At 38.7% G+C, this 229,535-nt stretch overlaps 17 protein-coding genes, 3 long non-coding RNA genes and 1 pseudogene across 46 annotated transcripts; 5 read left to right on the top strand and 16 right to left on the bottom strand.

The window, feature by feature from the left end:
- Nucleotides 1-3,612: 3,612 nt before the first annotated feature.
- On the bottom strand, nucleotides 3,613-26,690 carry LOC114140208 (heparan-sulfate 6-O-sulfotransferase 3-B-like). Its single transcript, XM_028009934.1, has 2 exons — nucleotides 25,686-26,690; nucleotides 3,613-4,924 (listed from the first exon to the last, which is right to left on the bottom strand). Exons 1-2 carry the CDS (start codon nucleotides 26,225-26,227, stop codon nucleotides 4,165-4,167), a joined length of 1,302 nt encoding a protein of 433 aa, XP_027865735.1. The 5' UTR covers nucleotides 26,228-26,690; the 3' UTR covers nucleotides 3,613-4,164.
- A 23,807-nt stretch (nucleotides 26,691-50,497) lies between these two features.
- Nucleotides 50,498-60,759, top strand: dzip1 (DAZ interacting zinc finger protein 1). 7 transcript variants are annotated; one of them, XM_028011447.1, is made up of 20 exons: nucleotides 50,498-50,642; nucleotides 50,933-51,045; nucleotides 51,221-51,323; nucleotides 51,464-52,024; nucleotides 54,560-54,644; nucleotides 54,723-54,838; nucleotides 54,925-55,083; nucleotides 55,181-55,312; nucleotides 56,138-56,200; nucleotides 56,299-56,427; nucleotides 57,154-57,202; nucleotides 57,338-57,388; nucleotides 57,470-57,598; nucleotides 57,907-58,079; nucleotides 58,980-59,172; nucleotides 59,255-59,429; nucleotides 59,515-59,834; nucleotides 59,922-60,040; nucleotides 60,122-60,287; nucleotides 60,379-60,759. In XM_028011447.1, exons 3-20 carry the CDS (start codon nucleotides 51,321-51,323, stop codon nucleotides 60,468-60,470), a joined length of 2,715 nt encoding a protein of 904 aa, XP_027867248.1. In that variant the 5' UTR covers nucleotides 50,498-50,642; nucleotides 50,933-51,045; nucleotides 51,221-51,320; the 3' UTR covers nucleotides 60,471-60,759. The 7 variants fall into 7 exon arrangements, with proteins under 7 accessions (XP_027867248.1, XP_027867247.1, XP_027867246.1 ...); XM_028011446.1 differs by having other exon boundaries at nucleotides 51,212-51,323; XM_028011445.1 differs by having other exon boundaries at nucleotides 50,933-51,049.
- On the bottom strand, nucleotides 60,568-63,725 carry LOC114141045 (claudin-10-like; annotated as a pseudogene).
- A 631-nt stretch (nucleotides 63,726-64,356) lies between these two features.
- Nucleotides 64,357-65,664, bottom strand: LOC114141026 (uncharacterized). Its single transcript, XR_003594744.1, has 2 exons — nucleotides 65,137-65,664; nucleotides 64,357-65,071 (listed from the first exon to the last, which is right to left on the bottom strand). It is a non-coding gene; the product is annotated as an uncharacterized LOC114141026 (long non-coding RNA).
- Nucleotides 65,665-67,599: 1,935 nt separating this feature from the next.
- Nucleotides 67,600-72,909, bottom strand: cldn10e (claudin 10e). Its single transcript, XM_028010045.1, has 5 exons — nucleotides 72,664-72,909; nucleotides 72,415-72,576; nucleotides 71,355-71,436; nucleotides 71,088-71,201; nucleotides 67,600-68,052 (listed from the first exon to the last, which is right to left on the bottom strand). The coding sequence occupies exons 1-5, from the start codon at nucleotides 72,893-72,895 to the stop codon at nucleotides 67,623-67,625; spliced, it is 1,020 nt and encodes a 339-aa protein (XP_027865846.1). The 5' UTR covers nucleotides 72,896-72,909; the 3' UTR covers nucleotides 67,600-67,622.
- LOC114140281 (uncharacterized) lies at nucleotides 67,913-75,177 on the top strand. Its single transcript, XR_003594534.1, has 4 exons — nucleotides 67,913-68,024; nucleotides 71,106-71,210; nucleotides 72,673-72,911; nucleotides 75,044-75,177. It is a non-coding gene; the product is annotated as an uncharacterized LOC114140281 (long non-coding RNA).
- cldn10a (claudin 10a) lies at nucleotides 74,343-76,903 on the bottom strand. Its single transcript, XM_028010046.1, has 5 exons — nucleotides 76,658-76,903; nucleotides 75,051-75,212; nucleotides 74,890-74,971; nucleotides 74,703-74,807; nucleotides 74,343-74,616 (listed from the first exon to the last, which is right to left on the bottom strand). Exons 1-5 carry the CDS (start codon nucleotides 76,875-76,877, stop codon nucleotides 74,499-74,501), a joined length of 687 nt encoding a protein of 228 aa, XP_027865847.1. The 5' UTR covers nucleotides 76,878-76,903; the 3' UTR covers nucleotides 74,343-74,498.
- Nucleotides 76,904-81,879: 4,976 nt separating this feature from the next.
- abcc4 (ATP binding cassette subfamily C member 4 (PEL blood group)) lies at nucleotides 81,880-102,321 on the top strand. Of its 2 annotated transcripts, XM_028010801.1 has the most exons (31): nucleotides 81,880-82,109; nucleotides 83,515-83,625; nucleotides 85,594-85,714; nucleotides 86,319-86,543; nucleotides 86,638-86,727; nucleotides 88,217-88,380; nucleotides 88,990-89,115; nucleotides 91,270-91,519; nucleotides 92,310-92,417; nucleotides 92,546-92,635; nucleotides 92,736-92,927; nucleotides 93,862-93,956; nucleotides 94,036-94,122; nucleotides 94,548-94,644; nucleotides 95,857-96,057; nucleotides 96,574-96,711; nucleotides 96,787-96,824; nucleotides 96,896-96,999; nucleotides 97,082-97,228; nucleotides 97,310-97,389; nucleotides 97,860-98,010; nucleotides 98,086-98,205; nucleotides 98,279-98,389; nucleotides 98,466-98,566; nucleotides 99,283-99,474; nucleotides 99,535-99,690; nucleotides 100,221-100,310; nucleotides 100,496-100,668; nucleotides 100,826-100,931; nucleotides 101,630-101,764; nucleotides 101,835-102,321. In XM_028010801.1, exons 1-31 carry the CDS (start codon nucleotides 81,955-81,957, stop codon nucleotides 101,922-101,924), a joined length of 4,044 nt encoding a protein of 1,347 aa, XP_027866602.1. In that variant the 5' UTR covers nucleotides 81,880-81,954; the 3' UTR covers nucleotides 101,925-102,321. The 2 variants fall into 2 exon arrangements, with proteins under 2 accessions (XP_027866602.1, XP_027866603.1); XM_028010802.1 differs by lacking the exons at nucleotides 86,319-86,543; nucleotides 86,638-86,727.
- Nucleotides 100,591-118,937, bottom strand: LOC114140703 (uncharacterized). The gene is made up of 3 exons (XR_003594656.1): nucleotides 118,804-118,937; nucleotides 102,944-103,073; nucleotides 100,591-100,687 (listed from the first exon to the last, which is right to left on the bottom strand). It is a non-coding gene; the product is annotated as an uncharacterized LOC114140703 (long non-coding RNA).
- On the top strand, nucleotides 107,943-125,146 carry LOC114140702 (vascular endothelial growth factor C-like). Its single transcript, XM_028010803.1, has 8 exons — nucleotides 107,943-109,336; nucleotides 115,215-115,479; nucleotides 115,554-115,744; nucleotides 117,339-117,469; nucleotides 117,562-117,665; nucleotides 118,822-118,956; nucleotides 119,766-119,967; nucleotides 123,314-125,146. Exons 1-8 carry the CDS (start codon nucleotides 109,235-109,237, stop codon nucleotides 123,432-123,434), a joined length of 1,251 nt encoding a protein of 416 aa, XP_027866604.1. The 5' UTR covers nucleotides 107,943-109,234; the 3' UTR covers nucleotides 123,435-125,146.
- A 1,600-nt stretch (nucleotides 125,147-126,746) lies between these two features.
- LOC114141164 (axoneme-associated protein mst101(2)-like) lies at nucleotides 126,747-137,581 on the bottom strand. Of its 2 annotated transcripts, none has more exons than XM_028011633.1 (10): nucleotides 137,413-137,581; nucleotides 136,119-136,264; nucleotides 135,495-135,576; nucleotides 135,122-135,257; nucleotides 134,841-135,043; nucleotides 134,625-134,761; nucleotides 134,411-134,552; nucleotides 134,057-134,338; nucleotides 130,009-133,850; nucleotides 126,747-127,768 (listed from the first exon to the last, which is right to left on the bottom strand). In XM_028011633.1, the coding sequence occupies exons 1-10, from the start codon at nucleotides 137,536-137,538 to the stop codon at nucleotides 127,759-127,761; spliced, it is 5,106 nt and encodes a 1,701-aa protein (XP_027867434.1). In that variant the 5' UTR covers nucleotides 137,539-137,581; the 3' UTR covers nucleotides 126,747-127,758. The 2 variants fall into 2 exon arrangements, with proteins under 2 accessions (XP_027867434.1, XP_027867433.1); XM_028011632.1 differs by having other exon boundaries at nucleotides 126,747-127,945; nucleotides 128,996-133,850; nucleotides 137,413-137,578.
- Nucleotides 137,582-138,522: 941 nt separating this feature from the next.
- Nucleotides 138,523-149,325, bottom strand: LOC114141165 (cystathionine beta-synthase-like). The gene is made up of 15 exons (XM_028011634.1): nucleotides 149,172-149,325; nucleotides 144,225-144,498; nucleotides 143,949-144,055; nucleotides 143,659-143,793; nucleotides 143,494-143,573; nucleotides 142,507-142,711; nucleotides 142,328-142,419; nucleotides 141,721-141,846; nucleotides 141,552-141,636; nucleotides 141,050-141,155; nucleotides 140,889-140,966; nucleotides 140,681-140,815; nucleotides 140,487-140,595; nucleotides 139,550-139,634; nucleotides 138,523-139,229 (listed from the first exon to the last, which is right to left on the bottom strand). Exons 2-15 carry the CDS (start codon nucleotides 144,488-144,490, stop codon nucleotides 139,099-139,101), a joined length of 1,740 nt encoding a protein of 579 aa, XP_027867435.1. The 5' UTR covers nucleotides 144,491-144,498; nucleotides 149,172-149,325; the 3' UTR covers nucleotides 138,523-139,098.
- A 1,256-nt stretch (nucleotides 149,326-150,581) lies between these two features.
- LOC114141167 (splicing factor U2AF 35 kDa subunit) lies at nucleotides 150,582-157,312 on the bottom strand. 2 transcript variants are annotated; one of them, XM_028011638.1, is made up of 8 exons: nucleotides 157,180-157,312; nucleotides 156,147-156,234; nucleotides 155,594-155,660; nucleotides 153,088-153,137; nucleotides 152,722-152,820; nucleotides 152,426-152,559; nucleotides 150,956-151,048; nucleotides 150,582-150,874 (listed from the first exon to the last, which is right to left on the bottom strand). In XM_028011638.1, the coding sequence occupies exons 1-8, from the start codon at nucleotides 157,221-157,223 to the stop codon at nucleotides 150,763-150,765; spliced, it is 687 nt and encodes a 228-aa protein (XP_027867439.1). In that variant the 5' UTR covers nucleotides 157,224-157,312; the 3' UTR covers nucleotides 150,582-150,762. The 2 variants fall into 2 exon arrangements, with proteins under 2 accessions (XP_027867439.1, XP_027867440.1); XM_028011639.1 differs by lacking the exon at nucleotides 157,180-157,312 and adding an exon at nucleotides 153,724-153,791 and having other exon boundaries at nucleotides 156,147-156,217.
- Nucleotides 157,313-157,864: 552 nt separating this feature from the next.
- btla (B and T lymphocyte associated) lies at nucleotides 157,865-169,728 on the top strand. 2 transcript variants are annotated; one of them, XM_028011637.1, is made up of 6 exons: nucleotides 157,865-158,557; nucleotides 168,044-168,361; nucleotides 168,482-168,526; nucleotides 168,872-168,901; nucleotides 169,112-169,234; nucleotides 169,328-169,728. In XM_028011637.1, exons 1-6 carry the CDS (start codon nucleotides 158,482-158,484, stop codon nucleotides 169,447-169,449), a joined length of 714 nt encoding a protein of 237 aa, XP_027867438.1. In that variant the 5' UTR covers nucleotides 157,865-158,481; the 3' UTR covers nucleotides 169,450-169,728. The 2 variants fall into 2 exon arrangements, with proteins under 2 accessions (XP_027867438.1, XP_027867437.1); XM_028011636.1 differs by lacking the exons at nucleotides 168,044-168,361; nucleotides 168,482-168,526; nucleotides 168,872-168,901; nucleotides 169,112-169,234; nucleotides 169,328-169,728 and adding exons at nucleotides 160,185-160,502; nucleotides 160,623-160,667; nucleotides 161,221-161,343; nucleotides 161,442-161,476; nucleotides 161,581-163,508 and having other exon boundaries at nucleotides 157,911-158,557.
- A 4,938-nt stretch (nucleotides 169,729-174,666) lies between these two features.
- LOC114140198 (OX-2 membrane glycoprotein-like) lies at nucleotides 174,667-192,464 on the bottom strand. Of its 11 annotated transcripts, none has more exons than XM_028009915.1 (10): nucleotides 192,335-192,464; nucleotides 191,726-191,901; nucleotides 190,316-190,448; nucleotides 190,080-190,220; nucleotides 189,193-189,285; nucleotides 187,768-188,094; nucleotides 187,127-187,456; nucleotides 184,806-185,081; nucleotides 183,448-183,574; nucleotides 176,881-178,029 (listed from the first exon to the last, which is right to left on the bottom strand). In XM_028009915.1, the coding sequence occupies exons 5-9, from the start codon at nucleotides 189,248-189,250 to the stop codon at nucleotides 183,450-183,452; spliced, it is 1,116 nt and encodes a 371-aa protein (XP_027865716.1). In that variant the 5' UTR covers nucleotides 189,251-189,285; nucleotides 190,080-190,220; nucleotides 190,316-190,448; nucleotides 191,726-191,901; nucleotides 192,335-192,464; the 3' UTR covers nucleotides 176,881-178,029; nucleotides 183,448-183,449. The 11 variants fall into 11 exon arrangements, with proteins under 11 accessions (XP_027865722.1, XP_027865716.1, XP_027865721.1 ...); XM_028009920.1 differs by having other exon boundaries at nucleotides 189,193-189,358; nucleotides 190,080-190,155; XM_028009916.1 differs by having other exon boundaries at nucleotides 190,080-190,155.
- A 2,511-nt stretch (nucleotides 192,465-194,975) lies between these two features.
- Nucleotides 194,976-198,970, bottom strand: LOC114140201 (OX-2 membrane glycoprotein-like). Its single transcript, XM_028009926.1, has 7 exons — nucleotides 198,858-198,970; nucleotides 196,418-196,756; nucleotides 196,026-196,325; nucleotides 195,793-195,831; nucleotides 195,622-195,715; nucleotides 195,499-195,537; nucleotides 194,976-195,359 (listed from the first exon to the last, which is right to left on the bottom strand). Exons 1-7 carry the CDS (start codon nucleotides 198,910-198,912, stop codon nucleotides 195,188-195,190), a joined length of 1,038 nt encoding a protein of 345 aa, XP_027865727.1. The 5' UTR covers nucleotides 198,913-198,970; the 3' UTR covers nucleotides 194,976-195,187.
- Nucleotides 198,971-199,764: 794 nt separating this feature from the next.
- On the bottom strand, nucleotides 199,765-203,979 carry LOC114140197 (OX-2 membrane glycoprotein-like). 2 transcript variants are annotated; one of them, XM_028009908.1, is made up of 9 exons: nucleotides 203,826-203,979; nucleotides 202,857-203,195; nucleotides 202,471-202,773; nucleotides 202,357-202,398; nucleotides 202,191-202,275; nucleotides 202,060-202,089; nucleotides 201,268-201,342; nucleotides 201,165-201,197; nucleotides 199,765-200,871 (listed from the first exon to the last, which is right to left on the bottom strand). In XM_028009908.1, the coding sequence occupies exons 1-9, from the start codon at nucleotides 203,878-203,880 to the stop codon at nucleotides 200,718-200,720; spliced, it is 1,116 nt and encodes a 371-aa protein (XP_027865709.1). In that variant the 5' UTR covers nucleotides 203,881-203,979; the 3' UTR covers nucleotides 199,765-200,717. The 2 variants fall into 2 exon arrangements, with proteins under 2 accessions (XP_027865709.1, XP_027865710.1); XM_028009909.1 differs by having other exon boundaries at nucleotides 202,357-202,395.
- A 608-nt stretch (nucleotides 203,980-204,587) lies between these two features.
- LOC114140202 (OX-2 membrane glycoprotein-like) lies at nucleotides 204,588-207,473 on the bottom strand. The gene is made up of 7 exons (XM_028009927.1): nucleotides 207,367-207,473; nucleotides 206,790-207,128; nucleotides 205,875-206,177; nucleotides 205,742-205,798; nucleotides 205,574-205,664; nucleotides 205,445-205,492; nucleotides 204,588-204,944 (listed from the first exon to the last, which is right to left on the bottom strand). Exons 1-7 carry the CDS (start codon nucleotides 207,419-207,421, stop codon nucleotides 204,827-204,829), a joined length of 1,011 nt encoding a protein of 336 aa, XP_027865728.1. The 5' UTR covers nucleotides 207,422-207,473; the 3' UTR covers nucleotides 204,588-204,826.
- Nucleotides 207,474-210,632: 3,159 nt separating this feature from the next.
- LOC114140203 (OX-2 membrane glycoprotein-like) lies at nucleotides 210,633-213,502 on the bottom strand. Its single transcript, XM_028009928.1, has 8 exons — nucleotides 213,484-213,502; nucleotides 213,264-213,377; nucleotides 212,310-212,648; nucleotides 211,934-212,236; nucleotides 211,814-211,852; nucleotides 211,653-211,728; nucleotides 211,520-211,564; nucleotides 210,633-211,423 (listed from the first exon to the last, which is right to left on the bottom strand). The coding sequence occupies exons 2-8, from the start codon at nucleotides 213,319-213,321 to the stop codon at nucleotides 211,333-211,335; spliced, it is 951 nt and encodes a 316-aa protein (XP_027865729.1). The 5' UTR covers nucleotides 213,322-213,377; nucleotides 213,484-213,502; the 3' UTR covers nucleotides 210,633-211,332.
- A 987-nt stretch (nucleotides 213,503-214,489) lies between these two features.
- Nucleotides 214,490-221,628, bottom strand: LOC114140200 (OX-2 membrane glycoprotein-like). Of its 3 annotated transcripts, XM_028009924.1 has the most exons (7): nucleotides 221,357-221,614; nucleotides 218,650-218,988; nucleotides 216,683-216,985; nucleotides 215,936-215,974; nucleotides 215,383-215,461; nucleotides 215,254-215,292; nucleotides 214,490-215,113 (listed from the first exon to the last, which is right to left on the bottom strand). In XM_028009924.1, the coding sequence occupies exons 1-7, from the start codon at nucleotides 221,541-221,543 to the stop codon at nucleotides 215,023-215,025; spliced, it is 1,077 nt and encodes a 358-aa protein (XP_027865725.1). In that variant the 5' UTR covers nucleotides 221,544-221,614; the 3' UTR covers nucleotides 214,490-215,022. The 3 variants fall into 3 exon arrangements, with proteins under 3 accessions (XP_027865725.1, XP_027865726.1, XP_027865724.1); XM_028009925.1 differs by lacking the exon at nucleotides 215,936-215,974 and having other exon boundaries at nucleotides 221,357-221,613; XM_028009923.1 differs by lacking the exons at nucleotides 214,490-215,113; nucleotides 215,254-215,292 and having other exon boundaries at nucleotides 215,403-216,985; nucleotides 221,357-221,628.
- A 564-nt stretch (nucleotides 221,629-222,192) lies between these two features.
- LOC114140204 (OX-2 membrane glycoprotein-like) lies at nucleotides 222,193-225,583 on the bottom strand. Of its 4 annotated transcripts, XM_028009929.1 has the most exons (7): nucleotides 225,373-225,582; nucleotides 224,400-224,750; nucleotides 224,034-224,327; nucleotides 223,913-223,933; nucleotides 223,757-223,835; nucleotides 223,619-223,662; nucleotides 222,193-223,481 (listed from the first exon to the last, which is right to left on the bottom strand). In XM_028009929.1, the coding sequence occupies exons 1-7, from the start codon at nucleotides 225,425-225,427 to the stop codon at nucleotides 223,423-223,425; spliced, it is 903 nt and encodes a 300-aa protein (XP_027865730.1). In that variant the 5' UTR covers nucleotides 225,428-225,582; the 3' UTR covers nucleotides 222,193-223,422. The 4 variants fall into 4 exon arrangements, 3 of the variants coding, with proteins under 3 accessions (XP_027865730.1, XP_027865732.1, XP_027865731.1); XM_028009931.1 differs by lacking the exon at nucleotides 223,757-223,835 and having other exon boundaries at nucleotides 224,065-224,327; nucleotides 225,373-225,583; XM_028009930.1 differs by lacking the exon at nucleotides 223,757-223,835 and having other exon boundaries at nucleotides 225,373-225,579.
- Between the last annotated feature and the right edge of the window lie 3,952 nt (nucleotides 225,584-229,535).

The following is a 229,535-nucleotide window of genomic DNA, read 5'->3' as shown; positions in this document are numbered from 1 at the left end:
TCATTCTGAGCCACAGCTGTGCTAAGTTTTTGCATGTCCTCAATGCAACAAGGTTATGATTCGACCATGACTTAGGTTAATGTTTTTATTATGTTCCTCGTTATAAATTATAAAAGACATATTATATCTCTTTTTACTACAAGTTGATATCATTTCCCCCAAGGCTATGGCATTCTCAAACAGTCTTGTTTATGAGCTCTTACATCTCCAACTACATTTTTAAAGGGCACTCAGAATGTTTGGGAAAAGATACTATAAAATGACTAAAATGACTTTTGGCAGATTGCAAGTCTACGTTAACATGATGCCAAGCGTGGCAGATATCAGCAAAGATCTTGGAGCAGAAATTGTTAACCGTGTGTCAGATAGTTGAAACTTAGCCACCTTTGGGTATGACAAGGATATTTAACCCAAACACAACACAAAATGGTAAAAAAGAAAAAACAAAACAAAACAAAAAAACTGTCAAAGTTTAAGAATGTTAAATATGAAATTAAAACTGAAAGCAATGTGGTAAAGGAGAATTTCTCACAACTCCTCCACAGGGTTGCGCCAGCTTTCTGACCCCTAAATGCATCTTATGTTCTCTAATTCTCTGTGGGATGTGAACATTTTTGAAATAATCAGCTTTTGGCGACATTTCTTTCAACACTCTCCGTGTGCAGCATCACCCTATTTTTGTGATTAAGTTTCTGACAGCACACCTAATAAAAACAAAACAGTAATCGTCAGACCAAACCAGATGGTGGCAGTAATGCACATAACCGGAATGTTAAAACAATAACTAACACAATACCAGAAGAAGTTGCTGTGGCTCGCGCCAGTAGAGGACCGGCGGATGTAAATTAACCAGAAAAATTATTTTATTCACAACGTCAGAGCTGTTTTCATGTCTCAGCTATTAAATACATATTTAATAGCTGACACTTTAAAGCCAAAGCATATATTGCGAAACTTTTAACATTTTAGCTGGTAAATTGAATGCTCTAGTTCGTCACCGCTAACTACGTTTATTTTTTTTCTGTTTGGTTCCAGAACTTCCGGGAACTACTATAAAACAAAATAGATACTTAAAAAAAATTATATATATATGGAAGTTAAATGCCTTTATAAAATATTGAATAATTATTTAAAAATTTTAATCGCTAAGTGATAAAGTCACGTGATGCAAACATTTCTGAAGGATAAAAAACATAGAGGTATTTCGTACATATTGAGAAAATATGTTAATCAGTATTTGGAAAGAACATTTAACCAAAATGACACAGTTTTTGTTTTGCATTTTTGTAATTTGTTGTGGACAATTTTTATATATTATATGTAGGATGTTGATGATCTTCCCTTTCCTGTTATTAGAGGCAGCTTGATTTGCTCATTCAGGAAGTGACGGTGAGATCGGACTAACCATCCACAGTGCTCTCTTCAATGTGGTTACAGTCTCACTATCCATAAATTTGGGAAAGTTTGCACCTCAAATGTCAAAAACACGTTTTAGATTTCATATCAAGACATTTTAGAATTATCATTCCAAATCCTTCATCTCATCTAGCAACAGATGAAAAATTCCACACTGATGAAGGACACTGAATTCAGTTGGGCTTCTGAAGGCCCAGACATCCCAGTGCACAACATTTACATTGATTGCACAGTTGCTCAGAGTTGTTGGCAAGAAAAGCCAGACTGCATATTATGAGTTAGAGACACTGGGTTGTCCCTACATTGATGGTATGCAAATAATCTTTAGATGAGAGTTAAACCTAGAAGACTACAGGGAAAGACCACATTAAATATAACAATAAGGTCTGTCTTATTGGAAATAAATTAATTGTCCAGATTTTATCATCTTTCACATGACGTCTATTTTGCTTGTACTGTTTCAGCCTCTAAAAATGATCAACATAAGGAGAAATTGCTGCCCTAAGATTGAAACTGCATCTAGTTGAATAAACAGATCGGCTCCTCAGTAGAAGGAAGGTAAGTTAAAGCTTTTTGAAATGACTTAATGCTATATAAACGCAGTTAAATATAATCTCATGGTAACAAACGCTCACATGTTTGTTCTAAAAAAAATGCTTGGCAAGCATGTTGGAAAAAGCATTTTGCTCATTAAATCCTTAAATATTTATCTTTTTATTGTTATAATTCAAACCATTTTAAAAAAATTAAAAGATAAGACTTTCAAGCAGACTCTTCTTCAGTAAACATGGCCCCCAAAGTGACACCAATAAATTGATGTGAAATTCTAGAATTTCTGTTCAGGTATATGTTTTGGACAATTTATTTAAGAACTAGAAAAGTGTTGTAAGTTAAGCAATTCACAATTAAGCAATTCTTTACAATTCACCTTCTAGAATGATTACATGCAAATGTCTCTAGATATCAAATAAGTGCATGTTTAATATTGCTGGGAGTTTGACTGTAATCCCATTTGTCTTAGTGTTTCAGATAAATTCATTTTGTCCAGAAACAGTTAGTTATGTCTCCTGTGGAAGTTTGCTACATTTTACTCAAAGTCTAGGAAATAAAAATCTGCATACTTAAACATGTCTCAATTTGTTGCAATACTTTAAATGTGTTACAACTTGTTGCAATATTTTTTTTATGTGTTAAATGGGTTTATATCTTCACAAAAGACGAGCTGGTTTTTCAGCCAATAATTCATCCGGATGTGGTTTCCTTTGTCTGGATTTGGGTTTTTAAGATTCCCATCTTCAGTGAGCAGGTGCACGCAGTAGAAACGAGGCTTGTTATTACGGATTTGTAAAATGTTTCTCTCCTAAACGCTGTGCAGGTCGAGTCGACAGCCGAGAATGGAAAAGCTATTTTAGTCTATGGATATTCTGTTTTTGCCTCCAAATTGATCTCGACGTTACACTTTTTTCCTCCTCTGGAGCGTATCACGGAGCCGTCAGGAAGTGCGTATCACAGACGCCGGCGCCAGGATATTAATTTTAGGCAATCGCCCCAGCACCTAACTTTTAAAGGTTTGCTGTCTGTGGAAATTTGCAAAACCTGATTGTTTTTCTACTGGAGCGAAAATGGAGCGTCCGTCGAGCTGCACGGTTCTCAGATTGCAGTGGGTGGGTAGGGGTGGGGAGAGGGAAAAAAAACAAAGCCTTCAGCTTCTTCTATTTTCTGCTGCAGCAGAATCACGGCCAATTGAAGTTTAAATGATCAATTTGGAAGCAAAGAGCCCAGTGATCAATGGCCTAATGGTACAAATACCAATGTTCTGTCAGTGTGATGCAAGAGTGCTCCAAGTGGCTCTGACAGCTTGTCTTTCAGGCCCACTGCTCTCCTCTTCATGGGTAAAAAAAGGGGAAAAAAACTCATCATCTGTGCGTGAATGGGAACGAAGTGCGAAGATTTTTATAGTGTGGAAGAAACTTGTGTGCTGGAGAGTCTATCAGGTACAAATTACCATCGCAGGATGCTGCGTGTTTTTATTGAACCAGTTTCCAGTGGGAAATTACCTTCACTCTTACACTAAAAAAAAAAAAAAAATCACTTTTGAGCATATTAAATGTTATCCATGAACGTGCGTGGTCGCTGTCAAATTTGTGTCACCTCTTCTCGGAAAAATTCATAAGAATCTAGTCAAATAAAATGTAATCAACTTGTTACACCAATTTTATTGGTTCATTTGTAACAGTTTGTTTCATCAGTGCAGTCAGAATGAAGAAAACACACTGCAGTTTGCCACGTTTGTGCTTTGATACTCTTAGAAAGCCAAACACCACAGAGTCACAAGATTTCAACATAGAGCTAAATAACAAACGGGACGTCACAGACCCAGTCATCATTTAGGAAATGTAATAAATAGGCCTCTCTTATATTATACATATTTTCATATCCTTGCATTTTTCTTTTATTGCGCAACTTGAGGAATATTTTCACCACCTTGAGAACATTCAAAGCACTTGCAAATGAATAAATAAACACATTTTCCACAATTGCAGTGCCAAAATTTAGCCATAAGAAAAAAAAATTATAAATACAAAATGTTCATGTTGCTATAGCAAATACATCCATCGTAAATATTAAGACACCTTTCGGCAGTCTGACATAGCGCTATAAGCCTGTGAAGGGTGAGAGGTACCGGCTGAGTGACGGGAAACGATGAAATTCATCCGCAGTCAGTCAGTACTGTGATGTTCTGGCTCCTCACCATCGCACCACCTGGCTACTGTAATCCTCGGTGGTGACTACCTCTTCTAGCACTTTCACCTCCTCTTCTTCCTCCTCTTCCTCCGCTCCTCCACCTCCCAGTCTTAGCAGCTCAACCAGATAGTTCCTGTGCAGCCGCTGCCTCTGTTGCCTCTCCTGCCGCCTCCTGAGCCGCTCCTCCTGGTGCTGCCTCTGCCGGCTATCCTGGTAACGCCGCAGGAACAGCTCCTTGGCGTACTCGTACAGCTCTACGTCCAAGGCGTTGAGCCCCTCGATGCGCCACCGCACCTTTTCACTTATCCCCACGCTTGCAGCGCGCGTGCTGTTGATCTGGGTGAAGGCCCGGATGAAGCGCAGTCCGAAAGTCCTCTCGAACAGGTACTGCGTCTTGCGCTGGAACTCCGTCAAGCCGAAGAAAGCCATGTTGCGCAGGTTTGCCTTAGCGCTGGCGAGCAGCACGCTGCCTCGCTCCAGCTCACTCATGGAGGACATGTTGTAGCACCCCACCAAACTTAGGTCAGCCAGCATGCGCACTTGACGGTTGTTGGCCAAATTCGAGGGACAGTTCATAAAGTCTGTGAGCGGCACACCAGTCCAGTCTTCCCCGCTGTAGCAAGCAGGAAGCTCATCCTGAGTGGGAGGGCGGCCATCACACATGTGGAGGGCTGTTTTCCAAGTGGCCCCACGCTGTACGTGCTTCCACTCACTGAGGTAGCGTGACACAGGATCACGTAGCATAGTGATGTAGTAGAAATTCCTGTAAAGAAAAGACATGCACAAGATAAGTGCACTTGGATTAATTCAGTACAAGCTGAGGAATACATTTGGTTTGTCACTCGGTTACCTGTAAAGTTTGGACATACTGGAGACTCAAGTCATGACTTTCACCACATTAATAGACAGTTGGTATGATTTGATGGGCATGAAGCGTTTCTGCTAAACTTTGGCACTAACTAAACAACATTGATCCAAAAGTCTCGTACAGTTGTGGCAACATTTGTTGGTAATTGCGTTAACTAAGCCTTTTGAAGAGAAAGAGGCCAGCAGCATTTCCTTCCTTTCATCCCAGATCCATCGGGATTATTTGTTGCTCAAACCTTTACATCCCTTCATCCTATTGTGATTCTCCTTTTCATTTTAATGGTGTAGAATGAGCTGATCACCTTTGTCACTGCAGCATAAACAATTCAGTCAATTCCCAGAACACATAAGGCATTAGACACCCAGACTGATTTTGCCCCAGGCCCTCTTCCAGATCCCTTCCCTAACTGCAGAATACACTCCCTAAAGACGAAGGCATCTGCAAAGAGTTGACAAAAAAAGTTCTCTGCCAGACCAGTAACCTATGTCTGCCAGCACAGACTCTCCAAAGGCACCAGATACAACTGCCAGAACCACAGCCCCAGGGGGTGACTGCCTAATAACCCAAACCCAAGATGTCCCAACCCCCCTCAACCCCCAACCAGGACATTGACCCAACAGGACAAAACCAAAGACCCTCCAGCCCACTTGCTGATGGTGCTCATCATATTGTGTAATTAATCTGTTATGTCCAATCTTTGAGGCTTATGTTGCGTTTTTGTAGGATGTCAGTGTTGTTCCAGATTGTGTCATTTTTCTCACTAATTAGCTGACTTCTGAAGGCTGATCATTACATTGGATTTTGCTTATATTTATTAACCTTTGCAAGACTGTGTTCCTCATTTCCATCAAATTTCAAATTACATCCACACACAGTATTAAAAAGAGACAATTTCTATGTGTGCAGTGCAATCCTAAGGTTGATGAAAAATGTCTGGGAAAAAAAACCAACACTGCCAGACACTTTTCAGCAGAGCGAAGGAGGATGAAACTATACATTAGATTTCTCATATCCTGCTGCAGTTTGAAAAAGAAACATGAGTGGGAAGAAATACCTCAGAGGTGAGAGCACAAGGAGTGCACAGAAATTCTGATTAGGGTTTAAATGAAAAAACATTACAGAGTGCGTCTGAGGATGTTAGAGAATAATGACACAGAAACAAACGCAAGCCAAGCGTGCATACAATTTAATATCATACAAATGTGGAATTATTCTTGTTTTTGTCACATCAATTTGCCCCTTCCTACCACCAGTAATGAGTTTTCTTTTCCTTTCCTGTTTTCGAATCACTGCGATCTGCCACAAACAGCACTTTAAAAATTGCTGTAACCTAGCTGCAAGGGAACCTTTCAGCTGACAAACACTGCTTTTATTTTTTTCCCCCCTCTTATCTATTGATTCGTTGATAACTACCATGAAAGTGAGGTGGCTGAATAAGCAAGGTGGGGGTAGGCTGGAGAAAATTCAATAATTTAACTTCTTCTTTTTTTCTTTTTGCTGAAGAGAAGCTACATAGATAAAAGCTAAATTGAATATGGTCATCCAGTGCGCGCAGATCACTGTGACCCGATGTCATGTTGAAAAAATATATATATATAAAAGCTGAAAGCAGAAGCCGGACATTTTTTTTTTTTTATTTTCACTCTGCAGTTTAATACCTTCAAACCTTCAGTTAACCGCAGCACAAAGAGCTCATCTGAAAAGTATATCTGCAAAAAAATCATCAATTTAACAAGTTAAATTCCATTACATATATAACGCCGTACAAGAATCACCAGCTAAACTTTATTTATTTATTTTTTTACATTTAGCTACGTCATCTATTGCCTCTGCTGAATTAATACATAATTAAAAGACATTGCTATTTAAAAAAACATAAGTAGAAGGTTTTGCCATGAAGATGTTCTGCTCAGACGAGAACTGAACTCTTTGGAAACGTAGACCAGCAGTGACAGATGGCGACTGGTGTCTCGTTCTGCTTTCCTTCAGTGGGGACAGGAAAGCTGATCAGAATTGATAGAAAGATGGATGGAGTTAAATACCAAACCCTCCACCCAGGGCGGCACTCAAGCAATCATCAGTTGCGCCCAAAACGACTTTTTTTTTTATTGTTGTTTGGCTATTTTCAAAGCTTTTACAGCTTCTACAAATCTGTCCATTTGCTGGAAAATTCAGACAAATCTTTGTTTTGTTTCATTAGTACTTTTATGTTTTCATTAGCTACACAATAAAAAAGTGTGCCGCCTTTTGCAGAATGGGGTTTGTGGAGGGAATACGTCTTAGGAGGTGCTAGGCTGCTTGTTTGAAAAACCCAGCGGACTGTTTTATGCACCACATTTACCTCGTTTATGAGTCCGTGTGTGTTCCTGATTAGTCAAGGCCGAGTTTGGACTGCTGTTGTTGAGCTAAGGGTGGGCCAAGACAAACACTGGCACATTTCACCTTGGGAAGTGTTTGAGTTACAGTTTTTGTCAGCAAAGCTGGAAAAATCCCCCACAGTAGGACTCAAACCTCTGTTTGTCACGAATGTCCTGAAGCTGTGCATTCGATTGAACTTTATTTTTCAGTACACATTTTAAATCAGAAAAACAGTTCAGGTAATTACACCACTTAGGATTTGACCTCAGACCACAACATGGTTCACTGCACTTGTTGAAGTACCTTACCATTGATTCACTGTTTTACACTGAATTATTCTCCAGAATTTTTCTGCCGAATCTGTCTTAAGCTGATTTTGTTTTCTTTTTAACAAAATACACTCTCTTAAGGCCACTCTCTTCCGATTCTGTAAAAACGGTATTCAGTTTGCTACTTTCCTATTTAGCCTTCCTGTTATCTGCATAAAATGTTGTTCTCGTTTGCTCCCTACCAACTAAAATGAGCTGGAGTCTTGTTGCAGACAACAGTTTCCTAACATTGTGGTATAAAAAGTCACAAACAGATTAGGCCTACTGTTGTGAAAATGGTCAGTTTTGTTTTCATCGGCACGTACTTGTCATGCTTTGTTTCCACCACCAGATGGCTTTACTGCACTGAATTTAAAGCTATTACTTTAAAGCCAGAAAGGAAGAATGAAAAAGGTAAACAGAACTAAAACCATTATCAAACTAAAGAGGATTCTATGAGCCGTTCTGTCATCGTAACGCATTCTGCTGGACAATAAATTGTCCCAGAAATTATTGAGATAAATGATATTGTCATTTTGAGATAATTTTCAAGTAATTTAATGGCAATGGCATAATAATGCAAGCACGCCCTCTTAAAGGGAAATAAACTCTTAGTTTCAAACAAACTGGAACTGGAAGACATTTTAAATATCCAAAATAAATAAGCAGAATAATAAATAAAAATGGATACTGAAGTCTCTGTAAGCAAAACTGGCCTTCAAAAAAAGTACCAGTTGAGACCAGTACACCAGACCGGAGCTTTTCTCTCCCAGTCTTTGGTCTCCAATGCCTTTCTTTATTTAGGACGTCTCTTTGTCTTGTACAGCAGAAGTCCCAAATGTGTTGCCACCTTTCCACATCACCTGATTTCCACTCCCATCAGAACATCTGCTCCAGATTCCCCATCATCCCTCTTGTGTATATCTTGTTCATTTTTTCTTGGTTAGTAATTCCTTGACTGGCTTTATGTCTGCCAGTTTGTCTGTAAGGTGCAGGTTTCTCTAATTCCCCGTCTGTCTTAATAGTTTTTTATGTATACAAAGCAGAAAGGAATACAATGCAAGTTTTCTTTTTAAACTTTTTAAAAAATCAAAATGAGAAAAGTGTGGCATAGATTTCTTATTCTGATACCACTAAACAAAATTAAGGTACTGCTGGTTGCAAAAGAGGAAACAAAAATCTATTTCTTTGAGGTAATACACTCAGACTTACAGTTAAGAAAGCCCTGTAATTTTAGACTCTACAGTGATGCACTCCATTAATATGCAAGGAGTATCATCAGTTTAAGCCTTCATTATAAATCGGCTGTGTATTAGATGTAAAGAGATCATTAGTCGTGTAGGTCTAATGATTTCACTTCACGGCTTAGCAGAAATGTGAGCGAGAAAGCAGCAAAGATACCGAGTCAAGAGCACAGAGCCAAGCAGCTTCAAAGGTCGACAATTTAGCAATTAGAGCCAGACAGAAGATATCAATCAGCGGTGATATATACTTAAGCGAGTGATGTGGTGATAGCATGGTACAACACGCACCCTCTGACAGACACACCACCCATAGATAATAGCAGTGGGAACTAAGTGAATTACTATGCCATCTTAGCGGAGTAGAAGGGAAAGCGATGGATAGACGGACCAACATGAGCTCCTCACTGAAGTTGTGCTTCCATGAGAACAGCTCACTTTTTTCCCTCTCCCTCTGCCTATCAGCTATCTGTAACAGCTAAACCACAAGACAGGTCGATCAATAAGTGTCCATGCAAACCTGCCTTTTTGCTTCTTCGCTTTCATCGTGACCTATTGACAAAGAGCAGCAAATGTCAAAGCTCTCTAGTTACTCTTGTCAGGGACAGAGGCGGGGTCATATTAGGAAGGTCAAGAGTAATTCCTCTTGGATGCAAGGCTGGGATTACCCAAGATGCTCCCTTTGATTGAGCATTTTATCTCATGTATCAAAGAAAATTGGGGACTTTCCTCAGGCTTCCTCTTACAGATTGGGACAAACAGCCAACCATGCTGGATTAAGGTTCTGTCATTGGATTATACGCTCTGCACATCCTTTTCATACATATTCTTGGATTTGTTTCTTGAAACCACTTTTTATATATATAGTATAAAACTTTTTCAATGAAGTTCATCTATGATGGACACTCCAGTATCTTCCAGAACTACTTCTCTATGCTTTTTAAAGCTTGGGTTTCATTTGGGATCATTGTTCAAAATTCAACTCCCTCACAGACACCATGACATTTTCACCTAGAACATCCTGATATCTAATTGAATCCATACACACCCAGCTAGTTTTCAGTGCCAGATGATATAGCACATGTTACTATTGGCACACATTGTCATCAACATGGTTGATTTTAGCGCTTCAGCATTAGCTTCTGCTAAACACCATGATCGGATAGCACTTAGCGTTAGCAGAACTAATGGGTATGATTAGTGCTTTTGTGGAGTTTTTAGTATTAGTGGAACAAATTTTTATGATTAGTGCTTTAGGGTTAGCACCACTAACTTCTTTAGTTAGCGGTGATGAAAATACACAGAGAAAACTGTTTTCAGCTTAATCTTGAATGCCCCATATGTATGCACTACAAGAAAAAGAATAATATGGGACCTGTTATTGAGGTAAGAAAAAAAGCACAAAGGGTACAAGCAGCTACATTTAGTTTCTCACAATCTTAGAGAATAGGAGAACCTTTACTCTCGTTTAAGTTGAGCCTAATATTTTCTGCTCATATGTGGCCTGAAACTATACATTAGAAAAAGCTAATATTGTATCTAAAACATGGAAAACAACTGCAAGTAGTTTGTCAAATGTTAATAGTGTATTTTTAACTCAGTTTTGCTAAAAGCATGTAAAAGCATCATTTTTTCACCTGTTACTGCCCTCTGCTCTTGAAAGGTTAGGGGTTTTTTCATTCTGGTCCCTTCATAGTGCGCTTCAACATCTTTTAACTGAAACTAGGGGGAACACATGCATTTTTAGAAACCTCTGAAATCAACCTTCCAAGCGAGACTTGCTTGAACGTAGCAGACAGTGGAGCTACTGTCACAGAGTGCATTGTCTGTCAAAACATCACTGTGTCAGTGAGATCATGCCCAAGTGTTCCCAAATGCAAGGTTAAATCAACTGGTCGCATTTTGCTAGCGATCCATCGAACGCCTCGTCAGTAGCCCGTCACCTTTCTCCTCACAGCAAAGCTGCAAACACTATCGATCGCTTTCTCTCCGACTCTCTCTGATTGTCTCTCCCTCGCTCTCTAAATCAAAAAAAAAGCTACAGAGGAAACTCACAGCAGCAGATCAATATCTGCCTTGTTAATTCACTCACTGCCATCAAGGACACCATCAGGCTCACGATAAAAGCCTTGATGGAAACTATTTATACTGCCGAAGACGCAGTTCACACAAAAACTACGTGGATCGACAACAATCCAATTTGTTTTGGCCTTTGAAATGCATAAAAATACGTCATGTTTCTTCTCAGTTGGGGGGCGGAGGGGTTCTCAAACATAACTTAATTGCAATGACTCAACCTCATCCTTATTCAATGAGATCTGTGCATCAAGTATCCACTTTTCAAGCTCTTTCAATCAGTAATCTGCCATGTTTCCACACCCCAAGGCCCAGACTGAGACAGCCAGTGCTTTAAACAATGAAAAGCTTAGGTAACATTTGACTAGTGGCCATTTCCTTTACATATAAAGATATTCCTTTACATCAGTCTGCTGACTGAAAGAGCAGGGTACATTAAATGAACTAGGTCCATTAAAAACTGAAATATCTCTGTGGTGGGATAAACTAAGCCCACATGAGCAGATGGTCGTAGCTCCCAGTGCCGACACAGAGCTGTGAAACAAGTATGTCGATTTCAGCTTGAAATATATTGACAGATTTTAGTTTGATTTTATTACCTCACAGCAGAGAAAAGATCAGAAATGAAGACTTTATTGCTCTGATTCTTCAGTTTGCTGCACTTCTGCATATTTCTCTCATTCATTCTGTACTATAAAGTATGATGGCTTATTAAGGCGATTGCAGATGGTAAATTTTCCGCCAGAAAAAAACTCAAAAATTTTTAGAAAAATTTCAGAAATCTTCTAGAAAAACTTGTACATTTCTGAGCTCCAGCAGTCGAAAATGTTCTACTTGTTCTACTCAAGGAATTTCCAAAAGTCAAAGATTTTCGACTTTACAAGCTCAGAAAAGTTATGAGATTAATCTCAAAATTTGAGTATTTTCCTTACAAATTTTCCACTTTCCAAGCTCAGAAATTTTCAAGTTGTTTTTTTTTTTTTTTTTTTTAAAGTCTAAATTCTCACTTTTTCTCAGAGTTTTGACTTTTTTTGTTTTCCAGAATTTGCTTTACTCTCCGAATTCTGACGTCATTTTGAGAAAACAAATGCTTTTGAACTGCACAGAGACAGATGAGATCTTCTGGCATCAGTCTTCAGACTAACAGGTCAAGCGAGATCCATTTTCACTTCTCTAATTTCCCTAATGGAGTAATTTAATTTTCCTGTGACAAGTGCAGGCAGAACGATCCCCGTCCCCATCTGTGCACAGCAGGCTTACTGACAAACTAACACACAAACATATGAAACAACAGCATAGGAGCCTTTCTTTTATCCTTAATCAATAGCACACTTTCTTTTTCTAAAATATAACCCAGCTGTATGAAATGTCAGCAGGAAGCACTGCGTGGTAACTTGTAGAGAAATCCAGATTTATTGGGAGAGCGCTGATGAGAAAGGGGACTGAAGCCTCACGGCAATCCTTGCCGGTCCCATAAACGAGATGCTATTTCAGGCCATAAAAGCAAATGCCCCGGGGATGCTGGCGTAAAAAAGCGAAGGAACCCAAGAAAGGAACACCTCCAGAAAGACACGACGTCTGGGCAACCTAAATCTCCAAGACGCTTTTTTTTTTTTTTTTTAAGCTGAAAACCAGGCGATTGAAAGTCTTCACAGTGAATGGTCTTCATTTGTAAAACCGAGAATCTTTCTGGTGACTTTCTTTCGTTTGGTTGTCAAAAAGCACGCCCACGGTATGCCTGGCACCGAAGACGCCCCCTGCTAAAAACAATCGGCCGCGTGAAGCTTTACTCGCTTCGGCGACTTAGCTTTAACCTTTGCTTGATATCTTAATCTTTTACGGCTTGGTGAGGTGTCAGCTGGTGCTCGAGGTTCATGTAGATATAGGAAGAATAAACGGGAGACCGTACACCGCAAAGATCACATCTACCCACACACAAACTGCAGAAAGGCAGGCCGCTTATTTGAAGTGTGTGAACGCTGCTTCTATCACTGATTATCCACCTTTAACATCTTCTATATGTGTATTTCCCACTTTCCCTCGTCATATTTTCTCATTCCTAAGTATTTTACCTCAGTAAATGAAAGCAAAACCAGTGCCTCAAAAATATTCAACAAACTACTTAAGAGGATTAGGGCCACTGGATTTTTTTCTTTCTCAGAATTCTGAAATTCTAAAAAAGTATGTTTCCGAAAACTGTAACAAACCTTCATGTCTTGCTTTGAGAATTTTTGTGGCAGACCAACACAAGGTAGTGTAGTTTAAATGAAAGGAAAATAATAAATGGTTTTCAGCATTTTTAATGAAAAAAAAAAATCTATTTGTGGTTGCCCTCTAGCAAATGAAGCAGATGCAAATGGACACTTTGTCATGTTTTTTTTTAAAGATTTGCTTTTTAATGATGAATTCACATATTCTTGGATGGAAAAGGTTGGATACTGCACAGTATTTTTCTTTAGTTAGTGATGTTTCATTTCTTCCCCTTTTAAGGTCACTGTCATGAAACCAGGGCTTTCAAGAGAAGTTCTTGTTTTTGTTGTTGGAAATAGCTTAAAAATGTTTTTTGAACCAGCATAATAGAAAAAAACCTGACCTAAAAACTTGAGACCTTTCTTTCTTCAATCAAGGCAAAAATCTTTGACCCTACAATAATTAGTTGCATGCTTTACAACAAAGTATTCTCATGTAAGAATAGAGAAAATAATGGCCCTTGATTACTGTAAGCTTGTGCTCTACAGTATGAAAAGTCTGAAAACCTTTGGTTTTGAACAGCACATTTTAATGAAGTCCAGACTTAAATCCAGTTTTCAAATCTCCAACACTAATGAATAATTAACAGATGCTCTCTATCCAATCTGAGTGGACTGTGTAGAGCTGGTAGAGACGTACCCCACAGAACCCTTGTAGCTGTAATGTGACGCAACATAAAAACTAACTATACTGTATACTTTAAGGGTAATTGCCTAATTTTCTTTATAGAACATCTTTATAGATTTGGTCGCCTTTGATGTTTGATCCACAAAACATTCTTCAGTCCCGGTCCGTGAGTTCAAATGCAAATCCGGACGCCTGGATTAGCCCTCTTCGTTCCTCCTCCCCCCTTCCTTCGAAGCATTATAGAACCTTTCGTAGACTGCCCCTAATCCAGGCAAGAAGCGTGGAGATTACTAAGATCCTCTGAATATCTCTGACATCGCTGGGTGCTGCAAGGAGTCTCTCTTGTGGGGTTTATTTGATAAGTGTCTTTAGTTTTGTTCCATATTTCATCATAGGATTACGTCTTTCAACAAGATTTTAAGAATTCAAATTACACAAGAAGGCTTCTTTCTACTGACAATCTGTGGCTTTTTATTCTTGTTTCTGTCGTTGTTATAAGATACTCTCATTCCGTACTCTGAAGAGAGAGCTTGACATCTCTTAATTGTACATTATCCAATCCAATAACATAAAGAAGAAAAAAGGTCAGTAAAGTTAAAATGATCACTTGCTAAAACATAATATTATACCCATGTTAAAAGTCATTCTGCAATAGTATTTTCATATAAAAAGGGCTTTCCATCCACCTGTATTATTACATTTCCTTTTATTTGAAGGCATATTGGATTTTTTTTCTACTTCCTTTGTTTTTGTTTGTTCCTTTGTTCTCTAGTGACTAAAATTAGATTTGTCAAAGGGGGACTTTAGTATTTGATGTTTTTGTAAAATCTATTTTTGGTCACAAATAGTGATTACTCTTACACACTAGTAGCGTTAAAATGTCACAACATGGCTAACTCACCTCTAGCCGGTGTGTTAGCTATGAGATTTTGTTTCCATTTGACCATTCAAGATATATATATATATATATACATATATATTTTTAGAATTATGATCAGATATTTGTTATATTTAATTATTTCTGATTTTCCAAGCTATCCAAGCCACCATTATTACCCTTTGTGCAAGTATATTACCCCACACCTCTGGTCCTAAAAACGGCCATAAAGTGTGCAGCAGTATCACAATCAGACGTAACTCTGGAGTTTGACTAGGCCGCCCTAAAGAGTTTTTGTTCTCGGCCTGTTTTTGAGCCCTTTAGAGCTGTGCTTAATCGTCTGTTTTTGACGCAAGTTTGCTTAAGTTTAAGATTAAAACTGATGGGCAGATATTCTCCTCCCTTCCTTCATACTATCCCCGCCATGTTTAATGGTTTGGTTATCATTTTTGCCTATCTTTTTTGTAATTTTTGGCATATCTTCCAAAAAATTTCATTTTACTCCCAAAATGAAAAAGGCTCACTTTTTTTTTTTCTTCTTTTTTTTACATTTTTTTGTACTGTAAGGTCATCCCTACTTCTAGCATATATAAAGCTAGCTTATTTATTGTATAGCTAATTGACATTTAAGCTAGTTAGAGGAAAATAGAAAAACACAATGTTCTATTAAATGTATTTTATTTTCTAGAAAGAACACAAGTTTTTCCAACAAATCTCTAAATACAAGATATCCTTATTGGGCTAATATTTCATACAAATGTACTTTTTGGTAATTTCATTCAGAAAAAGTTTAGCACACTGTTATGCCTACATATTAATCTATAAACTATACGATTTTGACAAATAAAGTGTAGTAACCATGGTAACCATTTTCTTCTATGCATTTTTTATGGTGCAACAGACAGCACTAACAAGCTGGCGCTTTGACACGCTGCCCAAACAGGAACACCAAATGTCAACACCTTATCAGCAAAAAGCTGACGTCATTTGCCCCGAATCCACCCGTAAGCCAGGGTTGTGTGAGGAAACGAGTGCAAACGCATACAAAACACTGAATCTTTTTAATCTTCGTCAGCCTACTTTTCAAAAAGATCTACATCTTCACCTAAAAATAAAATTCTCAGGTTGAAAGGTGATAATACACTTGCAAGAGCCACAATATAATTACAAATGCAAGGGTCTATGCAAAATTAGAATAGTGAGGACAATAGTGATTAAAAAAATCTGTCACATACCAATGACTGATTTCAGAAAAGCTCAGCAAATAAAATGCTGCTGAATGTCATTGCGGTCTTCTTGTCCTCTAAGCTAAAGGTTCTTGAAAAAACATAGCAAATAGAACTTTGCCTACTCTCGAAGTTGATGTTTTACAGTGTTAACTTTTAACCCACAAAATAACAAGACAATTTTGACTGTGACAATTACTGTTTAAATTATAAAAATGTTACTAGAAATAAGAACAACAACCAACTGACCTGTAAATAATATCCATCCAAAGTTTGGAGGACTTTTTACAATATCTTAGCAAATGATTTCATTGAAATTTCAGCTTTTGTCTAAAAAAGATGTTAAAAATTTAGATATTTACACTTTAATTGATGGGGAATTTACCAATAGTTTTGTTGTTGGCAATTGTTGAGTGTTTTTATTTAGCCTTTATTTTATTATTATTCTGGTGTCATTTTTAAAATTTATTATATTTATGTCTCCAAGTGGGACCACCACCTCTGGCATAGGTTGGGTGTTTTGTAAACTGGGTGGATGGTGGAGATTGGACCATCCTGGTTTCTGGTACCATAATCTGGCTCTTAGGACTTAGAATGTCACCTTTGGTTGAGCCATGCCAGGTAGGTGTGTGTGGGAAAATTCTTCAAACAGTTTGGTCTCTTAAACTCAACTCCAGGAGTGCAGGAATCTTTTCCACTCAATAGATCTCCAGGTAAACCAGTCTGATGAGTGAGGGGATATTTACAGACATCTGGCTGATGCCTCTGTGAAATCCTGTCTGGTGAGCAAGAGGATTGTTTCCTTATGGTTTTGAGTTGCAAAAGGGAATGTTTTGACTGTTCATTAGCTAAGATTACCCAGTCTTGTTGGGGTTTCTGGATGGTGTTTTGGCAGGGTGGCTATCTAATAATTCTGTTGTGCTCCTGCGGGACTTCAGCACCTGAGTGGACTATGATGGAGACAGCTGGAGTGGTGTGCCAATGAGGAAAAGCCTTTCTAATCTGAATCTGAGCAGCATTTTGGTGTTGCTCTTCTTTGATAGCTTTGGGATGTGTTGTAACGACCAAAATGTTCAAGGAAATTTAGTACTTGATACAACGCCACCTTGGACCTAAATGTTATTTTGAGGTTTGTAATTATCGGACATATGGCGTTGACTCTTTACAATTCTGTTAAAGAAAGAGTAGAGGTGTCAACTTATCACCACCTGCTTGAGAGTTTAATCCGTTGGTGAGAGAGGCTGCCCTACCGACATGATGAACCCGAATGTCACTATGAGCTCAGATCACCTGATCTACAGTGTGTATCTTCAGAATAGTTAAACCCATGTTTCTAGGTTATCTTCAGTAACCTGGCATGGCTCACCCAAAGGTAACATTCTAGTGGTGTAGAGAATAGGGTCAATATGTCTTCCAGGACCTTTGGTCTGAGGTTTCATTGGTTCCAGTTGTGTTGGCAACCAGAACGGACAGAAGTGGTGATAGAAGATGACCATCAGAACAGGGAGTACGTTTGGACTTATTTAGTACTTTGAACTCCTAAAACAGCAGACAAGTACTAGGTGGCTAGAAGGACTACATCCAAGTCAGCTGAGGTTAGTCAGGTATCTGATTAGGAGCCCTGCTGGGCTCCTTTCTTTGGAAGATTCCCTTTGGAGATTTTTTGGGTATGCCGAAAATATCTCCTGTTGAGGTGTAAATGGAAAACACTAGTGCAGGTGTATTAAGCGCTGGGCCTCGAGGGCCAATGTTCTGCAACTTTTAGATATGTCTCTGCTTCAACACCTGAGTCAAATAATAAGGTCATTAGCAGGACTCTAGAGAACTTTACAGCACTAAGGAGGTACTTCAACCATTTCAGTCAAGTGTGTTGTATGAGGGACAAATCTAAGAGCTGCAGGACACCCACCCTTGAGGCCTAGAGTTGAAAACCCTGGCACTAGTGAGAAAGTATATCCTTTCTGGCCAAGTATCCGCCAGAATGAGCTGGAGAGTTTAGCTGGACAGAGAGTTGTCCAGGATTCTGTCATTGACCTGCTACCCCTATGTGCCAATCTCTGATTACTGGAAGACAGTGACAGAGGATAGATCATCATTTTTATTATCCTTCTGTATTTTAAAACTGAAACCTTTTAGTGCTGTTGTTACCCCAGTTATTATATTCTTACCAGAAGAATAGCTCAGACCTTAAGTACCTTTTTTAAAAGTACAACTACAAGTCGAAATCTGAAATAATGAGGTTCATTACAAGGTTACACTTTCTGAGAGCTCCATCAGAGGCCTGCGGTTGAGATTACACGGGGCAGAATAGCGACTGAAGCAGGTTTACCGTCCGGTCTTACAACAATTACATTACCTGCTGGGATGCGAGTGCTGTAATCCCATGCTGAAAGAAAAGCCCTAGAAAAGCAATTAGTTAACATTCAAAGAGACTTCTTCTGGGTTTTAGGTTAGATTTTTTTCACAAGTTCAAAAAGAAAAGAACTCATGAAGACGGATAGATGTACATGTTGGGTTACTCATAGATAAAGAAAGGAGAGAGCAAAGGAAGACACCAGCTAAAGAAGACTTAGTTACAAATCAATCAAATCTCTTTACTAGCTTGTTGGTGTGCTCTGTAAACAAGATTCACAGACCGCATTAATCTAACAAGCTCCTGTTAACTAGGGAGCTCACCAGTGCTTGTTCCTTTCCAGTTCTTGGTCGTTATTTCTGCATATCAGAACATACTTATCTCTCAAAGACACAACATAAAACATTCCCAATGCAGGCATGGAAGCACTTATGTAACATTGAGCAGTTGTCTGCGTTTTTCACGGTTTCATTAGTGGTGGAAGGACGTGTAGGAGAGAGGTGATTTCAAGGTGACTGTAAAGTGCATCTCTAAAGCAGACAGATGGAGTGTCTGTGTAACGGACCAGCAGGAACAGGAACATACACCAAATGTACAAAATATTCGTCTTTTCCTGTGATGGCACTAAGATTAGTTTAGGTAAAAGCTTAAAGATCCCTTCACGGATTTCTTCTGTTTATGTTTTCTTGCCACATTGAAATGTTTTAGCTTTCAAGCATTTTTTAATATTAAAGAAAAATAGTAGTTAAAAAAAATCACAAGAAATGGTAGCCCTTTTCCAATAAATGAGATTAAATAGTCCCACCATGACAAAATGTTACATATTTAAGGCCACCCTGCATTTTAAATGAATCAAACACATCTTGCGGCTTCAATTTTAGATGCAAGAAATTAAGACTTTTTAATTATTTGAAAACTGGATTCTGCATTTAAACAATTTATGTCTGTCTGATGTCAAAAATCTGATCTGAAACTCAACAATGTGTTGACTGACAAACAATACCGTCCTATATTTTGTACTCCTAACATTCTGTATGCAGTATGAAGAGAGTAGTGAAGAATTTGTGGGTCATCCTCCCATAAGAACCCCACTGAGGCCCAGATATTTCATTAGTTGATAGATGGTGAAGAATTAAGCAAGGAGCAAATTTAGACAGCTACGCATATTTCTGTCTATTAAATAACTGCCGTGCAGAAACATTATGGCCACAAAAATATAAAGTTTAAAGTCTACAGCATAAAATTCTACTACACAAGACATTTTTACTCACCTTTTTTGCATTTTTATTTATAGAAAATGCAGAATTGTACCACTTTATGCCCTTAATAGAGGGGAAACTTTTTTTATTAATTAGTATGCTTCCAATAGAACCATAGATGCAGTGTTTATTGATCCTGACCCCGGGTCATCATCAAGATTTAAGAAGTTGGCGATAAGACAAGAAGCTGGGATGAAACAACCCCCTGTGTGTTTAAATTATTGGACCAAAAAATGCTTATTGAATGACAGCAGAACCCAGAGGCCCTAGTTACTAAATACTTTCCATCATTTTGACAATTTTGTGCAACAAAATGCCAATTACCTCATCCCTTAACCATATCGCGTAGCCCTATATTTCCAACTATTGCCACAAAGTGCTACAACATCTTGCAGATGGTCTTTGAAGAAGTTGTAGGCAAACAAGTGCAAACTCCTCATGGCGGTATAAAGAAGTCTCACGTCTTTTGGCAGAAGCATGAATCACACCTTTCTATGCACACTTAGAAAGTTCTTTTAGATTTTATGTATCTTTTTAATTGGTAAAACAAAATCTGTCAACTAAAGCTTATAGGGAGAAATACAGTATCGTGTACAGTATATTATTTTGAGTACTTAGAACAAATATCGAACAAAGCAAACTAATGATAAACATGGTGTTTGAAGAAACCAGGAATGATCGACCAATCAGAAGTTGAGTTTTGACCAATTTGGGGGTGATGCCAGTGAACTACATGGAGTCTGAAATTGATGTTTTAACTCTTGAAGTTAAAACATCAAGAGTTTTAACTTCATACATTTTACATATGATTAGAAAAGCCAGTGGATATTCTGCTAAATCAGACAGTACTAGAGTAGCATTGTGTGGACAGAGATATTTCAGTGTCAGAAAGGAGAAAATACAGTATAGACGTTGGTTTAGTTGTGCAAACATTTGCAGCAGGGGACATTTTGAGTAAAAACAATCAAGGTGACAACAAAGTGAATAAATTAGTAAGTTAGTTTTCTCCTTTTCGAGCTTTTAAACTATCTGACATGACACATAGAATTTCAAAATGTTGGGAATCTGTTGAAAGACTCAAGGTAGAAATATTTCCAGTTTAGAAAAGACATGGAGAAGCTACAGTTGCAGCTAGCAATGCTAATGTGGTAAAAGGCTAAAATTGCTTGTAAAAATATTTTAAAAACCAAATTAACAAGTTCCCTAATCAAATATTTGAGTTTTTCTCCACTTATTTTATTGAGCTATTTGTATCCTCAGTCTACCTTTCCACTTTACATAAATGATTGATATTTTTTCAGTATTGGTAAGGGTTGAAGAAGTTGAATTGATTAGATAAATAATGGAGAACAGGGCAGATGCTGTGAAATATGCATCAGCTCGTACTCCAGAAAACATAAATAGGCTTAAACCTAAGAAATCATTCCAACTTATAAATATTATGAATGTAGAAAGTTCGATGTGATAGTAAACAACCTTAATTTGACAGAAAATCCATAAAACCTCAACTCATGTTTGATGGTTTCCAAGACCTAAGCTTTTACTGGCCTTCTTCCCTTTACGTTGTGTGAATAATTTACCACGAAGAAACAGGGAATCAACTGAGTGCTACATATTAGTGTATCACAGTATAGTTTTATATTATACAATATATATAGCTTGATAGATATCCCCTAAGCTTCATTTTGAAAACTGTATCAAAACCTTCTGGATGTAGCCTCAAGGCAAGTGTGGGCGGTCTCTTTCCCGTTCATGTCTGACTGCATCCTTCTTGCTATATGCGACCTGTAGAAGATGAGGTTTCCTTTGAGATAAACATATTGTTGTCAAAATTTGGACCTCTATGGCAATAAGATGAGAGAAAAACGTCTGAATTCACAGTTGTCTGGTAATATTAGGTAGAGAAAAACTTGGTGGACAAAAAGAGCATTAAAAAAGAAATCACGTTTGCAAACATGCACACTCATGCGCAAACTCGGCTCAATTCCCCGTGCTGCCATCTACATCTGTGTCACAATCCATGATGGACCTTGAAGTGACAGGAAAAGAGCCTTTCAGTACCGACTGAGCCCAGTCAGAGCGCGGATCATCCCTATGTGGCTCTTACTAGGCAATCTTAACCTTAAAAGACCAGGATCCTTCACCGAATTGTTATTTTTCATGTGAGTTATATATATTGCTTATTTGACATTTCTGTCTTTTAAAGCTGTACAGTCAGGAAACCAAGTGGGCATCATCCTCGGGGAAATCAAAACTCAGAACGACAGATTTGTGACTCAGGTCGCCTGGCAATTTCTCAGGAAACGACTGAGTTATGATGCATTTGGCTCAAATGCGACACCCTCCTTTATAAAACAGACATATTGTAAATGGAGGAAACACTATAAGTGCTAGTAAACAGATTGAGATCTGTCCTTGAAGAAACCGCTGAATCTCTCTGAGGAGTTGGCCCTGTGAACTCCTTATGGCGCAGTAATAAAGGATGTTTCACTCCAGTATCAAATCATCTGAAATATAAGGCAATCCTGAAGGAAAGCCTGTTAGAAGCAGATGGTTCTGAATCAATGAAATGGCTCAAATCAAACCATATCTATGTCTTAGAATGTCCTAGTCAAAGTGCAGACCTGAATCAAATTGAGAATTTGAAAAACAAACAATAGAAATGCCAAAGAGTGGGCATTTTCCACCTATGCCTTTTCCCAATGGTTTTCTCAAGATAAAACTTCATTTCACGATGATTTTCTTGAGATAATGAGTTCATCTGGAGAAACCAACCTTTGTTTTCTGGAGATTGCAAGATGACTGATGTGTGCAATAAACCTGATTCATTTTCATGTTCACTCCTTCAAATGTCTTCTGTTGTGGCACGCATCTCGTTTTGTTGAGAAACCAGACTTTGTCTTCTTGAGATTAACTCTTTATCTCAACAAAATCATTGGGAAATTAGCTCATTATCTTGAGAAAACAATTGGGAAAAAGCACATGCGGAAAACAGGGAATGAAGTCATGAACTCAATAAAACCATTGGGAAATTAATTTGTCATCCTCTAGAAAATGGGAACTTAACTCACTATCTCAAGAAAACAGGAAATGAAGTCACTATCTTGGGAAAACTGCTGGGAAATAAAGTTATTATATCAAGAAAACCATTGGGAAGTTAATTCGTTATCTCAAGAAAACAGGCAACGAAGTCATTATCTCTAGAAAAACGGAGGGATCTGAACTCGTTATCTCAAGAAAACGGGAAATTCATTCATTATCTTGAGTAAAAGGGAAATGAACTCGTTATTTTGAGAAAACCTTTGGGAAATCGTTACCTCAAAAATAGGAAATTAACTCCTTAACTCAAAAAAACTGGACGTTAAGTAGTTATCTTGAGAAAACCATCAAGAAAATAACTTATCTCGAGAAAATCTGGAGAGATTACAAGCGAAAAACGTCCGCTCTCGTTTTCCGTATGTAACCAATACTTTGTGCTGATAAATGCACATTATATAGAGGCTGTCACTTGACAAACTGCAAACAGTCTTGAGGAATATTCACTCATCAACACCCACATGTGTCAGTTGAGCACTTATTTGCTCTGTGAAACATGACTCTGAATAAAATGCACATTTGATTCCATCTTTCTTCCTGAACTCCCGGCAGCCAGCAGTGCTGTTCGTTGATGACTGCTGCTTTCCTCTTGTCCAACATTATACTGAATGGACAAGTGACGGCTGGAGTGTTGTTGACTCACCCGCGGTGTTGATTTTTAAGACACCTCTTCAGAACTATTTCCAAGTGTTAAATTAAGTCTGACGGCTGCCACTTAGGGCATTAAATGGATTCCTGAGGATTCTTTAAGGCCCTCCTTGGTCTCGCCGACACACGCCTGTGCTCTCGCTAACATATGGAGATTTGCTCTCTGAACCAGCTGCAAGCCAAATTGGCTTCGAACACATAAGCCACACACCTCAGAGGACCCTGTCGGCTTAAGTGATTTATTCTCTTAAGATTAGCCATGTTGCTGCTGTAATTACAGGAAACTGAAACAGACCTTTCGGATCAGTAGGAGCCCTTTTCCTCTTGACTGGGCCCCGAATGCGACAGAGGCGACTCTCTGGTGCTGACGTGTTCTGTGCTTGTTAACGCCGCATCTTTTATCACCTTTTTACCCGACTATACTCGCCAATACGGCATCACACACCCAGTTTCCTGTTATGTGACTTTATTTGGAGTCGTCTGATGTTTTTTGTGGCCAATAAGGGTAAATAAGAAAAATCTTGTTTAAGACCTGCAAAAACTACCAGTTTATAGAACAAATGAACCAAGTCAAACAATAATAACAATAATAAATAAAGTCTGATTTAGGGAGTTGTAGTCCATCTTTAAAGGTGGCAAAAAAACAAACAGTTTGAGTGTTCAATGTTGGCTAAAGGCAAAAAAAGGTTTAAATAGGAAAATTTTAACCAGTAAAAATGTTTATTTCTACTTGGATGTTGGTACAGTCAAAGACACAAAGTGTTTGGGTTTTTTTAACAGGGGAAACAATGACGACTTAAAACAATAGCTCATTTTTAATTCAACAGATAGAAACAATTTTTCCATCAGATTATGCCAGCTCCAAGGATTTTTAACATTTTCTACAGCTAATTTTAATAAGCCAAACCTTAAACATCTTTTAAAGTTTTTACTTATTTTTTTTCTATTAGCTTTTTATTAGTGTGTGTTCACTGGGATAAAGAAGCTGAAAATTTCACATGATACAGTGAATTAGGATGAGGCTTTGTATTTTCATATAATAGTTTTAATGGCAAATGTTGAGAATTGCTTCATTTTTTTCCTAATTACTTCATTTTCTCTTTTTTTCCTTTTCATTTTCTTGTCCTCTACATGTGTTGGTGCATTCAAAACCATAAAGAAAACCAGATTTTTCAATTTAAATGCTAGAAACTGAGATATTTCTTTATGTCTAAAATACCTCAAAACAGTACTGTATAAGTACTAATGTAAGGAAGATTCAGGCTGAAGAGTAACATCCAGAAACAACCTTATTTGCTCAATGTTACCTTTAGATTTGACATGTTTAAAGATAAGAGTTATATTTACATATTCAGGTTTTTTTTTAGACGTTTAGCTGTGTTAGCTCTTGATGTTGGTGGACTGAATGTCATAAAAAATGGGACATTTTGACAAAAGTGAGATTTTATTGCAGAAATGAAAGGGGGGAAAGGTCTGTCACATACCAGATGGGTGTTTTGTTTACATTTTTTAATTACTAATTTATGTATCCATCCTTCCATTTTTGCATACTCACTTAATCATTGCAAGGTGACCAAGAGACCAATCAATCGAAAAGTGATGATTTTGGACTGTCAAAGGAAGCTAGAGTACCCAGAGAGAACATGCAATCGCCAGAAGGACCTTCTTGCTGCAAAGCAACAACTCTACCAATTGCGTCACAGTTAAGTTCCCCCACCAACTCCCACATACCCACAAACTACAACTATAACTGCATTTAATGACATGAAGAAAATCTGAATATGTACATTCAATATAGTAAAGTATTTGTAGCACAAAATTGAGCACACAACTTCTTTATTACATTGTCTCAAATGTCTTTTTTTTTCTTCTTCTGAGTCATTGTTGCATTAAGAAAGTTGCAATTTGAACAAAGGAAAGTAAGACTACCTTATTGTTTTATTATGCTAATTTTAGGAATTTTTTTTTTCTCTTTGTGTCTCCCTTCATTGGAACATCTAGTTACCCTTAAAAAAACCCATCAAAACTGAATTTAGAAATAGAAATTGACTTTCTTATTGTGAATAAAAACAATAGGAAGTCAAAGTGTCACATTATTTTAAAGTAAAATATCCAGAAATAACCTCTAAAAACTCCTATCTGCACTGGGATAAAGTGAATGAATGCAACATAAATTTAAATTGAAATTATAGTTTGACTGCTTTTAATTTTTCTTCGCATTCTTTAAAGAATTAATTGAAACTGATAGGACAGATCAATGTCTGCATATCTGGCTGCTTACGCGCTGAATTGTTTGTGCGCCTGGCTAATAAGAAAATAAGAGTGTGGTGCACTCACTTTTTGTTCTTCTGGACATTCTTCTTGTCCTTCTTGTTCATCACAACCGGCACGCAGCTCGTCAGCTCCGTCCAGTCGGCGTGCAAGCCGCAGCTCCAGCCCGTGGAGAACCGGGAGAAGAGCCACGACTCGGCTTTGCCCGGCCGGTGGCAGGTGCACTTCCTCTGGCCGGCCATGCAGTCGCACGGCTGCTCCAGCTGGATGTTTTTCACCAGGTGCCTACCGAAAGTCGTCCCGCCGGTCTTCTGGATGTGCAGGAACACCATCACATCATCCCCTCGGATGTTGAAGTCCACGTGCCTGTCCAGGTCCCGCTCCGTGAAGTTGAACTTGGATGTGATTTTGGCCGGAAAGTCCTCGTCCGCCTCCGGCTCCGAGTAAAGCGAGTCGAACGCCGGCAAGCGCTGCTGGACGAGCCCCTTCTCGTCACTTCTGAAGCGGCAGATGTTGCTGTCCGCCGGGCACACATACTGGTAGCCGATCATTAGGAAAATGACCACAGCAATGGGGACGAAAATGAGTCTGCTAAACTTCTCCTCCATGGTGGGAGTGTCTGAATCACGCCGCCGGCACAAACCTGAAGGTGATGCCCGAGTCCCGCGCCTGTCGCCCCGGTCTCATCCTGCACGTTCAGCCTGGACTCGAGATGCTGCCGCCAGCTGAAACTGAAGCTGAGGTCCCAACATGAACACTTCCAGCACTGGACTGGCCTCGTCCCGCACCAGAACACCTCACTCCGCAAACTCCACACCGTCACTAACGCAGCGAAAGCTAATGAGGCATGTTTAGCTTTTAAAAAGTTACAAACTATCTTTCGCAATGCAACCGGGACGGAAACGATTCATCCCGGCGTTCAGAGCGTCCGTGCTCGGCTGACCTGCCGATTGCTGATCGGTATCTGAGCTGGTGGCTCCAGCGTCAAGATGACCAAATCCAACAATGGGAGTTCCGGTTTAGACTTTCTAAATAAAACGTGAACTTATTTAGTCACATTTTCTTCCTATTATTTCTTCTAATGACAAACAGATATTTTTTTGTCATTAAAAGAAATGAAAAAGATTGACACAACATTTGCATGAAGGGTAAACTGATCGAATCCCTTTGTTCTGTTTTTCTTCCAGCATATTACCAATCACCCTTTGTTGATGTAGATGGCTTATGTAGGTTCTAGATAAGTTTTTAATTCATATTCTGCATTAATAAAAAATACAATTATTTTTAAAAGTATTTAAACTTTTTCATATTTTGTCAGATCACAACCAAAAATTCAGTATCTAAAGCTATATACAAACTCAAGGTAGCACTTAAGGATAAAGTAGTAGGAAAAGGAAACATTATTTTCATAAAATTTTATATTTTTATTTAAAAAATAACTATTTAAAAATGTGACATGCAATAAATAAAATCCAGTTACACCAACCACTTAGTAAATTAAGTCCTCATTTTTAACTTCAATAAATCAAATTCTTTTCTCATACTTCTGTGTGCTCATTTAAAAATGTGAAATACCAGAAGAAAAAAACTTTTTAAAGGGTTTGAATTAGGTCGATTTTGTATTTATTTTTCTGTGCAAGTAAAAATAAATAGGGCAGACATATTGCCCAAGTTAAATTTGTCTGCACTTTATTTTGAAGAGCCACTCATAGCATTTTGGGTGTGGATTTGGCTAGCTTGACCCAACATCTGCGCCAGTCATCTGTCCCGGCTGCCGAGTCCATGACGCAACGACTCTTCTAATCACACACACACACACACACACACACACACACACACACACACACACACACACACACACACACACACATTAAATGAAGTTTCTGGGGAATAAAGGCTTGTATGAGTAGTGAGATTTTCTTTAATCTGGGAAATGTTTTGGGAAGCACAAGCAAGTTTCTGTATATGATATGCAAGTTAGCTAAATTTTTGTTCATTTAAGTCTTTTTTGCAAGTACAAAACTCTATATATACCCACTGGTCTATTGTTGGTTCTGTTATGCTGTTTGGTTTTAGCTTCATTCTGTTTGTTGCATGTCTGCGGGAGATTATGCCTTAGATCCAAGTGAGGACGAGTGGAGATGTTATAAGCAGGTCTCCACAGAGATCAGGAATAACGTCTCTCCATCATCTAGTTTCCCTTGCTGCCATGCTCCACAGCCTCAGGGTGAGCACCAGTCAATTCATTTCAGCACCATGGACAGATTCCAACATGTCAAGTCAATAATTGGCACCGTGTGCGAGGGAAATGTGTAAGAGCGCTCGCAGTCGCCATCCCACATAGGTTTCCCTTTACCACTGATACAGATTGACTCGAAGCTTTTAATGGAGATCGAGCGAAATTTACAGCATTGTGTGGACAGCAGAGGCTAGAACTAAAGGCATTTTAGTCGTCTGTAATGGATTTTCTTTAAGCCTGCGCTGATCAAAAGCTTTTGTTATTTTGCCTAAGATGCCCTCCATCAAGGGATTTAACCAGGCGGCACTCTGGTGTGCATTGTATTCAATCCTCTTTCATCACTGAGTGCTCTTTGCCCCCTCCTCCTGACATTGACTTAATCTGTATGGGAGTTTAGTCTGTGCCTTAATTTGTTTGTGCCATCCTCTCACATCCTGAGAGAAGCTGGGGGTTGGCATGAGAGGAATATGTTATGAAAAGTGTCACAATTAGAGGCATTTTCTAAAGGTCAAGTTGAAACAAAACCATCGAACTTTGCCAGGGTGATGATAACATCTTGTGTCAGCATGCACTTTACCTGCAAGACCTCATTCGAGAGTGATGCAAAGCTCACTTTGTGGAAAAGAAACTGCTTCTTTTTTTCTTTTTTTTTTTGCCTATTAAAGTCAGGGAACCGATGTGAAAGAGCCTCCATTAATGTTCCGAGCAGCGAGGCGAGACTTGTGTTGTTCTGGCTGTGCAGCAGGGGTATTTACAAGGTCCCCGGTGCTTGGTGCATACCGCACGCCTTTATGAGAAATAACCCTCGGGAAGTGCTGACTCTCCTGGCCGCAGCAGTGCGCAGCGCTCCGAGAAATGAGACTGAAAATTTCGCACAAATGATGATTGGATTGGTGCAGTCTTTCTGTTAATGCGTTTCAGTTCTTTTCCAATTTCAGCAGCAGCAGCAGCAGCAGAGTCGCGCTGATGCACCAACAGATATGTAGGTATTTTATAGTGACTGGAATTGGTATTGATCTGAAAACGGTGTCTACAAGGTCGAAGAAAGTTTTTGCCCATGCAAGCCCTGATAGGCTGTTTGATTAACTACATGAAAAACTCAGACAATTTTGGTCAGGAAGCTAGAAATGAAATGCAATAATCAACATTGAGCAAAAGAAATACAATCCTCGAGGCAGTGCAGGGAACAAAGCAACCAATATTTGACATTTGGTTTCATTTAACAGCTTTGGTCCATTCAAAATGGTCTTTGCTGGACTTTTGGATTTTGACACAAGTTTGACACACTTCTAGAATCTTCATATCAAAGCAAGTTTATTTAAATTCTTTTCTATACAGAATGTTTGTCCCTTTATCAATGTCTTCTGTTTTTGATTTTGACTTGTTTACAACCATACAACACATTTTAATTGGTAGATTTGTTGTGTAATTCAGCTACATGAGAGGGATTTTAGACATTAACTGTCTGTTAAGCCACAGGATCAAAATGGAATTTATGACCAAAATTTGACTAGGCCACTCCAAACAATACTTGTGGATTTTCTGAGACCAAAATTCATTGTCCTGTCAAAGAAGTTGTTTAGGTCCAAACCCTTCACCACTTCAAATCAAGCAAAATGTGTGCTACTGAGGTTTTGCAGCAGAGTTGATTGACAGCAGATTTGTTTGATTTTATTTTATTTTTTAAATGAACAAGTCAGTTTGTGCATGTTTAAATTACTCCACCCACAAAAAATGTCCAAACTTTACCGAATACATCGCTCACTGTCATTTGTTGGACTGACTATCTGTTAGTAAAATATCGCCCAGCCTCACTGGGGATCGATAATGGATGACTTGATTAAATCCCTACAAATCTCGATGTAGAGTTACAACAGAAATATGAAAACTAGAGAACATTTCTATTAGAATGAAGCTCAGTGGATGGGATAGGCTTTAGCAGCTTTTTAAAAAAGCTACAGATTTTATATTTCTATTAATAAAATCATTGGAACTTAATAATCTAATTAAATTAACCAGAATACATGCTCTTTTTAAGTGACAGACAACAATAAGATTGTGTAAATCATAAAGATAACATCACTACAGTAGCAATTATGAATAAACAATAATGTTGTCGTGAAGAAGGCTACATTTGAACACCCCATATGGCTAAGCCTAACCATGACTCAACATTAAATGAAAAAAATAATGGTTCAGGTCTCCATTATGTCTGCAAATATAAATTACTAGAGCTCTGAGGGTGTCTGCTGGGATCAGTCAGTGGTACTGGAAGCTGCGAGGCGCCAATGTTTAGGTTGGTGGTACATCTCAAAGTAGAACATCACACTGCCTCCACAAGCCCATCTGCAGCTCCACAGACCCATATGCAGCAAGCTGTGATGTACCTTGTGTTCAGGCACCTTTCCATCATAGCGAGCATGAAGATTTCCATTTATGTAGGTCATTAACGTAGCAGCTGACTTGTGGAAATGTCTCATTACAACCCTCCTTCTTTTTGCTTTCTGTTTATGCATCATCCTGCTCACGCATGTACATTTATTTAAGCGTCTGTGTGTAGCAACAAACAAAACAACCTGTATCCCAATTTGTTCCCATTCTGCTTCCATTTCGTACCCTCAAACAAACCATTATGCACCTACAGTTGAAACCAGATATTTACATATGCTGAAAACTGAGACTAAACCCATGACAGGGACATTGGGTGGAGATTAAACTACATCAGTTGTTGTTTTGAGCAATGGCTTTCACAATAGAAAATGTAGCATTCATCTGCTGTTCTTGACGTCCAGGAATTTCTCTCAAAGGTGAGAGATCTACTCTTCTTGCTGATGAATCCTTTTACTTGGGATCCCAGCCCTGCTTTCGGGGCATCCAAGTTGGCGGAGTCCATTTCTGGCTAGTGCATACTAGCAACCTAAGGCTCAGAAATACAAGACTCAAAACTGACCGGAGTATTTCTGCACAAAAATAGAGGCAGATGAAGGTCTAATGCTTGACTTACAAATGGATTAACATTACAACCTGCATCTATCTTCATAAATAAACTATTGCTTGAAAAGAATGAGATCTTATCACAGCACTGCATATCATTGCACATCAACTTGATGACTAACTTCAGATGAACCACTAGTTCAGCATAAACTAATTTATAGTTTCTGTTGTCTTGGCATTGCAAGTTGGCATTAACACAAGAGCAGAGTTGTATTAATTCTGCAAACGTTGTGACAAATGGCATTACTCTATCTTTACGTGAGGAGTCATGAGGTTTGACTTCAGGTCAGTTTATGTGCCTGACAGCACATCAGTGACGCGCTAAATCTGCGTCATTAGTGACACCAATGACATGGAGCCGGCAGTACTGCCAGCTCTGTTATTCATTTGATGTAATGTTGTAATCATTGCAATGCAGCCACACAACGTCTCAACATACAATTTCATTTCCATCAGGCTGTCTGGGTCCTTAGCTTGTTTATGTAGCTGAATGTTAACAAATGTTAATGAGCGAGTCACATTGCAACTACAAATTGGAATGTGTATTAATCGGCAGTTGCTATGACTGGAAATGCGTATTACAATAACTTCACTGTATAGAGAGATTTCTAATGACAATACATTGTACTACAATATTCGGAAATTCCACCTAATTTCCGAATCTTTCTGTGGAGCGTAACTCCAAATTATTTGCAGAAAACCCTTCTTATTTGCATATTTTTGTCATAAAGCATTATCTAAAATATTCAAAAGAAAACACAACTTGGACGCCGCAATACCTTGGGACAATGCTACTTGACATGCTATTGACTAGCATTGCAAAGTAGTCAATCAAGGAATGCCATTCTACTCTATTATTACAATTAAATGTAATTCAGTGGTCCTACACCAGTGGCTTTCTTTTGGCCACTCTGTACATGGACGGTTGAGATTTCATAGTCAAGTATACCAATTGCCTACATTTCTCGTGACAGATTTCTTCATTTTGAAGAATCCGAATGGAGAGTAGCAAAATTGATGAGCTAGTTGAGCGTCTAGACATGTTACTTATCCAACAGGGCAGCCACCACACACTTGTTACTGCAGCCTAGAGTGGCAGCCCAGCTCTAGCTAGCTAGTCTAGCACTAGTTAGTGACCGACTATGCAACTGTTTGCGCAACCAACCTTATCTGCTCAAGGAACTGATGGTCTGACTGTGACATCTGCCACGCAAAGACCACAAAGGGTTAACGACCTGTTAGTTTAGGTAGATGTCTATGTGACTTTACTAATAGATGGCTTCTGCAAATGGTTGTTTGAACAGGATTTTATTTAGGTTTATCAGTAGAGGGGGGATAACTACCAAAACAAGCCAACATTACTCTTTCAATCATTATTTAAAGAGAAGAGTTTTTTGTTGCACTTCAGTTATGTGCTCCTTTGTGTTTGTATTTTATCTAAAGTCCAAGTAAAATACATTGAGGTTTATTGCTGTAGCTTAACAGCATGAGGAGAAGTCTGAAATTTGTGAAGAGTTTTGCAAAACTCTATGCAACATTTCACCTCCCTCTCACTCTGGGAATGTACTCTCAGCTTTACATTTTTAGCATAAATCATATTAGCTATCTTACCACGTCCTAGGTTTCAGTGGATCAACAAATGGGGCCATTTTCTTCACCTGTGTATGGTGGGGGTGGCTGAAGATGCATGAACACACTCCACCGGCGGGCCCACAAACCTGCAGTGCAGCGACGGCACCACGCCAACCACTTCCGGGCTTCCAGCGCGAGCACATCCAAAACGTTTAATCAAAACGGACACTCTCTCTGCTTGGTACCGCATGAAAAGGGAGCTGCTGGCCCATGCTGTGCACTTTGGCTGCCTGACAAGAAATTGCCAGAACTGGGCAACTATCCACTGCACAGTGAGGATATTAGAGAGGAGAGCCATGAAACAATCAGTATTTTCTCGCAGGTGATTGAGGCTTTGGCGAAGCAGCAGATAATAATGTGTCCTGCTGCGAGCTAATCGGCCCTTCTGTCCTTAACATATGCACTGATGGATGCTTATCGCCTCCTCGAACAGAGCCCGTGTCTCCTTAAACGCAGGAGTTGATTTGAGCTGCTGAGTGAATGTCAGAGGGGAAATTGCTGTACTTTCACACATCAGGATTTATTCCACCCAAACACTGAGGTCACCTTTTACTGGTACCGTTTTATTCTTTCACATCCAACCATGCAATTTCCGCGTCAGATGTGTATGACCTGAAATCATTTTTACATTTGCAAGAAGTAGTGCTTGTCCTCCTGCTGTAACTAGCCTCCCATCAGATCATATTGCAGTACAACCCCAAAGCAATAAAAGTTACTGTGAAAAAAAATGAAACAGCATCTCCATTATTTTACAACATATAATTATTGATGTTGTGCGATTTATGATTGAGCTACAGATCAAATGGTAGGGTTTTTTCACTTCTTCACTGTGGTTGTGTTCTGACGTTTGAGGTTGTAGTACCAATCTATCATTGGTCTATCAAATCTATCAAAATTAAACTGGTACTCAAAGGTTGTAGTGTCTCAGCAGCAAATATATTTTGAATTTAAGTAAGAGCTTTGGCATTAGCTGTAAATACCGTGTTAGTGTAGTGCTTTAAGGTTAGCACAACTGACTTTTTCGTTGTTAGTGTCCACAACTGGTGAAGGGCTAGGATACCTTACCCCTCTTATAAAGTTTGGGATTTCTTTTTAGAACTGTAGCACAGCTACCTGCAAAAGGAAGTTTGAAAAGGTGTCTGGATGCGTGGAAACAGAGCAGAAACACTCGAGTATTTGAGGTGACATAATAGAAAATTGAAACTTACAAAAGTAGAAAACTGTAACTTGGTCATATAAAAACAAGACTTGCGTGCACAAGGTTGAACCTATTGTCAATTTTCTACACAGGTTAAAAACTATATATACAGGATCAATTATATGCAGACACCCACACTAATGTTTGGTTATATATCCCATGGAAAGTTGACATGAAACTAAATACTTTTTCATCACAAAACCTCTGGAATATTTAGCTGGATATTTGACCACTCCTCTTGACAGAATTAGTAGAGTTGCTTTAAACTGGTTTCTTTTAAGGCACTGTCTAAACACAGTTCATAGTTTTATGTTAAGTTTCAGTTGATCTAATGGCTTAACAACCCCCACAGCTTGATGCTGCCACCATCATGCTGGGCAGTTGGTGCAAAGTTTTAGGTTGGAAAGCCTTCCCTTGACACTTCCAAATATAATTTTTGTGATTTTTTTTTGAAAACCTTATTCCACTGAGAATTTAGCTGTCCTTTTGAACAACTGCAAATGTTATTCATGCTTATGGGTATTGATTTCGGACCTTCCTCCTTGGTAAGCGCCAAGTATTAAACTACCTTTTAATGTGAGAAATAATCCTGTTGTTTTAGCATCTTAAAATTTCTTATCAGCTTCAGCCATGACGATTCCTGGATTGTTCTTGAACAACATTTTATTTTCCACTCAGCGTAACAGTTTTAGGGGTCCCAGCTGGACAATTGCTGGGAATTTTGTGTTATTTGTTCTATTTTATGTAATTGTAGTCAGGTGTTGTTGAGGGTGAATACGCTGTGTGAAGATTGTTTGCTTGGCTTGGAGCTTTATTGCATGTAGGAATGTTAAAGTTGCTTAGTTTGGAAAGTTATCAAAGCTAAAGTAGCATAGCTTACAGGCAGGGAGTGACCCACCAGGTAACCAGAAGACCCAATCCTGAAAGATTGCCTAAGGACTGAAAATTACAGTTTTTATCTGCTGATGGATAAAAGAGGCTACTGAGAGGACTACCCTCTGAGATCCATTGTGTGAGGCCTTCTGCCCTGCTTGCAGCAGTATTGCAGCATTCTTTCTTTTTCTTTTCTTCCAACAAAATTGATCCTTAGCTGGTTGTAGAAGTCTTATCGGAATGCCTTAATGGATTCCTCCAAACCCCAGTTCGCAACACTATTAGAAATATGTAAACTCTGCCTAAAATTTGTAGCTGTGTCAGAATACAAATCAATTTGAATGAGCGCTGCCAATTCTAACAATGCGAGCAGTTAAGTATCCAGTAAAACTACCCCAAAATTGTCTTTATGGCCACAAAAATGCAGTCGATTTGCAACTTAAGAGAAATGGACTTCGGTTGCCAAGGGCAGCATCCAAAAAAGGTCATTTTTAAAAAGTCAGTTCAATCCAATCATACATACTTTTCAATTGATCCAAACAATTCAGTCAAGTTCAGTTTATTCTTGAAATTGGTTAAAAAGCTTTCTATATAACGAAGCAGATTACATTGAGTCATTGACTTGAAGCATTCGCTCCTCCTGGACGAGCATGTAGCAACATCAGACAACCGCTTGTAAAAATTAATAAAGAAATTACAACTGCAACCTATCTGTCAGTTGTTCCCTGAACAGATTTTCTGTTGCTTTTCTACATGTGAAATCATCAGGGAATTGGCATCCCCATGTGATGAGTAGGCAGACAAAGAACAGCCTCTTGCATGCCAGAACTACCACTGTGATGCATCCTGAATGGTCTAGTATAATCGTTTCACCTCAGAAAAGAACGCTTTAAATGTGTGATTAAAAGCCCCGATTAATTACATTTTAAGTTCATGTTGAAGATGACTTTATCTGAATTTCTGTGTATTTATTTACTGTCAAAAACTGGTCAAGAAAGTCGGTGGTCCATCGATGGGTTTGAGCCACGTCACGGCAGCCTTTCCTCAGCGTTCAGCCTGCATGGAGCCTCGCAGCTCATGTTTCAGTCTCACATTTGTTGAAATGTGACCAAATGCTTTCTAGGTGTTTATCCACATCGCATTCATGCCAGCCATCTGACAGCTGGGCCTCTTTGTTATATGCGCCGCAGAGAAGGAAAAATTAATCAGAATCTGCCATGTGTGTTTGTGCTATTGGTGTCATGATTAAATTCAGGTCACCCCATTTGCAGGTACTCAAACCTTTAGTAAGGAGGAATTAAAGGGAGAAAAAAAAGATTCATGTTGATGTCTTGGGGTGAGGTACAATTTGAAATAAATCATTATCTACTGAAAACACCTTTCCGAGAGGCTTCAAAGGGATACTTTTGTCACAAACCAGACCCGTTTAGGAGAGAGACGTATAAAGAGAATCTCTGGGAGGCCAGTCATGGCAGCCTGCTTAGGTAACAGCATTCAACATCCAAACATCAAAGCCTTAAATATTCACGGAGCCCTGAGACGGCACGGAGCAAACAAATGGATTATTTTTCCTTGAGTAAACACAGTCCGAGACGAAGCACCTAGCAAAAGCGAGGAGGAAAACGCCGTCTTCGGGGGGGAAGCGTTCGGAAAACTCCCAACAATTTTCGAGGCGACAGAAAATGATGAGAGCAATAAAAAACGAAACCATCTCCAAGTCATCACAGCAGATCCACATAAATCAGACACTTTTCTCTGCAGTTTTTACCAATAAATCAATTCCGCTCCCCACAATATCCTGTTGTCGCCGCTGACGCTCTTATATTGTGCCGCTTCCGCTGTATTAGGTAGCATCTCTGAGCAAACTGTTCAACGGGGCGACTGAAGCTGTGAAAGAGAGGACCCAGCGCCTACAGGAGCGAAACAAAATATCAGAGAAGGATGGGCTGAAATGAGTCTGAGGAAGTCCTGTGGAGCTATGGGGTATGATGTCTTGTGATGAATAGCTAACCTTGTTTCCTCGACTCTGCTCCAGTGCAGCAGCTTCATCACTATGCAGCTCTATCTTCATATATCTAACACCCAGCCTGATTTATTGGAAGGAAAGACGCAGGCTCCACACACCTTGCATCAAACACTGAGACACTTCGCACAAAAGTTCAAATACTTACACATACTATGATTGCGAAGACCTAGTAAGACAGGTTTTTGAAATTATTGACAAAAAACCTGCCTTGTAGATTCAACGGAGAGATCATCAAGTTTTGACAGGATGATAGGCTTTAAACTAAACCCTTCCATTGCAGATCTAGCTGTATGTTTAGGGTCATTGCCCCAGTTTTAAGTCTTGTCCTGACTCTAGTAGGTTTTCTTGCAAGGTTGCATCATATGTTTTTTCACCCATCTTCTGCAATGTGACAAAATGCACATTTTATTATCAGAAGCGTGGACTGCCTTACAACCAGCCACATTTCCTTTAGATTAAAAGGTTTCGCACAGAAATGATGATTGATTAATTCGGTCTCTGCAACCGTGCCAGAGGACTGACCTTTCATTACCTATTAAATATTCATGGCGTCTTTACGTGGACGTCCCTTTGGAATAAACCTACATCAATGAGAGGTATTTAGTGTAGTATAAGCGGAAAGGAGATTTCTGCATTATCCTACGGAAAGCGGTGTCTTAAAAATGACTGTGATCCACAGCTAAGATGTGCATTACCACCATCTGGTTAAGATTTTCAATCGCCTACTCACCAAGCTCAGTGTTCTATTCTAAGGCTCACTATTTAAAATGCCCGAGGCATGTGTGGCTTCCTTGTAAGGATAACACCAGCACTTATGTACAATCTAAGAAGATTGTCTATGAGCTTTAGAAAGATCATATGTCATAAAAAAGAGATGAAATCATTTCAGAGAAAGCTTAACTTGAGGCTCAGAATTGGTGCAAGAGGTGCACGACCAGAGGCCAGGTTGTTCTCTTATCTTTGTGGCCAAAGCTCTTTGGCAAAGCACCCCTCTTGGCATTTAAAGCACATGCCTCCGATAACATCGTTGGCTCTTTTCTCCTTCTCTATGGCCCCAGGAGAGAATCCCTGAGCATCTCTAAATGTCACATTAAGTGCTTCTCTTGTCCCGCGCTGACACGAAAACGAGACGCTCTCTGAATACAAAGGCGTTTTATATTGGAGTGCAGCCAGGGCTCAAAGAGAGCGACAGTACTCTTTTCCGCTCACTCTCATTTGTCCAGGCTGTCAGAAGTAACATTTAGTCCCTAATAGGACTGCCCTAAAAGAAAAGAAATTAGACAAAAGACTTCCACTCTTGGCTGTATCTAACATTCAGAGCTAAACTGCTTTAATAAAACAAAACCCATTGCTGCATGAAAAGGCGTATTACCATTCTAATCAATAAGACTGAAATTGAAACTCTTCACCCATTGACGGTTGGCAATGGAACTGCTGTTTGAAACTGTCCTCTAATTTCTCAGTAACTCGACACTGAGTGGAAAACGGCATTTGGCTCAAAAGAGAAAGGCGAGTAAAACAACTGGCCCTTTCTTGGCAAATCCAAACATCAAAATATCAACCTTATCCTGCGGTCAACTCAGACTCCAGACCTGAATCCTTGAGAAATCTTGAAGAGAGTTGTAGAGAGATTATACAAGGAGGAAACGTTCACATTGAAAACTGCTTTTTAGTTATTCCCCTCAAACAGAGAGTTGACAAGCCAGTGCCACCTTACAGTGTGAAACTGACGAATGAATCGAATGCTGACTCAGCTTGGCATACTGAATATCTCATGTCCTATCACTTTGCTTTGATTCACACAGGACACACAAAATACCTCTGACCGCCATCAACAATTCAATGTGCAGGTACTCAACACGTCTTCCAAGCAAACAGTTATGCATACTTTGTTGTTGTCCCCTGAGGGAACAGCAACAGGGAATGGTAGCGGAGAGAAATTGCTTCTCTGTAGCCACAGTACCCGGCAGGAATGTACAAGGAGAGATGCAGCACGAACTGAGAGAGAGAGGCGACACAAAGTTAATGACATGCAGCGGTGGCATATAAATGCCAAGATTAAGAGAGAGAATAGGGGTGGTGTTTTGTGCGTCGTAGGAAGTCTCTCAGCAGTACTGGCCTATGGCAACATAGGGCGAGTGAGCGCCAACTGGGATTCCAACATTGATTTCTAATTATAAATTGGGTGACATGGAGCATGAACCTTTAGGACCTCTGTGCAGCCTTTTTCAATCTACATGGCGAAATACATCAGTGAAATGCCAAAAAGCTGGTTTGTAAAGAGAAGAAACGGTGCAAGGCCTTCGTGGATAATCTTGATTACTACAGGGCGACGTTTCTACAAACGATGCAGCTGAGGTGTTATTTGGTAGTATCAGCTCCCAACAGTTACAGTCTCCCAACGTATGCACACCCCTTAAACTTGTTCTAATGTACAGAGTTAGTAATCTTCCATACACAGTGCTTTACATCTCTGTCCAAAAGTTATGTTTTGGTCCCATCTGGACAGAATACTTTCTTCCACATGGTTACTGTTCTCCCTACATGACTGTGAATGAGACTTCTTATGGCTTCTATTCCAGATTTCCTGTCTAGGTGGACAGTCATGACGATTGATTTAACAGTTCTTTGTTTGACATTGAAAGCTTGGGTTGAAATATTGTTTCTGGCTCAAAATCGAACACCATTCATATAAATAACCCTCACATTCAATGACATTGACCAATAGGGTTGAAATGGTTCATTTCTATTGCCCTTTGCATGAAATTAGGCCACCTCTTTCCACTTTTCCTCTGCAAGACAATTTTCCTATTAACCTAGCTTCATGCTAAGGGCAAAATGTTGACTGAACACAAAAAAATAGCATCAACTTTTGGTAATAATTCTTTCCTCGAGTCAACAAAAGCGTTAAGTAGCACAAGACACATTTTTATAGGTCAGATCTGCCAACTTGCAAAATGAAACTATCTTTTTGGGTTAACCTCTGCAGCTATCTACACTAACAAAGTAGCTGGTTGAGCCAATATGTTGAGCTGACATTTTGAGGACAGCTACAGGGTGCCCTACTAGTGTGTTGAAGGGGATGCAACACCACAGTACATCTCTTTGTGTGTACATTTGAGTGAAATTTGCACTTTGACACGCCCGAAATGGGAACTCTTTGATTAAAACCCCCTAAAGTTAGCCTTTACAAACATGTATTCATTTTATGACGTGGATAAAATGTGTAGGGAATGTAGAAATAGTGTTTGCGTTTCGACTTCTGCCCATGAGCACACTCATCTTATATTATTTTCCACATATATTCCAGTCCTGTTACCTGTGTTCTCTTGAAAAAAACTCCCCTGCTGCTGTGGCTGATTTTCCCTATAGAGCAAAGCCTCCACGCTTAGTGGGAGGATAAGAGGGGAAAAAAAGGTGCAAACTTCGTCATTTCTCGGTTTTATATTTATATAATTCTTTAGTGCTGGGGTCTTTTATGACCCGAGCAACATTCACAGGGGACAAAGAAAGCTAACAGTGGGATGCTTCTCTCCTTCTACCCTCCTCACTGCAGAACTCTTTCATCTCTCCTTCCCACAAAGCTGATTCACCACTGGTGACCCCTGCTGCTGCTGCTGCTGCTTCGTAGAAAATAGACAACAAAGTAGCTGAGCGGTAAACCGGTGGGCAGTGGCAGGCTGCATCGCCTCTCGGCTTCAAGTTGCCTGCTGTGGTGAGATCTCTCCTTGAGCTAAGCTGACACTCGAGTCTGTCTGGATTGTGATCTGGTAAATGGTCCGAACTGATTCGAAAAAGGCAGTACACGTGTTTGGGTATTAACGCAGGATGAAATTCCCACTATCTGTTGACATGACATGCGTTCACCGCATGTAGCTTAGCTTAGCATATGTAGAGATTTCAATTTTTGACCATTATTTTTGGCAAAATAGACCAAACTCAGAGATATTGCCTCGAGAGAAAACTGAGTGTGAACGTCAGTTTTCTAAACTAGATCTCAATCTGATCTTTGACTAGACCATTCTAACACATGAATACGCTTTGGTCCAAACTAATTTGTTGTAGCTCATGCTGACTAGGAGTTGAAACTCTATCTCAGTCTGAAGTCTTGAAAACTCAAGCATGTTTTCCCCCCAATTTGTCTGATATTCAGCTCCATTCATCAACATCAACAGCTTTTAAGATGAAGAAAAGTCCCATGTTGCTTCCCCGCACTGAGGTTTATGTGCAGTGAGGGTTTTTGGCCACATATGCTGCGTTCTGTTTACCTCAAAAGTCTATTCTCAGATCTGGGTTTGACGTCACTCCCAGTGAACATAATCTGAGAAGTCAGGATTTCAACATGGCAGGGAACATTTCAGTTGATTGTTTTCGACTGGTAAGTTGGACTTTCTGAATTCTGACTACAAAATGGTAAAAATACCAGTAGAACTTTGGTCTTATCTGACCAGAACATGTTTATGGTGTTCCCTACGTGGCTTGTGGTAACTACAAACATCCAGTTACTGTGGGCTTCTTGGCTGCTTCTCTGAGTTGTGTACCAATGGATGTTCGTGACTTAGTGGGCTAACACTTGTGGCACATTCTTTCCATTTTCAGATGATGGATTACACAGTACCAAGTCAAAACACTCATTCGTTGTATAACAATGTCACAAAATGAGACGCATTTGCCTCTCAAGTCAAGCTCTCTATTGTAGAAATCTTCTTTTCTTATTATACTTAAAGAGGAGAAAGTGTATTTTAATCCCTTTCTTTGAAAGTTTTAATTCTAACATGTTAAATCCTCCAAATGTTCTTTTTACAAAAGCACTCGGCTATTTAAGCGAGGCTCATCTGTAGTCCTTTTGTTGTACTGGATTTTTGCTACCTTTTTTTCTTTTTTTTTTTTAACTCAAAAGCATTTTTCTTATCATCAAAGCATTAAAACTATCTGGGTTATTGTTATTAGGGACCAGAGATACTGTACAGCCTCACTGTATCCGGTGTCTCGGTATGCAGAGTGCTCCGCCGCATCGGAAGATAAGAAGCTCCTTCATGAATAAAGATGCTGGGCCGTCCTCTACATTCTGTGTTCAATGTGCACTTGTTACAGAAGCCATTATTTATAGTCCTGCTAAGGCCTGCAGTGGTGAGAGTGGCTCTCCTGGGGATTGGGAAGTGGAGCCACAGCTACCTATAGTGGGAAGATATACCACCTCACCCCCGCTGAGAACTTTCGTACAGGAAATGAACTCATAAATCAAGCAGTAAATTGAGTGTAGGGCTGTGCTTACTCATCTCAAGAGGTCTGCTCCTCTACCTCTGCATTGGCTTTGCTCCGTTTTTACCGCGTGACTAATGCAACGCCGCAACTCCTCTGCCGTGCGTTCGGGTCTCGCTTTGGAGAAACTTATCAAAAAAAAAAAAAAATAAGTGCAGATTTTACACCCAACTTTGTGTCACGGCTCTGACCTGAGGGCTAAAAGGAACGTTTATGAGATAAAGAACTCGACAGAAAATTGAGTTTGATAGGAAATTGAAGCGAGGACGGCATCAGTGCCTTGTCCTACAGCTGAACTTCAGCTCTCCGTTGAGATGGCGGCGGTGAGAGAGGCCTGGGAGGAGATGTTCCCTTCTTGCCTCAGGCTGTGCTGACAGTCCCCGGCCCTGTCTGGAAGAATTAAGATTTCTATTCATCAGAAGAGGGCTGAAGCTGTCAGACGACTGATCGCAGAGATGGCCCAGCTTCCCTCAGCACTGGGACTCTGATGAAGAGTTTAACACAATGCAGTCCAGTTTGCTTGACATCACAGCACCGCCCTGTGTGCGACTTGTTCCTTAACGTTACCACTAAATGAAACATTCAGAGAGCAAACCTGTGCGATCAAAGCACCTTACAAGCAAATATGGCTGTTTGTTGTTTTTTTTTTTTCAGTTTCTCTCCTTCATAAAGCAAAGGTTAATTTTCTTCCTGTCATCACTCCTCCTCCAGGAGATGCAGACTCATGACAGAAGTCAGATCAGATCTCTACTGACCCCTTCTGGTGGTTTGGTGCATATGTTAGTGTGGCTGTGAAGATCTAGGAAATTAACTCCAACCATATCCTGGAGGTATAAAAACCTGTTTGTTCCAAGTTAGCATTTTTTCCCCCATTATCTTTTCGGAAACATGTTGATTATATAAAATATAATGCTTTATTAGATTTATTTTTCTTTATGTCTTTCTTCCTCTACCATATTAACAAAAACACACTCCGTATGAATACCCGAAGGACTGCACGTTTCAATATGTTTCTGTGTATGTTCACTTAATTTTAATACCAGTATTTGATTTGATATCACATACAAAAACATTAAATAAAGAGTTCTTACTCAAGAAAAGGAAACATGTTAGACAACACGACATCACTCAACACATTTTTACTCAAGTTAAAGTAAAAAGTGGCTGTCTGAGAAATGACTGAAGTAAGAATAAAAAAGTAATTCATGCAAAAGAAACCCCAGGCAATATTTAATTCAAAGATTTTTTTATTTCAGGCTTTTCAGAAACATGACATTTAAAATATTCTTTTTTATTATTATCTTATGGTATATTCAAATTTTCTGAGATACTTAATCTTGAGTTTTTATTATCCGTAGACCCGAAGATCTATCATAAATTAAAATGAGCTCAAGAATTTTCACTTGGACAAGAGTCGTTAAACAGATGCTTCTCTTTAACATTGTTGCATACACAATTTTTCTGCAAACATTTGGAAGTACAAAGTAGTCTGCACTGTCGGCCACTTTTGCCTGTTTTCCCTGTCTAAGATGAAGGATTTTTTTAAAATGCAATTTTGGTTACTTGGACTTGACAATCTATTTTAATTACTGTTGTTGACAGGCTCACCTGTAGTGAATCTAACAGTTTTGCCCAGTGGGATAATATATGATTGCTTCTTGACTTGATATAGGAAGCCTGCATAAATTTCCTTATGACTGGGACTGTAGCTTTTCTAAATAGCGACAGAGTCAGTTAGTTCAAGTATCCTGGTGGCCAGGTAGAACCAGAGATAGATGCATGAATCAGGGTATTTTGCATTAAGTGCTGGTGACTGGATGTCAAGGTTACTCCTTTTCAACTTGTTACCTTATCTACCTGATGTAGGATGGATATATGTGAATCTTTTTTCTTTTCTTTTTTTTTTTTTTTTAGCAAATACAGAACAATCTTTATCATACTGTAATCCTGGAAGCTACCCAACTGAAGTTCAAAACTTTTGTTTTTTAGTCACTCAAAGAAAGAAGAAGACAAGTCATCTATCATTGTCATCAATGTCTGGTAATATGTTTGCAAAAATGCTTCCTTCCTCCGAATGGACCCTCAAAGTCACCATCCCATTCTTCTTCTTCTTCTTCTTTTTGTTTTTAATGGCGGTTGGCAAGCAACTTAATGGTGTGCATTACCGCCACCTACTGGTATGGAGTGTGGATCAGGACGCAACTTAAAAAAAAAAAAAAAAAACACTAAATCCTTTCTATCAGTTTAGTTTTCTTAAGAAATTTTATGAAATAACATAAATATTCAGAGGAAGAAGAATATCCCAAAATATCTGATATTTTTAACTGTAACTTATTCTTTAGAAGCCTTTATTCTAATTTCCTTCTCTCCTCTGAGTACTTTGGACATAACAATAAAACATGTTCTACTGTCTCTTCTTGAAGACAAAGATCACAATTACCTGATGGATGTTTCCCCATTTTAAATAGTGTACTGTTTAAACCTGTATGACCAAAACGTAATCTGGATATAATGTTTTCTTCTTTTCTTCTTCTTTCTGTTGCCCTCATTGCACCAACTGTCCTTTGAATACAATAAAGCCATCTACCAGTTCTTTCTTCTTCCCACTGCTTCTGCCATCTTCCCTTAAACTTTTGTTTTATAATAGATTTTATTTCCTCTTTACTAAAAGGAATCATTATCTCAATGGAACTGTTTTTTGAAGCTTGTTTTGCATATTTGTCTGCCAACTCATTTCCTTTTATTCCTATATGCGATGGAACCCATGTAAAAATGACAATTAATCCCATGGCCTGAATTCTATAAAATATTAACTGAATCTCAAATAAAAGGTCTGGCCTACTATTAGACTGATTATGTTTAATTGAATATAATGATGAACTTGAATCAGAACAAATTAAACTTCTCAGAGGACGAACCTCTTCAATCCATCCTAATGCCAGAATTATTCCCATCATTTCCCCTGTAAACACTGAGACGTCATCAGAAATCCTCTTACATTTTTTAATACCAAATCCTGGAACGATAAACGACACCCCATTGTTGCTACTTAAACTTTTAGATGCATCTGTATACACTTGAACATAATTAAAGTATTTATTTTCTATATATGCTTGCACTGAGTATGATTCTGAAATATTTCCTTTTTTTCCTCATCTCCAACAAAGATAAATCCACAATGATTTCATGAAACAGAGATGGATGGACCGGTGATAATGGAACTGTTTCACTCATTTTTATAGATGATAAATCAAAATCTTTCACGTCACTCTCTATCTCCCAACCAAAGGATTTTAAAGTCTTTTTCCCCTTTTCCCAGCTAGGTTTTAAAATTTCTTGACATGGATGATTTTCATACTGACCCTTTAAATAACTCCAGTAAGATAATCTTAACTGTAATCTTCTGAGGTAAAGTGGCAATTCCCCCATTTCAACTAACAAAGCAGAGATCGGAGTTGTTCTGATGGCTCCTGTACACAACCTCAAGGCTTGATACTGAATAATGTCTAATTTTTTAAGTAGTGTTTCTGATGCTGATCCAAAGGCCAGGCTGCCATAGTCTAATACAGATCTTATTAAACCCGTATATATTATTTTCAATGCTTTTCTCTCAGCACCCCACTCTCTTCCCACCAAACACCTCATAATATTTAAAACTCTCACATTTATCCACTACTTTTTGAATATGTCTACTCCAAGTAAGTTTTTCATCCATCCACAAACCCAAAAATTTAAACTCATTTACTCTTTCTAAATCATGTTTATACAAATACAATTTTAAATCATTAGATACTTTCTTTCTAGTGAAAAATAAGGTCTTTGTTTTATCTATTGAAATTTTAAAACCCCAATTATATGACCACTCTTCTATACTATATATTGCTTCTTGTAATTTCTTAACTATAAATTTCAAGTTCTTACCTCTCTTCCAAATTGCTCCATCATCAGCAAATAATGAACAACCCATACCACTCTCCAAATTGTCAAACATATCATTAATCATAATAGAGAAAAATAAAGGACTCACAATACTTCCTTGAGGAGTTCCATTTTCAACAAAACATTTTTCTGACAACTGTTGACCTATTCTTACTTGTATAGATCTATTATGTAAAAAATCTTTTATCCAATCAAACATTGACCCTCTAACCCCCATTTTCCTTAATTTAATTAAAAACCCTTCTTTCCACATCATATCATAAGCTTTCTCTATGTCAAAGAAAACCGCCACCACACTCTCCTTATTAACTTGCCCTTTTCTGATTTCATGTTCTAAACACAAAATAGGGTCCATAGTACTTCTACCTTTCCTAAATCCACTTTGAAATTTTTTCAAATACCCCTTCTTCTCCACAAAATAACTCAGTCTTTCATTTATCATTCTTTCCATTATTTTGCATATATGTGAAGTTAACGCAATAGGTCTATAACTTGTAGGATTTGACTTCTCTTTCCCTGGCTTTAAGATTGGAACTATAATTGCTTCCTTCCATGCCAGAGGTAAAATACCCCCTTCCCATATCTTATTAAAGAAATCTAATAATATCTTTTTAGATGAAATACTAAGTTTTTTAATCATAATATAAGAAATATTGTCTTTTCCTGGAGAAGAATTTTTTGCTTTCCTTAAAGCGTTGTTTAATTCAAATAATGAAAAGGAATTATTCAATAGATCATTATATTCTGTATCTACTTCTAACAGGTTAATATTTTCCTTAATAATAGAAACTCTTTTCCTTATTTCTTCTGTATTTAAATTATTGCTACTATGAATTTCAACAAATTTCCTAGCCATCATATTTGCCTTCTCCTCCTCATTTAAAGCCATTTCATCTCCATTCTTAAGAACTGGATATCCATTTTCACTTCTAATTCCATTCATTCGTTTAATCATTCCCCAAATTTTTGAAATCTTTGTTTCCCTTCCTACTGTATTACAGAAATTTCTCCAATAAACCTTTTTAGCACTTTTTACCGTTCTTTTAACCAAAGCCTGTGACTTTTTATATCCCAGCAAATTCTCAAAATTCTGATTTCTCTTTAACAACCTAAAGGCTTTATTTCTGGATTTAATTGCCAAATCACATTCCTTTGTCCACCATGGTACTATTTTTTTCTTATACTTTCCTTTTTTCCGTTGAATTGTTCCATGTGCTGCTCCTGAAATAGCTTCACAAATAGAAGAGTTTACACTATCTATATCCAAATCAAAATGAACCTTTAGCAGTTTTTCATCACTTATTATTTTATATTTTTCCCAATCAACATTTCTAAATATCCATCTTTCTATATTTCTATTATCAACTTTCCCTATTTCTAAACCGATTTCAATCACAATAGGATAATGATCACTTCCTAATGTAGATTCCTTTAAAACTTTCCAATTACTAATCCCGGCAAAATTCACTGATACTAGAGTTAGATCTAGTGCTGATTCATTTCCATTTCTAATATCAATTCTTGTCCCTTCTCCATCATTAATACAAACCAATTGCTTCTCATCCATTAATTGTTCTACCACTTCTCCGTTTGCATCATTTTTATGACCCCACACAGTGCTATAGGCATTAAAATCTCCACAACAAATTAGATTTCTACCTAGACTTTTAAACATATCCTCCATTTGATCTAAATTCAGTTTTTTACATGGATTATAAAAATTTAATATCTTAATATTTTCCTTATTAATCCAGATTTCCACAGCTATCCATTCTAAAGATGATCCTTTATCTACAAACCTATACTGAATCCCTTGCTTAACAAATATTACACAACCTCCTCCACTTTCTTGCTCCCTGTCCCTTCTAATGCCATCATATCCTGCTATCACAAAATCTAGCTCTGGTTTAAGCCATGTTTCCTGAACACAAATAATATCTGGTTTAATTTCCAAACAGTTTATATAACCTTTAAATTCTTGACCATTTGCTATTAGACTTCTTGCATTCCATTGTAAGATAATCATTACATTCTTCCTCCACCTTGTTTTCCATCCATTTCAAGCCTTTTATTTATTAGTTCCCAAGATAAATCCTTCACATCTAAAAAATTTTCTGCACCTTTCACTATAATTTTAATCTTTTCTGTTTTCTGTTTTACTTGATCAGTACAGTTGATTACATATGCCATGAATAATATTAATTTATCCATTGTGATTTCCATTCCAGATTGTGAAATCTGACTGGGCTCAGCCCTAATGCTAGACATTACTTGTTGATTTTCCTTAACAGCTCTTTTCTCTTGAATACTTTTTGTTGCCTCTGCATAAGTGATGTTTTTAATTGTTCTCAGCTGTTGAATTTCTGCTGCCTTTTTTCTTGCCTCACAACCTCCATACGCTACATTATGCTGACCACCACAGTTACAGCATTTCACTTGTACATCCACTCCACATTCATCATATCGATGATCTCCTCCACATTTGGCACATCTTTGTTTCCCTTTACACACTGCTGCAATATGTCCATACCTTTGGCATTTAAAACAGCGCAAAGGGGGAGGGACATATGGTCTCACAGGAAAACTCATGAATCCAATTTTAACCTTATCAGGAAGGACTTCTCCTTGAAACTCCAAAAGAATCGATAGACTCTCCATTTTCTCTCCATTCACATGCTTCAACAATCTTTTCAATCTCCGAACTTCTCCCCCCTGTATATTCTTTTTGAGTCTTTCTAAATCCTCCTCCAGCGGAATACCAGTGATAACACCACGTGATACTCTATTTTCTCCAACAATTACTTTCTCACCAACTACTTTTTTGCAAATGTTGTCAATCTTCAAGCATTTATTCTTTTGGTCTTCAGATTTGCATTTTATCAACATGTTTCCATCTCGTAATGTTTTAACAAACTCTACCTCACCTATTTTCTTTTTTATTTCTCTTGAAACTTGTATCGGACTTAAGTTAATATTCATATCTTCCTTCCTGAATTTAAGAATTACCTTAAATTCTTCGTTTGTTACTTTCTTCCTAACCGCTCTATTTTCCTCATCTGAGCTGCACTCTTCCAAAGTTCACTTACTATTCTGGCTACCAATTACTCTATCCTCTTTCAAAACTTTATCTTTACCTCTACCTCTTCCTCTTCCTACCGGAGTCCAATCGTCAAAATCCATATCATCATCCTCACCACCTCCATCTGCCTTAGTTGTCATCCTAATCCAGTCACAAACCAGTTTATGCCCGGAATCCGCCGTTTGAGCTTCTCCACCCAGGGTCCACCATCCCATTCTTAGGCTTCCCCTCTTTTTCAAAGCTGTCTTCTCCCTTCCCCCCATCTCATTGCAAGTTGCAACATAAAAGACGGACCAACACCGGAAACAAGCACTTGTACTTTCAAAGTAAATGTTAGGCATTAGATATTCACAACTTGAAATAGGCGCTGTAGTTTTTCATGTCCATGATGCACATGGCATCTGCTTAACTTATGGTTTATATATAAAAATGTCTTAAAACTAAGTGGTAACACTTGTGTGAGGACACCTAAGTTGTAACTTTTTCAGTGATTATAGGGAACTTTGGGAACGTTTCCTAAATAAATGAATCATTAGAGAACGGTTCCTAGACATTCTCCATTCAGTTCCTATTTCACTGCATATTAAAAAAAACATTCAGAGAACATTCTCTGAAGTTTATTAGAATTGTCCAGTGTGAACCTTCAATGGATTTTCTCTAGAGAGTACATACAGTATGTTAAAACCTTTAGAGAAAGTTTTCCTAGCATTATCTGTAAGCTCATTAGGGAACCTTCCATGTACCTTCTTTAGAGTTCCAGAAAGTTGATGTGGTTGTTGTGACTTTTAGGTAATTTTTTCTAAAGATTTAACAAAGGTTAATTATTACTTTTTCCCAGTGACCTTGCTTTTAATACCAATGTTGTACAACCATTAAAGGAATTTCTTGCAGGGAGCATTCCCTAGTGTGGTTCATCCTTAAATGGTTCTGTAGGGTTTTGTGAAGGCTACATTTTTAAGACTTAATGTTAGTTGTAATTTTCCTGTTATGAAATTTAGGGAACATTTGGGGAACGTTCCCTGAAGGTCTTTGAAAAGTTAGGAGTAACTCTTCTTTTGTTAAGCTCAGTAAACCTTCAGTGACCTTTTTCTAGAACCTTCACTCTTTACTCTTTAGGAAAGAGTGAGCATTTTCTGAAGTTTACTAATAAGGCTTAACAGCCCTGAAAGATAACAGTACACCATGTAGGTTTTAGAGTTTCCTAGTTTTCCGAAATCACGTTTTATTACCCTTAGAGAACCGTCAGGCACAGGGTATAGTCTTTAGGTTCCCAGAAAGGTAAAAGTTTCAACTTGGAACATAGATGTTTACTCCAAGAAATGTTTCTTCTTAATTCTAGTATCAATGTGTCTTACGGGAACATTGCTTAAGGCTCCCTGGAGGTTAACAGAAACTTACTGACTGTGCCAGGAGCCTAAAGGAAACATTTCATACTCCAGAGAAAGTTTATAAAGGCTAACTTTATTCAGATGGTAGAAAATATTATAGAGATGTTTTCTCGGCTTATGGAAGTAAACCTTTCGTACAAAGTGGCCATATAAATGTGCTCAAAAATTCCCTTTTTGTTTGAACGTGCTTAGATTTAGTTGTAATCTTTTACTTTGAAGGTATTGACCGGAAGTTTTGTTCTTTAGCGTTAACTTCATTGCAGCCCCTCTTTTCCACCCGAGCTCGGATTTAGGAATGTGGAGACCAGCAGCTACGTCACCCACAAACTGCCTGAGGTGTCGTCGATGAAAAACTTTTTTAAAAGGCTTTACCTGAACGAAACGACTACTATCGTAAGTTTATTTGATATAAAATGCTCAATTAAATCTTGATATACATCTCCTGTTGTTGTAAGTGATGGGTACGTTTGTTTTAAATGTGTTTTTAAAGCGGCTTCTAAAAACTCCCCGTTAGCTAAGTAACGGCTTCGGGATACAACTGGCTCTACGAACAAGGTTGTTTTGGGGGAAAAAAGCTTTGAGTTTTTTTTAATATACATAGATGTTTTGAGTTTGGACGGCAATTTAAGACTTCGGAACTGTGGCTAAGACAGGTTCGGGCTTGTTTTGCTTTCTTTGGATAGCGGTCCAAGCTGGAGTGGAAGGTGGTGGGGGGAAAGCCTGCCCGGACCTGAAATTCAAAAACACCGACAAATTAGCCACCGCTAGCACCGGAACCATTTCCCCTAACACACTGGTAGGTAAGTTACATTCTACTTTTCATTTTCTATCTTCTTTTCATCACTATTTAAAATGTATCCAAGCTATTAAATCTAGTATTAACCTCTCCATACGTTCAGAGGAATATGTGCTCTACGGGGACGAACATTTGCCGACTGCCTGCGGTGTTTTGATAACATTAGTCTCCCCAGGGACGCTGGTCTCTGTCTCCATGGTAACGCTCCCGTTGACGCTTTGAGCTGCCTGAAAGGGGGTGGGCGGAACCGAAGAGGAGACCTCGCCGAGTGAAGGATGGTAAGCAGGGCAGGACAGAGGCTCAGTCGGCTGCTGTTTTGCCTCATTTCTCGTAGCTGTGAGGTTTTTCTAGGACATTTGATGAAAACGTGAACTGAATAGTGATTGTCTTCAGATGAGCTCTTTGCTCTTTGTTTCAGCCATTTCATGATGGAGTGTACTACCCCTACAGCAGCGACACCCAGGGGACCCATTCGTCGGCGGGGATCCCCTCCCTCCTGAACTCCCCGCTCAGCCAGCAGTCTGCGGCTCTGGGCATGGCCCCGGCCGCCTTCAAGTTCCGCCCGCGCCGCGAGAGCGTGGACTGGCGGCGCATCAACGCCGTGGACGTGGACCTGGTGGCGAGTCAGCTGGACGTGGACGCCCTGCAGGAGCACATCGGCACCGTGACCTTCTGCAGCCTGGACGGCGAGCGCTGCCAGCGGTGCCAGACCCCCGTGGACCCGGCGCTTGTCAAGCTGCTGCGGCTGGCGCAGCTCTCGGTGGAGTGGCTCCTGCACTGCCAGGAGGTCCTCAGCGCCAACCTGCGCGGTGCCGAGGAGCGGCTGGCGGCGGCTGCCGGCGAGCGGGAGCAGCTGCTGGCCTTGCACAGAAAGCAGGAGGAGAAGGTGAAGGCGCTGATGGGCGAGCTGAAGCAGAGGAAGAAGGTGATACGCACCCAGCAGTCGCTGCTGGCTCCACGGATCATGAGCAGTCACAAGGTACCCCCTCCCTCGCCACGCTTTTCTCCTCCTTTTGGGCCCCTCTCTCATTATCTGTGCACAGCTGCAGCTGAGACATGTTCCATAAAATCTATTGGAGTTCTCTTGGTAAGATTAGAAGAAAGCTTTCAGACCTGAAGAAAGGATTTAGTGCTGCTGAGCAGATGGTGGGTTTTTGTGCCAAGTAGTTTTTTGTAAATCCACTTACAAAAAAAAAAGACAATAATCAGAGTGACTGTCCCTCCCCACCCACCTGCTGTGTTCATTTTGTCACTGGAGTGTCATGGCAAAAAGATTTCCACTTGATTGAGAATTATTCATACCTTAATGTACTTTATTGGAATTTAATGCAGTATATTAGGGTTGTACTGATTGCAGTTTTCTGACCGATACAGATTTTTTTGTGAACGTTTTTGCAAGTCACTGTGTCTGGAATAAAGCTCATCATCAGACCGTTGGAGGCAATAATCAGAAATCTCCTTGTGCTCCTTGAATGAATGGTTGGTCGCCTTTGACCTAACCCCTGAGGTTGTCATAACGACAGCTCTAGCATTTCATGGCAGCTGGCCGTTGCTAGGTGTAAGCCACAAGCTCAACTAACAGAGCCGGATCAATAATTGATAGAGGCGTCTGACATTCTCCTTGGAGTTTTGTTTGTTTGTTTTAAACATTTAAACCCACCCAATCACAGCCTGTTTTTAATTATTCTCAGTTTCAAAACTTTTGAAAGCAGCATTGCAGATCCGTGTGGTTGTTTTCGGGTCTTGGACAGTATCAGCAGCTGTCGATTTACTGCCAAATGGAGTCCCAGGTGCAGTGAACTGCAGCGCTAAACGCAGCGTGTGGACACACCGGCAGCGTCTGTGCTGGTCAGGCTCTGAGAGAGAGCAGGGCTGCCTGCAGAGATGCCTGCAGCAGGCAGCATATCGGCATCACCAGTGCTGCTATTTGGAAATGTACAGCCTAGCTCAGTGGATGCTCCTGTTCATAATGGTTATGGGTTTATTTGCATCACTGCTCTCTGTGGAACTGACAGGTTGGTGTGTGTTGGTGTGAGATTCTTAAGATCTAAAGATTATGATTTCAGTTTTTAAACCAATACGTGAAACAAAAATGTACAGCATAAATAATTTCTTCCATTTAAAAGGAAAATGATCAGATTCTTCTTCTGATTCTAAAACAATATAAGGTATAAATTGTTGTTTTAGGCACAAAATGGACAACCTATGATTAAGGAAATATCCATTAATAATTAATAGCTCTCATAATACATAGAAATAATAATTTGATTCTAACGGGGTTCAGATGACAAATAGATTTACACATGGAGGAAGTTAGTGTTCAGAAATAACATAAATTAAATACATGAGTGAATTTTATGTATTGAGCTCACAGAAAGACAATTATTCCAATAAAACATAATTTTTATTGTGAGTTTATCTCTGCAATTCATCAGAAGAACTTAGTTACCAAGAAGAAGAAACTGATGCCTATAAAATCATTACCCTGTTTATAGTAAAAAATAAATAAAAGTAGTCAAGGTCAAAATGGTGTTACTTAGCAACAAAACTGAACTACAAAGAGACAAATCATCCCAGAGCTAAAATATCATATTGATTATTGCATTTACCTTATTCTTATTTACCAGAAGAGTGTACACTTAAGTTACGATTTCATTAGTCAATCTGCTTATTGTGGAGATTATTATGCTTTTTTGCAAATTTGCTCTGTATAATTAAACAGTGAAAGTTTAGCAACCTAATAGTAGTTTAATTAGTTGCTTTTGTTATAAACTGTGGACCCTTTTTTAGCCAGCTGGACATCAGTGTGTCATGCATGAATTAGAATTTATCATAACAATAAATCAAAGTTCTTATTATAAGAATTGACCACAACAGATGATAAACGATACAATAAATGCCCACACCTACTTTGCAGTTATTAAAACCGTCAAACTGTATTTGTAACTGGCCCAAACTTGCTGACAATTAATATTTTAAAACATTTTGAAAAGTCTCAAATTATTTGTGTAATTTTAGGGCAGAAAATGTTTATTTTTAAGCCTTGAAACTTGGATTTGGTTTTTTGTTTTTTTAGCTTGACTATCAAGTCTTTACGAAGGGGGGAAAGTGCATTACTCACCTCAGTGCATTTAAATTAGCTGGAAAATAATTTACAAGTTCAAATCATTTTCAAACGGTTTCTGGGTCGGTTTCAAGGTCGGACGATCAGAGAAGTCTCCAACATTCTTTCATGCATTCGTCCTGTTACTTTTACTTAGAGAATGTTAGGAAAGAACTTGTCAGAAAAGACACACTTTGTATTTAAGCAGTGCTAGTGCTAGCTTCTACTTCAATAGCGAAAAGCAGCTTATCAGTTTTAGAGCTTTTATGGTTTACATGTCAGTAATTATTTAGTTGTATTTTAACTGGGTTGATTAACACTTTTCACTCCTTCCTTAAACCAGTTAAACCTGCTTTAACAGGTGATCAATGTAAACAAAATGTTCTTTCTGTTTTGTTTTTTTCTTTTTAGTGTGCACATTGCGATAAATCCTTCCTCAACTCCTCCTTCCTTCAAAACCACATGCAGCGCCGGCATCCTGACGAGCACCAGATGCGTAAGTCCGTCGCTCACTTCGAATCACATACGTCGTTTTGACCGACCGTCTGATTGTTTTCAAACTTTTTGCTTCCAGAGCTGCAGTCCGACAGCGAGAAGAAATCTCAGATTGATAGTCTGAAAACGGAGATTAGCAGTCTGAAGGATCAAATCACTCAGCAGCAACAGGATCTGCAGGCCAAAATTGCTCAGGTATGATTGTTTTTGCTGTTCTATAATTGCATAAACTGGGATTATAAAAACAAGAGAGACAGCCACCATGTTGGTGTTTGGTGTAGGAAAAGGAGCAGCAGTCGATGCACAAAGAGCTGCTGAGGGAGCTGGAGCGCTTCAAGGCGGAGGAGATGGCCCGCATGGACAGGAAGCTGGAAGACAGCAGGGACGGCATGCGCAGGGAGATGGAGTTCCTCTACAACCGAAACATTCAGGCTCTCACCGTACGAGGAACCAAACCGCTCCGCTCACTTCTGCTTCTTTTCACTGCATCGGTTGAGTTGAAATTTTTCAAATTAACACCATTCTTCCTTTTCCCAGGAAGCAAATCAGAATCAGACGGCCAAGCAGGACAAACCAAGCAGCCCCGTCAACTCTCAGGCACAACGAGACGCTTACAAAGACATGCAGCTGCAGGCCATCCACAAGCTGGAGCAGCAGATGAAGAAACAGGTTAGCATCCAGAGAGGAAACAAAGAATCTTCTAACTCAGAGGAGTCCAAACTTTTCGCACCGAAATTTTTCAGCGGCCAAAATTAGCTTCTTCTCTGCAATCAAAAACACCAACCTAATTCTTTCTCCTTCACTGCAAAAACACAAAATCTTACCAAGTATTTTTAATCTTAATTTCTACTGCAAATGTCTTAGTTCACTTGAAATAAGACTAAACTAATTTACAAATAAGTTTTCAACAATATGTATGAACCTGTTTTTGGTTAATAATTATTTAATGCCGACATAACAAGTGGCTATTTTGTTTCACCTATAACAGGAAAAATGTCTTGTTATATTGCCAATGGAACACATACTGGTTTTAAAATCAAAATGAAGGAATTATTGACTTAAAGCAAGTTTTTATATATTGTAAAATAGTTACTGTAAGTTAGTTTTGTCTTAGTTCAACTGAACAGAAATATTTACGCTAGAAACTAGACTAAAATACTTGATATGATTTTGTGTTTTTGTAGTGTTTACCTGCACAACAATAAATGAAACAAGTAATATTTTTGATGAAACCAACATTTGTAAGAGATTTGTCATAATGTTTACAGTCATTAAATTTTTGGGGGCCAATTATTTTCTAATATGTCGATCTGTAAAATGTATTTTAGTTCATCTCCATTGACAAAAAACAGGAATCTTGTTTTAAAAACTTTGCCCAAGTGTATTTCTAAGTAAAAAGTCGCTGGCTATTTGTGGCATAATTTTCTATGAAATTTTTAAAAAAATTAAAGGAACTATCTTTGTATTTTGTTGACACCAACATTTCCCTCCTAGGACAAAAAGTGGGAGTCCAGAATCAAAGAGATCAAGGCTCAACACGAGTCTGAAAAGAATCAGGTACACACCGCCATCAAACCAGGATCTTCAATCTTCAGCAGAAACGAGTGAACCTGTAACACCCCCACTCCCAAACTCCCAACCGTTTTGCTTTCCAGTTGCTGAACGAGCTGAGCAGGATGCAGGCGTCTGTGACGGAGCACCAGGAGCAGAGCCAGTGGCTGCAGCAGGAGATGGACCGCAGGCTGCAGGAGAAGGCGCAGACCATCAAGGCTCAAAGAGACCAGGTCGCCTCCGCTTTCTTGCTCTCCGCTTTAATCGGAGATTATGTCGCCAGGGGAAGCGGGGAGGAGTGGAAGCCCTTGTTCAGGATATCCTGGATTTGAGCGTTGACGCATAATGATACTGTACACAGGAAGTGAATTCTGCTTTCCTGGAGGAGCTCCAGAAAGAGCTGCGAAATGACTGATGATTGAAGTTGTTTCTAACGGCTGTTAGCTTGTAGGGAAAAAAACACACTAGTTCATTCTACATTCAGTCTGTTTATCTAATGTGATAAATAAGTAGGAATCTTGTTAAAAAAAACTCTTTATCTTGATGAAATTCCTCTTGTACTTTTGTTTTAATCCTATGTAAATTCATGATGCAATGGCTTTATTGTTTCTCATATTTTAGTTTACAGATAACAGAAAAACCTAATTCAGTAAGGAAATTCCAATATTGCATCCAATCGCTGAAAAAATTGTATTTTGAACAGAAATTTCCTGCTTCTGAAAAGTGGATTCACTTTTATGCGTCAGTGCTTGGTTGGGGCTCCTTGTGAATGAATTACTGTATCAGTGCGGCGTGGGAGACTGCTAACCAGTTTAATATTTGTCGTAATTTGATACACAACTTCTGATAACATACAGTAACAAAAGCGTTATACTTTTTTTCTTTACATTTAAGTTTTTACAAGAGCAAAAATTTAAGAAGTAAAAATTAAAATTCCTTTTGTTTTATAATGTCCACAGATCAGGACCATTTCCTCCAGTCCGCCCACTAAAGTGCAAGAAATACCAGGTAAGGATTCCTGGAAGGCTTGTTTTTTTCTTTAAATCATTAAAAATGTATTTTGTATCTTCAGATTAAAAACAAAAATGCAATGTTTTTGACACTAACCTTAAAATAAGTCTTCTAATCCCTCCTGTCTTCCAGTCGCTGCCAGCACACCAGTCCCAGAACCCAAACCAAAGAAGATCACACTTGGTGAGTTAATCAGAACAACAAGCTTCTTTTTTTATTTATTTTTTTATCTGTCCACATATGATCTGGCTGATGCTTCCCAAGCAGCCCAGTCTCCCGTCTGTAACCCCCCGTTTGTTCTGGCTTCCACTGCCTGTTCACCTGAACGCTCAGAGGAGCCAGCCTCTGCTCTAAAGCTGGATCCCATACAGGAGTTGTCGGAAGAGGAGAAAGGTAAACGCGGGTCAGACTGATGGAACCGGGGCGGCTGCATGATGCTGCATGAGTGCACCAGTCTCCTCTTGTGCCACGAGTATAAAAAATAAAAAAAACTTGGAATAAAAAAGGTTTTTGATTCGTGATGAATTCTTAGATTGTTCATCATGTTTGTTGTCTGGTTGGTGGCTAAAGAGAAAAACAAAACTTGCATCTAACTCCCCTCATGGCATGGCTTCTTGTGGATATCATTGATGCATGTGTCATTTTGTACTTTTTTAATTTATTTTTTGTTTGTTTTTGATTGTCTGTCTTCTCTTTTCCAGATTCCAGTATCTCTGAGAAGAGACCGCTGTCCAGTAAACAAGTGACCGAACCGCCTAAGAAACCTAAGGTGACGGCCAGTGCTGTGAAAAAGAACCCCAGCATCAAGAAGGAGATGCGATCCGAGCTGGAACGCTCCCTTACCAAGAAGCTGGAGAGCCTGGGGGTCAAGCCTGTACGAATAATCAATACTTTATTAACTTTTAATTAGGGGTGCAAACAATTAGCCGAATTATTATTAATTTTTGATTAATGGTTAGATTAAAATGAGATCCTATGGATTAACAAACATCCACTTACAATCCTTTAATGTTGTAGTTTGGCTGCCCTCCAGCAGAGGGAGCTTCTGGTTATCCTTAAGCGTAGCCAGGACTAAAGATGGCGGCGTCACTTTAAAACGGGAAAGAGAAACAGCCTAAACAGAGTGGTTGGGACGCAAAGCGCACCTTATGTGGTTATGTTTTGAAATGTAAACACTCGACAAGCTCTTTAAAGTTATCACTATAATAATGCTTATTCAGCCAGGCTGTATGGCGGAGCAGCAGAAACTCCTCATTCAAAAAAATACTGATGTTATGAAGCCCAGAATAAAAAAAACCCCAAAAACTAAAGGAGATAAAAGGAGATAAAAATTGCAACATGAGATAAAAATACATGAAGCCAATAAGCCTGGCTAATTTTTAAGGTTGCAGTGAAGTTTTAACTTTCCTACCCATAGCAATCACAGACTTGTGTATGAACATCTCTGTTCATGTGAAACTAAGTGTTTCACATAATGTATTTTAATTTTACTTTCATTTTTTGGCCACCCAAGAGGTTTCCATTTTGTTATATTTTATAAATAAGTTTAATAATGTGAGAAAACCACCATTGTATCTTTATCACGGCATCTTAAATAGATTTTTTTTAGACTAAGTTGACCTCTCATGGGACCTTAAGTATATTATGGCTCTTTGTGTTATGGAACGGTATTCACCACTCTTTATAAAAGGGAAAACTAAGGTTTCTAAGGAAACTTATCAATTAATAAAACCAATCACTAATTACTAGCATTTCTACTTCTGTTCCTCCTCAGAACCAGAAAGGCTTGACGAACAAGGAGTTAGCTTCCCTCCTCACCAAGGTGCGTTTAAAGCAGGAGGCCGTTGCCAAGACGATGCCCGACTACTGGCGCTGTTGGGAGGAGATCGCAAGCATGATTCAGCTGAAGCTGGGCAGACAGAGGCGAGGCAGCGAAGCTGCCCCAAGATCCAAACAGCCCCATCAAGGTGAGTCAGCAACAAAAGCCTCTTAACTCCTGAGATCATCCCGACGCATCGTCTCTAACGCTCTTAACGGGTTTATGTGAAGTGATGCAAGTTCGCCCGCGCTCCAGCAGCCTGCCCTCCAGAGCCAGCCAGGCGGTTCCTGCAGCAACCGTCATACAGCCAAAGACTCCGCAGCCGGCACCAAGGACCAAAGGCTTCATCCATCCGAAGACATCCACTCCCAACATGAAGCCACTGTTGAAGAGCAGCACAAGCAAGTATGGAGATGCTCATTTTCAGCTGTTTTTACCCCTTATTTTTTTCCAATTTGACAAAATCGAAACATCTTTTTCTACTCCTAAGAACTCCGCCGTTTAGTTCGGACGAAGACTCGCAAGACTCAGTGTCCGACCTGGAGGAGGAGCCGCCACACCTCCGGCGAGTCAAGTCGTTAAATCTGATGGTTCAGAACAAACCGCCTCCGGTTCTGTCCAGGCAGAGCGCAGTCAGCCAGTCGTCGTTCTCCTCTAAACCACAGCAGTCCCGTCAGGGGGCCATGAAGACGCAGAGCGAAGACGAGGAGGAGTGGTCGGATGTGAGCGATATGGCGGAAATTGACCCCAGGCAGCTGCATGACTTCAAAAACCAGAACAGCAATAATGATAAAGGAAGCCACATTAAAGGTTAGTTGCACATCAGAGTATCAGGTAGATTAACTTTGTGTTCAGTGCTTGAGTCAGAGGAATTGGAATTGTTCTGTTTGTTTCCAGATAAAGTAGCTGATTTGGCCAGAAAAGTTGAGTTGCACATATCAGAGAGAGCAATAAAGAAGCCTGCAGGGGGCGTAAGCGTTCTTCCAGAGAGAAAGGACGAAGTTCAGGAGCTGTCGGTAAGAAAACAAGATTAGAAGCAACTAATTCCTAGTGAATTTTAACCAGCAGAACCAAAGAAATGAAGTTTGTGTTTACAGTTGACAGATCTAGAGGAGAGCAGTGAGTGGATGGTCTCCTCTCTGGAGGACAAACCAGGAGCGTCTAAGCAAACGTCTTTTCGTGGCTCCGGACCCCTGAGGAAGAGCCTGGACTCGTCCAGCACCAGCGTCTGGGGGACGTCTACAGGAAAAGCCCCCAAATCAGGTCAGAGTCATTCCGACTCTCAGGCTTCCTCTGAACTCCAAACGTGTTGGTCTGTGTGTGATGCTGTAATCGCTGTTGTTGTGCCTTGCAGGTCCAGCCGAAGCAGGAACAGGAAGCACACTGAAGAGCAGCTTGTGCTCTTTCAGTGACATCAGCGACTCAGAGGATATAAGCAATAAGTAGCATTAGCACTGCAGCAGATCAGGTAACATAGCTAACATGAGAACCTCAGCCTCTCACTTCTCCAGCCAAAAAAAAGTTATTCTGCTTATTTATTCTATGGACTTTGTGATAAAAAGAAGAATAAAGCAATACCTTCAAGGAGGCTGTTCAGACAGTTCAGGACCAGAATCAAATTTTGATTAGAAAATATGATTTATCTTGTTAAAGTTTTAACTACAGACTAGGTGACAGCTTTTTATTCTAAGGTACTCTTAATGCCTTGTGCCAATAAAATTTTATTTTTGTCAGATTTTCATATATTTTCTTTTGTATGTTCAAATCTTCTTAGCCACAGAATGTTTTTGTAAAATATTGTACATTTCTATTGGGTTTTGTACATCAAATTTTGTATTAATTTACATGTGATATTTATTCAAGCAATAAAGATGAGATTTTGAGCAATCAGGTCATCCTTCCACTCCCATAGTTTAAATGGAGCCACTCCAGTTTTCTAAATTTAGTCTTTAGATATTTTTTAATCAAATACTTGAAATGATTATCACTGATTAGATGACAGCAAAAATACTTTTGCCTCTCTTTTACTGCTTATGTGAGCAACTAAAAACATTTAAATAAAAATAAATGCATTTATGTATTTTTAAAATTTTAAAATAGCAAATATTTTACCCTTGTATATATATTTTTTTTAATGATCAGTTATGATCTTGTATTGCATAGGATCATGATTAGGGTAGGTGCAAATTTTTCACTTGTATTTTTCCAACATAAAAAACTTTATTTACAAAAAAAATATGAATACAACACACTTCCTCATGAGAAATCAAATTAGTCAAGTTTCCTCAATGTTGCTCAGTTCTGCTTTGCCACCAAATAGCTTACAATTGCACATAACATAAGGGTTTATTCTATATAGAAAATTAGACATCCACATTTAAACTCCATTTAAAAGACAATACAGAAGCAGAAGAAAGGCTGCAAGAATAGACGGATCTATTTAGTTGGCCGCTTTGTCTTAGGAATGAAAAATACTTTCATAATTAAAGCAAACAGATTAAATAAAAGTATAATTTAATCTAATGTGACTCGTAAATGCTAAACTTGGAGACTTTTGTTCAGAATACATGGTGGTTTTCCATAAGCATGTTCTCTGTGGGAAACAGTTTGAACTTTTAGGAAGAACTCAACATTTCATTAAAAGTTTCCTTTAGAAACTATCAGGGGGTAAAATGGCATTTTATCCAGAAAGTAGAAATTATATTTCTCTTTAAACTCTTAAAAAGTGTAACTTCTTCAAACAGACGGCACTATGAATCCACAGAATCCACTCAGTCACTCTGTTTTGAGTTTTTAGCTCATACGAAGGTGTCCCGGTTCTCGATGGGAGGGGTTCTTCCTGCCCCTCTGGTTATTTGACTCCTCCCATCTGAGTAATACAGCGGCGGCACCAGCGTCACTCTGGACGACGGCGGCCGCATGTACGTCTGTCTGGTGCGGACGGCAGCATAAGAAGCCGGCCTCCGTGGGCCTTTTGATAAACTGTAATAGAAAACAGAGACACAAACATGTCACCCAGCTCTGGTTGTTATCATCTTTTATCTGAAATGTCACTCTGCGTAGACTGGATTTAAATTTTATCCAATTGCTAATGCTATGAAGCTTACCCAAAAAATTGCCTGAGCTGTAAATAAGCATTCTCCACTACAAAAAGAGAAGTGCCGAGCCAAACACAGTGGCTGTTAATATTTGGAAGTCTGGGCAACATGGACTGAACTGCTTCATTCTACGACGATATATTAGGGCTATTGTAGATGAAACAAAAAATTAAAAATGAGCACATTTCCACCAAAAAACTAAGAAATTTTTAGATAAATCTCAGAATGTTGGGGGGTGGGGGGGAGTGAAAATTTCAAAATTTCCTACTTTTGTAATTCAGAAATTTCCACGTTTGTTTGTTTTTCCTGGAAAAAGCTTGGAAATTAAAAAATTACAAATTGAGATTAAACTCAATTTGTGAGTTTTTCTTGGCAGAAATTCACTCCTTCTTTTCTATCTACAATAGCTCTAATACACGTCGTATCGTTAGCTTTCTCTGCTGCTATTCCTAAAACTCCAGTCAGACCACAATTCCAAAACTGCGCAGAGAAATTACGACATCATTCACAACTTCAAACGTTTGCCAGTTGAAATTCTACCGGAGGAATCAAAGTCAATGGGAGCAAGCCCTGATGGATCTATGACGTGATATGAGAATCAAAGCGACTAGTGTAAGAATGCAATGGCTGGGCTGCAGTTGACCTTTTTGGTAGACCTTCTTTTCCTGAGAAGTAAGTGAGCACCGTTCCCCCACTAATGAGCAGGATGGATCCTCCCCAGCCAATGAAAACAGCAGCACCCAGTTCAAATCTGGACGGAAAGAGACAAGTCATTAAAATCCATTTTATTTAGTAATATTCTATTGAAGCTTTCAGTATTACTCACTTATGGGACTTGAAGTTCGGATCCACAAACTGTGTTATGACTCTGTTAGCCCACCAGGAGTATGTTATCATCCCACAGAAACCTACAGAAAAAAGTATTTACTTTATTTAAAATGTAAGTTTCATCATTTAAGGAAAAAAAAAGAACTCTGAACACTTTAAAATATTTTTTTTTACCTGAAACTAAGTAGGTTATACCACCAGAAAACGTCACCCTTGCGTTGGTAAGCTCTGTCCCACCAATTTTGGTGCATTTCATCCCGACCAGCGTGAGGACACTACCAAAGAATCCTGTGATCACGGCCGAGACCGCCAGTGCTCTGAGGGCGTGCATGTGCACTAAAGTAGAAATAAAATTAGCTATAGCTGCTTCTGAAAATGAACTTTTTTTAGGTTTTAAAAAAAGAGTAGTCAGTTGTGGAGCTTTCAGCGCCTTACCAGGCAGGGCCAACATGGACGGGTAGTCCTTGCAGTCGGAGACCCCCGTCGTGTCCGAGATGCAGTCTCTCCACAGGTTGGAGTAGTAGTTGGCGGTTGTCAGCACGAGGCTGCTCACCTCAGAGAACGTCCAGTACTCTGTGGGAAGAGTGGAGCACACCAGGATCCAGCCGCACAGGCTGGTTACAAAGCAGCCGATCTCCACGTACATAATCACCATCCGGTACTCCATGGTCGGCGCTGATTCTCGACTAAAAACGGAAATAATAAAGTCTCGCCGTGGGAACCAGGGCTGAAGGTCCCCTCTGCGTTATCCCTGCAGTGCGGAGAGGTAATAGACCCATAATGCTTTGGGCTGTGTCTCATTTTATCTTTGAGATAGTTTTGCCAAGTAAGCATCTTTCAGGTTCCCAGCTGGGCAAAGGGATTATATTACACCACTCCTCTACATGCATCCTTACATGCTTATACAACAGCCTATTTGTGGATAGAAAAAAAAGGAGTACATTTCCGCAAAAACTCAGACATTTTCTAGAAAAAACATGACTTTTGAAAACATTTTTCCAAAGGTGGAATGTTTTCGACTCTTTGAAATTCTGAAATTTCCATGTTTTCTTCCTAGGAAACGTCTGAGATTAAATAAAATTTTTATTTCATACTTTTGGACCTCAAAGTTTGTCATCAACATTTTTTTACTTCCTTTATAAAGATTTGTTCTTATTATTCAGTATGTAACTTCAAAAAAAGTTGTCTGCCTGTACTACACAGGAACCTTTAAATAACTTATTTTTTATATTTGTTTTTATACACCTTTTTTATCTTAATATGACTGCTCTGCTCATTGCCATTTTATATTATACAACTTTTAAAATATGTACTGTACCGTTGTAGCATGTAAACATAACAATTGGAAATCTGTCATTTAAAGTAATGCAGGTGAAATTTCTTTGTAGTTCATTGAAACACAATAAAAACTGTCAATATAATTTTTATTTATATAGCTTTTCTTCCAACAGTTTCCAAGTGGCTGCACAGAAATAGTTTAACCAAACTAGACCAGAGGAATGCAGCGTCTGTTTTGGTTTCACATGATTCAGATCAAACATATAAAAATATAAAAAATAACCAGAGCAAATACAATATGGAATAAAAAAACCCATTTACTAATGTGTAGAAGATATCTAGACTAACCCATTTAAACTTAATGGAGGTTTTAGGACCTTAAGCTGCTTTAACGTCAGACCTCGGCATCTCATGGGATTTGACTAGGCCACTCGTCAATTTTTGCTCTCATTTGAGTGCTTTAGATCACTTTACTGTTGCATAACTCAATAAAACTGGTTATACAGCAGTAATTGATATCAATTAATTGATATATTTGAACTAAATTTTTGGTATGAAAACTGTCTAGTTTTTAATTAGTCCTCCCCCCCACTCAAAATTAAAATTTGCTTGTATATTAATCAAAACCTTTGTCAATCCATCCTCAAAAGTTAAACATGGGAGTGGCACCATCATGCTGTGGGGACAGTATCATGATTCAGATGGAGGCCGTAGAATTCTCGAGTTCGTAGTTTTGGCTCTGGAGTAAGTCGAACATGGACGGTTTCAGTGCGGTTTTGTTACGTGACAACGGCGGCCATCTTGTAAGAAGAAATCCTTCTTTTTGCTGACGTGTTCTTCATCCTGTCTGCAACAAAGAGCATAATGTGAAACTTTTTATAGTTTATTTTAAAGGTAAGTAAACGAACCTTTGTGGGCGGATAACTGCATGCAGTTGCGCAGTGAACCGTGCAGCCAAGCAACAGGAGACTCCCCACCAAACCGAGGTAGAGAGGCGGTCCGATCTAGTAGCTGAGGAGATGTGATCGAAAAGTATGTTTATTCATAATCTTGATGTTCTCATGTAACATGGCACCCTTCCTCATTAATCTGCTTTGATGTGTAAAACAGCTGAAGTCACTTTGTTTATGTCTAAACAGTGACCAGCCACGTCTGAAATGCCTGGTGGAGACGGAAGAGAGGGGGAAACGAGACAAACCAGTGAGTAGCAGTTTGTTTTCACAACAGCAGCTCGAGTTTTCTAGAACTGATCCCTCTTACAGCCCAGCAGTTGGACAGCCCACACTCCCATCAGCATCCAGTCCTTGGTACTTCGCTGCCCCCTCCATAAACCCTCCGCCTATCCACGTACACTCCTTCCCAAAAACCGAGAGCACAGTCCCGAGCAATCTGAGGCAGAGCCCAATCAGCAGCAGACCCCTGACTGCCTGGAAGTACCCTGGAAAATAAAATAAAAAAACAGTAAAGTACTATCAAATGAACAAAACCGTTCATTTATTATTTTTTTTATATATATTTATATCTTGTATCCATGTTTAACTTTCAAATACTTATATCAAAAGTGGATTATGCTTTGATACTTAGTGTGTCGTAAAATTATCCGTTCTTAACCACACAGTAGGATAGAATTAAGAAATACGGTGCAACAACTGTGACTAAACACTGAGTTAAACCACAGCAAATGATGAGAGGGAGACGTGCAGTAAGGTTTACTGTCTACAGTAAACGGTAAATGTTTACAGACCATTTACTGTTGACTTCCTCGTTCACATGCTGCGGTGAAAACTGCAGACAAGAATACAAAACAATACAAAATTTAGTTCTGTGTCTGAACAAACCTTACTCTGCAGTTAACTGAAATCCACCACAAGCAGCCAGATGAAAGTACAAGTCACAGTAATTAAACGCTAGCATTTTAGCAAAAATAATTTCCGATGCATCTTAAGCAGTATGTATCTTATAAGAAGGAGGGCTTTAGCGCTGTCAATCATGCCCTTGAGTGTGTGTAGCCTCTCCCCATCAGCAGAGCCTATTGTGAATGCTAAGGCTAGTTAGCATGGCCATGGACAGCGAATAAACGGTTTTCCTGGAACAGTGAGTTGTTTCTCCTCATTAGCACATCTAGCGTTCATGAGGTTGATTGACAGCGCTAAGCTCCTCCTCCAGGCTCTGATTGGTTGTTTTTGATTGGGGAGTGGTGCCTTTCTTCACACGGCGATAACAGCACAGGAAGGAAGTGGAGGAGTTCGATCTTTTTCTCAGATTGTGTCTCATGTTACACTGTCATGACATGGTGACAGTTTTAACAAATATGGAAAAACATCTTTTTGTAGAAGTTACAAAAATAAATTTTAAATCACTTTTAAAAAAGTCTTTTATCATATAATAATAATAAAACCACAATGTGTTTCTTCCAGATGAATTTTCCTTTGTGAGCCTGTTCGAGCATTTGCTTGAATTTCTGAATAACAGTAAAATAGAAACACTTATATCAATCTTTAGATTTTATTACTACAAAACATTCACTAGTAAAGTTTTTCACATTCAATTTCAACAGGTGTAATTTTCATTAGAGTAATTGATTTGCTGGTTTTCAATTGGGGTTATGTGGAATAGTTATAAGCAATCAGCGTAAAATCTTTATGAGATTTTCAAATAAAACGTTTTCAACAAAAAAAAAAAAAATTATTTACAGCATACAGTCTATTGAGTTAGCATGTTAAAATTTGCCCAAGAAACACACAAAAAAATAAACAACTTAGTAATATGCAGATTTTGAACAGACATGTTTTCAATTATAAAGGGGCTAATATTGAATTTCTTGAACTTATTATTCAGCTTGGATCTTGCAATAAGAAGTGGAATTTCCCGTGTGGGCAACTTCCACTTTCTATATGTGCGGCAGCCATATTGGACTCTGATTGTAGGAACGTTCTGACTTACACAATTGGATTTCTGACATCAAGAGGAATTTTTGTTGTATTTGTGACTAAAAAAATCAACAATTTGTCGGTGTATAAAGGGAACGTACCATTAAAAAGTCAAGGGAAGGCCATGCAATTTTTGGCCTAACTAGCAGCTGTAGCCAACCTGCTAGCAGCAGTCAAACATTTGCTAGTTTAGCTAGCCAAATTAGCTAGTTTGGCTACAGCTACCTAGCTTTTACGCTTCAATTAACCCTTTGTTTTGTAGATGTTTCAGATTACAAGTACATGGTTATTGCATTAAAATAAAACTCAGCTCATCAAAGACAATTGCTTAACATAAAACGGCTAACATTCATAAGGTAATGATTCAGTTAGCTTGCATCTGGTAACTTAATCAAAATTTGTCAGAAACATTCGTAAAGTTGTTTACGAAGTAATTTTGACATTCGACATTTTAATTTATCAGTTCAAATGTAGGAGTTTTTGACAAAAGGTGTAACTCCGTTTCTCAAACTGCCAGACAGCGAGGACACTGTGCGGCTGCTCCGACTGCTCAGACTGCTGCTCCTTGATTCTGACAAAGTAAACAGGCTGGACTCTAAGGACAGGCGTGATTGGTACTCGGACCCTGATCTGGATCCCAAACCATATTTAGAGGTTCCATTTGATCCCGGGGTCCGTCCTGTCAAGGACGACCGGCCCGACCCGGCTGTACGCCCAGATTTGGACGTGTGTGCCGATTTGGAAGACAAGGAGGATACATCCGAACGGTCAGACCGGGACGGCAGCTCAGAGATGGACGACAGTTTGGTTTTGGAGGTGACCTCTGATACTTCAGAAGAGGCTGTGGTGGGCTTGTTTTTCTCCAGGTCTGGCTGTGGTTTTACCTTAATTACCCTAAACAAACAAAAAAAGGGAGGATAAGTTTGAAAACGAAACACCTGAAGAAATCCACATCCTAAAGCACCCAGGAAGCACAAAGTGTTAAGATAAGAGCCAAAATGCTAATATTATTTGCTCCACTTAGCTCCGATTAAAAGCATTACATTAGGTCATATGGTATTTGGTTAATAAAACATCTGAATCTTCATAGATCAACAGAAAGTAGTGCAAAAAATATGAAGAATAAGGAAAACTAGAAAAGGGAGGCCTGCCAAAGTGCCCGTCGGTTTGGACCCAGCTTTCTTATGCTAAAAATTAGCATCAATGCTAAAGAAAGCTGCAATCATATGAGGAGAATGACAAGAATGTTTACTAACATGGACATGCACCATTCAGTATGATAAAGTACTGAAGTACTGATAAAGTTATGAATCTTTTCCAGGAGTATTGTTAAAATGATTTGAAGGCACAGAATCAGGTTCACATTCTCAGGTTAGAGAGACTCACCTGGTATAAAAGTTAATTTTTCGGTACTGGAATCACACCGAAGATAAATTAGCTTAATCAAAGTATGTCATGAATATGTGTGCATGTACTCCATCTTAAGTCCAGAGCATAGTAGCGTTTTGTTGCTTTTGCCACCACTAGATTATATGCATATAAGATATAACATAAACAGCACCATTCAGAGATGCAATGAGTTTATAGCAGTTGTTCCACCATGTCTGTAGTTCTGACGTTCTGCCATCACTGTAGTTCTAAAGAGCAGCTCAGAGAGGCAGACTAAATTCTGTCTATTTTGGGTCTAACTGACTGTTTTGTGTCAGTTAGACTTTTGTTTTGAGTTAAATTTGGCTCGTTTTTTGTTAATTATGTCGCCACAGTTACTCGAAATGCCAACAAAAGTAATAGCTCCTCTCACAGGATTGAGCCGCACGTTTTGATATACAGGTAAAAGCCAGTAAATTAGAATATTTTGAAAAACTTGATTTATTACAGTAATTGCATTCAAAAGGTGTAACTTGTACATTATATTTATTCATTGCACACAGACTGATGCATTCAAATGTTTATTTCATTTAATTTTGATGATTTGAGGTGGCAACAAATGAAAATCCAAAATTCCATGTGTCACAAAATTAGAATATTACTTAAGGCTAATACAAAAAAGGGATTTTTTAGAAATGTTGGCCAACTGAAAAGTATGAAAATGAAAAATATGAGCATGTACAATACTCAATACTTGGTTGGAGCTCCTTTTGCCTCAATTACTGCATTAATGCGGCGTGGCATGGAGTCGATGAGTTTCTGGCACTGCTCAGGTTTTATGAGAGCCCAGGTTGCTCTGATAGTGGCCTTCAACTCTTCTGCGTTTTTGGGTCTGGCATTCTGCATCTTCCTTTTCACAATACCCCACAGATTTTCTATGGGGCTAAGGTCAGGGGAGTTGGCTGGCCAATTTAGAACAGAAATACCATGGTCCGTAAACCAGGCACGGGTAGATTTTGCGCTGTGTGCAGGCGCCAAGTCCTGTTGGAACCTGAAATCTCCATCTCCATAGAGCAGGTCAGCAGCAGGAAGCATGAAGTGCTCTAAAACTTGCTGGTAGACTGCTGCGTTGACCCTGGATCTCAGGAAACAGAGTGGACCGACACCAGCAGATGACATGGCACCCCAAACCATCACTGATGGTGGAAACTTTACACTAGACTTCAGGCAACGTGGATCCTGTGCCTCTCCTGTCTTCCTCCAGACTCTGGGACCTCGATTTCCAAAGGAAATGCAAAATTTGCTTTCGTCAGAAAACATGACTTTGGACCACTCAGCAGCAGTCCAGCTCTTTTTTTCCTTAGCCCAGGTGAGATGCTTTTCGCGCTGTTTCTTGGTCAACAGTGGCTTGACACGAGGTATGCGGCAGTTGAAACCCATGTCTTTCAAGCGTCTCTTGGTGGTGGATCTTGAAGCACTGACTCCAGCAGCTGTCCACTCCTTGTGAATCTCCCCCACATTTTTGAATGGGTTTTTTTTCACAATCTTGACTAGGGCGCGGTGATCCCTATCGCTTGTACACTTTTTATGACCACAGTTTTTCCTTCCCTTTGCCTCTCTATTAATGTGTTTGGACACAGAGCTCTGAGAACAGCCAGCCTCTTCAGCAATAACCTTTTGTGTCTTTCCCTCCTTGTGCATTGTGTCGATGGTCGCCTTTTGGACAGCTGTCAAATCTGAAGTCTTCCCCATGTTTGTGTAGGCTTCAGAACTGGACTGAGAGACCATTTAAAGCCCTTTGCAGGTGTTTTGAGTTAATCAGCTGATTAGTTTGTGGCACCAGGTGTCTTCAAAATTTAACCCTTACACAATATTCTAATTTTGTGACACACGGAATTTTGGATTTTCATTTGTTGCCACTTCAAATCATCAAAATTAAATGGAATAAACATTTGAATGGATCAGTCTGTGTGCAATTAATAAATATGATGTACAAGTTACACCTTTTGAATGCAATTACTGAAATAAATCAAGTTTTTCAAAATATTCTAATTTACTGGCTTTTACCTGTATATATTGTGAGGGGCCACGCAGCGGTACGAGCCGCATTAACGGTAGTAGGAGGCAGCAGTTATTTTGAGGTGTAGAACAATAGGGGCCTGCCATGCAATGCATGGAGGCAGTCGCAAGTCAGTCACTGCTCTCCTTATGCATTGCTATCGACAGGCCCCAATGATGCATCTTTCTCAACATTTTAACAAGTAAACCTGGAAAATGAGCTGTTCTCTGTAGAACATTTTGCTGCAAATCTTTTAACACATAGCTCTATCAGTTTGTTACTTTGTACATGACAAAACATGAAAACTTTTATGGTGTATGGCTATCTTTGAAGGCACAAAATTCTGACCTGAGTATTATTTAGTGAGGTCAAAAGTTGTTTAATAAAATCCCTAAGCATGTGCCCACTGAAGTTGTTTTATTGTTTATCGTCTGTGAAAGTGAGTGCTGTAGTGTCACTTCATTTTGGTCGCCCAATAGCAGGTAATGACTCCATTACTGACCTTTGTCTTCTTCCACAGAGCAGCGTGCATACGGACCACAGATAGAAAAAACCACCAGTCATGTGAAAGGCCGAGCCCACCCAGCCAAGGAACAACGGAGTGCCAAGGCCGTACCTGAAAATAGTTACATAAATATTGTGCAAGATTAATACACAAAGATTTTTACCTGTATTAAAAAGATAACAGATTTACAATGAAAAGAAAGTAATGGTTTCAAAGGTAAGGTGGGAAATATGCATGTTTGTTTGATTAGGCCTGTTAACTTACTCGAGTCCAGTCAGGCTAGAATCGAAGTTTTTGATTATGACGTAATCTGAATACACGGCATACCCACATGTGGACAATGCACCTGAGAGAAAATCATGTTGGAAAATATTAATGGAGTATCCAGTCGATAAACTTTGTCACATTTCTTATAATCATTAGGTTTAGTGGATATTGTAACGTTTCTCATTTTGGCACTCATGAACTCCAACAGAGGATTGAAAGCTCCAGGATGTTCACTGGATATCCTGTCACAACTCAATTTGGACATCTTGTACATTACTACTGCTGGATTATCTAATAGCTTCATTAAATCTTTTTATTTATTTTTATGTCAAAGTGGCCATTTACCTTCAAAATAATGACAATACAATTCTATCCATTCACCATGAAACTTAGTAAAATTTTTAAAATGTCAATCAGAAGCAAATTTCAGTAAGAATAAAAAAATCATATTCAAAGATGCATAATCAAGTTCTCTTTTTTTATAAGAGATATGGCATAAATAAGAGTAGCATGAATGATATTTATTCCTTTTTTTGTTTTTTTAAATTTAAAGTCAAATTGTTGGTATTTGTAGCTGCTTGCTAACTTATGATCATTCCAGAACCTTTGTAGCATTCTTATTGCTAGCATGCTATCACATACTATTCAAAAGTTCCCTCATCTTTTTTTTTTAATTAGTATGAAAAGGACAATTTTCTATCTTTTAAGAGTATGGTCATATTTTTAGCTGTTTATAAAAAATGTTTCATTCAAATTAGTTTAATACTGCTAGAACTAGCTAGCATGCTTGTGCTTCTGGGGAAAGTACTGGAACAGTTACTGTCACTAAGCTAGCACAACAAAAAATTGAAGTACATTGATTTTTAGTACTTTGGTTAAGAATAGCAACCTTTTCTTGCTAGGTATATTAAAATATTACAATTTTAGCTAATTTCTGAGCTGGTAATTGTATTATTAGCAGTAAAGCAATATGACAAAACATGGAAATTACAAAGGATTGGGATTTATTAAATCATGTACATTTTGAAAAAAAAATGTCCACATATAGAATATTTACCACTGATGATGTGGCACAATCCACCCGTAAAGATCTTCTTGTACTTTGAAGGGTCTTTACCCCCAATATGGGTGCATTCCATACCCAACAGGCTGAGTACGAACCCCAGCATACCCAGAGAAAGAGCTCCCATCAGTAGGCCTCGCACTATTTGAACGTGCCCTTTAATTACAAAGACAGACATTTATATAGGCAGATTTGAAAACAAAGTGGTTACAGATCAAAGTACGTGAATATGTGTTTACTTGCCTTCCACAGACCAGAGCACAGGGAAATCATGGCAATTACTGACTGCAGTTGAATCGGTGAAGCATTTTCTCCATAAGCTGGACCAGTGCCATGCCACTTTGATGATGGCCGAACCACCCATACCACCAACTGAGGCTATCTTCCAGCCCTCCATAGCCATAGTGCAGGCCACAAAGATCCAGCCTAACACGGTCATTAAAAATCCCCAGATTTGGACCCCTCTGATCTTCATCTTTAGGCGTCTGCAGGTGAGTTTCCTTCTAGATTTCTCATCCAACAATGTTCACCGTCTCCAACGTTTAGGTTATATTCTCCAGATATGCGGTCGGTCTCCTATCCAACAAGTCTTCAAAGAAAGTCGAGCAGGTGAATTGGTCTGATGCTGTGCAGAAGGAGTGTCTACCAGATCAGGTGTTTCGTAAAATGTGGGTGGGAGACAGAATTCACTCTGGTTCCCAGAAGCCACTGCTGAAAACGGCCAGATTAGAATCTAGACTAAAACCACTTGACCAAGCAAATATCAGGTTACACAGGACTTCATGCATCCACTCAAGTTTCTCAGATTCAGGAATATGTGCAAAATGAGACAAAATGATCTTTAAATAATTTTGACTTAAAATGTAGCAACTATGTCTGAAAACGGTGAATATAAATATGCCAAACTACTTTTATATCCCTCTTGTGGTGTCATGTTTTGTCACACAAAACATGTTTGAGCGTGTCAAGCTAATTTTTAATGTCAGACAGAAATGACCAGAGTACATACAAAATGCAGTGTTTAACTAACCTGGTCCAGTATGAAGTAAGTATACTCCTGTTAAATCAAAAGCTGCCTGTTATTAACCACGTTTATGGCTTAACTCTAGTCGAAGTGCGGCCTTAAATCAGATTGAAATGACCTAAAACAGCATTAATTCTCGAAACCTCTTCATTCAAACCTCTTCAAACCTCTGATTTGTCATAAAATACTGGCGTACCCTTTCAATTTCACACTCCCCCAACTTCACTTTTTGACACTTAACTTACAATGAAACATCTCTCATCAGGCATACGTACATCTTAGTGTTTTTACGACTCCATCTTCTGTTTGAGGCGACCGTAAACCGTATGCTTCAGTTGTTTTGACCTTTACATGAATTATGTAATAGCACTACTGGTATGAGTTGAGCTGCTTAAAGCATCCCTCTCAATTGTGCCTTGGGCTGTAAGCTGTTGGTTATTGGTCATTTCACCAGGTACGCACTGTGCCATGGTTCTCAGAGATACACCATAGGGTCTTTGTGCTGTCCTAATTACAGGTAAATCCAAGATAATGAGAGTTCCCGGGAATTAATGTTCTCATAGCAGAGATGAAAGAACTGTTCTTTGCTACTAGTTCCAGTTGGCTTTTGATGCAAGTTATTGTAGTGAGATATTAAAAATGAACAACTGCTCAGGTAGCCTGGTAAAAACCAGACCCTTTTTTTTTATGCTACTGGCTTCGTAGAGAAGGTCTGGACTCTCGGCCAATGAGAAACGATTGCTTCCTGGAAGCCCTGGACTCTGTTGAAGTTGAGATTTGTCTGTGATGTATGTAATGCGCCAGCCAGCTTGACACTATGAAGCTTACTGCAAATTCATAAAAGCTTCAAAAGTAAAAAAAAAAAAAATCTTTCAACTTTTGAAAGTATTTTTCTTGAATATTTCTGAGATTAATCAAAAAATGTGAGTTTTTTGGCAGTAATTTTATTCTGTCTACAATGGCCTTAGGTAGGTGCTACTGTTATTGAGATGTTATTTCATAAAAGATACAAATCTATGCAGTTAACCCAAGAAAGAAGACAGTCCAGTTTGTTTCACACATAAGCATTTCTTATGTGTTTCTTCGGCTCTCGTGGCTCCATTTGCAGGCTGTTTGCCCTCTTGTTGTGTGTTGTCCCGAATGTCGGTGCTCCTGTGTAAGAGTATTTGCCTCTGCAAAAATTAGAAAAACTATTTTAAAAAGTGATTACATTTATTATCATATTGTGTTTGAAAAACTTAAACAGAAAAATGCTGACCTTAAGCTGAAGCTTTCAGAAAGGGAGAGGCACAGTAGAAGTCCACCTAAAATACAAAGCACGGATCCAGACCAGCCTATGAAGAGAGCTGCCCCCAGTTCAAACCTATGTAGAGAAAAAACTTAATTCTGACCAACAGGTTCATGTGAATCTTTGGGTGAAATGTTTTATGATCTTGGATGCATACTTCTGTGCAACGAACGTTGGATGAAAGAAGTCTGTTGTGATCCTACGGGCATATATGGAACATGCAGTCATGCAGCAGATCCCTGTTCAGACAACATTCATTAATTTCCAAAGGAAGTTTGGGTATTCTGATTGAATTCCAACTCGTATTTCAGGACTCACCACTGAGAATGAAGTGGAGGCCCGACAGAACGGTCAGACGAGCCTTGGTGGTGTCCGAGCCCCCTATTTTTGTGCACTTCATTCCCAGCAATGCCAAAGCGGCACCGAAGAAACCCAGGCAAACGGCTGCGATCATCAAACCCCGACACACCTGGATATACGCTGTAAGTTGAGAATAAAAAGGAATTTTTGTTTGCACTAACTGTGCATCTTTACAATACCATCCTATCGACGTCTTCAACAAATGTTTAAGTATTTAGACGAAACAATCTGACATATTTGGACTATTTCTCTCATTCCACCAAACAATGGTGACATTTAAACATAAGTACTCACTCCCATTGTAGATGCATTCACAAGAGAGTCAAGACTGTAATTCCTGCCAGAACTGTTTGAACAAAAATATTAACACCCAGTAATGAAACCTTAGCAAACTATTTGTTTAAAAGTTAACATGAAAATACATTTACAGAAACGACTAAAAGTATGTTGATATTTTAGTAAAAACTACTCAAATCTGCTATTGTATGAGGTTGTTATTTATGTTTGTACCCTTTGAAATATACATTTCCACCTTAGGATAGAAAGTGATATAAACCATCTTAACATTTATTTCGAAATGTTACCAGAAAATATTTCTTTAGCATCAAAGGCTGGGCTAAACTCTGTCAGCAGGTTCCCAGGAAGACAACTTTTCCAAGGGGCTTCTGGGTAAATTTTCTCTTCATAAAACGCCTGCATGTTTTAAAAAATCCATTTTATTACACTAAGATGAGCAGATATTTCTGCTCATTTTACACCACAAAATTGTTATGCATTACCAGTTAATCAGATTGACGCATGCTAGCTAGGCTGATAGCTACAGCTAATGCTTAGCATGAAAAGACATGAGTGACATCAGTGGCTTTATATGGTTATGTTTTCTGTATGTTTCTTAATAAAATTCCATGAGATGATTTTGGTTTGATCAAGGGTATCTGTCATATTCATGAGACAAATAGGAAACCATTTTAAATAACTTCTTGGATGTCAGGTTTGAGAATTTTTGATGACTTTTGTCGTAAATAACTACAAAAAACAAATCTATGATGCAACGATTTATGGTACAAAACAAACAATGAAGTAGTTTTACAGGTAAAAAATGAAAGTACAAATTGGTGAAAGGGCAAACTTTCCCATTACAGCAAGTGCTTGTGCACACATGGCCAATTTTTCCGCAATAATAAGACGTCAAAATTTAGTATTTTCAAAAATGGACCAATGCACAAGCTAAATAAGATGTATTTAAAGGCCCTTCACATTTCAGACTGGCAAGAGATGGTGCTGTCTCAACCTTAGTATATTCTGGTTGGTCACAAATGACCCTTTCTGTTTGTATGACTTTGTAGCATTGGGTCACATGACAGTGCTAGGTCATACCAGTCTAGCACACCTACTTCCCTGACACACTCCAGATGGTCTTTGTCATTAAAACGTTGCAACTTACAATGAAATATTAAGTTCCGAATCCATTTTCCCTATTGTTGATTTACACAAATACACAGTGATAAAGCTCAATATGGTCTTGGCTTCTAGCAGTCACAAAGTTTAAACATCCACTAACTCACCATCCAGAGCCAGCATCGACGGGAAGTCTTTGCAGTTGGACACCCCCGTGGAATCAGTCACGCATGTTTTCCACAGATTAGACCAGAACGTTGCCGTCGTGATAACCGTCCCATCCACGGACGACACCTTCCAGTAGTCTGTGGGCACTGTGGACGATACCAAGATCCACCCAGAGACGGTTAGAAGAAAGGCAATGATCTCCGTTGCCATGTTGACCATTGTTTCCACTCTGGATTTGGTTCAGAGTGAGATCTTTCCCTCAGGAGAGATTGGAGAGAAAGTGGGTTGGTCTGACTATGAAAGGTATGTTGGAGTTGGCAGTTGTGCAGAATTTTGCTTCTGCTTCACCTGCCCAGCCTCAGAGGCCTTGGTGAACAGCCAGAGATCATGTAATGTATTTAGGAAGTGTTGTGGATGGATCTGCTGTGATTAAAACACAAGTCATTACTTCAGATCCAATCTGCGAGTGGAATGTGAGGTCAGTCTTTAATTAAAAGAAACTAAAATGTTTTTGATTGACAGGGGGAAGTACTATAAGGGGTAAAAAAAATAGGAAACACGAATGACTGGGAGACAACAGCTTTGTCCACAATGTTTCTCCTCTTAAGGGGATTATGGTTGCTTCTTGATCATAACTAATCAATATTTGAATTTCTGTACTTTGTTCTCCCTTGAGCAAAACATCTGTTACTGCATTGTGGCAGAAAGAAGAAACGGTTATTAGAAAGAAATATCTGTTCACTCATGGCTACAGGTTTTGAGACAGTCAGGACTCATTGCTCTAAAACTTTAAATATAAAGTTCCAATGGGATATATCTGGAAAACCTCAGGAGAAAGACGAGAAAAAAATCCTGAACCACTTGATATCTTAAAATACAGAGGAGAAGCAGCGCCACCCTGCGCATCCACTAGGTGGCGGTGACACTCATCTAATATTTCAAGCCTTAATCTGTCGCTTCATCTCTTCCTACCTCCCACCTTCATCCATAAGCAAGAATGTAGGATACATTAACTCCTCTGATTGAGGCAGAGACTGGCCCCTCACCAGGAGGGAGCAGTTCACCTCTTTCCAAGTTCAGAACGGTTGCCTCAGACTCACTTCAATCTCTCTTCCCGGCTGCTTTAAACTACTGGGAACCATTCCAGGAACTAAACTTCTCTTAGCTTAGTCGCAATTGTGGAGATTAGCTGAACCTTTTTTCATTACAGTTATTTTTTTAGTAAAAAGAGTGAAAACCCTTTTGGAATCTCAACAATCCTTCAATTTTTCAAGTATTAGAGATGTTTTAACCATGGGGTGGCTGGATGTTTTGGTCCAGACAGGTTCTATACAAGTTTAACTTCACAGATGGTTATTTCTTATTTGTCTTCTGTCAGTGCAGGAATCATATGCAGCTGTTTAATTTTAACAACAACATTGGACTTTGAGCTAGGATTGGAGGGGGGAAAATAAAGGGTAGTGTGAGTGGAATGGAAATCTGAGACAGGATTAAAATTAAAGGTCTGTGTGAAATTTATAAGGAGGAGGTGGACATGTTGGCACAGGTCCACTTGTGTTTGGTACTCAGGTCGAAGTGACTCAGCATTTTAGGATCCATAATAATCTGGTACCGGAAAACATCCCATATTTGAGGGCTGACCTGATTTTGAGCAGTTCAAAGAAAAGATAAATCCTCCTAATCGTTCCAGATTGTTCATTCCAGAGAAGGAAACATTTGAATTCCCAGAAACATTATTAAGACGCCACCAGCTACCCTTCAGGTTACCTGTTTTGTAAGCGCTCATCAGACAGTGTCTGGGGTCATAAACTGGGGACAAGTACAACCTTTGCAGGGGAAGAATTCCAGGAAATCCAAGCTCAGCTATTTTTACCGTCAGTAAATGGCACAGAGGCAGGTGCTGAGTGTCTTTATGAAATCTCTAGATAGTTAAACCCTCAGACGTACGTTACCATGGCTGCTGTTGCTGGGATGTTTTAGAAAGGCCCCTTGCTTAATCCTGTATAGCAGCCAATTCAAAGGGAAACAGCTGGTACAGGTGGTTTCTGTGATAATGTATGCTGATGATCATGATCATCTGATAACTTTGGGTAGGAAATCTGCCAATTGGTAATGACAGCATTAGTTTTGTTACTACAGTATTTATGTTATATAATGGATGCAGGTTGGGTAAAACAGTATCAAAAGTTAAACAAGTTTTTCTGGCTTTAAAGTGAGTAAAAGAGACAGGAAGGCCAATCGTACCTATAACCACCCAAGACTGTAGACTTCCTAAATGGAAGAATTGTAGCTGTCTTTGTTTTAAATTGTGAGAACTGTAACTCTGTCCATGAGGATCTATCTGCCCGACAGTTGTGTAGGAACTGAAGTGATGCATAACTGTTTACTTAAAAGAGTAAATACTTCTGTAAGTCAAGAATGAAACGATATTTTCTGGCCACATATTCTCAACTGGATTTACATCTACACCTTTACCCTTGCATTTACTCTACTTAAGTGCATTAAGTTGGTGCCATGTAAGTGACTGATATACTATTTGTGGGAACAAAATGTCCAGTGAGTGTACTTTGAATATTTATAACCATTTTGCAATTATTTGTGTAGGACAGCAATAGCAATCCTGACCACTCTTTTCCTCTATTTGGCATCTTGCTTGTCCTTTATTTTTCTGTGCCACTTGCAGTTCAAACAACTGCACTGAGCTCAGAGCTCACATACTTGACTTATGAATTCTGTATGTGACAAATGTTCAACTTTCACCTCTTTGTTTGACCCATGGATTCCCTCTGTCTCTATTTTTTAGAAAAGCCAGTATTGTTTATCGCTCCCCAAACAAGGATTTGAAATAACTTGTGTTGCTTTTCGTGGTTAAATAAAGGATACATACATTTAGTGCTATATAGACAAACATAATGTTGGATGAGCTGGTGCATGACTGATTTTTACAGAGACCAGTAAAGACTATATTGCAGTCATCTAAACTAAACTAAAATGCATGCACTAGTCTTTCTGTGGCCCACGATGATGAAATCCTTTATTCTGGCAATGTTTTAAGTAAGCTGATTTGGTAACAACGATTTTGTGCTTGTGTACTTTCAGATCCAAGTCCAAAGCTACACACAGGTTTCTTGCATTTTCTGTGGTTTTTAGCCCAATTGATTCTTGCCAAGTTCTGATCTTAAGCCTCGGATGTTGGGACCGTGTTGACTTTATGGGAACACTTGGTACGTTCAGTGTATTAGGGTCATGCAGTGACACCATAAAATGAAGTTGTGTGTCGTCAGCATAAAAGGTAAATGGCCTGTACTTGTGTAGCTCTTTATTAAAGTCCAGAGGACTTCAAAGTGCTTCCCCTACATTCAGTCATCCACCCAAAGGGTCGGAGATGCTTTAGCACTCTGATAATGATATGTAATAAAAAGTGGAATAAAAAAATAAATAAATAAGTGGTATGAGAATGCACCCGTGAGGAACCCCACAATTCATTGCTTTTCTAGACCCGTAACTGTCAAGATGCATACTGTCCAGAACTTTGCAGATGCAGTCTGGGTACTGTGTGGGGGGTTAAAGCCTGACAAGAAGGCACTGAGATTATTTTTACAATGAAGGGATTTAAAAAAATAATTTTTTTTTTTACTGTTTTTTCCAATGACCTTTTGCCAAAAGTAGGAGATTGGATGCTGGTTCGTATTTACATACTGATGCATCTTCATTTGTTTTCTATAAAACATGTTTATCACTCCAGTTCCAAAAACTGTTTTTCAAAACTTAACAGTCAGCGAGAAGGCAGAAAGGTGTCGATTTCAGGTTATCAGAAAGATATAACTCTCACTCATTTTAACTCTTGATAGTAAACATGATTTCCTCATGAATATGATAGTAGATGAAGGTTTCATCTGTGACTGGTTGTTTTTAATGGTTGGTGATTGAGGAACAGAGCAGATGTATTTAGCGGTGAGGACAGCGTGGGAAAGCTGTACTTATCCACTGGACCTTATTCTCACCAGCTCTTTGAATAATCTCCCGCTGTCTTTTCTCCTTTGGCCGTTTTCCTGGTCAGTGCTAAACATCGTCAGGAGGAAAACGTGTCTTCGAGCCGTAGCCATTCTGCTGTGTAACAGTGACAGTGTAATTGTTTACCTAAGCTACACGTGAGTGAGTTACTTCAGAACGTTCCTTGACTACGATAGCAGCAATAGGAGGCTGATGGGAGTGCCATGCTGATAAGTAACCCAGCAGGAAACACCTGTGGAGAGTCAAGGGGCTTCTCTCATACGCAGGCTCCTTCTGTTTATGGACAGGATATCCTCTCTGTGTGGACAGCACGCCTTGTGTGTCTTTCTGTATCAAACCAAAGAGTGAGAAAATAAAAGGAAGTTCCTCCACCATGGAAAGTTGAGAGGAAAACTCCTTACTACCTTAATTCAGTCCTCTCACATGACAATTGGTGTACTAGTTACCTTCTAAAAAGCCCTATGAGCATGTAACTGTGTCATCATGATGAATAAATACAGTGAGATGGTTTTATATTATAACCATGTGACAGAAATAAAGGAACTTGAACTTATGCTGAGTCATGAAAATGGGTTTTTAACTTAATGAAACACTGGAGATTTACTTGGACATCTTTGACGTGTTGTAAGTCTAGATTACAGTACCTTGTATTGCTCATACAATTTAAGCGTAGATGTAAATCATTATGTTCATATAATAAGCATATATAAATACTCATTAATTTGTTTGTTCCCCATTTAAACATGTTAATACCTCAGATCTCAGACCATATTGGACATACATTTATTTTCAGTCTCTTTTACAGTTTATCTCCTAAATAAAATCGCAACATTTTTATTTGCAAAATATTTTAAATTCATTACAATGTACTACTTTGTATGTGTCTGTCACACAAATTACTAACAAGATTCATTGAAGTCTTGGATTGTGATGTCACAAAAATGTGGATGAACTGAATTTCATAATGCATTCTAAAACTGTTAATGGTTCAATGAGATATTTAATTTTTTAACCAAACTTATATAAGCGGAAATATTTTAGATATCTTCTGAGTTAAAATTACGTGTAGGTGTCAACAATGCAGAATTAAAGTCGTAAAAGCGCAGTGGACACCTAGCCAATAGCATGGCAAGAATGTTTTTTTCTGGCCAATCAGGTGTATTGAGGGCGGGGCGAATGGGAGTTCTTTCTGTTTCTTTTATTTCGTTTCATCACCTTAGACCGGACGTGATGGGTTACGTAAACCCACGTTCGGGGGTAGCCTTACCCTCATGTAACATGCATGTCCTACAAAGTTACGACCCATAACCGGGAACTGCAGTTTTTAAAAAGACGGGAGACGCAGTGTACCTCCCGGTTAGTCATGGAAAAAGTCCGGAAAGATGGCAAGAAGAACCCGGCGGCGACGGCGAACATTCTGTCCAAGATATTTTTCTGGTGAGTGGGCACAGAGGTCCGTCTCCCAGTGGTGAACAGGGTTTTTTTTTATCAGTAGTAATTTCGCGGGGAGTTTAAAAATGTACTCGGTTAGGATAGGAAGTGTAACTTTCCGCATTCCGCGCCGTCACTATTCATTTCACACAAAGTTAGTTTGAGGAGACAACGTCATGAATGGGCAGGAATTCTGCCCAGGTAAAAGAAACAACCGGACACGTGCAATGAAGAAACGTCCTTTACGGCAAGTTTCAGCGCAGGTGTTTTAGATCAGGCAGCTGCAGTGGAGGAGTTTCCACTAAACGTCACTTCCCTATAGCTACCCTGTTTAGTGTTTGCATTACTGTCTGTGTTTTTTCTCATTTCATAAAACTTTTTGCGATGTTTTGTGTCTTTTTAAAAAAATGAACATTTAGTATGTATTTTTTCCTTTTCAATTCGTAACACGCCTAAATGGAGCAGTCTGAATCACCACAAGATTGTTTTACGACATTTAGAATCCATTTTTATTACACTATAATTGTCGTTTCATTGTTATCTATCGTTATTATTACACCAGAAGGCACTTTGGGTTAAAAACGTATCCCAGGAGGAAATAGATAAATAAAAAGTAGTTTGATTTATTTATTTATTTTACCAGACTGCTGAAAGTTGATTTGTGAAGCTTTGAGATAATAAACGTGACTATTTGTCTGGTTTGAATTATTTTGGGCCTGATTGATACCAAAATGCATAAAAAACCTGTTCTGATTTTTTATCAGAACAGATTCTTAGAATCTGCAAATTCTAAGAATTTTCAGATTGAAAACGTGAACAAATTGTTACAGCATAGTTATATTAAAAAAAACATGTATCACTCTGACAGATCCTCTCTAATTTTAGAAAACTCTTTTCTTTCAATTTAAGAACAGAACGTTTCTCTCACCTCTGGCAATCTCTTCTGTCTGGGTCATAAATCTGCTGACCGTTAAGAAATGGCCCAGTGCAAGAGCGCATACAGTCGGGGTCAGGTTTTCCAAACCGGGAATCTGACACGGCTTGGAAAATTTCAAGCTGTTGATTTGCTGTGTAAAATGATCTTAACTCCAAAATACGAGCATTAAACACTGATTCATCCATCGACCAAACACTTTGAAAAACACTCAGATCTTTCCGTTTGTGTGTTTATCATACGATAGTCTGAGTCTTTTTCCCTGTTTGTGCGCTGAGGTCTGCCTCCATCAGATTAGCAAAAACTGTTTCACCAACATTTTCCAGTAATATTTACAATCTTTAGTCATGGCTGCGAGTCTTTTTAATGGGTTTTGCATCTATTTACCAAGTTTCCTTTTTCTTTCCAAGACGGTGTGGATCTAATCTGCTGAATAAAATCATGAATTCCTTCCAACCCCTGTCGTCTCTTCATCAGGTGGCTGAACCCTCTGTTCAGCATTGGCTACAAGCGCAGGTTGGAGGAGGAAGACATGTATGAAGTGCTCCATGAGGACAGGTCAGAGGTGCTGGGACAGGAGCTGCAGAGGTACACAAACTTACACAGCTGCACGCATAAAGGCCTTAAAATAAGTTGGCCTTTAGTCTGTTTTTTTTCTCAGGTCTCAAATTTTGTCTCGACAAGACTATATAATCTGATTCTATGTTTTTATTTTTTGTGTGTTTTCATTGGACATTTCTGTCAGGCGGAAGCGTTAGGCGCACTCTAGACTATTGAAGCTACCACTAGCTAGCTGCTAATATACCCTTGCTAGTGCAAATGTATCGACAGAGTTCATACACTTCTGTAGATGAAAAAAAACATTAGAAAATTGCATTGTATGAAAGTGTGAAGCAGGAGGAGAATCAAATGAATTATATATTCTATGGAACAATAAATGTTGTTATAAAGAATTGGGACAATGAAACACAATGTTGATGTTGAAACACGGCGGCGGCAGCATCAGGCTGCTGGATTACTTTTGTTAAGATGTAAAGGTAAAAAAAAAGTAATGATTTGTTTTTACTCGGAAGGTTTTGGCCCAAAGTCACCAGATTTCTGCTAGAAAGCAAAAATGGTCAAACACGTCCAAATCCTGCTTATTTCTTAACATAACAAGATAAAAGCTGAATGGAGATATTAATATATTCAGCTTTAACTGGTGTTTGTTCAAAATGTTACTTTGCTGCTCGGGTATTTGACTTCCTGTGGCAGATAGCTCAGTTTCATTCTCCAAAATCGACCAAATATTGAACTTCTTTGATTTCATTTGATAAATGAGCTTTAAGATTTGTCCTTTAAAACATGTGATTTCAGATCTCAGTCATCTCTTTGTGTAGCCTGTTCAAATGTTCTACATTGGGCGCGTGCCGTGGTGGCATAGCGGTTAGCGCGACCCGTATTTGGAGGCCTTGAGTCCTCGACGCGGCCGTCGCCGGTTCGATTCCCGGACCCGGCGACATTTGCCACATGTCTTCCCCCCTCTCCTTCCCCGTTTCCTGTCAGCCTACTGTCATATAAGGGACACTAGAGCCCACAAAAGACCCCCTGGAGGGGTAAAAAAAAAAGTTCTACATTGAACTGTTGGAATTCAGATGAAGGAAATATCAGCCGTGTAATGATGATGATGATGATGTGGGTATTTGTGAGAATGGAGTGTAACTTCCTGATAGGTCAGTTTTTCCCCCTGAAGCACAGTACAGTCAACAGATTATCTGTTATATTAGGACCAAAACATTTAATTTTCATGTTTCCCTACAAGCTATGAACCACTATATATCGGATTATGAAAGTTCTTACAGCCACTAGGGAGAAGGTAATATACCATATGAACAAATGTGTGTTTCCATGTCATTCTTTAAAATAAAAATAGCTTATTTTTAATTTAATAAACACTTAAAAATTTACTTAAATAATCTTTTTTTTCATTTTCAAAAATACAACTATATAAATGCAAACACTGGTACAGTGTTTTAGGTTGATGGTCACCCATAAATGCATCAATAAAAGCAACAGTAACACAAAAACTGGACGTTTCTTTAAAACTAATTAAGACTAAATGTTAACTAATTCAAAGTTTGATCCCAATCTTCTTTATTCTCTACATATGTGAATTTCTTTCTTGAATAAAAACTAAAGTACATCTACAGTGAAACGTGGGATTGGAAGCATCATGCATCATGAAAATCTGACATTTCATCTTTTTAAATCCACTCTACCTTCTCCTGTTTCAATAATGGAACAAATGATCATAATGAGTCATAAAAAAGTGAAAAAGAAAATCTCTTCTCTAAGAAGGTGCAACCTTAAGTTATTAAAGTTTCCACCAATGTTACTGTAGGCTGCAAAGCGCTGATGACTGTCGACGTGTTCCAACCTGCCTGCGACCTGCTTTAACTCACTGCCAGCTTCGTTCCTTAAGTAATGCTGCTGCCGTCTCAGAGGCAAGGCTCGGCTCATCTTGATTCAAAGATTTCTAGACCTCGACTAATCCCTGCCGGTTCTTCTCTGTCACAGATACTGGGACCAGGAGGTGCAGAAAGCTGCCAAGGAGATGAGGACACCTGGGCTGACCAAAGTCATCATACAGTGCTACTGGAAGTCCTATGGAGTTCTGGGAATCTTTACACTTCTAGAGGTCAGAGGTCTGTCTGTGTGAAATGTTCAAGGTTCTGACACAAACTGGGAAAATGGGAGTGTATACTTGATGCCTTTATTCCCCATCCTATTGTCTTAAACCTTTTCATCCACAGTTTTTATTTTCTATCCATTTATTTCTCAGTCATCCATCGCTTCCTCTCATTACAGTCACATTTTTGTTGTTGTCCAATCCTATGTTTTTAAGCCTGCAACGATCCACGTTTATCACTTCCAATACCGAGACCGATATCTGAGGCTTAGTATCGGCTGATTCCGATACAGAAAAACAATCCTGAATTGACTTCAAATGTTTGGGTTTTTACAAATGCAGACATAAATGTACTCAATTACAAATGTATTTGATAACTCTGCATCGCTACAGAAAACTTAAATACACCAATAGCTTGTCAATATCGCAACATTCAAAAGGAGTACTGATTGTTTCACAGAATATCTGATTTTTTTCATGTTTTTATGAAGCATTTTTTGTTTTTTAATAAGGAAATAATGCATCATTTAGACACCAGGTTGTTGTTTTTTTAAGTCTGCAGGGGATTTTTAAACTTTTTATCTTTAATCATCTTGTCTCTGCTGGAACGTAGGAGGCCATCAGAGTGATCCAGCCAGTTTTTTTGAGGGAAGTGATTCAGTACTTTGAGAATTATAATCCAGATGACAGAGAGGCTTTGAATAAGGTTCTGGGCTACGCAGCTGGCCTGTCCGCCTGCACCTTTGTCCTGGCAGTGACCCATCACCTCTACTTCTTCTACGTACTGAGAGTGGGCATGAAGATCAGAGTGGCCATGTGTCACATGATCTACAAGAAGGTCTGTATCAGGGAAAACGAGATTCTGATTAGCAGTTTAATCCTGGCACTGCCCATCAGATCAGTTTTTCTTTAACAATTGTTTTTTTTCTCAGGCTCTGTGCCTGAGCAGTTCAGCCATGGGAAAAACCACCACAGGCCAGATAGTCAACCTTTTATCCAATGACGTCAACAAGTTTGACGAGGTATGAGAAAATGAGCTGCTGTCTCTTTTTCAGGGTTCAACGCTTTGCAAAAAAAATTATATCACCTCAACTTCTCCACCTTTTACCACAAATTATAATGTGTTTTAATGGACAACACAAAGTAGATTTCCTTCTAAATGTCTTATAAATGAATATCTGAGAAGTGTGAAAATTAATATATTTTGTTTTACGTGTTGATGGTTGATATCTAAAAAAGTTTAATGTATTTTGTAATGAACTGTATTAAAGGTTTTTCAAATGTATGAAAAATGCATACAAATAAAAACTGAAGTATAGGAATAAGATTAAAGAATATGATTAATTAAAGAATTATTCTTATTAAAGAATAAGAATATGAAGAAGACTGACAGTAGGCTGATTTGTTTCTCTTACATTATTCTTTGTTAATACACCAAATACCTGAGGAACAATGCAGCCTTTCTGAAAAATTAAACTCTCAAATGTTTTCTTCAACTTCAAAGCACAAATTTAATTTCTACTTTGTTTCTTTTTGAAAAAGGCTTCAGTTAAACTGGCATGTATGAAACTGAAAAATGTGGGCTACATTTCAAAGTATTCCCCACATATTTCACTTTGAACTGTGTTTCATCTGCTGACATCTAGGACCAAAAACTTTTCTCAGGCATTGTTTAGAGAATCGGTCAGAAATATGTCTTCCTAAATTAGTATTAGGATGGTAAATAATTATTAAAAGAATTACAGGGAAAATGCTAAAGATCTGAAAAACTTAGTATTTGTTGTAGTTTTAACAAACAGGATTTAGTGTGTTCATTATATTTCTTTGCACTATTAAAGATACAAGTTTAAATTTGGCTCTATAACAGATAAATATCCTAACTGGCACACAGGGATATCACTGCCTCCCTCACTGTTAGAGAATGTTGCTAGTTACTAACCCTCTCCACCACTGTGCTTTATGTTGCTGTTTAGTGTCTGTTACTGCAGGAGTAGAAGCTTCACCAAATATTTGTGTAATTTTTTCACATTCTGCGATTTTTCCTCTTTTTTTCTGCACCCTTTTTTCTCTTTCGACTCGCCATTCCATATTCATCAGGTGTGTTTATGCCTTAGCAGTGACAAACATCCTCTAAGCTATCTGACACTTGGTTTGTGCTCAGGTTAAATGATGCGGTAGGGTTGGCACAGTGCTAGAAAATGATCAAATGATTCATTTGGAAACGTGGTAGGTCTCTGTTTAAGGCCTCATTACCCTCTGAGCACTGATCTCTGTTTGTGTGTCAGGAATGTAGAGTTTCATGTTAATCTGTGAAAGCTTCTGGAGGGAGTTTGTTTTCTGGCAGTGGGTGGGATGGTAATTACAGTATGTCACGCTTTCATACCTGACTGGACCTGAGCCTGTTTGACAGAGGGAAGAAGAAACTCTCACCTTGATGGAAACTTTGATTATTATTTTTTTTCTACTGTTGTGTGTTGTAGTTGCAGTTCAACACTGACTCTCTGTCTCTAGGTGACTATTTTCCTGCACTTCCTGTGGGTGGGGCCACTTCAGGCAGCTGCAGTCGTGGGGCTCCTGTGGGATGAAATTGGCCCCTCCTGCTTGGGGGGAATTGGGGTCCTCCTGTTCCTGATGCCCACCCAAACCATGTTTGGAAGACTCTTCTCTAAGTTCAGGTAAAACACACACACACATCAGAGGAGATGCAGCTATCCACCAGCCTATAAAATATTCTTAAGTGATTCTTCTGTGCAGGATTCAGTGACCGTAGCTGTCTTTATCAAAGTCTTTATATTATGTTTTTACAATAATAAACTTTATTTAGTAAGGCTCAAACATAAATGCCATCATTTCATGTGCTGTACCAGATTGTAGCATAAGCTAATTCGCATCTGCAGTAACTTGATAGGTTATAAAAATGGATATGCAATACAATAATAAAATAAAACAGAAAATATAACGCTACAAATTGCTTTCTAATCACAGTACACAGACTAACACACATATGGATCAACTAAAGCAAGTTGATAGACCAAAGAAAAATAGTGCAAAGCAGAAGGAAAAGTCAAAACTTTCTGGATTTTTTTACAGATGAAAATATAAATACACGCATTATTTTCCTTCTACTTCACATTTATGTGCTTCTTTGTTTGACTGTCATATAAACTCCAAAGAAAAATGCTGAAGTTTGTCATTTATAAAGTTAATTTACCTGCACATAGAGAGGACATTTGGATGCTGAAGTGCATCTCCAGCACATTCAGTGTCTCATCCTTCCTTTCTAGGAGTAAGACCGCCGTGCTAACAGACAGCCGAATCCGAACAATGAATGAGGTTGTGTCTGGAATGAGGATCATCAAGATGTACGCCTGGGAAAAACCTTTCTCTGCTCTGGTCTCTGAGGTCAGAAGGTAAAAACAAAAACCAATGTCACAAACGGTTCCACAAACAACCAGAAGTTATAAAACCTCTAGTCAAATATGTGCAGCTAATTATGTGACATCTTTTAGGGATTTTTCTGCCTATTTATTAACATCAGACATAATCTGTTAGCCCCCACAGAAAAGTTACCCGTTTAGACATTTCACATAAACATTAATGAAGTGTTACTGCTGGTTACAGACTCTTATAAACAATTACTTTCTAGATTACGACTAATTTGAAAAGTGTTAGACGTGACAACTGAGACTTTTCTGAAAAAAAGTCTGTGACAAAAGAGGAAGTTATTTTTTAGCTGTGAAGATTTGTTCTCACCAGACAAATGTTCAGAGTTGAACTTGCTGATGTTGTTTTATTGGAGTTTTAGGGTTTAAGCTTCCTGGAAATGTTTATTGTTTTATGGTTGGGAGATTCTTCTGTCACCATACCTACCTTTTTGTTGTTGCAACGTGCATATACTTTACTTCATCACATAAGGATATTGTGAGTTTATAGTAAACGATTCTTAGAAAACAAGAGTTCACTGTATATTTATATGTTTTCTGCATTACAATTGCAAAGAAAAATGAAAGCTTTAAGAGCTAATTACAGACATGTGTCTTTGCTGTGCTCTGCTCTGCTGCGCACTTCACCGGTGGAACAAAATCATTTTTGAAAGACGGGACTAAAGTTGATGCATTGAACAGAGCGATGCCAGGTTCTTTATTTTGGGACAATGTCAGTGTTTTTAACAAAATTTTTCATAAGTGTAAGGGTTTGGAGATCAGTGTTAGTTGCTCTGTACATGATCTGATTGTGCCCAAGTAGTAAAACAAAAATTAGCTTAAGTTTTCAGTCTGAGCATCCGGCTTGCTGATGGGAGTTGAATCTTGGTGACAGCATTCAATCTGCAAAGTTCCAAAGAATAACGCTCTTGTCAGGGCATTTCTTGAGAGTTTTCAGTGTTCTTATCTAGGATGTGCTGAGCTTGCTGCTAGACTCTGGCCTGGAGCTGTGAATAAAGGTCCACATCTAGGAAGTTGTTAAAAGTGGAGTGTATGTTTTTTTCTCTGAGCAGTGTGTGGCCGTCTGCCACAGGACATCCAGGCATAAATGTTCAACAATCATGAACATGAAAGGGAAGCTAAGACAGTTTTGGCTGCACTAAAGTTAAAATATTTTTAGCCTGGACCTAAGAGCCAGGGTGCTATGCTCAATGATGAGTCGCTTACTTTGTTTCAGTTGAAATTCTGTTCAAAAATGTTTTCTTCTTGTCAAATTATTCCCAGAGGAATTGAAATGTAACTCTTGCAAAATCTCTTGAAAGGAACACTTTTTTTCTACAAACATATTTCTAATGGGGCTGTTGATACAAGTGGTACAATTGTTTCAAAGAAAACAAACTTATTGCAACTTTACCACACAGCCAGTATTGGTCAGTGTTGTGATAATAATAGAACTATAAATGTCTGAATGTTGAAGTGGGTTCTTGGTAAACATAGATGTCAGATAATGAACAGTCTGTCAAGCTAGTTAAAAATAAATAATTGTTTCCATCTCAACAACAAGCTTCTGTCAAGTTCCTGCTGTTTAGGTTCTGATCTGACTTCTACAGATATGCTTAAGTAACTTGGAAAATGTGAATGCCTTGAGTTTCATACCAAATAAATCCATAAATTTCAGTATCTGGTTATCATTATATATAAAATTATCATATCTGCACCGAGTTACAAAACTTACGAAGTTAGTGTTACCAGTTCAGTGCGTCAACCATAGACAATAAAATGTATTTTAATATGTTTGTTCTGTCAACTATAAACCTAGCTTATCTAATCTTTGCTGTCATCATCACTGGTACTAAAAATAATTCAAGATAAATAAACAACACTTAGCCCAGCAAGGGCAAGTTAAGCCTGTCAGCCCACCAGGCTTACAGTACACTGAGGAAACCCCTGCTGTCTCCTGTGGTACCTGCTTGAAATTACACTGTCATCCTTAGAGAAGTCAAGTTTTTTTCTGATTATTGCATTGGACAGTCCAAATTACTTTCAAACAAAACTTCAGTACTGGTCTCTGTCATTTTGTTGCTTGACCAAGCCAACTCTAATCTACCTAAACCATCTGACTATTTCTCTTCGTCATCCTAGGAAGGAGATCTCCAAGATCATGAAGAGCTCCTACCTGCGAGGTCTCAACATGGCGTCGTTTTTCTGCGCCAGCAAAATCATCGTGTTCATCACATTCACCATCTACGTGCTGCTGGGGAACCCCATTTCCGCCAGCCGTGTGTTTGTGACGGTGTCGCTGTACACGGCCGTGCGGCTCACCGTCACGCTCTTCTTCCCCAGCGCCATTGAAAAGCTGTTTGAGAGCCGGGTCAGCATTCGGAGGATTCAGGTATAAAAAGTATTCAAAACTCTCTGAAAGTGACTGAAGTAAATCAGAGGAGAAGACGACTTCTTTCATTCGGCATTAAGGTTTAGCATGTAGCAAACTGAAGTTGATTGAGTGGAAATAAAGTGATATTTGCTGAGTACCCAGGTGTAACCATGTCATAGATTAACTGTTGCTGAGCTGCAGTGAAAGGGTCAATTTGAAAAAAAATCTGCATGACTTTGCTTTTATTGACAGAACTCATAAAGATTGATCAGTCCTGTTACAGTGCTGCTGCTGCTGCTGTGTTATCGCTCTAATGTTCAGCTCTGTTAGTCTATTATCTTCCTCAGCAGATCTCATTGTAGTTTTATAACTCCATGGCCACCTGACTGCTGCAGTAAACCACATCCATAAAAACCCCTGAGTGAGAGACAGGAAGTTGTTTTATAGTTAAAAATTTAAATTCATCGCATAGTTTGACTAAACTAAACTGTTTAATTAAACTTGAGCTGCTTTTATGTTTGCATCTAAACTTTATGTCTAATATTAAGATGAAGTACATGGACACAATAAGGCAGATACATTTTCTGATCTGTCTGATGCAGTCTGTGGTAAAACATGTTAGTAAAGTTGATTGAGTATTTTCATATCCACAAATCTGTCTATAGTCAATACAATCTTTCAGACAGACTCAAAGTTCTTTCTGTTCAATCCTGGTTTAAGCTGTTTAAGCTGTTATTTTTTAAATCAGCTATATAGAACCTTGTTTATTTGTATTTTTAAAATCTGTTTTCTCTTTCTTGTGGTAAAGGAGTTCTTGCTGCTGGATGAGATCACAAAAAACAGCAATGCTCTTTCAAAGGAGGACAGGAAGGATGTTGGTGTGGAGCTCAATGATCTTACCTGCTACTGGGACAAGGTGGGACTCCAACCTTTATTTACAAATGTCAAGAGAGAACTGAAAAGAAATCTTTTTTCTAAGCTGAAGATTTAATTCTGTTAAAAGTTAGGTAAAGTAAAAAATAGTTTTTGTTGCTTTTCCTCCAGAACTTAGATGCTCCGACCTTGCAGAGCATCTCCCTCTGTCTGGATTCAAATCAGTTGTTGGCTGTGATTGGACCAGTAGGAGCTGGAAAGGTCAGGCTTTGCGATTCCCATTGGTGTGAAAAAGTATCTATTTCATGTTGATGACCCAGAGCCGTCAGTCAGCTCCTGACATGTTTGCGTTTTCACGCAGTCGTCCCTGTTGAGCTCCATCCTGGGAGAGCTTCCTGCTGAAAAAGGGGTGCTGAGGGTCAAAGGTCAGCTGACCTACGCCGCTCAGCAGCCCTGGGTGTTTCCTGGAACCATTCGCAGCAATATCTTGTTCGGGAAAGACCTGGAACCTCGGAAGTATGAAAGAGTCATCAAAGCCTGCGCTCTGAAAAGGGTGAGATGGATTCTCCCAACATTTTTTGTATGGAAGTTTTGATTTAAAAAAAAAAACAAAACTAAATTATTTTAACTAATGCTGAAACAACTAATCATGATTAATTGTTAACTAATTTAGTCATCGCTTAAATGTTAACTGGAATACTTTCATTTCATTTGTTGAAAGAATAACACAGAGCAGTAATATATACATTTTGCATTTAAGATGAAATTTTTTCTGTATATATGTTCTACCCACAACTCCTCAAGTGGCAGTTTTAGCTTCACCTGGTTCAAATTAACTAAAGAAATGCCATGTTTTTGAGCAATAAAATATTTATTTTCTTGTTTTAAAAAAGGAATTGAATTAGTTTGAATCTTGTAATGTATTTCTAATATTATATAAAAAATGCTTGAGTGGTTAAATGAAAAATCTGCAAAATGTACTAATTTTTAAATCCGATTGTCAGGATAATCTATTACTAAAATAATTGTTAGTTGCTGCTGTTATTGTAAGACTTCAATGTAAATATTGAAAGTTTACTTTTTCACCTTAATAGCAAAGTTTAACCAAAGCCCAGACTCAGGTGTGTGTGTGTGTTTGTGTGTTTACCTCTTCTTGATGTAAAAAGCTGGGCTGTTAATGTTTGCTAGACTGATTGGAGGAGAGGTCAGGGAAGAGATGTCTGATAAATGAGTTACCTTGGATGGCTGTGAATGGACCAATTGAACTATAAGCCCTGTAAATGATCTGCCTCCTGATCAACTTTATCAGTTTTATATGAAATTGTCACTGATCAGCCTTTAAATTTGCTGATTTGTTGTTGGTGTTGAAATCTTCTTTTTATGTTTAACCCCCATGAACCTGTTCATGTTCGTCCTTTTACCCTTTCTAAGATAAGTTGGGGACAATTGTCATTGTCGGTCTTGTAAATGTTATGTTTTATGTGTAGGACATGGAGCTGCTGCCAGACGGGGATCAGACTCTGATCGGGGACAGAGGGGCCACCCTCAGTGGGGGACAGAAAGCCAGAGTCAACCTGGCCAGGTAAGCCAAGCAGGAAACTGGACGAGTTGAGATGCATTTTACCAGGATAAATGCTGGAGTGAAGTGTTTTCTGTTTCAGGGCTGTGTATCAGGACGCAGACATCTACCTGCTGGATGATCCTCTCAGTGCCGTGGATGCAGAGGTCGGCAGACACCTCTTTGAAGAGTGAGTCCCATCCAGTCTGCTCAGCTGCACGCTTCATTAATCAGGACAATAGATTCCCTGAATTTCCCAGACAGGAAATGGGTGTAAAGCCTCTGATTCAGATTCCACCCAGAGGAAGTTGTTGTAAAGAGCAGGGTGGAGACCTGTCAGCATGCTTACTGGAACTTTCCTCTCTTATTGGCTTTTTGAAGGTCTTAGTGTTTTTGTTCAGGGTTAAACAATGGCTGAAAGTCCTCTGGTTTAATTCTGATACACAATACTTCTCAACTAAGAAGGCAGGTGAAAGGGGACAGAACAGGGTGTGGTGGATAATGAGTGAAAACACACCTTATGTCTTTAACCCAGTGTCGGAAGCAAACACTTAGTGTAATTAAGTCCTAATAAACCTGGAGTTAGAGTTTCTCATTCTTGCTTGCTGTCATCAGGTGCATCTGTGGGCTGCTGAAGAACAAGCCTTGCATCCTGGTCACCCACCAGCTGCAGTACCTGAAGGCTGCAGACCAGATCCTAGTACTTAAGGAGGTTGGTTTGAATACTTTCTCTTCCCTGCATGAACACACCTAGCAGGAACCTTGCAGCGTGTCCTGTTTGGCTCCTCAACCTGGCAGGTTTAAACTGCAACATTTCCATGACCTAGAAGATCTAGCTGCACTGCATTCTGTTCACAGGTCAAGGTGTTAATTAAGAGCAGGGTGGAAGCTCTGTAGTGTAGGAAGGTTATATTTACTGATGTTTAAGAGCATCAAGGCAGGTTTTAACTGTCAACCTGTTGCACAGCTGGGAACGACTGCCACCATTTCAGATCAATTGTAGTTTTGTTTCTGTATGTTGAAGTGAATGCTTGTGAAAAACTCCTTTGACAGGTTGGTGAAGGGCCTGAGTTCTAACTCAGGCTAAGAGGCATCGACTTAGGGAAGTTAATAAAAGTGCTCTTTTCATTTTTAAAAAGGTGTTCAATCATGTCTTCCCTTGTTTTACAGTCGTTTGCTACTTTTTTTTCAAAATCAACTGAATCAGCAAAATTGAAGAAGCTGAATACTTCTGCAAAGCACTGCAGTTTCAGGTTTCTCAACTGACTTGAATTGTTCCAATAGGTCATAGGGTATATCTGTGCTCATGTTTGCATGTCTTTGTGTTTCTTTTCTTTTTGACTAAGAAACAAGGATACAGTACAGGGTCTGTGCATCCTTCAAAATCCATATTTAAGGCTAAGAGTTGTATTTAAGACATTTTAAGGCCTTCATTTCAGATAAAACGTGCGTCTAAAATTAAGGCCTTCAATTGATTCAAAGTTGGCCTTATAAACCACTAGCTTTAGGGAAGCTAATAAAAATGTAATTAATGTGGGGTGCACAGCAGAACTTTAAGACATTTTAAGACCTTAATTTCAGATTAAACTTGTATTAAATTAAAGGCCTTGAAATGTCTTAAATTGGATGCGTATTTAAAGAATTTAAGACGTTATAAAACCTTCATTTTAGAAAAGAGTTCTACAGGTCTAAAATTCCACTCTTAAAGGTCTTAAGAAGTCTTAGCTTTGAGTTGATGAAGTTTGCACAAACCCTCATCCTGTTGGTGTAAAGTTACGATAACAGATGTTTGGGTTGCCATGGTTTGTGGTTTTCTAAAGCAAGAAATAGAAAGCTGTAAATAAAATCCTGTGTTTCGCTGCTGAGATGTTTAGTTGATGGCAGCAGTCCATACACAACGACTCTGGCTGTGTGTGTTCATCAGGGCCACATGGTGGCAAAGGGAACGTACACAGAGCTGCAGCGCTCCGGACTGGACTTCACCTCTTTGCTGGCAAAAGAAGAGGAAGAAGAGCAGCCGCAGTCTCCACAGGACATTTCTCCCAGGAGCAGGACTATGTCTGAGATGTCAGCTCTCTCCCAGCACTCCTCTATTAACTCAATCAAAGATGGAGATCACTTGCCGGTTGGTACAGCGGTCTATTACGCCCCCTAGTGGTCCACCATAAGTTTTCACAGAGAAGAAAGGAGTTGTTTGTGCAGCTGATCCACATTAGTATTTCTTATCTTCGCGTTTATTTACTCAGACACTTTTATAGAAGCTTAGAGGAGAGATTTTGTAACATTTGTGTTTGATGGAAAATTTAAAATTGACCTTTGATTCTCAGTACAAAAAGGGAAATGAATGAGTGTTGAAGCTGTGGTTTTTAACACATGAACACAGCAGCTGACTCTGCTGCTTTAAATGTGTATTTGCCCTTTGCTTCTATAATTTCAGATCCTCTTTGTCTAGTTAGTATGATTGCTAGTCATGTTTAGTCAGTTTGATTGAAGAGTCAGAAGTGTAGCTTCATTCTCACATGTTATTAATTAAACCACAATATTGTTCCCCTTATTGTTCAAACATTTCCTTTACCTCTCTAAGATAACATTAAAATGAATGATGTTGATGGTAACCATGCTCATCGCTGTTCCTTGGCAGACAGAGGCGGTCCAGGCGGTGCCGGAGGAGAGTCGAGCTCAGGGAACCATCGGAATGAAAATGTACCTGAAATACCTGAGAGCTGGAGCTAACATCGTCGTCCTGCTGTTTGCCGTGCTGGTTAACCTCCTGGCTCAGGTACAGCAACAACAATCTAGCCATCTATATTAGGAAATATCAAAAACAAGTAAGTAATCATGTTTTCTGTTGTAGGTATCGTATGTGATGCAAGACTGGTGGCTGGCGTACTGGTAAGGAATTCTCTGTGTTCTCCTCCTGATGCTAACAGAGCTGTTTCCTCATTTAGTCTGCCATGTTTCAGGGCAGGAGAGCAAGACAAGCTAAGCAGCACTAATAGCAGCATGGCTGCAAATGGAACCAACACCACAACGTTGGATTTAGGTTTCTACCTGGGTGTTTATGGAGGTAACCTGCTTCACATGCAGTCTGCCCTGTTTTGTCACTGTTTGCTTCCTGCTGATCAGAGTCTCCTGCTGGTTTCCTGCAGGTCTCACTGCAGCCACCATCCTGTTTGGCTTCATGAGGAACATCCTCCTGTTCTCTGTGCTGGTGAAAGCTGCTCAGAGTCTCCACAACAGCATGTTTAATGCCATCCTGAGAGCGCCGGTACGCTTCTTCGACATCAACCCCATCGGTAAGCGAAGAGAGCGTCATTAAACACTTTGGATCCCAAAGAGAACTGAATGTTAGATTCTCACTTGCTGCGTCTCTTTAGGAAGAGTGTTGAACAGGTTTTCTAAAGACATCGGCCAGGTGGACTCCATGCTGCCCTGGACGTTTGCCGACTTCATTCAGGTGAGGATACACAGTGTGAGCAATATGGACCAAATGTTTTATTACGATATTTTGTTTTACTTTTGGAATAACAATAAAAGTGATTATATGAAGTATTTATTATTACTTCTTTTGGTAATAAGCCCCACAAACACATTATTGCTACTGAGAAACACACCTGTTGGTCATTAGCTTCTTTTGGAAATCAATCATATAAAGAAGTTTGATTTGTATCAATAAACTGCTCACAGTAACTCCATTTAACTATATATACAAATGTATTGTTTGTTTACTTTGTTGAACAAAAAGTGAAGAAAATAGTGAAATTAACAACTGCAGACAATTTTGGAAGTTTTTAAACCTCGTTATTTGGAATTTATGGGGATAAGAAATTTATCATGATAAATGATAAACAAATGATGAAGTCCAGTTTTAATCCTCTTCATCTAACACTGACGTTTGGGTGTGAACACTTGTGCTGTGATTTTTAGGTGTTCCTGCAGATTCTCGGTGTGATCGCCGTGGCAGCGTCCGTGATCCCATGGATCCTCATCCCGGTTGTGCCTCTCCTCGGATTGTTCCTCTTCTTGCGCCGCTACTTCCTGCAAACCTCCAGAGACGTCAAGCGCCTTGAATCCACCAGTAGGCGTCTCAAACCGATTGGGTTTTATTTTGCCGTTTTGTTGCTTCTCCCTGACATGTCGTCGTGTCGTGCAGCTCGCAGTCCCGTCTTCTCGCACCTGTCGTCGTCCCTTCAGGGCCTCTGGACGATCCGGGCCTTTGGAGTGGAGGACCGCTTCCAGAACACCTTCGACGCTCATCAGAACCTCCACTCAGGTTCTGCCTCTCTCTGCATGTTTACATCCACTGATCTCAAACATTTGTACTGACGTTTTGCGGTTGTGAACAGAGGCCTTCTTCCTCTTCCTGACAACGTCTCGCTGGTTTGCCGTTCGTCTCGATGGGATGTGCGCCATCTTCGTCACCATCACTACGTTTGGCTGCTTGTTGCTAAGAGACCGTAAGCCGGAGTCGATGCACTTCTACACCAATAGAGGGTACCAGAGTGTAACCTTCAGAACTTTTTCTGCCATCAGAGCTGGATGCTGGTTCTGTTGGGTTGGCTCTGTCCTACGCAGTGACTCTGATGGGAATGTTCCAGTGGGGCGTCAGGCAGAGCGCTGAGGTGGAGAACATGGTGAGACGCTGTTTAAAATAGAAGTTATTGAGCTTTATATCATGTTTTGAGGTTATTCCCTCATCAAACACACACCTGGAGTGTTTCCTTGATTCTCTTGTATGCGTTTGAGAAATCCTTTAATCTGCTGTGGCAACCAATCAGCTGTGTACAAAACACCTGGAGCTTCAGACCAGCCAACAGCAATTAGCAAACACCTGGTGGAACTGCACATCTGCTGCACTGTTGCCTTTATCAGGGCTGGTAAAAACGTTAAAGGGTTAACAGAGGAGAGATGTTGTGATGACATAATGAAGGCGGAGTTTCAGAAAGAGCGGGGGTTTTAAAGAGAGAGAGGCCCACTTTCAAGGTGTTAAATTTATTTTAAATCATATTTAATTTGTATAGTATTTTTGTAACAACCGAAGGTAACCTAGTTCATTTATTAGAGCTATAAAATGGCACTATGTGGCAGGAAGATGCATAATACTGGTTCTTTAGCTCAGATCATTGAGATCTTGCTCCTGGGAACATCATGCTGCCTTTATTGACCAATAGGAAATAACTTTGACATAAGAAAATGAACAAGAAACTTTTAATGATCAGATATGAATAAAAATCCTAGAAAATACAGATTTAATGCATCAAATGCCTCTAGTGAGGGTAAACTAGGCAGAGATCATCACGTTTAATTAAAAAAAGTGCAATAAAGTTGATGGTGTGAACCTCATCCACAGATGACCTCAGTGGAGAGAGTGATGGAGTACACCGAACTAGAGAGCGAAGCACCCTGGGAAACAAAGAAGCGCCCTCCTCCTGGTTGGCCAAGCAAAGGCCTGGTGACCTTTGACGGTGTCAGCTTCTCTTACAGCGACGACGGCCCCAGGGTCCTGCACGGCCTCCGGGCCATGTTTCGGCCCCAAGAGAAGGTGAGAGGTTTGTTATCTAAAGCCGCTGTGGACAGAAGCTGACCGTCCTCCGTTTGTCAGGTCGGGATCATCGGGAGAACCGGAGCCGGGAAAAGCTCTCTGGTCTCGGCTCTGTTCCGCCTGGCAGAACCTCAGGGAAAAATCTACATCGACGGGGTGGTGACCTCTGACCTGGGCCTCCATGACCTGCGCCAGAAAATGTCCATCATTCCTCAGGTGAGCTCAAAGTGGAACTGAGCTCATGTACAGTCTCATGTGAATCGTTTTTTCATTTGTCATATTAAAACCACCATTTTATTTTATGTATTTTATGTCAAACACATATTAGAATAAATGAAGAGGAATCCAAATTTGTTTCACTAATAAAAATTCAGCTTTGACAAGTTGAACCAAGAAGCTTCTTGATTAATCTAAAAGCTCAGCCTCATTAGAGAGCGTCTGAACAGCATTATTGAAGTTTTGCCAAATATTCTCAACTTTATTCAGGTCTGGACTTTGACTGGGCCATTCTTACACACACATTTGTCGCTCAGGCTGTACGTTTGTCCTCTATTGAACTCTATTCTCATTAACTGAGAATATTTCCTGTCTTTAAAGAAAATCCGGCTCCTAGCCTGATGCTGCCACCACCATGTTTTGCTGTGAACATGTCAGAAGCTTTTATTCTAAGGTTTAAATACCCAGAGGTGGATTTTTAAGATTTTATTATTTCTGTGACTCGTGAACCCAGTTGGTTTTGTTTCCAGGACCCGGTGCTGTTCACAGGGTCCATGAGGAAGAACCTGGACCCTTTTAACCAACACTCAGACGAAGAACTGTGGAACGCCCTGCGGGAGGTCAGCACCAGCTGCCTGTTTCAAATGTGACCAAGATGTTTGATATGATTGATTAGAGTCCAAAAATGGATTTTATGCTGCAAAAAAAAAAAAGTCATTTAAAGGCCAAACTAAGACATTCAGATCTTACTGTTAGTGAAATGAGCCTTTGGTAAATGAAGCTTCCTGACGTCTGTTTCCTTCAGGTGCAGCTGAAGTCTGTGGTGGAAGAGCTGCCTGGAAAACTGGAGACAGTTCTGGCCGAGTCCGGCTCCAACTTCAGTGTGGGTCAGAGGCAGCTGGTGTGTCTGGCCAGAGCCATCCTGAGGAGGAACCGCATCCTCATCATTGACGAGGCTACGGCCAACGTGGACCCCAGGTAGAGCTCTGTACATTCACTATAATTCAGTTTAAGACAGAATTTTAGTCCATTTATAGTCTAAGTTGTGTTTTTAATTTACCTCAAGTCAACAAAATTTAGTGGCTAATTTCTTGGACATGAACTGTAACATTAGGATGTTGTGCTGTTTTCACAGGACAGACGAACTGATCCAGAGAACCATCCGGGACAAGTTCAGGGAATGTACCGTGCTCACCATCGCTCATCGCCTCAACACCATCATAGACAGCGACCGCATACTGGTGAGGCCATTTTACACACAAACTATTGTTCATAGTTCATCAGCAGCAAACTCAAAGTTTATATTGATTTCCCACTGGCAGTTAGTATTATATGCAAGCGATAACAGAAATGGAAACAAAGAGACAGTTGGAGTCTGTAATTTCTGCTGCAGATTAATGACAGTGAAAGTATCCAGTTTGTGTTGCCTGGAGCAGAGATGCTGCTTTTAAAGTGGTTTCTTCCTCAAATCAAATAGCATTGCTTTAGGTGCATGTCTACCTTAAAGAACACACACACACACACACAACTGGATGCTGGCATTACATTACTGTAAACTTTTTAAAATACATGTCCCTATAACATGATATAATTTGTGGAAAAAAAATTCAGCTCCTCTGCTTCCTTACTGTGGTTTGACTGTCATTGGCAGAAACAACCAATCAGAGCCAGGAGGAGGGTCTTTGTGCTGTCAGTCACACTGCTGAAACTGTGCTAATGGTGGAGGAGCAACTTAATGCTACTAGAAAACTGTTTATCAGTTTGGCATCAGAAAGCAAGCTCTCTTCCTGGCTTTGATTGGCTGTTTCTGGTTGAATGTGTATTTCTGCAGATGGCAGTAGGACATCATCCTAGGCATCATCTGTTGATGTTTTTCATGTATAAAACTGTTTTGTGTAAATTCCAGGTGTTTGTGATGTGTGTATGCCTTCGGTTTCAGGTTCTGGACGCGGGGCAGATCCATGCATACGACGAGCCACACGTCCTGCTGCAGGACACTGAAGGCATCTTCTACAAGATGGTGCAGCAGACTGGGAAACAGGAGGCAGCGGCGCTACTGGAAGCAGCCAAAATGGTGAGGTTGAGTCATAAAAGTTAAGCCAGGCACAAGTAAGAAAATAAACTGACTTGAAACGCGTCTCCAGGCTTACGACAGCAGAAGCCGTCCCAGCATGGTGAACGGACACGCAGAAACAGCCGACGTCAACTTGGTAATTTTTGAAACGGCTCTGTGAGCCATGAGACGTAAAGCTGCTTCAGTACCAGTAGAGTCCATAGAGGTCACGGGCCGAGGAGGTCCGTTCTCCGGAGACAGCACTGACCCACTGCAGGGAGGAGGCCGGCATCCGCTGCCAGGCAACCGTGTGCACACAATGCTGCTGGTTTGAGTAGAAACTGTTCAGATAGAACACTAGATGTTTTCTATTTATGTTCTAAGCAGCTTCCATATAGAAGTGGTCTTATGATTGTTTCAAAGTGCCTTATTTGTGTTTCACAGAAGTTTTTATTTTAGTTGTTAAAGTGTTTTATCCAAAGATGCTGTAAGAACTGTTGGCATTGTTGCACAGATGAGCATCCAAAGCTGAACTTTGTATATGTTGAAGATTCCAGTAAAAATAATTTTTTACTTTGTTTTCAACTCTGTCCTTCTTAAAACCTTGACAGGAAACCCAACCAAGCTGAGCATGTCATTTCTGCATGGAGAAAAACATGAATATATTTGCAAATTTAACCTCAGCTGTCGATTTCTAACACTCAGTGGACACTTTACTAGACACAGCTAGAAAAGGTTGCTAAATTACATGGTTAACCTGGCAGTAGATAAGTTTTTCCTATATTTGTTACAACTATTTCCATCTGAAGAAACGTACCGCTTCAGATGAAAACCAACCAACAGAGCCAGGAGGAAGATCTTAGTGTTACTGTCAGAAAGACTGTAGCATAGCAGGGAGCAGCACGTCCTGAAGCTTATTGACGGCGCCAAGATCCTCCTGTTACAAAATAGGAATAATTTTAACAAAAGGAAACCAGTTTTTAGAAAATGTTACATACTGTAGGTTTAGAAACATCTAAACTAACTAAGCTTAATCAGTCTAAGACTGCTAATTTGTTTGTCCTTATGATTAGAGTTGACTGAACTTAATGGCTGAGATGAACTAGCCCTGAATATTTGCCTTTTTACCAAAAAATAATATGGCTTGTTAGCATATCAGTAAAATCCTAGGTTTAAGGATGCCATGTAAAGTGTTCCTACCTTCAGCAGGGATGATCACTTGTGCTGGAAACGCAGGACAGCCTTTCATTTCCAGCTCTGGTCAATAAGCAGGTCTCACCTTCCAGTCCACACTGGCCTAATAAATGTACATCTAAACGTTGCTTCCAAACTGCCATAAAAAAGATGAAAACAGTTTTTGGGATGCTTGAGTAACAATTGACTAACATTCATAACGAGGATGATATAGATCTCAAACAAGTTGAAATTAGGGCTTAAATTGTCCTCAACTGAGTGACAGATGAATCATGTAACAAGTGACAGATGAATGACTTTCAGGACAGTTTCACTGCTCATTGAGTGACGGGTTTAACTCATGACTCTGTTTAAAGGTGTAACTACCTGCACCACCACACCTGGATTGACTGATTTAATTAGATGCTCTGCAAGCAAACAGGCTATTTAGACTTTTAATTATCATTCAAGATTGTTTGTATATCACATTTCATGAACAAGACAGTTCATAGTGCCTTACTTCATAAAAAATACACAATCATGAAAACACCACCCAGTAAACAATTGAGAAAACCAAGTAACATTTTAATGAATGGCATCACAAAAACTATCTTTGCACATCAAGTAAGTTGCTCAATGTTTTATATATTATGGTTCAAAAGGGTTCAAGTCCTGGAAGAATGTCTATGTTGTCATCCTCTTTCAAAATCAGCATTGGCAGCAGAAAAGATAAATGCGCCACGAGAAATTTCTACAGTGTAATAGATCATGAAGGATAAGGGTTCATATCCTGGAAAGAATGTCTATTTTGTCAGCCTCTTTCACAATCGACACTGAAAGCAGAAAATATAAATGCACCATGAGAAACTTATAAAGTGTGAAAGGTTGTGTGGTCCAAAGGTTAAGGCATCAGACCTCAGTTACAAAAGATGTGGGTTCAAATCCTGATCTTGGTCTGTAAGTAAAGTAGATATTCGTATTTAATGGGATTTTTAAATTAAAACCCACACAGTTCATCATAATCAGTCAAAATTAAGGCCAATTTCTGCTTAAATATCTTTTTTTTAATCAATCTATTTTTACTCTGGGAATGCACTGATTACCACGTTTTTGGCTGATACTGCCGATATTTTTGTTTTGCTGTTTTACTTAAAAACCAGCAAAACAGAAATATCGGCAGTATCAGCAAAAAACTTTGAAATCGGTGCATTCTTGGAGTAAAAATAAATTAATAAATAATCAACATATTTAAGCAGAAATCATGTTTTTCTTTACATAAATCCTTAATTTTGACTGATTATGATGAAGTTTATGTGTTTTAATCTAAAAATCCCATTAAATACAACTATATACTTCACTTGCACACCAGGACTTGAATCGACATCCTTTATACCTGATGCCTTAACCTGTGGACCACACGACCTTCCACACTTTAGAAGTTTCTCGTGGCGCATTTATATTTTCTGCTGTCAATGGTGACTGAAAGCGACTAAGACACAAAAGCAAGCACAGCTGTTGTTGCTGTTTTTTTAAACAAAAACAGCAAAACAGGAAAATCACTTTGAAATCGGTGCATTACCGGAGTCAAAATAGATTGATAAAAAAAAAAGATATTTAACCAGAAATTGGCCTTAATTTTGACTGATTATGATGAACTTTGTGGGTTTTAATCTAAAAATCCCATTAAATCCCAAATTAAGCATGAATATCTACTTTACTTACAGACCAAGATCTGAACCCACATCTTTTGTAACTGAGGTCTGAGGCCTTAACCTGTGGACCACATGATCTACTACACTGCAGAAGTTTCTCGTGGCGCATTTATATTTTCTGCTGTCAGTGTTGCTTTTGAAAGAGGCTGACAAAATAGACATTCTGTCCAGGATTTGAACCCTTATCCTTTGTACTTGAAGTCTAATGCCATAACCTGTAGGCCACACGATCTTCCACAGTTTTAGTTACATATGTTGAGCTGTTTTGATCTTCATATAACAAGTGACAGATGAATGACTTTTCAGGATAGTTTCACTGATCACTGACAAGTTTAACTAATGACTCTCAGTTTAAAGGTATAATATCGTGATAAAACTTTAAGTTCATTTTGCCCACTAATGGATGCAGCCCTAGTGAGATGGGAGTTTGTTCTCCTCTACACAAAACGTGCATTTACAACTCATAGTCCTTACTAGCTGTATATCAATCAATGTACTTGCATTTCTGTTGCAAACAACTGATGCTAATGTTTATTTCTACTTCCACTGAAAGCAGCCGGGTACCACCGGTGGTACTTGTTCTCAGATTGAGAACAAGCGGGTTCCTGCACAAACTAGGCATGTTTTGAGCCAGCAAAATCCCTCTGGATCAAAGTTTCAGGGTAATGAATCCTGCTGAACGTATTGATGGATGAGACTTGCACCATAAGGTGGGTGAGCGCTTTGGTTTCAAAGAACAGGAGAATTTAAACCTCATCTATCAATATCTTGGTGACCTAAGCCATATTACTCTATAAACATGTGTCTACCATGATAAATCCAAGATTGTTACAACATTGGATGTGAGGAAAACAACAAAGCCCAACTACTGGGTGACTATTTGTTCTCTGTGGAGAACAAATAATTGGGCGATTCTTTGAATGTAGGTTGGGTGAGAACACGGTGTTAGGATCTCCTCAGCATCGCCAAAGGCTGCAAGTGGGACCAGATCCAAGCAGCTGGTTGGTGCTTTTCATGTCCCAGCTGTTAAACAGGGAGTTTTCCTTCGACCCAGTTACACGCTGGCATCACGGCTATAATTGAGGGTCTTGTTCATTTAAAACTTAAGCCGTCATTAAACTCAATCCACAAAGCATTTAATTACTGACTTTCCTGGCAGACTGTTGCAACACTCCACAGGCATCTCACAACATTACGACGTAAAACAAATCCAGCACGATTGGTGGCCTCGTATCTTGACTGATGTTGAAAAAACAGCCTCTAAAAGATGTTACTGTATTACTAATCCCAAGCAAATCTCCACTTGGTTCTAATTTATGTTGTGTGTCATCTCTCGACGTTGTAGCCAAAGCAGAAGACAAAACCAGAGCAGCTTTCAGAAGCTCTAACTCAATAGATATGACGGAGATTAAGGATGGCTTCACACATCCCTGTTTAGTCAGCTTTAATAAAATTCTGGTTTGTTTACCTAGAACGCCGGTTCGTTTGGGGAGGAGTGAATGCGTAATCGAACTCTGATGAAGACCAAAAAAGCGAACTCTACATATGTGAACGCCAAGCGGACCAGAGGCCGCTACAAAAGCTGGAAGTGGACTACAGCGCAGGGCATTCTGGGTAAAAACAACTAAATCAAACATGCCAGTCTAGTGCTAACAGGAGAAATGGCTCCTGGCCTCTTACTAAAATCTGATGCCACTCCATTTTTGTTTACATTTTGTGAAGAAGGACATTGTGCTCATGTCTCGTTCAGAGGTTTTCAGGTTGTTTCCTTCAGTAGTTCTTGATGCAGCGCCGCCACAGTTGAGGAGCAGAACAAGTTTTTCAAAGGGTTTGGATCGTTTGGCACTGTTAAGGTGAACAACCAACTGAAAATGTAGCAAATGTTGCAATTTTGGTTCCCCAATCAAGCCGATTGTACCAGACTAACAAGTGTGAAAACTAACTTGGATTTTATGTTATCCTTAAAGCTTGGTCCTAAATAAAGTTTATTCTACCAGAATAATGTTTCTACAGCTTTAAACATATGTATTTATCAGTGTGTAACCACCTGTCTTGTCCTCAGGCTCTGAGCAAGCAAATGCTAAAGCAAGTGAGCATAAAAAGGAGCTCAGTGGAACCTGTCCAGCCAACATCAGCTCAATAAAAGAGGAGACCCTCTGAACTGTGACAGGCCCCTGAAAGGAGGGGAAGCCACATTTGTTGAGCACAAAGATCCTGCTGTTTGGTGCAAAGGGTGCTCTATCTGCGGCTGGGGACAGGATGTTAGGAGAAACCAGGAGAGTTTTATAAACAGAGACGATGCTGAGCAAGGACAGCTGGGGGTGGTAAAAAAAAAACTCATCTGAAATTTTAACTTCAATTAATTTTTCAACAACGAGAAAGAGGTTGAATTTGTAGCTAATTTATTCTAATCCACACAAAACTGAGTCTTTATCATCCTTAGATACATTTTTCAGAAGTCTGAAGGAGAAATGTTCATCTGTTTAAACATTTAGGTAGAACTTCAGATGGGAAAGCTTACAATTGGTTATTATAATAGTTCAAACACAAAATATACCTTGACATGCATCCAGTTCTCAGTGTCTTCACTCCTGGTGTTACAGCCAATCAGTGCCAGGGAAGATGCATGGCGCCTTGGACTGGCTGATTTGCAAACTTCAGCCATTAGCATGTCAAATAGCATTGCATTGAGGTATTAAAGCTTCCCAAGCTGAATTTTCTTTTGAATATTTTATATATGCTTGAAAAAATAAATACGCAAAAATCTGCAAATACCAAAACTGGTGTTCAACTATATTCTGGCATTGAGCAACTGGAAATTATTTCAGCAACTCTCACTGACCTAAAACAGGAATCATCAACTGTGGAGAAAAAAATGGTTTTGTGTCTCTTTACATAGTTTATGTAAATATTTGGTTTCTATTGTGATTGTTTTTAAATCACCAAGTTAAGTTATAAATCTTAACTTGATGATTTATAAATTGTCACACTTCCTGAATGTGACAAACCCTGGTCTGAGTTCACATGATGAAATGAAGAAAGCAATGAGTGGAATGTGGAACTGCTGAGCAGATTTCAACACATAAAGCTGCAAGCAGGCACTTGCCACCGTGTGCGTGCGTGTGCGTGCGTGTGTGGCCTGTGTGCGTCTTTAATCCTTTGTAAAGGCTGGCTTTGACTGGCCCAGAAATCGGATGTTTTCTCATTCGAGCTTTTCCCAGACACACCTCTTCCTCCTCCTCCTTTTTTCTATTCTCCCTTCTTATTTCGCCCATCTATCGCTCTGTCTGGCCCCCATAATTTATTTTGCATTTGTCTGTAACTACGTTGCCTTGGGAGGATTTTTTTTAAAACAATTTAGACAAAAAGACGAAAGCTTCAGCTTCTACCCTCCCTCTTCTCCTCTTCCCCTGTAATATTCAGACACAATTGCTCGCAGCCTTGGGGCGGAATAGTTAAGAAGGTATGTGAAGTAAGTCTTTTTTAGGACTTTGAATGAACCAAAAGAAGAAAGAACGACGTGAGAGGGGGAAGGGTGGAGGACAAAGATGGAGCTAGATGAAGTGTGATAGGGAGAAAAGCCTCAGAGCTGCAGGTGTGGGAGCAAATTGAGTTAAAGCGTTAATGCTTATGGAGCTGGGAGAATTAGATGTATGTAAAAATAAATCCTCTGTGATAGTGTTTCGAAATAGCCTTTTTGGAGGCTGACAAACTGCTTGTCTGGTAAATTTAAATCCGATTTCTGCTGCCTCTGCATAACCTGCAATTTCAGAGGAAATAAAAAGGAAAGGGGCAGTATAATCAGCTGAAGCACACAGATCTCATGCCTCTCTGATCCCTCATCCCGCCCACCGCACACAAGTCTCCCATTCTTGTATTTTTTCCTCATTCACTCCAGCGAGACGCCTGAGAGGAGGACGCATTCACTTTGTTTGCCAACACCGAACGCTGGAGTTCTTTGGGAAAGAAATCTCAATCTAGGAACAGGATTTGAATTGAGTTTATTCTGTTTTGTCCTCCTCCTCTTTGATGCATTTTCTAAGAATTAGATGGAAAAGTTGTGACAGCTTTAGAAAGAACACCGAGCGAGCGAGCGAGAGAGAGAGATTTACCCTGAAGGCTTTGAAAGAAGAAACAGGAGCCAGATAAAAAGGGGCAGCGATAATCTGCACAGCTGCTGCGTGGAGGGAAGGAGACACAGACAGATAAAGAAAGCAAACGAGGTGAACAAGTGCGAAGGACGAGGAGAGGAGACAGACGAGGACGACCGTTCACGTTGAAGGCCACGGCAGATATAAATACAAAGTGAAGACAAAACCCAGAGGGACACCTGTCGTCAAATTAGCAGTAATGGAGACGCGGCGGGACGAGACGAGAAAGCTGGACTGAGGAGAAACGTTAAACACGCCGGACTCGAGCGAAGTAAGACGAGAAGGTTTCTTCATCATGATTTCTTCAGGTGGCGTCCCAAAATCCAACGACCTGCACGGGAGGAGCAACTTCGTCCCAGGATAGAATGAGAAGAGGAGCCTGATCCGTCAGAACCGGCCTGCTTTCACATTAACTTCACCAACTCCCCCCACCCCCAGCTCTCCATCCCCTCACTATGTGGATACCAGCTGTGCTCCTATGGATGCTTTACTTCAGCTGTCTGTGCTCAGGCCAAGACTACAGGGACTATTACCCAACCGGAGACACGGGCACCGAGGTAAGACTTCCCTCCCCTCACTTTAGTTCATCCCAGACTTGAACTGTACAACTTAAAGAAAAAAAAAGCACAAATTTGACTCACTGCACTATGATGTTCACTGAAAGTCAAAAAAAAAGATGAAATACCTTTCATAAGAGCAGTGCTATGTGAGGTAGATAAGCTGTATTTACATTGGAAACATCCCTGAGTTTAGGATCCGTTTCAGCAGAGAAACATTCCGACACAGACGGGAATCACTGGGGAGAAATGCAGATGGGAATAGACAGGAAGACCAAAGAGATTCTCCAGAAGACTGGCTGGTGCTTAAAGCATTAAAATATATGATGATGTATTAGGGTCCAACTAAGAAAATAAAAAATGTTATTAATTACAAGAACAAAGTCATGATGTAATGAGAATAAAATCAAAATAATACAAAAATAAAGATATGGTCAAATAAGAATAAAGTTGTAATGTTACAGGAATTAAGTCATATATATTATAACAACATTATTTCAACTTTATTCTTGTAACATTGACTTTATTCTCAAAATATTGGCTTTGTTCTCAAAATATTAAAACTTAATTCTCATATCACATTTTTATTCTTGTAATACTATGACTTTATTCTTGTATTATTTCTACTTAATTCTCGTTATATTGACCTTATTCTCAAAATATTGGCTTTGTTCTCGCAGAATTATGACTTTAGTCTCAATATTATCACTTTGTTCTCACAATATTTGGACTTTATTCTTGTAATATTGAATATTCTCAAAATACTATAACTTTATTCTTATGTTATTCCAACCTTATTATCGTAATACAACTTTATTCTTTAATTTTATCACTTGGTTCTCATACTATTATGACTTATTCTCCGAATTTTATTTTTTTCTTAGCTTGGCCCTAATACTCAGTTGTAAAAATAAAACCAGTATAAAGTTTTCAGCCACTGATCCACACATGACAGGAAGTTTTACAAACAGCAGAAGTTCAGTAACATTGTTTCACCAATGGGATCAGCATGGAACCATTGGACTTGAGGTCAGTCCAACATCAGGAGAAGAGCAATGATGTAACAGCTAAGCCTATTAGGGAAAACACTAAATCGCTTATAATTTTCTCCAGAAGGTCTGAGTAAAAGCTTCAAAGAGGAGACTGAGGTATAAAACAGGGATCAAAGTGAAACAGATGAGCACTAATGACAGCATGGCCGTAAAAGAAGAACAAATATAAAAACTAATAAAGAACAGAACTAAAAATACACTGAAATGAACAGAGAACACAACAGAAGATGAAGATGACATGTAACAGAGGATGTGATATTAATAAAAGGTTGTCGCAACATTTGTTGCATAAATAAAAGAAACAAACTAGTCAAGCAACTGAAAACCAACAAAATGTTGATATCCATTATGATTGATTCAGTTTCCCTCATCATATTCTGTTAGCTTTAGCATCTCAGCTACTAGAAATATGCAAATATCGGACATAAAGAGCTAGAAACCATCCAACTGACCAAATACATTATTGGCAGGCAGAACCTGAATGACTGGAACTCGAAATACGATATCCAACCAATATTGCTTCCCAGCACATTTTATGTGAACCTTTAATATCCAAAACTTGTATATTGTTCACAGAATTAAACTATTAAAAATCTAAAATTGTTCAGCATTATTTAAGTTCACTTTGGGACCAACAGATGATTTTTGAATTGAACTGACCAAAGATGTATTTAAACAAGGAGATTCTTCAGAATCCTCCATGCTGCCACCATAAGTTCTAGAAGTTAACTATATAATTAATCAGCCTGTTATAAAGAAGAGCAATCCTTATTGTTAAGGTCTGCAGAGGATAAATTGTTCAAGCTCACTTCCTCTTTCCTCCATCCTGCTGGCTTTGATCCAGACATTGATGTTCAAAAAAATTTGAAAGCACCTATAGGAAGAAGGAACGAGTCTTTCGCTCTGTCATTTTTTGTTGTAATAAATGTGTTTCTGTTCTGAACGATGGATTTAAATCAAAGACATCTTCATCACTTCTCCTTGGTTGGATGTGTCTCAGGTGGAATAAAGGGGGTGATAGCTGATAAATGAAGGTTTTAATAGACTTCAGATGGCTTTGGTCAACAAATGTAGTAGCCTCAAATCCTCAATAGTAAGATATTAAATGACACTTCAGCTCCTTTAACTCAAAATGTATTCATTTTCAACACTTTTTACCCTAAATTGAAAGATCTTCACAGGAAAAAAGACAGTAATTCACACATTTTTGCTTAAAGTTTTTCTCCCATTAAATGCACAAAACAATCCAGTTCTTGTCACAGGTGAACATCATTAATGTTCCTATAGTGTCAGCCTTACATCAGCTGTTGTGGTTTTCACACACCAGGCGGGATGCAGCTGGGTTTTTAGGTTCATGCTGTTTTTCTGTGCATCCTTATCTGGAAGTTTATGTTTACAAAGCAGGAAAACGAGCTCCTGGGGAGCATAAAGTGGAGATTTACAGATAAAGGCATCATCTTACTACTCAGAACTTGCTCCAGTTCTTAGTAAAACTTAGTCTGTGTGCGTAGGAGGGGGATCTGAACCCAGCAGCTTCTTCTTCACGACATTTCCTCCACAAGTTTTCAAGATAATTCTGGCTTAAGCCTTATATATAAATCTAAACAATAGTTTCAAACACATTACTTCTAATAGAAAACAGGCTGAGTGATAAATGTATGGGTGTGTGTATGGGTGTGTGTGTAAACATTTGTGCCTCGGTGCCAGCAGTGCGTAATTCTGGACACACCCCAGAGTGCTGCATGGATAGCGGCTGGTGCATCGTCAGAACAGAGTCCCACAGCCATGACCTCATGTCATGCGATCGCTTAACAACGCAACCAAACTTTATGTAATATAGTTACTCCACTATAAAACAGTTTGATATCAGCTCATTTCACCCATTGTTCAGCTTTTGTCTGAAACGGCATCCACATCTTAAAGATTCAATGTGGAAACAACAAAAATACATCTGAAAATGAGCAAAGAAAGAAAGATAACAGAAGCCAATAATCATGAAGAGTGGTGGTTCATCCGAACAATCTGACGCTTAAAAAGTCATCAGATAATAAAAATCTCACGAACTAATTATGTGAAATATTTCAGTCGCAATATGGAGAAAATGTTTTTTTTTAAAGTGGGCCTGAATCTCCTAAAAAAAAAAAGACAAGAATCTTTTTAACAACAAGACGAGTCGATGAACTTATGGTTTAAGTTAGTAAGTCAGAAGTTCTGGTCTTGACTTCCTTCCTGGATAGCAGCAAAGACACATTTTGACTGTATGGAAGACAGAATCTCATTGTAAAAATAAAAACCTTAGATTTTATACTTTTGTAAATGTACAAAGTGACAGAAAAAGTCTAATTGCAGCTAATCTTAAAGTGCAAACTTTGAGAGTGACGTTAAAACTCAGAGTTCCAGCCTTAAACTTGTGATCATTGCACTGAAACTGGATTATAATCACTTTACTTCTTCTGAAGGAGAAGTTGTAAACCTTCAGAAATATTGAACAAATGAAGCCTGAGGAGTGTGTGCTGACTGAGTATAAACCACACAATTGCAGCAATGGCGCCTCACTTCTTAAAAATCATACGAATCCTCAGGGTCTCTGGGTGGTTTTATTTCTGTCTCAGAACATGAAAGGTTTACAACCCTGAAATATTGCTTTCACTTAAAGGTTAGATCACATTAAATATTGTCGTAACTCATCCACGTATCTTTAAAGAGCTGTGGTGGACGGTGATGCTGTGAGCAGTCGGTCCTCCAATGACTCTAGACAATGACTTATTGAAGACTCTAGTCATGATAAGCACAAGCTAACAAAATATCTGGGCAGGAGAGACGATGTTCCACAGCAACATGTCCTGGATGATATCATCAGTTTTTGGCAAGCACCGCTAATCCACCTCATGTGCTTTTGCCGTTCCTCTTTAACTCTATGCCTGGTCGTATGGTTAGAAACCCAGGCAGAGAGAAGTTGGAGTAGCAGATGACACTGAGCCATTCAGGTATTCGAGCTTTTGAGAGTTTGTTCCAGATTAGTGGAGTATAAAAACAGAATGCTGCTTCTCCATGTTTGGTTCTGGTTCTGGGAAAAGGCCCAATGATGGCCAACTTTCAGGTTACTGGCAGACACCACCAAATTCCTTTAGAGGTCCAGATACATAAAACCGTTCATGATAAGATGCAGAACAACAAGACTCCCAGAATCTTTGAAGAGTGACGGGCCCACAGCATCACAGATCAGCCGCCCTACTTAACATCAAAGCTACATGTCGATCCTTATTTCACATCAAACCAACAGTGAGAGTTTGGACTTGGTGACCCCCAGGATGGCACACTCTGCTGCACTTCTCAAGACCCTCTACATTTGGATTTTCAAAGTTAAGTGAATGTCGTATTGATGCAAAATGCAAAACTATGAGGGGAAGAAAAGAAAATGGAGGAAATGAATAAGTTGGAAATATGTTGCAAGAGAAGACTTGGGAGTGGGAGATAAGTAGGGATCCAGTTTCTGTTTAGATAATGCCAGCTGTGCCAGTCGACCTCTTCTCAGCCTGTGAACCCAAACAACCTCTGATATTCCCATAAGAAAAAAAAGGATTAGGTGTGAATCCAGAAGACCACTCCCCCTGACATTTCCAAACTCACAGCTTTGATTTCCCAGTCCGTTAAACAATTATTCAGCTATCTTTCATCTACTGTTGCTCTATGGAGAGTTATCCGTCGTCACGGCAAAAAAATCTTTGTTGAGTGACTCACAGTAGGAAGGTTTTAGAGGATAATGTCAACTGTAAAATTTGATTTCCTGTGTGAAATCTGTTGAAATTAAAACTTTAAAGTGTGGCAATAATCTCCAGTATATTTGGTTCCTTCTTATCTGTTGTCATGTGAGAATATTTTAAATTGTGAGGAGAACAGCATCACCTTCAACATTATCCTACCTCTGTTTCTAGAGGAGTTTTACAGATTCAGGGTTTTTTTTGTTTTTTTATCTTAATATTTAGATAAGAACCTGAATCTGGTCTGAATCTGCAGCAGCAACAATGCTCAGGTGAGGGAAGGACAAGAGTCTTCCTAATTACTAACAGTAGCCGACAGCAACATGTTACAACACATTGGTAGCTGAGGTATTCATTGTTTATCCTGCACAGCCAGTGAGTCTGAATAGATAAGCTTACCAAATCTAACAGTTTTACTATAACAAACAACTGGATTGTTTTTGATTTGAAACCATAAAATTGAGTTTTTCTTAATGATTTTATCTGGATTATACACTGGCTTGCAAAAGTATTCAATCCCCTTTGAACTTGTTTATATTTTTGACTTGCCACAACCACACATTTAGGCTGTTCACACAGCTCACCGCAGTCTGAACGACCCAATTCCATTCTTTGTTTTCAAAGCATCTGCAGCATAAACTGTCATTTTATCAGATTTTTACGTTTTATTTGAGAAATGCGTCATAATTCTGCACCAGAAGAAACCATATGCTGGAGGTAAACGATGCCTGAAAATTTTAATTATGAAAATTAAGTTATAGTGAATCACATCACAATCCCATCACTCATTGTTCAGACTCCAGTACAGACGCTGCAGTCAATACTGTATAAAATACCATTGCTATAAGTTGTGCTTTCTTTTTATCAATTTCCTTCATCTTATTTTGATCATGACAATATTGTTGGTTCCCATTGCTCAATAATCTGTAGCTGGCAGAATCTATTATTACGCTATTTATTTTCCTTAGAAAATACATCATCGGTTGTGTTGGCCATTATAGTGTCTCCCTAATTGTTTACTAAAGATTATCTCAAGAAGTGTTTCCCTGTGATTTCCCCCTCCAGGCTCCAGCCCAGTCAGATGACCAGTCCAGTTTGGAGACGGTGACCAGCATGGACCAGCTGCTGCAGCTCTTCTACCCTGAATACAGCTTGATCCAGCAGTGCATGAGGAAAAGATCCTGGCACGCCTCCTCTTCCTCATCTTCCTTCCCTTCCTCGTCTTTTTCAACCTCTTCGGCGAGCCCTTTGGTCCGCTCCAACGACGACAATGACATGTGGGTTCCGATGCGGGAGGAACCCGTCTACAGAGTGGATGGAACGCTAGCCGGTAACTTGAATGCAAATCTTGTTTTCTAACTTTTATCTAATCAAACAAATCCAGTTATTGAATTCTGTTTCTAGTCATTCTGGAAGAGATCCAGCGTACGTCGTGCCAGCCGAGAGAGGTGTGTGTTGAGGTGGCCAAGGAGTACCCAGAATCCACCAGTCAGCTGTACCTCCCTCGCTGTGTGGCGCTGCATCGCTGCGGTGGTTGCTGCGGGAACGAGGCTTTTTACTGCACCAACATGAGCTACAGTCTCGTCAATAAAACCGTGAGTCGCACCGACTTCAGATTCTTGCTTTGACTTTGTTGCCAAACTCAAATGTGTCGTATCATCAGAAACTTAATCTGTTACATTACTGTGGAGGAATTTTGGCCCTCCCCTGGAAGAATTGAAAGATTTTTCCAGTGGGAAAGGCCACTGCATCACTGTTGAAATTAAGACTAGGCTTTGACTAGACCACTGAAAACGTTCACTTCTTTTTTTTTTTTTTAGTAATTTACAGGTGGATTTGTAAGGCTGCATCCTTTGAAAGCCAATTATGTCAGCAATCCAACAGAGGTCATCCAAATTACTTTTCCCCAAAATGTACCTGGTGGATCATTGGCACTCGACACTATCCCAAGATGCATTGCGGGTCAAACGGGAGATTTTTCTTCTGTAACAATGGCGGATGCAGTGGTAGACAGAGCAGGCGAGGAGTACAGTTTAAATTAAATGAAATCAAACTTGTGTAGCGCTTTTCTGAACAATAAAAGAATGAAATCAGTCATTTCCATTAAGCGCACATTCACACATTGAAGTATATTAAACTATAACATTATACCTGAGGTAAAGACCGGGTCATTTGATCGATGCAGCCTCTGAATATGGACACACTGTAAAAATTATAAAAATGACTGTAAAATTATAAACTGTGCTGAACAATAAGTTGTCCTAGAAATTATTGCGATAAACTATAATATTGTTGTTTTAAGATCAATTTTATGTTACATGTTTATAATGGCATAATACTGCAAGACTAATAAACTTTAAATATGTAACAAATACTCAACACTAGAACTGGAAGATAGTTTAAATATCCAAAATAAAACCACCAAAAACAAAAAAACAACCCACAACCTAAACCATAAAAGAGATCATGAAGTCTCTGTAAACAAAGTTGTCCTTCAAAAAATATAATTAGAAAAGAAATTATTGAGCTCATTTTAATTTATCATGCGATTATTGATTAATTGCTTATTGCGACAGGCTTCATAAACACTTAGCTTGACCTTCAGGTCTGGAGTTAATGGTTGGACACTCTGCATCCTTCTAATGTCAGGTACAGAGCAGAAGTTATGCTTTTTAAAATGTTTTAGCCTACTTCCTGTTGTCATACAAGATTTATGTAAGTAATTAGTTTACTCTAAAAACCTTCCATAAATCAAGCCTGAATGTTTCAAGAGAAACTGAACTAAAACATGAATTTAATCAAGGTGAAAAGGTTGGTTTGGATGGTGTCTTCTCTCATGTCTGATATTAAATGTTGTTTTTCAATCTGAAACATTCAGATGTCGCAAAAAACAAAACAAAACAAAAAAACAAACGGAATCTATTGCTGCTTCACAGCGCTGTAAATCTGCTTTCACACCTCAAATCCATCTGGATGCTGAAAACAATTTCCCCAATTATGTATCTGGCAGCTCAACACAGCCCACTCCGGCGGGAATAGGTTGTGAGTGGACGCAGCGTTTAGAGTCACGCACATCTGTACAACAACTGCACACAACAAAACACTTTTCTAAAACCATGACGACTTTTTAAAACTGGAGACACACCTGTCCCTGTGAGCATCTAAACATTTTATCTTCCTTCCCGCCAGCTGATGGAGCTGTCTCCGCCCAGGATGGATCGCTCAGTCGCCATGGTAACATTCGTCAACCACACCTCATGCGAATGCCTCTCCAAGCGGCCGCTTCACTCCATCATAAGGCGAGCGGCAACAGATCATCTGTGAGTAAGAGACTCGCTGATGTCCTTCTCCACCTCTTCTCATCTCATGCGTTACTAAACGCGTATGGCCGTGTGGGTGTGTGTGTGTGTAGGTGCTCCCCTCCTGAAGTCCCCTGCACCTCTGGATCATTATGGGATCCAGTGAACTGCGTGTGTGTCTCTGCGGACACCATCAGCTACACTCAGAAACAAACAGGTGAGCGTTTAGATCCTCTCGTCCTCAGTCTTCCAGATTGACTGTCCTGCAGCTTTTAGATGCAGCCCTGCTCCAACACAGCTGGGTTTCAATATGCCATCCAGCTTAGCAAAAACCTCTTAATGAGTAATTCATCTGATTCAGGGTCTACCTTCAAATATAAATCTTGAAGGGAGAAAACAAAGTAAACTCTTGCACGCAGTTCCAGTTAAAGTCCATATCTTTGCTTTTGTGAAGGTAGAACAGTCCAAGAAAATAGGACATAATGGAGTGTTCATAAAGTTTTTGGACACAATGATCTCCACTACCCCACACTGAATAAAAGACCTGCAATTAATTAGATATTTTTAATTGTGAGATTACATGTTGCTTTTAAAGAGGTATTTAAAACGGTATTCTAGAGAATATTGCCTTTTAATAATAATAACCTTTATTTAATCAGGTTTGACTCATTCAGATCAAAAGATCTGTTTTACAAGAGAGACCTGGCAAAGACTCGCAGCATTTAGATGAGTCACAGATCTACTCATGCACTTGGAGATTCAGCCCAGATTCTCCACACCCTGAAGAGGTCTTCCTCCTCCTTTCACAGTGAAAGGAGGAGGAAGAAGAAGAAGATGATGATGATGATGATGATGGTGGTGGTGGTAGTGGTGCCAGAGCGTTTCAAACAAATCCTCCCTCCCGCAAAGTTGATACCACTGAAGCAGGAATGTTTTTTGTGGTGTTTTTCTTGTACAATCATGCCAGCATCTTTCATCTTCAGAGATTTTCCAACTCCAAACTCTCATACTTGACTTATTACATTAGCACAATAACTATTTTTAATCCTGTAGGGCACATATACAAATTACTCTGTCTGTAAACTGCGCCCAAACTCAAGTCTCCGCGTGCAAATTTAGTGCAATAAACGTAATCAGAGGCGTGCGAGCTCTCTTTGAATTCGCTGCAGTTATGTGACAAACTCAGCTGATGAAACCTCAGAAACAATAATTAGCCCCGTGAGGCGTTCAGCTAAACGTCATCAGCATGATTTGGTATGATGTTTATGACATTTATTAAATCATTCAAGCATTACGTCAACAAAACGTCAATTTAATTTGCCAAATCTCATGGGGTTGTTTTCTATCTTAAATACCGTGTTTCTCTGTTCCAGAGGCGCTGGACTCGGGTCTGCTGGCTCTCTGTGGGCCCAACAGGGTTCTGGAAGAATCCACCTGCGAGTGCGTCTGTCAGAACGGACTGACAGAAGCCAGCTGCTATCCAGGCTGGAAACTGGACCAAAACACCTGTAAGGACACGAATCAGACTAGTTTTACAGCTGAGGGTAATGGATTCAGGCAGGTGTCCAATGTTAGGCTTATTTTTGACATAAACAAATCTGATTGTTAGGTAATGTCATAATAATAGAGATTAGGTAATAAACAGGACAAACAAATAAGAGTGCATGTGTTCCATTGTGATCCATATTTTATTGCTTATTTGAGTTTAAATCACATTAACTCATCTTATATTGCTTTGTAGCCAGGAACACTGATTAGCCAATGAATGCTGTTCATACTACAGTCACTAGAGACACACTCACTGATCACTAAATGTGAGACTGCAAGCACCAGTTTGCTGGACCTCTGTTGAATTAGGTCAGTCACCTGGAATGGGGAGGGATATGCAGTCATTTATTTGATGTTTTTATTAAATTGTCAATATTTAATAGAAATATGTTTTCACTTAGCAAAAAAGAGCTTTTTCAACATTTAATTTAATCAAAAAAGCCAAATTATGTTGCAAATGATTGATTTGTAAAAACTATAAAAAGAGCAAAACATCCAAAGGGGAAAATACTTTTTAAAGGCATTCAGACTTTAAACTGAATTTGTATCTGGATTATTGCTTATGTAAACAGTTATTTCAGGTTTTACTGAGAGTGCTTACTGTAAATACCACAACTTGATTCAGGCCAAGATAGAAGAAAAAAGGGAAATTAGTCTTTATGCAAATTTTAAACAAGTACGAACACGAAACACATTATCTGATTAGGTTTTGGTTGTGCAACCACTGCTCTGAACTCCCGCTCCTTCCTCTTCCTACCTTTGTGGTCAGGTGAGTGCCAGTGCGAAGGCCAAGGCGAGGGGAAGCTGTGTCCTGCTGGACAGCGGTGGGACGACGAGCTGTGCGGTTGTGTGTGCGCGGTGGAGTGTCCCAGGAATCAGCCCCTAAATCCCGACACGTGTCTGTGTCAGTGCAGAGAGAGTCCCCAGACGTGTCTACGGCAGGGCAAGAGGTTCAACCCAAACACCTGCAGGTGAGAGAACCAGAAGGAAGGGAGGCTGAGTTTATTTAAACAAAATGCTACACTGGATAAGAAGAAAATCCACAACAGAGCACAAAAAAGTAAATAAAAGAAAAAACCCCATAAAAACTCAACTTTCATGCTGATTTGGAGTTTGTCTGATATGTAGAGGCATTCTTTTTAACTTAGTCCAACAATAAAACTTAAGATCTATACTAAAACGAACATGACTGCATTTCAACTGAAGGCAGATCCCATTATTGTTAGCATTTGAATGAAAAGAGATGGCACATTTTTTCAAGTTGAAGACGAGAGTGGAAAAGTCTGATTGGAAATAAAATTGGACCCAAATCAAAGCCTTGAGGAACTCCGTAAGTAATTAAAGTTAAGAAACGTGGTGGAACACCATCAACATGAATGTATCCCCAAAACAACCTTAAGAAATGTCTTGAAAGCCCCTAAATCCCAATACAGGTTTGTGTCAGTGCACATAAGATGTCAGTCCACATAATGTGGACAAGAGGATGGCGGTGACTCGCAGATTTGGTTGAAAACAGACCAATAAAGCATTAAAATGCTGAAGTCATCCATGAAGTGGGTTTTCCCAGCTGTGAAGCTAACAGCAGTAGGAATGATCAGTCCAACAGTAAAACATGCGAATCATCTTCAGCTGAAAACCAGCAAGTGTTGATGCATCATGACCAGGCATGGGCTGTACACCAATAGCACGATATGAAGTGGATTCAAAATGTTTACACACATCCTTTGTAATACTTTTCATGCAAAGTTTCTCCTGATCTCTGAGATTTTGAGGTAATCTCTTCTCCAAATCCTTCTGATTTTCTGTCAGATTTAGTCCAAAATTTACATTTTTTGCTTCTTTTGTCCATATTTGATGAATGCTTGGACTCACAATGAAGCAGGAGAAAAAAAACCCACTGGAAGGTTTTCGGTCACAACTGACTGTTCAAGATTCACCTTGACAAAAGGTTTATTTCCAAACCTTTAGCAGTTCATGCTAGCCTAGCGGCTCGTCCTGATGAACCTGAGGCAGAGGATTGTGATGCGTTGTTGGTTCTGCGGAAACATCTCCTGATGGACGCGTCATGCATTCCTCTTAAGGAGGAAAACTTTCGCTGTTTGTCTTTTCAGTCGTTCACATGTTTCACTGCAACCTTTTATGGACATGGGGCATCCGAAGCATTTGCTCGGGGCTTTGCGAGTGTGTCGTGGTTCCCACAGCTTGCGCGCACCAGATTAACGTCCCTCTGACCCGAGAGGCCTCGCAGAGGGGAAGGGGACAGGGGACGGGGGATGAACTGGATGAAAGCGAAACAGACGGATGGAGTGACAGGCACTATGAAAACACACCAGCAGACATGAGCTGCAGAATGATTGATTCACACTGGTAGCTTTACATGTGGGAAATCCTACAGGATGCTAAAACATGTGGCCTTTAATGGCCGCTCACTAAACATTCTCAGCTTAAAGGAAAACAAGCATAATTACTGGAGCTGGACCTCAAAACACACTGAATGTTTAGAATGCATAAAACTGAAAACATGTTAAAGCATCAAACATGGGTTTATTTTTTATGCTCTTCTGGAGAATTAGGACCCTTTTCTCAGAGCTGTCTGCTTAGGTTTATGGGGCGTCATCTCAATTGGATGGAAGTCCAAACTTTGGCTAGGCCACTCTGGCCAAGTTGCCATGACAGCTTATTTCATGTTGCAGCTGCAGCACAAGATAAAAAAAAAAAAAAGAAAAATACTGAAATGAATATTCACGGGTTTAACGTGGATGGTGCAACTCCAAGTTTGAATTGTTATAAATTTAAATAAAAGCACATCTAAATAATTATTATAATAATTACTGGTCCGTTTGTTATTCTTATTTTTTAAATTTGTGGCATTTTTTTTGGTACTCCACAGACGCACAGAAGAATATATTTCAACAGTTTTCAAGCCTTGAAAATCTTCCTAAAGCTCCATTTAACCAAAGAAGATATTCAATTTGACTTTCAAGCCTAGTTTCAACGGTGCTCTCCCTCAAATCAACGTCAGCCACCCAATATAGTTCATATTTTAAACAAGACAAATATGGCTGAAAAATTATTAAAGTGATATAAATTCAAATTACAGCATGTCCTAAACCCCGCACTACAGTCTTTAATGTATTTTAAATATCTGCTAAATGTGCTGTGTGCTCTGTAACGAACAAACGGGTGAATTAAAAATAAATACGAAATAAAAGCTACCTTAGTTACCAATTAATATTTGAGGCTACGACGCTAACTGTCAATTCAGTTACCTGTATATTTTATCTGACATTAATTTATTATTGGTTCAAAAATATTTTAATTTAACAATATGAAATGTTTTACTTTACCTTGATTCCGAAAATTGAAGAAAAGTTAGCTATTGTTATTGATTAGTTAACTACCGCCAGCTGTGTCGATAGACTCGCGGAACCGTGCTGAGTTCGAGTGCAAAGTCATATCGTAGTAAAACTGAAATTGTCGCCAAAATTAGTCTTATTCTGTGGAAAAAATTGCTTTGTTTGGAACATTGGTTCAAAATTTAAAGTTTCATGGGCAAAAAATTTGTAATTTTAACGAATCAAAAACCTAATTTGGAAAAGAAATCCGCAAAAGACGTTTTTTATTATGCGTCTCTTCACTATTCATTGAGATATTTATAAAACATCTGAAGGTTCCTGAAGGCGAATGAATAAAAAATATTCATATAACGATTCAAACCAAAATCATGAAAGTTAGGCACCTACCAATAACAGACTGTTCTTCTAAACATATTTTTGTCCTTGTGTTCTATCAATCAAAGTAACAAAATTATATCCATTTCTCTACTTGCTTGTGGAAAAATAGTTTTTAAGGTTATGGTTTCAAGTTCAGAATGCTTCTGAGCACAAAGATAAGGCATTTATTATTTTGTACAATCACTCTTTGTACTGTTTAGTCTGATTTAACATCTGGTCACAGTAGTAAGTCCACAGGCGACTGTACACCTGCTGTGATTTTAAAGACAAGAGTTCCCAGACTTCTTCCATCTCTGGAAAAATACTCCTTTTTTTCCGCCTCACACAGAATCTTTTTGATGTACATGCAAATAAAACTTGGATTGAGCTTCATCCAGAAAGGATGTGGGGATGTGAATAATGTATAGTATGCATGATCAGAGAATATAATCCCCCTTGTGTTTCTTTTTTATTTCTCCTCTGTTCCTCATCCCAACCTCACCCCTTTAAAAAAATCTTTCCCTTTCCCCTCCTGTTTGTAAATCCGTCTTTTGTCTTCTTCGCCCACATTTCTGCCTCTCATTCTCTTTCATTCTCTCTCAAGTTGTTACAGGCTTTCCTGCAGAAACCCCAGACGAGAGTGCCAGGACGGATTTTACTACAGCAGCCAGGTCTGTCAGTGCATCCCCAAGTACATGAAGTGGAATTACCAAACAAGAAAGTGAGGAAGAGGGATTTATCCCGCTTAGATCGGAAACTTTTCCACCTGAGCGACTCCACGCACAGGAGCTGGAAGTGGATCTACGTATAGAGACATGCAGCGTTTGTGGGAGGTTTAAGCCGCCTGTGCTGAGTCATTTTTCAAGTGAACCATCTCAAACTGTGTCCACAAACTTCCCCAGAACAAAGGAAAGGGCAAAAAGCCATGTTTATCCAACAAAACTCTTCAAAAAGAGGTAATAAGGACAGATATTTGATTCCTTCCACATCTGGAAAGCCACTCGAGTTTGACTGTAAACGCAGAGCAACAAGGTGGGATGGACCAGACAGACCAACGTGTTGCAGCAAGAAGAATGCCAACCACCAACCTGCTGAGGAGCTGCAGCTCATGCCTGTGTGAAATGGAATGTGAATAAGATAATAACAGACCCGACTGCATGCTTTTTTCTTCTTTTTTTTTTTTTTCCAAAATAAACATGGGAAGGAAAAATCTTAAGGCAAATTTCCATATTGGCTGGAAGGAGAATCTTGTAGAGAGGATCTCTAAAGTGTGCACACCCTCTGTTATGATGCCAGGTTAAATCAGACCAATGTGAATCATTTTCAAGATGTGGGATACAGACTCAAACCAAAGGCTGAACGCTGAAACTGAGTCGGAAACATTAAGAAATGTTAAATACACACACTTTAAAAAAGTACAGTTTTACTCTTGTAACTCAAGCTTACAGCAAATGCAAATATTTTTTCTAATTATTTACCCAAAACCAGAGAAGTTTTGGGTCTGATTTTACTTCAGGGTGAGAAAGAAAACAAGTTTGTCTCTTTTTATTCACTGTATGTAAACGTCTGGTTTTAAAATGATTTATCAACTTTTTATATGTCATCATCCAATGCAACTCATTTTAACTGGGGTATGTACACTTTTTTGGATTCCTTACGTACCCTTCTTTTCGATGAGGTGAACGATGAACGATGAATCGCTTGACGCATTTCTACATCCAGTCACAACCTGACAGTTCTGGGTCTGCTTCTAATTTATCTGTTCCCACTCTGAGCAATTTTATTTTTATATATTTAAACTTTTTTATATTTAAAGAAAGAAAAAGAGAGGGAGAGAGAGAGAGAGAAAAAAAACTAGTGAAATTTTGAAGATGGATTTGTGAGTAGCTGTACATAACTGTATTTAAATCACAATAATAACTAGAGAGCAATTATATTATTTTAAAGTGAAGCAAGCAGCATCGTTTTGTAAAGTCTTTTTGGAAACATTTGGAATAATAATTGCTGCTTATTCATCTGATTCACTGAAATATAGTGTTCGTTATTTAATTCTCAGTTTTGATGCTTAATGCTGGGTTGTTGGAGCGACTGCAGTGTAGCTGGGATTGTGATCAGTGGCGGTTCTTGAGTGAAAGTGCACTTTTCATTCAACCAATCAAAAATAGTGAAATAATCCACGATTCTGGGAGGGGATCAAATCCAGTCTAGTTCCTATTCTCATTACTCTCAGCAGGAAAAATAAAAGCACTGGTTTTTGATCAAGATGCAAAAATTGCTAATTTCTTATCTGGTTCTTTTTGGAGCCCCCTCCTGTAATGCTGCCCTGGGAAACTGCCCATATCCAAAAGCGCCACTGGTTGTAGTTCATGTGCTCTGGGGCTGTAGAAGAATCCTTCATTACTTCAGTAAGTATTGATTAAAGGCTTTGTCTGACTGAGCGGTGTTATCTGATTTGTCTCATTTTACACCCAAACACGTCTTCATGAATTTAGAAAAGCTATTTTAATTCAGCTTTCTCCAAGTACCTAAATGCCGAGGTTTTCATCCTCAGCTAATTTAACATAAATAAACACTATCGTGTGAAATGAATCCAAGTTTAGCATTTTCCATGGAATAAATTCATTTTTCAGTGATGATCATAGCTGCTAAAACACACCACTGAAAGTAATTAAAAAGGAAAACTTTGAAGTTTTACTTGAATCCAGGAAATGTAACTCAAACAGTCGTTGCACCGTCAATATCCACAAAGGTATATGCAAATTGTTTTTGGCAGCTACAAAGATGTTCGAGAACATGGGATTGCAATGCTACCGGACACAAAAAGGTGACATGTCCTGCATTTTCACACTCAATTGGACTGATCCGAACTCAGAACTTGAAGATTGTCAAAAGGAACTCTGTGTAAATACAAGTGAACACAAGGTAGGAAGAGTCTTTACACTGCAAAAAAACACAAAATATTTGACACTGATAAAAAGTTAGTTCCACTGGCAGATATTTTACTTACAATTAGTATATTTTCATCAATATTAATGGTATAACTTACTTTAATCAGGTTGATATTTCTTGCAAAAAAGTTACTTGTAAGTTGGAACACTTGGAATAAGACAAAACTAAGATGTTTGTACTCAAAACTAGACCAAAATTACTTGGTAAAATTTGGTGCTGTTGAAAGTGTTTCAGCAATTACATAACATCTGACTGAGAAAAATGCACCTGCTCCAACAATCAACAACGTCGAGCTCAACTGAAAATGTTGGATGGAAAAGGTCCAGCTGAAAACGCATGTGGGAGGCAGCATCATGCTGATTTCATCAATGCTCCTGGATAGTAAATCTGTTGGAGAGGCTTCTTCTCTACTGTCAAACAGTGTAAGGAAAATGCATTTTTGGGTTGAGCAGGAGTCAAGTATGTGAAACCCTCCGATTGAAAAACTCCAAATCCTCTCTAAACAGCATGTCTAAACTAATCAGATAATGTAGACGACAAGGTTGAGGTCAAAGTTCACACACAAATTCTTGAGGCAGTCTCTATGGACAGAGTAGATAAGGGCCGTTACTAGCTGCAGGATCTAATCTCCATCTCTCAGTCGACATCGTCTACAACGACAAACTGTTTTTCCAGTGAAAACACGCCAGCACACATCATCACACTGCCTCCACCAAAAGCCTCAACATTAACAGAGAAGTTTCAGCTTTTGTTTTTGCTCCTTAGACCATTTAAAAGGAAATAGGCTTTCCAACGGCATATGAAACATTCCTACTCAGTGACTGTTCACTGGAACAACTGCGGGAAACAACCTAATTCCTCATTTGGACTCAAGTTCCTTCCTTGTCTAAAGTTTCGGGTCGTCATGTTGACGAGGAATAGAAAAAGTAACGGGAAAGAAGGGTGATTCAATTTCATTTTGGCCCGTTTATCTGGCGCTCCCTCTCTACCGAAATAACACCTAACGAAATAATAACGTACTTAAAATATTAAATTTCTCACATTTTTAAGCATGTCTGCACAGAACCTAAGAAATGAATGAAACCCTGTAAGGCAATTTGAAACATTTTAATTCCCTCCCCCCCAAGAACAAAATATAAACCTGGCTCCAGCATTTATATAATAAGCCATTGAAACTCTTCATTTATCTACAAAAGATATACATTTTTATACCTATAAAAGAAAGCAAATAAATAAAGCCTGTCGCTGCTCATGAAAAGACACATGCGGCCTCACAGTAACACTTTGATGAAGCGATCCTGAAGGAGAAATATCACTGACGGAAAGTCGTCATCATGGTCAATCGAAACATGATGAAAAGAAAAGCCGGAAAGAAAACGCACCCAAATGTGAATTATGATCGTCGTTTAAAACAAAAATAATCATGATAAATTAGTAGGTCACTGGCACATTTTCTGGTTCATAATTATTGTTAACTTGCACACAGCTTTGCTATGAGCTATCAAAAATGGAGCCATTTCTCAAGTCAACACAGTGGTAAATAAAAAGTGAGCAGCTTTAGCGTGTCAGAAAGCATTCAGGTGACAAAGCAATGCGTATCCTTAAATCTTCTCTGAACAGGAAAAACGGGAACTTACCTCGATGACTAGATCAAGGTTAGAGCACACTGCTCTCTACTGGTTGGTTACCGCAAGGACAAGCAGTGTGGAGCTGAACGAGCCCCATAGGGATCCTTTTCTCAATAGGAAATACAATTAGTATTTAAACAAGAGTTATACATTAAAAAAAACTCTTACTGAAGACGCACACAGCTACCTTACAACTCTGTAGTTTAGACTCAGTCTAAATTAGGACCCTAAGTTGATAAAATTGAATTTTCAATTCCAAATCTCTTTAATACGAGAACAAATCAACTCTTTCTTATGAGAACAGTGCAAAAAGAGACCAATGTCACTCTATGGCTTACTAATGGAAACATTTGTAGCCTTGTTTTTATGCGTTACTTTTGTGTGGTTTAGTCTCCATACGGGGCGACGCAACACGGCGGTTCCAGAGGAGGCACTTCAGTACTGCCGTTCATCAACCTCCCAAGGGTTCAGTTCAGACGTTTCTTTAGGGCTTTATGTTCGCTCCACTGAAGCGTCCAATGTTTGTTCCTGTTTTCTGGGACTGTGTCTTGGGAGCGCGGACTTGCTGAGGTACGATCACAGTCCTCTGGTTCCTTGCAGTTTGGTGCTAGCTTGGCTAGCATCCTATAGCTTTGTGATTCTTCTGGCTCAGCCGTTACCTGAAACCACAGAGGAACAGAAATAACATCGATTTTATAAATTAATAGAAGTTTGGTTTTCAAAGATTTATCCCCCCCAATACACTCCTTGGTGATGTCAGTACACCCAGGGCCACCATCTTTGTTTCATAGCTTCTATTTATTTGAACTTTGAATTCAGGTCAACACCTCGACAGGATATTAGGCCGATTTTAATTACAAGAATAAAGTCATTTTACAAGAATACAGTTGTACAATAATTACATTAGGAAAATATAGTAGCAATTTTATGAGAACTCCAATGTGAAAAATAAAAAATATGGAGAATGTTGAACATCTCACAAAGTGATGCTTTGGTATAGCTTTTACAGGTAATGCAGACTTAAATCCGTCAAAACATTAGCATAAAATAATTACTAATAACTAGACTTTGAAATGATTGAGCAAAACAGGAACAGAGGTGGCCACAATAACAAAGCTTTTCTGTCATTAAAACGGCTTTTTTTCCATGTTTAGATGTTATTTCTGGTAAAAATTGTGTCTTTGCCCTGCTAATCTGACAAACACATATTAGCAGGACAATTTAATTACATATTCTTGTAATTAAAAGAAAATTCTCGTGGCCTTGCCCTAATACTAAAGAGATATATTTTGTCATTTGTAATTGTTATTATTTTTTTTTAGAAAGGAAAGTGAGAAAAATACAACAGAGCCATTGTATCCTATCCCAAAATGGGATTTGGGATATATATAAAAAAATAAATAAATCTGAGATTTTATTTTTAGGCCGTGTTGCATATTTGCAAAGCAGACAATCCAGAAGGAATATATTATTTTACCTGAACCCCTAAGAGTGGAGATAAGAAAGACTGCAGACGTTAGCTTCTGTGGTAGAGCTAAGACGGCTTCTAATGTGCGTACAAATGCATATCAAGGTACATTTGGTGTTTGAACTATTAAAATATCCAGCAATGAAAGAGTTTTCAGAAGGTATCTTAAATATTCAGGTCCCTAAATACCGGGGGGGGGAGGGGGGGGGGGGGGGGGGGGGGCACAGACGGCTTAACTCACCCTCATCGTCAGAGTCGAACCCAAACAGATTTGAGCACTTCTGCTGCTGGCTGTGACGCTGCAGCTCCTCGGCACAGCTGAAAGTGGAGAAGCACTTGGCGCACCGGTGCCTCTGCAGAGCCGCTTTCAGGCAGGGCGACTCGAGGACGATGTTAGACTGGAAGAGCGGCGACTCCTTCCTCCGCTTCGGCATGGCGGTGTACTTTTCGTCCAGGTACGCAGTGGGCGGCAGGCGCAGGTATGGCTTCTTGCCGTATGCCGCGAGGGTTTTCTTACACGGCATGGAAACGACTCCCTCCTTCCATTCTTTGTCTTCGAGCGTTAGAGAGCTGCTAGCAGAATTAATGTCAGACGGAGAAGGTTGTGTTGGAGGATTTCCTTTGCCAGCTGCTGGCTGATTGCCCTCTTTACATTTTTTCTTGGCAAGCTTTCGTGTCTTGTCTTTATTAATCTCTTTACGCCTCTTGGTTGCTCTACTGGTTTCAGACTTGTGTGTAATTTTTGATTTCTTTCGTTTTTCCTTCTGATTAATGCTCTGCTCGTTTGCATCAGGGACTCTGGATGGACAAGCAGTTAAAATGTCAGTAGGAATTGGTGGAGGGGATGCATTTAGAGCTGCAGTTTCAGGTGCTTCCTTCCTCTTTTCTTTCTCAACAAGAGTGCTCTTTATTAACTTTTTCAACCCCTTTAATATCCCTTTTGCTCCTTTAGCTTTCACCTGTTTATCCTGCTCTTTGGCTTCCACTGGGGATTTGGAGAGGTTTTCTAAGGTTTGGTTTTTGCCTTTCTGATTGAGCTTTTTCTTCAACATTTCACCTTTCTTCTGTGGCTTGCCAGAGCTCAAAGCAGCAGCATTGGTGCTTCCTTCTTTCCTAACCCCTGACATCTTCTCAGCACCTTCTGCTGGGACAGAGCTACTGGACTCCTCCAGAAGTGAATCTTGGTTATTCGCCTTCTCATCAGCAGAAATTTCAACCACTGCTTTGACTTTAACCGGTTCGCACTCCGCAGACGCTCTCGAAGCAGAGTTTAGTTCTTGACGTATCTTGCCAGCCTTTTTAGTCGCTTCAACTCTTCCAGACTTGGTTTTCTTCAACTTGCTAGAATCTGAAGACACGCAGTGATTCTTGACTTTTCGAAGTTTCTTTCTGCCATCCGCCGACTTCTGTCTGGTGAGGCCAGACTGTTTTAAACTGGTGGACTGAAATTTACTGCTAGAGATTTGCTTAGTTTTAATCTGCTTGATCTCTGAATCATTCGATGTCATTTCTGTCATCACGTCCTCTTGATCGAGTTCACTGTTCTCTTTCGCGTCTTGAGCGAGTATTTTCTGACCGGCCACAGTTTTGCTCAACCTTGGAGGACATCTTCTTTTCTTAAGACCTCGAGTGGCTATTCTGGCATTCTTTAACTTTAACCTATTCCTATTCTTCACTTTAGCTTTGTGTTTTAGCAAAGATGATGAGACGACTTTATGACTTTTGGGAGCTTGGCTTGTCACTTGGCCTTTACTTAATGTTTGTCTCAACCTAAGATTTATGGACTTGGGTTGAGGGGAAGTGTCTTTTTCAGAATCAATGCTTTTGTTTCTAACTCTAAGCTTGTGTTGTTGAGCTGCTGTTCTGACAGTAAGAGGAACTTTAATGCGTCTTCTTAAAGAGCCCTTTGTTTGTTCTTTTAACTTAAGGGACGTGAACCTGACGGGGTCATCTGAGCTTTGAGTTTTCTTTCCATCAGGTGTTGTAGACAATCTTTCGCCTCGTTGTGCATTTGCATTTGAGTCTGGCTCAGCTGTCTTGGAAGCATAGTGTTCCCTTTCGTGAAGATTCAGTGCCCAGAGACAAATGAAAAGCTGGGAGCATCCGGGGCGACAGCACATCGCCTGCAGTGGACTGTGCTTTCTGGTGTGCCGTCGCATTTCCATTCCGCTCTTGAACCTGGCCTTGCAGCCCCGGTGAAGGCAGGGGTGCCTCGGGACAAGTCGGTGTCTCTCAATGTGGTGCTGGAAGTGTTCGAAGCTCCACATCACCCTCATGCAGATACTGCATTTGCTCATTGCAACGCGAAACGCCAGCTCTAAAGGCTTGATGTCACCGTAGTGTTTGTCCAGAGCATGGTACAGCAGGCCAACTCGGTTCTTTGAGAGGTTTGTAAACCAGGAGCATCTTTTTGCAGGGCAGAAAACCTTCTCCTCCTGAATGTCAACATCAACAATTGGATTAGAGTATGTTTCTTGAAGTTGTAAAGATTCTCTTCTTTTCTTTCCATCGTCTGAAAACTTCAGCTCCTTATTGGTTTGGCCCGGTACTGGACTTTCAGATTTAATTAGCTTATTTTCTTCCAACCTTGAATCAAACACTCGGTGATGCCTTTTTTTATCAAAACTCAGTTGCTGTACAGGTTCTTGCTTGAAATCAGAGTCTTTCTTCAATTTCTTAGACTCTTTTTTGCCAATATGCCCGTTTACCCTGTGGACGGTAGTTTCTCCAATGACATGGTTGGATGTTTGTTTGTCATGTGAAGATGTTACACCCATTTGCTTTTGATTAGATCTTAAAGTTCTGGGTTCAGATGCAGAGTTCTTGAGTTTCTCTTTGTGTCCAGAAGGCACGTTTGTCGCCTTCGCTTTGGCTGAGGTTTTTGGTGTAGCAACGCTGGTTTCTTCAGTTTTCAACCTCTTCATTTTCTCTATATGATCAGAGAGGTGCACCATGGCCAACAGGTCGTCTTTGAAGACCGTTCTGCAGAAAGTGCACTCGTCTTTTCGGAAGTGGAACATTGCATGCTCTACAACCCGAGCCCCCATGAAGAACTTGTTGCAGTAGGTACAGAAATGCTCCAGCTTGGATTCCTCTGTTTCTGGAGCCGTTTCCATAAGCTCACTGTTCTCAGATGTTTCTGAACGAGTATCCTGAGCTTTTGAATTTTCTTTTTTAACCTGCACATCAACTGCAGCCACCTCCTGTTCCCGCACAGCGTTGTTAGAGGTAGTTTCTGTTTTCTGAGAATGCTTAGGCTTGCCTTTACCTGCCAGGCCTTTACAGTAGCCTTGATCTTGATCTGTAAGCTGCTCAGGTGAAAGTTCAGTGACCAGCTCTGTTGGTAACATCCATATAGACTTGTCGGAACTACAAGCAGCAGCTAAACTGATATTTTTAACAAGGCTTTTGTCATTTCTATGAGGCGCCTTTCCTTTTGGAGTTTTCCTCAACATCTCTGCAGCAGCCAGGCTGGAAGCGTCACTGCCTGCCTTGGAGTTCTTGCTGCCGTCTTCCTGAGAGGACAGGGACTTGATTTCCTGTTCTACGCTGTTGAGTCCAACATCTTCAGATCGAGAAAAAAGATCATTATCTGAGTCACTATTGTTAATCGAAGCCAACTGGACTTCATCTGTAGATTTCTTCTTATTCTTCACCATCTTTGAGATTTGTGAAACTTGGTCTACATCTTCTTTTATTGGAGGTTTGGAGACTTTGGCTAAAACCGAGGCTTGTGAGGCAATGGTGACTTTCATTTCAACAGCTGACACCTCAAATGCTTCTCCACCTGAGGCGATGGACTCAGCTTGTGGGAAGTCTTGAACGTTTGCAGTTTCTGCCACTTGTGCTGCTGCAGTCGGCGACGCAGTGGTTCCTTCCATCACAGCAGGAGAACTTTCAGATGGATCATTTTGAAAGTCCTTTTCCGTTTCAGCTTGAGAGATTCCAGAGAAATCAAGGGCTTCTTTTGTGCTTTGAGCTTTAGGAAGCTTTTCTGAAACATGCAGCCCCCTCTCTTTGACCTTTTCTGGTGTGGTACCTTTAGGCCCGGAGACAGGCCTCTCACATGATTCTGAATCCTTTGAAGGGCTTCCTTGTGCCGACGAACGTGTGATTGTCGACACGGAGCTATGAACGTTCGAGCTGCTACCTTTTCCTTTTTGCCGCCGTGCGTAGCAGTGCAGCAGCTGTACAAACATGGTGGCATCCCGTGATCTTAGAATCACCTCTTTGCCGTGCCCCGTCTTCGTTGGAGGTGAAGTATCAGGATATTTCACTGTTTGTTTATAAAGAAGCATTTGAGAGAACCTTTTGGGTCGGTTGCAAGAATCGTCACTAAACGTATCCATCAGTTCGTTGTCTGGAAGAGACAACTCTAGGATGATTTGGGGAGGGTTTGCCGGTTTCACTGGATCCAAAGAGAACCCGTTCTGGTACTTGTTCTCCTTCGGCTTCAGACGACTGTGTACTTGGGGTTTGAGTTTGGCGTTGTTTTTCATGGGACTGGTTTGGGATCTTTTCATTACACAGGATCTCAGAAGCTTTTGTGGTTTCAGTCCGTTCCTTTTCATCTTTAGCGGAACGTTCTCCAGCGTTCCTGAATCGTCCAGGAGCCACTTGGGCTTCTTGATCTTTCGTTTCGGCAGGTTTCTCTCAGAAAACCTTGTAGTGCGTCGATGTTCGTCATACCTCAGTGTCAAACTGCCATGTATTCTGTCAAGCTGCCAAAATGAGCGCCTCAAAGGTCCAGAAGAAGATTCTCTCAAAGCTTGTGACCCCTGGTTGCCTCTTCTTCTTAGAGCATGACTATTTACGCACATTTTCTCAGAGTCCATCTTAAATCTTTTGGTTGCAGTGTTTGAATCTGTTTTACAAAATCTATCTTCCTTATGATGTCGTTTTTTAACAGCAGGTCCTCTTTGACAAACTAAGCGGAGGGCAGAACCCTTGGTGCAATACTTGGAGATCCATTTGTCTTCCATAATTTCTTCCAGAGCGGCACTAACCACCTTCTCACTCATCAGCTTCAAACAGTTGGTCCGCAAAGCAATGAGGTTCCAGAACTCCGGGTCAAAATACAAGTCCTTCTTCAAAACCTGCAAAACAAAAACACATTACATTTGTAAGTTATTTCATACAGACTGCAGAAAGCCATTCAACTCTTCAAACTCTTAATTCACTGTTTTCTAAAATTAGCATTAGAGCTTCAGAGTTAAACCTTTCTTTTTATAGATTCTGCAAGAAGAGATGCAGTGCAGCAGGGAAGGACTGACTCTAGAGGACCATCATAAAACCACTATACCTGTAGGGTCTCAAAGCGAACATTATTCCCTATCGGGCTGTCATCCACGTGGTACTCCTGGTCAGGGTGCATATAGAGCAGGTACACCGTCTTGTAGGACTCGACGGTGCGCTCCAGGAAGAAGACAAGCAGAGCACATGCCCGGCACACATCTAGGTCGCTGGGCAGCAGCCCGGCGATGGTTTTATAAATGAGCCCCTTTGTGAGGACGTCGCATGGAAGACAGGATCTCAGAGCGTTGGCACAGAGCTCCACACAGAACTGCACTCCGTCTTCACCGACCTGGACAGGCAGACACAGAAAGAGTCAGTTTATGACAGAAGTTCTTATCACCTCTAATAAAACCTTCCTTACCTCCTGCAGCACGGCTCTGATGAAGGGAAAGATTGATTTGACGTTTGTGGCGGACAGCATCAGTTGACGACAAGCTTCCAACAGAGTCTGTTTGGACGTCTTTAACCGTCTATGGAGGCTGGTCCACACCAGGACCAGCTCGCTACAAACAGAAAAAGAGTCTCAGAACAGCTCCATGGTGACCAACTCCACATATTAACCTCCGTTTACCTACCATAGATAGTACATGTCTCCTCTCTGGAGCTGTTGAGACAGGAAGGCAGAGCTGAGAGCTAAAAGCATCTCATCAGTCTCCTCACACTCCAGGTTGCAGATGATGTGTAGAGCATCTTTTCCGTTAATGTCAGCCACCTAAAAACGATGACGGAAGCTGAGCAACTAGACAAAGACCGGCCGGCTTAAAGGCAGGTTGGGATTAGGCTCCACCCACCTCTTGGTGCAGGCGGTCGTGCTGTGTTGTTCTGAGAAGCCATGAGAGGTAGACCTGGAGGAAGAACAGCGGCTGTCCTGCAGCGGGACACCGAGTGCAGCATTTAGCCAGAGCTGCAGCGTCGCTGCGGCGACCGCAGGATGAAAGGTAGCGAACGCGGAGGTCGAGGAACACCGGCGGCTCAGAGCTAATGTAACGATCCACTGAGGGGATAGATAGGGAATACATTTTTAGTCGCATTTTAACAACAAAACTGTTAAAAGTGGAAGACTGATATTTACCTTCAATCTGAGGTAAACTGGATTCACTGAGGATGGCCTGTAAGGCGGTGCTGGCCCACGGTCCGCCCTGCTGGAGGAAACGCTCCACTTGAAGTAGAAAAACATTTTCATACTTCACTAAGACTGAATGACACTCCTGGAAGAGAAAGACGACAACATGCTGAAGCTCTTTTCTTCAAAGTAACCTAGGAAACATTACTAAAGAGATTGGAGAAAAAATATGGTGAAGTAAATTTCCACCAAAAACTCTGAAATTTCTAGATCAAATTTACATATTTATGACAAACAATTTTTTTAATTGTCTGATGTCAAACAGTCATAAATTTGCAAGAAAAAAACAAAACATTTTCCACAATGACCCGTATAAACGTACCTGGAATGTATCAGTGAAATGTTTTAACGGCTCCTCGTTAAAATCCGTCTGGTCAAAAAACAGCAGCAACTCAAACACACTCCTATGGAAAGAAATCAGAGCAAATATTTATTAATTACTGTACAACTTCTGCAGCCTGAGGAAAGGGGGAGTGGTACACACACACACAAATACCACAGTATGATAATTTGAAAATAGTTTGAGCTCTTTACAAATGTATTAGAAACAGAAAACCACAAACCGCTTCTTTAAATGTATTAAATTATATTTCTCATATAATTTAACAATTAATTTGTAAGTGACACAGAGAATCAACAAACATTATTCTTAATTTAAAAAGAAAACTGATTCTTCTCCCCGTGAAGTTATACTCATGATAGACCTGAGGCTTGTTTTGGTTTATTTCTAGCTAAATCTCATATCTAATATTCTGGATACTTTGGCTTCTTTATTTATAAACACAAGAATAAAAAAGCCTTTGTTCAATTACGTTTTTTCATTTGCTTTAGCAGTCTGAATGTTATTGTCCGGGATGCTGCTTGAAATCTAAAAGTCAAAGTTATTACTCGACAAAGTACCAGTTTTAAGATAAAACCAACATATGGGAGCGACTCATATACTCACAGCGCCAGACTGCTGATGGTGTGGCCTACATGATCACAGCTTGTTGGGAAGAAGGCCGAGGCTCGAGAAAACTGCCGCAGAGCCACTTGGAGGATCCTGAGGCGAGGCAGCGGGACGCGCCAGTGAGAGGCAGACTCCTCCACCACCTGCAGAGTCAGCAGAGGCGAGTCAAAAACAAAACGGACAAGAACAGTTAGACGTTTGTGTCAGAAATTAAGCATAAATCTGTGTTGAAACTCAGCACAATATGTCATTCTGTGTGCAATATTCATATCGCAAAGGACTGTTTGGAATGCCATGATTATTGGATAAGCTGCTGAAAGTTTTACATTTGCACTTTTCATGCTAATGTAATATTTAGCCAGTTGATAAGTCTCTCACTGCTGCTGATGATCACTGGACATGAATGACCTTACTCAAAATGCCAAAGGTCACAGACCAAGCAAGATTTTCTAATATCGTGCAACCCTAATACCAGACATCATTGCAAATAAAAAGGGAATAATGTTTCATTTACCAGTTCCCCTTTAAAAGCCTACCTTTATCTATCCACAAAACCTAATAACGTAAAAAGAAACCAACAGGTTTCTTCTACACAGTAGATACCATCAGATTGTTCTGAGGCATTTACTACATAAGTGGCACAAAATAGTGGCATAACACTATTAAATTATTCAACACTGTAGAATAACTGCTTCTTTTATGTTACGTAAATAATGCAGTGACATTAAGCAAGTTTCAGGTTTGGAGAGCACCTAATAATGTATAAACACGTTTTAAACAGCTGCAAATGAACTTGTTATTAATTTATGAAGCTAAACGTCGAGGCTAACCAACATGACTAAATGTGCGATTAAAATGCAATTAAGAATTCAATATAGTAATCTTGATAAAAACGTTTTTAATAGCTGTTAGTTGCTACACATAAGGCAGTTGGTTCATCACTGAAAATAACGGACAACAAACTTGATGGTACATTTTGAGTTAGCTAAACAGTTAGCTTCAACCAATTGCCTTGTTAGCTGAACAGAAAGCCATTAATGTCACGTTCTATCCGCCATACAGACTTTGATATTTTCATTGTATCATCTTGGTATAAGTTTGGAATACTGGGAACATAGTTTTAAAAATGCTTAATGCGGGTTTTAAAGGTTTGTAAAGACCTAACGTCGTAGCAGCTACGTGCTAAAAAGCTCCGTTGCTAATGCAGTTCTGGGGGAGGGGATTCGGCTAACATTAAGGCTCTTATCTTCGACAACAAGCCTTGTACCGTGTTCAACAAAGGGCCTATTACCTTGCAGAAATCAGCGCAGAACAGCTCGCTGTCAACTCCGGATTCGTCACCTGAGTAGCGGCTCAGTAGGCTCTCTAACTGCTTTTCTAGCCCCTCTGAGTAGCTCACTCTGCTCCTCTCCGCCATACTGACTGTCTAGCCTTGCTCGTAGCGTTTACCACACAACGCACATAGCCACCATGCCCGGCGCTGATTGGACACCATTATCACTTCAGGGAGCGTTCATTTGCTACACTTCTGTACGCCGGCGGCGGGTAAGTAGAGGCGGAGCGATGACGATCCAACCAGTCGATAACACCGGGCTCCCAGGTAAAGTTTACATGCGCCACTAAACACATGGCTGACACAAAACATAGCTTTAAAACTGGCGTTCACGTACTCTTCTAGAAAATTAATTATGGAAAATTGTACCTTTTAAAAACCTATATTTATATAAATTAAAACTAAAATTAAAACATATGTAAAATCTAATAAGTTAGTACAGTACAACTGAATGTTTTCCAAATGTTTCACTCTATTTTTTTTATTGTCTTATTCATGGTGCTGTCTTCAACTCTGAGGAGCTGCTTCTAATTCACACGCACAAAGAAACAATTGAACATTGAAATGAGCCCAGGATAAATATCTGTGTTAATTTATCTAACTGGGACCCATTTAACTCGCTGCTATGAAGCTGTAAACTAGCTAACTATTGCGCTACAGCCGCATTTTGAGCGGCGGGTTTTTTGCCATCTGGTGGCTACAATTGGTAATTACACAAATAATAAAGCTGGTAAAATTCATTATTTTATCACCCAGCATTTCCGGAAACAGGAAATGCTGGAAATTCAGGTACAAGTGTTTTAATTAAGGAGTCATAAATATTCAAAAAAGAATTTTATAATGGACATGGTAGAGGCCACTATACCAATTATATACTTAAAAAAGTATATAATTATACTTATATTATTGTAATTCTAAGTATAATTACTATGTGTAATTACAGCTTCAGATCTAAAAACATGCGAATTGATTAGCATTGTTAGCTTAGCTCTTGTCAAGTTTAATGACTGCTACATGAATTTTTTTTTTACTATCACTTGCTGTACCAATTTAATTTCGACAAAACTGTTCAACTTTGCTTAAACTTTATTTATTCAGACACATTCATTGAATAAAAGCAATGCAATACAAAATATTTCCTCCAAGACACATCTATGATTAAATAGTCAAGACTTCTTTACAGTTACATGACAGACTTTGCGCTGAAACAAAAGTAGGAAAAAATAAAGTAAGCTCATCATGTTTGCCTATATACAGCAAGACCATATACGGCCCATTTTTTTCTGTTTCAATGCAGAAATTCAGCTTTACAATCACTTTCAAAACGATTAAAGCATAACTCAAAAGGTCCCAAAGACATTTTACAGACGAGAAATAGGCTGATCAGGAATTAAAAACTTACAAAAGATTTGCTTTCTACTCTGTAAGGACATAAAAATAACAACAAAAAAAAAAAATCTGAAACTCCAGACCAAGGTGAATTAATGGACATAAAATCAGGATCTAAAGACAGAATATTCATTTTAGCTGAAAATAAGAGATAACTACAACCCAAAAAACTTCAAGAACACTTTTTCCAGCTCTCCTGAACTCATCCATGGTCATCCTTTTATTTTTTGGGGCGAGAAATCTTCGGTCAGCTGATCACAGCTCATCGGTGGACTCCGACACGGAGCGCTCTCTTCGTTCCCGGCCAGTGACAAAGTTGAGCAGGTCGACGGCTGTCACCACGCCGAAAACCATCTGCTTCAGAGCGGTCGAGCCACTGGTCAGATCTGGTAAAGAAACAGGAGGAAGGAGAGAGAAAGTCAGTTACAAGCAGACATGACACAGAACAGACGGGACTCCAGGTTTAATTTAGAGCAACGCAGAAAGTTATCTCTGGACGACTCCAAAAGGTCAAGTAAAGGTTGTCTGAACTTCATTCCCAATAAAATGAGATGGAACTTTGATCGACGGTCAATAGCGTTTGACCCATGATGCAATAAATACTGATTATGTAGCTTTTTTCCAGCTTCAGCCTCAAATTTTGATGTTGTAGAGTTGAAGAAGAAAAATCAGCCACCATCTATCAATGTTTCTTCTCCAAACTTACATTGGATCTGTTCATGCACCACCAGGGCAAAGTGGTCGATTTCCAGAATGCGAGACAAGTTTCCCAAATTATCATTCAGGCGTATCTGTGAAGAAAATGGTTGAGAGAAACAGGAAAAAAACAAGAGATTATTTAAGGATGAACGTAAACAATTACTGAGAATTTCCAGATTTTTTAACCAGCTTTTATCTGATTTTTTAAGTATAGAAGCAAAACATCAATTCTGATTTTTATTTCAGTCAAGTAAAGGTACAGAATAAAATGGAAAAAAGACCTTGGTACATGTTTAAGACTTCAAAGTATATACATATATAAAAAATAAATTAGTTTTTCTGTTTCCCCAACAGAGTCATGGTTTAAAAATCCCAATGTTCACACTGTGTCCCTGTGGCAGATAAAACAGAAGATATTATGCAAATCATATAAATGGTGAAAGTAAACTTCTCAGAGATCAGTTGGGAGATTTTAGATGTTTAATGAGAAGAGATTAATTTTATTTTCTATATTTATTCGGACGTAGCAAACAGAGAAGTTAAATTCAATACTTGGTCTTAAAGGGTTACAAAAAAAGCAGGTCACACATTATCCTCGCCACAAGGTGGAGCCAGAGACCAGGCATCTAAATTGCATGCAACCTTTAGTGTTGGCTGTGTGAAATTTAAACCCAGTTAAGAACCTCAGAGGTTTGATAGTTGGAAAACAAACAGCATCATGGAGATCCACAGTGGTGGGAGTATCATGCTGAGTGAATACAATATGTTGAATTTTGAGGGTTTAACAAGAAGACATTGCGGAAAGATGCCAAAATTTTATACAAATGATTAAAATTCTGCCATTAGAGGAAAGTTGAGCTAGTTTTCAGCAGTTTTACTTTCTGATCCTACCCTACTGAGGGAAGTAACAAAATCAGAAGCAAAAGGAGACTTGTGAGGCGGACCTGTTTGAACTGCTTGTAGAGAACTTTGCTGACAGGATCGGACAGCTTGATCTTCCCGGCGAGAATCGATGACAGCATGTTTCCCAGCGTCACCATGCCCAGAATCACCCTTCAGAAGCGGATGTGGTGATGAAAATCAACACTTCTTCTTCGTTGGTATGTTCATTTCTTGCAACATAAGAAGAACGACTCACCCAGCGTTGTCCACCACGGGCGCCTGGTCGAAGCCCTTCTCCTTCAGGATCTTGATGGTCTGCTGGCAGCTGACGGTCGGCAGGACGGTGAGCGGCGCCGACAGGTTCAGGCTCTGCACCTTCAGGTTCCACCACCTAGCAAAGCAGGTGCTTAGCTCCAGATGTGGAAGCAACGGCTTAGGTTACAAAAGTTTTTTAAAGCACATACCAAGGCTTCTTCACCATGATGTCCTCCTCCCTCAGGAAGCCTTTCTGGACCATCCACTTATCACTCAGGAACTTTGACCTGCATGAAAGGAGATGACAAGTTGAAGCAAACATTGACTAGTGAAACCAAGCAGAGGAAGTTTTATAAAAGATGATCCTCACATGTAGTTGCGGATGGAGTCCGGCAGGATGACGACGCAGCGCTGGCCCTCCTTCAGCTCTTTGGCGAACTTCACAGCTGCAGCCATGGCAGTCCCAGAGCTGCCCCCTGTTGGACAAAACAAGAAAAACAAGGTTTATTGGAGCAAAAATTGAATTTTTTTTTATTCAACCTTAAATCTATGACAGCATTTTAGGGCCATTGTAAATAGAAACATAAATAAATAAGGGAGGAGTAACTTTGCTCCCCAACAATTTTCTAGAACAAACTCAATGCAAAAATTTCAACGTTTTTTCTAAAGAATTTCTGAGAATAATCTCAAAATTCCTGTTTTCTCAAGCAAGTTTTCAACTTTCAGAGATCAGAAATATTTTTCTAGAAAATATCTGAGTTTTTATTGGTGAATAAAGCGTACAGCATAATAAAAATGCTCCTTTTTTTCTAAAATTTTACTCAAGTAAAAATATAACTATATCTGATATAACTAATCAGATGCATATTTACCACATAGGAGTCCTTCATCCCTGATGAGCAGGCGGGCCATATTGAAGGACTCTTCATCGTTGGATTTGTACCAAGTATCAACAACCTGGAGACAAAACAAACAAACTCAGAATTAAAAGCCAGTCCAGAAGAAACACTTGAGGAAATAAAGAGAGCAGCCAGGACTCACTGATCTGTCGAGGACAGTGGGGATGAAGTCGTAGCCAATTCCCTCCACTTCGTACTGGGTCTTATCGGTCTTATTGATCTCCTCAGGCTCGGCCAGGATGGAACCTTCTGGGTCGACACCAATAATCTGCACACAGTCATCACAAATGAGAAACAGTCAGGATTCCTACACATTTATCACAGGGGGAAAAAAAGACTTTTTCAACCTGGAAAATCTCAAGCTATCAGTTCTTTTTACCCATTTTTAAGTCTTGAAAGAAAGCTTGAAGCAAGAAGGAAAGAAAGCAAGAAAGAACAAGAGAAAGAAAGCTTGAAGAAAAATAGTTTAAGAAAAAGGTGGAAAAAAGGAAGTTTGAAAGAAATAATGACAGTGAAGGCCAACTGGAAAAGGACAAAATCAATCAGTCCTCAGGATACAACATTTTTTCCAAATGCAAGAAAACAGAAGAAGCAAAGGAGATAAAGAACTAGGAAAGAAGAAGAGAAGGAATGTTATAAAAAAGAAGGGTAGAAAGGAAAGACTTGAAGGCAGAAGGAAGGATGCGAGGACTCAACCTTTAGACCAAGTACAGTGTGCGTCAGACATTTTTCATTAGAACTGAGCTCACTCTGATGTTGGGGCATTTCTCCTTCAGTTTGCGGGCGATGCCTGTGATGGTTCCTCCTGTTCCTGCTCCGGCCACCAGCATGTCCAATTTACCTGCAAACATCAAGCAAACAGACACCAGGCGGGTTAAAGACCCCAGAGGTCCAGGAAACCAGCTGGACCACCTGGACGGATGCCTACCGTCGCATTGCTTCAGGATCTCCTCGGCCGTGGTGTCGTAGTGAGCCAGCGGGTTGCTAGGGTTACGGTACTGGTCCAGGATGTGCGAGTCTGGGATCTCGTTCTTCAGGCGCCAAGCCACGCCCACGTGAGACTCGGGGGAATCGAAACGAGCGCTGGTGGGGGTTCGGACGATCTCAGCTCCGAGAGCTCTGAGCACATCCACCTGAGGAGTAAAAGGTGAAGAACAGACGAGGGAACCTCCATCAGCTTTGTTACAATCAGATTCTGCTTCTAGTTTGCTGGATCTGAAGAGTTGAGGTTAAAACAAAGTGCTGGAGAACGAGAAAAACAGAATTTAAAATGTCTGTGGAAAATGTCTGAACTTGTCTGCCATCTACTGGCTGACCAGTATATTGAAACGAGCTAAACATGAACACAATGTGTACTGGGTTAAATAAACTCAAATAACCTGAGTTCTCAGTCAGTTTCACACATTTTAAGATTTAAAAAAAAGTTTTAGGTTCAGAAATAGGAAACAGACTAGATGGGAAGAAACAAATGACAAAAAGCACACCGAAGAAGGAAATAAAGGAACTTAGAAAGGAAATTTAAAAAAAAAAGAAAGAGTGAAAGACAAGAAATAAAAGGAGGAAGTATGCACAGAAGGAAGGAAAAGAGGAAGAACATAAAGAAAGAGTGAGAAACTGGAGAATGAACGACACTGAAATGGAAGGAGGCAAAGTAGGAAGGACTGAAGAGAAGAACAAAGTTTGGAAAGTAGAACAAAGACAAAAAAGGAGGAGAAAAGAAGGACGGATACATTAACAAGTAAGGATACAAATCAGGGAGGAATGCTTGAAATTCCTTTTTTCCTGACTGCAGGAACCCGGGCTAGAGCCTGACTGTAACTTTAATAATAACTTTAATAATAACTGCTTTACAGAGATCTAAACTACAAACCGCCTGACCCGGTCCTCACAAGTATAGAGAACAGAGAGAACTCACCTTCTCCATGCTCATCTTCTCAGGCATGACGATGATGCAGCGGTAACCTTTAACAGCAGCAGCCAGGGCCAGTCCGATACCTGGAGACATGCAGGAGGAGAATTAATAACCCAGCTGCTCTGACCTACTTCACATGCCTATAGAAAGACTTTTCTGATTGGGTACCTGTGTTTCCAGAGGTGGGCTCTATGATGGTATCTCCAGGCTTGAGGATGCCCGCTCTCTCTGCATCTTCAACCATCCGCAGGCTGATCCTGTCCTTCACGCTGCCTCCAGCGTTGAAGAACTCACACTTGGCCACTAAAAAAAACCCAACAAAACTCAACCCTTAACTTTCTTTTTTTGTCCTACAGCAGTAATAAAACTGACTAATCCTCCCATGTTTACAGATCTGAGCTGCCACAGGTTTTACTCGTTTTGGGGATGTGCTTCGGCTTGAGCGGCAGATGACTCACGTATTTCACATTTGACTCCAAACGCTTTGGGGATCTTGTTGATCTGTACCATGGGAGTGTCGCCGATCCGATGCAGGATGTCTGGAAGGATGGTGGGGGAGGCAGACCTGGGGAGGCAGAAGGTAGAGGGATGAAGAAGATGATTTAGATCCTCTGTAGGTGAGAGAACACATGTATCCACTTGTCTGGCTTGTGCTAGTTAGAGTGAGTCACCCCTAGATGATCTAATCTCTTGCTTTATGTACTTTTCTTGGGTCCACTGTGAGTGCTTCTCACTTTGAAAAATGTCCGTGGGGCGAGTCTGCTTTGGAGGCCTCCAGGCTCCACGTGCAGCGGCTGGGGAGGTCTGGCCGGATCCACTTCCTGTCTACAGCGGGGTTCTTTGTGTTGATCTGAATGGTTTTGCCGGAGTCTTCGTTGGCGGCGACGGGAAACGAGCCCTCTTGGAGCTTGGCATCTCCGTTGGCCTGGCCGTGCAGCCTGGCAGAGTGAGGGCACACGGGGTCTGTGACGGCCTCCTTGGATGAGGGAACAGATGGCATTGCTCAACCTAAAGGAAAACAGGAAACGGGGGTTACGCAAGTGTCAGATGGTTTATCTTACAGATAAAAAGGCCAGTTGATAAGAAGTGCTTTGTTATGTCAACAAGAACAATTCAGAGAAAACACACAAATGCTTTCACATATACAGCTTCTGAAATCTCCGAGGAACTAATTGGATTGCAAAGACCAACACCAGTAGCTCACAGTAATATTTCCATTTCTAACTTGGAAAGAAGCTTACAGTATGAGCATACAGAAGGTATGCAGTTAGATGCATTTATGCAGATTAGAAAGAGACGAAAGAAAAAAAAAAACTGGCGTATGATATCATCGCTGCAATATTTGGAAATATTATCGGCACTGCAAGATTTTTTAATAGTGACGGTCCTAGTTTCCATCAACTGTTTCTAGTCAATCAATCAAGTTTTATTTGTATAGCACATTTCAGCAGCAAGGCATTTCAAAGTGCTGAACATCATATCAAACACAGAAACACAAAGCAACATAGAATCAACAATCAAAACACGACATTAAGTCATTTTCCATCAATAAATTTGTAATTGATTACGTTTCAAATACAATCCTAAACAGGTGGGTTTTTAGTCGAGTTTTCATCCATAAAGGTTTACCTGTTACACTCCTACTGTGTTATATGGAACAAAATACCTGTTGCTGTTTTTATTCCCACTCACAATCACACAGTTTAAAATGATGTAAACAGCATTTTAATGGGTTTCTGGCACAAGGCTCTGTAAACCTCTTTCACGGAATTTCAATCAGGAACTCCGCCGTCCCTAATGTGATACTTCTAAATGGGTATAAAAAAAACATTAATGGGATCATGGTTAATGGTAAATTATTCTCTTTTTTTAACCCTAGTTAGACGTTCTTCTTCCAGTTAAAGGAAAGATACAGAAGTAATTCAGCAATCCCAGTGTTTGTGCAACATCACGAACATGGACTGGTTGGTCGCGATGTTTGGTAGGAAAATAAATTCATAGAGTCATGAATCCATATGCATAACACAGATATGCAAATATCAGGGTAGCTGTGGCTCAGACTTAATAAAAAAACATTACCTTTGAACTTTCAGATGCTAATCTCAAAGACTAAACCTTAGAAATATGTAGTATCAAAGTATGAAATGTGAAAGAAAACAGAACATTTTTTCCCCTGTGAGCCTCTAAACGCTCACTAAAAAATGCGCACAAGCCTACGCAGAAAAATACAGCATAACTTCCTCTAAACAACGCTGAGTCATGTAATGTAGCTTTGGCACAGGTGTCGTTCCTCCACCCCCAGTCACTCCTCTCACAAATTCATCCTGTCATTGTTAAGAGCAAACACAACCAACATTAGCAGTGGCTCTAGTTTGACTTGGCAGAAAACACTTCTGGTTTCTGGTGAGAAAACAGAAGTGAGACTGGAGGAAAGGCTGGCTGATCTGGCTTCAGCTACTGTTGCGTCAGACATTAAACAGAAGAAACGGGAACGGGGAACGTTTCCTAATCTTGTTGATGAGCTTTATGCTTTAAAAGGAAAAAGTGAAAAAAATACCATAATCCACGTTATTCCAGATTTATCAGAACATATCTCCAGAAATGTTTATGATCTCCCTCCAATGCATCAGCTTTGTTTGTTTAATCTGAACCTGGAAGTGACTCATGTTGGTTAATAATAGTGTAAAATGTCAGAGTTACATAACTGACTATTGAATACTATCTTAATCCTGATATCTGGAGTGTGTAGGTCACATGTTAATTATATAAAAAGAGGGATTTAACAGGTTAGCTCATTTTAACCAACAATAAAGTTTGCTGAACGATAAACTGTCCCGGTTGTAATAAACGATAATATTGCAGTTTTGAGGCCATTTTCAAGTCATATAATGATGATGGCATCATAATGCACGTTCACTCTCTCAAAAACCAATAAACTTTCTTTTTAATTTTGTAAAGAACACTTAACACTGAATAAGGAAGGTATTTTAAATATCCAAAATGAAACAACAGCGAAATACAATGAATAAAATGGAGATTAAAAAGCAGACACATCCAAATCCATAAATAATATGGATTATGTTCTCAGTGTAAACAGAATTACCATTCAAAAATTATGAATCATTAGAATGGAAAGTATTGAGCTTATTACGTCTGAATGGGATCTGAGCTAAAACAGCATTAGATGAGCCGTCACCAACTCATAGCATGCACATCAGAGGTCAAGGCCGAGGCCCCTCTTTGACTCCAACATGGTGTGTTTTAGGCTTTGGTGTGTCTTTTTTGACTTCAAAATGATGTTCACACACCTAAATGGCTCCATCTTCTAAAACAAACAAGGAGACAAAAACTCAGTAGCTCATGAATAAAAATGTGCTGCATTTGGGTTATTCTGACCAATTTGTCCTGGTGTCAAAATGACATAATTATACTCATGCTGGCTCCTCTTTCAACTCCACTGCGGCTAATTAAAGTGACGACCGCCACAACCGCTGTGGAAAATGTGTCAAACAGCTTGTGGTATGCGGCGGCCTTCACAGGGTTCAACAAGGCAACCCGATCCCCCCGCGACCAGCAGCGAGGACTAACCAGAGAAACCCGTTCACCCGACAAACCCAGAGATCACCTGCTCAGTCAGGCCATCATTAAACCCAATCCTGTGAGAAATCCTTCGCCAGGCGTTTTTAATCAGATTAATATCTAATCACCTTCGGTATGTTCTCCTCCTGAGTCTAGTGAAAGCGTTAAAAGGAACAAAAATGGTGCCATTTTACAAGATTTACTCTAAAACAAATATGTTTTCCAAAAATATTTTATGTATATTTACATAGCAGTTTAAAGAAGGAAAAAAAACTTGTATGAAATAATTTTATTAATAAAAGATTTTATCATAGCATGATTTTTCCAATTAAAAAAAAAACCCTTGCTTAGAAATGGGAAACAATTATTCCTGTTATTGTTGCTAATTATTACAGCTAAAAGTTTCACATTTATTGAGGTGCTTACTGTGCAAAACGATGCAGCTTATCTTTACTGAGGAACACTTTTATTATTCTGTTTTTGTTGGATAACTAACACTCTTATCTAGTTTTAGTTTCCAAACAGTATTAGTTAGGGTGATGAATGGTGACGTTTTAGCTTCGCCATCATGACTTTGCACATTTTTCATGTCGAGAAATATTTCCAAAGCCCCGTATTTGTTTTCTTTTTTTTTTTTTTTTTTTTTTTTGTAGGTGAGGAGAAAAATCACATTACTATTTCATCAGCCAACCAACCCGAAGCTTGAAGCAACAAATTGTTAGAGGGTGTGCTTCATTCAGCTAGAACCAACTGAGGTCACTTGGACATTTTCAACAGCATCTTGTTGAAAGGGCTATAAAACACAGGAAGGGATTTTCTTTTTCTTTTAGCAAATTTGAAATTGAATATTTTTAAAACTACAATTATTACGCAACCAATGCCTCGTAACATACAAGGCAGATGCATACGGCCTACTTAAAGTCCAAAAATTGAAGCAACCTGCTGCATAAACAAGGCGATTTCTATTAATAAATGCACAAAAAATTATTGTACGAAAGAAAATTAGGATCAATGTAAAATAATTCTGGCTTTTTCCATTTTTTGCACTTTATTAGAATTCTTTAAAAAAAGAATTACCCCCTTATTTTCTTTTAAAAGAAAAAAAAGAGTCAGAATTGAGCTTAAAGTGGTATTTTTCCCCCCAACATGAAGCTTTAATCCTCTTCTGCATTAATGATAATAATTCAGAGGCAGAAATAAAGTGGCAATTTGAGATTTACCTTTACAAGAGATTCAACATTCTTCATTCATTTCTTAACATCTTTTTCTGAGAATAGCAGAGTCCACTGCTCAACTCCACGGTTTTCATTCAGCTGCAGCGTTTTTCTTTTAAAGTGTGAATCAGGTAAAAGCTCCGCCAGCAGCTACAGCATCAGCTGCTCAACAGATAAAGGAGAAAGGTTTGCATTTATCCCTCAGCCATGACAAATGTGCACAGCAGGAATGCCAACTTTAGAAACACAGGAAAAAAAATACACCTTAACATACACATCTGCATTCCGCGAAAACTAAATCGAAATTATATTGTTGCTTAAATACGAGTGAATTTTCCAGAAAATGGGTTTGTAGAGAAACTTTCACCTTTTTTAAAATGTTAATGCTTTAGTATTGGATGGATTTAAGCTGTAGAAGTTAGGCTTGTAGTTCTGAAATGGGAGAAAATTACAAAAGTGAGGTCACATCTGTGATGCGACACAAATAATAAAAGAAGATAAGATTATTATTATTTTTTTTAAGTTAATTATAAAACGTTTTTATTGGACGTTTCAAGCTAGTGTCAAAGCAATTTAATGTCATCACATACAATTGATGACTTAAATTCTCCCAAATTTCCCTCCGTTCTGAATTAAAAACACTTCCTGAACTTAAACGGGAAATAATATAACATATGAACATAAAAGCTCAGTGAGAGTGAAGACATGAATCGGGAAGAGTTAAATAAACTGTTAGCATCCCGTATTCGGCCGCATTCCACAGTAAATATCGGGGAGATATTGCATCAGCTCGCCGTCCACCGAGCCAATATCTGAAAACCACATCTCCCAGCATCACTCTTACATCCTCAACGCTTTTCCTCCCGTTACTCGCCCGTGTTCTCTTACCTAGAGGTTCAAATGCAGCCAGAAACCGATGGAGAGGAAAAAATGAGCTTCAAGACGAGAGGTGACTTCAGGACGCAAGCGGCGGAATGAGACGCTTCCGGGAGGTACAGCGGTTTTGGAGCACAATGAGCACGTGTAGCATACAGACAGGAAGCAAGTAAAAGTATAACTTGATTGGCTAAGGTGGGGGTGTCTGTTTGGACTGCGTCGCCCAATCAGAGAGGAGGTCTCTCGAGACGGGATCAGGATAAACAGGGTCGCCTAGTTGTCCGCACCACCTGTTTACCTTTTTGCTGACCAAACACAAAGCCTCGTACTTTGGTGCCATGCGTCATCTTGACGGCTTCTCATGAGCTTTGGCTTAGATATCAAAAATGTTGAGTAGACAAAAAAATTACAATTATTTTTACTTATAAAATAATTTCTGCGCTTGAGTACAAGTGATATGGTTGTCAAAAACTCAAGGATGAAAATTAAAATAACTAGACAAAAGGATAGAATTGCTTAAATATGGAAACATTTGAGACATGTTGCTACATGATTATGACTCAGTCTACAAAATAAAGTGCCAGTAAAAATTCCCATGTATCACTTTTACATGATACAAGCAAAAGTATCACATGTACTTCATTTCAATTCTCTTAAATATTGGACTTATAAACTTATCTGAGCTACTTCACAGCATTGACTTAGATTCAAGTCAGAAAAATCAACCAAAGAAATTTTAGCAAGAAATTTTCCAGTTACCCATGTAAGATAATTTTGGTTCAAGATTGGATTTTCATGAAGATTTTCACACTTGGCTACTGTTCAAAACAGTTATTTGTGCAAATATATGCATGAAAAGTTTTCCTTCCACTTAACCTTCCATTAATAACATCAGGTAAAGGATTCTGAATGGTAAGCTTACGTAGTTTACATGTGACTTAACTGATAACTGTTTACATGAACGGAACCAACAAAACAAAATCAATGACTTTAAATCAAGGTTACTATACATTATCTGAGGAACATTTTTAAAAAAGAGACATTTCCTAAATTATCCATTCTTCACACCTATTTTAAACTATAAAATTAATGAATATATTGCAGACATTTCTAGTCTGGGTAGACTTTGAAATTGGAACAAAACACAGACTAGTAATACGGGTAGAAATACAAATAACAAAAAGAAACAATGAAAAGCAAACAAAGAAAGGAAGGAAACAAGCAAGGAAGCATATGAAGAACAAAGGATGGAAGAAAAAAATAAGGTAAAAAGAAAGAAAAAATTGATACACAGGTGAGATGATCACAAGGAAGAAATGACACGAGGAATAAAAAATAGAAAGGAAAAACTTGAGGTACAGAGGAAGGAATGGCAAAGCATTGATTCTTGTGGAGAGAATTCACAGACGGATTTTCTGGCGGTGCAGTTACAAATCTGTTTTATTGAGAAAGCGACACGAGCTTGTCTTTTAAAAAAATTGAATAAAAGAAAATAACAGTTTCAACAATTCATCGAAACAAAAACAGAAAAAAAGAAGAAAAAAAAACAAAAACATTGCTGGGTTAGGAAGTAGGGGATTCAATGCATCAGTCTCAGCCTCTTTCAGAACCTCCCGGACCGCTCTCGGTCCCTGGACTTCCGCCTCTCGCGATCGCCCCGCCGTCGATCCTTGGAGCGGGAGCGCCGTTCTCGGGAGCGGGAACGAGAGCGGTGCCTGGTGGACAACAAACACCTCATTTACAGACCAACAGTGACTGGAGAGAGAGAACATTTGTTTCCATTGAGGAGTAATTACTTTTTCCTGCGGCGGCCGTAGAGCTCCCTACGGAGTTCCCGTGATATGGGCTTCAGATGCATGAAGTTGCAGAATCCTCCTCGGGTGCATTCCCTGTAGGAAAACGGGACATGAGGGGTTAAAATCTCTGGCCTTGCTGCAGATGGAGCCCTGCCATAAAAAGCTGGCTCTGCGTTACACATGCCAAGGAGCACGGCAGCAGAAAAAGTTGAAACTTTTATCTGCTGCATGGGGAACAAACCAGAATCAAATGGAAAAACCCTGAAGGGCACGCAGCTTATCTTGGTTCTGAATAAAATGTTAGCTTACACAAAGCAAATGCAGCTGGGACGACTTCAGACTTTCAAAAGGAAAACCTTGTGACTCTGCTCTGGTTCTGTCAGAAGCAACCTTTAAAGGCCTCTCGGATTTAAAGGCAGGAGACTCTGGCCAGCAGTAATCCAACCTCAGATGAGGAGAGAACAGCGAAGCTCTGTCATGGTCTGAACAAAGACAGAACCTTCTCTCTTCACGCAGCACACCACACACAACAATAACCTGCTTCACTGCTACAGCAGAGAGGTCGGATTAAAATCAATTAATCCGATATTAATCGTTTCAGTCCTAGTATTGGTAAAACGAGTGACAGCAAAGGTAAATAAATGTCTCCTAAATCAACCATAAAGAGGCGAGTTCCAGGGTTTATTCAGCAACCTGAATAAAATAGTGAAAATAACTCTGTTTTCGATACTGATGTATGGTTTGGGTCATGTTCAGGACAAACCTGTGTGCAAATATTAGTGCATGTGATTAAAAGACAACATTTCAAATTGTATGGTTAAGAATCATAAAAAACTAAAATTTATCAAAAGACAAAAATAGTTTAAGAAAAACTAATTGTCATCCAACAACAACACCTGCAAGAGCTGATGAAAAACTTTCACCTGATCTTCTGCCACCTTGTGGTAGCAGCTATACATTACAGTCAGTTACAAATACTATACGACTGCTGCTGCTTCATGCCTTTGCATAAAGGACTGTGGTGTGAGAGTGAGAGAAAACAGCTGGAAGAGAAGTTTAATCTTAGAGCTCAAAGTATTTTTATAATGATTACAACAGCAACTCTGGAAACCAGAAAATTTTATTTGCTGAAAGTTGATTGCTCTAATATTTGTAGAAAAAGTTGCCATGGTGTGTTTATGATGATCGTTTCTCCACTTCCAAACACCAGGCTTAAACAAAAACAACATTTTTGATGTGATTTAGTCACATCATATCAAAGCTGGAGGACACTGTAAACCCAGATTTGATTGAGCAGAAGAAGGAAAACAACTCAGCACTGATCAACAAGCTAACAGACATTTAGCAAGAACCATTTCATTCTTCTCATAAGCAAAAATGTTTCTGGATGCATAAAGCTGCTTAGTTGGTCTTCAACAGGTGTGTGACCAACAGCAGACACGGACAAACTTCAACTCATTTGAGACTCACCCCATTTCATACTGGCGGCAGCAGGCTTCTCTGAAGTCAGTGACCGGGGACAGCTCTGCGTGGATGGGCTGGGCGTTGAACCAGCGGTTGTTCAGGTCCATGACTGCTTTCTCTGCGTCCTCCTCACGACGAAACTACACACAGAGTTAGACATTCATTTTTGCAGAAACCAGATATGTACACCCACTGAATGCATTCCTCACAGTCTGAGATCAATTCAAACTAAACTTTATATTTAAATCTGGCTAACTTGATGGCTACCTGGAGTGTTAGATGTTCAGGTGTACATGACTCACCTTCACATATACATTGCCGACAAGGTGGTCACCGAGGTTATCACACACATTCATCTCCTCCACCTCTCCATACTTCTCCTCCATCTCTGTGAACACCTCCTAAATTGAAAAATGAGGGGAAAAAAATTTATGAACTGATCCATAATTTTGCCACTTTTCAACATTACAATTCTCATTTTGATGTTTTTTTCAACATGAAGTCGTTACCAAAACTTTAGACTATTAACAAAGTTTCAGGCGTTGCACAATTCCTATGAACAAACTCCAAAATCCGCCCACAGAGGCCCCATTTTGGCCGCTCTTTTGGCTCTCCTGAGGCAGATAAGGAGGCATAATGGACCGCTGCTGGGCCAGCCGGTCACTCACCTCAAAGAACTCGTCGTAATGTTCCTGCATTTCCACATCGCTCACGGCACCTGCGAAACGGCAACGACAGACGTTGAAGGACGAGCTGGACAGACGTTAAGCGTCAGGAGACTTCAAAAAAGTAAACACACGGCGCTTTGAAGAAGCATTCACACCTGATGAACCCTTTGGGTTTACGTTACAACCACACAAAACTATCCCAAATGTTAAAGGTTGGTTGCAATGTGGCAAACTGGGGGTGTAAATACTTTCTCAAAACGCTGTAGGAACATTTGGAAGTAGGGATGGTATGTAAATCTGAAGCTAAATGTCACAGAAGCAGTCAAAACAAAGTTTCTCCCTCCCATTTTTCAGCTTGTTTGGTGTTTAACTTTAAACTGACTTCAGCCAAACTCTGACCTTTTTTCTTGTTGCTGAACTATTTGCATAACTGTGTCATAACACAGACACACTGATAACACTTTCTTCATGACAAGCAGGCCGAGAAACCATGCAAAACAGCATGAGGCCTGTGCATCTAGCCTTAAAGACACATCTCTCATTACTACACTGTGCCAGTTTGGTTTGGGGAGGAGTAATAAAATGAATTCAGTGCAGTCGGTGCTGGAGGGTCCTGTGGATAAAGATAGAACTTACAGTGGAAACCATCAGCGGACTGGGCAGTTTTGAAGGTTATGAAGGTAAATGTTCAAGAGGGAAATGGTCTGAAATACAAAACATAAGCTTCTGTGATAAAAATCCAACCAAATACGAAGCTGGGGAGGGAAAAGAACGTTATTAGATATGTTTCGCTAAAACGGCTTCGAGCGATTGGTTGAGAGATGAAGCTGCATTTAACAAGAGTATTTTAGCAATTGCTTTCCTGATATTTAGCATTTATGTTTGAAGCAACATTTTAAACATACAGATTGTCTCACTGAGAAAAAACAGTTACGCAACCAGAATGACTGGCCTGACTGGGACAGAACCAGGTACAAAGGTCACACCAGTGACTGGTGTTGAGAGAGCAGAGAAAGACCAGAACGTCTGAAATGATGTTCTTCGGAAATAAAAGTTATTAGGACGCAAGAAAATAGGACATGCTTGACTCAAACCAAAAGAACATCACGGCAGCTATAAAGCACGGAAGTGGAAGTGTCATGCTTTGGGAAAAGATCATAGAATTCTATCATGTATCAGAGGGTTTTTGTTTGAGATTATTATTAGACTAGCAGTATAAGAGATTAAAGTGAACATACCAGGAGCTCCATTAAAGACAGGCTGAAGTTACAAAATAAAAAGCACTGGTCAAGTCAAAGTCCAGATTTAATACAAAACGCTTTAAGATAACATACGATGATGCAAGAAACATCTCAAACATTAAAGTGAGGAGGGGAGCCATCTTCCTTAGAGCGATGCTACAGACCGGTGGACGGATAACAGAAGTAAGTTCAACTTACTGAACTCCCCCTTTCTCAGCAAGAAAAATATCTGTTAAATTAAAATATTTACTATATTTCTTGCAGTATTTCCAAAAAGAGCTTAAAAAAGCAAGCTAACAAAAATCACAATGAAAACGTGAAAAAGACGCATCTGAAGAAAACTGAAGGTTTTGAGCAGCAGACTTGTGAATTAACTAAAAGCTGCAATCATAACTGTCAACAGTCATGGAAATGTTGACATGCAGTGGGACATAACATTAAAGGGTCCATTCTTTTAAATATTTTCCACAGATAAAACCAATAATTTAGAAATTGTCATGTAAATATTACTTAATCAACAACTGGATATTCAATAAAGTGTCTTATCTTGTTCACATGAATGCAGCTTTATGTTTTGCTGCTTGTGTTCAGGCCTGAGGGGGAACAGACATTTCCTCCTGCTGACTACACCGGAATCCAACAACAAACTCCAAGTCTTGCAGTAAAGTCACTCTTACTGGTTGTTTAACAGTTTCCCTCAGTTACTGTATGTTTAAAAAACGCTCAGTTTACATATTAGCTAAACTAATATGGGAGGCAACATTTTTTAAAACTTTATTTTTCAGTTAGTTGGTGGCTACCTTCAATAATCAAGAGGGTTTTTTATATGTATTACCCTTTAAAACACAAACAATGTATTTGCCACTCTAATTGGTGAAGAATTTTACCTAAATGCAGACAGTACTTTGGTATTAATCAGAACATTTACTATTTCCACTCACCTCAAGATTGATTATTTAAATATGTATTTTAGGGCCGATTTATTTTCATATTAATATTTAACACACCTACCTGTATGAGGCGGTCTGTTTCTGTTTACGGCACACAGCCCCACCTCATGTTTCTACGTATTCCAAGCTAATCATCTCTACCTGGAAGTTCTGTTTGCTTTCATATCCTAGGTGGCATTTGTTCATATCATTGAGTCACATGAAAGTCTTACAGATACATACTTGTCTACTTTAAGCCACTGAATGGCTTAGGGGTTAGCTAGCTAACAGGACAAGAGAAGAACCTCAGTTTTAAGAAAAACGTGTCTGACTTACAGCGAGAGGCGTCGGCAGTCTGAGCGCTGTTCTGAGGGTTACGGTAGATGTTCTGGATCAAGATGGTCTACACAGCAGACAAACGACAATAAATCCGGTGAAACTGGACTAATAACTTTCGAGCGTTGCACTTTATTGAGATTCAAAGACAGAGCAGTCCAAAACAGAAGTGTACCTATGATTATTTTGTCACTGACTGAAGTTAAATCAGAACTAATTTCTATTTTTTTTAGGTCTGTTAGAATTACCAAAATTATTTGCCAAATATAATAATAAAATTCTGTATGTAAATTTCTGATTTTGAAGACATTTGTGAATAAGTCTCAGACATATCTGATTCTTGTGACATTTAACTGACTGAAAACAAGAAGTTTGGTCTGATTTAATATCAGAAAGAGAGAAAAAGTGTTTGTGTCTTTTTATATGTATATAAACTTCTGGTTTGGATGAGGCAAACGGGAAATGATAGCTAGACAGGTGTAGTTCAGGAGGCTGTTGACCGATTTACCAATCGGTAAAGAAATATAAAAGCATTTGTAAGGCAGAAACTTACCTGGCTGAAGGTTGGTTTATTGTGCAATCTTGAGCATCGGTCTCCATGTCTGCAGGCTCCAATTTTGAAATAGAAGGAACAATTTACCCTGGAAGTGAAGTTGACATTATTTGTTTATTACCGACTCGGGAACCGCTGCTAATTTGTTAAACAAAAGTAACATAATAACAAATTAAAATCTCATGTCTTAAGGTTATCACATGCACAGACTCATCTGGGTAAAGGTTTTGCTACAACATTTGGCTTTGCAGAGCCATGTGTGACTCTAGTGCTGTCTCCTTTCTCTATTCAGCGTCCAACTGGAATAATAAGCATACATACAGTAACTGCAGCAACAAGTTGTGCTGGGTGACAGAATCTAACCGACACAGTGAGTGTTACATGTTGAAATGTATTGTTATCAGGAGAGCAACAATAATGAACATCTAAAAAGAAGACTATATATTTACGTTATGGGAGACAAAATGCTGCTTCTTCTCCACAGTGTTAAATATAATTACACAAATGCAGCTTCCTTAGCCTTACACCTTAACCTCTAGGGACTAAAAAGGATCTCTACATGTATGTAGTTCTTGATCACTTTAAATAATTTGATTTTAATTTAAAAAAATGAAAAAAAGCAGCTTATATTTGTACCCCAGTACTCTAAAAATCAATACAACCAAGTAATCTGCTCTGACCGGCTAACTAGCAGGCTAAGGGTTACTGGGTTTTGGTTAACTGTGCTGCAGGCTTTAAGTGTAGGTAAATAAACAATAAAAGCAGCGAAAATTATATAAATGTATTAGTTCCTTAATATTTTTTCATAAACCAACAGGAAACAGAAGATTTACGTTCTGACTACATGAGTTTCATTCAATGCGGTAGCTCTATGTTAGCTTCCCCTCGCTAACTATAGCTTCAGCGGGACTTCCAGGGAAGCTGAACAACCTAAATAACCTGCTAGTAATGAACAATAAATCTGCAGCAAAAAGACTTTGCATAAAAGTCGCAGTTAATGCGTCAATCCTAACCAACACTGAATAAAACTTACTTGTCTTTCTCTGTGCCGAAGATGGACGCCAAATACTCCGCCATTTTCGCCCCGTCTAAGACGTTGTGGAATGCGTCATCACGCAAAGGAAGAGACGCCTGCGCTCAAAAACGCTATGAAGGTAACCATGACAACATGTACATTAGCTTTAATGACCGCTTAGGGGCGCTGTTTACCCAATAGGAGGTTTAAAAACACCTTAACACGTACCTTTTTCATTGTATGCCTATACATTTTAATATTTTAATTAATCTCCTGAACTTCTGAACTTTTTCTTCTTCCAAAAACTTAATTACTCTTAAGACTTGCCTTTTCCCCCCTCCTCAAATTAAAAGTACATGTTTAGAGATTTGGATATACAAAAGAGAGGGGAAAACCAGAAAATGAGCATATTTTTATTTCAAATGATAACTGTAGAACCTAACATTACAAAAGTACAACAAAAAATACGATGCACAAAATTCTAAAAATAATAAGATTAAAAAAACTGCTTAAGATGACAGCCGACTATTCACTTTGGCCTGTCTTGTCTACGTCTACTTGGCAATTATGAAAATAATTAAAATATTTCATGGTAAAAACATCACTAAATAATCAAGTCTAGTCTTTTGTTCTTATAATATCAAACCAACACCAAATGGTTCTTCAACATCTCAATATAGCTGATTCACAAAGTGTAAGTGTTCATGTGGTGACAGTGTTGACCCAATAAAAGCCACCAAAACACCATCAACACAGTGGGCATTGAAGCCATTAAAGAGGCTGTGGGGTCCCCATCTGCTCATCAGAGCACCTTACAACCTCCACTGAAACCACAGGCGCTCTGCAAGAGGTCGCGCAGCGCTGCAGGAGATGCACATGGCGGAGATTAAAGAAGAGGAGAAAGGAGAGGAAGTCAGCTTGAAGGTAGCAAACCACAGAGGCTGTCAAGAAGTGATGGAGGCGGTGTCAAGGTGCACAGACTGAAAGACGCCTCGGAAACGACAACAAGGTCTGTGAGAACGATAAAGATTTTGGCTCAGTTTGTGATGTTTGCTGCAGCTGGATGAGAAGGGGAAGCCCTGGCCTGAGTCGGACCTGCAGAAATTGCAGAAGCGAGACCACCCACCGCCTGATTCTCACTTCAAAAACTATAATCCCGTCTACTTTCAAGGGGAAGAAGTATCGTACGTTACAGGGCGTGTGAGTGGCAGCCAAAGAGGAAGCAGCTCTGGCTGTTTTGTTTAACAAATTAATGATGTTTTCGGAGGAAGATTTCTCAGTTGAGCTGGATGTGACCGGATAGTAACGAGCGAAGAGATCATGAGGCTTGAGCACCGCTGGGTTGTCCTGATTTGGTCCATTTGGACCATCCAGTTCCTCACCACTGAGGCTGACGGTAAGTGAAAATGTTTCCTTTTGTAACTACAGAGACCAAGTAAATGGTTTTTGTGCAGACAAATCCAGAGGGCAGAGGTCACAGCGAAATCTGACCATTAGTGAAACTAGTAGACATGTCACACCGGGAAGTCAGATTAAATAAAATCGAAGCTCCTGATGATTTTAGCAAACATGGATTGTATACTTTATAGAAATGTCGGTTCTCTTCTCTGATGAATGTGATACTATTTTCTTTCATTTTGTTTCCACGGTACGTATGACCAGGATATTGTGAAAGAGTTTAAAAACTCACAATAACAAAATATTTACAAATTGAGTTAAAGAGGGAAAAAAAAGATAATATAATTTAGATGTTCCATTTTTTACTTGGCAATCAATCAATCAAGTTTATTTGTATGGCACATTTCTGCAACACAGCAGTTAAAAGTGCTTTACGTCTTGAAAACATAAAAACATAAAAGAAAACATCATCAACAGTTGTGAAAACCAATAAACATGACATTTTGTCAAGTGCCATCATTAAAATAATCAATACGCATCAAATATGTTGGTCAATGTTCCATTTAGAGTTTCATTATGGTTCAAAAACAGCTGTAAATAAAACGCTGACCAATAAAAAACTAAACTAAAACTACAATAAGGTTTTAGCATCCATATTTCAATTATACCCCGTCAGACCACTGTGTTGTAAACAAATGGTTAAATAAGCAACATTGTTAATGAAAAGTTGCTATTTGACTGAAAGCCTATTTTCTCCAGGCTTTAATTTTTAAAACTGTTATATTATTTGTGGAAACATAATTGATTGGCTGTAACTTATTTCTTTATTTAAAAGTCGCATCACATCTTCTTAAATGTTCCATCATGTTAGTAGAACAAAGAAGTTTTTGTTTTAACGTTTGACTTCCTCATTTTCAATGAATAATTTGATTATTTAGAAACAAATAATAATAATAAAAAAAACAGCTGGGCGGGATAAACTCATAACTAAGTGTGGTGTTTGAGAAAAAAGAAAAAGAAGAGTAACTACAGAGGATGAAGAGTTGCTCATGTCACTTTAAAAACTAGTCTATGAAACACATACATTTCCTAAGGGCAAAAGAAAAACTATTTTGAGTTTTAATGAAGATGGAAAAAGGCCCATTGAGAATGCTAATGCTTAAAATTTGTCAACTTATATCTTCTAGTTAGCGGATCAACAGAAAAGCTTCCTGTGATACAAGAGGCTGAGCTCTTTATGTAAAATAACTCACCACTGACTATTTAAGCAACTGCTTAAAAAAGGAACTAGTTTATTATAACTGTGCTTCAGAGAAACAGAGAGACATACTTGTAGGTGTGTAAACATTGACATGAGGTTAAATGACAAAAAAAGGTGAAAATTTGAAAACATTTTTAGATGTAAAGCCTGTTAGCACTAGTATTTGTTAAATCGATCATCTGATTCGACAGAAGTGGCTTTTAGATTGAACAGAAACCAAACAGTTATTTTATTGTAGCAAAAGGATTTTCCTGATTTATGTGGGCATTTTGTGAGAAGTTCATTCAAAGTTTAAAGCTAATTAGACACAAAAAGCATCAATTTATCTATATTATCTTATATCTAATGTCTTCTCTTCCTTTAGATGACGACTGTACAACAGATCTAAAAGTTCGTCGGAACACGATTTATAAAGCGTCTCTGGGACAAGAACTCAGGATTGAATGTCCAGTTGTGTTCTGCAGCAATTTACCACCAACAATCTGCTGGTATAAAGTTAAGGAAGAACATATTTGTCTCAATGACAACAATAGCAATCACATGAAGACAGAATGGAAAAGATCAAATCCGTCAGAAGGGATATTCTACTTGTTATTTCAAGGCATCATCAGCAATGATTCAGGTGAATATCGGTGTAAAGGTGGAGGCAGTAGGAGTCACATCATCTACATCAAAGTTTATGGTGAGTAATTTTTCAGATATATTGTTTATAGCAACACTACAAGTAACATCAGCCAGCTTTACATTTGTATCCATGCATGAATACTTCCTTATTTACAAGATTATAACTCTGGCTCTACAGATATGGACACAAACGACACACGTAAACCAATAACCAATGACACAAGTAAGAAAAAGTTTATATCTGTATTCAGATTTTGTACATATGAATTGCTATTTCATGCTTGTTAATTTTATTTTGCACATGTAAATAAATCATTGTTTTTTAGCAATGCACATTGTCATAGATTATGAATAGATATAAATTGTGATATCTTACAGATAATTTAGTTCACTTGTGAGACAACTTCTGAAAACTATTTTACTATTTGGTTCTGACTCCTGTTAGGACAATTTAAGCCTCATAAAAGATGAGACCAGTGATCAAACCACATTAACTATTGCAGTAATAGAGTAATATGAACAATGGAGTAATATGAACTATATGTCACCTATCTAACAGAAAAGTACTTTAAATCCTAGTTATTAAAGTGAGTAGGAAACATCTCTCTGACAGTTATGTTAGGCACAAAATGTCTCATGGCAGAAGGAGCCAGACCAGAATTGTCAAAAAAAGAAAGAGGTGAAAAGACTAGAATTTGTATTTGAAAAAGACACTTTTAAGTTGGATAATTTATCATTATTTTTGTTTTATCATGTTCTGTTTTGTCTTCCTGCAGACAACAAACCCGAAACTGATCCAGCAGATACATTTTTGATGTATATGTACTCTGCTGCTGGGATTGGTTCCTTTGTCATCATAGTGATTATTATTTCTGTGATATGCATGGTAGGGTGTAAAGGTGAGACTTCTTTACGAATTTTATTAACATCAGCTTGTAATTGCTACGTTAAATACTCAGTCACTGCCACTGCATTTAACAAACTGTTTATCCTGCAGGGAAGTCAAAGAAAGAGAAACAAAAAGAAAATCAGGTAAGTTATTCTTGCCTGAGTATAGCCTCTTCATTCAATGTTTATGCCTTTAAAATTTGAAAACTTTAGTTTAAAGTTTTCTTTCTACTTTTCTATTCCTAAAGTATATGGAGATGCCGTTGGCTGAGCGAGTCGTCCCAAACACCACCGGGATCCAGCACTCACCAAGAGGAAGCCCCAACCTGCTGCCACCCCGCAGGCCCAGCGGGAGAAAAACCACAGGGCAACCTGCGGAGCTGACGCCATCGAGAGACAGCCAGCCGCCTTACGGCCAGAGGACACGAGACAGAAACAGGAATGGGGCGCAGGCGGAGGAAGCAGGTTCTGTTGTGTATGCTGCTCTCAACCATGTACCCCCACAGAGGGAAGCTCCCCGGCCACAGAGGCAGATAGAGGAGACAGAGTACGCAGCTATACGTTTGGTTTGAAGACTGAGAGTCTGCTGGAATAAATCACACTAGAGGAATGAAGTTTGAATCTGGATCTTCCTCTCCAGAGGAGCACAGGATGGATTCCTCACAGCAAGGATTCTGGAATCAAACAACTCAAATCATGACTTCCTTTACCTTTCGGAAACACCGATCTTACAACAGAACATGCTGACGGATTTGCTTAAGCATAATACGACATCGGCATCACAAACTGGATGTGTGGTTTCTACTGTTCTGTTTGGGATGGAAAATGTTCCAGCTGAAATCAAGAACATCAGCGTCACTGCAGGCAGTAGCCTGCGGAGTTAAAAGCACGTTTCACATCCTTCATAAGTAAAACCAAAAGGAAATGAACCATGTAACTTTTTTTATGATTGTTTACCAAAAGGAATTCAACATTTGTCTAATTTTCTTCAATCTGCACTTTGTTTAAAGACCCTTTTCCTGGCCTTGGTGCTTTACAAGAAGTAAACCACGATGGCTAAATGAGATGAATAAGTAGGTTATCCCACCCACAGAAATCAGTCAGCGCTTCCTCACCAACTCAGTGCACAGAAAATGTCTAAACAACCACAATAGAGCTGATGGAGCTAGCAAACCCAAACCGCTTAGCTAAATACACGCTAGCTAGTTGGTACCACAGCATAATAAAGAGCTTAAAGAGACTAAACCCTTATTTTGTAACCATGTCTAATTTGCTTAAAGACAATTTTATTATCTTTTTGTCTTCCTCCACCAGTGGCTTAAGACCTAAAAAAGTAAGCTATTCTCTGTAGTTAGCGTGTAGCAAACACAAAGCTAAAAGAAACCAAACACCAAAAAGTTACCATATTATTAGTTGTGTTTCAAGAATAGCCATAGGTCGTCATATTTTACTTTCTTAAACTGGAAATGTTGAGTCACACACGAGCTAGAAGACACGTTTTGGAAATAATTGATATTCAGCAGCTAGCTTGAATGAGAACTAGAAAAAACATATTGATTTGGCTAATTATATCAGGCATTTAGATAAAAGTAAATATGTAGCATGTTAATGCATTAGGTGCTGGTCAAAATGACCAAATGACCAGGTTTGAAAAGATTTGTCTACCACAGGATTATGTTATTTCTATTAGTAATCTAATACTACAGTGTAAACTCAAAATGGTTTGTAGCCCAACATATTTAACCAACATGCTTGTTCAATTTACGAAAAAGGTTAGAGAATTAAACTGATAAACATTGGTAAAGTACATGAGTGCTAAATTGTAGAAGTAGGCAGGAATAAAATGCAAATTAAGGACATAGATTCGAAAAATGGTGAGTTGATCTGGAAACTTTTTAACTGGCAAAATCATAATTGTAATATTCAGTTTACAAACTTTCCTACAGAAACATCAAATTTGTATTTTCTTCTTCAAATTCGTCTTCATTCACTGTATGTTTTTCTTGCTCTGCTACGAGGTACAAGTACAGCCGTTATTTGGACTCTTTCCTCAAATATGAAACTTAGTTTTTTTGTGTGACAATCAAGCAGTAATTCAGATCTTTGACAATAATGAATGCAATTACAGTCTACAAACTGAGCATGTAAACTACAATGTGTGATATACACAGGGGAAGCAAAAAAAACAAACTGTTGTTCTCTTGAATGTTTTGCACGTATTCGAGTAAATACTGATTTCATTGCATGTGCATGACTTGAAATCACTATTTGGAACAATTTCAGTCATTTCTGGTACTGTAGCCTCGGACGGTATTAGATGAGTCATTTTCTAACTTTCACTGTGACTGAAAATCCATCCATCCATCCATCCATTTTCTGTTCACCCTTGTCCCTAATGGGGTCGGGAGGGTTGCCGGTGCCTATCTCCAGCTACGTTCCGGGCGGGAGGCGGGGTACACCCTGGACAGGTCGCCAGTCTGTCGCAGGGCGTGACTGAAAATTTTATTCTGATTACTGATTGTGATTCTTTGAAAAGATAGAATGTAATCCTAATCACTGTGTGCAATGAAATAATGTCTATCTAAAAAAAATCTGGATTTAATCTTGTGGATTTGACTCTTTTTTTGTGGTAATTATGAGTATTTTCCTAAAAAAAATTCACAACGCAGATTAACTGAAGTTAAATGAAATGTGTGGAGAAAAAGAAATTTCTTCCTGTAATGACATCAAAGCTTGTAGATTCACATTTACTGGAGGAACCGTCTACCCAAAGACCCCCGTAATCAAAAACAGGAAGTAAAACCAACCGCATGTGACTTTCTGTAAAATTCAGAATGCAGTCAAGTTTCACTGAAGTGGATCATTTCTCAGGTGCTCGACATGAAACCTTCCAGCTATAAAGTCCTTTTTTATGTCTTGATCCTAGTGGTACTCGGTGGCACTCAGGATGATAACAGTAAGTTATTATTACTACACTAATTTATCTGCGTGTTACATTTTTTATTATATATTACAAAATCATTCATTTTGACTTTGTGTAAATATTTGAGAATAGTAGACATCATGAAAGAGCAACTTGCACCTCAAAATATTACAGAGAAATATTTCCATACCGCCATACTTATTTATTGTATAATATACAGACGTATTTCAGGCTATGTAAATAGCCTGAAATTTACATAGCCTAAAAACCTAAAAACCTAGTTTTTAGGTTATATTTCCATTTTTGTTTACATTTTCTTTCTTAATTTGCATAAATTGAGAAATATCATAAAAAATAAAGAGCAAAAGCAAATGGAAATCTGCTTTTCTGACATTCTGAAGCAAAACGAATGTGAAAAGCAACAGAAAATGCTCAACTTAAAGAACCAGTTCAATGTGGAAATTCTTAAATATTAAATGTTACCAACTTTAATAAAATTGCTAACACTTTTAATATTCCGTTACGTTAATTTTAAGCTTTTTGATTCATGTTTTAAGTGGCAAAAACTGGAAACCACAGGATGTGCTGTGGGTTTCTGCAGCGGGTTTGACCTCAATTTGGTGGACGCAGCTGCTGCATCACATCTGTCTCTGATTACTGGCTGTTAATACTGAGGTAGAAGAAGCAACCAGTCATGTGTGACCTTTTATGATTCGACCTTTTCCTGCAAACTCCAAAACAGAAATAAAAGCACAACAAGTAACTAGAGACTTTTGTGAAAGTGACAGAAAGTCAAAACTTCTCATTTCCTGACATTTTTGCTCATTCTTCCCAACGTAGTTCTAGCAGGGTCAGGCTGGATGGAGAATATCTGTAAACATGAAGTCTTAACAAAAAATTCAGATTGACTTTATGTTTGGACTTTGACTGGGCCATTCTAAGTCACGAATGTGTTTGGATTTAAGCCTGTCCAGCTCTATTTTTCAGCCTCTATAGCAGGTTTTTCTCCAGGGCTGATCTGTTTTTGCTCCATCAACCTTCCAATCAAACCTAATCAATTTCCCTGACCATGTTTAAGAGGAACATCCCACAGCCTGATGCTGCTCCCACCAAATTAACGATGTGCAGTGTAAGATTTCCTTTCAAATTCAGTGTAGGTTTCGCTTTATCATGTGGAAATGGGACTTTTTTTTTTAACTCAGGGTATCAGGTTACAGGTAGCTAAACACAAATCCTTGCCACACTTTTCAGATTGAAACACATCTGAACACATGTTGCGTTCTCCTTCCTTCTTATGATTGTTTACGTTCTTCTCTTTTCTTGCAGGGAAGCCGACCAGTCTGGACATGTTCAAACATTACATGTTCCGCATTTTGGTCATCAAGATTTTTGTCACCGTCGTCATACTGATGTTTGTGAAATTTCGTCCTGCGATTGAAGGTAGGAGTCTAGATATAAAAATACAGGTGGCTGATTATCTGAGAGCTGCAATTCATTGAACTTTGTATCTGTTCTGCAGAAAAAGGCCTGACAAGAGATGATTATGGTTCTTCATCTTCCCATCACATCTATGAAAATGAACAGCTTCTTCATAGATGAGTAGATAAACATCTACTCATGTTTGCCCTGAGTGGAGCTTTTATAGAACAGCTTCTTGCTTTTGTGATCTTGAACTACTGTAAGCCAAACTGCAAAGAAGTGAAAGTGAAACTGTGAGGCAGCTTTTGTTTACTGTACAAAGAATAGTGAGACAGAGGACAGGTAATAGTCATGTTTCCTGTACAGGTAACACATCTGCACACATCCTGTATAAAGTTTACGTTCACAACAGACTGTCTAGACTACAGAGTACTGTGTTCTCACCTTCCTTTCTTTTATTTATTTATGATTAAATAAGCTTTTCTTCTTGGGTAAATGTATTTTATGAAAGGAAACTAATTTCACCCATCATGACTGTTTTCATTCTACCCAAAGTATTAGTTGTACATTCTGAAAAATTTGAAATAGGCAGCCATATTGTGACTTATCATTTGTATTTGTGTTCCGCAAAGAATTATTCACGATTAGAGTCTCAGATTGACATAATCTGTTTGTTTTTGTGAATAAATTTGATTAATCTTATATATAAATCTGCTGTGTTTGTGTAATTTCTCTGACATTTGGTGACTCACAGTGTTTGCAGAAAAATCACGATTTCATTCTTTACGTCACAACAGTCTGAGCTTTAACTAGCTTTAAAAAAGAAAATTACATCCACAGCTGAAATTGTATGAACTTGATTTTACAACATTAGTTTTCTTTGGTTCTTTTTTCTAGTAGAACAATTAACAACTGTGGAAGCACATGTTTCTCCTTGTATCGACTTCATCAAAGCTATTAGCATTTGCAGGAGGGTTTATAGAACCCCATAATCGCAAACAGGAAGTAAATCAACCACATCTGCTGTGGTGTAAAACTCAGAACATACAGAAGCTGAACAGAAGTGGACGCTTCATCAGACTATCAACATCATGTCTTACAGCTTTAAAGTACTTTTTTATGTCCTGATCTCTGCCAGACTGATGGTTCCTCTGGATGCTGATGGTAAATTACATTAACTATTAAACTAAGCTATAATGGATTGTATAGCCAGGCCGTAACAATGTCGGTCATGAAGATTCAGTCTAAATCTGTTTTTCTTTGTTTTGTTTGGTTTTGTTTAAATTCCATGCTAAATATTGGTAGAAATTAGATGAAATGTAATTTCTTTAACATCACAGTGTTTAAAACTTACCAAAGGTTTTCCACATCACACGGCGCTTCTACAGTTCCGCAGTTGACAAGATGACACATAGACTAAATAATAGAGTCTTGAAACCCAACATGTATAAGTAAAACAACCAGACATGAACCTGGACGACTTTAATTCTATGTTGCCAAACTAAACTAATAATTTATATTTTTACTACATGTTTTAAAAACATATAGCGTAAAGAGGTATTTTACATAAAGCTACTGTCACTTTGTTTCCTGTCTTGCCATATTTGGCGATGTGTTGAAGAAAGCGTTTGGTTGGTCTAAACATCAGGAAATGAAGTTGAATAAATTGAATTAAAGTATAAGTTTTAATTTCAGTTTTAAGCATTCAACATGCTGATGTGAGTGGAGCATTACAGGTTTAGTCTGAGTATTGAATAAGTGCTGCAGTGCAGCACAGAAGCATTGATCCTGCATCAGTGTTGCACAAGTGTGTCTTACATAATCAGTGAAAGTGATGGTTATCATTTAGAAATATTTTTGACATGTCCAAAGAAATGTGGTAAAGGCAGGCATAGCTAGTGATTCAAATATCTCTGCTAAAGAGGCAAAAATGTAGGAAAGTGATGTTGGAGCGTTATTTTCCCATTGCATCGTGTCTTCCAACAACACTCACATGAAAAGCTCCTGAAAAATTGTTAGCTAAAACTTGTAAAGAATAATTTATCTATTTGAATTAAAACAACACAACATGTTTTTTTAGCAGGTTGGACATGAAAAGTCCAAACTCCTAGCTACTTTAATCAAAATAGACACATTTTTAACAGTTAAATAAGAAGATTTTCACGTTTTTGAAATTGTTATTTACATTTTTCTGCACAAGTAAAAAATCATCTAGTGTTCTGGTTTTTCAGCAATTTTCCAAATCAAATTTGCTGAATCAAACTGAATTATTATAAAATGAACCTTTATTTTCTACTTTTGCAGTGTTAATTAGGCAACAAAAAGGGCCCAGGTATGACATTTTAATGTCTGGTTCTTTCTTGTTGCAGATGACGACTGCACAACAGATCTAAAAGTTCGTCGGAACACGATTTATAAAGCGTCTCTGGGACAAGAACTCAGGATTGAATGTCCAGTTGTGTTCTGCAGCAATTTACCACCAACAATCTGCTGGTATAAAGTTAAGGAAGAACATATTTGTCTCAATGACAACAATAGCAATCACATGAAGACAGAATGGAAAAGATCAAATCCGTCAGAAGGGATATTCTACTTGTTATTTCAAAGCATCATCATCAGTGATTCAGGTGAATATCGGTGTAAAGGTGGAGGCAGTAGGAGTCACATCATCTACATCAAAGTTTATGGTGAGTAATTTTTCAGATATATTGTTTATAGCAACACTACAAGTAACATCAGCCAGCTTTACATTTGTATCCATGCATGAATACTTCCTTATTTACAAGATTATAACTCTGGCTCTACAGATATGGACACAAACGACACACGTAAACCAATAACCAATGACACAAGTAAGGAAAAGTTTATATCTGTATTCAGATTTTGTACATATGAATTGCTATTTCATGCTTGTTAATTTTATTTTGCACATGTAAATAAATCATTGTTTTTTAGCAATGCACATTTTCATAGATTATGAATAGATATAAATTGTGATATCTTACAGATAATTTAGTTCACTTGTGAGACAACTTCTGAAAACTATTTTACTATTTGGTTCTGACTCCTGTTAGGACAATTTAAGCCTCATAAAAGATGAGACCAGTGATCAAAAGAGGTCAAAAGACTAGAATTTGTATTTGAAAAAGACACTTTTATATCTAGTTATAAGATTTTGACTCTGTTTTATTCTACAGGGACTCATGAGGACACAAACAATGTCACAAGTAAGAAGTTTAGATTTCTATCATCATTTTGGTTTTGCTAATTCATTCTTTCCTACTTCTATTTTGTACATGTAACCAAACCATTTCATAGCAATGTACATTATTCTAGATTAGATAGTGAAAAGACAAGCATTTATATTTAGAAAATACCATTTTTAAGTTGAGGGAATAAACACCATTTGTATCATGTTTTATTTTGTCTCCCTGCAGATAACCAACCTGTACCTGAACGAGCAGATACATTTTTGATGTCTATATACTCCACTGCTGGGATTGGTTCCTTTGTCGTCATAGTGTTTATTATTTCTATAATATGCATGCGAGGGTGCAAAGGTGAGATATTGAAATTATTTTTTCTTTTAACACCAACTTGTAATCGGTAGGTTAAATACTCGGTAGCCGTCACTACAACTGTTTATCCTGCAGGAAAATCAAGGACAGAATCCACAGAGGTCCAGTACTCACCAAGAGGAAGCTCAACGCAGGCGGAGGAACAAACTTCTGTTGTGTACATGGTCTGCCAGGAAGGGAAGCTGCCCGGTCGCTGAGGCAGATAGAGGAGACACAGCTATACGTTTGGTTTAATGACTGAAAATCTGCTGGAATAAATGAATGATGTAGCATTTGTAAACATTAGGTTTACTTTGACTGGTCCATTCTAACTCATGATTATGCTTTGATCTAAACCGTTCCCGCTCTGGTTGCTTGTTTAAAGTTGTTATCCTTCTGGAAGGAGAACTTCCACTTCAGCCTCAAGTCTTTTTCAACCTATATAATGTATAATCTGTTTGTTGTCTTTAATAAACTTGATTCATCTTTAATATAAACCTGCTGTCTTTCTGTCAAACTGCTTTGCATTAAAATGATTTCACCATGGAAAGGTAACAGTCAGGAGAAGAGCATAAAAGTATCCACTACAATATGTATTGTGATACTTGTGTTTGCCCGCTTTGTGATTTATTTTCTGATATCAATGTCATTTGCAAACGTTTCAGATCATCAAAATATCTACAAATGAACATCCAAAGAGACATTTTTACCCTAAATTTAACTAAATAAAACTAATTTAGAGTCACAAATGTTACCTGGCCTCAAGAAAAAAAGATAACTACAAAAAATGTGTTAATATGTATAAAGAACCCCAATTTTATTTCTAATTTTTAGGTCTTAAAATAAAGAAAAACATCCAACAGAAACGGGATGGATTCGCTTTCTTCTACAAAATGTTGATTTTATTGAAAACTGTGTAATAAAATCCGCAGTTTCCAATGTTTGACAAGAAAACTAGATCTATAAAAACACTACTGCTACTTTTAGTGTCACTCTGTTGTGGAAACCAATAAAATTATTACATGAAAATACAGGAAAAACTACATAAACCTGCATTTGGTTACACATCTGTATTTAAAAACATTAGTTGGCTATCAGTTATTAAGAGCAACTATTGGTTGTTTTAGGTTTAGCTTTATGCTAAAACTCTCCAACACGTCAAATGAGGCTGAATAAAATGGAGCATCAATAGTGACTTGTGACGACTACATCAAAGTCTATTAGCATTTGTAAAATTCAGAAAACACACAAGCTTTGATAAAGCGGATTATTTCTGTTGTCCAAAATGAAACCATACAGACAACTAAGTTGTTCAACATCGTGTTCCTAAAACAATTTAACTTGTTACTCATAGTGAGATCTTGTGTTTTTGTATCAGAGCTGCTGTCTGACCAGAGGTCTTTCACATCACAAAGGTTTTCACACTTCCTCAACTTAATAATAGATGCAAAGATCAAATAATGCAGCCTTAACACATAAACTTTGGTCCTGCTTTAAATAAAAGAGCAGAACACAGCAGATCTTTAGAAACTTTAAATACTAACTTACATTTAAGTTACATTTCCTAATAGATCAGAGGTAAAAATGCTTGCACTGTTTTTTTCTGTATGAAAGTAAAAATGTGGAACTGCAATTTTAGAAAGAGTTGCTTCATATTGGGTCAGAGGACATTTATTTATGGTCGTTAACAGACAAAATAAAGTGATTCACACAGATCATTCAGTCATGTTTTTGAACAGTTTTGCTTGGTTTCTGTAAAGAGAACCTGGATTTAATTAATGCAGGTTCATCATGAAAGATAGCAACCAATTAACCAATTTATTCCGACCTCTAAAATGTATAAAGTGATATACTAATATAGTCATAAAATAAAATAAATTCCTCAAGTACAAGTATAGTTATATAATTAAATTCATCCCAAGCTCAAGCTAGCTTTGTTGAAATCTAGTCAAAGAAAATGAACTTGACTATGTTGAGTTGATTCTGCAGTGAGTTCAGTTAATTAATCTGACATATTTATTCTGTTTCTGCTTTTTTTAATTTACTCGCTGTAAATATTTCACATCATCAAACACATTTTAATTTTAATAACAACAGAGCAAATAAACAGTCATATTCAATACATTAGAATATTATTGAACATTTCACTGTGTATACAGGTAAGACTTTCCGTGTTTACTTACAGAAATATTACTGTATAAACAAACGGCTGCAGAAACAGTTTGGATCATCTTGATTGTCCTAAAACAGTAACTTATGACTCTGATTTACTAACAGACACTACTACATAATGAGCTTTAATAACATTTTTCACACTTTTTGTATGTATTGTGTTTTTGTCCACAAGAACAAAATACTTACTAGCGATCTACAACAACTGCAGAAGCAGAAATGTTTCTTCTTCTAATCGACTATTAGGCCTATTAGCATTTACAGGAGGTTTTATGTTGAATGACCAGAGACTCCATAATAACAAACAGGAACTAAACCAACCACGTCTGTTGTGCTGTTAGACTCAGAACCTACAGAAGCTGAACAGAAGTGGATGCTTCAGGAGACCAACATGATCTTTTTCAGACCCAAAGTCCTTTTTTATGTCCTGATCTCAGTCGGACTCCTCGCTCCTCTGGATGCTGATGGTAAGTCACCATAACTCTTAAAATGAGCCTTTTTATCTTGTCAAAGAAGATTCAGTTCAAAGGCGGTTTTTGGTTTAAATACCTAGGAAACAAACTAGATAAATTCATTCCTTAGCACAGTACAGTTAATAACAAAGTGTTTAAAACATACGAAAGGTTTTCAATATCATACAGAGCGTTTTACAGTGCCACAGTTCAATAAGTGATGCATAGGACAAATAATGCAGCCCTAACATTTAAAACGTAGATGTAAAATAACAAGATTTGCAACTGGATGCCACGTCTTTAACTCTATGTCTGGATCTTTCCTGATGCAGGCTGCACAACGGAGGTGAAAGTGTGGCGAAACACAGTTTACGAAGCGAGTCCTGGACAAGAACTCCGGACTGATTGCCCAGTCGTGCTCTGCAGCAACTCACCACCAGCAGTCAACTGGTATAAAGTAGAGGAGAAACGTGTCCTGATCAGTGTAGCGATAACAGGCACATTAAGACAGGCTGGGAGATGGAGAGTTTCCTACCTTATTTTCCTAAATATTCTCAGAAGTGACTCTGGAGGAAATCGGTGTGAAAGTGGAAGCGATGTGAGCCATATGATCAACGTCATTGTTAACGGTGAGTGAATAGTTTACATATGATCAATGTAGTTTCATCTCTTGAATCAGGAGTATGCAGATATCGTGCATTTGGAAACTTTTCTTTTTGCCAAATCTTTAGCTTGACTAGGACATTTAAATCTATTTACAACTGATCAAATCTCCATTGATGATTGTTTTTTAAATTGTTTTATCAGAAAGTGCTGGAACCTACACACATTTTTAGCTTTCCAAAATGACTAAAGCTGCTCTCGCATAGGAAGCGGTGGGGTTGTGAACCTCTTATGAAACCGTTTACGTCAACATGGCGCACGGCTCTTGCAAAACATCGCAGCAAATAACTGGTTTCTAAACTAAAAGTTTGATCCATGGAGTTTTTTTTTTTTTTTACAGAGAAATTCCCACTTTAATCATGAAAATTAACATGCTTTTCAGACGACACTCAGCCCACAACAACAGCAAGTTTTCAACTGCGGACGAGTCCAACCTCAGGTTAGAAACTTTAACTTCTTACTTCCGTTTTGTACTTTTACCAGGTTTATATTTTCCATTAAAAAAAACATCCTTCACCAATGAATTGGCAAACAGAAATGCTCTTATGCTAACGTGAATGTCCTCTTGTCTTGCAGAGAACGACTCTCAGTACATGTGTTGGAATTTTCTCATTATAGTGATTTCTATAAGTGTTACATCACCGATAGTGTTGAAAGGTAGGAGCTTTTAAAGTTTATTTACAAACATCTAAAAGGTAAAATAAATTCTATTAATGCAGAAGAGCAAACAAAAACATGCTAATTGGAACGTTTTATCTATTTTGCAGGAAGAAGCAGGAAGGCAGATGATTCATGTTCCCAGTCTTCTGATCAAAACTATGAAAATGTTTAAGATTAATTTATAATATCAGTGCTGTTGTAATATATAGAGAATTATTACTTCTCATGAGTTTTGTTATGTCTTAGCTTGTGAATGTACTTCTCTGTGTGTACTTTATCTACAAAAGTAGTGAAAAAGTGAAAACAAAGTACATTATTGCAAAGATTTTACCTGTTGAAGTTTCCATGTGTTTAGCATGTTATAACAGCCATGAAGCTGTCATGCAGCAACAGCCTTCAGTCAGAGGCCTCTTCAGACTTGCTGCAAGACTGACTGCTACTGCCCACAGCATCATCATCCTTAACAACTCTTAAAGATACTAGGATGATCTGAGTTACGGCAATATTTAATTTTCTTTGGGATAAGTAAATAATTTTTGAATTGAATTTATTAAATTGTGTTCTCAAACTTTGACATTTGTTTGATCTGTAGGCTGCATGGAAAATTTTGAATGAATTTTGTTCTTTTTCCTGTAGCGTACTTTATTAAAACGAGTAACTTTTAAATCAGGAGACTTTTATGATAAAGAAAAAAAGTGTTTCATTTTTCAGGAAAGGAAAATCTAATAAAAGCTCCATTTAGTGAGTTGTGGCTTCAACTGATGTATTTTTGACATTCTGCTTCCTGAACTCTTTGAGTTTAGAGTTGCTCAGTAAATTTGACAGGTTTAATGGTTTAAGTGATTAATGAATGTTGACATACGGGTGATAATCAAGAGAAAAACGAGAAGACGCCGGCTTATAAATGGAAAACTTTGGAATACTAACAAATCATATGTTCAGTTTTTTTTCCAGCTTGAATCCAGGAAGCAAAACCTTTCAGGTCAGAATGAAACCATCTGCAGTCTCCTGAAACACCCAAACCAGAAGCGGCCACAAAGCATCATCAGAGAACAATTTTGACTAAAGCAGAAACGTAAAGTATTATATAAACGTAAACAGGAGAGTAAAGTGTAAGAATAAATTAGATTTTGGTCTAAAACTGAGAACTTACTGATTTTTCTAGAAAAATGACTAAATCTTTCCATAAAACCACATTAGTATTCATAAATAAATCAAAGTGAGCAACTCTTTAGCCGCAAAGGCAAGATAAGATATCTTTATCTACTTCATTAAGCAGCATCACAGGAAACATCTAGCAGCCGTGACAAAACCACAGCGCGGCGTCGATCGCAAGTTATTGAAGCAAAACCCTGCGATCAAAACGGGTTTTTAAAAAGAAACGAGGAGAGTGATAGGAAATGTTGGATGTGCAACTGCAGGGCCGCGCGAAACCCGCGGGGAGGATGGGCCGTGGGACGTGTTACCTCTGCGGTTTTGAAAGTGCGAAGGGTTGACGTGCAGCGCCGCGTTACTCATGGCTGCAGACACACGCTCCTTTTTCTCACACAGCACGTCCCAGCCCTGCATGCAGTCACCCACCAATCACCGTGTCACAGACGCAGGCTGCTGTTAAAACGGCAAAACAAGAAGAGTTAATACAAATCTTTATTGCATCATTTCCTCTGTTACTGTTAGTGGAGGTGAAGGTGAAGGTGAAGGTGGGCTTAAAATTGATGAAGAAAAACCTGGTAAGATCCTGTTAAACAGCAAAGCAAACAGGGCTGCCACCTAGTGGTGAGTTAGCATAAAACTGAGGGATTTGTTAAAAATAATAGAACATGTTTCCACTCTCCAGAAAATAAATAAATTACCAAAAAATGTCCTCTAAGATTTGGGATGATTGGACTATATTCCACAATTCCTTTAAGGTTCTAGGTTTAGCCTCAGAAACAGCATTTGGATGAGACAGAACAAGTTTTCTATTGGGTCAAAGGTAATAAACTTGGGCAGGTCATCCATAATGTCAATCCTGTTGGTTTAGAAACAAGATGCTGTTTTTTAGGCTTATTTTCTTTTTAAAACAAACATTTCAAGATAATTTCCTCCAGGATAAAGCAACAGGACATTTTTTTAAACATATTTTAATAAATCCATATTTAGGCCGAATATAGTATGAGTAACATCCACATTCCCAATAGTTTGTCTTCTAATCATTGCAGTTCTCAGGTATCTGCAGGCCTCCTTCGTTCAGCCATTTTGGAGTTTCTTTGATTCGATGAGCCGATTTCTGTTTTCCTTCCCATATTTTCTTGTTCTGGTTTCTATTCCGCTCTTTTTGCCTGCTTCCTCTTCTCTATTTAATATTTTTTTTAAAAGTAAGTCATTTTTCTGAACACTTTGATAGCCAGTCATCAACTTGCACAGAATAAGTATTTTACATGTTGTGATTTTCAATCTCAATGTTCCATTTCTACGGAAAGCAGAGATTGTTCTAGTTAGTGATAAACTACCATTTAACAGCCTGGAAAATATATAAATAGGGAAATAAATCTCTTATAGAAAAAGGAAAGTGAGTGAAACTAAAATAATTTCCCCAAACTATTGCTTTGAACAATTGAGCCATTCAATGATCTTTGTGAGACATATGGAAAGGAAAAAAAAAACCTGGTAAAAAATAATTACTTGAACGAAAAGCTGAAAAATACTTAAAATATGTATGTTTCCAAAAGCGTAAACTGAAATATTTGATGAAGCTCATAATTAGTGTTCTTATGGACAAAAATAAATCAGCTAATTTTTTTTGACAATTAATGTTTAAATAGAGAATTAAATTTTATTCACAGCATTAAATAAGAAGAATATTGAATTTCCTGTCACAAATAAATCACCAGAAATAAATTTTCCAGTGTGGTATCTACATCACAGGTATCAGACTGAACATGATTCATGCGTGACTCATTCAATTTCCACGTATACCCTTATAGAAAAAGCAAAAATTGCCCCCTTTTAGCTATTTAAAGAGAAATATTTGCATTTGCAAGAGGGAATATTTGAATTCATTTGATTGTATAATGATCTTTAGACTTTCAGAGGATTCAAAAGTGAAACAAACTAATACCAGCAGGCTGTGGGTGAAAACGAGTTTCCTCCTGTGTCAGTTTTCCGCGTGTCGAGCAAACCACCAACATTCTCCATGAAATGTTTACATCAGTCAGATTTGCTACTTTTGATAAGAATAAAAAGAAATCTCCATGTGAACACGTTTAATAGTTAAACTTCTTGGACTTTAGTACAATAAAAAAAATCATACTCAGGAAAATGAAAGATCCTGCTTTTTCCCAAATTTGAAACAAAGTTTCACATAAAAATAAGATTTCATTGAATGTGAGGCATTTGGAAAGTTCAGTAATTCATAGTTCAGAATGTAAAATATTCACAGAATTACATATTTGCCATTGATATGGATTGAAAAACAAATATTTGACAGGAAAACTGCTCCAGTGTGCAGCTCAGTGTTCCACATCACATTATGTGGCCGGTGTCCTAAAACATTACAGTTGGGTGTTTTTGTAAGGAATTCCTGTTTCATGCAATAACAAGATACGTTTCCATTGACCATATTTGACGCAATTTGAGATTTGGAAAATAAAATGACTTTTGAAGATAAATCACAATAATTTGCAATGTTTCAAAAAAAAAAAAGTAACATACACCAAAAGGTAACAAAACAGCTGCACAATAGTGCTTTAATTCTTTAAAGCTCATCCACAATCACAATGTGTAGTACTATATAAGTGTCATTGTATAAAAATTATTAAAAAAATTAAGAGTACATTTATTTTTCTCAGCACATCTACAAAAATGTCGATGCTGCTCAGTGATTCAGAAACACATAAAAACAGAAACTTCCTTTAAAAACAAACGTGTGCGTGGAAACGGATCCGCCCTCTGTCTGTCTCACACTTGTACACACAAAAGGTGATTCATAGGTTCATCTGCTCAGGAGGCGTTTGGGTGGCGGTGACCCCAGAAACACACAGATTACATCTCGACCACCTGTCCCCGTCCCACACGCAGGAGTTCAAAACCGGCAGAGCTGCCATCCTCTCCGCTCTCAAAATGACTCACGAAGGTTCAACAAAAAGTCACATCCTTCCTCAGAACTTTGGATGCGCTTGGGTTTCCCGTTACTTGCAGGTCCAGAACTGGCCCTCCTCTAATCAGCGTACGTCTCCAGGAACCACTAATAGATGCATTTTGGTGGTGGTGTTGGCGTCCCAAAAAAACCACCAGGCCTGAGGGACAATGGCCAGACGTAGAGCTGGGGTATATTTATCCAGTCAGTACACGAAACAAGGCTTAAATTAGAACGGAGTTGGACATTTTGGTTTTTCTTCCAACATTTTTCTGTGTGCTGGATGAACCAATCAGGACTGTTAAAGAACTAGGGCAGTGGCGTCGCTAGCTTATGGTGCAACTAACAGGTTAATCTCAACATAAAACAGCCACAACAACAAATTTCAGAGCATTAGAAGAAAAAATCATATTTAAGACCATCAGTTTTAACGTGGATGTGTGGCACTTTATAGCTGCAGAGGGTGTTTGTTACAGGACAAAGAGGAATGACATGACCTGAAACCAAATCGTAAAAGGTTTTCAGGCCACTGAAGGTCGACTTCTCAGCAGTTTCGTCTCATTTGTAGCCTTAAATAATCCTTTCAGTAGAAGTGTTTAGTCTGCTCTGGCAGTACATTTCTGGTTGGTAGGAGCAGAACAAGCAGCTTCCTCTGCACGGTGCTGAGCAGCTGGGTCAGGCTCAGAAATCCACTGAAGCATAACAGTGGTGGCGACGCCAGATGCCGAATCAGTCTGGACAGAAACAGAAAATAAAGATTTTTTGAAAAAAAAAATAAAATAAATAAATACATTTAAAAAAATCCTGCTACAACAAAATCCTCCTCAACCAATGATTGTGTTGCTTTTGTTAAACACCTCATCAGTCTGGAGGTCCGGTCAGGCTGGGACCTCATCAGGGGGCCAGAGATGTTCAGCGCAGAATAAGCAGTGGGATTCTTCCAGTAATCAATGCACTTTTAAAATGTGATTATTTCAATAATCAAATCAAATTTCAATTAGATTCTCTGATTTTCAGATTCATTTAAAATGGTTAGAGTCTAGATTATCTTGTGCTGTAGTAAACAATTTACAGCGTATTTAAGCTTCGTTTCCCATGGTTACACAGAAACAAAAGGAGACAACCAGGCATGCTGCGTCTCACTTCTATGGTCCATTTAAAGCCTAGTGATCTCCCTCTTCAGGCCTTATTTAAAATAACTAACATTTTACATTTCTCTGGCTGATTGGTTCCAGTCAAAGTGGTATTTGTGAAAACTGTCAGTCTGGTTTTGAAGCCCAGCACTACACAGAAACAGCCTTTTGTAACCTCTGATAAGGGTCATTCTGTGTTCATTGTATGTGACGACCTCTGACGGCACAGTGGACCACAACATCCTGCTCTCACTTCTGAAATAATGTTTTGATTTTAAATGTACAGCTCTTAAATAGTTTCATTCAACTTTAAAAGTCTTTCTTGGGGTTGTGGTCTGAAACAAACTTTCTTTGTTTTTTTCACTTGCCTTTAATTTTAGTAGCAGGTCGTCAACTCTTTTGAGCTATTTTAATTTTCAAGGTATTTGTTAAGTTTGAATGCTTTCATGTTACAACTGCTTCACACCCATCTATGTAAAACCCTGTGGTCAATTAAAAATGGATGCAACTGCTAGATTTAACTGTGCTACATAAACCAACAGTTTTCTCTCCATCTGAGATGTAAGATAACATTAAAGTAAAAACACTCATGTTAAATGAATATTTTATACTTAGATGTAATAGTAAATACACATACAGTGGGTGGATTATTTTACCACAAACCACAGAGTCCTATGACTCAGAAGAAATACGTCAGCCACAACAGTTTCCTTTGACAGTTTGTGAAATTTTATGGCGTCCATGAAATCATTGTTGGTGGATTTAACTTTGAACCAGTGTTGTGCAATCTGACATAATAATTACTGAGTTAAATTTAAGCCATGTTGGTGCAACTCCTTTGTTCATCACTCAGTGTTGTCAGAGTAAATCATCCGAAATGAGGAGTTTCTGATCTAATTTTAAAGATGCAGCACAACAGGGTGGTGATTAAAGTTCATGATTAAATGTGTCACAGAGTCGAAGCAAAAGGTTGTAAATGCAACAGGAAGAAACATGTTTGGACACATCAAACACCCACAGGCATCTAAAGAATGCAGAATTTCACACTGAACATGTTCCTGAGTCACAAAGAAATGGCTGCGACACCTTCTGAGTCAACATCCTGAAATGAAACAGCATAGTTTTAAAGCTAATTAAGAGCAAAAAGATTACCTGGTAAAAACGGAATCAATGCACTTCAATGACCACACCAGCAGGTGTCACCATCGGCATGTCAGGATGTTTCCCTTCATCTAATCTCAGAGGAGCTGCTCTCCTGATTGCAGGGCAGAAAATGTTTTTGAGATCCACGCAGGATGTGGCACCACCCCTCTGTGGCAGCATAAACGCTGCTGCTTAAGTTTATTTGGGTAAAAACCTGCCATCCTTCTCCAAGGTCAACTTCCTTTTTCCGTGGCGGGCTCACCAAGAATTAGGGAAACATGGTCATAAATAGATCCAACAGATTTTTACTGGAACAAGCTCAGGACCAAGTAATACCCAGAATCAGAGGCCGGTCTGAAGCTTGTCTGTGGTTCGACCTCAACCGCAGACATCACAGCTCTATAAAAAGGTCCGCAGCTCAGAGACTTTGTTTTAACATCCTGTTTTACTTCAGACTGCTGCAACATGCAAAGCGTTTCGTACTTAACAAATGCAGCAAGGAAGTGTGGATTTCTTTCTCCATGTGGTAGCAAACAAAACGACAAAACCAAAACAGAAATACCAGCCAAGCCAGCTCTGACTGCTTTAGCTGCGTTTCGCTACGTTACATTAAACTGGCGTGACAAAAACTGACACACGTCAGCCAGAATTTAAAAAATAAAGTAAATACCAACAATAACAAAAGCCATCAGTTACTTGATTAAAAACACCTTTTTAGAACCAAATTCACCTTTTTCCTTTACAACTCATTTAATTCATTGTGGCATGGACTCAACAAGGTGTCAGACACATTCTTCACAAAGATGTTGGTACCTATGGAGAGATCACAATGCAGGTACTGCAATTTGTCAACATGTCTCATTCAAGTCTCTTGCCACACAAGAGCTTTGTTGGGTTGGGATCTGGAGTCTGTGGAGGCCAGTGAACTCATCATGCTCAAGAAACCAGGACTGATGTGCTTTGAGCTTTGTGACAAACTCACATCCTGCTACATAAATCAGGAGAAGATTTATGACTTAAATGGTGCTCAGTTGGAATAAGAGGACCTAACAGCTGTCAAGACAATATCTCCTGCACCATTAGTCTGTGGTTTTAGTACATAGAAGGATAAATCCATGTTTTTAAGAAGTTCTGAATTTGAGACTCGTTGAATGTGCAGTTTTTCTTCCTGTGCTCCTTTGGTTTGAGCTGCACACATTTCTGTAGATCCAGAAATGCACTGAGGGGAGGTACTGACTGAAGGAGACAAGAAAGACAAAGAAGAACAGAGTGGTGCAAGGACACATAGTAGGAGACATTGGTGCAAGGACAGAAGATAGGTGGCATGGGAGCAAGGCTGCAAGGAGGTTTGTATTAGCAAAAGGAGACAAGGACAGAGGGAACAAAGGAAAGAACCAGGGAGGCAAAGAAACTTATAAAGAAAGTATGAAACAGCAGAAAAATGCCAGAAAAAAAGTGCAGAGGGTTAGGGTTAGGGTAAAAGACTGAAAAAGACTGAAACCAAGAAAGGGGGAGATGTGAAAAGGAATAAACTATTATAATTAAGCAAAATTTAAAAAATGATTTTGGACTACATTAAAACCCATTCTCAGGAAAAACAATCCTGAAGTTCCATCCATAAATACATTCCATGAAAGACAAATTATGAAATGATCTCCACAAGTCCTCACTTGGTGTGATGTAAAAACGAAAGTCATAAAGAATGTGAGCACGCGTTTGCAGCTCATTCCAGATACAGGCAGCAGCTGTCATTTCCCCAGAACAACAATCTGAACCGCATCACAGTAACAGACCGTGTTCCCGTCCAGCATGTTCCAGCTAAGACGAGGACTGGGAAACACAGACGATGCGTCTTTCCCGTCCAAGCTGAGAGGACGCCTTGTTGTCAGACTGGGCATGCTTTCAACTATAGGCACATCAGTGGTCCCTTTATCCGAGCCCCCTGCAGTCTGTCGTCTTCGTCAGCCTAAGGGAGTAGACTGAAAGAAGGCCTTTCCTTCAGGCCGTCAGCTTCAGACAATCAGCGCAGCCACTTGTTATTCTGCTCAGAGCAGGCAGAGAAAAGAGGAAAACTTCAACTAATGTGGAAAGAGTCGAGTAAAAATATTTTCATTTCGGATTATCAGATTGTTCCAACTCAACAAATCACAAGTGGGGGGAAAAATGCACTTCAGATATGATTGTGCCCACAGCCTCTAATCTGTAACTCAGTGGAGAAAGTTAGGTATAATTTATGATAACAGAAAGAATGAAGGCAATGGCTTTTCCACAGTAACAGTCCACCTTTTGAAAAAGCAGGAATTTTCAGTAAGTCCTGCCTTCTTTCTCCTCATATGTGTAATCAGTGATCAACGCCTTGGTTATCATTCGACCAAGGCTAAACAGAAAGACCTTGTCACTTTATTTTTCTTTCAACGCTCTGGTTCCTACTTTGTTCTTCCCTCCCTTGTGAGCGGGAGGATTTATGGTAAGGGAACTGGGCAGCAGTTCAAGGCCTGGCACCACGCAGTTCAACAAACCAAGAGGAAAAAGGTGTTGCCGCAGTGACCACCTTCATCTCTGACATGTGAAGGTGGGAGATGGCTGCAAAGTGACCTTCTGTCCCTGTTAACGTTTCTTTAGTTTCATGGCAGAATATTTGTGCCAAACTGGATTTTTTTGTTACCAGAAAATTCAGCACAATTTAGATACTATCATACCGCCAAGCTTTAAAAGACAACTACTCATGATCCTTGGCTGAAACGACAAGAACCTGTAGATAAGACTGTAGATGTCAGGTTCTGCATTAGTGCTAAGATGGTGTAATACACTGTGTGTATTAATGCAGGCTAAAGAATATTTGATGTTTTAACTATTAATATAGGCAATTCTAACAGCCTTTAGAGGGGATCAGAACTATTCGAGGGTTTGTGGATCTAAGAAAAATAAGAAATGTTCCAATGAAAGGAGGTAGGAAAACAAAGGAAGACAGACAAGACAATAATGAGGAAAGAATGACAACTTTTAGATTATAAAATTAAACGGATGTGAATGAGCTGTCAAAGCCCAGGTTGGGATGCAGAATTTGGTCTGAAAATACATATTTTTACTTCATCTTTTCCTTTTCCAAACTGCTTTGAACTACAGAGTCAGAGGTGAAGGTCGCTTCTTTGTTCAGAGGAACATAAGGAAACTGCTGTTCTCTGCCAAAACATCTGTGGATTTAAAACTTGGTCCAACCTCAAAGATGTTGTTCATTATTACAATAAACCACATTAAACTGAAACAGAGACTTAAATATAAATGGGTCTAATGAGACAAACCCTGGCTGGGCTACTATAATCCTTCAGGTCCATAAAACACCCGACAGCTTTCTGCTTATGCAACCAGCAGACGTGGGAACGCTTCATCACAGCCACACACAATGACAGCCACTCAAAACTTGGCCTCCACAGCAGGCCACAACAGAAACAATGCACTGGATATCTGCTGAGCGTTTCCTCCCCAACGGCATACACCCAGAAATTCTTGTGGCTAAAAAAAACATGTGAATGTGTTTAAAAATGCTTCACTTCACATTTTAACTCATTTTCCAAAGTTACAGAAACACCTGTGAGAGCTTCCCAGAACAAACGTCTGGTGGACTATGAGGGAATCGCTCCAATTTTATTTATTTTTAGACCCACATTTCTTTTCCCCAGCTGCAGAAATGCTGAAACCGGCTCTCACTGTGACAAAAAAATCCGTTTCACGTAAGCAAAGAGATGAGCTTCTAATTAGCTTTTGATTACCGGCTTCACTTTCTGGGAAAGGAGCCTGGGTCATCCCGCTGCCACAAGCAGAGGCTCTCTGAAGTGTTAACAGAAGGAAATGTGGTGAAGTGGACTTCAGACTTACCGTCAAATACATACGAAGCGCTTGCAGAAAAACACACACAGACCCAGGATGACGACAGTTGCAGCCAGACACACAGAGATGAGGACAACGTTGGGGGAACTCACTCCAACAGGCAAAATATCATAATCTATAAAAAAACAAAAAAAACAAACAAACATATATTATAACATGTGCAGAATATACAGTATATGCAAGTTTATTTATAATCGTTTGATAAATGTGTCGCAGGAATTCTTCCCCTCAGTCCTCTTTGCTCGAATGCCACACCAGGATCTTGAAATGCAGTTGCAAACTGAGGAGTTTGGACGTTGACATGCCATAGGTACAAATTAAACTTTTATTTTAATTTTCGTAGATTTTTCTCCAAATTTTCCTGTTTGCTGATTTTTCTTGGAACATTTCTAAAATGTTCAAAAGAAACCGCAGCTTGGACAGCTGAAAAACCTCAACGCAATGCATGCTATTGGCTTCATAGATCCTAGCGGTTCTGGTTCTTGACCCTCATGAATACCAGACGTCCACTGAATAACGTAATGTAATGAAACACATTGATAGATAGACAACCTAAAGACCTGCAGCTGCAACTGAAGTAAGATGGCGGTTCTACAACGTATTGACTAAGTGGAAAAAACTCAAAATGAAGCACATTGTTCTGATATAAATTTGTGACAAAATGTTAAAAGCGGTGTACAGTTTTCTGATTCTGTGTTGGTATATTGTAGAATACCCCAGTAAAATGCTGTATTCTGGGTACCACAGATCCTCCCAGCAAAAATAAAAGTTAGAATCTCAATCTAAAAAAGATGTTAACTTCTCTGCTGTCATTTTATTTCAGGTAAATCAGCAGTTTTTCATGGACGAATACACATTTTGTACATTTTTTAAAAACGATCCTACTCCACTGCACATTTTCTTTGAACTGAATGTGCCATTTCAGTAGCACATTGAAAAACTTTTATTTCCTTACTTACTATAAAGTTTCTTATTCTTTCTTGCATTAGTTTGAATATAACTTGCTGCTGGTACACTTAGATAAAGGATATTTTTATTCAAAAATGAACCTGAAGTTGTGGTTCTTAAGAGAGGGAATGTGAAAAAGTCAAAGGGGAGTGAAAGCTTTTTTAGACATCTGGACTAAACATGTCAAAAACATTAAACATGTCAAAGTCATGCGGTGTGAGAAAAAGAAACCTTCCTGAGACGTTACGGGATGCAGGATCCCACGACCAAAGTATCCATAATTACACCCCGACTAAAATAGAAAACCTCTAATCTCTGCACCTCAGAGCCACAGATTGGGAAGCAGCGACAATCATGTCTGGGACGAACAAACATGCATCGGTGCATAAACTGCTCACCGTCTGCTTTGACGTCCAGTGCGAGGGCTTTCTCTAAACCCTGGTGCTGCACGATGCATTTCACGGTTCTGAGCGCGGACTGGAAGCGCAGCGTGCTCGTCACTATCGTGGTGCCGTCGCCCTGACTGTACGCCGACAACACCGGTGGACCCAGGGTGACGGCATTGTTGCTAATGTCCCACAGGATGGTGGACGGAGGCCTCGACTTGGCGGTGCAGTTTACCTCCGTGACTCCCGAGGGCGACGTCGAGAAGCTCACCTGAGGGTTGGGTAAGACTGGGGATAGAAATGGGAGATCAGGTCAGCTGGTTGATTTTTACAGCTTTGTAATTAAATTTTTATTTGGTCAATAAATGTCGAGCTTTTGGTCGATCCGCTTTTTTAAGCACATTGGTTTTCAAAACAAAGGAGAATATTTCTGTTAACATTAACATTGACCAAAGTTTGAAACATTTAAAAATGATCGTTATTAGAAGTATATCGATTAGGGTGAACATAAGACAGCAGCTTGTGATAATTTATTACATACTATGCAACATTACTACATTATTATTAAAAAATAATTAATAACCACGTAAAATGTTATTACAGCAGAAAGTATTAGGAAATGCGTTAAAAGGATTTCATTATATTTTGTGTTATTACTCATAATGCGGAATTACAAGCTTTTTCTGTGCTGTGTTGTGACGCAGAGAGAGACACAAAATATCAGCATCGATGCCTCCAGACAAAGACAACTTGGAAGCAAAAACTAAGACAAATGTTGGTGTAGCGGCTTTTAGCGAATGTTTGTGCGTTTGGAGCAAAGCAAGACAAACACACACCAACACAGAGGCTTTGTTTGGAGAGGAACCATGAGCAACTCAAACCTCGCGGGTTGCTTTCCATATTAATCACTCCATTCCCTCTCTCTGCGACACTTTCCTCTCCCTTCCTTCCTTATCAGTGTAAAAACAAACTTCCAGAGGAAAGGGAGCAGCTCCTCACGCTCCTGGAAGTCTGGCCACTGAGCGTCTGAACTCGATTACTCTCAGGGGAAATAAAAAAGGAGGAGGTTAAGTGCTGCGTTGGAAAAGTGAAATCCATCTCCAGAACAGTAGTTTAATGACCGACTTCAGCTGCCATCATCTCAGGGCTTCCTAGGGTGTGTTTATGCTGAGAACTTCCTTTTCCTGAGTTGTTCAGAGATTTGCTCAGCGTGCGTGTGGCCCTGTCCACATGAGTAATCATTACTCAGGTGGACAGAAAAAACTTGAATATAGCACAAACAGCGTGATTTTAAAGGGATTTGGAGGGAGCAGGTTAACAAGTTGGTGGTGTTGGGGGATTTTTCTGGCAGAATTCATCTTATTAAATCACTTCCTGCAGTTTGTTTTACATTGCAGAAATATGAGGGGGAAAATGTTCTGATTTTCTGCGTTCAAACATTCCTGATTTCAAACTGCTCAATGAGCTTTCACAACAAGGCTTCCCTTGCCTCCCAGGGCACAATTACTCTTGATAGGATTTATTTCTTAATAGGTTTACACACCATTGAAACAGCAAAGTGAAGCTTGTTCTCATTTAGTAATAATTACTTTAACTGTCAGAGAGTGTAATAGATGCCAGATCGGCAGATAACACTAAAAAGGCTCAGAGTTTACTGAGCCAACATGACATTAAAAATCTGAGACGCAGCAACTTGCAAAAGTGTTCGAGCATCTTGAATGTTTCCACATTTTGCCTCATTACAATTGTAAACTTTACTGGGATTTTATGTGACGGATCAACAGAAGGAGTGCAACAGTGAATGAAAATTACAGAGCTACTTGGTTTAGCATGTTTTACCAGTAAAGACCTCCATTCACGTGAATTAATGCTTTGCAGATGTGTCTTACCAGAGCATCTTCTTCCACATATTTAATGTACGACTACATTACACACAGGTGGACTGTTCTAATTTACTATTAAACAATTTTTTTTTCAACATTTGCTTGTCATTTCCTACAAAGACATCAGATTTTCTTTTTTATTTTAACTTCACGTTAGAAGGTCAAAGAACGTGAAGATGATACTCCAGCATTAAAACAAAAGTTGCTTAAATCATGTTGAAATTTAATATAAGGCCAATATTTCAACTAAATGTTTGCATAACTTAAATTCAAGTTTTTACCTTTCAGAAATCTAACTCAAACATTTACTATACATTCCTGAGTTTCTGTATCATTTCTGTCTTTTTATGAGCCGCAATAAGTGCTTTCTGAAAGCTGATACTTTCTAAGAGAATCCAAAGTTTCAGCAGAAAAAGTATTGAAGCTGCCTGAAAGCCACGTTAGCCTCACCGTAGACGTGGAGGCAGGCGACGGCGTTCCTGGTTCCGTCCGGGTAGGTGTGGAACTCGCAGGTGTAGCACGCCTCGTCCTCCATTTTGACCTCCTCGATGGTCAGTCTGGTCTCCCCCAGGGTGGGGCTCAGGCTGACCCGACCTTTGAACTCCTTCCCCAGGTAAGAGCCCAACTTGGCGTATGAGGCAACTGTGACGGTGTCACCCTGCTCTGTCGTCTTCCTCCACAGAGCCTGGGCGACCCGTTTGACGAGGGTGTACGAGCAGGACAGGGTGACGGGCAGCCCGCGTATGGCCGTCTTGTTCCCCTCCAGGTGGACTCTGCCTCCTGTTGCAAAGAAGAAGAGCAGTGTGCAGGTTTTCCATTTAGGAATTGCCTATCAGCAGCAACACATTTGCATGGGGTTATCTGTGTGTGTGGGCTTTTACTTCTGCTGATCTGGGAGTTTAACATTTATTCTGCAAAACAAACCCAGTGACTCTAATCCAAAAAGTTACATGGCCTCAATAAATAAACTTTAAACAGAGTTGAAATGTCGGGCAGAGATGCTGCATATTTCCTGAGATAACTAGAGTTAAATAAAGTACATAAAAAGCATGTGAGACACGGAGGAGAAGTGGAGGTCTTCCTGCACCCACCGGTGATGGTGATACAGGTGGTGCCTTGCTGCTTCCCAGAGGGGTACACGTCGAAAAAGCAGTGGAAGCAGCCCTCGTCATCCGGCCGCACCTTCTTGATGGTGATGTAGCTGGAGTCCTTGCGCGCCACCGTCACCTTGAGGTTGGCGTCTTGGTGGACGATGCGGACCGGCGAGGTCGGCAAATACGCCAGGATCATGTTGGAGTGAGGGTCGTGCCAGCGCACCTGGTGCACGCTTTCATCCGCCTCCATAGTGATGTTGCAGCGAAGGTGGGCGGGATCACCCGCCACTGCATCCACTCTGGCGGGAACTGTGACCTTAGCAGCTGTCAGACACGCAGAGAGGCAGAAACTGTGAGCAAATGTATGGATATCAACAAACCAAGGTTTATGAGGCTGTAACATGAATGTAATGAATTAGAAATGTACTTATTTTAATCATTTGGCTTTAAAAAGTGAAACTACAACCTAACCCTTCCTGTACTTCCTTATATTTTCCATCCAACTAGTAGGACTTTCTTGTAACTTAAGAGGTTAAAAGCTCTCAATGATTTTTGAAGGTCTTTTAAAGTTCTCTGGACTTTGGCTAATTTTAAACTGACATTTGATCATTTGGATCTATATATGCTCCCAAAGTCAAAGGATGAACTTGAGATTGATCAAATTTGGAAATTTTCTTTACTTTATACCATTTCCTTTACACAAAATATCAAATATTATTCAAATGGAACATGCAGCTCTTTTTTTTGGCTTTTTGTTCTCACTCCATTTTCTTTAAAATCAAACATGAGAAATAGAGACTGTTAATGAAAGGTCCTCTGGTGGTATCATTTTAGCTTCACCTGGTTCAAATTCTGCAACAAAAGATCTCAGATTTTAGCACTTTTTGATATCCAGTTAATCCAAAAATAGACCCTAGATCAGCTCTACACTGCATTAAAAAGGGCTGAACTTTTCACAAATTGATGTTGGCAGCAATAAAGTATTTTGTTTTGTTGCAGATGCATCCTTTGCTACAAATGACCAAGGATGCTGTTATTGCCTTTTAGACCATTTAAAAAAACTAATTAAAATATTAGTTTATTTGCATCTTTTAGTTTTTATACTATGTCATATGGTATAAAAAATGCATAACTGAAAAATCTGCAAAATGTGCAAATTGCCTTTAGCCTATTAATCAACAAATTGTCAAAATAATTGAAAGATTAATCTTTAAATAAAATAATCATTAGTTGCTGCCCTAAAACAACCAAAGAAAAATTTGGAGAGCACCAGAGTAAGAAAGGTAAACCTAAAAAGGAACATATATGAAGCATCTGCACAGAAAACTGCTGTGTGCTGCACTGTGAGTGAAACTTTATGTCTGATGTTCTCATAAAACCAGCAGCAGTCTGTATAAAAACCCTCCTGGAGGTGAAACATACCTTGTGTTGCTTGCAGGATCCACAGCAGCAGACACAGGGGGAGGACCGGTTCACACATCGTCTGATCAAGTCGCTTTCACATCTAGTCTGCAGCTGCAAACACGGCCAGCAAGCCACAACCACAACCTCAATCTGAGTGGTAGACCTCAACTTTGACAGCTTGTAGCTACAGAAAACGTTAAATGGTGATCCATTATGTTTCCTTGAACAGGTTGAGAATGGCGTCTACAAAAACATGTTCATGAAATTTTTGCACAAAACTCATTCCTCAATAATGAGATTTCAGTCAGAACTGGCCAGTTCTGCCTATTTTGAGCTCTTTTCAGAATGAGCTGTTTTATGGCCTCTTGTCACTTTAAATCCAAACAAGCTGCTGCTGGTCACACACCCCCCCTCCCCCAACTAAACAATTACAATCACAGGTGAAAATGACTGTAAATAGATGACCTATTATACAACCATACATCTTTGGGAAGCATTAGCAGAGCCTCCTGCACAACCAACAAGAATGCAGGATGTCGTTTCTGGATAGTAAGTCGACAATAAAAGACTTGTTTTTTCCAGCAGCCATTGTAGAGCACATAAAGGGGTAAAACCAGCTGACCAAACACACCAGAGCTCACCTTGGGTTGCCAGGTAACAGGCTGGGCTTTGCTGGGGTTGCTAGATAAGGGCCAGTGCCTACTGATATGTGATGTTACATATGGGAAGTTTTTGAAAAGGCATCAAACACAAAAAAATCATCAACTTATCGCCAAAAATCAGCTGGATGGGTTTTTTATAAGCTGTTTTTAGAAGCAGTTGAGACCAACATTGAAGTAAAAAATTTACAAAATTTGAATTTTGTGTGATAAATCTCCTTTAAACATCATATAAAGTAGACTTACCTCTGTCAGATGTCCAGTGTTGTGGCTTGGTGAGCTGCTGGTCAGCACATGTTGAGCTGCTTCCTAACACCAACTCCTGTAATGAGAAACCAGGTGACGATTATGATGATGCCTCCATCCGGATTTCTAAAGAGAAAAACACTAGAAGGAGAGATTTTACGGGAAAGGGGAACCGATTTGCTCTTTAGATGTTTTTAGTGATGCTTCCAAGTTACCATGGTGATGAGGATTATCACCTGGGGTTCTAATGGAGGTTTTGCATGTTAACCCACAGCAGGCGCTCTGCTTTGGTAAGCCCATAATTACACAAACAAGCTGCCACCTCAACAGTCTAGACGGCATCAAAGCCTGGGGTTTCAAAATCGATACCTGGGAGAAATTACAGATGAGGAAACACAGGGCAGTGAGGCATTAATCACAAAATGACGGAGGGTGAGTGTAAAGCAGAGGGTGTGTCTGTAAACCCAGTGAGATGGGTTTCAGCTTAGGAAGTGCTTCCCTGTCAGAAACAATGTTATTGCAGTGGGATTACAGGAGGACCACCCCCTGCTGGTCCAGACCCCACTGATTTATAGGTATCCTTAGCTGTTTTTACAGGGCCAACCATCTGGTTTAGAACAAGCAGCCTGCTCCTGTTGGGCAGCAGCTGAAGAACATTTCCGCTGCAAAACCCTCCTTCCACAGACATCTCCAAGAACCCAATCAGAGTTCATCAATCAGCTGCTCCCAATGAGGAGCACTAAAATAAGGATTTAAGTGACATTTCTGGACAGTTTCGTAGCATATTTGGGGGGGTCATGATACAGAGGAAACATCCTCAGATGGTTTCAAATGAGATTTCTTTGTTACAAACATGATAATAACTGTGGGTTTAACTGTTCACCACTGTTAAACAGATATAAGCGCATCAATGAGCATTTCTGTTAAACCGTCATTACAGGGCTAAATTACCATCAGCTTGCTCCATAAATATTAGAAACATTACTCAACTAGTCGATTAGATTATTAGCATATTTTTACTCACGTAACGAGGAGCCGTTCAAGAAATTACTTGAGTAAAAAAAATAGTATTTGGTCAAAAAGCTACTCAAGTACTGAGTAACTGATTAAAAATATATCAAAATTATGACAAATTGACTAAAATATGAAGCTATGTGGAAATTTATGTATTTTAAAGACCAGAATGAAAAAAAATTACACAATGATAAATTCTGGCAAACCGATTTCTTTGGATGTAAAAAAGTTTACGAAACTAACAAAAACAGCTGTGAATTTTTGGCTAAAACTAGTTTGTTCTTCATTCAGTGAAATTATTTTAGTATCCAGAAATTTTACTCAAAGTAGCAATACTAGATATTGCTATTACTCAAGTAAAATTAAAAAGTACGGCATAGTAAAAATACTCTTGAAAGTACGTTTTTCCCCCACTAAAAAGTTACTCAAGTAAATGTAAATAGTTACTATCCAACTCTGTCAGTCCCCAAACCCCGGTAACGGTTAATTATAAACTGCCAGCTCACAGAAACTAACAAATAAATGATATTTAACCGCTACAGTCAGAGTTACACGGTCAGCTTTCCCAATGTTAGCATGGACTTCTAGCACACTTGTATATTAATATTATTGTGTCAATAATTGATATTTACCTGTGACAGATCCAACCGACAGCAACAATGGCCGCCTCCGTTGTTCAACACCCGTTACAGCGCTGAACTGTCATTAGATAATCAGAAGTGCTCAAGGTGTTCGATACGCCCTCTGGTGGAAAATTGTTGCAACTACATGCTTACGGCCACCCTGAGTCTCAATAGGAGAAATGCAGCTTGAGGAAAAATGTTAAAACAGGACAGTCTTCACTTTTAATAAAGTACATGAAAACAGAGGGGGTGTGATTATATCTAACGTCTATTCTGTCCCATATCCATAACATATGGAAGAGAAAATTTCCCATAATTTCGGTTCCCTAAAACTATTTTCCTGACAAAAAAACTATTAAAGCTGGAGCAACACAAAAACAATTAGGATAAAATTTAAAGTTTTTTTTTTTTTTTAATTTTGTATATTTTAAACAGATTCAGTAAACAATAAAAAATGCGGCTATAAAAGGTTATGGTAATATTTTTAAGCTCTTAAAACGTCGCCCGCAGGTGTGTTTAAACCGTGTCGATAAACTACAAAGCTTCATTTTAAGCTAAATTGAACGGTCTTTTAGTCTTTTTAATTTAATATTTTTTAAAATAACTTTTGAAACTTACCCAGTGACAGCAGCTAGTAGTCCGTAAAAGCAAAAGTAACTCCGATATGCTCCGTTCTGCCTTTAGTGTCCATATGAAGATGCCGACCTTTCCGTTGAAGCATTTAAACTGCTTCTTTTCTAAAATCATGCATGCAGCTCTATCGCCACCTACTGTTGAGTTTGGGTATATCCTCACATCTTGAAATAAAACCAGTCTTTACATTACATACAGTAGATCCAAACTATTTGAACGTTTGATTGTGCGTCAGCCTTTTTTTTTTCTTAAGTCATTACTTATTTAAAATTATTTCTTGAGAACATCTATGAGCTAAATTCACATTAATGAGGCAATTCAAACAAAAGCATGTTTTTTTCTCCTCAGCAAAAATCCGACATAGATGCATGTCGGCATCATAAAGACATGACAGTTTGATTCTTTAACTGGGAACAATTTGTCGAATTTTTAAAAAAAGTATTTGTAATTGTAAAGTCTTTCTTCATTAGCAGATGTTTGATTTAAGCAATTAATATCTTTACTGTTTAAATCTCACTGCGGAGTTCCCTCTGATTTTGAAAGCAGAGTTATGATGCATGAAGTTTAATACTGCTAAAGCCACCATTTCCTCTCTTTATTTATTTATTTTTTTACAGTTTCAGTGGATCTTTTTAAGAAGACATCCGTTCTTACAAATCCTGAAGTAACACCCAGGCAAAGACACAAAGGTCACTGAAAGCAACAGATTAAATACAGAGTTGCTAGCGATTAAAGTAGCACAGTTGTGCAAAAGATTCAACAACAATCAGTCTCTCCTTGAACTCTGCGTGTGTCAGGAATTCCTGCATTACAGTGACATTTGGAAAGAGCTGCTGTTTGCTCAAGAAGGAAAGTCTGGCTGGTACCACTAATGGTGGAAGTACAGTTCTTCTTCAGCTGCTTTGGTCAGGTCCTCCTTGATGTCCAGCATAGTAGTTCCTGGTAAAAGATGATAAATCTATCTGTGATACTGAGGAATGAATTACATGCTTGCATTTTCTGTGGCGTCCTTTGAAAGTTTTTTTTCTTATTCCTGTGAATGAATTAAATTAAAATGTTAGCAAAGAACTGTTTCTGAAACATTAATGAGGTAAAACAACAACAACAAAAAGCCATTTGATAGAAGTACCTAGTACAAGCAGGACAGTAAAAAATTCCAGGCTGCCACTGCTGCAGCAGTAGAAAGCCATGCTGTAGGAAGAAGACGTGTGGTTCAGCAAAAGGAAAAAAAAAAGAAAAAACAAAACTCATTTGAGAATCTGACTGTGAACTTACTGACGCCTCTGTCATACGATGCAGAATATTCAGTAACAACACAGTAACAACACTCTCCCTTGTGCATTGCACATATCAATGAAGTTGTTACTTTATTTTATGAATTTCTTCTGTATCAGAACAAAAATCCTGTAAGAACATGAAGCAGCAAAACCACAGAGCAAATCCACAGGCTTTGGGAATTTCCACTTGTTTATTTTGCTTAAAATGTTCACAAAATAGCAGAAAACTATTTCATTCAACTGTTTAGGAGCAGCAGATGAAAATTGTCTTAATCCATTATTAAAAAAAAATAATCCAGCTGTTGTGTTTTTCTTCATAATGCAGGAAACTTAAAATCAGTTTTGTTTACAGCAGTAATGAGGTAAAGGTTGACACGTTGTTCACTCGGCTCATTTAACACATGCATTTCTCTTGTGTAAAAGAAAACACGTGCCACTATTTAAATAAACAGGCTTTCCGTTTGTATCAAATGTATTGCAAAGGATTATTAAAATGTAGAGAAAACAGTATGTTCATATAAAGAATGTACATTTGTAAAATCGTATGCCTTTCCCTTTAGTTTTAAAGAAAACAATAAACACCATATTTTAACACAAATGGTCTCTATTTACACATATACATATATATATATATAAAAACTGACGACGTCAACAATGTTCAAAATACTAAAAATACAGACAAACACTAATAATAAAGGCTTTTAACCATCTGTTTTAGCTTCTACTCACATTATTTAGGATGGCACCTTATGTCACAGTAGCAAAACAAAACTATAGCAAACAATGTTTTTTAAAATCCAATAGTTTTTAGAGCCACCTTTACTGTAATAACAGCTCCAGTTAGCATGAAGTGTTGTGGTTTTTTTTCTACAGTGAGAGTTTTTGCTCCATAATTATTGATTGCATGCAGGAAATAATAGAATAGAATAGAATAGAATAGAATTACTTTATTCATCCCAGCAGGGAAATTACTTCGCAGTTACAGCATAGAGACAAGACACAGCAACAACCACCACTGAGTAGCAATTGTAGACAAAATAAAAAAATAAAAATAAAATATAAAATGCTGTTAATATAAAAAGCAGCTTAGAGCAGTCCATGCAAAGATTAAAAAAAAATGCAGATATGTATATGTAAATATATGTACAGTAAGTGTGCCACAGTGCAGTTGTGCGAAATTGGACTGATTAGTGCAGAACAATGATTTAGCTTTTATTGTACAGTGAGATGGCATGTGGCAGGAAGGATTTCCTGTATCTATCCCTTCGACAGCAGAGCTGGAGCAGCCTATGTGAGAAGGAGCTCCGCTGTCTGTCCACTATGTGGTGGAGAGGGTGCTGTTTATTGTCCATAATAGACAGAACCTTCTTCAGTGTCCTCCTCTCCACCACAGTTTCCAGGGACCCAGGAAACGTGGATGAGCTTCATTGAAGCCAACAGATAAAGAGGCAACATGGCTGCCGACGGACAGAAACAATCAATCTCTAAAAGTGCAACTTTTCAGGAAAGGAGCAAACAAATTGCATTAAACATTAAAATACAAGTCAAGTGGTTTATTATATTACTCAGATTTCTTGGCGGTTAGTTTTTGATGTAGCTTCATACCCTCAGGTGAACAGCTTTCTATATCAGGTGTTGTTGGAGTTGTTGGTGATTGCTGCTTGCTACTCTGTCTGTTAATCAATGAAGCTGGTAATTTCTTGTCCTTTTCAGGTATCGGAAACTCTTCAGACCTTAAAAAGAAACAAAAACCAGATTTAGATGAGAAACTTGTATAAATGAACACAAGGAAAGATAAACATATCATTATACTGTGGGGCAAATATGATATTAGAAAAATTCAGAGCAAATAAAAAAACAAATAAGACTTACTGATTATTTCTAGTTTGTTCTGTGGGGTTTTTCTTCCTCCTGTGTGACACATGCAGAATGTAAGAATGAGGAAAAACAAAAATATTGTTGAAAAAAAAGCTAAAACTGTCTGACAATAGTCACCTGTTCTGATGCGTTTTTTTTAACAACATGGTTAAACAACCAAAAGCTCCACAGAGAATCACAAGTAATCCCATTGCAACAGCGACAAGTCGTCCTTTGGAGAAAGAGCAACAAATTTTAGCGACATTTCTGAATGAATAAAAATACTCCAGCACAGGATTCTGAGCTCACCTTTGTCCTTGTCATCAGATTCAAAGTCTTCATCCAAACCTGTCCAAAAATCAGAACCACAAAGTGACCATCAGTCTGACCTTTGCGGTGATTAACAATAACAACTAAAACCTATTTTTTGTCACAGATCTTATATTGGACGTTTGCAGCCACAGCTGCAGTCTTACGGAGTTGAAAACTTATTCAAGGCACAGGAGGTTAATAGTTTCTTAGTCATTAAAAGAGTTTCTTACTATCAGACGTCTCTGTGAGTCCAGGAACGGTGACCAGCAGCTCTCTGGGAGCAGCAGAGTCCACTGACACTGAACATCCAACCTGTGTGCTGCTGAGAGCTGAGAGCAGAGCTGTAGTGGTGGAAGTGATGGTACCGTTGGTGTTGTTCACTCTGCTGGTGTTGTACAGGGAAAAGCTGAGGTTCTGATGGAAAACAGTCAGTGTTACCATGGGAACAGGTCGACCTGTGGCTGAACAGGTCACAACCGACCCTGGAGGAGAGTTTGATCTGCTGACGTCAATGAAGGGTCCATGCAGCTCTGTGGAGAGAACAGAGATGATAAATATAAAGAAATTTTAAAACATCAACCAGAGTTAACCATCTGCAGATGTTCTGCTGCTCTTCACCCACCGTAGAGTCTTAAGCAGGTCCAGCCTATCAACGCTCCTTCAGAATAAGAGTTAAACAAACATCGGTAGCAGCCTTCATCCTGCTCCGTCACCTTCCTGATCACCATGGAGCAGCTCTGCAGAGATTCATACTGAAAATCCATCTTCTCCTCCAGACCAGAACTCACTCTATAACCAAACTTCTTGGTGTAAGTGGCGAGGTTCTTCTCTCCAACGGGAAGAACTTTCTGCCAGGTGATCTGGAGGACATCTTTAGTTTTAGAGAGCTGGCAGCTCAGAGAGGCCTGGTCTCCCACTGCTGCCCAAACAGTCTCCTTTGTTTCTATTAGAGCAAACTGACCTGAAATAAAGGTTTCCAGAATTAAGGCTCTAAATATTAACATCAAAAAGTTCTGGCCAATAAAATGTTTACATCAGTAACCTTAAGATGAGATTTGTTTTTCTGATGGACTATGTAGTGGCGACTGTTTGCCAAGCCAAACATCTGATAAAAGTTCCATCAAGCCACTATAAGGATTAAGATTTCACTGGGGTCAAGTTTCTGTACGCAGTTCAATGTCCAAACTTGTTGATTGTTCTGGATGATTTATTTTCCTATTTCAGCAAACAATTACAGAGTTCAAACTTTCTTTCGTTCTCATGCTACCTCTCTTGCTCTGGTAAAAACCATAGGACCCAAACCCAAATGCCTGCTGGTCCTTTACCAGGCTGCTACACTTATAGAAAGTGGACTGACCCACATTACTTCCTGTCTTACTTAGAAAAAATAAATAAGAAAAAAAAGATAAATAGAATCAACAATTATTAACCTGCAAATAAATTCTGTAAATAATACAAAAAATATTAATTTAAGAATTAACTAACAAAATTCGAATGGATAAAGAAATAAAGCATAAATAGCTCCAACAGACTATAAAGAAAATTATATATACAGTAGATATATCTGCAATTTTAACGTTTAACTTCAACTTCCTTATTTGATGCTGTAGTACTGAAATAAAAACGAAACCAAATATTTAAATTATTTAGGATGTACAAAATATCCGAGAAAAAAAACTGAATTATTAAGAAGAAAACAAAAGATATATAATAATAACAATAACAAAATGTTGATATCTAGTTCGAAAAGAAGACAAAGCTGAATAAATCCTACCTCCAAAATAGGTAATACCATAACTCACATGCTGCGATTCTTCCACGTTTGCTGTGTCATGAATAATTTTTCTTTTACTTTCATAACTAAGCACATCTTTGTTTTATTTGATCACGTAAAACTCCAGTAGAATACACTGACTTGTGTGGCTTCAATGTGAAAAACGTAAACAGGTGACGCTCTGTAACTGCGTCATGACTGTTTACTACGGTGGCCGACAGGTGCAAATGCGCAGCAAAAGAGAAAACATGCAAACAAACAAAAAACACGCGCACAAATTAAATGCGGCAAGCAAAAAGCGAATGAAATGCAGCAAACAAAAAGAGAGACGCAAACAAAAAAGAAAACACCCCCGAATGAAATGCAGCAAACAAAAAGTGTTGAAAACGGAAGTGCTCCAGACCACTAGGGGGAGTCAAAGAAAATAGTATTCATTTCTATGGGACCAGATGCAAGATTCAGAGAAAGAAATTTGAAAGAAAGTAAAGGTACGTATTACTATATTTCTTTTCAGATACGCCGTCTTTTATAATATTATAGAATAACAGAATAATTTATGGGTAGCGTGATAGACTTTGTGTCAGTCATACCGTTCTGGGCTCGGTCTCGACTCTGACTCCCCCTAGTGGTCTGGAGCACTTCCGTTTTCAACACTTTTTGTTTGCTGCATTTCATTCGGGGGTGTCTTCTTTTTTGTTTGCGTCTCTCTTTTTGTTTGCTGCATTTCATTCGGGGGTGTCTTCTTTTTTGTTTGCGTCTCTCTTTTTGTTTGCTGCATTTCATTCGCTTTTTGCTTGCCGCATTTAATTTGTGCGCGTGTTTTTTGTTTGTTTGCATGTTTTCTCTTTTGCTGCGCATTTGCACCTGTCGGCCACCGTAGTTTACAAAACAGCGCAACCGTCAAGTTTAGTCAAAACACTTTCTGTTCAACTTTTACAATTATAATAATAATAATTATAACAACTATTATAATTATAACTAGTAAGGTGGCTCGATGTCGGTAACGTTATTACTTCCGGTCATACCAAGAATTCAACAAAGTTTTTGTGAAAACACGGAAGTTTGATTTTTTATTTTATTTTTTCTCCCACAACCTTCCTGAGCATCGCACCAGCTGACCGATGCTTCAGATATTATCAATAAATTGTAAATAATTTATTGTTTGTCGTCGTATAACTCACTGTGAGGTTGAGTATGTGGGACATTTCAACAATAGAAACTTTAAAAAATTGCCGAAATAAGTCGTTTCATCTAATAAAAAAAACACGAATTATTCATTTCTCCTCACCTGTGTGAAGTAAGCTGCTAATAAAAACGCAGATGACGATTGCAGAGTGTTGCATTGTCGACAGAAAGTTAAAACATCCACCGCTCCTGACTCGCAGACGTGTGCGCGTGACGTCATTGCGTCGCCAGGTGTTGGATCAAGAATGAAGTATAAAAATAACGTCATCAGTTGTTATACGGATTTGTCTAGAATCAGCGACTTTATTGAGTCAACAAATTAGCTGAGTTTACTTGAAAAGGCAGCCTGCTAAACCTGGAGTAACAAAATCAGATTTGTTGACATATTTTTATAAAAGTGACAACATAAAACAATATTTGGGTCTTGTCATTTTAAACCTTGCATTGCAATTAAGTGAAAAAAAAGTTGCACCAAATTTTTCAAACTTTATATAAAAAGCAAATCAGAAGATTCTGACTCTACTTGTTCAGTTTTAAAGAAAAGCAGAAACATATTTGGACTCTTTATTTTAATAACTGAAAATACATCCTGGAAACCATTTGTTCAGTTTTTTATCAAAGCATCTCTTTCAAACCGAATGCGTCTTAACACTGAAAATGCTCTCTGCGAACAAAAAGATGCAAGTGATGAGCTTCAAAAGCACATTTTCTTTCCCTGTTCTGTATTTGAGAACTTGTCTAGAATTGCTTTTAGCTCCTTAACACACAAATACACCTGAGTGAAAGTTACAACATGAGAACCAGATTCCTGTCTACTAATAACAAAACTGTACTTTTGACCCGGTTAAATGAAGGGGAGAAATGAAAAGTGTATTAAAATGTTTCAACCAGCCGTGTCGTTCACAAGGTTCAGTCTCCTTCATCACTCTGTGGCTTAAAAACTTTAACATCCAACGATTTATTTTAAGACAAAAGCTCACAGTGTTGAAATGAACTTTTATGGATTCGTGTTTTGTACCAGTGAGTCTGACTTTATTGCAAACTTTCAATTTTCTCTTTTACAGCTTGCCCGTTTTTCAGAATATATTTTAGAGGGTTTTTTTAGACTTTGGCTGATCTTTCAATCATTTTTAGTTTGGTAGAAAACAATGACAGCAAACCCTGAAGTTCTAGAAATATTAGAAAGTAGAAAAACTGAGTACATTAAGAAATTTTAAAGAGAACATCATGACACACATAAAATGTTATATTGTAATATGGTGACCAGTTATTGTTGGGACTTTCCTTAATGTGTTTTTGTCCCAGGTGTTGATTTCTGCCTTGCACTATTTTGTACGTTAGCATGTTTGTTTCATATCCACATTTTTCAGATTTTAAAGCAAATGTTTCAAAACAGCTGAGCATTTATTCATAACCTGCAATCAGAAAATGTTTGCTGACATTAATAAATCACTTCTTCAAGGCCTCACCCAAATTGTTTTATTACCATAATTCAGCAGAATAACTACTTACTAATGAAAAGAAACTGAAATGCAATTCTATGATATATTGATATGAAACACTTTATTTATGGCTATGAAACAATACAACTATAAATGAAAATTGTTTGAGAATACAAAAGGAAAATTAAAGCAAAGAAAATTCTCCATAAAGGAATTTGTTTTTATTTTAAATGAAATAAATATTGAAATATATGATTTAACTAATAAAAAAAATCTACCTTGTGTTGAAATTATTAACGTCTTTTAAATCATCCATCATCTTCCTATTAGTCCAGGGTCGTGTCATGGAGGCATCGCTCCTTTTGAGGAATCCCAAATTCTCAGACCATCAGAGAAACGTCGTCCCTCCAGGACGTCCTGGAAACATCTTAACAAGGAGCCAAACTTCACAATAAGTTCTTTTCCCACAGCCTTTGACCTCAGGTGTGGCTGTTTCATCTCTTCCACCACAAACTAGTGGCTCAGTTAGTTTTTTTATGGTTAACATTTTCAAAGTCAGATTTTTCTCTTGGCTCTTCTGATGACGGCTGGTCTTTGTTGGAGCGGCGTGTTGGATGTGGTAGAGGACATACGATCTCTGTCACTTTCATGGGAATCACAGGAGGTTCCACAACACTGTAAACAACAGAAAATGTATTATTTTGTGATATTGATTGTTTCTTTTGCCATTTACTTTCATGCATTTGACCCAAAGTCTGATGTCTTTTTCAGATGGGAAGAAGACGTAACAACAGATTAAATGTTCTAAAATTAAAGTTACATAAATATGCAGGATTCTTGAAATACAAAGAAAAGGGAATATTAATATACTTCTAAATGTAGAAGTATATTAATATTTTAAAATGTTGCAAACAAGCGATACCAGAATAAAGACTGGTGTAAATGAGGAATAACAATAAAAGCCTTACAGAGAGTCCATATCTGATGCATCTTCACTTTCCCTGTGTGATACAAAATATATTCAGTTGCGATTACACGGTTACTCCTACTTCCACTTAACATCATACCAACCTGATGTTGGTCCTTGTCTGTCCTGTAGCATCCTTCATCTCTTCTGTATCCATGCAGCTGCTAAACAAGTCTTTTCTGCAAAGTAGGTTTAAGACAATCAAAGCACATGGAATAAAAAAACATGACATGTTTAATATGTCACAACAGCACTAATGTTCTATTGTAGATATAGTCTATTTTTCTTTGCAGATTTCTCTTTATGTTTATAAAATAGATTGTTGTTCTAGTTAGCCATGAATCTAATTGGAAGACTTCTTAGAAAACTCAGAAGCACATTTGTGCCGTGATTTTCCTTCAACATAAATTCCTTTTCTAGGTCATGTTAAGTAAGGAGAGGAGAGCCACTTAGTGTTTACAAATTGCGTAACACAAGGGACACTTAAATGAGGTTAATACAGGACATTTGGATATCTTAGTACACACAAACCCGGGTTTGTGACATAAAGAAACCGGAAAAATGTTAAAATTTTGTTGCCAACGCTGCTATCGAGTCTCTTTTTGGGGGGTTAAAATTGTCGCTATCGTTCGTCGCTTCCTGTCTGTCGAGGCCATTAGTGCATGTGGAGTGACAGCAGGAGAAGGAGCAGAGGGGCGCCTATTCATTATAGTGCCTTTGTTATTGATCATATATTTCACACATGCACAGACAGCTGTTAAATTCAGCTATTTTTTGGCCACCACTTTGTCGCCCACTCTATTGTGGCACCACTTGGTTCATACCAACTTTTGTGACATTGAGAAAGCAGAATAAATATTGGTGTTAAAGAAGAATAACAATAAAAATGATCTTACGCCAAATTGTCCAATGCATTTTCGTTCTCCCTGTGTGATACAAAGATATTTTCATCATACATATATTAATCAGTTGATTGAAACATTTACTGAAGTGATGCAACCGTCCAGATATTGTGTAACAGAAGTACCTTTTCTCTGCCCATTTTCTGAGCAGCACAGAGATGAAAGCAGCAACACAGACCACAAACAACAACGCAGCCGCCACAGACAATCCTTTGGGGAAACAGGAACACATGTTGATGGGATCAATTCAACAACAGAAATGTAAGAACTGAAACCTAAGCCTGAACTTACCAACAATAACGGAACTTGAACCAGGTTCTACATCCAAACCTGCTGAGAACCTCATGGATCAGAATCACAAACAGACCATCAGTCTATAAATGAGTCTTCAAAAAAATTCCTCACCATCTCCAGACGTCTCTGTGAGTCCAGGAACAGTGACCAGCAGCTCTCTGAGAGCAGTAGTTTGCACTGATACTGAACATCCAACCTGTGTGGTATTGAGAGCTGACAGCAGGGCTGTAGTGGTGAAGGTGACGGTACCGTTGGTGTTGCTCACTCTGCTGGTGTTGTAGTGGGAGAAGCTGAGGTTCTGATGGAGAACAGTCAGTGTTACCATGGGAACAGGTCGACCTGTGGCTGAACAGGTCACAACCGACCCTGGAGGAGAGTTTGATCTGCTGACGTCAATGAAGGGTCCATGCAGCTCTGGGAGAGAACAGAGATGACAAATGTTACATCATACAGAGAAGAGTTAACCATCTGCAGATGTTCTGCTGCTCTTCACTCACCACAGAGTTTTAAGCAGGTCCAGCTTATCAACGCTCCTTTAGGATAGGTGTTAAACAAACATCGGTAGCAGCCTTCATCCTGCTCCGTCACCTTCCTGATCACCATGGAGCAGCTCTGCAGAGATTCATACTGAAAATCCATCTTCTCCTCCAGACCAGAACTCACTCTATAACCAAACTTCTTGGTGTAAGTGGCGAGGTTCTTCTCTCCAAGGGGAAGAACTTTCTGCCAGGTGATCTGGAGGACATCTTTATCCTCAGTGAGCCGACAGCTCAGAGAGGCCTGGTCTCCCACTGCTGCCCAAACAGTCTCCTTTGTTTCTATTAGAGCTGACCAACCTGAAAGGAATAAAGCTTTATATAATTGTCTGTTCTTTCTAGTTCCTCTCAAAGTTTCTGAATAAAATGGGCTAACGTCATAATCAGAATACTATACCTCAAAGGTGTGGGAACCTTAGATCATATTATTAACATAGCAACATCGATCAAAACTACCAAGTCTTGTGATCTTGAAGAAATCTAATATATATATATGTGTATATATATATATACACATATATATCTATTCCTTACACTTTTCGGACTAAATGCTATGCTATTTCAAATTAAACCATAAAATGCACCCTAATAGATGGATTATTATTATTATAAATTGTACATGAATTAATTACATTCTGTTGTCAAGTAGCGCAAGTCTCGCTATCTACGTTTGGCAAAATCTCGCGTTAGTTTTTAGACGAGGAATAATAAATGCCCTTCCCTGTAGGGTCAACTGTCTCCTAAAAATATTAAGAAAACATCAAATTATTGTGTTGTAGCCTCTCAATAAAACTCCTGAAACCGTGTTTTAGATCAAATCCATCCACTGTAAAAAATAAAATAAAATAAATGACGAAAACGAAAGAAAACTAAAACCGCAGGAAAAATTTGCTTATCCGCTTCGGTCTGTTGAAACAAATCAGTTCTCACCGGTTTGAAGGATGGTGGTGATTAAAAAGCAGCTGGTTATAACACGAGGAAACATTTTTAGCTGTCCTTAGCCAGTCTTCATATTTCATATTTCCTGTTCTGCTTGTTCATTTCGAGCTGGGCGGAAACAGACAGGTGTGTCAGGAGTCTCGTGACAAAGTCTGCGCCTCCGTAAAGGTGTGACGCGTCTATCCAAATTCATCACTCTTTATTTTTTTCTTTTAATTATTTTCCTTTCAGATGCAGTTTTTTAAAGACACGTGCAGAGGCTCTCTGATTAGAGCGTACAAAAAAATTGATTATAAAGAAAACAGAAATAAAGAATTAAAGGAAATGTATTTATGTGCAGTCAAGTAAAAATATATGCAAAGAAAACAAGGATATAGTTTGACAGAGCAAATGTGCTTATTGTGCTTAGCAGTGACTCAAAGGGCTGTTAAATTAATCTTACACTCCTTTAATGTTCCTTTGAAACATGAAGTTAAGGTAAATGTTCCTAAAAGAAGGAAAAATGCATTTCATGGTTAAACCTATTTTCTCGGAGATGAAAAAATCTTTATAATCTAAATGGGTAAAGGAGAAGATTATGTCACAATATGATGATTTAAACAGGTTGTTCTGCTGTTAACCAGACATAGGAAGAAAAAAATTAAAGCAAATTTAAGCAAGTAAACTGTAACTAAGCATACAAAATACTTTCCTTTACTTTAGGACAACAAAAATCAATAAAAAGAGAAGATACAGAACAGCTTTACACACATCTTGAGGTAAGGAGATTTTATTCATATAACACATTTTCAGCAAATGTGCTATGTAATGTACATGAACTTTGAATTCATGTGAAGAATTCAAAGTTCTTTACATTAATTTGAAAGAAATACAGAAAGTATTAGAGTTTCGTTTATCCAACCAAATAGATTTCCAAATGGGATCCATTCAGTTTTCAAGCATTTTAAATGATCAACTTTAATGCTCATGTCAATCTGTCAGGTCAGAGGTCATCAAAACAGTCTTTTTGCCGCAGAAGGAAATGCTTTGAGGTCGTTGTTTTCTGGACTTTTCTTGGCAGAAAGTCTCTGTTTAACCTCATTCGTCAGCTTCATAAAAGGTGTTATGTTCCTGTAAAAATCATTTTAAATATTAAAACAAGTAAATATTCATATAAATCCGATGACACTCTGCAGAAGTTAGTTTCATTTCCAAAGGAGACCTGGCCCAGGCAGGCGGCAGAACATAAAACTATATATAATTAAAAGACACGATGATGCAAATAAATAATACATGATAGGAGATCTTAAGAAGGAATTCCAATGAGAGGAATTAACCTGAAGCATCACGACTCTCTAAAGTGGAACATTTGTGATGTCTGTGGAAAAAAGAGCATCATTTCATTGTGGTCTGCATTGAGAAAAATATTTAAAATGCAAATATGCAACTAAAGTATTCAGACTATATGAATTTACACTGTATATATGAGGAATAAAAAGTACCACTGTGGCATCGCTTCATAAACTGACTAAACGGAGGTGAAATCTTAACCTACTAAAGGTTTTAGGGTTGAGAATGAACAGGTTTAAGGTCAAAGTCAAAATGTTTGTTCTGTTACAACATGTTCTCACCTGTCTCCATGTTCTGGTCTTAATGGTGTTTTGTAATTCTCATCGTCTCTGTGAACAGAATAGTAATCAGAATTTAAGAGGTTTTTATTTTATATGGCACAGATTAAAAATGCTAATGAAGAAAATTACCTGTTTTGGACATTTTTAAGTCTCCAGAGGGTGATGATTACAACACAAGTCAAAGCTATACCAGCGACAACTACAAGGATCACGGGAATTACTTTGAGAAAAAGAAGAGAAATGTTTAACGGATCAACACAGAAAATGGAAATCAAACTTTTACACAAGAAAACTTACTCGGGTCTTTAAACTCCTGACTCTCATCAACATGTAAACTAGATTGTTTCTGTAGCTCTGTCAAAGAAAGACAACTTCAGAAACACAAACTGATCATCAGTCTATAAATTGAGAGTTTTAGAAAGTTTTTAACCATCATCAGACGTCTCTGTGAGTCCAGGAACGGTGACCAGCAGCTCTCTGGGAGCAGCAGAGTCCACTGACACTGAACATCCAACCTGTGTGCTGCTGAGAGCTGAGAGCAGAACGTTAGTGGTGACGGTGACGGTACCGTTAGTGTTGCTCACTCTGCTGGTGTTGTAGTGGGAGAAGCTGAGGTTCTGATGGAGAACAGTCAGTGTTACCATGGGAACAGGTCGACCTGTGGCTGAACAGGTCACAACCGACCCTGGAGGAGAGTTTGATCTGCTGACGTCAATGAAGGGTCCATGCAGCTCTGCAAGCAAAAAAAAGAAGAAATGTTCAAGTGCCTTGTAATTTTGTAACATTATAACCTCCAACAATTATAGCCGTCTTTCAACAATGATTTCTTCTTCGTTGGTCATCAACTGAAAACAGGTTGTCGGTTTCAAAAACACTGACCGTTTCCAAAAACGTTTTCATTGACATGGAAAACACAGAAAATGCCCAAAATGCTATTTTTACTCCCCCAGATCTGTATGTGGTGCTGAACAGAAGGGAACCAGATTTCTACTGAGCTCAGATTACACACACATGGACTCTTCTGCTCAGCAGGTGATTTTTAAGGGCGACTGATTATATTGAGGGCTGAGTTAGCTCCTGGTTTATCAGTCGGTTTTAAACCAAAACTGTCAGATGTGGACTAGAAAGCTCTCAATTTAACATTAAAATATAAGAAACAAGTTCATTACCAAGAAAATGCTATGCTAAACTACTGAAATGTTTTTATTGATGTATGGTGCTAGACAATACTTTTATGATTTATTAAGCAGGTTATTGAATTTATTTGTTTATAGAGCTCAAGTGTCGTTTAAGAAAGGTGTTGTGTTGTTACAGATCTGCAGATGTTCTGCTGCTCTTCACTCACCGTAGAGTCTTAAGCAGGTCCAGCCTATCAACGCTCCTTCAGAATAAGAGTTAAACAAACATCGGTAGCAGCCTTCATCCTGCTCCGTCACCTTCCTGATCACCATGGAGCAGCTCTGCAGAGATTCATACTGAAAATCCATCTTCTCCTCCAGACCAGAACTCACTCTATAACCAAACTTCTTGGTGTAAGTGGCGAGGTTCTTCTCTCCAAGGGGAAGAACTTTCTGCCAGGTGATCTGGAGGACATCTTTAGTTTTAGAGAGCTGGCAGCTCAGAGAGGCCTGGTCTCCCACTGCTGCCAACACGGACTGCTGGGTGTCGATCGCAGCCACTGCACCTGCATGAAGGAGATCACACCTTCTGTATCTGGCTTTTATATTATATAATAGTTTTGTGGAACATGCCTTTACATACTGCAAAAATCGAAACAGCCTGCTCCAACTAAGACTTCTGAGCTGCTTACTTTCATTTAAACATGAGCAAAATTCACAAGTTAAAACGTTTTTAACAACAAGCTGTCTCCAGCTGCTACGTCTTAGCGGACAGCTGTGAAAGACAAAATGTTCTGATCTTACCTTTTATAAGGATTCCCAACGAGAAAAAGAAAATCGGGACCGCAGAGCGAGACATTTTGTGCGCCAGAATTTCAAATACTTGCGGTCATGCGCAATGCTGAAGAGGTGGCGCTTACACGCAAACAAAACAAAATACAACACGAGTTAAATGTTTATTTTAAATCTGGGCATTATATTAGAAAACGTATAAATGCAGTAGTATTCTAACGGCTTATGTTTAATTTAATTATTTGAATTTTTTTCCCCCCGTGTAGAATCACCGCCGCCGTACGCATGCGCACTTAACCTACTTTCACTTTCTGTTGGGTTTTTAACGATATAAAAGCTACAGAACCATAGAGAGAATCATAACGCAGACAATGACGTCCAGTAAGAAAACACTCATTTATTGTAGTTTGAATTAAACTTACAGCTGCATCAGTGGCAGAGAAAAACATCCGACAAAACCTGGATGAAATGCATTTTAATCAGAAAGAGACAGCGACCTCCAGTGGCCATTTACCAAAATAAAGTATTTTGTATTATTTTTCCTTTTTTAAAATTACAAACTATTGAAATATATCAAATAAATTAAACAGACATAAAAACGAGTAAAATTGGTTTTCAGTTCAAAGCACAAAATATAACAACAATATGAGCATTTTTATTTTTTTTGTAGAGAAAATACAAAATTCGTTTGCAGTTCAGTCATATTTAACCCTATAACGCCAAACGTATCATATATGATACATGAGTTTTTGAGACCTCCAAATTAGCAGTGTGACATTTTTTTCCCTAAAAAACCCGATGTATACAATTAGACACATGTAGTGCACTGATAATCCAACAGGGGGTAGTAACTTTCTCGCCAGAGGCCTTTCCACTGATACTACAAGACTGCCATGGCAAAGGACTGGGACACATGCGTTTTCAGCAGGAAAACTTTGCCAATTTTAGAAGGCTAAGGTAAGAAAAAAAAATTGTTTTGGGGTGAACTATCAATAGGAACACTTACTGAGTTGATGCAATGTAAAATTACTTAGTATTTTATCATAATTTATTTGTAAAACCGTGTTGAAAAGTGATGTATCAAATTTGATACAGTGGGTCAGTTAACTCGAAAAATCAGTCAATTGTCTTTTATTGTACTTCGTGTATTTTACATCATGTCAAGCAATGTACAGTCTTTTTTCATATAAACTAATGACATGTTTGCATGTTCATAATTTTGGTACATTTATAGCTTAAAAATAGATATGCAACTTGCACCTTTTGCTTATTTTCAATGAAAACTGACCAATTCAAAGATAAAATAAACACACTTTTTTGTGCCTGTGTTTTTTTTAGATGGCAAAGACATACACTGTTGAAGATATTCTGAATATGATTATGGATGGGAATTCAAGTGACATTGAGCAGCTAGGGGAGGATGAGGATGATGAATGGACTCCTGCAAGGATTGAGGAACACCCAGATAGCGGCGATGATGACCACCTGAAGAATGTCACGCTGTTGACGAAATCATGGTGCCTTTCAAAGGAAAATCACATCTACGGTGCTACATGCCAGGAAAACCTCACAAGTGGGGGTTCAAGATGTGGGGACGTGGTGGGCAAAGTGGCTATCTATATTACTTTGATGTGTGCCAAAGGGCAGGAAATCTTGACCAAGAGAAATCTGATGTTGGTGCTACAGGAGATGTTGTCCTGAAAATGACCTCAACCCTTCCAGCAGGAAAGAATCACAAAGTTTTTGCTGACAATTTCTTTACGTCAGTTCCATTGGTAGAGCACTTGAAACAAAGAGGAATCTACTACATAGGCACAGTCCGAATGAACAGGGTGAAGAATTGCCAACTGATGGATGAGAAAGAACTGAAGAAAAACGGAAGAGGGTCACTGGATTTCAGAGTAAACCAGGAAAACAACATCATTGTGAGATGGTATGACAACAAAGCTGTGAACCTGCTCCCTTCTTTTGTTGGTGTTGAACCACTGGGCAGTGTGAAGCGTTGGGATTGAAAAGCCAAAACCCACATAATGGTTCCCAGACCGGCCATTGTTGACACTTACAACAGGTTCATGGGAGGCATTGACCTTCTTGATATGCTTTCTGCACTGTACAAGTTCAGCTTCAGATCTCGAAGATGGTACATCTACATTTGGTGGCACACCATCACAGTGGCAGTAATCAATGCATGGATCCGCTACAGAAGAAACCTGGAGAAACTGCATCCCAGGCAGAAACACCTGCCCCTGCGAAGGTTTCAGGCCTCTGTTGCCACTGCCCTCACAAGTGCACGAAAGGTCAAAAAGTGTGGCAGTCCTTTGTCCTCTCCGGAAGCAACGCCAACCCCTCCTAGGAGGAGGAAAACCACTGAGTTGCCCCCTGATGTGAGAAAGGATGGCCTCAATAATTTCCCAACATGGGGAACCCGACAGACATGCAAGCACTGTGTGGGCCACTTTGCCCATGTGTTCTGTAAGAAATGCAGAGTGCATCTTTGTCTGAAGAAGGACAGAAACTGTTTCCAAGCCTATCATAATGCAAAATAAAAAGGTTGTGAGCCACAATATGTCTAGAAAATAATTGAAATGTTATGTTCTCGAGACTGCCACCCTGCCAGTTCCATTGGTGGATTTGTTATTGCTGCATTGTTGTAGCACTTTTTATGTTTGGAATTAACAATTTATCTAACTTATTTGTGTTTTATTATGTTTTTGTTTGTTCAAGAAAAAATAATCTTTGAGCATTGTGACCCGATGTATCAAATATGATACAAAATGAAACTCATATATGGAAAATGATATTTGAAAAAATTTTTTTTTGTTTGTTCAGAGGGACCAATAAAGGCTCCAGTTTCAAAGAATTGGAATTTTCTGTCAGTTATTTCATGGTGTGGGCTTTACAGGGTTAAGATAATACAAACTAAAACGACCAACAGAAAGACAAAAGAAAAAATTGCAATCAGCACACGTTAGCTTATGCAAGCAAACAATACGTTTTACTGTAATTGGCTATATGTGGTATAGGTGAATATTTTTTACATCATAGGCAAAAAACAATCATCCTTGTTCAAATAAATAAAAATTTTCAATCAGTCCTTGAATTATTTTACATGTTCATTAGTTTTTCCTCCATTTCTAATGTGTGATGCAACATCTGTAAAGGCTCAGGTTCTGTCAATACTCTGTTTGGGAATAAGTACTGACTCTGGGATTAATAAAGTATATTCATTCATTTGTTTACCACCGAACAGCTGAAAAAGAACATAAAAAATAATGTACTTTTTTTTTTACATCTGTTTTAATATGATACTTTTCCTTTGCCTGTAATTCTAAGTTCACATTGTTTTAAATGTATGTAAAAGAAAAGATACAAAAATTTTATTTCTCATTGTATTCCAATATCAAATGTAAAACATTTTTCTTTCTGGTTTTACATCATTGATTTCATCGGAAATCATGAAAGTTTGCAAAGATTAAAAAATATCAAGCATAAAGTCCTCATAATTGCAGTTTCTTTTGAATCAGCAGCAACTTCGACATTTGTCTAATTCATTATGTAGATGTATACATTACCTTCAGTACAAAAACAAAAATACATTCTTCTCCTTTAGTCACCTGGTGTGAAGATACTTAAAAGATAATCTTTATTATTGTAAAAAAAATAATAATAAAAACAAACAAGAAAACAATACTTGAAAAGGTGCAGGAGGCATTATTTTTGTCTAACAGCATCTTTATAAGAAATGTTTTGTCATCATTTTTGATCAAATTTGGTGTAAAAACCAAACAGCATCACTGAAAACAATACAAAAACAGAAAATATTTCATGCTCTTGCAATTATAAACACTGATTGTTGTTCAGTGGAACTGAGACAAAACTTGATTACCGGCTTTTATCTAATTAACTTGAGGATTAGCTGCCTTATTACATATTGGTGGGTTAACCAAACAAAAAGGTTAAAATGTAGTGTTTCTGTTGTCATGGCGATGAGTATAACCCACTGTTTAGTTTTTGTTTTTCAGGTGTTTGTTGTCTGAGGTTTTTGCTCGACGCTGATGAGATGTCCATCCTTAAAATTAATCACAATATGTTAGTAAGACACTGATGTTCTTTATGTCATATGAGCAGGAAATGGAAGGGAGGAATAGATCGATAAAATACTTACTTCTGATTTTCTGTGGTGTCCTCTGAAGGTTTCTTATTCCTGTGGCTGATTTAACAGTCACCAAAGAAATGTTTTTGAGACTTTAGTGAGGAAAAAAAACCTCAGCAACAAAAACACTGTTTGATCGACGTACCTTCTCTGATATCTTATTCTGAGCAGGAAAGCTAAAGAAATCATGACTGGCATCACTGCAGCAATCAAAGGCCATACTTTACAGAAACAAAGAGATGAAATACGTTTCAACAACAGGAAGAACTGGAAACTCCATATGTGAGAATCTCAGCATGCACTTACTGGGGGCGAGGTGATATGACCGAGATTGTTTAGCCAACCCTGACAAATGAGATTGAAACATGTAAAATATACCAGTCACTAAATAATCATCCAATGAGAGCCTTCCAAAGAGTTTCTAACCATCATCAGACGTCTCAGTGAGTCCAGGAACGGTGACCAGCAGCTCTCTGGGAGCAGCAGAGTCCACTGACACTGAACATCCAACCTGTGTGCTGCTGAGATCTGAGAGCAGAACTTTAGTGGTGACGGTGACGGTACCGTTAGTGTTGGTCTCTGTACTGGTGTTGTAGTGGGAGAAGCTGAGGTTCTGATGGAGAACAGTCAGTGTTACCATGGGAACAGGCCGACCTGTGGCTGAACAGGTCACATCCGACCCTGGAGGAGAGTTTGACCTGCTGACGTTAATGAAGGGTCCATGCAGCTCTGTGGAGAGAACAGAGATCAGCATTAACATCTAGTTATAGAGATAAACTCTGTGATACTTTCAGGTTCTCACCATAAACCTCCAGGCAGGTTGCAGCTATCAGAGCTCCATCAGGGTAGGTGTTGAACAGACAGAGATAACATCCTGCATCCTGCTCTGTAACGTTCCTGATAACTATAGAGTTCTTCTGCAGTCCAGCTTCTGTAAACTGAACTTTATCTTTAAATCCAGGATTCACTGTTTCACCAAAATACTGGCTGTAGGAACCAATATTCCTCTCTGTTTTCTCCAACACTTTCTGCCAGGTGACCTGCTGGACGTCTTTAGTTTCCAGGAGCCGACAGCTGAGAGGAGCATCTTCTCCTACTGCTGCCAACACCGTCTGCTGGGTTTGGATCAAAACTGCTAAACCTGCATGAAGGAGATCAGATGACCTGTATCTGGCTTTTATGACAAAAGTACCTTGCAGAACGATTCATATACTTTAGATGTTTCACACTTTGTCATGTCACAACCACAAACTACAATATCGAGTTGAATGTTGTAGATATGCAACAGTTGGAGCAGGAATGATCTATTTTGATAGTAAAAGTTTTCAAAAAGGTAAAGTGCAGAAGTCATTAAAGGCCAAGTTCTGACTACATACCAGTTGACATCACATATTTCACTTTTATTTGTAATGCAGTAGGTTGCACTTTATTGTATTGTAGGGATAATAAAGTAAAGCAGCTTCAACAGAATTGTATGCCACACTTTTCAGATTTAAATCTGTTAAAAAAAAATATATATCTTACATTAAATATGCTGGAGTTTGTGTTTGAAACGGGACAAAATGTGGAGCAAGAAAACCTTTACATGCTATAACAAGTACAAGAAAGGATCAACTGCAAAAGATTTGTAAGTTGTTTGCTTTCATTTTAAAACATGATCAAAATGCAGAAATGAAAAACGTTTTTAATTACAAAACTGTCCGCAGCTGCTACATTTTGTGTATAAAGCTGTGAAAGACAAAAGTTCTGATCTTACCTTTATTACAGATTCCCAACAGGAAAAATAAAATTGGAACAGTCGGTATGAACTCCATATGAGCGCCAGAAATTCAAATATGAATTGTAAACACGACGCTGAAAAAAGTGGTGCCTGGACGAAACCAAAATAAATTAGAATTTAATTCTGATTTAAAATCGGAGCAAACTGCGTCTTTTTACAACGTTAATGTAAATAAAAACGTTTTTTAACAACTTACCCTTAAATGTATCTCTGTTTGAATTTTCCCACCACCGGAAAAAACGTAAGTCCTTTTATACTTTCACTTCCGGTCATGACGCTTATGTCTGGTCATATGACCAAAGTGCCAATTTTAAAAATAAATAAATAAATAAAATCCTAATATTAAATTCCCAGCCCGGTTCACTCCACGATTTTCTCCTCACGACAACAAGGCGCTGAGAAAAGGCGATGATGTTTTTGGTTGATTATTATTATTTTTCTTCTCTGCTCTCCAGGTTTTCTTCCATTACCCTCATTTTCTAAGAAGAGCAAAATAGTTTAAGCACAGACACACAAGCTTTTTAAACTGGCAGTGAAAAGACTCTTTAAGTAAGAATGCATTTATTGTTGATGGTCGAGTTACCTGTAGATCTAATACATAAATTAAAACATAGACTAGGAGATGTAAAACCGGTATGATCCATCTTCTCCACTGTGGAATGAAGGAAACTATTATTATTTTAGGATAATCTTTTGAATAATGTACAGATCTGTACGTGTTTTTTTAATTGTTATTATGAAGCACATTAGTGTTCATGATATTTATTAATTTTCTACATTAACAAAGTAGAACAGTAACACCACCCTGTTTTTGGTGTACATCTCTTCAAAAGGTGATGCTCAATATAACATCTTTTTTGAATGCATGATATGAAACATTTCTGCTTCAATGTAAAGCTGCTGTAGTCTAGACAGAAAGCAGTTTGTCTTTGAAAATACTTCTTGATGGTTTGTCAGTGGCTTGAGATGGTAAATTATATTGAACTTGAGCGATAATATCAAAGATACAGAACCACAAAGATAAAGACCATAACACATTTTAATGATCTTACAGGAGAATAGAAAACAAATATTAACATCAACATCATTCACCTGATAAAGTAAAAAAGCAAATAAATCCCAGTTTCAAGTTTAGTGTGAAATACATTCAGAAACTAAAATGTGTATTTTAATTTAATTAAAGGCTTTTTGATTTTTATTTCTTTTTTTTTAAATTGCAAAAATTATTGCAGTTAGTACTTAGCAATAACTGCAACATTGATCAAAAGCCGTAAAGATTTTTTAATGACGTGTAAAATGACTTATTTTTGTTTAAAAAAAGAGGTATAAAAACAGTAAAAAAGTATAAAACCAAACAAAGCACAATTACATTAAAAAAGAAATACAACACTAAGATCTAATCAGACTAGTAGCTGCAAACACTGATGGAGTATCTAGTCATTGGTACAAGAACTTGGTAACGGGCTTTGATCCAATTAACTTCAGGTTTAGCTGCCTTATCAATTTGATCAGGTATTGATGAGTCACTGTTGGCATCAAACACATACTTGACACATTCATGTTTGAGGAATATTAGAATCTCCTGTAGTGACCGTTTCAAGTTATTTCTGACATGAACAGTATTTTTGTAATAACTCAAGTTAACAATTATTTGATCACACCATGCGTTTGGAAAATTTTAAAATAATTCCCCCATCACTCCTTTTGAATCAAATATTCAAACGAAGAGCTTCTGTTATTGTGATGAATTGGACTCGCTGTTTTGTTTCTGCCTCTCTGGTGTTCGTAGTCTGACGTCTTTAGTCGACACTGGTGGGTTGTCCAGACTTAAAAACAAAATGAACAGAAAAGAATCTGCCTTATAGCGTTCAGGAAATAGAGAGTATGCATCACTTTACAGGGGAATGTAAAAGATGAGATAAATCTCCATCTGTGTAACTGAGGAATGAATGAATAAAATCCTTACTTCTGATTGTCTGTGGCGTTCTCTGAAGCTTTCAAATTCCTGGGAATGAATTTAGTTAGTAAATCAAATCAAATCTGAGACATTAATGATGTAAAACTCAACAACAAAAACATTGTTTGATTGAAGTACCTGTTCTGAGATATTCTTCTGAATTGTAAAACACAAATACAGATCAGGACAATCAGGAATACAACAATCAGAGGCCATCCTTTAGGAAGAAATGAAATGTGTTTCAACAACAGAACAGTTTTCTCTCTTGCATAGATCTACTAATTCCCATTCTTTACACTCAAATAACATTTTTCTTTTGCAAGTTCCACGTGTTCGAACTGCAAAGGGAAGCAAGCATTCAGTGTTATGGCTCCTTCTGCCTGGAATCAGCTCCAATCTGGACTCAAGATGGCAGAACTGGTTTCAATGGATTCATTTTGAGCAGTTCTTAAAAACAGGCAACGAGACTCTATGAAACAGTGTCACTGCTTTTAAATTGTTTTTTATTGTTTTACACTTGTGCATATGTAATAATTAGTTTTATTTTGTAACCAGGTTGCTGTGTATTGCAGACTTCTGCCCAGGTCCCTCTTGAAAATGAGATCCAGATCTCAATGGAGTTTACCGGAAAAAAAAACAAAAAAAAAACTAAATGAAAAATCAACATGTGAGAATCTGAACATGAACTTACTGAAACCTCTGAAATCTGAATCCGATTGGTTATTCAAACCTGGTAAAAGAGATTCAAACATTTACAATCACAAAGTGATCTGCAGTTTATACACAGGGCCCAAAGGTAATCACAACCATGGAGGTCCACCATACACACACACACACACACACACACACCAATTTACTCTTATAGTTTTCCACATTTTGTTGCATTACAAATCCAAACTTTAGTGTATTTTAGAGAGATTTTATAAAACGAGCACAATGATAGACAGATGTGAAGTGGAAGGAGAACGATACATACATTTCCATTTCAACAGAAATCTGAGAAGTGAAGTTTATTCATCTATCTATTCATACCAAAGAGCCATTTCCTTATGCAGATCAAAAATTAAGTAGATTGTTAATTTGATTTTCTGGACGTTAATCTTCCAGCAGCAAACCTGAAGCTCTTCATCCAATCTGATTGAGATGGAACAATTTGATGGAGAAAAATCATACAAATATTCTGGTCTCTAAAATGTCGGTAGAGAGATTAGTAACATAAAAATGCAAACTGGAGGGAATTTTACCAAATATTGACACAAGATACTTAAAACAAATATCACTTCTTCCAGGTTTTTATTTGTTGGTAATATGGTCTCTTCATAATTATGCTCCCACTGGTTGGTCAATACAAAAGTGTGTGGTTGCACTGTGTCAAAATTGAAAAGATTGATGGATGTGAATATATCTGTGAGGCACTGAACCTCTAAGAGTTCCTCACCATCATCAGACGAATCTTTGACCTCAGGAACGGTGACCAGCAGCTCTCTGGGAGCAGCAGAGTCCACTGACACTGAACATCCAACCTGTGTGCTGCTGAGATCTGAGAGCAGAACTTTAGTGGTGACGGTGACGGTACCGTTAGTGTTGGTCTCTGTACTGGTGTTGTAGTGGGAGAAGCTGAGGTTCTGATGGAGAACAGTCAGTGTTACCATGGGAACAGGCCGACCTGTGGCTGAACAGGTCACATCCGACCCTGGAGGAGAGTTTGATCTGCTGACGTCAATGAAGGGTCCATGCAGCTCTGGGAGAGAACAGAGATCATGGTCGACATTAAGTTATAGAAATTAACCTTGTAATCCTCTTGGTACCTACTAGGAGGTAGCATGTTGGAGTAGCTCTGTGACTTTTTTTTATTTTTTTTTAAAACTTTCATTCCTCCATTTCTGCCGGAAACATTTTTTTTAAACATCCCCCTCTGGTTTTGATTGTTTTGCAGTTTGGAAGCAGTTTTGCTGATTTCCTCTTGGGCATTTGTCATGATGCGCAGCCACAACAGGAAGACAGCTTACAACAGGACTAACTGCCAAACATTGCAAAGCCTAAAAAAATACCTCAACTGTAGCCACAAATCAGTTGAAAAGGAGGCCTAACAAAGACCCAGCTAGAGTATTGGTAAATCAGTATTATGTAAATCAGTATTAGGCTTCAAGATCAGTCGCATCCCTGACTTCACTGTTTCTCTACTGGACTTTCTGACTATCGGAGCAGACAAAAACCTAAAGAACAACTGCAAAAGCAAAGGAGGTGGATTAGCGGTGCTTATGAACAACATGTGGTGCCGTCCAGGACATGTTGCTGCGACGTGTCGTTTCTGGAACCCATGTTAGCAGTAAGTTTCCATCCATATTATTTACCAAGAGATTTCAAGAGAGTGTTATTTTGACAACTGCTCCCATTCAGCTGTTACTGACGATGCGTAATTCCATCAGTTCAGTTGTTACTAAGCTACAGACATTATTTGTGGCAACATTTGTGAGCTTGAGTCACGCCTTAATATCTGCTGTAGTTACATTTCAACAGTTGGACAGCTGCTCTACCAGAGAAAACAAGATGTTGGATGTTTTATTTTTTTTATGTAAACATCAAAGATGCACACATCTTCAAAGCAAGACCTTCTCTTGACAAATCCAAAAATATTAGAGATGTGAGGTCAGGGATGAAGAAGATCACAAGTTTCAAGAAAAAGGAGAATTTGACAGATGAAAGTCTGAACAGAGCAAATAAGCTGAACTCATTCTTCAAAAGATTCAGTTCAGGAACAAGCTCATCATCATCATCATCATCATCATCCTCATCCTCATCCTCATCATCCTCCTCTCCTGTTCCCAGCCAAACAGACATCCTATCCTCCTTTCGTTTGACAGTTTTCCTGTCCTTCAAGAAGTGGAGGTGGTTCTGGATTATAAATACCTTGGTGTTCGCTTGGACACCAACCTGGACTGGAGTTGGAACAGTAAAGCTACAAGAAGGGACAGAATAGACTTTACTTCTTAAGGAAGCTAGAGCCTTCAGTGTTTGCAGAGAAATGCTGCATATCTTCTATTAGTTTGTTGTTGAGAGCGTCATCTTTTGCTGTCATGTGTTGGGGCAGCAGCATCAGAGATGAAGGAGGCTGGTTCTGTTCTGTTCTGGAGATTACTATGCAACGAAGGATTCTTCATAAAATCAGGAAAATGATGGACAATCCTGAACATCCTCTTCACAAGACTGTTACACAATGAAAGTGAAGTGTTTCCAGTCAGAGGGTTTTCTAGAACTGCTGAAATGCTGACGGTCACATGAGACCCTTTCTGCTCAGAGTCATGAGCTTCTCTTTATAGGAACCTGAATAATATGAGTTACAACATTCAACTTTCCCTTTGGGATGAATAAAGTATTTTTGAATTTACACAGTCAGGTTCTCACCATAAACCTCCAGGCAGGTTGCAGCTATCAGAGCTCCATCAGGGTAGGTGTTGAACAGACAGAGATAACATCCTGCATCCTGCTCTGTAACGTTCCTGATAACTATAGAGTTCTTCTGCAGTCCAGCTTCTGTAAACTGAACTTTATCTTTAAATCCAGGATTCACTGTTTCACCAAAATACTGGCTGTAGGAACCAATATTCCTCTCTGTTTTCTCCAACACTTTCTGCCAGGTGACCTGCTGGACGTCTTTAGTTTCCAGGAGCCGACAGCTGAGAGGAGCATCTTCTCCTACTGCTGCCAACACCGTCTGCTGGGTTTGGATCAAAACTGCTAAACCTGCAGGACATAATCAAAGAAAATGGATCAGGAAATCTTTATTTATATCATGTATCATTCCATAAAAGTGCTTTGATTTACTCTCTCTCTATGTTCTTAGGATGGAAAATCACAAGGATTGAGAAACAATCATGTTTGTCGCAACTTTATATTAAGAAGGAAACCGAATCTGGTTCACTTCTTCTTTATTCTTTCTGGCAGCCCCAAGTAAAACGTTAAGATATGAAAACCCTCAATGAGTTCTTAGTTTCTCAAAATACAGATGTCGGGATTTCATTGAACAGGCTGTCCAACAAATAGATTTGTAATAATCTAGTTGCATATCCTGGTTATAAAGATATAATAAAATGATCCAGTTCTCAAATGTACAAAGTTAGACCACATTTCCCCAATGTCTTTTATTAATTAGGGATATTGACTAGTGCTTCTTCCATTGGATTTTTATCAGGGAAGTTGCAGCTCGATGGTGTTGATCAAATGTGTCGATAAAATTATAATTTTGAGAGAGCACTCTTATAAAAACAGGAATTTGGGATATTTTTTGTCTGCAGCAGTAGCAAGAAAATCTAGACTAACACCTGGTCATAATACTATGGGGGGAACTAAAAGAGAGATCTGCCTCAACAAGTCTGGAGAGTTCAGTGGACCGAAGCCTCGTTATTAACAGGTAACATTCCTCAACTATCATAAACAAGAAGTCAGAACTGAGTTACTGCAGTTTAATGTGGTTCTAGAAGCTGTAAAATATATTTTTACTCATGTCTTTAATGCATTACAGCAGGAAATCTGTTGTGTTTTTCTACAGATAACATTTGATTTAAATACATATAATACTCTTAATAATGCGTAAGACCAGACGTTAAAAGCCAACATCACATTCAGGACTTTTTGGCAACATTTACAACACTGAGGAGAAACAGACTTTAACGGTAAAATACAGACGGCAGCAAAACGTTATCAGTTGGTGTTAGTTGGTGTTAGGATCTCACAACACAATGTTGTCTTGTTTTCTCACAGTTAATCTTGGTGATATTAAGCAACATCTGACTTATGATCTTCTTGTCTGTTCCTTAAAAAGCAATTCTGTTGCTCAACACTCTGCTGACTGTCCATAAACGTAAGGCAACATCATCCCTAACGTTTATAAGTGAACCACAATAAAATGAATGCATGTTCTTTTCAGAGGCTTAGTGCAATAAATGTTACGAGACATAAATGTTTTGAAGATCTGAGTCCTAAAACCAGAGTCTAAGTCAAGTCTGAGTCTTTTATTTAGTGTGACTTAAGCCAAAGTGTAGCTTTTTATGTTTCTGTTGGGAACTCTATTGTGATTAAAACACGTCTTTCCAGGTCTGTTGTTCCTTTAGTGTAGACATCCCAGTTCCTCCTGTCTGGTTTGGCAGTTAAACCGTCTGCATTTCACAAAGTCAGTTAAATAGAAACACACCTACCCAGATAATCTTTAACTAGAAGCTGAACAGTCTAGATGTGGTATTCACTATTGTGTATTCCACTGCAGTAAATGTGATTAAAACAGTTTTTCTCAACATCTTCTGGACCTAACTTTTATCTGCAAAATGTAAACTAAACCAAGCAGCATTATTATTCAATAATAATAAAAAATACCTAGAAAAAAAAGTATTTGACGAAGGGACACCTCAAACACCCAGTACATCCTGGATTGTAATTTTAGATTTACTTTTTTTAGAACGGAAGTAGTAAGAGAGAGAGAGAAAAGATCTAACTAAGGTACAAGAAACAAATTCCCTAATTAAAGTTTTTTTTGTTGTTGTAAATATTAAACATTTGAAACTAAGACCCAGAGTTAGTTACTGTAATATTTCACCCAACATCTAACCTGCAGATGTACTTTATAGATTTACTGCCCTCCTCCATAAACAACGCCACTCAACAGACGGGAATTGAAGCGACACGTTACTTAAAATATTATTCAACAGGTAAAAAGTCTGCAGCAGTAAAACTATTAGAAGTACATTTATTTAAGAAATTAATTTCCTAGTAGGTTAAACATGAATTCCTTCCCCTCGGTTTAATGACTGTAGTAAGAAACAAAGGGCAGAATCTGTTTGAAGCAGGCGTGTTGGCTCCGTGCCAGCATTGTTAGGAGAACTGGATCGAACTGTTTCATTAGTGAAACTAAAAAAGGTTCTGTTAGGTCCAAATCATCAGATCTCAGAGTACCGAAGGAGTTAATTCAGATCGGATCGCATTTATTTATTTATTCATGAATGAATGAATGAATGAATGAATGAATAACAAATGCTTTCATCATAGGAATACATTAGAAAACAAACAAAACAAAAACTCAACTTCGTGAACTAAAAGCTTGAGCAGTGTTTGTTCTCACCTTTGTGAAATGATCCTCCGAGGGTAAAAAGACTCAAAATTAGACACATGTCCTCCATGCGGCATCGCAACGTCGGTAACGTGGAGAACAAATGATTCAAAGGCAACACATGAACCTGTGAATGAGTCACTTGATTCTGGTTCGACGTGTCACTGACTCCACTGCTGCTAACGGTGATGAGAAACATCGTTCATGACTTCAGCTGCGACTTGGTGTTTCCCTTCGCTTCCAGACACCCAAACTGATCAACTTTTAATTCTGGAAATGTCTCTCCGGGAGATTTGCAGCATGTACATTTCTGCGATGTAGAAAACAAACACAAAAGTCTTTGTTTTCTACATCCATGCTTGGAGCTCCACCTGCCTCTCTTTGGATGGATTTGTGCATATTTTCACGTTCAGAAATAAAATCAAATATTACATCACACCGATCCAAACTGTTGCTGCAATGTCGGGTTTTTTTTCTTTTTAGCAACCCTTCTTTTATATAATTACTTATTTAATATTTTAAGAACATCTATTAACTGTTCCACAGTAACTAGAAATTTCATTATTAATTATTAATCATTCATTTAAAAAAAAATGTTCCTTGGTCCCAATATATCCAGTTTGATTTTGCGTTTGCCATCATTTAACAACTATAATAGATTAACAAATTAGAATAATTCAACATATAAGTGAGCACAGAACTTAAAGGTAAAGTGACTTATATATATATAATTTTTTTTGTGTGTGTTACAAACCCTAAAACTGTCATGTTGTGACACTATAACATTGAGACAGCTATTACCCACCTTGGATGGGCTGAGGGTACATGTGACAGAAAAGAGACACACATTCAGCTTAACAGGAAAGTTTATTCTTCTTCTGAACATACTCCATTTACAATACTTCATATGCAATACTTCAGGTGTCACTGAGTAACTCAGTACATGACAAATGGCCATAATGTCGCTTTAAACTGAACAAGGATTATTTGAACAAGCTCAGTTTAACATTATGAATTTTGCCAAATGACAAAATCTATTCACAGATGGCTTTTGATTATCTAAACCATATTATAGTTGTTTTTTTTTAAAGTGTGTGCTTTAACTCAAACACTCGCTTTTTCTCAGACCTTTTGTATTTGAACGCTAAAAGTAAAACACATGAATTGCGCTTAACATTTTTAACAGGTTTTACAATTTTTATTCTGCACCAGTACAATATACTTGAATATTTAATGATTTTAGTTTTTAACTGTATTAGCATTAATTTGCCTCTCAAACATCTCATTATATTTAAAACCTTTTTACTTTTTTCTACAGTTTTATCTATATGAATCTTCCATGTAAGTTTTTTTTTTTTTAATCAAACCATATACCCAAATATTTACTTTGATCTGTCCTTTCTATAACATCCCCATACAATTTGAGATTCACATTAAGATTCAATTTCCTATTTGTAAAGTCAACTAATTTAGATTTGGACATTGAGAATCTAAATCCCAAGTTTCTATATTATGTAATGCCTCTTGCAATTTCCTAATTACAAATTCTAGATTTTTTCCCCCTTCTTCCAAATAATACCATCATCTGCAAATAATGAAACACCAAAAGATTTATCTATATTACTAAAAATATCATTAATCATTATAATAAATAACTGAGGACTAATTATACTACCTTGGGGATTCCAGTTTTTTTATTTGATTCTTCTACATAAGATTGTGATTAACAGCGATGTTTCCAGATAGCACTAGGAGAAGACAGAGGAGCTTGATGTTTTCACAGACGGTCCGTCTCATATTGTACCGTTACAGAGAGACAGAGTGGTCACAAGTACTTTACCGACTGAGGAACAGGACAGTGAAACACACTGATAGCTTCAGGGTCAGTTTCACCATCAGTTAAAATAGAATTTATTGCTTTACAAGAGAAAATACTGCGTAAGATCTTCAAACGCCTCTAATTCAATTGATCTGGGCCACAAAACTTACAGCTGCAGTTATTTAGCAGGAAGAAAGTTCAAATTTTGGGTTCCTGTTGTCATGGTTATGGTTGGGACTCGCTGGCTTGTCTCTGTTTTTCAGATGTTCGCGGTCTGAGATGTTTCTTTGGTAACGAAGAGTTCTCCACACCTAGTGCCTGTAAAACAATATGTTACTTCCACACTGATGTTCTTTTAAAGTGCAGGAGACACACAGAGTAGATCATATTAGCATGGAATGTAACAGAAACAACTATATCTGAGTAACTGAGGAGTGAATGAATGAAATCCTTACATCTCATCGTCTGCATCAAGACAGTTTCCAGATCCTTTCTGTGTCTTAAAGGAATCCAATGAAACAGTCAAGAACAAAATGTTTCCAGGGCATTAACTTGGCAAAACAACAACAAAATCATTGACTGAAGTGAAGTACCTGTTCTTATATTTTCTTCTGAGCCGACAAAAACACATACACAACAGCAACATCAGCAATACAAAAGTCATCGTCCATTCTTCAGGAAAATGAAATGTGTTTCAACAGCAGAACAAAGAGAAAAATCAACATGTGGGAATCTGAGCACAAACTTACTGGGGACTTGAGATTGTTCACCTGAAAAAAAAAATTAGATTTAGATATTTACAATCACGAAGGCGTCATCAGTCACTAACCAATAACCAAATGAGAGTATTAGGAAGCTCCTGACTATTACCAGATGTCGTTTTGACTCCAGGAACGGTGACCAGCAGCTCTCTGGGATCAGTAAAGCCCACTTCCACTGAACATCTAACCAGTGTGCTGTTGACAGCTGAAAGCAGAGCTGTGGTGGTGATGGTGATGGTACCGTTGGTGTTGGTCTTTGAGCTGGGGTTGTAGTGGGAGTAGTAGACCATATGTGACACAGTCAGTGTCACAGTGGGAGCCGGCTGACCTGTGGCTGAACAGGTCACAAGTGACCCTGGAGGAATTAATGATCTTCTGACGTCAATGAAGGGTCCATGTAGCTCTGTGTGGAGAACAGACATCAGCATTAACATCTAGTTATAGAAGCTAACCTGTGATACTTTCAGGTTCTCACCATTGAACCTCAGACAGGTTTCAGCTGTCAGATTTCTGAAAGGGTAGGAAGTGAACAGGCAGAGATAACACCCTACATCCTGCTCTGTTACATTCTTGACGATTATGGAGCTGTTCTTCAGTCCACTGTATGCAAACTGAACTTTATCTTTAAAGGGTGGAAACACTTTTGCACCAGAAAGAAGGTTGTAGGAGCCAACACCGTGCATCGTACTCCCCGAGAGCTTCTCCCATATGACCTCCTGGACACCGTTACTACCCAGAAACCAACAGCTGAGTTGAGCATCTTCTCCTACTTGTGCTATCCTGGTGTGCTGGGTTTCGACCACATGTATAATAAGTGCAGGAAACACTGGAAAGCAAAGAAGATTTCAATGGCTGCCCCTGAAATTCATTCATCATATTATTGGCCCCCACTTGCTGGTGAAACTGACCGATCCAGCCGCATTTTCCCCATCGTTCTCTGTAATTTAAGTTTTTTATTTTGTTTTGTTTTGCATTAGTCATTGTTTAACAGAAGTGAATGACTCACACCTGTCAAACTTTTCTTATGTTAAAACCAGAAAAAAACCCCAAAAGCTTTTCACTACAATTGCAACTGCCAATATTTTTTTAGGATGTGTATCTTCTTAGCAACAGAGATGAAGTTCAGTCAGGCTGGATTGGAGATCATCTGTAAGTCTTCCAACAATTTCTGAGCCAGATTTAAGTCTGGACTTAATAAGACATTGCATGGATTAGAAATGTGTTACTTATGATATATTTAAAATGTAGACTCATCGGTCATATTTCAATCGGATATCTTTTTTTTTTATTTTTATGAATGTGCATGATCAATGCGCCTTCCAGCAAGTCTCGGCACGCATGCGCTTTTCTGCAAAGCACCGGAAGAACGGATCCGATCCGAACAGAGTGAATGAATCGCAGATAAAACATACAGGATAAACCTGTACAGCAGCGATGCTTAAGCTCACCTGTATGTAATAATCCTGCGAACAGGAAGAAAACAAATCGGGTGCTCTCCATCATGAGTCATCGTAGCTTGCTCCCAAAAGTTTATTTTCACCCTGGCAAGCAACAATTTGGGGCGTTACCGCCACGATCCGTTCAGGAGAGTAACAACAGGGAACGAGCAAGAGCGTAACTACAGACACGCGACTCGTGTTATTGTTTACGTCCGGATATTTCGCGCATGCGCACAGTGCTGGCGGACGAAAAGATTTGCTCTTACTTGCGATTCATAACCGCGCCGCCGCAGTAGAACAAGACAAAACCTGGAGGTGTATTAATGAAGTTCAGCGCGACACAGCAAAGGGTAAACAATGCATGAAGTTACTGAAGAATAACTAAAAACAACTCATATTCTACCTTTCTTTTCTCGCTCTCTGTGTAGGCTAATCAGATTCGTTGCCATGGCAATTGACTGACAACAACGTCGCTATTCCGTCAGGATTCAACTCCAAAAAAATATATAACCATTTTCCACACAAAGAACGGAACATTCAGTCTGAACAGTATCATGTTTTTAGGTTTGATGCTTATTTTGCGATTATTAATATTAATAAATTGTGTGAACACAGCAGTGGCAGGTTAGATATTTAAACGCCTGCCTTATTTTAGAGTTTTAGAGTACCCTATTTTTAGAGTAGGATCACTTTTCCTTTTCCTTTTGAAACCTAATTCCACAGCACATCTACAGTTGTGGTCAAAAGTTTACATACACTTGTAAAAAACATAATGTCATGGCTGTCTTGAGTTTCCAATAAGTTCTACAACTCTTATTTTTCTGTGATAGAGTGATCGGAACACATACCTGTTTGTCACAAAAAACAGTCATAAAGTTTGGTTCTTTCATAAATTTATTATGGGTCTGCTGAAAATGTCACCAAATCTGCTGGGTCAAAAATATACATACAGCAACATAAATTGTCAATTTTGGTGATGTAGAGAGTTGTGTCAATCAAATTAGCTTCATGTCATGGCCTCTTCACTTCTTGTAAGTGATTCTGATTGACTACAGCTGTTGACTTCTCATGTGCCCATTTAAATAGGGCTCATTTGACCCAGTGATTAGACTCAGCCACAAAAACTACAATGGGAAAGTCAAAGGAACTCAGTGTGGATCTGAAAAAGCGAATTATTGACTTGAACAAGTCAGGGAAGTCACTTGGAGCAGCTACAGGTCCCAAGAGCAACTGTGCAGACAATTATTCGCAAGTATAAAGTGCATGGAACAGTTGTGTCACTGCCACGATCAGGAAGAAAACGCAAGCTATCACATGCTGCCGAGAGGAGATTGGTCAGGATGGTCAAGAGTCAACCAAGAATCACCAAAAAGCAGGTCTGCAAGGATTTGGAAGCTGATGGAACACAGGTGTCAGTCTCCACAGTCAAGCGTGTTTTACATCGCCATGGACTGAGAGGCTGCCGTGCAAGAAAGAAGCCCTTGCTACAGAAAAGGCACCTTAAGACTCGGCTGAAGTTTGCTGCTGATCACATGGACAAAGATAAAACCTTCTGGAGGAAAGTTCTGTGGTCAGACGAAACAAAAATTGAGCTGTTTGGCCACAACACCCAGCAATATGTTTGGAGGAGAAAAGGTGAGGCCTTTAATCCCAGGAACACCATGCCTACTGTCAAGCATGGTGGTGGTAGTATTATGCTCTGGGGCTGTTTTGCTGCCAGTGGAACTGGTTCTTTGCAGAAAGTAAATGGGATAATGAAGAAGGAGGATTACCTCCAAATTCTGCAGGAAAACTTAAAACCATCAGCCCGAAGGTTGGGTCTTGAGCGCAGTTGGGTGTTCCAACAGGACAATGACCCAAAACACACATCAAAAGTGGTAAAGGAATGGCTAAACCAGGCTAGAATTAAGGTTTTAGAATGGCCTTCCCAAAGTCCTGACTTAAACCCCATTGAGAACATGTGGACAGTGCTAAAGAAACAGGTTCATGCAAGAAAACCATCACATTTAGCTGAACTGCACCAATTCTGTCAAGAAGAGTGGTCAAACATTCGACCTGAAGCTTGCCAGGAGCTTGTGGATGGCTACCAAAAGCGCCTAGTTGCCGTGAAAATGGCCAAGGGACATGCAACCAAATACTAATGTTGCTGTATGTATATTTTTGACCCAGCAGATTTGGTGACATTTTCAGCAGACCCATAATAAATTTATGAAAGAACCAAACTTTATGACTGTTTTTTGTGACAAACAGGTATGTGTTCCGATCACTCTATCACAGAAAAATAAGAGTTGTAGAACTTATTGGAAACTCAAGACAGCCATGACATTATGTTTTTTACAAGTGTATGTAAACTTTTGACCACAACTGTACATGCTAAAGTTGTCAAAGTCAGACTATCATCGATAACTTCTATCTCCCTCCCTACCTATTTGTTTTTATTAAACCTTTTTCCTGATCTAGTCGCCGTGTTGACAATTAGTATTGCACTGTGTCCCTTTTTCTTTTCTATATCACGCATACCTTTAAGATTTAGATCGCTATATTGACAACTTCACAGTTAAAACAACCAATCACAAAGTGGCAACACTCACTACAAACAGGGTTTGCACTTTAAGGGCGCCAGACTGAAAACTATGTTAGTCTGCATTTTCTGTATGTGTCTTCAGAGAGTACATACAGAAAAGTTCATACATAAATTCAACATCTACAAATTAAAAGGAGTTTTTCTTTTTAAACAAAATATGCTTGCAAATATGAAAATGAATTTAAAATGTGCTTACACTTACAGACCTGCTGTTTAAAGAAGTTAGATTATTTTTAGATTTCTTTGCTGACTTTAACAGCTTAAAATAAAAAATACAGTCTTGCATTATATATGATCATAATAAATGCTTTACTAAATCAGTGATTAATCCAGAGTTGCTCTTTAGTTTTGTGTCTCTAAGAACTGACTGCAAACCACATCATTCATCTTGGAGAAACCGTCTGCATATGGCATAACTACTGTATCTATAACACCAGATCGTCCTTTCAACAGAAAGTTTTCTAACTAAATTGAGTTGAATTCATTCATTATTCAGTAATCTCTGAGAATTTTAAATTGACAAGCGGTTGAATCTTGGTTTTGGCTCTTCAGTCTCCTGCTGGCTGCAGCTGCTGAGAGGCTTTGGTTTCACAAAAGTGTCTCGTTTACATTTAATGTGCTAAAAAGTGTCTGCTCTGATCATGCTGACTGCATTACAAGCTATCACAGGACTAATCATCTTCCCTATCATAAACCTGGAGGGCAGGATTTACTTAATTTGACGTCTCACATTTTGTTCAATAGAAATAAACAGAACTGGGTCCTTAGTGGTTACCTCCTTTTGATCTCTCAAGCCTTAATTTATAGAGGCTATTAAAAAAATCACAATTTCAGTAAAGAAATTCAACAGGCACAAGAAAGGACATAGCAAGTTTATTTTTATGGATGCTGTAGAGCAAGCTGAATGTCCAACTTGAAAAGTTAAATGAAATGTTAATTGCATGCAGGTGATTCTGTAAAAGGAAATTATAGCAGGTGAAACAATAGATGTCCACAAGAAAAGCATTTTTATGCACATTTTATATGAATTTGACAGACAATAAAATGGCTCATAATTGTCATATTTAAAGTAATATCCTGGATCACAAGATTTCCAGTGTATTTAATCAGTTAGCAGAATCTTTCAAAGTGCACTGGTAAACCATCTTTGCACGCAACAACAACCTGCCTTTTCTGAAGAGCACCTTTATATTTACAGCCTTCACTAACCAGCCTTACACCATCATCATTTTTCCTACATATAATGATGTCAAACTTCCTGCTACTGCATATTAAGATGTTATCTTTTGATTTACAAATGTCTTTGATTGATTGTTCGTCACCAATTATGAATGTATTGATTGGCTTACATTCTTGTTGGTTATTCTTTTTTATGAATATGCGACGGTTTTCAATCCCCATTGTACATTTTTCACCATAAGTGTTGCCAGGTAAACCCGTGTTTCCGATCATGTGTCTATTTTTGAAGTCTTCATAGGTTGGTTGTCCTTGGAGCTCCTTAAACACAGCAGCCATGCAGAGCAGAACAAATGGCAAATGAAGAAGCATGTTCCTCATCATCATTTCCTGATGAAGAAATTTTAAAAAA

Source organism: Xiphophorus couchianus, chromosome 24, assembly GCF_001444195.1.
Source record: "Xiphophorus couchianus chromosome 24, X_couchianus-1.0, whole genome shotgun sequence".
Taxonomy (NCBI): domain Eukaryota; kingdom Metazoa; phylum Chordata; class Actinopteri; order Cyprinodontiformes; family Poeciliidae; genus Xiphophorus; species Xiphophorus couchianus.
This window is presented reverse-complemented; position numbering and strand designations above follow the sequence as displayed.

What these genes read in the sequence shown, in the direction of transcription:
- btla (XM_028011636.1), top strand. Translation starts at nt 158,482, where the DNA reads ATGAGGCTTGAGCACCGCTGGGTTGTCCTGATTTGGTCCATTTGGACC. An exon ending in ACCAATAACCAATGACACAA is followed by an intron (nt 160,668 to 161,220) that starts GTAAGAAAAAGT and finishes GTCTTCCTGCAG; the next exon opens with ACAACAAACCCGAAACTGAT. An exon ending in ATGCATGGTAGGGTGTAAAG is followed by an intron (nt 161,344 to 161,441) that starts GTGAGACTTCTT and finishes TTTATCCTGCAG; the next exon opens with GGAAGTCAAAGAAAGAGAAA.
- LOC114140702 (XM_028010803.1), top strand. Translation starts at nt 109,235, where the DNA reads ATGTGGATACCAGCTGTGCTCCTATGGATGCTTTACTTCAGCTGTCTG. An exon ending in AGTGGATGGAACGCTAGCCG is followed by an intron (nt 115,480 to 115,553) that starts GTAACTTGAATG and finishes TTCTGTTTCTAG; the next exon opens with TCATTCTGGAAGAGATCCAG. An exon ending in TTCAACCCAAACACCTGCAG is followed by an intron (nt 119,968 to 123,313) that starts GTGAGAGAACCA and finishes TTCTCTCTCAAG; the next exon opens with TTGTTACAGGCTTTCCTGCA.
- LOC114140204 (XM_028009929.1), bottom strand. Translation starts at nt 225,427, where the DNA reads ATGATGGAGAGCACCCGATTTGTTTTCTTCCTGTTCGCAGGATTATTA. An exon ending in AACCTGTCTGAGGTTCAATG is followed by an intron (nt 224,328 to 224,399) that starts GTGAGAACCTGA and finishes TTCTCCACACAG; the next exon opens with AGCTACATGGACCCTTCATT. An exon ending in CTTGATGCAGACGATGAGAT is followed by an intron (nt 223,482 to 223,618) that starts GTAAGGATTTCA and finishes ATTGTTTTACAG; the next exon opens with GCACTAGGTGTGGAGAACTC.
- cldn10e (XM_028010045.1), bottom strand. Translation starts at nt 72,895, where the DNA reads ATGAAGATCAGAGGGGTCCAAATCTGGGGATTTTTAATGACCGTGTTA. An exon ending in TGTGCTCTGGTCTGTGGAAG is followed by an intron (nt 72,577 to 72,663) that starts GCAAGTAAACAC and finishes TTGTAATTAAAG; the next exon opens with GGCACGTTCAAATAGTGCGA. An exon ending in TCTAGCCTGACTGGACTCGA is followed by an intron (nt 71,202 to 71,354) that starts GTAAGTTAACAG and finishes AACTATTTTCAG; the next exon opens with GTACGGCCTTGGCACTCCGT.
- cldn10a (XM_028010046.1), bottom strand. Translation starts at nt 76,877, where the DNA reads ATGGTCAACATGGCAACGGAGATCATTGCCTTTCTTCTAACCGTCTCT. An exon ending in CCAACGTTCGTTGCACAGAA is followed by an intron (nt 74,808 to 74,889) that starts GTATGCATCCAA and finishes TTCTCTACATAG; the next exon opens with GTTTGAACTGGGGGCAGCTC. An exon ending in TCTGAAAGCTTCAGCTTAAG is followed by an intron (nt 74,617 to 74,702) that starts GTCAGCATTTTT and finishes TAATTTTTGCAG; the next exon opens with AGGCAAATACTCTTACACAG.
- LOC114140200 (XM_028009923.1), bottom strand. Translation starts at nt 221,543, where the DNA reads ATGTTTCTCATCACCGTTAGCAGCAGTGGAGTCAGTGACACGTCGAAC. An exon ending in CGGAGGATCATTTCACAAAG is followed by an intron (nt 218,989 to 221,356) that starts GTGAGAACAAAC and finishes TATGTCCTGCAG; the next exon opens with GTTTAGCAGTTTTGATCCAA. An exon ending in AACCTGCCTGGAGGTTTATG is followed by an intron (nt 216,986 to 218,649) that starts GTGAGAACCTGA and finishes GTTCTCTCCCAG; the next exon opens with AGCTGCATGGACCCTTCATT.
- LOC114140197 (XM_028009908.1), bottom strand. Translation starts at nt 203,880, where the DNA reads ATGTTTCCTCGTGTTATAACCAGCTGCTTTTTAATCACCACCATCCTT. An exon ending in AATGCATTGGACAATTTGGC is followed by an intron (nt 201,343 to 202,059) that starts GTAAGATCATTT and finishes CCTACTTTGCAG; the next exon opens with AAAAGACTTGTTTAGCAGCT. An exon ending in GCATCAGATATGGACTCTCT is followed by an intron (nt 200,872 to 201,164) that starts GTAAGGCTTTTA and finishes TGTTGTTTACAG; the next exon opens with TGTTGTGGAACCTCCTGTGA.
- LOC114141165 (XM_028011634.1), bottom strand. Translation starts at nt 144,490, where the DNA reads ATGCCATCTGTTCCCTCATCCAAGGAGGCCGTCACAGACCCCGTGTGC. An exon ending in GACTCCATCCGCAACTACAT is followed by an intron (nt 140,967 to 141,049) that starts GTGAGGATCATC and finishes CCTTTCATGCAG; the next exon opens with GTCAAAGTTCCTGAGTGATA. An exon ending in CCCGTGGTGGACAACGCTGG is followed by an intron (nt 140,596 to 140,680) that starts GTGAGTCGTTCT and finishes CCGCTTCTGAAG; the next exon opens with GGTGATTCTGGGCATGGTGA.
- LOC114140208 (XM_028009934.1), bottom strand. Translation starts at nt 26,227, where the DNA reads ATGGAGGAGAAGTTTAGCAGACTCATTTTCGTCCCCATTGCTGTGGTC. An exon ending in AATGTCCAGAAGAACAAAAA is followed by an intron (nt 4,925 to 25,685) that starts GTGAGTGCACCA and finishes TTTTCTTTACAG; the next exon opens with GAATTTCTACTACATCACTA.
- LOC114140198 (XM_028009915.1), bottom strand. Translation starts at nt 189,250, where the DNA reads ATGTGTGAACCGGTCCTCCCCCTGTGTCTGCTGCTGTGGATCCTGCAA. An exon ending in CACCTGTATCACCATCACCG is followed by an intron (nt 187,457 to 187,767) that starts GTGGGTGCAGGA and finishes TCTTTGCAACAG; the next exon opens with GAGGCAGAGTCCACCTGGAG. An exon ending in ACTGGACGTCAAAGCAGACG is followed by an intron (nt 183,575 to 184,805) that starts GTGAGCAGTTTA and finishes GTTTTTTTATAG; the next exon opens with ATTATGATATTTTGCCTGTT.
- LOC114141167 (XM_028011638.1), bottom strand. Translation starts at nt 157,223, where the DNA reads ATGGCGGAGTATTTGGCGTCCATCTTCGGCACAGAGAAAGACAA. An exon ending in ATAAACCAACCTTCAGCCAG is followed by an intron (nt 155,661 to 156,146) that starts GTAAGTTTCTGC and finishes TCTGCTGTGTAG; the next exon opens with ACCATCTTGATCCAGAACAT. An exon ending in ATTACGACGAGTTCTTTGAG is followed by an intron (nt 152,821 to 153,087) that starts GTGAGTGACCGG and finishes TTTTCAATTTAG; the next exon opens with GAGGTGTTCACAGAGATGGA.
- LOC114140201 (XM_028009926.1), bottom strand. Translation starts at nt 198,912, where the DNA reads ATGCAACACTCTGCAATCGTCATCTGCGTTTTTATTAGCAGCTTACTT. An exon ending in GACCTGCTTAAGACTCTACG is followed by an intron (nt 196,326 to 196,417) that starts GTGGGTGAAGAG and finishes TTCTCTCCACAG; the next exon opens with AGCTGCATGGACCCTTCATT. An exon ending in AAAAAAACGCATCAGAACAG is followed by an intron (nt 195,538 to 195,621) that starts GTGACTATTGTC and finishes TGTGTCACACAG; the next exon opens with GAGGAAGAAAAACCCCACAG.
- dzip1 (XM_028011447.1), top strand. An exon ending in ACCAAAGAAGATCACACTTG is followed by an intron (nt 57,389 to 57,469) that starts GTGAGTTAATCA and finishes ATGCTTCCCAAG; the next exon opens with CAGCCCAGTCTCCCGTCTGT. An exon ending in ACGAAGTTCAGGAGCTGTCG is followed by an intron (nt 60,041 to 60,121) that starts GTAAGAAAACAA and finishes TTGTGTTTACAG; the next exon opens with TTGACAGATCTAGAGGAGAG.
- LOC114140202 (XM_028009927.1), bottom strand. Translation starts at nt 207,421, where the DNA reads ATGTCTCGCTCTGCGGTCCCGATTTTCTTTTTCTCGTTGGGAATCCTT. An exon ending in TCAGGAGTTTAAAGACCCGA is followed by an intron (nt 205,665 to 205,741) that starts GTAAGTTTTCTT and finishes TTTTTCTCAAAG; the next exon opens with TAATTCCCGTGATCCTTGTA. An exon ending in CTTAAAAATGTCCAAAACAG is followed by an intron (nt 205,493 to 205,573) that starts GTAATTTTCTTC and finishes TTCTGTTCACAG; the next exon opens with AGACGATGAGAATTACAAAA.
- abcc4 (XM_028010801.1), top strand. Translation starts at nt 81,955, where the DNA reads ATGTCCTACAAAGTTACGACCCATAACCGGGAACTGCAGTTTTTAAAA. An exon ending in CTGTCCAAGATATTTTTCTG is followed by an intron (nt 82,110 to 83,514) that starts GTGAGTGGGCAC and finishes TCTCTTCATCAG; the next exon opens with GTGGCTGAACCCTCTGTTCA. An exon ending in TAGACAGCGACCGCATACTG is followed by an intron (nt 100,932 to 101,629) that starts GTGAGGCCATTT and finishes CTTCGGTTTCAG; the next exon opens with GTTCTGGACGCGGGGCAGAT.
- LOC114141164 (XM_028011632.1), bottom strand. Translation starts at nt 137,538, where the DNA reads ATGGCGGAGAGGAGCAGAGTGAGCTACTCAGAGGGGCTAGAAAAGCAG. An exon ending in TCAGAGCCGTGCTGCAGGAG is followed by an intron (nt 134,339 to 134,410) that starts GTAAGGAAGGTT and finishes CTGCCTGTCCAG; the next exon opens with GTCGGTGAAGACGGAGTGCA. An exon ending in TTCGCTTTGAGACCCTACAG is followed by an intron (nt 133,851 to 134,056) that starts GTATAGTGGTTT and finishes TTTGTTTTGCAG; the next exon opens with GTTTTGAAGAAGGACTTGTA.
- LOC114140203 (XM_028009928.1), bottom strand. Translation starts at nt 213,321, where the DNA reads ATGGAGTTCATACCGACTGTTCCAATTTTATTTTTCCTGTTGGGAATC. An exon ending in GTCATATCACCTCGCCCCCA is followed by an intron (nt 211,729 to 211,813) that starts GTAAGTGCATGC and finishes GTTTCTGTAAAG; the next exon opens with TATGGCCTTTGATTGCTGCA. An exon ending in AGAATAAGATATCAGAGAAG is followed by an intron (nt 211,565 to 211,652) that starts GTACGTCGATCA and finishes CTGTTAAATCAG; the next exon opens with CCACAGGAATAAGAAACCTT.